The sequence below is a fragment of the Symphalangus syndactylus genome, chromosome 1, assembly GCF_028878055.3.
Source record: "Symphalangus syndactylus isolate Jambi chromosome 1, NHGRI_mSymSyn1-v2.1_pri, whole genome shotgun sequence".
NCBI lineage: Eukaryota > Metazoa > Chordata > Mammalia > Primates > Hylobatidae > Symphalangus > Symphalangus syndactylus.
In genome coordinates this window covers 64662197-64886610 of record NC_072423.2, presented here as the reverse complement: position 1 = coordinate 64886610, position 224414 = coordinate 64662197, and the positions used below count along the sequence as shown (strand labels likewise).

The window sequence follows — 224414 nt, the reverse complement described above, 5'->3', positions numbered from 1 at the left end:
CCGGCCTTGTGCGGTCTTCCCGCGCCCCTGCTCTCCATCTAACCGTGGAACCGCCCTGCTCGGGCCTCCGCTCTCGCCTGGAGGGCCGAGGGCTTCTTAGGCCAGAACATCGGAGGCTGGATAAACGGGAATCGTCTCCTTCCAGTCGCAGCAAAGAGAATTTACTTGCGTAGGACCCTAGGCATTTCCTACGGGAAAAGAAGCGAAGACACACGCCCGAGCCAGGCTGCCTCGCCCGCTCTACAGAAGGGGTGGTGCTCTCCGTGACCCTTTAGAACCCTCCCCACCCCGGAATGGCCTGCACGAGGTAAGCCAGGCTGCCTGGACAAGAAGTGGTTTCCATCTGTGTATACTGTCAGAGACTATGTCAAGCCTGGTCTCTGCTGAGGAAATTGTTCTTTTAAAAGAAACTTCTGTTTTTTTCTTCTTTCAAAAGATGTGCTTTATAGTAGTGTGAAGTAACTGTCGAATGAGTATCATGATACTGAGTAAATATGGCAGCATCATGTTTAACAATAACAACAGACACTTATTTAGCGTCCACTGTGGGCTGCGCACGGGCACTTTATATACACCAGCTGATTCAATCATTAGCATTATGAGTTTCATTTCACCTGTGAGGATAGGGAGGCCCAGGGAGTTAAACAGTTTGCTTACAGTCTTTCATTTGCCAGTAGCTGTGCTAAGATCCAAAAATTTTTTTTCTTATCTTTCCTCCCTCCCTACCTGCTTCCCTCCTCCCTGCTTTCCTTCCTTCATTTTGTTTTTGAACACCCAAAGCCCATATTCCTGACATCAAACTCCTCCTGCCTTTGATGAGAACTCTGAAGAGTGTTAGGAAAGAAGTTGATCTGAGAGGTAACTGTAAATAAGAGTTTCGAGTTGAATGGGAAGAACTCGGGCAGTTAGTAACCTACCTCACCTTTCTGTTGTTCCTTGAATTTTTCGGATGAAGGACTATAGGAAAACATGTTCCCCAAACTGGGATCTTTATTGGCTGCACCAACCTCTTCTCCCACAAGGGGTCAGTAAAATCCCCTTAGTGAGTAGAATGAAGCCCTGCTCCTCCCTGGCTTAATGTTGGGGCAATGAGGATTATTGCATTGGTGACCTTTACACGTTCTCCTTTCACTCCATCCTCATGCTACCATGTGGTGGGAAACAAAGGGACAGAGAGCTCCAATTCATTCTTTTTTTTTTTTTTTTTTCCCTTAGGGTCGGGGTCTTGCTTTTTTGCCCAGGCTGGCATGTGGTGGCATGATTATGGCTCACTGCAGCCTCAGACTCCTGGGCTCAAGCGATTCTCCTGCCACAACCTCCCAAAGTGCTGGGATTACAGGTGCGAACCACCGTGCCCAGCCCTAATTCATTCTTTAGAGTGGTGTTTCAGTTAAAAATTGCTGTACATAAAATATAATCACAAATGATTTCTCAAAATTCTGTATCTTGCAATTATTGTAACTGAATAAGGGTTTAGAACAAGAGAGGACATGTCTAAGTCTAATAATAATATAGTGAATATTTACGAAGTGCTATGAAGTGGCACTTTCTAAGTGTCTTATAAATGATAGAAACTGTGGGTCATGCTTTACGTGGCATTTGAACTCTGGCTTTCTGGTCCCAGAGTTCCTGGCCCCTAAGCATCATAACATACTGCCTGTCTACCAGAGAAACAACAATCAGTGTTTTCCATGGTCCTGGCAAGGATGATTATCAGATCTATAAGCTAATATGGACATTCAGGAGGTGGATCACGGTTTTGTGAGGCTCAGAGCGTATATAATTTGGGTATCCTCTTTAGGAAGATAATAGAAAATGACAAATACAAATGTATATGTGAAAATAAATTTTTATTTAGAATGAGAAAATAAATCACAACAGATCACAATCAGAAAAAAGACTACAAATGTCTCCAAATCCAGAAAAAATGCACATTTTTATTACTGAGCCCCCTAACGTATGTAATGCTTCTTTCCCCCATATCTTTAGCTTTATACTCTTTGATTGTCTTTCAATGTGTCTGCAATTTTCTACAATCATTTTTAATAGAGAAAATAGAAATATAATTCAGCTGTTTCTATTAGCGTGGTTGCTTGGTAATTATTATTGATAGTTGGGATGCATAACATATAGGATTTCACACGTGACTATAACTTGCTGTTTGTAGTGCTTCTGCAGTTTTATCCCATACTTATAGAGAAATTCTGAAAATTGTATTTTGTGTGATCCCCTTCAAAAAGAAAAAAAAGCAAAATTTTTTCATAATTGTATGTGCCGTATTATCAGGTATATTCTTTTTTTTTTTTGAGATGGAGTCTTGCTCTGTTACCCAGGCTGGAGTGCAGTGGCACGATCTCAGCTCACTGCAAGCTCCACTTCCTGGGTTCACGCCATTCTCCTGCCTCAACCTCCTGAGTAGCTGGGACTACAGACGCCTGCCACCACGCCCGGCTAATTTTTTGTATTTTTAGTAGAGACAGGGTTTCACCATGTTAGCCAGGATGGTCTCGATCTCCTGACCTCATGATCCGCCCACCTCGGCCTCCCAAAGTGCTGAGATTACAGGCGTGAGCCACCGCACAAGGCCAAAATATTCTTCACAGGAGAGAAATTCCATTTTGATAAGTTTTTTCTTTTAATTTATTTTTTTAAATAGAGGTGAGGTCTCACTAAACTGCCCAGTGTGGTCTTAAACTCCTGGGCTCAAGCGATCCACCTGCCTCGGCCTCCCAAAGTGCTGGGATTACAGGTATGAGTCACCATACTCCACCATTGACTAGTAGTTGTTAATGGAACCTTTGGCTTACCATTTTCCATGTCTGACGGAAGAATTTTTCACAGACCACCTTCTGGCTTGATTCATTTCAAACCTTCTTTTTCCTCCACAGTCTATGTACTTCTCATGCCAGATGCCATAGGACACAGTGTATAGGGATAGCCCTGGTTCTTCCCGTCATAACACTAGGCAGGGAGTGAGATGAGGGTGCTCCTAAGATGGCTTAGTAATAAGTGAAGAATTCACAGAAGTAATTGCAAGCCACATAAATGTATCCAACAAAACCCCAAATAAATGTACCCTCAATGCATTCTCATCTGCCTCAATGTACCTTCAGATATGGCCACGGCTGGTCCATCCCACCTGGCACAGGGAAAGAGTGGAGAAAGGAAAGTGAGAGTAGAAACAGAAAATAGTCATAACTGATGGCAGTTAAATATATTATTTTTGGCTGGGTGTGGTGGCTCACACCTGTATTCCCAGCACTTTCAGAATACAGCCAAGTCAGGAGGATCCCTTGAGCCAGTTAAATATATTATTTTTGGCCGGGTGTGGTGGCTCACACCTGTATTCCCAGCACTTTGGGAATACAGCCGAGTCAGGAGGATCCCTTGAGCCTAGGAGTTTGAGACCAGCCTGGGCAATACAGTGAGACCCCATCTATCTATATATATATAAAAAAAAAATTAACCAGGCATTGTGGTGTGTGCCTATAGTTCCAGCTACTTGGGAGGATGAGGCAGGAGGACTGCTCAAGCCCAGGAGGTTGAGGCTGCAGTGAGCTGAGATAATACCACTGCACTCCAGTGTGGTTGACAGAGTAAGACCCTGTCTCAAAAAAGAAAAAGAAAAGACAATGTAATCATGCAAATGTGAAAACACTGCTGGACCCTTCCCAAGCCTTGGAGGGCCTGTGCAAATGAGGGCCCTGCAGCCTAAGCTGCATTAGCTTTAGGGCCAGTCCCTGTATGGAACATCCTTAGAGACCTAACTCACCCACCAGCCTGAGGCAGCTCCAAGGGAGTGCCAGCAGACAGCAGAGCAATGATCCCACACCCATGGCAAACAAGGACGCGTTGTCCACCCACTAACAGGACCTCACCACCTGTAGGCGGGCAGATCCCAAGGTTTCCTGATATTCCCTACTGCTGCAGTCTCTGCTTGGGACAAAGTGCATTGCTTTCGCCATGAGTCACTGTGCCAGTAAAAAAGGTTAGGGCACATTCATGTCACAAAAGCAAGCGCTCAACTGGGACCTGAGAAGAGACAGCCTTCTTGGGTCACAACTCTCCACTTTCTCCAGGTGATATGGTTTGGCTGTATCCTCACCCAAATCTCATGTTGAATTGTAATTCCAGTGTTGGGGGAGGGACCTGGTGGAAGGTGATTGGATCATGGGGGTGGGTTTCTCCCTTGCTGTTCTCGGGGTATGAGTGAGTTCTCACGAGATCTGGTTGCTTAAAAGTGTGTGGCACTTCCTTCTTCGTGCACTCTCTCCCATGCTCTGCCATAATAAGATGTGCTTGCTTCCCATTCACCTTCTGCCATGATTGTAAGTTTCCTGAGGCCTTCCAGCCATGCTTCCTGTGCAGCCTGTGGAACTGTGAGTCAATTAAACCTCTTTTCTTCATAAATTACCCAGTCTCTGGTAGTTCTTTTTTTTTTTTTTTTTTTTTGAGACCGAGTCTCGCTCTATCGCCCAGGCTGGAGTGCAGTGGCGTAATCTCGGCTCACTGCGAGCTCCGCCTCCCAGGTTCACGCCATTTTTCTGCCTCAGCCTCTCCGAGTAGCTGGGACTACAGGCGCCCGCCACTACGCCCGGCTAATTTTTTTGTATTTTTAGTACAGACGGGGTTTCACCATGGTCTCCATCTCTTGACCTCGTGATCCACCCGCCTCGGCCTCCCAAAGTGCTGGGATTACAAGCGTGAGCCACCGCGCCCGGCCGGGTAGTTCTTTATAGCAGTGTGAGAAAGGACTAACACACCAGGGCTCGGGGATGACGAAAGCTTTGCTCATGCTCTTCCCTTTCTAAATCGTCCCCATCCAGTGCACATCCCCATTCTGACCCCCAGCCGTGAAATCTTCCCAGCAGCTCCGAGGCCCATGGATCTCTCCTGCATCTGAACGCTTACAAGTTTAAAAAAAAAAAAAGAAAAAGAAATTCTGAAACACATATTTGTTAAGCACCCATTCTGGGCTAGCCTGCAGTTAAATCTTACTGAATTGCTTACAAAGCTTTTTGCGTAAGCAGACCTCTGTTTAGTCAGATTATAAACAAATTGGTGACAGGGACCAGAATTTCTTGCTGGCCGATCCCAGTTCTGGGCTTGTGAGCACTGAATAAATACTGACTTGATTGATGTAGCTTTGTCTCCTCTCTGAGGACCAAAGCTCTTGGCAGCTTCTTCCTAAGTAGGCTGGGGACTCCCTAACTGGGTGGAGAAGGTAGGGTTATCTCCTGCAGAAATTCTAATGGAGTTCCCCCAAATCTTGCTAATGGGTTCTTGGACGCTCTGCAGCCTGTAGTGGAAGCAGCTTTTCTTCTTCTTCAGTAAACTGATTAGAAATTTGGATTTTTAACCAAAGTAGAAGTCTAAATCTAATTTACTGACCCCCTTCAACCCCACCCCAAATTCCTGACTTTGTGGGGTAGCAAGGTTTGAGAATGTTTGGATCAAACTGAGTATCCCATAATGCAAGCAGGCATGGAGCCTCCTGGCTGGCTTTATCTTCACTTGTCTTGCTCCCATTCTGGGGGGCCAGTGCAGAGAAGGGGAAAGATCAGGCTTGGGTCTCCCTTGACCTGGATTCAGTCAATACTGGCTCTGCACCCACAAGCTGTGTGAGACCTTGGCCTAAGTCATGTCACCCTCTCAGCCTTGCTTTCCTCTGCTGGAAACGGGGGGTGTCACAGAACCTGCCACATTGAGTGGCTGCGGGATTTATTTTGTAAGGATTTAGGAGGACAGTGAGGGTGCGGCTGATGAGTTTGTTCCCCGTTTGTGCAGATTCTCTTCTCTGGCTCCCAAAGCCAGTAGGTTTATTTCATCTCAACAAATGCTTGAAGCAAACACAAGCATTTGTTTCTACCCTAAGCTTCAGAGCTCTTCAACTTTCTTTTTTGAGGCAGGGTCTCTCTCTGTCACCCAGGCTGTGGTGCAGGGACATGATCACAGATCCCTGCAGCCTCCAAACCCTGGGCTCAAGTGATCTTCCCACCTCAGCCTCCCAAACAGCTGGGACTACAGGCATGTGCCAGCACACCTGGCTAATTTTAAAATACATACATATGTTTTGTAGAGATGGGGTCTCACTATGTTGCCTATGCTGGTCTTGAACTCCTGGGCTCAAGCAGTCCTCCCGCCTCACCCTCCCAAAGTGTTGGGATTACACACATGAGCCACCAGGCCCAGCCATATTTTCTTGTTTATTATTTGTCTCCCCCAACTGGAACACACATCCTGTGAGACTAGGGGTTCTGTCTCTTTTGTACACTCTTGTATTTTCAGTGCTCAGAAGGGTGTCTGGCACATGGTGGTAGGCATTCATTAAATATGTGTTAAACATTGGACTAGGTGAAATAACATGACATTTATGAAATTCCTGTCATAAATCAAAGGGACTGTGTGAAAGTGGGTTGCCACCCATGCAACAATAGCTAACAATTATTATTTACTACAGCTAATTATTGTTGTGTTAAGGGTTTACCATACATTATTATCTCATTGAATCCTCATAACACCAATGAAAGACCTATTAGTATTTCTCATTTTATCTATTGATATTTGTTTATTTGTCTATTTCTATTCTTATTTTTGAGACAGGGTATTGCTCTGTCACACAGGCTAGAATGCAGTGGTATTATCATGGCTCACTGCAGCCTCGACCTGCTGGGCTCAAGTGATCCTCCTGCCTCAGCCTCCCATGTAGTTGGGACCACAGGTGTGCACCACCATGCCCGGCTAATCTTTTTATTTTCTGTAGAGGTGGAGTCTCACTGTGTTGCCCAGGTTGGTCTCAGACTCCTGGGCTCAAGCAATCCTCCCACCTTGGCTTCCCAAAATGCTGGGATTATAGGCGAGAGCCACTGTGCCAGCTGATACTTATTATTTTTAGTAAAAGAAATTTTTTTATAGTAACTAAGGTGCCAGTGAGAAAGACTGAAAATAGAATTAGCTGGTTAGAATGTTACAAACCTTGGCTAGGTGCAGTGTCTCACATTTGCAATCCCAGAGCTTTGGGAGGTGGAGGTGGGAGGATCACTTGAGCCTGGGAGATGGAAGCTGCAGTGAGCTGTGATCATGCCACTGCACTCCAGCCTGGGCAACAGAGCAAGATCTTGTCAAGAAAGAAAGAGAGAGAGAGAGAGAGAGAAAGAGTGACTTGTCATTTTTTTAAAAATGGCACTGCGGTGTCAGCATTGCGTCTGTTTCCCCAAGCCTACTTCTATGAACGAGGCTGGGCTGGGCATGAGGACAAGATGTTGTGTAACGTGAATGGTCCCCTTGCAAATATGCTGGCCTCTTGTTCACTCATCTCCCTCTCCTCCTAATCTTCTAATAACTTTATTACTGGGAAAAAGGCCAACTAGGGAAAACCCCACTGGCGGCCTGAGGATTCTTGATCTGAAGGGGGCCTTTGAGATCACGGGGCCTGCCTCCTGCCTTTGGTATGGGAAGAAATTCAGCCCTCAGGAAGGCAGTCTTCAGATGGGACAGCATTTCTTTAATTAACCAAACTCCTTCTCCACAATCAGATGAACCATGCTCTTCATCTGTGTAACCTGAACTTCGTAAGCTGCTTGATGACTGTAAGGGCCGAGGGGCTATGCTACCTCTATTTTAGCTGACCTTTTTCTGCAAGCCTCACCCAGGTGTTTTACTTGGATCCTTTTAAAAAATATCTGGAATCCTATTGTTTTCTTGAGTGATACATGGGTGTCTGATCTGATGACAGCAAAATCATGGCATTCTTGGTTAAATGAAGTGATGGAGTTTCACCGTGCGGTATAACGGCACCTCTTCCAAAATCCTGCTGCCAGAATCTATTCTCATGAGTCAGAAATCCCAGCCTGGTGTGGAAACCAGTTTTAAAAAGATTTGTAAGCAGCAAGTAAGACGGCTTTGTTCAGGAGAGGGGCGCATCTTCTTTCTCATTTGTGAATTATATGCAAGAAGGGCAATGAGGAAGAATGGAGAGAAAGGTCTCAAATTACTTTTTTCCTTCTTCATTTTTATTAGCTCAAGAAATATTGTTTCATTTCAAAACGTGTGCCTGCTATTGTTTTTGCTGAATAAATGAAAGCAATGATAAAATGTCTCTTATGTCTTTCCCGGATTCTCTCTGATTGTCAGGAGCAGGAAAAGATCCGAATTTCCCATGAAATGCCAGCGTCAGCATAACATGGTGGTACCACACAGTGCCACTCTGTCAGGCATATCCTGGGCCTCTCACAAAAATATTATTTTTAAAAGATACTCAGAATGCTTCTGGTGCCAAGTAGGTGCAGCCTGGATACTCTGTGATGATGATGAACAGCCTTCTAAGTGCGTGTACTGAGTTTAAGAAACATAACACCACAGCACGTAAAATCCTGTGCCAGATCTCACACAGCCGCCAAATCACATCTGCCTGTATCTCTCTGGATGATCCTTCTCCAAAATCAAGGCCTGGCACTTTGCCCTGAATATCAGCCAACTGGACATTAGCAGACTAGGACGGAGAGGGAAATCGTTATGTTCCCCTATAAATCTCAACCAAAGCCAAACCTTGATTGTCAGTGTTTGTGGGCAGTGGAGGAAGGGTGCCCTGGGGATTGAGTAGGTGGAATTTGCAGATAGACTCAAATCTTATATTTTGCATTCTCGAACAAAAAATACATTGTTTCTACCGTCTCTGCTTTTGAACACATTGATGAAAAGGGCTAATACATAACAACACTTTTCTATCTTACTGAAAGTTGACTTTCTGGGTGAGGGGCTCATGAATGAGAAGTGAAATGGTCAAAAGAGGGGTATCCAAGTACAGCTGAAAAAGCAGGGGGGCCAAGGAGTTCTCTGATGAGGAAAATGAATCCCTGGATAATTGAGAGTTAACTATAGAACTGGTTTCTTTTATAATTACTCCAAAGTCAGCTTCTACCGGGCAAAGGGTGTAAGCCAGCTGCAGAGATGAAATTCGTATCCAGAGGTTCAAGTTAATATTTAAGTACCTCAGGCCGGGTGCGGTGGCTCACCAGTAATCCCAGCAATTTGGGAGGCTAAGGTAGGTGGATCATCTGAGGTCAGGAGTTCAAGACCAGCCTGGCCAACATGGTGAAACCCCGTATCTACTAAAAAATACAAAATTTAGCTGGACGTGGGGAGGGGTACCTGTAGTCCCAGCTACTCAGGAGGCTGAGGCAGGGAGAATTTCTTGAACCCAGGAGGCGGAGGTTACAGTGAGCTGAGATAGCACCACTGCTCTCCAGCCTGGGCTACAAAGCGAGACTCCATCTCAAAAAAAATTAACTGCCTCAGCTTAGATACCTTAATCCTTAAGTAAGGAATTGCGTGTTTAAAAGGCAAATACTATATACATATGTGTAAGTAAATGCCCAGAACATGGTCTGGCAGGACAAACACCAAATAGCTGACAGGGGTTACATCTGGGAAGAAAGGTGAGGCTGGTTAGGGGTAGGTGTGGGAGGGGGCAAAAGAGGGTGCTTTCAAAAATAAAAAAAAAATTATAATTATTATTTTTTTAAGAGACAGGATCTCACTCTGTCACCCAGGCTGGAGTGTAGTGGCACAATCATAGTTCACTCCTGGCTTGAGCTCCTAGGCTCAAGTGATCCTGTTGCCTCAGCCTCTTAAGTAGCTGGGACTACAGGTGTGCACCGCCACACCTGGCTAATGTTTTTTTTTTTTTTTTTTTTTTAGTTTTTAGTTTTTGTAGAGATAGGGTCTCAGTATGTTGCCCAGGCTGGTCTTGAACTCCTCATCTCAAGTGATTCTCCCACCTTGGCCTCCCAAAGTTGGGGTTATAGGTTTGAGCCACCGTGCCTGGCCTGTTTAAATTTTCAAATAAGAAAGTATTCATGTAAGAAAGATTTTGACAATTTGTTATGAAAGTGAGGTATCTTGAATGGAAACTTCTAGAGGGCTGGATGTTTCCTGTATACCCAAGTCCTGGGCACGTCAATATACATGCGCTGACCCAATCTGAAAGCACACTTTAGAAGTTTCTTTTTGCAATTATCTTTCTCTAGCTGGGATAATTTTATTTGCTGAGAAATCATTTGCAGTATCATTTGTGATTTGACATTTACAGAATTCTTATTTTCTGATAGTGCTTTTAGTTTACTTTCTGTTTCATTAGTCTTGAAAGGAACATATATAGGTTTTTCTTTTTTTTAATGGGTAAATAATTATGACAAAAAGATGAAAAAGATCTTTTCGAGGTCTTATGTAACTGCAATTAGTTAGCAAAGAGTAGAAATTATTGCTTATGCCTTTACCTTTTTCCTAATGCTTTCCTTCCTGATCTGACTCCTTCCCGATCTGACTCAATGCAAAATAGTGTCTGACTGGATCTCCCTAAGTTGTTTGTTTCCTAAATGTTTGGGAATTTTAAAGTGACACCTCTTCACTAGTCAGGACTTGGGACGGATGACTAGGGAGGTGGGTCTTTCCTTTCTTCCAGTTTCTTTTGAGAAAATTTCCCTGTGAGCTCCTCAGGGTTCCTCCACCAGAGACTGACTCAGGGCCTAGCTACATGTGCAACTATTAGGATGATGCTTGGGATGGGGCAACATGGGTGACATGGGTGACAGAGGGTAACAATATTCAGGAAAATGACTTCTGCCGAGGAGGATCTTAGAACCTGTTGAATTTTGGAGGGGCAAATTGATATGTCTCATTTCTTGACAATGTGGACGTTGCTTCTCTCTCTGACCCAGCTCAGACTTCATAAATTCTGAGAAAGGACAATGACTCTTAGAAAGTGAGAGGAAACTGAGTTGATATGTTTTCCCCTCAACTAAGCGGCCTGTGTTTTCTTTTCGATATGAATTAGGATCTGGAATAATATGACAGTAATTATAATATGCAGAAGAGATTATGCCAGTCAAATGAAGATTCATTTTCCCCTTCTTTCTTTATTCTTTTTATTGTTGTTATTTCTGCCCCATTGGAGAAGAGGAGAAAAATCTCAACAGAGAGGCTTTGACAGGTACAGTATAACTTATCAGGCTTTAAAGGAACTAGCTGAGGTTAGCCTTAGTTCAGATATGTCAGAGCTGTCAGAGGCCAGCCCCGAAATCTGTAAGACATTACAGACTGAAAACTCAGCGAGGACGGCTGAAGGGCTCAGCGGGAATTCCAACACACACATGAGCCTGGAGTGTCTCCATGCCTCAACCTGACCCTGGGTAATACTTAGAGTTTGCTTCTTGTTGTTGTTGTTGTTGTTGCAGGATTACTAAGTTCTTTGGGTTTTGGCTCTTTGGCTCCTAAAATTGGTCCATCACACTTGGGGGACAATTCATCATTGCATAGGGGGAGTGAGGATGGCCTCTGTGGACAGTCCACCCGGGGCAGCTTGAGTGTTAGGGCTTAGCAAGCAGAGCCAACGCAATCCTCTGGGTTAGCAAGGGAGAGGATGAATGTGGGCACGCAGAGATAGCATCTGCAGATACTTTAAATGGTTAAGATGGTGTCAGAGATGTCAATGCAAGCAAACTCATGGGAACAAAGCAGAGCTTTTTGAAATATGGTTTCTTTCTCTATCTCGCCCACCCCGGGGTGAGTGAGAGCATGGAATACCCACTAAAGAGGCAGAAAAAAATACTTTAGTGGAAAGAAATGGGATTTAGAATAGGAACTATGTGCTGAATTTACCAGAAACCACTTAACCTCTTTGACCCCTGGTCTTCCTATATGTATGTATATTTTTGTCTTGGCTGGGCGTGGTGGCTCACGCCTATAATTTCAGCACTTTGAGAGGCTGAGATGGGAGGATTGCTTGAGCCTAGGAGTTTGAGACCAGCCCTGGCAACATAGGGAGACCCTGTCTCTACAAAAAATTTTTAAAAAATCTCTACAAAAAATTTAAAAATTAGCCAGGTATGGTGGCATGCACCTGTATTCTCAGCTATTAGGGAGGTGGAGGCAGGAGGATCGCTTGAGGCAGGAGGATCGCTTGAGCCTGGGAGGTGGAGGCTGCAGTGTGCCCTGGTCATGCCATTGCACTCCAGCCCAGGCAACAGAGCAAGGCCTTGTCACAAAAAAGAAAAAAAAAATTGTCTTTAAAAAAAAAAATAAAGAAAATCCTATGGTGCAATGTGATGGATTTATTTCCTGTCTGTATAATCTTGGCTTTCTCACAGTTGGTCTATTTCTAAATAACACCCCAGTTCATGTAACTTCTCTTAGAGAGAGAGCTCACATTGCATGAGACCATGCTTTTATTATTATTTTTTTAATTTAAAATCTAATAATCTTTGTTTCTGTCTCTCTCTCTTTCTCTGTGTCTCTTTCTGATTGTTGTTCTTTTATTCTTGTTTATCCAAAAGTCAAATTTAAGATTCCAAAGTGCTGCTTCCAGGCTGGCCCTGAGAACTCACTGCTGGTTTTGTAAGGAATACAGCAGAGGTCAGGAGATAGGAAGGGTGAAGTGAAAGGAATTTGCTCAGACCTACTCTTGTTTTATTTTCCATGGAGTTTCACTGCAGTTTGTGTTTTGAATACAGTCAGTTACACAAAGCCCCACGAAGTGAGGATATAGGTTGGCTTGCTTGTTTATGTCTAGGAAGCCATACATTTTGTACTTTAAGATAAAAATTTCCCCTTTTTTGGATGAATGTGCTCTTTCAGTAATACATCCAGGCTACAGAGGACGTGTGAACTACCATAAAATAAAACCAATTTGCTTTACTTTTAAAAGTCAATTAGTTCATTCTTCCATTTGTCCCCCATCCGAAAATGCACGGACATTTCCTTCTTTGCATCATAGAAGGCCCAGCTTCTTTCTATCTACCCTAGTCCCACTATCCTTCACAGTCCTAGCCCCATGAAGCCATCTTGCTCCCAACCAACTCATGGAGCTCTTGTTATAATACCTGGCACATAGTAAACATGGCAGAAAGCTCAGCTGTTACTCTATGACTAAGTATTGCAAAGGACTGACAACTTAACTCCTGTACCATTCACTGGCACAGGAAACACTTTTATTAACGTTGTGTTATTTACTTTCCCCCTAGAAAGTCTCATTGAGTTGGTAAGTAGTAAGGTCACTGCTTTAAAAAATCTCCATACAATTCTCATGTGTAGTCAGGGTTACTAAGCACTGATTTTTTTTTTTTTTTTTTTTTTTTTTTTTTTTTTTTTGAGACAGAGTGTCACTCTGTTGCCCAGGCTGGAGTGCAGTGGCACGATCTTGTCTCACTGCAACCTCCACCTCTTGGGTTCAAGTGATTCTCCTGCCTCAGCCTCCCAAGTAGCTGGGATTACAGGCATGTACCACCACAACTGGCTAATTTTTGTATTTTTAGTAGAGACAGGGTTTCACCCTGTTGGCCAGGCTGGTCTCGAAATCCTGATCTCAAGTGATCTGCCCACCTCGGCCTCCCAAAGTGCTGGGATTACAGGCGTGAGCCATGGTGCCCGGCCAGCACTGATTTTTAAAAGTACTCATGTGGTTCTTCTCACTTCCAATTGTGATGTGAATGTCTTCCCTCCTCCATTCACTGTAAAATACCCAAAGGCAGAGGGGTATATTGTTTACGCTTCCCTGTGTCTTTCCCAAAGTCCTGCGTCTGGAGGCCACTGTCAAGCTGAAAGGACAAGGTGAGTGTTCTGTGGAGTCACCTACATTTATAGGGAGAAAAATCACTCTCCATGAAATGGTTAAGACAGAAATGGGGGACAGGGTGCGGTGACTCGCCTGTAATCCCAGCACTTTGGGAGGCTGAGGGGGTGGATCACCTGAGGTCAGGAGTTTGAGACCAGGCTGACCAACATGGGGAAACCCCATCTGTACTAAAAATACAAAAGTTAGCCGGGCGTGGTGGCGCATACCTGTAATCCCAGCTACTCGGGAGGCTGAGACAGGAGAATCATTTGAACCTGGGAGGCGGAGGTTGCAGTGAGCCAAGATTGTGCCACTGCACTCCAGCCTGGGCGACAAGAATGAAACTCCGTTTCAAAGAAAATAAAAAAGAAACAGGTGGCTGTTATTGTTTGCAGTAACACACAGCACCGACTCATTTAATCCCACAACAATCCTGTGCTGTTGTTACTTTATGTCCCCATTTGATGGATTAGGAAAGTTGAAGCTCAGGGAAGCTAAGTGCTGCACCCAAGGTGAAGCCAGATGTCCAATCTCTCTCGAGGATCACTAAACTTACTACAGGCTCTCTGAGGGGACCTGAAGATATCACACAGTAGGCACTCCATTAATATTTGTTGAAGGAAAGAAGAAATAAAAATCATAATAGTCTAGACCTGGACATATTGAATTTTCATAGAGAAGCAGCAAATCTGGAAAAATGATCTCGGTTGAATTGCATGGAACATGGCTTCTAAGAGATAGGATGAATGTTATGGGGTTCCTTAGGGTGTGGATTAGGTGACCAGGTGTCCTGTTTGCCTGGGCCAGTCCCAGTTGGTTCCTGTTGGAATTAGAAAAGAGTTCTCCTTTCATAGTCTGTGTTGGATGATAAGTTATATGGTCGCTCTGAGTCTAGAAATGGTGTGGAAAGAGGCAGGGTCTCTAAGTGCAAAGGGGAACACAGGGAAGTAGTATTAGATTAACTGGCGCTTCCCTGAGGTCAACTTCCTTCCCTTTGTGATGCATGAGTATTAGGATGGTTCAGTGCTGTGTGAAGACATGGTCTCTTGCCTCTGCTCTGCGAAATGGATCCCAGGCGTCTTTTCTGGGAGCTTCCCAGGAACTCTGATAGGTTTGGTGACTGCATGAGATTGCCCCAGGCAGTTGAGATTTCAGCTATGCTGCCTCATCACCCTCAGAAGCACACCAATGGTCATCATCACATCTCCTGCTGGTTTTAGGTCTGAAAATACACACAGTGTACTGATGTGCTTAAGGTTATCACCCAGAAAACCAGAATCATTTCCTCAGTACTTACTAGTTTTGTAACTTTGCTTGCTCTCACTCTCTCTGTGCATAAAACCCCTTCTTTGTAAGAAAATTGCAAATAATATTAACCATAGAGATGTTGTAGGGATGTTGACTTACAGTAAAATGATGGGAAACCACTTTACAAATAATATTCCACGTAAAGTTTCAAGGGCAATTGCTGGCATGGAGCATGTGCCAGGTATAGCTCAAAAGCCAGGTTATTATCCTAAAGCCTAATTTCCCTAGAGATGACCATGACCTTGCTTCCCATTTACTTCCTGGGTCGAAAGAGCTTGAGCTCTTTTGCAAACTCATCTGAAGATATATGTCCCCGAACATCGCAGAGGCCAGGTGTTTTCCACAGATCAGTGGAATTCCCCAGCTGCAAAACTTCCTTCCACTACCGTTCTGCCACAGCACTAGGTTGCTGACCTTCAGGAAGACATCTTAGGGATCTCTCTTTGCCCTCATTGGCACATCCAAGGTGGGAGAAGAGGGGAGATTTTATTGTCATCCAGGTGTTAGAGGCTATTGTGAAAAATCTCTATCTTATTGATGTCGGAAATGACATACTGTGTATTTCAGCCTGATCTATATAAGATAATTTGTTGTAGTAATTAAATTTTATTTTAAAATTGCAGAGAATATGAAAAATTCTTTTTAATAGACTCATTTGACTTAATTTCATTTTTTACTTTCCAAAAAAAATTATTTTTTAGAGACACGGTCTCCCTCTGTCACCGAGGCTGCAGTGCAGTGGCATGATCATAGTTCACTGCAGCCTCCAACACCTGGGCTCAAGCAATCCTCCAACCTCAGTCTCCAGAGTATCTGGGACTACAGACTTGTGACACCATGCACAGCCTAATTTAATTTTCAAAAATTGTATATTTTCAAGGTGTACAGCATGATGCTTTGATATACATGTCCATAGTTAAATGGTTCCAACAGTCAAACCAATTATTAGGTTGGTGCAAAAGTAATTGCGATTTTTGCCATTGACATGTCAGAGCTGTTTCTGGCAGGTGAATTGGGTCTTTAGCCTGCCTCCACGGAAGCCTGTGTGTCTTGCTACTAAGACCAGCCTGCCAGTTTCCTAGAATCACAGCCTCCCACACCAGTGACCCTGGCTGCTGCAGTCTGTGGGGGTCGCTGTGGGCTCTGTATTGGGAAGGCTGGAGGGGATCACAGCCTCCCACACCAGTGACCCTGGCTGCTGCAGTCTGTGGGGGTCGCTGTGGGCTCTGTATTGGGAAGGCTGGAGGGGATGGGATTTGGAAGAAGCAAGTGGTGACTGGAAGTGGATAGTGCCCAGGGTGTGCTAGGGCCAAAAAAGCAAAGGACTAGGAGGATCCAGACTTCAAGCTGATTGGGAAAATCCCATGTCTCCCTTTTCCTTTTGGATGTCTGTACCTTTCACTCATTTATGATGCTGGTAAAAAGAAAACCGGAGTTGGCCATTCCCAAATCCTTTACAACTGCCCCTCCTGGGTTCTTTGTGTTTGCAAATGTAAATGCTAAAGGTCAGTAGGGTTTAAAGCACCTTTTTACCTCCAGCCACTTTCTTGCCCCTTAGAGGCCCAAGCTGGTTCTGAAACAAGTGTCCAGCAGGGAAAAGCCTGCACCAACCTACCCACCATCACCCCAAATAAATGAGGGCCCAGCGCTTTGCATTGCTTGCGGCTTCTGTGCCTGACAGGCCTGCACTCTGGGTTTTGGAGAGGCCTTGTTTCCAGCTGGTTACTAAGGCTGGTGCTGCCTCCAGGTGTGTTATCAGGAGGAGGACAGTTTAAACAGGGCTTATCACTGTGTATTCAATCGAGGTTTATGGGGACTGATAAAGATGTCACCTAGTTGCTTCGTGTGTTCATTAAAACACTATTCCCTGGTGGGGATAGAAATGCAGGGGGGTTTGTTTTAAAATTTTTTAAACAAAAATTTTGGAATAACTACATGTTGTTCTTTTGATAAAGATGGCGCTGTGGTCAAGCCCATCTGTGTGATCAAACCCACAAAGGAGTGAGGACAGTCCTCTCGGGCACAGTGCATTTGACCTCCACCTTCTCTGACAATACAACACTGTCTTTATACCATAGGTTATCATAATTGCTTATTTAAGAATTCAATGAACAGCACCACCCTTGGCCTAGGTGCAGCAATAAGCCATTGTGTGCTTTTAATTTTGTGTCTTTTTATATTACTGGATCATTATAACAAAAAGATATTTGCTTTGGCGTTTTATTTTAATAAAAGGTTTCTAACTAAATGTGTTTGCCATAGTCCCCCTTTCATAGTCCCTCTTCCTCTTCTATCAGATAGAAAAAAAAGCAAAATAGCCCATGTTTCCCTTACTAAACCCGTAAGTTTGTACATCTAACTAGAGCTGCAGGGAGCATAGTGCAAGAAATGGGCGCTGCTCTGAATGGCTTTGTGTTCTGTGAGCCTAATTGCTGCCTTATAATGAGACCCAGCATCTCTCAATGGCTCATTGAATATATTTTCTGTTTAAAGTTACTAAAGAAGAATTGCAGAATGGAGAGTAAAAAATGTTTTAACTTTTCAGGGTTTTTTCCCCCACCTCCAATTCAAAAGGCACCATTGCTTGTTGACATCTTCTATCTCCAAACCTAATAACCCTACGTGACCAGTTAAAGATAGGGATTTACTAGCAGGCTACATGTAGACTTTACCTGCATTCTGAACATTTTTTAAAAACAATGTTCAAGTTTACTAAACAAATATTTAAAAGTATTATGATTTTCTTGTTGAGACAGTCTCACTCTGTCACCCAGGCTGGAGAGCAGTGGCATGATCTCAGCTCACTGCAACCTCCGCCTTCCGGATTCAAGCCATTCTCCTGGCTCAGCCTCCTGAGTAGCTGCAATTACAGGTGTGTACCACCACACTGGCTAATTTTTGTATTTGTAGTAGAGATGGGCTTTCCGCATGTTGGCCAGGCTGGTCTTGAACTCTTGATCTCCGGTGATCCACCTGTCTCAGCCTCCCTAAGTGCTGGGGTTACAGGTGTGAGCCACTGCACCCGGCCCATAAAATGTTTAACTTTCATCAGCTTCAAGGTTTATGTTTCTTCCAAATTTTGCATACAGCTGAACTTTCAAATCTGCTGACACCCGCTGAATTGATTCCACTCTGGATTCTAAGGTGTCAATTTCCTCTTGCATGTTTCTTTGCTTCTTCTAACATTTCTTGTGTTTCTTCTTGAGAATGGCTAATGAAAACATCACCAATTTGATAAGGTATCATTAAACAGTCATCATCTGCAAGCATGAGGTCATCACAAGCATCTTCTAAGTTTTGGAGTTGCTTCTTTTTTACTTCTGATGAATGTTTTTGTTGTTTTTGTAGAGGCAGGATCTCCCTGTGTTGCCCAGGCTGGTGTCAAACTCCTAGGCTTAGGTGATCCACCTGCCTGGCCTCCCAAAGTACCGGGATTACAGGTGTGAGCCATTGCACCTGGCCTTCTCTGATGTATGTTGACCATTAAATATAAGCGTCTTGGGGCATAAAATTACTTGCTGGTTTAATATTATTTAAATTTAATTATTTTTTTTCTTGAAACCTGTGGACATGCCTTATCTCCACCACTGGGGGTCAGGCTCAGTATGGGGAATTTCTGCTCATACCATCCCACAATGCAGTTCTTGGGGGCAGCAGAGGGAAGAAGAGTTAAGTAGACAGAATAATGAGGAATGATGGGAGGTAGAGATGGTGGGATGGGGAGGGGTTGAAAGAAGCTGAGAACTCAAAGGGAAGACTGGGAGAACTGGGAGTGCAGGGAGAAGTTAGGAGGGGGTGACATTCAGGTTCAGACCCCAGGAAAATCCTAATGTTGAGGGGAGGGATGCTCATGACTTTTTTGTGTCAGACGATGGCCAAATGCTGCAAGGTCCTTGATGAAATTGCTAATTCTCTTAGGTTGCATCTCCCCAGAAGAAGACACTGAAACAAGGATTTCAGTGCAAGTTGTTTCAGGGGAGACTTCAAGAAGCATCAGGGTCGATCCCAGCACTTTGGGAGGCCAAGGTGGGAGAACTGCTTGATCCTAGGAGTTCGGGACCAGCCTGGGCAACAGAGTGAGACCTCATTTCTACAAATAAAAAAATTAAATTAAATTAAATTTAAAAATAGAAGCATCAACAAGAGAGTAGAGAAGAGATACAGGGGAGAGATGGAAGCAGTGGAGGATGTGATCTTGAGCAGCTCCTGTTGTGGGTGACTGGGCCTCAAGCCCCCTGGGGAGCTCTCAGAATTGATGAAGAACCAGCCTCAGAGTCCCTTCCTTGAAGAGTGAGGAAGCTGAGGCATTTGATCTCTAACTCCTTCTAACTTGTCTTCATCATTGGCTGACAGCTACTCCCAGGGGTAGCAGCTCCCTGGAATTTTTGACTTGCCCTGTGAGCAGCATCGGCTGCCTGTGGGATGCAGGAGGAGTACAGGGGACTGTGGGCACGGCACTGACGGCATCCGCAGCACTCGTGTCACCTTCTACTGAATGCATTTGAAAACACTTGCCATCACTTATTAATATGATTTATTTATTGTGAATATCATACTGTATTTATTAATTCTAGGATGGCTCTCCGCTTAACACTTCTTAAATTAGAACACCTCTTATAATTCACAGGACATCTTTCAATGGCTCCTGGCCAACTGGCGGCAGAATTTTCCCTTCCTGTGCATGAATGACCTTGGATATTATTCTTGGTGGCATGACTGGACACCTGCAGCCTCTCGATGTTTCCAGTCAAAAAGGTATTTAAGAGCCATTTGTCAGGCGGACCATTTGAGCCCACGAGTTTGAGGCCAGCCTGGGCAACATAGTGGCACGCTGTTTCTAAAAAACAAAACAAAAAACAAAAACAAAAACAAACAAAAAACGAAAGAAAGGAAGAAAGAAAGAAAAAAGAGCAGTAATATCTTGATCATTGGTCATTGGTCATTGTCTTTAAAACAACTTTCCATTGATATCTTCTGGGGAGAACAAGAGAGCACTAGTGTCAAAACTTCAACCAGCTTGGAAGAAAATTCTGGAGATAAGAGAGCAATAATTTTTTAGGTTGAATCACATAAGTTTGCCATCCTTTGGTCAAAAACAGTCTAATGAGCAATTTCACTTGGTTCCACTTACAAGAAAAGTTCCATCTCCAACACTCTTGATGGGGACTGTGTGCAGAAATAAGGGCATTGACAAGTCGGAATTAAAACATAATCTAGAAGGGTTGCATTCTGAATATAAAAAGTTTTAGGAATATTTAAAACAGTTTGTTTTACTTATATTTTCCTTCTTTATACATATGACAAGAATAATATTTTTAAAAAAATTATTTAAAGCCCTATTCATAGCTTGAAAAAAAGTTCTTGCAGTAAAAGCATTTGCAAAAGTATGAAATAAAATTTGACATGACAAGGAAGTATTATATCATTAATTGGCAGCTTTTCTTCCTTAGTGACGTAAAATAATGACATCATAACAATCAAAGAGTGTCTCAGATTTGGTGAAATATGATTTATCCCCCCATGGACCTCAGAGGCAGAGAGTGAGGTTAATCATAATTCTTGGTTTCAGGTCATATTTTCACCAATGGTTTGTGCTAGATCTATCTCTGATTTTGTCATTGAATATTGGGTGATAATTATCTCAGCTATATAGATAATAGAAATGAGAAATGGGGATAAGAGGGAAAATTAGGGTGAGATATTCTAAAACCTTCTTGGTTTTAGACATTGCAAATGTCTTCTCCCATTTCATCTTTTAACTTCATCTGTAGTATATTTTGTTAAACAAAAACTCCTAATTTTTATGTAATTGAGTTTTTTAACATTGTTGCCTGAGAGCTCATGTTTTTGAAGTTTTGTTTAAGGAGTCCTTTTCCTGTAGGTCACAAAGATTTTCTTCAACATTTTCTTGTTTTGACTTTATAGTTTTATTTTTCATTCCTAAATTTTTTAGTCCATCTTGAGTCCACCTTTGTTTGCGATGTTACGTGGTGATTGAGTTTTATTTTTCTTATAGTAAAAAAGTTTCCCCCAGGCTTCTGCTAAACAGACTTTACACCATTCACTTATGGTGCCACCTTTATCATATGCTAAATTCCCAAATATGCATGAGGGTATATCTGAAGTCTCCTTCAGTTCCATTGGTCATTGTCTGTTTATGAGTACGTTACCACACTGCTTTTATTATTATAGCTTTTAAATATATCTTAATATATGCTAGAGTATGTCCCCCTCTTCAATCTTTTATAAAGTCAATTAAGACTTTGGGAGGCTGAGTCAGGCAGATCACTTGAGGCCAGGAGTATGAGACCAGCTTGGACAATATGGTGAAACCCTGTCTCTAACAAAAATACAAAAAAATTAGCCAGGCATGGTGGCACATGCCTGTGGTCCCAGCTACTTGGGAGGCTGAGGTAGGAGGATCCTTTGAACCTGGGAGCCAGAGGTTGCAGTGAGCTGTGATTGCACCACTGTACTCCAACATGGGTGACAGAGTGAGACCCCGTCTCAAAATAAATAAATAAACAAACAAATAAAGTTAATTAGGTATTTTTGGTGAATACTTCTTCCATATAAATTTTAGAATGTGTTTATTGAATTTCTTTAAAAGTCCAATTGGAATTGCACTAAATTTGTAGATTAATTTGGGGGAGAACTCAGGGAATCCATCCAAGAGCATGGCATAGCTCCCCACTAACTCAGCTCATTTTGTACCTCCTTTGTTACAGTTTAAAATGTTTTCCATCAGAGGATTTATAAATTCTTGACTTAGTAACTTCTGAGTTACTATATATTTTTTGTTGCTGTTATGAATAATACTATATTTTAAAAAGTGATCTTTCCTAGGCAATTATCATTAGTTTAGAGCAGAGATAGGCACGCTTTTTCTGTAAAGGGCCAGATAGTAAATATTTTAAGCCTGGCAGCCATGTAAGGTCTCCGTTACATATTCTTCTTTTTCTTTTTCTTTATTTTTTTACAACCCTTTAATAAATGTAAAAACCATTCTTAGCTGGTGGGGGCCTTACAAAAACAGGCCTTAGAGGGCGTTTGGCCCACAGCATCTTAGTTTTCCAGTTGCTAGTGTAGAAAAATGGTACTGACCTATGTACGTTTCTCTTAGTCTGTGGTGTTGCTGAGCTCTCTTATTAGTTCTAATGATTTGCCTGATTGTTCTGTTAGTTTTTCTACATAGGTGAATAATACAATTTTTATGTCTTCCCTTTTAATTCTTACCTCTCTTACTTCTTTTTCTCTTGTAGGGTTGGCCAGGACTTTTCCTTGTAATGTTCAACAGACGTAATGACAGTGGGCAGTCTTACGTTATTCTTATCTTAAAGAGAATACATCTAAAGTTTTTTATTAACTATAATGTTTACTAAAGGCTTTGGTGTATTACGTTTACCAAGTTAAGAAAGTTTCCTTCTATTCCTAGTTTTCTAGGGATTTTTAAAAAAATCATAATTAAGTGGTGACTTTTATCTGAAACTTTTTCCATCATTTGAGAGAATGCAATTTACCTCTTGTAGCCTACTAATGAGGTAAATTGATTTGATAGATTTTCACAGATTGAACCATCCTTGCATTTCTGAGATAAACTTCATTTGATCAGGATTCAGTTAGCTATTGTTTTATTTAAGAATTTTATATCTACATTTCTAAGGGCAAGAGACCTGTAATTTTCTTTTCTTATCAGGTTCTTATCTGACATTGAAATCAAGAGTACATAGGTCTCATAAAATGAAATGTAAACCTGTTTTATTTTCTGGCACAACTTGTATAATGTAAGAGTTAACTGTACTTTCAAAGTTTGCTAGACTTCCTCTGTAAATTATTTAAGGTAAAGTTTTCTTTTTGTGAGGGGAGGTTTTGTTGACTACCTTTTCAATTTCTTTCATGCTTATTGGCTTATTAAATTTTCTATTTTTTCTTGCACCAATTTTATCATTTTTCCCCCTAGGAATTTATCCACTTCATTTTGGCCATAAAATGTATTAGTGTATAATTGTTAATAATATTTCTATAATTATTTTCTAATCTATTATATCTATTCTTTTCATTCTTTATTTTATTCATTTAAATATTTTCTTTTTCTTCATCAGTCTTGCAAGATGTTTGCTACATTATTAGTCATAAAAGAAAATAGCCCTTTAGTTTTATTAAGTTTCTCTTATTTTTGCCCCTTACTTCATTAATTTCTACCCTTCTCTGTGTAATAATTTCCTTCCTTTTTGCTTTTAAAAATTTGTCCTGTTATAGTTTACTCAATTTTTTGAGTTGAATCTCACTGGTGTATAACCTTTCTTGCTTCTTGGTAGAATTGTGTGGCCAGGTGCAGTGGTCACACCTGTAATTCCAGCACTTTGGGAGGCCAAGGTGGGTGGATAACTTGAGGTTAGGAGTTTGAGACCAGACACCAACATGGTGAAATCCTGTCTCTACTAAAAATGCAAAAATTAGCTTGGTGTGCTGGCGCATGCCTGTAATTCCAGCTACTTGGGAGATTGAGGCATGAGAATTGCTTGAACCCAGGAGGTGGAGGTTGCAGTGAGCCAAGATCATGCCATTGCACTCCAGCCTGGGCAACAGAGCGAGATTCTGTCTCAAAAAATTAAAAAAAAGACTTGTTTAAAAATATAACTTTTCCTTTAGCATTGCTTTAGCTGTGTCCTCCAAATTTTGACATGTATCCTTGTTAACATTTAATTCCCAATATTTGTTAATTTAAAAAAATCAAGTTCTAAAATGTTATTTAGTTGGAAAACAGTGTTATTTTGTAATATGCTTTTTAGTTTTGATGCATATAGTATTTTTAAGCAACTATTTTGTTTTTAAGTTTTAGTTTGTTATGAATTTATTGAGGCTACCTTTATGGTCTAATAAATCATCTTGTTTTGTAAATGTTCTACATGCACATGAAAAGAATGTGTTTCCATATTTGTTGAATGTAGAGTTTTTATCTATTTTTTTTTCTTCTTTTTTCCTTTTTTTTTTTTTTTGAGATGGAGTCTTGGTCTGTTGCCCAGGCTGGAGTGCAGTGGCATGATCTTGGCTCACTGCAACATCTGCCTCACAGGTTCAAGTGATTCTCCTGCCTCAGCCTCCCAAGTAAACTGGGATTACGGGCACCTACCACCATGTCTGGTTAATTTTTGTATTTTCAGTAGAGACGGGGTTTCACCATGTTGGCCAGGCTGGTCTCGAACTCCTGACCTCAGGTGACCTGCCCACCTCGGCCTCCCAAAGTGCTGGTATTAAAGGCCTGAGCCACTGTGCCTGGCAGAGTTTATATATTTCTAAAAGTTTGAGGTTGTTAACTGCATTGAATATCTCTTATTTTCTTTTTTATTAATCTATTAGTTCCTGAAAGTAGTCTGTTAAAATTTCCAGCTATAATCTGTTTTTCCTTAGAGTTAGGTCAATTATTTATTGCTTTACATATCTTGAGATTGTATTGTTAAGTGTATATGTGTTTTGATGGTTATGTCTTCTTTTCTTTTTTTAAATTTTATTTTGGTTGGGTGAGGTGGGCTCACACCTGTATTCCCAATAATTTGAGAAGCTAAGGTGGGAAGATTGCTTGACCAGCCTGGGAAACATAGTGATCCCAGTCTTGGACTCAAGTGATCCTCCTGCCTCAGTCTCCTGAGTGGCTGTAATTACAGGTGCGCAACACCATGCTGACTTTTATATCTGCTTTTCATTTTCCTCCTTTTCAGTTTCTATGTTTTTTCCTGTTCTCTTTTGATACTTTTTTCAGAAATTGATTTTCTCTATATTAAGATAGCTATATCTGCTTTCTATTGGTCCATAGCTACCTAGCATGTGTTTATCCGTTCTTTATTTTTCAATGTTTCTGTGTCTTCAAGTATGTCTTTTGTGGCCAACATATTATTTATAATTTTTTTAATTAAGTTTTTTTTAGAGACAGAGTCTCACTCTATTGTCCAGACTGGAGTGCAATGGCACTATCAGAGCTCACTGTAACCTTGAACTCCTAGGATCAAGTAACCTTCCAGACTCAGCTTCCTGAGTAACTAGTACCACAGGCAAGTGCCAACATGCCTGGCTATTTTTTTTTTTTTTTTTATTGTAGAGGCAGGGCCTCGCTATGTTGCCCAGGCTGGTCTTGAACTCCTGGGCTGAAGCGATCCTTTTGGCTTGACCTACCAAAGTGCTGGGATTATAAGTGTGAGCCATTGCACCTGGCCCAACATATTTTGTTTGTGTTATTTTTCAAATCTAATCTTAGAGTCTGTCTTTTAATTGGTGAGCTAATTTGAAAAAAATTCTAAAATATTTTTCTTCATAATTTATTCACATATTCCCTGCTTTTGTTTTAAAAAGTCTCCTTCTGGGACTCAGATATTGATATGTTTTCTGCCCTTCAAATCTTTTAACTTTTAAAGCACTTTTAATGTGTCCTTATCCTTTCCTGCTGCCTGCTAGAGAGTTCATCTAATTTTGCTTTTTGTCTTCTATTATTTTTTCTTTTTTTTTTTTTTTTGAGACGGAGTTTCACTCTTGTTGCCCAGGCTGGAGTGCAGTGGCGCAATCTCAGCTCACTGTAACCTCCGCCTCCTGGGTTCAAGTGATTCTCCTGCCTCAGCCTCCCAAGTGGCTGGGATTACAGGTGTGTGCCACAGTGCTCAGCTAATTTTTGTATTTTTTGTAGAGATGGGGTTTTACCATGTTGGCCAGGCTGGTCTGGAACTTCTGACCTCATGTGATCCATCCACCTTGGCCTCCCAAAGTGCTGGGATTACAGGCATGAGCCATGGCACCTGGCTTTCTATAATTTTCTATTATTTTTTCTATCTATTGTGTTATTTGCGTCAACTTTTATGTATTCATAGTCAACTTTTCTACCTTTTTCTTACAGTTTTTAATTCTTAATTTTTGGTCCTAAAATATATAACCCCTTGTTTATATATATAAACTATATATATATATATATATAGTGTTTATTTACAGTTCTTGGTCCATCTGTTTCCATTTTGCTTTAGCTGGTATCTGCGTTTAGCTCACTGTTTGTCTGTTAGAGACGTTCTCAGGTATCTAGTTATTTGTGCCTGTGAGCTCATGTTCACCTGGGAATAACAGCTGCTCTTTCTGGTAATGTGTTTGGGGAAAGGGATGAAGGCCAGACCCCGGGCCAAGTCTCTCTGAGTATTAGGGAGAGGGGAGTAGGAAGTCCCAGTGCAGAGAGATTCCCTCAACTACTGTTAATTATTTCTTTTTCAGGAGTAATATCCACAAGACAACTCTGCTTCAGGAATGCTTCTTTAAACTCTTTGAAATAAGCAGCTCTAGTAGAAGCCAGTTTCCTTAGTTTGTAGTACCCCAGCCATGGGCAACTGGTGTGTGGGGGACCATCAGTCCAGGCCTGTTTTTATTAATATCTCACTCCAGCAGGACTTTTGTGCTGCCCTGATATTACCATTCTGACATGGGACAGGCTTGGGGCTGTTGCTGTCAATTTCTCTGGAGATGGGTGAAATATGTATTTTTATTTTAATTTGGATTCCTTGATAATAAATGAGGTTGAACTATACATACATATATATGTTTGTACATATATATATACACACAGTATATATAAATTTTACAAGGATTTCTTTTATGAATTGTTAATTCACTTTGCCCATTTTATTATTTATTTATTTATTTGTATTGATTGATAAAATGTCTTTGTATGTGATAGTTTTTCTTATGTAGCTTTCATATTCTCTTTCAATGAGTTGCCTTTTGTAACTTTATTTATGATATTTCTTTGCTAAACAGCCTTGTTAATTTTTATATAGCTAAATATGTCTTTTATTTTTCATTTATGACCTCTGGGTTTTATGCCTCTACTTAATTTTAGTGATGCAAATAAAACCCCTGACACATAGACAAATGAGGATTTTAAACAAATCTGTTACTTATTAAATATTTATTTTTTACTTTTACTATTTATTTATTTTAGGGATGGGGGGTCTCCCTATGTTGCCCAGGCTGGTCTTGAACTCCTGGCCCCAAGCAATCCTCCTGCCTCTGCCTCCCAAAGTGCTGGGATAACAGGCATGCACCACCATGCCTGGCTTAGTTTTACTTTTTAAAACTTGCTGTTCTTTTCTAAAAAATGAGATCTTGCTATATTGCCCAGGCTGGAGTGCAATGGCTAGGTGCCCAGGCTGGAGTGCAATGCAGGTGACCACAGTGCACTGCAATCTTGAACTCCTGACCTCAAAGCAATCCTCTCACCTCAGCCAAGTAGGTGTGTGTGCCACCATGCCTAGCTGTTATTAGATTTTTAAATTTAAAAAGTACACATTTGACATAAATAAATTAAGCAATTTGAAAGGCTGTAAAGTTAATATTCTTCCCCTCCCCCATGATCAATCTCTGAGATAATTAATGTAAACACTTTTCTCACAAATGTATACACTTATAGAAGCTTCTATCTCTCAAATCATTACTTTGCAAGTTTTTTTTTTCTTTTTTCCCCCGAGACGGAGTCTTGCTCTGTCACCCAGGCTGGAATGTAGGGCCTGATCTCAGCTCACTGCAACCTCTGCTTCCCGGGTTCAAGCGATTCTCCTGCCTCAGCCTCCCGAGTAGCTGGGATTACAGGTATGTGCCACCATGCCCAGCTAATTTTTGTATTTTTAGTAGAGATAGGGTTTCACCATGTTGGCCAGGCTGGTCTCGAACTCCTGATCTCCAGCAATCTGCCCACCTTGGCCTCCCAAAGCGTTGGAATTACAGGCGTGGGCCACTGCAACCGGCCTTGCAAGTTGTTTTTAAAAAGAAAGCATGGTATTTATAGCTATAGCATCAGACCAATATTTATAATTTAATTCATTATTTTCTTAGAAAAATAATATTTTGGCTGGGTGCAGTGGTGTGGGCCTGTAGTCCCAGCTACTCAGGAGGCTAAGGCTGGGGAATCCCTTCAGCCTAGGACTTCGAAGCTGTAGTGTTCTATGATTGCACCTGTGAATAGCCACTGCACTCCAACCTGTGCAACACAGTGAGACCCTGTCTCAAAAAATAATAATTAAAAACAACATTCTGTGATATGGATGTTCTACAATCTATTTATCTATTCTCTTACTGATAGATATGCTCATTTTTTCCAGCTTTTGTGACTATAAATAACAATAAACAAGCAACAAATATCCTTGGATCAGTGGAAATGGATAGTCCAGAAATAGTTCAAAGAATATATAGCAACTTGATTCATCACAGAAATGACATTTCAATTCAGTGAAAAAAGGCCAGGTGCTGGTGGCTCTTGCTTGTAAACCTAGCACTTTGGGAGGCCAAGGAGAGAGGATCGCTTGAGCTCAAGCGTTCGAGACCAACCTGGGCAATGTGGTGAAAACCCATCTCTAAAAATATAAAAAATTAGCTGGGCGTGGTGGCACATGCCTGTAGTCCCAGCTACTTGCGGGGCTGAGGCAGGAGGATTGCTTTAACCCGGGAGGTTGAGGCTGCAGTGAGCCAAGATTGTGCCACTGCACTCCAGCCTAGGTGGCAAAGTGAGACCCTAAAACGAAACAAAGATGATTTATTTAATAAGTAATGCTAGCATAATTAACAATTTCCACCTGGGACAAAAATAACACTTCTTTTTTATACCATGTATAGAAATAAGCTCCAGATACAGTAAGACTAAAATATAAAAAATTTGAAATATTAGGAGACAATTTAGCAGACTATTTTTATATAATTTCAGAGTTGGGAAATTTTTTCTTTTAGAAATTTTGGAAGCCTTGAAATCATAAAAGAAAAAACATGAACAGATTTAAATGTATAAAAAATTAATGTTTTATGTCTCCACATGACACAGGTAACACTAAAGGTTTTTACATGTAATTTTAAGGACAAATACATGTTCAGGTCTTGGATTCTGTCTGATGAGAAATGGAATTTTATTACTACAAAGTCTGCATAAATATATCTGTACATAACTATCTGTGCATAACTACACCTAACTATATATCAATACGTATATAACTATATCTGATATGTTGTAATGGGATTTTGTTCTAATGATTATATTTCTCAAAATTGCATCTCTAAAATCTGAAAATTTAACAGTACTTCTTTATTGGGAATTCTTGTGAGGAAAAGAGTTACATAGTTTATACCACTCCTCATTCTACAATATTTACGTATGTGGATGTGAGCTGAATTTTCTTTGAGAGGGGATTTTGGAAATTTCGTTAAGTAAGTGATGAAACTGGTATGATGGCTGAAGGTAACTGAAGGGTAATTAGAGTTCTTTTGTTTGGCTTTTAGGTGGCAAAAAGTTTAGCTGTGGCTGACATATAAATATACAATTGGATATTTCTTTAAAAAAGTTGACTTTGCTAACAGACACCAGATTTTTTTTCTTTGTTCTGGATGATGAGTTGTAAGTGGATCAAAAAGAAATATTGATTTATTCCACTGGCACACTAAAGGAGCATTCAGTGTTTTAAATATTTAACAAGACATTTATTGCCCTAATCACTAAAATCAGTGGTTATAAATTAGGATGTTTCCTGCAAAGTTAGGTTTATAACCAGCTTCTTGTTTAACTGGGAACTTTAAAGATGATCCAGTTTTAGTCCCATCTCATCTGTGAAATGAAGACACTGGGGCCAGAGGGATTAAGTCACTTCTCAGAGTTAATGAAGAGCAAAGCCCGGACTAGAACCCTCCCACTGTTTTTAACTCTTCTTCATAGGGAACCAGGGATGCCAACAACAGGGGGCAGAAAAAGACCAGTGGCAAAGGCATTTGAACTGGGAAGATAATAATGTTTCCCCAAAGATTTCCTGCTGCTGTAGCATACTGTATTTTATGGGCACTGTCCGCTCCTGGACAATTTCTGTTGCTTCTTTGGAGAGGCCACTGAAAGCAGATGTCTGCAAGGCAGCATCCCGACTGTGCATGCCATGAGTCCTGACTCTTCAAATGCCCATGCTTCTGTGCCTCCGGACAATTGTGGAGTGAGCAGACAAGGCAGGGAGAAGTGACTTATAGGACGTGATTCAGCAACATAAAAAGAGGGGCTTACTTATTTCATACGTTCATGATGAACCCATCCTAACTGGATCATTAAATTATTGACTTAACTTCAATAATATAATTATCTCAGTAGAATCTACTTGGGCTTCTGAATCAAGGTAAATTGTGATTTTATCACACTTAAGTGGAAAAGATATGAAATGGAGGTGAGCAAATGGACACCTTTAGGAAAGAGACTTGGTTGTGATGTCTTGTGGGGGGATGACCAGGGAGAGATGTGGGTTTGCATGGGGGCTGGAAGGAAGCAATTTATAATGTACACAGGGCCCCCTACAAATGGCTCTATTTTTTCTTGTAGGGATATGCATTGGTCAGATGTTCTCAAATTCACATAATGTTTGGGCCAGATGATAACCTGTTGACCCATTAATATCTGTCCCTTGCTTTCTGTTCCCACTGCTGCATTTGGGTTTTAGCCATTCATTATCTCTTGCTTGGAAATTGTCAATGGTCTTCTCTTTAGTCTCACTACTAGTGCCAATCCCCTTCCTAGCCATTTTCTATGTGACTTCCAATGTGACCCTTTTGAAAGCACAGGGAGATATTGCTTCACACCTATTAAAATGGCCAAAATTAGAAACCAAAATAAAACAAAAAAATCATGTGGCTGAGGGGGGAGGATTCCTTGAGGTCAGGAATTTGAGACCAGCCTGGGTTAACATAGTGAGACCCCTGTCTCTACAGACAAAAAGTAATAATTTAAGGGCCAGGTGCGGTGTCTCATGCCTGTAATCCCAGCACTTTGGGAGGCCAAGGCGGGTGGATCAGCTGAGGTCAGGAGTTCGAGACTAGCCTGACCAACATGGTGAAACCCCTTATCTACTAAAAACCAAAAAAATTAGCCAGGCATGGTGGTGGGGACCTGTAATCCCAGCTACTCTGGAGGCTGAGGCAGGAGAATCCCTTGAACCTGGGAGGTAGAGGTTGCAGTGAGTTGAGATCACGCCACTGCACTCTAGCCTGGGCAACAGAGCAAGACTCCATCTCAAAAAAAAAAAAAAGTAATAATTCAAAAAATCAGCTAGGTATGGCGGCATGCACCTGTAATCCCAGCTTTTTGGGAGGCTAAAGTGGGAGGATTCCTTGAGCCCAGGAGTTTGAGGCTGCAGTGAGCTATGATCATATTACTAAACTCCAGCCTAGGTGACAGAGCGAGACTTTGTCTCAAAAAAAAAAAAAAAAAAAGTTTTTGTGTGAACGTAAGTTTTTACTTCATGTGGGTAAATATCTAAACATGTGATTGCATGGTTGAATGGTAAATATAAATTTCACTTCTTTTTTTTTTTTTTTTTTTGAGACAGAGTTTCACTCTTGTTGCCAAGGCTGGAGTGCAATGGCATGATCTCAGCTCACGGCAAACTCTGCCTCCCGGGTTCAGCAATTCTCCTGCCTCAGCCTCCCAAGTAGCTGGGATTACAGGCATACACCACCATACCCAGCTAATTTTTGTATTTTTAGTAGAGACTAGGTTTCACCATGTTGGCCAGGCTGTTCTTAAAATCCTGACCTCAAGTGATCTGCCTGCCCTGGCCTCCCAAAGTGCTGGGATTACAGGCGTGAGCCACTGTACCCGGCCACAAAAACCTTTATGCAAATGTTTAAACAGCTTGATTTGTGATTGCCCCAAACTGCAAACAACCCCAATGTTCTTTAAGTGGTAAATGGTTCTACAAACTATGGTACATCCATGACGTGAAATTTACTCAGCAATAAGAAGAAGTGAACTCCCCATACCTGAGGTAACATGAATGGATCTCAAATGCATTACGCTAAGTGAAAAAAGCCAGGCTCTAAAAGTCGTGTACCATATGATTTCATATTTATGGCTTTCTGGAAGAGGTAAAACTACAGGAACAGAAAACAGATGTGGTTGCCAGAGGCTGGGTGGGGATAGAAGAGTGATTGATTACAAAGCCTGGGGAAATATTTTGGGTTGATGGAACTGTTCATTTTTTTTTTTTTTTTTGAGACAGGGTCTCACTCTGTCACCCAGGCTGGAATGCAGTGGTGCCATCTTGCTCACTGCAACCTCCGCCTCCCAGGTTCAAGTGATTCTCCTGCCTCAGCCTCCTGAGTAGCTGGGATTACAGGCATGCACCATCATGCCTGGCTAATTTTTGTATTTGTAGTACAGTCAGGGTTCCACCCTGTTGGCCAGGCTGGTCTTGAACTCCTGACCTCAAGTGATTCTCCCACCTCGGCCTCCCAAAGTTCTGGGATTACAGGCATGAGCCACCATGCCCGGTCTGATGGAACTGTCCTATATTTGGGTTGTGCAAGTAGTTACGTGACTATATCCATTTGTCAGAAGTCACAGAATTGCATGCTAAACTGCATAAATTTTAATGTGTGTAAATTATATCTCAATTTAAAAAAAGATCCTTGTTTAGGTATAAGAACCGATGAGATGTACCTGTTGAATTTCAGCTTCTTATCATGCCTCTGCCATTCTGCATTGAGCTGTATTGTAGAGTTGGGAGCATCTTGGGCTGTGGGGTTATGGTGGCTTCCACTCCTCTCCTCCCTAGGGGAGAGGAACATTTAGCCAGCTAAGAACGAAACCACATATTCCTACCCAACTTTCTCCCTTCCAAGTATAAGCCAGACCCAACCCTGCTTAGCTTCTGAGATCAGACAGGATTGGGTGCTTTCAGAGTAGTATGGCAGTAGGCCCTCCCCAACTTTCTATCCATAGAACCCTGCCCCCTTTAGGTTCAGGAGCCTCTTGATTAATCTAGTGGGTCATTCATCAAATATGAATTGTAGGTTCACTGGTTATTTTTTCTTTAATTCCACAAAGTGAGTAGTTCAGATGATTTTAGGGATTACACTTTGTTTTGCGTACAAATGGATGCTTGAAGGGAAATTAGCTTCTCTGGGCCCTGAGCTTACAGCATCCTTCATTGCTCTTGCTGGGCTGCCTGTTTCTTCTTTGGTGTCCTGGTCTGTACTGAAGAGTCCAGGGAAAAGACCTCACTGATCAGAGAATCATTCATTGCCTTACTCTTCTGTCCTACTGTCAGGGGACGGTTCTGATTTTTGCTTCAGGACGTGTGATCATCCTAATTGTAGCCTCCAGAGGTGTCAGGCTCACTAATGGTTCTGAGGCCATCTTGATTCCAGAGCAAGCAGCTGATTTGTTTTTTCCTTGACTTCCTGTTCCTGGTGACAGGTTTGATCATACTAGGTATTAGAAACCCAGTAAGAAATGAATGAAAATACAATTTAGTGACACACATTGGCAAAACATTAACATTTCCCAAGTCTCTTGATTATGATGAAAAGGGGGCTTGTTCTTGGACTCTAAATTATTATTATTACTTCTTGTTTTAATTTTCTTACTTTAATCAAGTGGAATGTTAATCCATTTTCTCGGAGCTGAATTTAGAATTTCCCAGGACGCATCTGGATCCAGTTCTACTGACACAAAATATTTCCAGTCTTAATTCTTTCTACATCGAAGATAAGAATGGCCAGGTGCAGTGGCTCACACCTATAATCCCAGCACTTTGGGAGGCCAAGGTGGGTGGATCACTTGAGATCAGGAATTGAAGACTAGCCTGGCCAACATGGTGAAATCTCATCTCTGCAAAAATACAAAAATTAGCCAGGCATGATGGCATATGCCTGTAATCCCAGCTACTTGGGAGGCTGAGGCAGGAGAATTGCTTGAGCCTGGGAGGTGGAGGTTGCAGTGAGCCGAGATTGCACCATTGCACTCCAGCCTGGGTGACAGATCAAGATTCTGTCTCAAAAAAAAAAAAAAAAAAAAAGACCAAGATTTCTCTGTGAGAGTAAACGAGTGCTCACCATCTATGCAGCACAGAAGAGAAAGCAGGGGCCTCCTTGCCGCCCCCCGGTTTAATGACATGGAAGAGGAGGAGTGGGGCAGAGGCCAAGATGCAGCGTTTCCTGGAGGCCCAAGCCCTCATTGGAGCACTTTCTCTTCCTGCAACGAAGGCCAACATTCTTCCGCAACTCCACAGATGACCCTGCTACACAGATTTATTTTTCCTGAATCTAACGTGTCAAAAAATTCCAGGGCCAGGACCCTTGCTATTTCCAAGCCAGCCTTTCACCCTGGAGTTTCCCAGTGATGTTCTTAAGGAAGTGAGACATTTGGTTTGCTTCATACCAGCTGACTCAACTGACCCGGGAAAGGTTGCAGTTAATTCTTTTTGTTGTTGTTGTTTGTTTTTTTTTTGAGACAGTGTCCCTCTCTGTCACCCAGGCTGTAGTGAAGTGGCGTGATCTCAACTCACTGCAGCTTCTGCCTCCTGGGTTCAAGTGATCCTCCTGCCTCAGCCTCCCGAGTAGCTGAGACTACAGGTGCGCACCACTACACCCAGCGAATTTTTGTATTTTTAGTAGAGACGGGGTTTTGCCATGTTGGCCAGGATGGTCTTGAACTCCTGAACCCAGGTGATCTGCCCACCTCAGCCTCCCAAAGTGCTGGGATTACAGGCGTGAACCACTGTGCCTGGCCTGGTTGCAGTTAATTCTGCAACTGCTGCCTTGCTGGGCTACTGTGGGAAACAGTGTTTTTTCAACTAAACCAGTAAGATGGCAGCACCAAAGGAACCCCTCAAGCACCCACCTGAGCACTGTCTCTGGTCCCCTGTCATCCCAATGTCTTGAGGCTAGCTTCATGCCATCTTTGCCAAGGATTTTCTCTAAGCCCGGCTTTTCATGTGGTTGGCGTGTTTCTCCCATAAGGGCTAGTTGTATTTCTTTGGAAACCTCCCATGGTGCCTAATGCAATCCCTAGCACATATATTGAGTTACATACTTGGGGCTGTTCTGCAGTCTGCCTGGGGCTTGGAGCTGGTTTCATCTTTTTTTAGAGCATAGATCAGATTGTGGGCAGGTAGGTGCCTTTCAGCCTCAGGGGCTCTAAGCTCTCTGTGAGGATTGGCTGGGTGTTTCTAGATGTTCGCTGTCACTACTGGTGGGTTTTCTTTGCCTGCCTGTAACTGTCTCTGCCTCCCCTAGTTTTGCCACCATTTAGTGATATTGACAATGAAAATGACAATGGCAGCAAGAGGACTGAGAGGCAGTATAGAATAGTGTGGATTCTGCAGGCCGACTACCTGGGTTCACATTCTATTTCTGCTGCTTACTAGTTGTGTGACCTTGGGCAAGTTGCCTAACCTCTCTGTGCCTCAGTTTCTCATCTGTAATAGTCTCTATTTCATGTGGTTGTCATGAATCAGAAGTGAGTAAATATGTGTAAATTCTTAGAACTTCACATGTCATCTATTATTTTTATTGTTAGTACAGCTACCATTTATTGGATGCTCACTAAATGTCAGGCACTATTAAAAGTATCTCATAGTTATTTTATTTAAATCCTTACAACAACTTTGTGAGAGGAGTATCGTTATACCCATTTTAAAGGTAAGGACACTAAGGCTCAGTAACTCATTCAGATCGTTCCACTAATGAGTGGTAGAACCAGGATACAAACCCAGGGCTGCCTGCATCTGATGCCTTGCTCTTTTTTTTTTTTTTAAAAAGTATATATATATATATATATATTTTTTTTTTAAGACAGGGTCTCACTATGTTGCCCAGGCTGGTCTTGAACTCCTGAGCTCAAGTGATCCTCCCGCCTCAGCTTTTCAAAGTGCTGGGATTACAGGTGTGAACCATCGCACCAGCCTGAAGACTTGCTCTTAATCAGTTTGCTAATATATCTTCTTATATTGACGTGGCCAATCACAAATATCGTACATTAGCTGTTGTAGCTCCTTTCCTTTTCATCTGCATCTGGAGAGACATGTCGTGACTCTATTTTTTTCTCTTCCATGATCTCTTTTCTTCCACTATGGTTGGCAAAAATACCTTGCCAACGTTTTGGAGTGACTGAAAGCTGAGGTAACCATCTCAGCCACAGCTTCTGAGGTCTTCAGGATGGCTTGGTTCCTCAAGGAGTCAGGCATTTGTGAAGTCTATGCTGCCCAGGGCTGGAAGAAATTTTAGATGACAGAGAAGGTTTGTGGTTATACTTTTGTCTTTATTTCCAAATTGCTTCTATGACGGGTTGATCAAGTGGTCTAGATTCTGAGGCTGCAGACCTACCCGATGCCCTTGTTTGTGGTCTCATTAGCTTGCGGTACCTGATATAGGTTAGATAGATCTAGGATCTTTCCGCACTGTTGGGCAAGCCTACAAAGTCATTTAACCTCCCTGCAGTTCTCTGAAAAGAAAAAGACTAACACTTGATTTATCAGGTTGGGAGGGAGTTAAAAATATATATGTAGAAGCTCTTAGCAGGCACTGAAGAAGTGTTTACTTCTCTAGTTCCAGTCTGTAGCTACAAATGTTGGCAAGAATTTTACAATGAATAACAGAAGGATATTTTATGTATCAGACTTAGCCATTGTCACTAAGTAGAAAACATTCAGTGTGTGCCCTCCAGGCCCACACTATGATGATTGAGCACTAGCCAGGGGCCACTATGCTAGATGAATTAAATGCTTATTGATCCTCCTAGCTCCCACATAAGAGACGGATTTTCTCCATTTTGCACATGAGAAAACGGGTTCAGAGAAATAAAAGTTTCCCAACATCATACAGCTAGTTAGGCTCTAAAGAAGTACCATCTTTATATCAAAGGAATAGAACAAATGTTATTCATTTGTCATGTTTGTTGATCATTTGATATGTAGTTGGCACAGATTTAGGTGTTATGTGTATAAAGCGAAGAGATATACATGGCGACTTACGCTTTAGTTGAAGAGATAATCACACAGACATTGCAACCTTAAAAGCCTGAACTCTGCCGGCCTCTCATTACGATACACTTGAAAATTCTGGGCAGAGCTTGGTGGCTCATGCCTGTAATCCCAGCACCTTGGGAGGCCAATGCGGGTGGATGACCTGGGGTCAGGAGTTCAAGACCAGCCTGGCCAACATGGCGAAATCCCGTCTCTACCAAAAATACAAAAATTAGCCAGGTGTGGTAGCATGCAACTGTAATTTTTTTTAAAACAAAGGGGTAAGCTAAAGCCTAAGGTGAAAATGTCCTAGGAGAGAAGGTATTGGGATAATACAATTCTCCCTGTACAGAATCATGTACAATTTGGTGCTCAGTACATAATTTTCTTTGGAGAGGGAGAGAGGGATGTGATGCCCATCGGTCAGCCCCTTCAGAGACTTCTGTGTGGCATTTTGTCAGCTTCATGAGGTCATCTTCACCCCTCTCAGATTTACCATAACCACAGTGACATCTAAAGGAAACTCTCACACTTGGTGAGAACTGTCCAACTACCCAAAGACAGATTGGCATCAAAACTAGGAGTGTAAGGGCTGCGTGCTGTGGCTTACTCCTGTAATCCCAGCTACCTGGGAGGCTAAGATGGGAGGATCTCTTGAGTCCAGGAGTTTGAGACCAGCTTGCGCAACATAGTGAGACCCTGTATCAAAAAACAAAACAAAACAAATCTAAGACTCTATTTATCCCACAAATATCTGTGAGTGCAGAGTTCTGTGCTAGAAGCAGCATGTTTACAGGTGAGAATGAGCCCCTTTGTCTGGAGGAGCCATCATTTCTCCCTGCTGGTAGGGCTGTCATTTCCACTCTGCAGCCAGGGAGAGCCAAAGAGGTTGAACCTGAACAGAAGAAAAGCCCGGGAGGATTTGCGTGTGCTTCGGTCTGCGTGCTCTAATCCAGCTTCCTTAGGTCCTTGGCAGAGGAGGTAAAATGAGCAGTAGAGATGTGAGAGAATTGGGGCCCCCGAGTTGGGTCCAAACTACTAAGAGATGCAAATCGATAAATCAACACTAAAACAATGAGGCTCTGCTAATCCTCTGACAAAGGACAAATTGCTAATCTAACCTCACTGCCAGGAAACCTGCCTCAGTTGAACAAAGGCCGCATTTTCAGCCGCTGTTGTATATGTAAACTGGCCGTGCTGGTCAGTTAAGTGAATTTACTCTCACCTGCCTCCCGGGGGAGGGGTGGCAGGTAATCCTTCCTTTCTCTAAACGTCTCAGCGAAACGGTCATCTGATCTGACCAGGAAAGGCCTGGGAGGATGTACCAAATTTTAGCCACTTTAGAATAACTGCCAAATTGCTCATGGACAAAAGGGCCAGTGTACAAAGGGGCAGGGGCTGGCAGTGGCAGCCCTTCCAGCTCAGGATTCGTAAAAGGCCTTGGGTGTCCCAGCCTTTCTCCAGCTGCCCACCCCAGGGTTTGAGGCCTTCTCTGGGGAGAGGTGGTTGTCAGCGCTCCTGGGTGCTAGTGATGTTCTGACAAGGTGTCTGTCACCCGGGGCCTTGCTGTGGGATGCAGCCTGCCTCCCTGTGGACTCTCTGCCCTCCCCCACTTCCCGGTGAAGGCTGTCTCCCACTCAAGGTGTCAGCTCATTCATTCTTCCAAGACCTGCAGAGGAGAGTCTGGCGCTGAGATGACACCTTCACAGACAGAGTGGGCCCAAAGCTAATCACCTGGGAATGTCGCAGATAAGCCCCAGTCTCAGTGGCCTCTGGCCTCCTTTACCTTCTCCTGGCTCTGCCTCCTGTCAGCCCACGTCCTCCTCCTCAAAGGCACCCTTCTGGCTGGGCTAAAGCGTGGCTCCCTAAGGGAGGAAATGGCAGTTTTTCTGGAGCAACTGGTGCTCTTTAGACACATCCTGCTGTGATTTCACACACAGAAGTCTTGCTCAGGAGGACACAGCCTGGGTCTCTTTATGGCGTCAGAATTCCAAAGCATCTTCACACTCCCAGGTTTGAGGCCCAGGGAAGACCTTTGAAGTCATTTCTGGAGATGCTACCAAGGAACGGGTGATTTCAAACACAGATTCAGAATTGCTGAAGAATAAGCACAACTTAGACCTGACAGGGCCTTTGAGAGGGTGCCTGGGTCATGTTTGGAAGCCTCCCCACATTCAGGGATGGAATTCTTTCTGCTATGCCCCCTTCCATGTGGGACTGCAGACACAGACTCTTGGTTCTGTGACCAGAGACTCTTATGTTAAAAAGACTCATGACAAATTTTCTGTCTGTTTGGCCGGGCGTGGTGGCTCACGCCTGTAATCCTAACAGTTGGGGAGGCCAGTGTGGGTGGATGGCTTGAGCCCAGGAATTTGAGACCAGCCTGGGCGAAATGGAGAAATCCTGTCTCTACTAAAAAACAGAAAAGTTATCTGGATGTGGTGGCACATGCCTGTGATCCCAGCTACTCAGGAGGCTGAGGTGGGAGAATCCTTTGAGCAGGGAGGCATAGATTGCAGTGAACTGAGATCACACCACTGCACTCCAGTCTGGGCAACAGAGGGAGACCCTGTCTCAAAAAAAAAAAAAAAAAAAATTCTGACTGTTCAGGCTCAGATGCCTACTTTATGGTCCCAGTTCAAAGGCTGCCACTTGGGACAATCTCCAGGGGACTGTCACAGAGGTGGAGGGTGAGGGTGGGTGAACGGGTGAATGGGGCTGAGCTGCTGAAAACCTTTCTTGGTTTTGGTCTGAGGCTCAGCTCACAAAGCCCGCCTCCCTCCATGAGGGACACTCCTTTGCTCCTGCTGGCTTTTTTGGAGCGTGCACTCTTGAAGGCTCCCCTGTCATGCCTTTTGGAGGATGATAGTTATACTGGTTCTGAATCCCATGCCCCTGACATTGCTCTTGTCCAGGTCCTCCTCCAAGTCTTTGTGGCAAATCCACCTTCCAGGCTCCATCTTAGCGGCAGCACTGGCAGGCTGGTCTCTTGCCCTTTGGCCCTGTCTCTCTCCTGGCTTTCTGGGCCGCACACTCTGTGGGTTCTCCTCCCTCCTCCAGGCTGTCCGCCAGCTCCTGCTCCTCCCTCGTCCTCACTCAGCTCCTATACATCCTTCAGGGCCCAAGTGGAGCTCCCTCAGAGAGGAGTTGCCCAAAATCTCTGCATCTGCTCTAGTCCAAGGTATGTTCACTCTCTTATTCTCTTATTGCATCCTGTTCCTTCCCTCCAACGAGCTTCCATTGGTCATTTGCTCATATTTATATAGATATACTGTCTGCTTCCCTCTTTCAGACTAAACTCCATGACGGGGACCATGTCTATGTTGTTCAGATGCTATAGCGATGCCTTGCACGGGGCTTGGTGCATAGCAGGTGCTCAATAAATACTTGTTGAGGGAGTGAATGGATGGCTGAATGCACGCTTACAGCGTACTGTGTGATGCTGAGCGATTCTATATATTACTTATTTATACCTCATGTAGATCTTATCGAGCAAGTGTTATGATCATTTTACAGGTGAAGAAACTGAGGCTTTGAGAAGTTTAGTGAATTCCTTAAGGTCACAGTTGGTGTCGGTGCTGAGATTAGAACTCAAATCTCTCTGACCCCAAGCCTTAGACTCCATTTCTTATAACCGCTCACTGAGGAAGGTGGGGTTGCATTCCTCCATCATTGTTTCCATCTTATCAGTTTCTTACTTTCTTACTCAGGAACATCGTGGTTCCCTATTATTCATTGTATCCCTACCCAACTCTTTGCCTAACCTTCAGGGCTGGACACTGATGACTGTGATGGCTCTTTACTCTTTAACACAGAACTTAAACTTTAGATAAGCAAATTAAGGACCGTTTAATTATGGTAAGTTTCTATTTTCTTCATGTTTGCTTAGGCAGCTAAGCATGCAGATTCTAAATCAATCAGTCTAGGGTTCAATTCCGGCTTCATCGTCCCTGTGATCCTCCCTCTTTTGTCTTTGAATTTGAGAGGCTCTTTAAAAACTACCGTTTCTTAATCTTATCAAAAAATGTGTCTTACTTAAGAATGTAATGCACATTTTAGTTGAAAGGCGGGGAGGTAACTGGTATTTCTTAAACCCTTCTCTCTCTTAATTCTTTAGTACGGAGGCTGATTTTACTCTTTTTTTTTTTTTTTTTTTTTTTTGAGACAGGATCTTACTCTGTCACCCAGGCTGGAGTGCAGTGAGATCATGGCTCATTGCGGCCTTGACCTCCTGGGCTCAAGAGATCCTCCCAGCCTCCTAAGTAGCTGGGACCACAAGTGAGCACCATCATGCCTGGCTAATTTTTAATTTTATGTAGAGATGGGGTCTCCCTATGTCGCCCAATTTTTCTCTTTCTAATTGTGATGCTATTATAGTTAGGAATTGATATAGGATCATGAGAGAAATGCAAGTCAAAACCAAAATAGATACTTCTTCCCTTCCATTAGGATGACTATTATAGGAAAACACACACACATACACATAACAGAAAATAACAGGTTTTGGTGAGGATGTGGAGAAACTGGAACCCTTGTGCACTGCTGGTGGGAACGTAAAATGGTGTATCCCCTGTGAAAAACAGTATTTTGGGGATCTTCAAAAAATTAGGCCAGGCGCAGTGGCTCACACCTGTAATCCTAGCACTTTGGGAGGCCGAGGTGGGCGGATCACGAGGTCAAGAGATTGAGACCATCCTGGCCAACATGATGAAACCCCATCTCTACTAAAAATACAAAAATTAGCTGGGAGTGGTGGCACGTGCCTGTAGTCCCAGCTACTTGGGAGGCTGAGGCAGGAGAATTGCTTGAACCCAGGAGGCAGAGGTCGCAGTGAGCCAAGATCATGCCACTGCACTCCAGCCTGGAGGCAGAGTGAGATTTTGTCTCAAAAAAATAAATAAATAAAAATTAGACATAGGCTGGGTACGGTGGCTCGTGCCTGTTATCTGTAATCCCAGCACTTTGGGAGGCTGAGGTGGATGGATCACTTGAGGTCAGGAGTTTGAGACCAGCCTGACCAACATGGTGAAACCTCATCTCTACTAAAAATACAAAAATTAGCTGAGTGTGGTGGTGCATGCCTGTAATCTCAGCTACTTGGAAGGCTGAGGCAGGAGAATCACTTGAACCTGGGAGGCGGACATTGCAGTGAGCTGAGATAGCACCACTGCACTGCACTCTAGCTGGGGCAACAGAGTGAGACTCTTTCTCAAAAAAAAAAAAGTTAGACATAGAATTACCATATGTCTCAGCAATCTGAATACGTACCCTAAGTAATCAAAAGCAGGGACTGGAAGAAATATTTATATACCCATGTCCATAAGCAGCATTATTCACAAGAGCCCGAAGATGGAGACAACTCAAGTGTCCATCAATAGATGAATAAGCAAAAGTGATACATACATGCCATGAAATATTATTCAGCCTTCAAAAGGGATGCAGTTCTAATAGATGCCATGACATGGATGAACTTCAAGAACATTATGCCAAGTGAAACAGCGGGTCACAAAAGGACAAATTGTATGATTCTACTTATGGGAGACACCTAAAATAGGCAAATTCATAGAGACAGAAAGTAGAGCAGAGGTGACCAGGGGTTGGGGGGAGGGGCAATGGACAGTCATCGTTTAATACACACAGAGTTCCAGTTACGGATAATGAAAAACTTCTGGAGATGGATGGTGGTGTTGGTCACACAACCGTGTAGATGTACACACATAATACCACTGAGTTGTGCACTTAAAAATGGTTAAAATGGCAAATTTCATATTATGTGTATTTTAACACAATTAAAAAAGGAATCAATATAGGAAATTACTACATGCCAGGCACTATTCTAAGTACTCTATATGCACTAACTCTTTTAATTTTACAACATTCTAGGCAAATAATAATGAGCTGTAATAATTAGCATATTATTCCTGTGGTAATAATAATTGAACTATCTGGGCCATCTTAGGATAAATGCTATTTGGGCATAATACTCTATAATGTAATATACTCCTTTAATTCAATTTTCTAAGACTTCATTTAGAATTTTCTTATCTCCAGCAGAGTGATATGTAAATGTGAGCAGGCTGGGCGTGGTGGTTTGCCCCTGTAATCCCAGCACTTTGGGAGGCCAAGTGGGGAGGATTGCTTCAGGCTAGGAGTTCAAACCAGCCTGGGCAACATAGTGAGACCCCATCTCTACAGAATTTTTTTTTTTAATTAGCTGGGCATGGTGGCATGGGCCTGTAGTCCCAGCTACTCAAGAGGCTGAGGTGGCAAGATTGCTTGAGCAATGAGCTATGATGGCACCACTGTACTCCAGCCTAGATGACGGATAAAGACCCTGTCTCAAAAAAACAAAACAAAACGTGTGTGTGTGTGTGTGTGTGTGAGCAAATCACTTCAGGGCTGACATTTGTGTTGGTTCCTGAATTTCATCTGTACTGCATAAGCTGGAGTCTATTCTTTGAATCTCCTGGAATCTACTCTTTGAACTGCAATTAACTCTTCCTTTGACAACTATGTGCTTAAATCATACTAATTTTTTCTGGGTTCTCTGAGTACGTTATCTTCCTCCATACTAATGTGTTTTTGAAAAGGCTATTTTCTTTGCCTGAAAACCACCTTTGTCCTCAAGTCTTGCAAAAGTCTTGCTCATCCTTCAAGTTTCACCCAGAGGTCACCACCTTGTGTAGCCTTCCTTCTCCTCCCCAGCACAGCTCCTCGCTCCCTCTCTGTGCTCTTTTAACCTCCCAGGGACAGTACTTATCACATCGTGTGCAACGTATTTGCTCCAGGTCTTTCTTATCCATTAACCCAGTGGCTTCCAAACTGGAGCTCGAGCTTACCAGGGTGTAAATGCAAGAGGATTCATAGTGGGGGGGATTTTATAAATTCTATTTATATTGTTTATCTCCTCCATTTCAATGCATTTTATTTTTATATTTGTATATTTTTATATTTGTATATTTTTATATTTGTATATTATGTAATACAAAAATATGTTAGTATACTTATATTTTATTATATATGTGTATATATACACACATATATACACGTATATATTAGATCACTATTATATATTATAGGCTTTATATATATGATTAATACATAAATAAATTTACATATAGAAGGATATCTGCTCAATTTTTTTTCACTGATGGGACAAATAATAAAAGTCGTTGGAGACCATTGCACTAGACAAGGAGATTCTTGACAGTGAGGTCTTATTTTAGCCTCAATTTATATCCACCAATATTACTGTAGGTGAGGCAACATATATGCCCAATATATATTTGAAAGGTTAAATGAGAAAGTATGGAAAAGGTAGAACTCTTTTTTTTTTTTTTTTTTTTTTTTGAGACGGAGTCTTGCTCTGTCCCCCAGGGTGGAGTGCAGTGGCGCGATCTCAGCTCACTGCAAGCTCCGCCTCCCAGGTTCAAGCCATTCTCCTGCCTCAGCCTCCCAAGTAGCTGGGACTACAGGCGCCCACCAACACGCCCGGCTAATTTTTTGTATTTTTAGTAGAGACGGGGTTTCACCGTGTTAGCCTGGATGGTCTTGATCTCCTGACCTCGTGATCCGCCCGCCTCGGCCTCCCAAAGTGCTGGGATTACAGGCTTGAGCCACCGCGCCTGGCTAAAGGTAGAACTCTTTAATACAAGAGTAATAAATAGTGAATTATATAGTGATCCAACTCAAGTTGCGGTTACTAAGGTTGATTTTTATTTTGTTTTTTTAATATATAGGGTCTCACTCTGTCTCTCTGGCTGGAGTGCAGCAGCATGATCATGGCTTACTGCACTCTCAACCTCCTAGGCTCAGGTGACCCTTCCACCTCAGCCTCCCACCATGTAGTCCCACCAGTCTGTAGCTGGAACTACAGACGTATGCCACCATGTCTAGCTAATTTTTTGTATTTTTTGTAAAGATGGAGTTTCACTATGTTGCCCAGGCTGGTCTCGAACCCCTGGGCTCAAGTGATTCACCTATCTCGGCCTCCTCAAGTGTTGGGATTACAGGCGTGAGCCACCGCACCCAGCCAAGGCTGATTTTTTACAAGAATAAAAGTCTCCAAAGGGAGAGGAAATGAACCATTATGACCAGGTTCTTCTCCATATGGCTGAGTGTCCATTTAAGCATCCAGAGCCAGTTCCACAGCAGGCGACAGGTGATCCCAGGTAAGTGTCTCTGCACCAGGTCTGTGGGTTGGTGCCACATCCCTGGTTTCTCTATATTCTCCCTGCCCTGACCCCACCATTCATTCTCCACTATCCTATCCCCAATTCAACCTTGATGGCCCCACTGGCTAAATAGTAGGGTTGCCAGGTAAAATACAAGATATCCAGTGAAATTTGAATTTCAGGTGATCAGCGAATAATATTTTAGTATAAGTATGTCCCAAATATTGCATGGTTTTTATCTGAAATTCAGATTTCATTGGATTTCCTGCATTTTTATTTGGTAAATCTGGCAACCCTACTTAATAGACTCAGGGGCGTTCTCCAAAATAGTCAAGAGTAGCTACTATTTGAGGCTTCCTCCCTGTGCCAGGTACAGTTGCTATGCACTTTGTGTACAGCATCTCTTTTAAGCCTTATATTAATGATCTGAGACAGGTATAATCATCTCTATTTTTACAGCCAAGGAGACTGACAACAGCCCAAGGTCACCCCGTAGGAAGTGGAGGAATAATAACTTGAACTTGGGAACTTGGGTCTGTCCAACTCCAAAGCCTATTTCTTGTAGGGATACAGATTTGAGTTAAACATGTAGGGCACTTTGGACCAGGTAAAAATGCCTGAAATAGGGTTTGGGCATCATGAATTGTGGTGAGTCTCCTAGCAGGGGCTGGAAGCAGGGATGTTGCTGGACTCTTTAGCCCCAGACATAAGATTTGGATCAATGTCTTCGGAAGCCTTTTATTTTCTGTTCAAGCTGAAAAACTCCTTGCACATTATTTAAGGAATTATACATACGTGTGTATTTTGCAATGGAAGTGGGAAAACAATTTTTTTTTTTGTTTTGAGACTGAATCTTGCTCTGTCTCCCAGGCTGGAGTGCAGTGGTGCAATCTCGGCTTACTGTAACATCTATCCCCCGGGGTTCAAGCGATTCTCCTGCCTCAGCCTCCCGAGTAGCTGAGATTACTGACATGTGCCATCATGCCTGGCTAATTTTTGTATTTTTGTAAAGATGGGGTTTCACCATGTTGGCCAGGACGGTCTCAAACTCCTAATCTTAGGTGATCCACCCGCCTCAGCCTCCCAAAGTGCTGGGATTACAGGCGTGAGCCACCGCACCGGACCTGGTTTGTTCTTTTTAGACACAGAGTCTCACTATATCACCCAGGTGGAGTGCAGTGGCACAATCATAGATCACTGCAGCCTCAAGCTCTTGGGCTCAAGCGATTCTCCTGCCTCAGCCTCCTGGGGAGCTAGGACTACAGGCACGTGCCACCATGCCCACCTAATTAAAAAAAAATTTCTCACTATATTGCCCAGACTAAGTGACTTATATATAACAGATTTATCATTAAGATTACATAAGCTTATATTAGACAGATAGTGACCTTTGGGATCTCAGTGTTAAGTTCTGCTACCTAAAATGGCAACAAGAATTATTTAAGATCTTTATGCAGTGCTTTCTGCAATGAGGGATTTATTACTATGTTTTGATAGTGGTTCATCAACAATTGCAGGAAATACCCAGCTGCTGAAACAGCATGTGCATATGAAATACAGCAGCTTAGACTGGCACGTGGTGGCTCATGCCTGTAATCCCAGCACTTTGGGAGGCCAAAGTGGGCGGATCACGAGGTCAAGAGATCGAGACCATCCTGGCCAACATGGTGAAACCCTGTCTCTGCTAAAAATACAAAAATTAGCCAGGCGTGGTGGCAGGTGCCTGTAGTCCCAGCTACTTGGGAGGCCGAGGCAGGAGAATTGCTTGAACTCAGGAGGTGGAGGTTGCAGTGAGCTGAGATCACGCCACTGCACTCCAGCCTAGCAACATGAGCGAGACTCCATGTCAAAAAAATAAAGAAAAGAAAGAAAAGAAATACAGCAGCTTGTATAACAACAAGAACAATCTCTCCTGGGGATTATCTGTAGAATTACTGCAGAGGTGGAATCTCCCCAGAATTGTGTCCACATATTTTACAGCAGAAGCCCATGGGGCATGATGGTAGGGTGCAGAGGCCATGGGACTGGACAGACCTGAGACGTATCCCGGCTCCATCACTTACTAGCAGTTTGAACTTGAATAGAACACTTGACCTCTCTCAGCCTCAGTCTTCTTCATTTGTAAAAAGGGGATGATAAAACCTCCACCACTGGGCTGTAGTGAAGATTAACTGACACAGAATGTGTGAAAACCGGCTGGGCGCGGTGGCTCTCGTCTGTTATCCCAGCAGTTTTAGAGGCCGAGGTGGGTGGATTGCTTGAGGCCAGGAGTTTGAGACCAGCCTGTCCAACATGGCAAAATCCCGTCTCTACTAAAATACAAAAATTAGCTGGGCATGGTGGTGTGCCTGTAATCCCAGCTACTCGAGAGGCTGAGGCAGGAGAATCACTTGAACCTGGGAGGCAGAGGTTTGCAGTGAGCCGAGATCACGCCACTGCAATCCAGCCTGGGCTACAGAGTCAGACTCTGTTTCAAAAAAAAAAAAAAAAAAAAGGTGTGAAAAGCCCCTAATACATTGCCTAACACACAGTGGATAACATCAATCAGCAAGCAGCAAAAAGCCCAACACAACCAGCTTAAATAACAAGGGAATTGATTGCTTCGTGTTGTTGGAAATCCAGAAGGCAGGCTTCAGGGCCGTTTTAACTTAGTTGCCCAATTACTGTACCAAGGCCCTTCGAGATGTTGACCACAGCTTCCCCTCCTTCTTGCGAGATGAATGCTTTTCCTGTGCAGGAAGATATGCATCTTCTTCAATGTCAGGAAGAGAGGCTGTCTCTCCCTCCACCATGGATTGAAAATCCTGGGCTTCCTTCTGATTAGGCTCTACTTGGTCAGGTACTGTCCTTCCTTGAACCAGTGGCTGTGAAATGTTAAGTGCTAATTGGCTAAGGTCTGCATTGGGTTCCTATCCTTGGACCAATCATTGTTGCCAAGCGTATGAAATAACTGATTTGCTTGGACCAATCAGGGTCCACACCTTGATCTAGGGGGCAGGTTAATCCTTTCCAAACTTCATGCCTAGAAGAGGGCATGTTACTGAGACAGCCACAGGCATACTGCAGCAGGTGCCCGATAATTATTGTTATTGTTCTTATCAATAACAAAATTCCACATTGTGGATAATACATTTCCTTAGGGCTCATACTGAGTATTACCTCCCACTATGGTCTGAATGTTCGTGCCCTTTCACCCTCCAAATTCATATGTTGGAATCTAATATCCAATGTGATAATCTTAAGAGATGGGGCCTTTGGGAAGTGAGTAAGTCATGGAGGCTCCACCCTCATGATTGGGGTTAGTGTCCTTCTAAAAGAGGTGGAAGGACCCTCCCTGCTCCCTTCCATCATGTGAGGACACAGCAAAAAGTTGCCATGTGCAAAGCATGGAGCAAGCCCTTACCAGAAACTGAATCTGATGGTACCCTGATTTCCCAGCCTCCGAACTCTGAGCAATAAACTTCTGTTGTTTCTAAGATATTTTAGCATAGCAGCCCAGATGAACTGACACTCCCTTTATTTTATTTATTTATTTATTTATTTTTAATCTTTTTGAGACTCTGTTGCCAAGGCTGGAGTGCAGTGACTCGATCTTGGCTCACTACAACCTCCACCTCCTGGGTTCAAGGGATTCTCGTGCCTCAGTCTCCTGAGTAGCTGGAATTACAGCAGCCATCACTCCTGCTTAATTTTTGTATTTTTAGTAGAGACAGGGTTTCACCATGTTGGCCAGGCTGGTCTCGAACTCCTGACATCCAGTGATCCACTGAATACCTGGAATTATAGGTGCACGCCACCACGCCCACTTAATTTTTGTATTTTTAGTAGAGACGGAGCTTCACCATGTTGGCCAGGCTGGTCTCGAACTCTTGACCTCGAGTGATCCACCTGCCTCGGCCCCCCAAAGTGCTAGGATTACAGGTGTGAACCACCGCACCCAATCTCTGCACCCCCTCTTGTCTTTTGGGTTCTAAAAAATATTATATTGTTTTATTCAGCCCTATCCCCCCGTCATAGATCTACATTCTTCAAGTGCTTCTTCAATGAATTTTAAGTGAATTTTTAGGTTCATAGTTGACCTAGAGCCAAAGTGTTTTTTTTCTTTGAAGGTGATGATAGTGACGGTGGTATCCTCATTCGTCTGAAGCTAGAACAAGCTGGAAAAAATGTATAGGTCATTGGCTATTTGAACCTGCTACCTAGCCTGCAATTGGATCATTTATCACGTGGAGTTACACACTGGGGCTAACTCCACGAAGTGAACACATTACACACAGTAAATGAGAAGCATGTTTGGGGCTTTGAAAGAGGATGCACATGAAGCAAAACTACATGCAGACATTTCAGCATGAGTGACCTGTAGGTGGACAGGTGCTGTGGTTACAGCGGAACTCTGGGAATCAGGTAGGGAGGAGGAATGCCATGGAGGGCAACTTGTAAACTTCTTCTTCTTCTTCTTCTTTTTTTTTTTTTTTTTTTTTTGAGACAGAGTCTCACTCTGTCTCCCAGGCTTGAGTGCAGTGGTGTGATCTCGGCTCACTGCAACCTCCACCTCCCAAGTTCAAGTGATGCTCCTGTCTTAGCCTCCTGAGTAGCTGGAACCACAGGCGCATGCTACCACGCCTGGCTAATTGTTGTATTTTTAGTAGAGACAGGGCTTCACCATGTTAGTCAGTCTGGTCTTGAACTCCTGACCTCAGGTGATCTACCTGCGTTGGCTTCCCAAAGTGTTGGGATTACAGGCGTGAGCCACTGCGCCTGGCCAACTGGCAAACTTTTCAGTCTTGCAGCTCCCACCTGAAGGTAACACCAGCAGTGGGGATTAAAAAAAAAAAAAAAAAAGCCTGTTGGCTTTGACTTCTGTAGACCTTGCTCAGCATCTGTAAAGGGTAATGACGTCTTACATGTTCACAAGACTTTGGAGTCCTGTCTGTCATGTACATGTATCTAACAAGAGTGACAGCTCAGCATTTCTCTGGAGGGGTGTGTGTGACATGCTGGGTTGCTTTGCCATCGATGTTTTTACACCTCATGGGACAACACAACTTTGCCCCGTGTGGTTCATTTCTCCTCCCCTCAGGGATTTAGGAGACATGCAGGACTCAGCTGTGCTTCCTGAGAGTGAGCATTGGTGAGGCAGTTATCAGGGGATGCCATTTTCTGGAAGGAGCAGGACGTTCATGATGGGATTACTTTCTTATTGCTGCTGTAACAGATTTGAAACCACAAATTTGATGGTGTTAAAACCACACAAATTTATTATCTTACAATTCTGGAAGTTAGGAGTCCTAAAACCAAGGTGTGTGCAGGGATGCCTTCCTTCTGGAGGCTCCAGGGGAGAATCTGTTTCCTTGGCTTTTCTACTTCTAGAGGCACCTGCATTCCTGACTCCAGGACCACTACCTCTGTCTTCCAGGGCCACAGTGTAGCATCTTCAGCCTCTGTCTCTCTCTCTCTTTCTGACTCCTGCTTCCCATCAGTATGCCTCTTTTTCTGACTCTGATCTCTAGCCTCACTCTCATAAGGACCCTTGTGATGATATCAGGTGGACACGCATACTCCAGGGTAGTCCCCTCACTTCAGGCTCCTTAGCCTTAATCACACCTGCAAAGTCCTTTTGCCAAGTAAGGTAACCTATTTACCAGCTTCAGGAGTCAGAATGTTGACATCATTGGGGGGCATTATTCTGCCTACCATAGTGATCTAGTTTCTCCTCTTGTACCTGATCTTTATATTTTTCCTTTTAAAATGGACTTATTTTAAAATTTCAAATAGAGAATATATTCATAGGGTTCTCAAAGAAAAACAAACCTAAGAAGATATACAGCCAACAAGTCCATGAAAAAAAATCTCAATATTATTAATCATTAGGAAAATGCAAGTAAAGAAACCACAATTAGTGCTATGGTTTGAATATGCCCTCAAAAAGCATGTATTGCAAACTTAATCACCATCATAACAGTATTGGGAGGTGGGACCATTAAGAGGTGACTAGGCCATGAGGGCTCTGCCCTAATGAATTGATTAATGCCATTATTGTGGGAGTGGCTTCTTTCCTTTTCTTTTTTTTTTTTTTTTTGAGACAAGGTCTCTCTGTGTCACCCACACTGGAGTGCAGTGGCGTGATCACAGCTCACTGCAGCCTTGACCTACTGGGTTCAAGCAATCCTCCCACCTCAGCCTCCTGAGTAGCAGATGGGGTTTCACCATGTTGCCCAGGCTGGTCTTGAACTCCTGAGCTCAAGCAATCCTCCCACCTCAGCGTCCCAAAATGCTGGGATTACAGGCATGAGCCACCATGCCCAGACTGGTGGGTTCCTTATAAGAGGATGAGTTTGGCCTCCTTTTCTCTTTCTCACCCTCTCTTTGCCCTTCCACCAGGAACCAGCATGAAGGCCCTTGCCAGATGAAGCATCCTTAGTCTTGGACTTCCCAGTCTCCAGAATTGTGAGAAATGAATTTCTGTTCAGTATAAATTACACAGTCTTAGGAATTCTGTTATAGAAGTGCAAAATGAACTAAGATGATGAGATAGCACCTCATACTTACTAGGATGACTATAATAAAAAATACAGAAAATAGCAAGTATTGGTGAGGATGTGGAGAAATTGGAACCCTAGTACATTGCTAGCTGGAATGTAAAGTGGTGCAGCCACTGTGGAAAACAGAGAGGTGGTTCCTTGAAAAGTTAAATGTGGGATTACTATATGACCCAGTAATTCCACTCCCAGGTACATACCCCGAAGAATTGAAAGCAGGGACTCAAACAGATACTTGTACACAGATACTTAATGTTCATAGCAGCATTACTCATGATAGTCAAATGTGTATTAACTGATAAATAGGTGTGTAAAATGTGGTATATCCGTACGATGGAACTTCAGCCATAAAAAGGAATGAAGTACTCCTACGTGCTGCAATGTGAGTGAACCTTGAAAACATTATGCAAAGTGAAAGATGCCAGCCACAAAGGGACAAATAGTGTTGCATTTCATTTATACGAAATATCCAGAATAGGTAAATTCATAGAGAAAGCAGATTGGTGTTGCCAGGGGCTGAAGGGAAAGAAAAATGAGGAATCACTGCTTAATGTGTACAGAGTCTTCTCTTGTGGTATGAAATGTTTTGGAACTTGATAAAGTTGGTGATTGCACATGTTTTGAATGTATTAAATGCTACAGGCTTGTATACTTTAAAGTGGTTAATTTTATATTATGCAAATTTCACTTCAATTTTGTAAAAAAGGAAAACAATAAGCAAGGTATACATTGAAAAATCATGCTCCTACTTCTGTCCCTATCTGCCCCAGGTAGTTACTTAATATTTAAATATTTTTAGAAACAGGGTCTCTGGAGTCTTACTATGTTGCCCAGGCTGGAATCAAACTCCTGGGCTCAATGAATCCTCCTGCCTCAGCCTCCCAAGTAGCTGGGATTAACAGGCTCATGCCACTATATCTGGCCTAATAATTACTTTTATTAGTTCATTGTGTATCCTTTCAGTGTTTCTTATATAGAAGCAAGCAGATGTGAATTATTCTGATTTTCTCACATCAAAGATAGCAAGCTATATAGGATTTTTACTGTTTTTCACCTAACAATACATTCAAGAGTTCTTTCTACATCTTCAATATTTTCATATCTGGATGATATTCCACAGTGTGGGTGTAACATAAGTTATTTAATACAAGCATTGATGCTATAAATTTAAGCAATGTTTTAGTTGCATTTCACAAATTTTGATATGCTGTATTTTTATTATTTTTATTATCATGTAGTTCAGTATATTTTAAAATTTCCCCTGAGACTTTCTCTTTGATCAAATTGTTATATAGAATCATGTTGCTTAGGGGGCCAGGCGTGGTGGCTCATGCCTGTAATCCCAGGACTTTGAGAGGCCAAGGCAGGTGAATCATTTGAGGTCAGGAGTTGGAGACCAGCCTGGCCAACATGGTGAAACTGTGTCTCTACTGAAAATACAAAAAATTAGCCAGGCATGGTGGTGCACGCCTGGGATCCTAGCTACTGGGGAGGCTGAGGCAGGAGAATCGCTTGACTCTGGGAGATGGAGGTTGCAGTGAGCCGAGATCACAGCACTGCAATACAGCTTGGGCTGTCACAAACAAACAAACAAACAAACAAACAAACAAACAAACAGGTATGTTGCTTAATTAAGTACTTGGATGTTCCTTCTGTTTTTTTTCCTTTGGTTATTGATTTCTTGTCTAATTCCATTATGATCATAGAACATACTTTGTATGAGTTTAATTCTTCCCATACTTTTCCTTTTATCCTTTTTTTCATTATTTAAAAAAACGCTTTTTATCTAGAGGTAATTGTATGTTTACAGGTAGTTGCGAGAGGTAGAGAAAAACCATGTATACCTCTTACGGGTTCAATTGTTTCCCCTCCAAAATTCATGTCAAAGTTCTAACTCTGGTGCTTCACAATGTGAGGACTTGGAGATACGATCTTTATAGAGGTAATCAAGTTAAAGTGAGGTCATTAGGGTGGGCCCTAATCCAAAATGACTGGAGTTCTTAAAAGAGGAAGTGTAGACACAGAAGCACACATGGGGGGGGGGGGCGTGATGTGAATAGACAGGGTGAAGACGGCCATCTGCAAGCCAAGGAGAGAGGCATGGGACTGATTTCCCCTCATAGCCCTCCAAAGGAACTAAATCTGCTGCCACCTTGATTTTGGACTTCTGGCCTCCAGACCTAAGCCACACAGCGTATGTTACTTTCTTACAGCAGCCCTAGCAACCAACACAATAGCTTTAACCCAGCCCCGCCCCCACCACCTCCCACCAATTGCAGCATCTTGCGTAATTACAGTACGATCACAACCAGAAAATTGACATTCATACAATCCACTGAGTTCCTTCAGATTTCACCGATATGACCTTACTTAGATGTATGTGTATTCATTTGTATGTGTATATATATGCATTTAGTTATGAGAAAATACATACATATGTATGTAGATGTATGTAGATATGTATGTACAAATGTAGATTTATGTGACCACCACTATAGTCAAGATACAGGCTGGGTGCGGTGGCTCACGCCTGTAATCCCAGCACTTTGGGAGGCTGAGGCAGGTGAATCACCTGAGGTCCGGAGTTTGAGACCAGCCTGACCAACATGGTGAAACCCCATCTCTACTAAAAATACAAAATTAGCTGGGCGTGGTGGTGGATGCCTATAATCCCAGCTACTTGGGAGGCTGAGGCTGGAGAATCGCTTGAACCTGGGAGTCAGAGGTTGTAGTGAGCTGAGATCGCACCATTGCACTCCAGCTGTGGCAACAAGAACAAAACTCCATCTCAAAAAAAAAACAAAAAACAAAATTGCTCCATCACAAAAATCCCTTGTGCTATCTTCTTATAGCCACAGCCACCCCTTTCCTTCCCCACTCCTTATTAACCCCTGAGTACTGCGAATCTGCCTCTGTCTCTATAATTTTGTTATTTCAAGAGTGCTATATAAATGGAATCCTGTAATACGTAACCTTTTGAGATTGGCTGTATTCACTCAGCATAATTCCCTTGAGATCCATTCAAGACGTTGGGTGTATGAATAGCTGGTTCCTTTTATTTGCTGAGTATTCCAAGGTATAGGTGTACCGTGGCGTGTTTAACCATTCATTGGTTGAAAGACATTTGGATTGTTTTTAGTTTGGAGCGATCACAAATAATGCTGCTATAAACATTCATGTACAGGTTTTTGTGTGGATATAAGTTTTTATTTCTCTGCAATGTGCTACATCCTTTTACTTTCAACCTTCATATAAAATTTTAAGCTAGTTTTTTGTAAAACAACATATAGTTTGGTCATTTAAAAAGTCCATTCTGCCAATCTCTTTCAATTAATTTGTTCAGTCTATTTACATTTAATGTGATTATTTATATTTGGATTTAAGCCTACCAGTTTATTATTTGTTTTCTGTTTGTTTCCTCTGTTTTTTGTTCCTCAGTTTCCCATATAGTGCCTTCTTTATGGTCATTTGAATATTTTGTAGTATTCTATTTTATTTATTTTGTGTGTATGTGTGTGTTTTACTATATCTCTTTGTATAATATTTTTAGTGATTGCTTTAGAGATTACAAAATACATCCTTACCTTTTCATGACATTTTTAAACTTTCATTGCCCCCAAGTAAAAGCTACCTTTTCATGACATTTTACCACTTTGAGTAGAATGCAGAAACTTTACCATCATATAGGGCCCTTCATTTTCCCCCCGGTTCATTTTGTCATTATCGTATGTGTTACACCTATATACATTGTACCAAACGATGTTACACTTTTGGTTTTCAACCATCAAGCCTTTATTATATCTATATCTAATCTTTATCTATATGTATCTATTTATATCTATATCTATATCTATATCTATATCTATATCTATATCTATATCTATATCTATATCTATTTTGAGACAGGGTCTTGCTGTGTCGCCCAGGCTGGAATGCAGTGGCACAATCTCAGCTCACTGCAACCTCTGCCTCTTGGGCTCAAGTAATCTTCCCACCTCAGCCTCCTGAGTAGCTGGGACTACAGGTGTGCACTATCACGCCCAGCTAATTTTTGTATTTTTAGTAGAGATGGGGTTTCACTATGTTGAGCAGGCTGGTCTCAACTCTTGGCCTCAAGTGATTTGCCTGCCTCAGCCTCCCAAAGTGCTGGGATTACAGGCATGAGCCACCACACAAGGCCCATCAAGCATATTTTTAAGAACCTGAGAGAAGAAAAATAGTCTATTACATTCATCTATATTTACCACTTCTATTGCTCTTCCTTTATTCCTGGTATTCCAAGTTCCTTCTGGTATAATTTCCCTTCTTTTTGAAGAATGTACTTTTAGAGCAGCTCTGCTGGCAACAAAATTCTATTTTCTTTGTTCTGAGATGGTCTTTACTTAACCTTGTATTCCTGAAGTATATCTTCACTGAATATGAAATTCTGAGTTGATAGTTTTCTTTCAGCATTTAAAAAATGCTGTTCTGCTTTCTTCTGACCGCCATGATTTCTGTGGGATATCTCCAAGTTATTTGAGTTATCGTTCCCCTATAAATAAAATGTCATTTTTGTCTGGTTTCTTTTCTTTCTTTTTTTTTTTTTCTACAGAGTTTCACTCTGTCACCCAGCTGGAGTGCAGTGGCATGATCTCAGCTCACTGCAACCTCTGCCTCCTGGGTTCAAGCGATTCTTCTGCCTCAGCCTCCTGAATAGCTGGGACTACAGGCGCCCGCCACCATGCCCGGCTAATTTTTGTATTTTTAGTAGAGACGGGGTGTCACCATGTTGGCCAGGCTGGTCTTAAACTTCTGACCTCAAGCAATCCGCCAGACTTGGCCTCCCAAAGCGCTGGGAATTACAGGCGTTAGCTACCATGCCCGGCCCTCTGGTTTCTTTTGATATTTCAATTTTGTCCTTAGTTTTAAGTAGTTTGATTATAGTATTGGGGGACATGGATTTTGGGGGGGTTTAGCCTCTTTGGGGCTTGCTGAGCTTCTCAAATCTGTAGGTTTCATGTGTTTCACCAAAGTTGAGAAGTTTCCAGTCATTATTTCTTCAATTTTTTTTCTGCACTGCAGTCTTTCCTCACTCCTCTTAGAACTGTGAGGACACAAATGGTCAGCCTTTTGTTGTTGTCGCCCAGGTCCCTGAGGCTTGTCTATTCTCTTCCTCACTTGTCCATCTTTCTTTCTTTCTTTCTTTCTTTCTTTCTTTCTTTCTTTCTTTCTTTCTTTCTCTCTCTCTCTCTCTCTTTCTTTCTTTCTTTTTCGGTTGTTTGTTTATTTTCTTGTCTTTTTTTCCATATAGTGAAGTTTGTGGTAAACCATCTTTATTCTTTCTGTTATTTAGATTGGGGAATTTTTATTGATCTGTCTTCAAGCTCGCTGACTCTTTCCTCTGTCATCTCCATTCTGCCATTCAGCCCCTCAGTGAGTTTTTACATTTCAGTTATTGTATTTTTCAGTTCGAACATTTCCATTTGGCTTTTCTTTATATTTTCTATTTCTTTGTTGGGACTATCTATTTTTCCATTTATTTAAAGGAAGTTAGCCCTTACTTGTTGGAGCATTTTTGTAATAGTTGCTTTTAAGTCTTTGTCAGCCACAGTAAAAAATGCTAAGGGGAATATCACCACTGATCCCACAGAAATACAAACAACCATCACAGAATACTATAAATATATCTATGCAAATAAACTAGAAAATCTAGAAGAAATGAATAAATTCCCGAACATATACAACTTCCCAAGACTAAACCAGGGAGAAGTTGAATCCCTGAATAGACCAATAACAAGTTCTGAAATTGAGGCAGTAATAAATAGCCTACCAACCAAAAAAAGCCAGGACCAGATAGATTTACAGCTGAATTCTACCAGAGGTGCAAAGAGGAGCTGGTACCATTTCTTCTGAAATGATTCCAAACAATTGAAAAGGAGAGAGTTCTTCCTAATTCATTTTATGAGGCCAGCATCATCCTGATACCAAAACCTGGCAGGGATACAACAAAAAAAAGAAAACTTCAGGCCAATATCCCTGATGAACATTGATGCGAAAAGCCTCAATAAAATACTGGCAAACCAAATCCAGCAGCACATCAAAAAGTTTATCCACCACCTCAAGTTGACTTCTTTCCTGGGATGCAAGGCTGGATCAACATATGCAAATGAAAAAATATAATTCATCACATAAACAGAAATAAAGACAAAATTATATCTGTATTGAGGCATGATTATCTCAATAGACTCAGAAAAGGCCTTCGATAAAATTCAATATCCTTTCTTGTTGAAAACTCAATAAATTAGGTATAGGTGGAACATATCTCAAAATAATAAGAGCCATTTATGACAAGCCCACAGCCAATATCATACTGAATGGCAAAAGCTAGAAGCATTCCCCTTGAAAACTGGCACAAGACAAGGATGCCCTCTCTTACCACTCCTATTCAAGATAGTATTGGAAGTTCTGGCCAGGGTGATCAGGCAAGAGAAAGAAATAAAGGGTACTCAAATAGGAAGAGAGGAAGTCAAACTGTCTCTGTTTGCAGACTACATGATCCTGTATTTAGAAGACCCCATCGTCTCAGCCCAAAAGCTCCTTAAGCTGATAAGCAACTTTAGCAAAGTCTCAGGATACAAAATCAATGTGCAAAAATCACAAGCATTCCTATACACTAACAATAGACAATCAGAGAGCCACATCATGAATGAACTTCCATTCACAACTGCTACAAAAAAAAAAACAAAAACCTAGGAATACAGCTAACAAGGGAAGTGAAGGACCTCTTCAAGAACAATAAATCTTTGTTTAAGGAAATCAGAGAGGACACAAACAAATGGAAAATCATTTCATGCTCGTGGATAGGAAGAATCAATATTGTGATTCTTACTGCCCAAAGTAATTTATAGATTCAATGCTATTCATATTAAACTACCATTGACATTCTTCACAGAATGAGTAAAAAAAAAAACTACTTTAAAATTTATGTGAAACCAAAAAAGAGCCCACATAGCCAAGACAATCCTAAGCAAAAAGAACAAAGTTGGAGGCATTACACTACCTGACTTCAAACTACACTGCAAGGCTACAGTAACCAAAGCAGCATGGTACTGTTACAATAACAGACACACAGACCAATGAAACAGAATAGAGATCTCAGAAATAAGTCCACACATCTACAACCATCTGATCTTTGACAAACCTGACAAAAACAAGCAATGGGAAAAGGACTCCCTATTTAATAAACGGTTCTGGGAAAACTGGCTAGCCTTATTCAGAAAATTGAAACTGGACCCCTTCCTTATATCTTATACAAAAATTTAAACTCAAGATGGATTAGAGACTTAAATGTAAACCCAAAACTACAAAAGCCCTAGAAGAAAATCTGGCCACTACCATTCAGGACATAGGCATGGGCAAAGATTTTATGACAAAACACCAAAAGCAATTGCAACAAAAGCAAAAATTGACAAATGGGACTTAATTAAACTAAAGAACTTTTGCATAGCAAAAGAAACTATCATCAGTGCGAATAGACAACCTACAGAATGGGAGAAAAGTTTTGCAATCTATCCATTTGACAAAGGTCTAATATCCAGAATCTACAAGGAACTTAAACAAATTTACAAGAAAAAAAATTAAAACGTGCAAAGGATATGAACAGACACTTCTCAAAAGAAGACATTTATGTAGCCAACGTATGAAAAAAAGCTCAGCATCACTGATCATTAGAGAAATGCAAATCAAAACCACAGTGAGATACCATCTCACACCAGTCAGAATGGTGATTATTAAAAAGTCAAGCAACAACAGATGCTGGTGAGGCTGTGGAGAAGTAGGAATGCTTTTACACTGTTGGTGGAAATGTAAATTAGTTCAACCATTGTGGAAGACAGTGTGGCGATTCCTCAAAGATCTAGAACCAGAAATACCATTTGATCCAGCAATCCTATTCCTGGGCATATACCCAAAGGAATATAAATCTATTATAAAGATACATGCACACATATGTTCATTGCAGCACTATTCACAATAGCAAAGACATGGAATCAACCTAAATGCCCATCAGTGATAGACTGGATAAAGAAAATGTGGTACATATACATGATGGAATACTATGCAGCCATAAAAAAGAACTAGGTCATGTCCTTTGCAGGGACATGGATGGAGCTGGAAGCCATTATCCTCAGCAAATTAACACAGGAACAGAAAAGCAAATACCGCATATTGTCACTTATAAGTAGGAGCTGAACAATGAGAACACATGGACACAGGGAGGGGAACAACACACACTGGAGCCTGTTGGGGATAGGGGTGGGAAGAGGGAGAGCATCAGGATAAATAACTAATACATGCGGGGCTTAATACCTAGGTAATGATTTCATAGGTGCAGCAAACCACCGTGGCACATATTTACCTGTGTAACAAACCTGCATGTCTTGCACAGGTATCCCAGAACTTAAAATAAAATAAAAACAAAAACAAACAAACAAAAATAAAGTCTTTGTCAGCTAATTCCAACGTCTCTGTTACCTCAGCATGTTAGTTGAGATTTTCCTAGTTCTTCATAGGGTGAGAAATTTTGTATTGTATTCTGGACATTTTGTATGTTATGAGTCTCTGGGTCTTGTTTAAAATTCTGTGGAAAACATTTTATTCCGTTTTTTAACGTTAGTGGGTTATAGGTATGGTTGGGTTCAAGTTGTAAGTTCTGATCAGCCTTCAGTGGTGTGTGGTTTCGATGTTCCACTAATATGCACTGCTATTCAGAGCAGTCCTGCATGTGCGCCACCTGGTGGCCAGTCTAGGAGGTGGGACATGGTTCACCTCATAGTTTACAGTTGTATCTCAAAGCTTTTGATATAATGTTTAGGGTCAGATTCATGAATGTGCCACTTGTGGATAAACCCAGGGATTCTTAAACAACTTTATCAAGTCCCTTTCCCTAATACCTCCCTCTCTATAATGTTGCTAGTACTTTCTGAGTCCTGGGCTCCCCTTTTCAGTCCTCCAACCTGAAGAAAAACAAGAAAGAAGATGGGGGATTTCTCCCTCTCCTTTGAGCATTAGGAGACCACGCCCTTGAGCCAGAACCAGAGGGTTTCTCTTGGACTTCTCTCCATTCATGCAGACGCCCACGTCCAGGTTCTACACTACCTTACACCTAGTCTGGGCAACACTGAGGCTAAAAATACAGTAGACTCACCACCCATTCAGAGGTACTTTAAAGTCTGGTCTTCCTTTCCAGTCTATCTGCTACTAGATGCTGACAGTGCCCAAGTCATTGTGCTGTGCATTCTGTCCAGGTTTATCGCTTCATCCGGTGGGGGGATAGGGTCATCATAACTACATGACTCAAAACTCAGCCCCATCTTACCTGAAACCTGGGGCTGAGTTTTGAATCATGTAGTTAATCTAATTAATACTGATTAATGGATACTTGGGCGATTCTTCCTGCCTTTTAAATTGTCGTGTTTCTGGAATCTGTTTTAATATTTTTATCTTATCCCTTCATAACACTGGTTCTCAACTCGGGTTTTCATTAGAATCACCTACACAGATTAAAAAAAAAAAAGTTAATGTCCAGGCTACATCCCAGCCAAATTAAACCAGAATCTCTGGGAATAGGATCTAGGAATTAATACTTATATTTAAAAAGATATATTTCACACCCCTTACCCCATCCTCTAATCCTCCAAACCTGTTCTTCCTATAGTCTGCCTCATTTCACTTAATATTGTCACCATCCTCCAAACTCCCAAGTCAGACACCTTGGAGTTGGCCTGAACTCAGCTCCAGAATTTTTGCATTCAGGCTACCCTCTGCCCTGTCATTGCCAATTCAGAAATGTCTTCAAATGTGGCCCTCATCTCTATTCCTTTTTTTTTTTTTTTTTCGTCACAAGATCTCACTCTGTCACCCAGGCTGGAGTGCAGTGGTACAATCACTGCTCACTGCAGCCTTGACTTCCTGGGCTCAAGTGATCTTCCTGCTTCAGCGTCCTGAGTAGCTGGGACCACAGGTGCATGCCGTCATGTCTGACTAATTTTTTTATTTTCGGTAGAGACGGTGTCTCACATTGTTGCCCAGGCTAGTTTCACACTCCTGGGCTCAAGTGATCCTCCTGCCTCGGCCTCCCAAAGTGCTGCAATGACAGGTGTGAGCCACCATGCCCAGCCATCTCTATTCTTTTAATCAAGCTCATGTGGCATAGCTGTGTCATTGGTTTCCCTGTCACTGGGCTGTCTTGGCAAACACTCTCACTGCTGCCAAAGGGATCTTCCTAAAAGAAGACTCTGTCAAGCCCCTTGTAAAACCTCCCTAGCACCTCCTGGCCCCCAGTCTAGAGTCTAAACTCCTGGGCAAGGCACACGAGGCTTGCCATACCCGGCCTAGACTTCTTCTCCTAACTCCTCCCTCATCACCCATACATCTCTTTTTCCCACCTCCCAAAGACACACAGACATTCCCGAAATACCCCCAGCCCTGGAACACCTTATTGTTATCCTACTGAAATACTCACTTCCTACTTTGATGTCTGGCCATCTCCTTTTCAACTATAAGAACCAACAGAAATGTGAACCACTTGCCAGTGCTTCCCAGCTGATGTCATTACTGATCCTCCAGCTTTGGCCATAGTGTATTGTCACAGTCACAGGCCGGGTGTGGTGGCTCATGACTGTAATCCCAGCACTTTGGGAGGCTGAAGTGGGTGGATCACCTGTGGTCAGGAGTTTGAAACCAGCCTGACCAACATAGTGAAACTCTGTCTCTACTAAAAATACAAAATTAGCTGGGCATGGTGATGCATGCCTATAATCCCAGTTACTTGGGAGGCTGAGGCAGGAGAATCGCTTGAACCCAGGAGGCTGAGGTTGCAGTGAGCTGAGATCGCACCATTGCACTCCAGCCTGGGCAACAAGAGTGAAACTCTGTCTCAAAAGATAAATAAGTCATGGTCACAAAACTCCACTGAAACTGTTTGCATGACCGTCTCTCCTACTAGACTGGGGGCACCTTGAGGATGGGTAGTTATTAACATTTGTCTTTCTGGGAAAGCACACAGTGCCTGACTCACAGCAGACCCGCAGTGGGCGTTCAAACAAATAAATGAATATAGAGCAGACAGGGGCCCAGGAAACAGCTCAGTGAGATTAGAGAAGTAAAAAGAAAGAGGATGAAATGTAGGTATTTAAACACAGCATGAATGTTTGCAAAACGGAACAAGATTGCCAAAGTTTCTAAGCTCAGACAAAGTAGTCATTTCTGGTTTAGGCCCAGGTATTGATACTATTTCAAAACCAGCCTGGGTGTTTCCTTAGCTGAAGGAAAAGGAGATGCCAGGGAAATACAATGAACTTGCGAAACAGGTATAAAGCCAGGCTCCAAGGAACTGAGGAAACGTCTCTGATGTGGAAAGCAGCATCACTTGTCAAACTTGAATTCAATTCCCAGCTCACTGCCTGCTGCTGGGGAAACGGGCAAGTTAATTAACTTCATTGAGCCTCAATTTTCTCATCTGTAAAATGGGTACAATATTTCCTACCTCATAGGATTGTGTTGAGGATTGAATGAGTTAATTCACATTTCTAGTATGTAGTTAAGAGCCTGATAAATAGTGTTATTTTTATTTTCTGGTGATTTAGGGAATGAGTTGGCAGAAGTAGATGAAAAGAGGCATATGTCTGTTTCAGTTTGGGTCTTTATTGTCTTCAGCTCCTTAGAGGAGAAAGCCTTTGAATTCCCATGTCCTCACGTCTAGGAATGGGCTGACAGCCCAGGTTCCTCCTCTGGCTTTTGGCCACCACTCTTGGTCCAGTGGCTCACTTCCCCGCTCAGCACCACGGAGCAACAAGGAGCCAGCACTGTCCCTTCATCCAGGGAAATGCCTCACTCCTCATGCAAGTGTCCTTGACTCCTGAAATAACAGGGCAATATTTGAACATCCTATACCTGTACAGGCCCTATTTGCCAAGGACATTCTAAAAATATACTGTTGGGATTAAAAAAAAAACTTGCTGATTCTAAAGATCTCTGGAAATGGTACCTTCTAAATTCATGTGCACAGAAGTAGCCAGGCCTTGAGATGTCCATTCAAGGTATATGAGGGTGCAGTGGCACGTGTCCGGAATCCCAGTTACTTGGGAAGCTGAGACAGGAGGATCACTTGAGCTCAGGAGTTTGAGACCGGACTGGACAACATAGTGAGACTTTGTTTCTATAAAAAATATGTACATGACACATTCAGCCACAAACATCACTAGATTATCTTTGGGTGAGTAGCTCACTAAAACATTAAAAGCCAGGCAATCAGTGTTCCTGAAGATTGTATCTGTCCATCTGTCATCTCTCCTCTTACTGGGCACATGAATTCATGCCAGCATTGTGTGTGGAAAATACCTCAGTTTCAATAGGAGAGGAAAGAAGGACAGAAGGAAAGAAGGAAAACTGACATTGACCGAGAGTCTACCACGTGCAAGGCATTTTCTATATCTTCTCATTTAATCCTTGCAAAAATTATACAGGAAAACTTGTTCCCATTCTTACAGGTCAGGAAATGGAGACTCATATAGAAATGACTTGCCCAGGTTCACTCATGCAGCAAGCTGCAAAGCTGAGATTTGCATCGAAACCAGGCCACTCTAAAACCAACTTTCAGCCCAGCGCCCAGGCAGTAAGAGTTGTCAGCTGAAGCACATAGCAATTGAATTTTCACATACTTCTCATTTCCCCTTTCCAACCCTTTTCCACCTCCACCTTCCCCACTCCTTTCCCCCTTCTGCAAGCTTCTCTGTGACGTTCCGCTGTAGAGTGATCCTCAAACTACAATGAGCAATGTAGCCATAGGAATTACTGAAGGGCAGGCAGGGTTGGTAATACATGCAATCCATTTGTTGACTGCACTTGAGTGTACCTGGAAGTATGCGAGTGCAGGGAGGGCCCCGGAGGGAGGCACACATCTATATTTCAGATTAGCAAGTCAGTCACAAGTTACAGCTCCATGCCAGGGGCATTTTTAGATAGCCAGATACACAGATAATGAAGGCACAGATTAACTGCGTCTGACTGTGCGTAACTTAAAGCTCTCAGCCTCTATGGCCAGTCCATGTGGTGAAACAAACATTCCTCCAGCATATGGTAAGTTTTAGTAGAAAGCTTGCAGTAAGAAGTGCGGGTCCCTATCAGACGGGTGAAAAACATGTGGTTAATATTAGCATGCATTCACCTCTCAGACCCACTGGATTCGGCCCATTCTCTCTCCTTTTCCCAGGGTCACTTCTATTTTTTGGAAAATAGGGACAAGATGTCACTGTGTTGCCCAGGCTGGTTTTGAACTCCTGGCCTCTTGAAGTGTTAGGATTACAGGCATGAGCAACCATGCCTGGCCCGGGACAGGTACTTGACTGGCTTCTCTGCACTGAAAAAAAATAAAATCTCCACCCATGCAGTTCTGAGAATGTAACTATTTCTTAGAATTTTCAATAAATTAAACTATTGAGTTAAATAGTAGCAAAGTGCTTAAGATTGGGAACAAGGAGGCCAGATTCTCATCCCCCACCCACCTTAAATGGCCTTGGACAAGTCACAATGTTTTCATCAAGAGTACGAAATATTTTCTTTTTTTGTTATTTTTAAAAAAGTCTTTTTCTTACTTAAAAGCAGTGGCTCACGCCTGTAATCCCAGCACTTTAGGAGGCTGAGGTGGGCGGATTGCTTGAGCTCAGGAGTTCAAGACCAGTCTGGGCAACATGGTGAGACCCCTGTCTCTACCAAAATACAAAAAAATAGCCAGGCGTGGTGGCGCGTGCCTGTGGTCCCAGCTACTTGGGAGGCTGAACCTGGGTTGGGGGAACAGAGGTTGAGCCTGGGTCGGGGGAACAGAGGTTGAGCCTGGGTCGGGGGAGCAGAGGTTGCAGGGAGCTGAGATGGTGTCACTGCACTCCAGCCTGACAGAACAAGACCCTGTCTCAAATAAATAAATACATACATAACATATTGTTCGGTTGAAATTTTTTAACTTTTATTTTTTTTTTTCAGATGGAGTCTTGCTCTGTCACCCAGGCTGGAGTGCAATGGCTCAATCTTAGCTCACTGCAACCTCCACCGCCTGAATTCAAGCGATTCTCCTGCCTCAGCCTCCTGAGTAGCTGGGATTACAGGCACCTGTTACCATGCCTGGCTAATTTTTATACTTTTAGTAGAGATGGGGTTTCACGATGTTGGCCAGGCTGGTCTCAAACTCTTGACCTCAAGTCATCTGCCCTCCTTGGCCTCCCAAAGTGCTGGGATTACAGGTGTGAGCCACCATGCCCAGCTAACTTTAATTTTTTTGAAATGAGTATTTTCTGAAAGATCACCTCCAGCTCTGGAATGCATTGATTCTAATCACTAGCATCAGAAAGAGCAAAGCTGCCAGGGCTGGACATGTGAATTCCAGGCTCTTCCTAAGGAGACAGAGGCCATGGAGCAAACCCTTTTGACTTCATCACCTCTCCACCTGCCTTTCCTGTATCCCTTCTCCCATCCTTCTTTGAAATCTCTAACAGGTGTTCTCTATCCTCTCAAAAGCTGGTTCATATGCTAGAACGGGGCTCCTCAAACCACCCAGGCATCTTGTTAAAAATGAAGATCCTGGTTCAGGTGATCTGGAGTGGGACCTGAGATTTTGCATTTGCAACAAGCTCCCAGGTGAGGCTGATGCTGCTAGCCCTGGGACCATACTTTGAGTAGTGTTTATTAGTCAGTGAGGGGCACCACAGCAAAATGCCATAGACTGGGTGGCTCAAACAACGAAAACTCGTTTTCTCACAGCTATGGAGTCTGGAAGTCCAAGATCAAGGTGTTGGCAGGGTTAATTTTTGGTGACATCTTTCTCTTTACCTTGTGGACAGCAGCCTTCTTGCTGTGTCCTGATGTGGCCTCTCCTCTGCATGGGCACCCCTAGTGTCTTTTCCTCTTCTTGTAAGGACATGAGTCCTCTCTAGTTAGGGTTCTATGACCTCAATGACCTCTTTAAAGGCCCTGTCTCCAAATACAGTCACATTGGGGGTTAGGACTTCAATACATGAATTTTAGTGGGACACAAGTCAGTCCACAGCAGGTAGCAAGGGTCTAAAGCAGGTCTGGCCAAGTCACACATATAATTTAAAATTTTCTGAGAGCCACATTTTAAAAAAATAAAAAAGAAACAGACAATTGGTGACATAAAATTGTCACTAAAAAAAAGAAACAGGCAATATTAATTTTTATGATCTATTTTATTTTACCCAGTTGACCTAAAATGTTATCATTTTAGCATATAGTTGATATAAAAATTGAGATACTTTATATTCTTTTTTACACAGAACCTGTGAAATCTGGTGTGAATTTCACTCTCAGACATTTCTCAATCTGGACTGGTCACATGTCCATGCTCGGATGGCCACATGTGGATGGTGGCTACTGTACTGGACAGCACAGGTCTTAATCTTTTCCTACCTCTTAATGCCGTGATGTCCTTGGTATGGGGCCTAGGAGGAGATAAACCTGCCAGAGGTAGATCCTAAGAAAGGATATTTGCTGATTACAGAAGACCTACCTACACCAACATCATGGAGCGTTCACAGATCTGCCCCTATTTGTCCCTGACCTCCTTCCTGTCCTACACCTTTTCCCTCTTACCCACTGCACACTGGACTGTTCCAACACACACCAGACCAGGGCCTCGTTGCCTTTCCAATTCACTTCAGGACTTTATTCAGATAGTAAAGAGGCTTTCTCTGGGCACTCTGGCTTAAATTTCAACTCCCACCCTCTGCTTTCTATTTCATTCCCGTTTTTAATTTTATTCTCAGCACTCATCGCTAGCTAACATACCATGTATTTTACTAATTTATCTTATTTGTCATTTGTAAATCCCACCAGAATACACATCTTGTGAGGGCAGGGATCTACCTCTGTTTCGTTCACAGCTGTATCTCCCTTCAGTGCCTAGAATGATGTGTGGCACAGGAAATGTTTCTGACTGAGTGGATGAACATCAGAACCACGTCATGGGTCAAAGGACAGCTGGCATTCAGGTCCTCTGCTCCTGCACTTGCCACCGTTTCTGGGGAAGTGCCTTAAGCCGTGTGTCATCAGGTGAAAAGGAGGGATTGTGCGTGGTCTCAGTCCTTATGGGAACCTGTGTAGAAGACAATATCTGAAGAATTAAGAACAGAAATGGCACCTACAAACAAGACACTGGGAAAGATTCCAAGGTTTTAAAAAAGGAAGTAATGAGGCTGGGTGCAGTGGCTCATGCCTGTAATCCCAGCACTTTGGGAGGCCAAGGCAGGTGGATCACTTGAGGTCAGGATTTTGAGACCAGCCTGGCCAACATGGTAAAACCCCATCTCTGCTAAAAAATACAAAAATTAGCTGGATATGTTGGTGCATGCCTGTAGTCCCAGCTACTCGGGAGGCTGAGGCAGGAGAGTCATTTGAACCCAGGAAATGGAGGTTGCAGTGAGCCGAGATCACACCACTCCACTCCATCCTGGGTGACAGAGCGAGGCCCTGTCCCTGCCTCCACAAAAAAGGAAGTGATGTATTGAAAAAGGCTAACATATAAACCTCTAGAAAATATATTAAGTAAAATGCTTATTGATCTCAACAGTTGACTTCAAAGATGCTGCTGATATTTTATGTGTCTACTTGGCTAGGGTATGGTACCCAGTTGTTTGGTTAACAACCAGTCTAGATGTTGCCATGATACATATTTTTAAATGTGATTAACAATGAAATCAGTAGACTTTGAGTAAAGCAGATTAATCTCCATAATGTGGATGGGCTTCATTCAATCAGTAGAAGCCCTTAGAAAATTGAAGTCAACAGAATAAAGAATTCTGGGCCAGTCACCACGGCTCATGCCTATAATCCCAGCACTTTGGGAAGCTGACGTGGGAGGATCGCCTGAGCCCAGGAGTTTGAGACCAGCCTGGGCAACATGGCAAGATCCTGTCTTAAAAAAATAATAATTAAAAAAAGAGAAATAATTCTGTCTCTAGCTGGGTGTGGTGGCTCATGCTTGTAATCCCAGCACTTTGGGAGGCAGAGGCGGGAGAGTAGCTTGAGGCCAGAAGTTCGGGACCAGCCTGGGCAACATAGTGAGACCCTGTCTCTACAAAAAATTAGCCATGTACAGTGGCATATGTCTGTAGTCCCATCTACTTGGAAGGCTGAATTTGGAGGATCACTTGAATGCAGGAGTTGGAGGTTAGAGTAAGCCATGATCACTCTAATGCACTCCAGCCTGGGTGACGGAGAGAAACCTTGTCTCAATACCCACCCCCACCCCTCCCCCCTAAAAAAATTCTGTCTCCAGACTGCCCTCAAACTCAAGACTGCAACGTCAACTCTTGCTGGAGTTTCCCGCCTGTTTCCAGCCTGCTCGTTTTAGATTTGCCAGCTTCCATCATCACATGAGCCAATTCCTTAAAATCAATCCCTCTCCCTATACACATCCTATTAGTTCTGTTTCTCTGGAGGATCCTGACTCATACAAGCAGTGCTTCTCAAACTTTAGTGTAACTACGAATCACCTGGAGATTTTGTTAAGTCACAGATTCTGATGTAGTTCTGGGGTGGGACCTGAGATTCTGCATTTCTGGGTTATCAGAGGATGCTGATGATATGGGTCTATGGGTGACACTTTGAGTAGCAAGAGCATCTTCCCTGGGTTCTCAGAGCATCTGGGCTTCTTGAAAGGAGTAGGGACGAGTCCTCTCAGAATCTTCAGAAATTTAAGGAGTCCGTAGTTAGTTCTTTCCTCTAAAGCAGGGGTTATAGCCAGGCTTGGTGGCACGCACCTGTGGTCCCAGCTACTTGGGAGGCTGAGGTGGGAGAATCACTCAATCCCAGGAGGCTGAGGCTGTAGTGAGCTGTGATTGCACCACAGCACTCCAGCCTGGGTGACAGAGTGAGACCCTGTCTCAAAATAATTAATTAATTAATTAATAAAAAAATGAAAGCAGGTGCCAGCAAACATTTTCTGTAAAGTGCTAAATAGTAAATATTTTAGGCTTATGGGTCATATGATTTTTTTCAAAGCTACTAAATTCTGCCATTATAGCATGAAATTAATTACAGACAATGAATAAACTAGGCTGGGCACAATGGCTTACACCTATAGTCTTAGTGCTTTGGGAGGTGGAGGCAGCAGAGTCACTTGAGGACAGGAGTTCAAGACCAGCTTGGGCAACACAGCAAGGCCCCATCTCTACAAAAAATTAAAAATCAGCCTGGTGTGGTGGGACACACCTGCAATCCCAGCTACTCAGGAAGCCGAGGCAGTAGGATCACTTGAACCCAGGAGTTTAAGGTTGATTACGCCACTGCACTTTAACTTGGGTGACAGAGTGAAACCCTGTCTCTTAAGAGAAAAACCAAAACAAAATGTGAACTAATGTGTATGGCCGTGTTCCAGTGAAACTTTATTTATTTATTGAGACATAGTCTTGCGCTGTTGCCCAGTCTGGAGTGCAGTGGTGCAATCTGGGCTCACTGCAACCTCCATCCCCTGGGGTTCAAGCGATTCTCGTGTCTCAACCTCCCAAATAGCTGGGATTACAGGCGGCCGCCACCATGCCCAGCTAATTTTTGTATTTTTATTAGAGACAGGGTTTTGCCATGTTGGCCAGGCTGGTCTCAAACTCCTGACCTCAAGTCATCTGCCCTCCTCAGCCTCCCTAAGTGCTGGGATTACAGGCATGAGCTGCCGCGCCCAGCAAAACTTTATGAAAACAAGCTGTGACTGGATTTAGCCTATGGGCCATAGTTTGCCAACCACTGGTTTATAGAATCACTTGACAGTGAGGTTCTCCAGGACAGGGTTCTTATTCATTTTGGCAGTTTCAGGACCTCATGCATCAGAGGCATTTAATAGAGGCTTAATGGAAAAAAAATGAATATATTGAATGAGGCCATTAAGATTTGGCTGCCTATAATCTGCAAAGCACAGATTCTCAGTTACCAAGTAACTATCCTTTTTTTTTTTTTTTTTCTGAGATTGAGTCTTGTTCTGTTGGCTAGGCTGGAGTGCAGTGCTGCGATCTCGACTCACTGCAACATTTGCCTCCCGGGTTCAAGCGATTCTCCTGCCTCAGCCTCCCAAGTAGCTAGGACTACAGGTGCAGGCTGCCACGCCTGGCTAATTTTTTTATTTTAGTAGAGACGGGGTTTCATCGTGTTGCCCAGGCTGGTCTTGAACTCCTGAGCTCAGGCAATCCACCCGCCTCGGCCTCCCAAGTAACTATCTTTTATTGTCTTTTCAGTTTCTGTTTCAGATAATGAAATAAGGATGTGTCATAATTTTTGTATAAGTGAACTTTCTGGCTCCTGCTTGCTTCCTTCTGCCGTCCTATTCCTTAGGCCAGAGATATATAGATAGAATACATAAGAAGGTAGATAGGAGAATTCAGTATATGATATGGAAATGTGTAATGAGAATATCATGGTCAAAAAAAGGAAAAATAACAGTGCAAGTATAGCTAATGCATACAAACAAATTCTTAAATTTGTTGTGAAATATTTTACACATATAAAATGAATAACATTATATATGTGGCATAAAAATTGGCATGCATCTGTAGTCCCAGCTACTCGAGGGACTGAGGTAGGAGGATCACTTGAGCCCAGGATTTCAAGGCCAGCTGGGCAACATAGTGAGACCCTGTATCTCACACACACACACACACACGCAAATACAAATTTAATATAATGACTACCAATGCAAGTGATTTTTATGTGTTAAAAACAATATCAAGGCCTAGTGCGGTGGCTCACACCCATAATCCCAGCACTTTGGGAGGCTGAAGTGGGAGGATTGTTTGAGCCCAGGAGTTTGAGACCAGCCTGAGAAACATGGTGAGACCTTGTCTCTACAAAAATTAAAAGAATTAGCGGGGGGGCCGGGTGCAGTGGCTCAGACCTGTAATCCTAGCACTTTTGGAGGTTGATAATGGGCAAATCACATGAGGCCAGGAGTTTGAGACCCTCCTGGCCAACATGGTGAAACCTCCATCTCTACTAAAAATACAAAAATTAGCTGGGTGTGGTGGCACATGCCTGTAATCCCAGCTACTCGGGAGGCTGAGGCAGGAGAATTGCTTGAATCCAGGAGGTGGAGGGTGCAGTGAGCTGAGATTGTGCCACTGCACTCCAGCATGGGCAACAGAGTGAGACTCCGTCTCAAAAAGAAAAAAAAAAAAAAATTAGCCGGGCATGGTGGTTCCAGCTGCTTGGGAGGCTGAGATGGGAGAATGGCTTATGCCCAGGAGGTCAAGGCTGCAGTGAGCCATGTTTGTACTACTGCACTCTAGCCTGGGTGACACAGTGAGACCATGTCTCCAAAAAAAAAAAAAAAATTCAAGAAAATGCATTTTATATTATATATATCACATGCTCATTTTAGAAAACAAAATTTAAAAAAATCTGTATAATTTCACACGCCAAGGATCAGTGAAAAGACTGTGAAAATTGAAACTTAGAGTGGAATTTGGAAGCCCCTATATTGACATTATTGGATGAGAGAATGTATTGGTAATTGAGGCAGGCTGCTCAGTGCTCAGTGGTTTTATATATATATGTGTGTATATATATGTGTATGTCACCTGGGCCCACCTTTTTGAGATCAGCTATTAGAGGTCATGCTCTTTACCCCACTGTCCTTATTGCTACAAGCTCTAAGCTCAAAGGAGAGTCGAGGAGGATGTGGGGTGGAGCCCGTGCAGGCCCATGGTCTTAATGCCAACCTTTTGGATGGCAGGTTCTTAACACCATGTTCAGGTGCAGTGGGCTACGTGCCAGCCTCAGCACTATGGCTTCTCATGTAGAACAGCAAATTTAATTTTTGCGCTTAGCTAAATGGAACCACTATTTCCCAGGAGCAAAGTAGGTTTGGCCTCTATGGTTGCATTCATATTTGCATAAAAAATTGGCTCCCTCCCTGTCCAAATACTTCATTTCCACATACCAGGTGATGGTTATTGATGATGGAAAAGACCTATTAGTAAATGATTATAAAGTACTTGGCTAATCAAAATGAGAGTGAAATAGCCCTCTGATAAGGCAGGGCCATGGCAAGCATTGATAACCCGGACCTCACTGGCCCTGGAGTTCTTTGTGAGGTCTAGCCTTGGCAGGCCCCACATGATCCGTATTGCCTCTGAGTCCCAGCACCCCACGTGGATTGGGTGTGTCCTGGGAGCTGAGCACTGTGCAGACTGTGCAGAACCTGGACCGTGCGTGGTTCCTGTGTCCTAGCTTAAAACTGATCCCACTGTGATGGCATGACCTAGCCTGGGGGGGTCAGTTTTTACTAGCTTGTCACATAGGCTCAAGGCAGTTTGTACACTGCAGGAACACATAATTTTAAATGTTTGAAAACACTGCTAGACAGATACTTGCACACCCATGTTCACAGCAGCGTTATTCACAGTGGCCAAAAGATGGAAACCACACAAATGTCTATCGGTAGATGAATGGGGAAACAAGATGTGGTATGTACATACAATGGAGTCTTAGCCTTAAAAAGGAATGAAATTCTTTAAAAAAAATTTTTTTTTTATATTGGAGACAGGGTCTCACCATGTTGCCCAGGCTGGTCTCAAACTCTTGGGCTCAAGTGCTCCTCCCGCCTCAGCCTCCCAAAGTATTGGGATTTCAGGCATAAACCACCGTGCCTGGCCTTCTCCTCTTGAATATCAATATATTTTCTTAAAAGAACGGGCCCTGAGGCCGGGCGCAGTGGCTCATGCCTGTAATCCCAGCGCTTTGGGAGGCCGAGGCAGGTGGATCACCTGAGGTCAGGAGTTTGAGACCTGCCTGGCCAATATGGTGAAACCCCAACTTTACTAAAAATACAAAAATTAGCTGAGCGTGGTGGTGGGTGCCTGTAATCTCAGCCTCTCAGGAGGCTGAGACAGAAAAATTGCTTAAACCCGGGAGGCAGAGGTTGTAGTGAACCCAGATTGCGCCACTGCACTCCAGCCTGGGCAACAGAGCGAGACTCTAAAAAAAAAAAAGAATGGGGCCTGCAGTTTCCTATGTATGTATGTATGCATTGGAAAATTTGTGCCTGCATTTGTTGTTCTTCCCTCACTATTCAGAAACCTCTGGAAATTCAATGTTTCCTAATAACTGGAGCTACAGTTACCACTTCAGTTGCAAAATGAGTTGGGTAGGAATCTGAACTTGCTGTTCTGCTCTCATCGGAAGCAACACGAAACATTTAGGTGCTGAGGGCTCCTGGCAGGGTGCTGTAGGAAGTGCAGGGAAGCCCCTGACACAGGACCCCAGGGATGTGCTGCTGCCATAGGGAGCGGGCAGGAAAGGGGAGGAATTGGACACAGCTGGTCTAACCTTCCAGCCTCCCCCCTGGCCCCACCTGCCTCCTCGAGTCTCTGCTTAGGATTTCATGCTCGACCTTTGCTGAACTCCCTCTCTCCAAACCAGCCTGTTAGAATTTTGTCTGTTCCTTTGATAGGTAGAAATGAATTGCATTTTAAAATGTCTCCCTCCTCATTTATATAATGGCAAGTAAAAGAAAAAAAAAGTTTCCCCCTCAGCCAAGTGCAGTGGTGCACCTGCAGTCCCAGTGACTCGGGAGGCAGGAGAATCACTTAAACTCAGGAGTTCTGGGCTGTAGCGTGCTATGACTGTGCCTGTGAATAGCCACTACACTCTAGCCTGGACAACACAGCAAGACTCTGTCTCTAAAAAAATCCAAAAACCAAAAGCAAATGGTTTCCCCTGGAACTTTCATTTCTGGTATCAGCAAGACTTGTTTAGCCAAAAACAACTTAAGAAAAAGACATGAGTAGGCATGTTGTAGAAAAGAAAATATATGTGATTATGATACATGTAAAGAGACACCCAGTTATCAGTAATCCACAAAATAAAAATCAAGGCAATTGTTGGCATACCATTTTGCATCCTTTGATTGGCAAAAAGCAAAATGTCTGACAATACTAAATGTTGGAGATGATCATCTTACACATGCTAGTGGGGGTATAATTTGGTATAACCACGTTGAAAAGTTGATTGGCCTTAGTTCCTAAAGTGGAATATTTACATACCTTATGACTGAACAGTTCCACTCCATGGTACACACCAAAGAGTGATTTCCGCACCATCACAACAACAACAACAACAACAATAACAATAAAAGGGGTATCTACAAGAATGATCAAACAGTACTGTTCACAATAGTGAAACACTGGAAACATCAGGAGAATGTATAAATAAGTATTATATAGCAATTGAAATGTATGGACTAAGCAATATATAACAATGAGAATGAGTTTTTGCATATGTTAAAAGTCCCAGAAGATTAGTGACAGCATGGTACCACTTTTTATAATTAAAAACAATGTTGATAATGGTATTCTTTAAAATATACATATAGACTCAATACAACTATTTACAAAGGAAAGCCAGGGCAGGATGAACAGGAGATTCAAGCAGCTATGAAGGAGGCTAGGATGGAGCCACATGGTTTGATGAGGGCTATTGCCCAGTTCCTTGCTTTTATTTTGGGTGGTGAGTTTGAGGGTGCTTATTGCATTATTAAAAAGAAGTAACTAAATAATGGCAGGTGCAGAAGTCAATGAAGATGGCCAGGTGTGATGGCTCACACCTGTAGTCCCAGCACTTTTTGGGAGAGGCTGAGGTGGGCAGACTGCTTGAGCTCAGAGGTTTGAGACCAGCCTGAGCAATGTGGTGAGACTCTGTCTCTACTAAACAACAACAACAACTACAACAACAACACAAAACCCAGGTGTGGTGGTGCCCACCTGTGGTCCCAGCTACTCGGGAGGCTGAGGTGGAAGGATTGCTTGAGCCCAGTGGGTGGAAGTTGCAGTGAACCGTGATCATGTCACTGCACTCCAGCTGGGTGACAGAGGGAGACCCTGTCTCAAAAAAAGTCAATGAATAGAGTCCCATGAGCCAGGATGATGATTCAATCACAGTCTGACACTATGTTCCTGAGAGTCCCTTGTCCCTCTTCCCTGTCTCCCAAAAACAAACCAAAGAAGCTTAGTTAGCAGTCAGCAGAACAGCAGCTCCTTCTGCCTTGTGGTTTCTGCATCATAGGGGAGCCTCTTATCCCCATTAAAGCCTCCCTTGTCCACCTGAGGATATCTGCAAATGCCACTCTTCCAGATTCATTTCTTTTTGCTTCAGTTCCCCTGCCTTCTCTAAAAAAGCATACAGTGTTACTGCAGGGTGGCAGAGTATGATTCATTAGTCATGAATGTGTATTTTTAGAACAATCTCAATGATCTTTTCATGCCTCTACACAGAGATTTATTTTAATATAGAGACGGGGGTCTCGCCATGTTGCCCAGACTGGTCTTGAATTCCTGGGCTCAAGTGATCCTCTTGCCCTCAGCCTCCCAAAGTGCTAGGATTGTAGGCGTGAGCCACTGCGCCTTTTAACAACGGCATGGATTGATCTGCCCCATCATTTATGTAACGACTCTTTTATTTGTGAGCATTTAGATTGTTTCTAGTTTTTAATTTCACACAGATGCTACAGTAAATAAAATTGCTGCAGGGAATATTCTTCTGCACTTGGGTGATCATGCTGGTAGAGTGAATTTCTAGAAGCAGAATTGCTGAGTCAAAAGAAATACGTATATTTACATTTTGGTGGCCACTGCCAAATTGCCTCCAAAATGGTTCTACCTATTTCCAGACCCACCACCAACACGCCGTAGCAGCTATGTTAGGAAGCCGTGTCTTTATGGTTTCTTTTGTTTTCCCTGAGCTGGCCTGGGAGTTGGGGTGGTTTTAGGACTAGGGACCAGGGAGACGCAGCGCTTACCTCCCCACCCTTAGCATCTCCCCTCTGTGTCCTGGTTGCTGATGGGCAGCAACCAAGTTATTCTTCCCCTTGGCACTGGCAGGGCCACCGTGTCCTCTTTGCCTGTCGCTTTTCCCTTGCAGTCAGTGAACAGGTCGGCCTGGCCTGGCAGTGCCTGGGTTGCTAGAAAGTGGTGAGAGCACTTCTCCTCACCTGCCTGAGGGGGATGTGCTTAGGACTGGTGAAAAGTTCATTTGGGATGAAGGCGGCAAACATCTATATAAATCCAAACTTTAAAATAACGGGACTGGGGAAGTGTCAAAATATGTTACAAGATCAACAAAAGCCTGTTGTCACTCATTCAGAAACCTGACATCTCTTCTTTTGGATTCAGAATCCCAAGGTTTGGTTTCAAGGTGACTACAACTTTCCAACTAAGCCTCACATTTATTTGTTCTGCCATGTCTGCAGTATGTGGCAGAAAAGAAAAGTAAATCTTTACCTTTTGCTCTTCTTTTTATCATTTTCATCAAGGTCCATCTAGCATGCTTAGCATGCAGTTAAGTCTATTTTTAGGAGAATTTTTTTTTTTTTGAGATGGAGTCTTGCTCTGTCGCCCAGGCTGGAGTGCAATGGCATGATCTCGGCTCACTGCAACCTCTGCCTCCCAGGTTGAAGCGATTCTCTTGCCTCAGCCTCCTGAGTACCTGGGATTACAGGTGCGTTGCCACAATACCTGGCTAATTTTTGTATTTTTACTAGAGACGGGATTTTACCATGTTGCCCAGGCTGGTCTCGAACTCCGGACCTCAGGTGATCTGCCTGCCTTGGCTTCCCAAAGTGCTGGGATTACAGGCGAGAGTCACTGCGCCTAGCCGAGAATTTTTAAAAATTTATTTTTATTAATTTTTTTAAATAATTTTTTTTGAGACAAGGTCTTGCTCTGTCTCCCAGGCTGGAGTGCAGTGGCATGATCTTGGCTCACTGCAACCTCCACCCCCTGACTCAAGTGATCCTCCCACCTCAGCCTCCCAAGTAGCTGGGACCATAGGCACATGACACCACACCAGGGTATTTTTTTTTTTTTAGTAGAGATGGGGTCTCGCCATGTTGCCCAGGCTAGTCTCAAACTCCTGAACTCAAGCAATTGCCCACTTTGGCCTCCCAAAGTGCTGGGATTACAGGCGTGAGCCACCACACGCACCTGGCCAAAAATTTTTTTATAATACAAATAAATAGATATAGGGGTCTTGCTCTATTGCTCAGGCTGGTCTCAAACTTCTGGTCTCAAGTAATCCTCCTGTCTTGGCCTCCCAAAGTGCTGGAATTACAGGCATGAGCCACTATGCCAACCCAGAATATGTAATTTATTTATTTGACTTTTATTTTAGATTCAGTGGATACATGTGCAGGTTTGTTACCGGGGTATATTGTGTGATGCTGAGCTTTGGGGTATGAATGATCCCATCACCTAGGTACTTAGCACAGTACCCAATAGTTATTCAACCCTTGCTCCCCTTCCTCTCTCCCCCCAGGGGAATATTTTCACAAGACTTTGGGTCAAACTGCTATCCAGTATCCTCACTTCACTGAGTTCATATGACCCCTCATGAGGTTCTGAGTCCTTTGGTCCTGGAGGATGTGAGCCACAAGTGGGCTCTTTTAGAATTCAGTTACAAACCAGAGCCAGGGTATGAGAACCACTTTTCTAAGCCTAGAGGCCTGTGGTGAAGATGGTGTGAGGTTAGGGTCTTGTCAAAGAAAACTCAAATTGTGGCCGGGTGCAGTGGGTCACAGCTGTAATCTCAGCACTTTGGGAGGCTGAGGCTGGTAGATCACCTGAGGTCGGGGGTTTGAGACCAGCCTGGCCAACATGGTGAAACCCTGTCTCTAGTAAAAATACAAAAATTAGCTGGACGTGGTGGCTCACACCTGTAATCCTAGCTACTCGGGAGGCTGAGGCACGAGAATCGCTTGAACCCGGGAGGCGGAGGTTGCAGTGAGCTGAGATCGCGCCATTGCACTCCAGCCTGGGTGACACAGCAAGACTCCACCTCAGAAAAAAAGAAAAAAAAAAAAAGAAAAAGACCCAAATTCTGTCCCTAGCTGACTCAGACCTTTAGTTTCTTTAGCTATAAAATGGTGTCTAGAATTGTTCTGGTCTTCAGTATGATAAGGATTTGAATTAAAGAGATGGCATGCATGAGGACTTTGAGTGACATGGAAGAGCAGTGAGTATTCTTTGGTATTAAATGCCACCTTTCATTTGTGAGTGTAAAAGCCAAATGTGATGAGGGAATAATCCCTTAGAGTAGCACCAATTTAGGATAGTATTAAAAATGTTAGCTTGATGGCCGGGCAAGGTGGCTCAGGCCTGTAATCCCAGCACTTTGGGAGGCTGAGGCTGGTAGATCACCTGAGGTCAGGAGTTCCAGACCAGCCTGGCCAACATGGTGAAACCCTGTCTCTACTAAAAAATACAAAAATTAGCCAGGCATGGTGGCAGGCGCCTGTAATCCCAGCTACCTGGGAGCCTGAAGCAGGGAGAATTGCTTGAACCCGGGAGGCAGAAGTTACAGTGAGCTGAGATTGGGCCACTGCACTCCAGCCTGGGAGATACAGAAAGACTCCATCTCAGGAAAAAAAAAAAAAGAATGTCAGCTTGATGATCTGATTAGTTTTTGCATTAAGTATACAACTGTATATATCATGCTATTTTAGTTTAAAGGTTTTAGTTTATAAGATATAAGTTACAAGCATATACAGTTCAGCCTTGAATAATGAAGGTTTGAACTTTGGGGGTCCACTTATTTGTGGATTTTTTTCTTCCTCTCCACCCATGAGACAGCAAGACCAACTCCTCCTCCTCCTCCTCAGCTTACTCAATGTGAAGACGATGAGGATGAAGACGTTTATGATGATCCACTTCCACTTAATGAATAGTAAATATATTTTCTATTCCTTGTGATTTTTCTCAATAACATTTGCTTTTCTCTAGCTTACATTATTGTAAGAACATAGTATATAATATGTAAACATACAAAATATGTGTTCATTGACTTTTTTTTTTTTTTTTGGCAGAGTTTTTGAGGCAGAGTTTTGCTCTGTCGCCCAGGCTGGAGTGCAGTGGCACAATCTTGGCTCACTGCAGCCTCTGCCTCCCAGGTTCAAGTGATTCTCCTGCCTCAGCCTCCCAAGTAGCTGGGATTACAGGCATGTGCCACCACACCTGGGCTAGTTTTTGAATGTTTACTAGAGACAGGGTTTCACCATATTGGCCAGGCTGGTCTTAAACTCTGGACTTCAAGTGATCCACCCGTCACGGCCTCCCAAAGTGCTTTGGTTACAGGCGTGAGCCACTGCACCAGGCCTCATTGACTGTTTATGTTATTGGTAATACTTTTGATCAAGAGTAGGCTGTTAGTAGTTAATTTGGGGGAGAGTCAAAGTTATACTCAGATTTTTGACTGAGGAGGGAGTTGGCGCTCCTAATCCCATGTTTTTCCACGGATTAACTGTACTATAATACTGAATGATTACTATACCTCTGGTACCAGAAAGGCTTATGGCTATTATTTAACTTAATCCACAAAAAGTCCTATGAGATAGGCAATAAAATTTATCTACTTTGGCTGGGCATGGTGGCTCATGCTTGTAATCCTAGCACTTTGGGAGGCCAATGTGGGAGAATCGCTTGAAGCCAGGAGTTCAAGCCCAGCCTGGGCAACATAGTGAGACCCTGTCCCTTCAACAAATTAAAATATTAGCCAGGTGTGGCAGTGTGTGCCTGTGGTCCCAGCTACTTGAGAGGCTAAGGCAGGAGGATGGCTTGAGCCTGGAAGGTCAAGGCTGCAGTGAGTCGTGATTGCATTACTGCATTCCAGCCTGGGCAACAGAGTGAGACCCTGTCTCAAAAAAAAATTACCCATCTTTATATATTATGCACATAGCAGAGGTCAATAAATATAAGTACAATAACAATAATAAATTACATGTATTATTTTTTATATTTAGGGAGCTAAGCTAAGCACCTTTACATTATTTCATTTATTCCTCCTAATCCTATGAGGTAGAGAAGATTATCCCTGTGATCCATACAAGGAAAATAAGATAGACAGAGGTTAAATAATGAATGTAACTAAAGCCAGTGAACTACTAAAAGGCTGGGGGCTGAGATTTGAAACATACAAATACACAGGATAATACAAAAGCCATTATGCAGTTAAAGCAGCAGGAAGCTTTATTCTTCTTTGAAGTAAAAGAAGGATAATTTTGTTTCCATTTCCATTGGATTCATAAATATATATGGCAAAAATACCATGCAGGTCAACATTTTATGTTGGAGGGAGCTACTCTATGTCATAAAGCGACCTATTGTAAAGTAAATCATATTTTCCCATAGGAGCAATGTTGTAATAAAGGGCCTTGTTCTTGGCTGAGAATTTCACATCCAATAAATCAAACCAATGACCAACAATATGGTGGAAAAGCAGAACCAAACAATAAAATTACACTTCAAAGTCCAAGGATTTCAGAACTCAAAGGGACCTCAGAGACGATAGAGTAAGTAGCTTTAAAACTTTCTAAAGCAGAGAAACCTCTTCTTCAGCAAAATCTTATTAGTCCATATATAAAACAGTTGAAAAAGAGGCCACAGCATTTGTACAAGAAGGGAGATTTTATATATATTTATGTTTGCGATGCCTTGGGAACGTGTCAGGGAATCCAGTAAAATGGTGATGAGGAAGAATTGTGGGGATCGTGGCCAGGTGTGAAGGGATCCTTATATGTCACTCTACTCCCTTAAATGGTTGATTTTTTTTTTTAATTATACTTTAAGTTCTAGGGTACATGTGCACAATGTGCAGGTTTGTTACATATGTATACATGTGCCATGTTGGTGTCCTGCACCCTTTTTTCTTTTTTTTTTTGAGACAGGGTCTCGTCTGTCGCCAAGCTGGAGTGCGAGTGGCGTGATCTCGGTTCACTGCAACCTCTGCCTCCCGGGTTCAAGTGATTCTCCTGCCTCAGCCTTCTGAGTAGCTGGGACTACAGGGACACGCCACCATGCCCAGCTAATCTTTGTATTTTTAGTAGAGATGGGGTTTCACCATGTTGGCCAGGATGGTCTCGATCTCTTGCCTCATGATCTGCCTGCCTTGGCCTCCCAAAGTGCTGGGATTACAGGCATGAGCCACCGCACCCAGCCTTTTTTTTTTTTTTTTCGAGACAGGGTCTTGCTCTATTGCTCAGGCTGGAATGCAGTGGCGTGATCATGGCTCACTGCAGCCTCGACCTCCCTAGCTGAACCCATCCTCCCACCTCAGCTTCCCAAGTAGTTGGGACTACGGATGTGAACCCTCATGCCTGGCTAATTTTTGTATTTTTTGTAAAGACAGGGTTTCACCATGTTGCCCAGGCTTGTCTCCAATTCCTGGGCTCAAGCTATCCTTCTGCCTTGGCCTCCTGGCATCACACCTGTAATCCCAGGTGTGAGCCACCAAGCGTGGCCCCAGATGAAATTAATTTGACTAATATATTTTATTTAATCGAATGCATCCAATATACTATCATTTTAACGTGTAATCAATATAAAATTATTACTGAGATAGTTTACATTTTTTTCATACTAAATCATTGAAACCATTGGTGTGCATTACTCATAATAGCACATCTCAATTCGGGCCAGCCTCATTTCAAGTGCTCATGAATGCTGTGGCTGGTGGCTACAGTGCAGGTGTGCAACACGCTAGGTGTACTGCCTGAATTTCAGTGCACACTTAATGAATGCTAGCTGTCATAAATTTTCTCCCTTTGCTCATGCTGTTACATCTCCTCCTCCTTCTCTGTTGAAGTCTTGCTCCTACCTCGAGATTTGGCCAATTGGCCACATCCCCAAAGCCTTCTCCACACATCGTGTCAGAACAGATCCCCTCCTCTTTTTCTGGTTCCCCAATGCCTATTTCTATTGTAGATATTTTGTCTACCTTCATAGAATTTAAGCTCCTAAAGAGTTATAACCCATTTTTGATTCTTTATACCCTGGGTCCTAACTCAATGCCCGGCCCGTGGGAGGGGTGAAGTATGTGTCACATGAATGCATAGAGAGATAGGAGAATTGCTTGGGTGGCAGGGGAGGCGGTTGTGGGCTGCTTGTTTGTTTCTCTTTTTGTTATTTAATTTTTACATACTGGTGGGCAGAGCCAGCTCCCTCTTTCCCTCTTCCAACTTCCTCTCAAGGTCATTTCCCCAAGCTGGGCCTTGCTACAGAAAAACCATGATAAGAAAAGCAAATGTCTTCCTTAAACAGCGGCCCCAAGGGAAATCACGAAATGTAAGCAGAGGCACCCAAAGGCACAAACAACACCTTTCACGCGCTCTCTTACTTAGATGTTCTAAACCTTTGTGAAGTGGAAAGAGAAACTGCCCAACCTCCATTTCTGACAGGAATTTGAGCCCGGGAGGAAGAAGGCCCAGCAGATGAGGGTGCCGGAGAAAGGGGCACGTTCTCTGTGAGGTTCTCTCAGTGGAGCAGCCTGTCTGCTCCGGGTGGGGTGGGGGGTCACCGGCACAGGAGGGGCCATGTCACAGGGCAGCTGGGGGTTCTGGAGCAGGGCCGCTGTGTCCGTGGCTCACATTCTTTTATCACTGCTCTTTAGCCCAATTCTCAGTATCTGTTTTCCTCCTGGTTTCTGCCCCGAGAGTGAAGTTGGGGGCAGGGAGGGATACTGAGGCATTTTTAAACCCAGGGCTCATCTTTCACCTTTTGTCAAAGCTGTGCGTCAAGTTTGGTGGGCCCCAGCCCTAGTGCATCCCTGTCTCCTGTAACTTTAAGGAACTGCGGAGTTGCTGCGTTTGATGTGTCTTAACTTTTAACACAAAGCACACCAGGGCTGGTTAATGATCATGAACTGTCATGGCAGCCACTCTGCAAAGGTGACATTGATGGATGGAGCCTGCAGCTTTGAGGGAGGCGGGTGGGTGCAGGGGCAGAAGGTTTATTTAAGCCAAGGCTGATAATAGAGGGGCCTTGTGAGTCACTGACCAGCAGGACTTTAATGGGATAAAGAGAAGGGGAGAGTCCCCTTTCTGCACTGCCCTCTGAAGGGGTAGTTCTCATTCTCCTCATCTTGTCTACCAAATAAAAGCATTCCTTGAAGTTTCAGATCTATTTAAAATCTTCTTCTAAGAGGAGGAAAAAAAGCCCACCTCTGTAATCAACCTCGTCATCTTTCTTGGTTTGGCCTCATTTATTTAGAAGTTCATGTTTACCTTACTTAGCCATTTGAAAAAGGCATTCTTAAAGACATTGTGTAGGGAGGGTCTAAGTAAGAATGAATTCAATCTTCCAACTAGCCATAATCCCCTTGGGATTACCGATGAAATGTGAATAGGAGTACAATTGGGGTTCCTTAAGTGATTGTATTTTTCAAAAAAAAAAAAAAATTCAGGCTGCATGTGGTGACTCACACTTATAATCCAAACACTTTGGGAGGCTGAGGTGGGAGGATCACTTGAGGCCAGAAGTTTGAGACCAGAAGTTGGGCAATATAGTGAGACCTTGTCTCTACAAAAAATTATCCGGGATTACTGGCACATGGCTGTAGTCCTACCTTCTCAGGAGGCTGAAGCAGGAGGATTCCTTGAGCCCAGGGGTTCGAGGCTGCAGTAAGCTATGACTGTGCCACAGAATTCCAGCCTGGGCGAAGAGGAAAAAAAAAGTAAAAATTTGATTTCCATTTTGCTCTGAATTTGTTGATCATCACTCCCTCCAGTGCCACAACTTAGGAAGCATCTGTCTCTCTTTAGGTAAATATCAAGATGTCACTCTCATTTGTAAACAGTGCCCATGGTACTGTCAGACAAGCTGCTTTTCATCATGCACTCAGGGTTAGAAGCTAAAGCTTCTTTCTCGCCTTAGATATAGCTGTGCCATGTAAGTTTCATAAAAATAAGCTCTTGGTTAGCCGGGTGTGGTGGCACGTGCCTGTAATCCCAGCTCCTTGGGAGGCTGAGGCAGGAGAATTGCTTGAACCCAGGAGGCAGAGGTTGCAGTAGGCTGAGATCACACCACTGCACTCCAGCCTGGGCGACAGAGTGAGACTCCGTCTCAAAAAACAAACAAACTAACTAACAAAAAAGCTCTCAGGAAAATGGCCTGAACACAAATCTCTCCTTTGGATGGAGATGCCAAATTTGGATCTCCAGGGGACCTCTAATTCCTGAGGGTGGAGGCAGAGAGGCACACTATTGGGGTCCCCTGATAATTTTGTGGGCATGAGGGCTGATGCCCACTGGAGACATCTAGTTGGCTCCTTGCTTACTAAATTCAGCAGCTGATGGCCCATACTCATTGCTGGACAGCATAAACATCAGGTTCTGGTAAATAAACTCAAGCTATCAGGCAACTGCACAACATGCACTTAAGCTGTGACTGACAGTTTGCTGGGGGTGGACTTACAGTCTGGGGCCAAAGCTTTTGGGTGCAGAGCCTCCAAGGTTCCAAGATAAACAAATCTGTCGGTGAGAGTGACCAGAGTGTTAGGTCAGTCCAAGGGTCACTTATAGGTCATCCTGCTGGGAGCTTGGTCTCTGCTTTGTGTTTATGCTGGGGAGAAAAGCAGGAGGGGCCAGAGGGTTGGGTCTCCGCTGGGAAAACATCCCTGGCCTGCTCATCAGAGCCTCTGGAAGTGGATTGGTATCCCCCCTGCTCCCAGGAATCCAGTAAAGGGTATGGGTGCAGGCTTGTATTTTTTACAAGAGTTGATGAACAAGTTATTTTGGAAATATAGATTGCAAGATGTGTGGGGCCAGCTCACCTGGGCTGCAGAATGAAGCAAGGGTGTTCCAGGGCCTAGAGTGAGGTAGTAGATCACTGTGGGGAACTGGCAGCAGTCAGCATTGGAAAAGACAATTGAAGAAATGGAAAACTTTCCCTGTCCCTCTCCCTCTTATGGATCTTACAAATTTTCCTGGAAAATATTTTGCCAGGTTTACATTCCTTACCAGCTAGGGGCTTTTTTAGAGAGTGATCCTAATCTTGCTTTTTTCTTGTGCTTGGCTCTCTAAGATTGATAGAGAGGGGAAAGCAGGGGTATGTTTTATAGCCTCCTTAGTTGACTTTTAGCAAAGTGAAGATTGTCCTCCCCCGTGGACCCCTTGGCTTAGCCATCTCCCAGTTCTCTCTCATTTGAGGACAGTGTGGGGCAGAAAAAAGATGCAACCTCAAAAGAAGAGCTGGGCCGGGCGTGGTGTCTCACGCCTGTAATCCCAGCACTTTGGGAGGCCGAAGTAGGCGAATCACAAGGACCAGAGATTGAGACCATCCTGGCCAACATGGTGAAACCCCGTCTCTATTGAAAATACAAAAATTAGCTGGGCGTAGTGGTGCGCACCTATAGTCCCAGCTACTTGGGAGGTTGAGGCAGGAGAGTTGCTTGAACCTGGGAGGTGGAGGTTGCAGTGAGCCGAGATCATGCCACTGCACTCCAGCCTGGGTGACAGAGTGAGACTCCATTTCAAAAAAAAAAAAAAAAAAAAGAGCTGATGACATTTAAAATTTCATTATTGCTTGCTATAGAAAATAGCCCAATTTAATAAAAGGTCTAAAGGAGCTAATGTCTTCAGATAAGCCAGAAGCTGGAAGTACTCACAAACAAGCCCTTGGGGTTACTGGTAGGCCACATTGAAATAAATCCAATTTACAAAATATATAATACATTAAAGATACATTTAAAGATATGTGTAAAGATGCATCATTAATGGGCCGGGTGCAGTGGCTCCCGCCTGTAATCCCAACATTTTGGGAGGCTGAGGCAGGCGGATCACAAGGTCAGGAGACTGAGACCATCCTGGCTAACACAGTGAAACCCTGTCTCTACCAAAAATCCAAAAAATTAGCCAGGCATGGTGGCACGTGCTGTAGTCCCAGCTACTTGGGAGGCTGAGGCAGGAGAATCGCTTGGACCCGGGAGGCGGAGGTTGCAGTGAGCCAAGATCGAGCCACTGCACTATAGCCTGGGCAACAGTGAGACTCTGTCTCAAAAAAAAAAAAAAAAAAAAAAGATGCATTAATGATATATGTAAAGATACATATAAAGATATGATTAAAAGAATTGAAATTATACTGAGGGCGTGGTGGCATGCACCTGTATTCCCAGCTACTTGGGAAGATCGCTTGAAGCCACAGTAATGTGAGGCTGTAGTACGCTATGATCACACCTGTGAATAGCCTCTACACTCTGGCCTGGGCGATACAGCAAGGTCTGATTTCTAAAAAAAAAAAAAATTAAATTAAAAAAAAGAAAGTCGAAATCATACCGAGTGTTTATGACCACAATGGAATCAAACTAGGAATCAATACCAGAAAGGTTAACAGGAGAATCTCCAAACCCTTGGAAACTAGACATAAAGAGGAAAGTCTTTTTTTGGAAGTATCAAGGGAAATTAAAAAAACATATTGAACTGAATGAAAATGAAAATAAAATATACCAAGATTTGTGGGATACAGCTAAGGCAATGCTGAGAGGAAAATTTATAGCATTAAAGGCTTACACTAGCTGGGCACAGTGGCTCATGCCTGTAATCCCAGCACTTTGGGAGGACGAGGCGGGCGGATCATGAGGTCAGGAGATCGAGACCATCCTGGCCAACACGGTGAAACCCTGTCTCTACTAAAAATACAAAAAAAGTAGCCGGGCGTGGTGGCGGGTGCCTCTTGTCCCAGTTGCTGGGGAGGCTGTGGCAGGAGAATGGCGTGAACCCGGGAGGCGGAGCTTGCAGTGAGCCGAGATCGTGCCACTGCACTCCAGCCTGAGTGACAGAGCAAGACTCCATCTCAAAAAAAAAAAGCTTACACTAGAAAAGAGGGAAAAAAACCTATGCCAATCAGAGGGAAGGAAGCAATAAAGATAAAAGTAGAAATCAGTGAAATTGAAAACAGAAAAAGAATTAAGAAAATCAATGGAACAATGGTTGGTCTTTAAAAAGATCAATAAAATTGACAAACCTCTAGAAGGAGAGACAAACCAAGGAAGAGAAAAGACACAAATTACAACTATCAGAAGTGAAACAGGGGCTTTCACTACGTGTCTTGAAAACATCAAAAGGACAATAAGGGAATACTGCAAACAACTCTGCATCCATAAATTTAGATCTGAGATGACTTAGATAAAATGTACTGATTCCTCAAAAAACACAAACTACAGGCTGTGTGTGGTGGCTCACACCTGTAATCCCAGCACTTTGGGAGGCCAAGGCGGGCAGATGACGAGGTCAAGAGATAGAGACCATCCTGGCCAACATGGTGAAACCCCGTCTCTACTAAAAATATAGAAATTAGCTGGGCTTGGTGGCATGTGCCTGTAGTCCCAGCTACTCGGGAGGCTGAGGCAGGAGAATCACTTGAATCCGGGAGGCAGAGGTTGCAGTGAGCCAAGATCACACCACTGCACTCCAGCCCGGAGACAGAGCGAGACTCTGTCTCAGAACACACACACACACACACACACACACATACACACACACACTACTTCAACTCATCTGAGTTGGAATAGATAATTTCACTAGCTCTATAGTTATTAAGGACATTTAATTCATAATGAACCCCCCCCCGCACACACACACACACACACACACACAAATACACACAAATCTTTAGACCTAAATAGTTTTGCCAGAGCATTCTATCAAATGTTTAAACAAGAATTAGGCTGGGTGTGGTGGCTCACACCTATAATCCCAGCACTTTGGGAGGCCAAGGTGGGAGGATCACTTGAGCCCAGGAGTTCAAGAGCAGCCTGGGCAACATAAGGAGACCCCCATCTCTACAAAAAAGAAAAAAAAAATTAGCCAGATGTGGTGACACACACCTGTGGTCTCAGCTACTCAGGAGGCTGAGGTGGGAGGATTACTTGAGCCTGTGAGGTCGAGGCTGCAATGAGCCATGATTGTGCCACTGCACTCTAGTCTGGGCAACAGAGTGAGACCCTGTCACACACACACAAATTTAAAGAAAAAAGAAGTAACACCAATTCCACACAATATTTTTTCCAGAAAATAGAAGAAGGAACACTTTGTGATACATTTGATGAAGCTAGTATAATCTTGATAACAAAACCAGAAAAAGACTGACAAAAAAGAAAACTACATAACAATATCGTTTGGGAATACAAATTCAAAAATCTCTCTCTTTTTTTTTTTTTTTTGAGAAAGGGTCTTGCTCTGTCAACCAAGCTGGAGTGCAGTGGCACTATCATGGCTCACTGCAGCCTCAATCTCCCAGGCTCAGGTAACCCTCCCACCTCAGCATCCCGAGTTGCTGGGACTGCAGGTGCATGCCATCACACTTGGCTAGTTTTTGTATTGTTTGTAGAGACGGGGTTTCGCCATGTTGCTCGGGCTGGTCTCAAACTCCTGGATGCAAGTGATCCTCCTGCCTTGGCCTCACAAAGTGCTGGGATTACATGCAGGAGCCACTGCACCTGGCCTCAAAAATTGTTGATAAAATAATAGCAAATAGAATTCAGCAATATATGAAAATAATTAAACACCAAGACCAAGTGGTATTTATTGTAGGATGCAAGACTGATTCAAACTTTGTAAAATGAACCAATCAATGTAATCCACCATATTAATAGGCCATAGAAGAAAAATAACTTGATTATATTAACCCACTTATCATTAAATGCATTTGACAAATTTTGTACCTATTCCTGATAAAAAAAACTTTCAGAAAAATAGGAAGAGATGAGAAATTCCTCAATTTGATAAAGAACATCTATAAAATATCCACCACTAACATTATACTTAACAATCAAAGACTAACACTGGGGAGAAGGTAAGGATGTGTGCTGTCACTGCTCACATTCAACATAGTTCTGGAAGTTCTACTCAGTGCAACAGGGCAGGTGAAGGAAATAAAAGACATACAGGTTAAAAAGAAAAAATGGAAACTGTCTTTATTTGCAGGTAACATAATTGTCTACATAGAAAATCCCAAAGAATTAAAAAACAAAAACAAAACAAAAACCTCTAGAACTAAAACAAATTAGTTCAGCAAAGTCATGGGCTACAGGATAGACACATGAAAATCAATTGTATTTTTATATACTAGCAATGGAAATGACAACAACAAAATACTACACCATTTATAATCACTCAAAAAAAAGAAATAGGCTGGACGCGGTGGCTCACACCTGTAATCCCAGCACTTAGGGAGGCCAAGATGGGCAGATCACAAGGTCAGGAGTTCGAGACCAGCCTGGCCAACATAGTGAAACCCCGTCTCGATTAAAAATACAAAAATTAGCCAGGCGTGGTGGCGTGCGCCTGTAGTCCCAGCTACTCAGGGGGCTGAGGCAGGAGAATCACTTGAACCCAGGAGGTGGAGGTTGCAGTGAGCTGAGATCGTGTCACTGCACTTCAGCCTGAGCAACAGAGCGAGACTCTGGCTGAAAAAAAAAAAAAAAAGAGAAAAATATTTAGGAAGTCTGAAAAAACATGTATAAGATTTGTATATTGACAGCTACAAAATGCTAATGAGGGAAATTAGACAAGATCTAAACAAATGGAGAGAAATGCCACACTCATGGACTAGAAGACTCATTTATAGTAAATGTCAATTTTCCTCAAATTGAAGTACAGTTTTTTTTTTTTTTTTGAGATGGAGTCTTGCTTTGTCACCCAGGCTGGAGTGCAGTGGCGTGATCTCGGCTCACTGCAACCTCCACCTCCCGGGTTCAAGTGATTCTCCTGCCTCAGCCTCCCAAGTAGCTGGGACTACAGACCCGTGCTACCGTGCCTGGTTAATTTTTTGTATTTTTAGTAGAGACGGAGTTTCACTGTGTTAGCCAGGATGGTCTCAATCTCCTGACCTCATGATCTGCCTGCCTTGGCCTCCCAAAGTGCTGGGATTACAGATGTGAGCCACCGCACCTGGCCTGAAGTACAGCTTTAATGTAATTCCTGTCAAAATTCCAGCAGGATTTTGATTATTTTAAAACTTATATGGAAAGACAAAGGACCTAGAATAGTTAAAACAATTCTGAAAAAGAATAAATTGGGAAGAATCAACCTACCTGATTTTAATTTTATTTTTTATTTAAAAAAAATAAGCCAGACATGGTGGCTCATGCCAGTAATCCCAACACTTTGGGAGGCTGAGTCTGGCAGATCCCTTGAGGTCAGGAGTTCGAGACCAGCCTGGCCAACATGGTGAAACCCCATCTCTACTAAAAATACAAAAATTAGCCAGGCGTGGCATGCACCTATAATCCCAGCTACTAGGAAGGCTGAGGTAGGAGAATCACTTGAACCCCGGAGATGGAGGTTGCAGTGAGCCAAGATTGTGCCACTGCACTCCAGCCTGGGCAACAGAGCAAGACTCTGTCTCAAAAAACAAAAAGTAAAAATAAAAAGAGAAAAAAATAGAGATGAGGTCTTGCTATATTGCCTAGGCTGGTTTTGAACTCCTGGGCTCAAGTGATCCTCTTGCCTCAGCCTCCCAAAGTGCTAGGATTACAGGTGTGAGCCACTGCGCTGGGATCAACCTACCTGATCTTAGGACTTAATATACATAGTAATCAACATTGTGTAGTATTGGCAGAGACATAAGTACATAGATCAATGGAACAGAGAACCCAGAAATAGACTCACACGAATATACAAAACTAATTTTTAACAAATGTACAAAAGCAATTCAATGAAAGATAGCCTTTTATAAACAGTGCTGGAGCAATTGGACATCCATAGGCAAAAAACAAAACAAAAGAAAACAAAAAGAACCTCAAGTCTCACACCTTATATAAAAATCAAAACTATAGGAAAAAATAAAAAGTTGTAGAAAAAAATTTTAAAATTAAAAATAAAAAATTTTTTTTTAAATTCTAAAAAATATACCCAACTACTTTAAAAAATTAGTTGGGTATATTTTTTTAACTTGATAAACTGTACTTCATTAGAATTAAAAACTTTTACTCTATAAAAGACCACGTGAAGAGGATGAAAACACAAGCTAGAAGCTGGGACAGAATATTTGCAAACCACATATCTGGCAAAGGACTAGTATCTCGAAAATATAAAGAACCCTCAAAACTCTACAGTAAAACCATCAAACAATCCAACTGAAAAATGGACAATCAGAAGAGACATTTCTCTAAAGAAGGCATACAGATGGCAAATAAACACATGAAAGGATGTTCAACACCATTAGCCATTATGAAAATACAAATTAAAACCAAAATGAGATATCACCATACACCTATCAGAATGTTTAAACAAAACGTTGTGATAACACTATTTCTGCAGGTGAAGATGTGCTGAAGACCAGCATGCTTTGCTGATGGGTGTAAAATGCTTCAGCATCTCTGTAAAGCAGTTTGTCAGTTTCTTCAATAACTAAGTATGCAATTATGATGTGACTCAACAATTACACTCCTGGGCATTTATCCCAGGGAAATGAAAATTTATGTTCACACAAAAACTTGTACATGGATATTTGTAACACCTTTATTCCTAATAGCAAAACTGAAACAACCCAGATGTCCTTCAACAGGTTACTGGTTAAACAGACTGCAGTTCATCAATACCATGAAATACCACTCAGCAATAAGAAGAAACAGAGGGTGGAGACACACAACAACTTGGATGGATCTCAAGGTATTGGGGAAAAAAGCAAATCTCAGAATGATTCCATTCATATGATATTCTTGAAATGAAAAAATTACGGAAATGAACGACAGATTAGTATTGCCAAACATTAAGGAAGTAGTAGGGGTGGAAGGGAAGGGCAGTATGAGTTATCCTTGTAGTGATGGAACCATTCTATTCTATGTCTTCTCTGTAATGCTGTCAATATTCTGGTTGAAATACTGTGCTGTAGTTTTGCAGGATGTTATCAGTGGGAGATATAGCATTTTGATTCTTCTAAAATATAGATGGAAAGGAAAAGGAACTAGAATAGCTAAAACAATCTTGAAAGAGAATAAAGTGGGAAGAATCAGTACCCAAAATACTGGCTAGAGAGTACCCAGGATCTCTTAGCATTATTTCTTACAACTGCATGTGAGTTTACACTTATATCAAAGGTTTAATTAAGAATATTTTTCAGCCGGGCATGGTGTCTCACGCCTGTAATCCCAGCACTCTGGGAGGCTGAGGTGGGCGGATCACCTGAGGTCAGGAGTTCGAGACCAGACTGACCAACATGGTGAAACCCTGCCTCTACTAAAAATACAAAATTAGCTGGGTGTGGTGGCGCATGCCTGTAATCCCAGATACTCGGGGCGCTGAGGCAGGAGAATTGCTTGAACCCGGGAGGCAGAGGTTGCGGTGAGCTGAGAACGCACCATTGCACTCCAGCCTGGGCAAAAAGAGCAAAACGCCATCTCAAAAAAAAAAAAAAAATTTCAGATATATCAGGAATTGTAGTCGAATACCTTTAAATTATGAGCTTGTATATATTTTAGGTAGTTGCTCAAATTAATATTTAACACATCTGTTTTATTTACATACGCATCTGTTTGTTTCCACATCTGTTTTATTTATCCAGTATTCTGGAATGAGCTACAGTATAAAGTAACCTACACTTTTTTTTTTTTGAGACGGAGTTTCACTCTTATTGTCCAGGCTGGAGTGCAATGGCGCAATCTCGGCTCACCGCAACCTCCGCCTCCTGGGTTCAAGTGATTCTCCTGCCTCAGCCTCCTGAGTAGCTGGGATTATAGGCATGCGCCACCATGCCCGGCTAATTTTTTGTATTTTTAATAGAGACTGATTTTCCCCATGTTGGTCAGGCTGGTTTCAAACTCCTGACCTCAGGTGATCCACCTGCCTTGGTCTCCCAAAGTGCTGGGATTACAGGCGTGAGCCATCGCGCCTGGCCAACCTACACTTTTACTCTCACCAAAACTCCATGTGTGTCTGTCCCATTTGTTCTGTCATAAAACTTCTCATCCACTCCCTCAATCAGTGATTTATTCATTCAAACATGTTTGGTGTGCAAAGGATGAGTGAGGCTCAGTGCCATCTTGGTGTCGCACCATTAAGCCAGACCTTTCTATCCATATTTGTGGCTCTCAGATATTGTAGAAGTGACATGCTGAAGTCTGATTTAGATTCCTTTGTGAAAACCACTTTTGGAGTGTCAGTTTTTGGGCTTTTGAAAAGCCTTCTTCAGAATTTGCAACCCAAAGAAGGTACAAAAGTCTTCTGGTTTCTCCCAAGATGTCGCTCATTAGATCAATGGACTTTTCAAATAACATGGAAGGTGAAGAAGCCCTTTCTTCTTTAGGGTTTTGTAGACCAAATACATTAGTTAATTTAAAAAATATGAATAAAAGTGTAAAGAATGGGTAGATGGAAATTTTGTTTTTCTCTCAATTCTCCTGTAAGACCCTCGGCAGAAATGGGTCTGCCAACATTTGATCCCAAGAATTCTTAACCAGAAGTCCCTGGATAAGTCTGGGCACTGGCTGAAATGGCATGCCGTATTTTGGGATATGTACATTCTTCTGGAGAGGGAATCCACAGCTTCCAAGGATTCCCTTGAAAGGGTCTGTGAACCAGAAAATGTAAGAATACCTGTTTTAATGGCTGAAGGATCCAGAGATGTAGAAAGAACTAGAAATATGTGGGAAGAGCCTATCCATGGCCTGATGATGGAGCTGGCTTTCATCTTCACCCTTCCCACCGGTTCAAGGGCTGACTCAAACACCTCCTCCCTGTGAAGCTTTCTCTGATCAGCTCACCTCCTCTCAGCCAGAAGCCATCTCTTCTCTGAGCTTCCAGAGTCTTTGCTTGCTCTTCTTTTAAGACACTTACCGGCCAGATGTAGTGGCTCACGCCTGTAATCCCAGCACTTTGGGAGGCCAAGGTGGGAGGATCACTTGAGGCCAGGAGTTCGAGACCAGCCTGGACAACATAGGGAGACCCTGTCTCTACAAAATAAATAGATAAATAAATAAATAAGACACCACTTTCTATCACATGTGAATCTAGATATTGCCTCTATTCACTGCCCCTGTACCATTATGGATTTGTTCTAAGTGGATGATCTAGACATATTTGTTGGGCGAGTAGTGGTCCTTACAGGTTTGGTAGCAGCCCTTCAGAATTGGCCTGGAGATAAGAACGGTTGGTTCTTTTGCTTTTCAACAAAAAATGTAAGGCATTGGGCATTAACGGGCATTTTACATGACGTGAACTGCCCAGTGGGGAAGGTAGTCAGTTCTTCTGCAGGGACTGAATGCCTGCTCAGTGAGAAACTGTAAGCAACCCTTTCATCTTTTTTTTTTTTTTTTGAGATGGAGTCTCGCTCTGTCGCCCAGGCTGGAGTGCAGTGGTATGGTCTCAGCTCACTGCAAACTCCGCCTCCCGGGTTCACACCATTCTCCTGCCTCAGCCTCCCGAGTAGCTGGGACTACAGGTGCCCGCCACCACGCCTTGCATCTTCTAAATCCAGCTCAGCTGTGGCATTATAAATAGCATGCTGCCTTGTCCCAGCTGTCTTATTTGTGAAATACCTAGAAAAACTCCCCCAACCTCCTGACTTCACCTTTTCTTTAGGGTAAATCTATTATTTTAAGGGAGGGTGGGAGTGGAGAGAGGGACTCAAGTATTCCTTGTTCCAGTGGAATTTGTCCCAACCTCCCACAGCATTGCCTCCAGCCCCTGTCTTGCATTCTTGGCTTTTGAAGAGGCGGGGCAACCCCCTTCTTATCTGGGATTGCCTGCTTAAACAAACTCAGTGGTGTGGAGGTATTGTCCTTTGGAAACTTGGCCTGGGACACTTTACCAAGTGTCTGCAAACATTTAGACATGGAAAACTACCCACTGTTAACCCAGAGCCCATTGTCTCTTTTCAGGGCTGCTCTTCTCTGAAAGTGGCTTGTGGTTGGGGGTGGAGGTGGTGAGAGTTGGCCCAAGGGAATCCCTCAGTTGGGGCTCTGGGCTGGGGAATTGTGCTGCTGTTTGTTTAAACAACCTGAGTGTAATTGGATTGTTTGAGATGCCCAAGATGTTTGGGAAAGTGGGGGAAGGGAGGCAGCTTGCTGGGGGAGAGAGTCACCAGCAGGGACTTTGATGGGTGGCAGGCTGGGTGGTTGTCAGCCTCCAGATTGCAAAGCCAGTGGGAAGGATGGCCCTTCCGGCTTGTCCGTGGGCACATCAGGACCTGGGTCAATAGGTCGGACCACGTAGTCTATAAAATATTAAAGCTAGTACTCGAGGGGTGGATCAGGATATGAGGAATATTTAACTTAAAATCAATTATCCCTTTTTAACCATAACAATCTAAGGATAGCACAAATGCACGGTTACATGTTTGCTTGTTATTTAGATCTGATTTTTTAAAATCCCACAAAAATGGTTGTAATGACCAACTCAGGTTTCACTAGTAAGAATGCTGGGTAGGAATTCTTAAGGAGTTGCTACATCATTCCTTGGGACAGAACAGGGGTTATCGGGCAGTATTTGACAGGCCTAAGGAAAAAATAAGTCTGTGCTTTATTGTAGGGATCATACCCTTCCATTTGACCTAGGGAAAAGGGCAAAGAGTGTTAAAAAAAATGAGAAGAATTTGGGAATAATAGAAGGAATCTTTGCAATGCTGGGCCTGGCCAGCACCGCCCTGTGAGATCAGACCTCACGTGAACCATGTTCTTACGTCACCTGAGGCATGCAGGTAGACTCCACAAACCAGGTGTGAATACTTATTAGGGATGCTTACCATGTAAGAAATAATTAGAAAAGGTAAGGGGCTCCTATTACATGGCAGGCTCCCAAATTTGTAATTTTACTTAATCACTGCTGGAACCTGTGACAGAGGTTAGTAGAAAAAATAGACTGTGGCTCAGAGGGGTGAAATGAACTTGCCCAGACCACAAAGAGGGAAATGGTTCAATCTGGATTTGCATTAAGATCCTTCTGTTTTCAAAATGCTTTCTCTTTCCAATACACTATATTCAAACTACTCCCTCCCCTGCAAAAAAAAGAATAAAAATGCAGAAGTAATCACCGTGCAGGTTCAAAAACAACCCTCTTTCGATATGCCAGTAGCATATCACACATATAGGCCTTCAGCGAAATAATCAATTAGGGAAAGGATAGAAATGTTAATATTGGTAAAACGTACTGATCTTCTGATTGGGAATACATTTTAGATTATTTGAGAATGGAGTGCTTGTCATCTTCATTTTAAGATGGCTATCAGTTTTTGAGGTTAGCCCTTAGTTAAAATAAAGTTATTGTCAAGTATCTTGTAACATTTAGTGGAACAATACCTGACAGGGTACATTTACCCTTTCACCTTTTTTTTTTTGAGACAGAGTTTCACTCTGTGGCCCAGGCTGGAGTATAGTGGCATGATCTCAGCTCACTGCAACCTCCGCCTCCTGGGCTCAAGTGATTCTCCCACCTCAGCCTCCCAAGTAGCTGGGAAGCGCAAGCCACCACACCTAGCTAATTTTTGTGGGGTTTTTTTTTTTTTTTTTTTTCTGTGGAGACAGCGTTTCGCCATGTTGCCTAGGCTGGTCTCAAACTCCTGGACTCAAGGGATCCACCTGCCTCAGCCTCCTAAAGTGCTGGGATTACAGGTGTGAGCCACTGTGCCTGGCCTAACCTTTGACTCTTAACATGATTATCTCTGTAACAGAAAAATAGCTTTGTAAAGGCGTTGTCTTTTTTTTTTTTTTTTTTTTTGAGACAGAGTCTTCCTTTGTCACCCAGGCTGGAGTGCAGTGGTGCACTAATAGCTCACTGCAGCCTTAAACTCCTAGGCTCAAGCAATCCTCCTGCCTCAGCCTCCTGAGTAGCTGGGACTATAGGTGTATGCCACCATGCCCAGCTCAAATTTTTTAACATTTATTTTTAATTTATTTGTTTTCACTGTGTTACCTAGGCTCATCTTGAACTCCTGGCCTCAGGTGATCCTCCCATTTCAGCCTCCCAAAGTGGGATCATAGCTGTGAATCACCATGCCCAGCCAGCTTTGTAAAGTTTAAAAGATTCATAACAGTATTTTGACAAATACTTCAGAATATTGTTTTCAGAGAAAAGGGCTTTCTGTACTTCCCGAGCAGCTCAGTTTTGCACAGGCTCCAAGCAGCAGCTACTTCTGTTGCTTGGCTGGTGGGTGTCATTTCATGGGCATAGAGAACCACTGTGCAAACAGTAGTGTAACAGACAGCACAGAACAATTGCTGTTTCTATGCCATTTGGCAACTCCATTCTCCTAGACTCTGAGGGCTTCTTAAGGTAAGAGCCAAGGAGCTTTTCAAAATCACACCATGACCACACTGGTTTCGTGGGAGCTGATAGCTTCTTCTAGCACTCCAGGTCTTTGACACCAGAAGGCTGCCTGGCTCCAAATACGGAAAAATTGAAGGTGTTGGATGGGCGTGGTGGCTCACGCTTGTAATCCCAGCACTTTGGGAGCCGAGGCGGGTGGATCGCAAGGTCAGGAGTTACGGAACAGCCTGGCCAACACAGTGAAACCCTGTCTCTACTAAAAATACAAAAATTAGCCAGGCATAGTGGCAGGTGCCTGTAATCCCAGCTACTGGAGAGGCTGAGGCAGGAGAATCGCTTGAACCTGGGAGGTGGAGGTTGCAGTGAGCCAAGATCGTGCCATAGCACCTCAGCCTAGGCGACAGAGCTAGACTCCGTCTCAGGGGGGAGAAAAAGAAAAAAAGAAAAAAAATGAAGGTGTCAGCTAAGTAAAGGGAATATTTACAATATAAAGGAATGGAAGCGCAGCGAGGCTGGTGGTGCAGCACTGGAGGGTCAGTGTCTTTTTATCCTTTGCAGTTTGCAGAGGATGCAGCAGGTGAGTCCTGTAGACATCAGAGGGGCTTCGACGCTGCACAGCTGCCACTCCGGGGGACACTGCTGGCCTTAATCACATCATGGAGACCACAAGGATGCTGGGAATGCACTTCCCATTGGCCGAGCTGAGGATATGAGCAGGCTATGGTGAGCCAGGGTTTCCATTTCTCTTCCCGCCATGAGAATTTCATGCCAGTCGATTTTAACATAATAATTTATTTTGCATTTTGCTGTCCTCACTAAGGTATGCATGGATTGTTAAAGATTGGGAAGTTTGTTCTTTGATTGGATTCTTTGATCGGATGGATAGGATCCTTCCATCTCTTTAAGAATGCCACCTCCTCCTCCAGCCCCAATCCTGGCTTCCCAAATTCCAAGCTCCCAACACTTGAAAGGCCCAAACCTTGTTAGGTTTGATGATAGCAATTTACAATTAACAAATACGTTGGTAATGAGTGTTCTTTTCTGTAGGTTTGTTTAAAAGTGAAAACAATGTGGCTAGTCATAAAAGTTTCTCTTTGTTTTAGGCTGGATGGCTCACGGGTTCAGAGGAGGGACAGCACTTGTTGCAGAGAATGAGATTTAGTGTGATGTGTATAAAGGTGTTTCACGGCTAAAGACCAAACAGAGACTAGTGTCTCCCACTCAGGAAGAATAATCACCATGCTAATGGATTCAAATTCTGTTACATAGAATAACCACAGGTTTAAATAAGACTCTGCCTGCTTTATAATTATCAGTATGTGAAAATACACTGAATCAAGGCTGGGTGTAGCGGCTCATGCCTGTAATCCCAGCACTTTGGGAGGCTGAGGTGGGAGGATCACTTGAGGGCAGGAGTTCAAGACCAGCTTGGCCAATCTGGTGAAACCCCATCTCTACTAAAATACAAAAATTAACTGGGTGTGGTGGGAGGCACCTGCAATCCCAGCTACTGGGGAGGCTGAGGCAGGAGAATCGCTTGAGCCCAGGAGGTGGAGGTTGCAGTGAGCTGAGATTGTGCCACTGCACTCCAGCCTGGGTGACAGAGTGAGTCTCTGTCTCAAAAAAAAAAAGAAAAAAAATATATATACAAATCAAGATGACTCTTAGATATTTGGCTAGAGCCACTGGGTTGATGGGTAATGTTAGTTCTCAAGGAAAGGACCTGGGACAAGTTTATTTGTCACATTCTCTGTTTTGATTATTTCCAAAATGATCAAGATAGGAAATAAGGAGAACAGGTTGGGTGTGTACATATGTGTATTGAATCCATGCTTAAATTCACATGCTCTGAAATCAGAGTTCATGCGTCCAAATCCCAGTTTCACCACTTACTACTTGGGTGATCTTGGGCAAGTGTGTTTATCTCTCTGTGTTTTCGGATCCTAATATAGAAAATAGGTATAACCTGGGAGGAGCGGCTCACGACTATAATCCCAGTACTTTGGGAGGCCAAGGCGGGCAGATCACTTGAGCTCAGGAATTTGAGACCAGCCTGGCCAACAGGGTGAAACCCCGTCTCTACTAAAATACAAAAATTAGCTGGGTATGGTGGCGTGAGCCTGTACTCCCAGCTACTCGGGAGGCTGAGGCAGGAGAATTGCTTGAACCCGGGAGGCAGAGGTTGCAGTGAGCTGAGATTGGGCCACTGTACTCCAGCCTGGGCAACAGAGTGAGACTGTCTCAAAAAAAAAAAAAAAGGTATAATTATAGGGTTAAATAAGACCATATATTTATAAACTCATGTGCTGAGCACAACGTAGAAACTCAATATGTGAAGATCATTTATATTAGTAGTAGTGGTAGTAGCAGTAATATTTCTTCTGGGAATAGCACAGGAGCAGTCTAAGGAGGCAACAGTGGGTGCGTCATGATGGGCAAACAGTAGGAAGAAATGCCTGTGTTGGTACCATTTCCCAAACTGTGAAAACAGAGCCAAGAAAGCTTTGACTGACAAAACTCCCGGAAGCCTCAAGGCAGGTTCTTGCAGGGAAGAGGTCATTGTGGCATCTTGGATAGAAACAGTGGGCTGGGAAGGAATGAGACCAAGGATTGAATGCTGGAGCTGTGGCTTACCAGCTCTGAAACTTGGATCAAATTCTCTGAGCTTAATGTCTTCATTTGTAAATTGTGGATTAAAAATACCTAAATGACAGGGCTGTTGTGATGATAGATAGTGTTCTTATGTTAAAGTGTCCCACTTGGGTGGATATGCAGGAAATGTTTGTTTTCCAAATAGCATCTGACTTCTTACTGAATAATGAATCCTTGAAGGCACACAGTCCTCTGAGCTGGAGGCCAGGAGTACCTTTTGAAATCACGACGGAAGGGGCGGCCCTGAGCAGCTGCGGGTCCCTCCCAGGCCGACTCAGACCTTTCACCCAGGCCTTTGGGCCTCGTGCTTTGGGAGTCAGGAACCCCAGACTCAAGTCCTTTCTGGCCCAGCCCTTTCTTGGGCTCATTGTTCTGGGAGGCCTTGCACTATTTGTTCATCTAATCTGTTAGCGAAAAGGCAAACTAAATATCCTTCATTTGGACCTTTGGCTCATAGCCCACAAAGGACAGAACTGTCCTACCCGGGGTGGCTAGTGGCACCCCTGTCTTTGTTCCTGTCTGGCCTCCCTAAAAGGCCCTGGGCAGAGAGCTGTGACAGGTGCTTGGGAAAGGGCCTGGTGTCTCTGCCTCTCCAGGCCTGTTTGGACTTGATTCCTATTCTCTGATGCCAGGAGGGGCCCTAGAAAAGCCCTGGGACAATACCTATCAAGCCCAAGTAACAAATAGAGGTACCTAAAGTTCAAACAGGCGTGTCCCTTCCTATTTTGTACCTATTGCGGAGTGAAGCCAGGGTCCAAAGCCACTTTGCCTGGCTGTAGATGGCCTGTCTACTACTTACTCCCTGACCTGCTGTCTCCCTCAAGTCATTCCCCGACTGTGTGATGGACACACTCCCTGGCCAGGTAATCAACTCTCCACTAAGCAGGCTGCCCACCCAGATTTCTCTGCCCTGTCTCATGCGCAGGGATCCCTCCCACCTCCACTCCATCCTGAGAATACCCTGGTTCACTCCCCTATCTCCTGGGCCTCTGTCTGGGTGGCCCATGACTTCCACCTGGAATGCCATTATTTCCAAATCCCATTCTCCCTTCAAGTCCCAGCTGAAGTCCTGCCTCCTCACGATACCTTCCTGTCCATCCAGCTCCCGGGAGCACCTCCTTCAGCCTCCTATGGCGTCCACTCTCCCCTCACAGGAGAGCTGCCCAGTAATCATCTTTTGTGTGTTTGCTGCTTCATTTTGTGTGTTTTCTGTTTAATTTGTATCTTCCTGTTCCTCCTTCCAACCCTACACACATCTTTCAACTGGATTACAGGGCCCTGAAAAGGCAGCCAGTGTTGGACCGGCTCATGGCTGCCGCAGAGGAGCCACCCTCCTTGGAGAAGCAAGGCTGCATCCCCCTTTTTTTGCTGACTTAACAACATCCTGTTTCTACTTTGTGAGATGGCAGTGACTCACCACTAATGGTGGCTATTATTCACACCCTTACTTTCATAATTCAAACTAATTAGGAAACACGTATCTGTCAGGTTCTCTATGGGACTGGATTGCTAGAGGCAAAAAAAGTGCTAGAGTCAATAAGTTTAATCAGTAACAGAAGTAAAGTATAGAGTCCCAAAGGAAACCTTTAGGAAAGGTCTTCATGAGTCTGCTTATAAGTTAAGGAAGAGGCCTCCCAAGCAACAGGTCCCAGACATTCCTACTCCACCTACGGACTGAATGCTTATTAAGTTCTGACAACATGCGGGACTGAAAATTTCTCCAGGCATTTATGAGGGTCATGCTATTAAAATGAGATAAAGAATGAAATATGTTTGATATCATTATACAGACGTATACATAACTGTGTATGTGTGTGTGTGTGTGTACTCTTTTTTGTTTTCTTTTGTTTTCTATTTTGTTGTATGGAGTCAGAAAGATCTAGCTGGGTTCAGATCCCAGCTTTGCTACCCACCGGCTCTGGGACCTTGGATACATCTCTTAACCTCTCTTGCCCATTGATCATTTATAAAATGTGAGCAATATTCCTTCCTTGAAGGGGTGTTGAGAACTATAACTGAGATAAGGGTGTGGTCTGGGACTAGTAGCATCCAGGGAGCTGTCAAAATGCAGAACCTCAGGCCCCACCCCAGAGTAACCTAGGCAGAATCTGCATTTAATGAGATCCCTCAGTAATTTGCATGTATGTTAACATTTAAACTTCCTGTCCTCGAGGAACAAATAATCAGTGTACGGATCTATATGGCGAGGATAATAGCAGCAGCTTACATTTGTAGAGTTCTCCGGCCTTTCTGAAGTGACTTTAGACTCCAAGTGAGGGGTGTTGCTGGTTGGATTTGGGTCTTGATAATGTTGACAGAAATAGCCTTGAGGACTTGGCGGCAGATGGAATGTGCCGCGGGTCTGGGTGTAGGGATGGCAGGGGGAGGAGGGGAGGTGTGGACACTGTTGGCAGAAGGGGGAAGTTAGGAAGGCTGGGAGCATGTAAGAAGGAGATAGTGTGCTGGACATGGAGGAAAAGTTCTTTCAAGGCTTTGGGAGCATGGAGCCAAGAGACACTGAAAGAAATCAGCCTATTTACATAGAATTTGCTAGAGCCAAGTCTTTTATAAAAGTCACAATAGCTTTCTTTATACATTAGACTCCATCCAAATAGAATAAATTCACATATACGGCAGATGGTAATAAAGCAAAACTATTACTAATTTAAAATAATAGATGATGGTGCTGGGTGGGAATCTTGGAGATCATTTTCAGTCTAATCGTTTCAGCCCCTGAGGCTCAGCTAGTTTAGGGATTTCTCTCATCTGCCACTTCCAGTGTGACCTCCTCTCACTAAACCTTTTTTCTTGGCTGTGAAATGGGACAATAAATAACTGAGTTTACAGGTTGCTATGCGGATTCAATGAGATAATTCATGGAAAGCACTTAGCACAATGCCTGACTCTAATTAAGTAATAACATATAATATTATCAAATTGCTACTGACCCATAGGAGGTAGAGAGGGACACATTTTTTATCAAGACTACTACAATTATTAGTAAAGATTATGGAAGTAAATTTGAGATTCAAGGAGCTAAACCAATTTTTTGTTGTTCCCAGTATGAATAACGATGATACCGTATTACAATAATAGTAAAACCAACAATAACCACAACAATGATTATACTAAACACTAACCATAGCTAACATTCCTTGGATGCTTATCATTAGGTTGGTGTGAAAGCCATTGTGGTTTTTGCCATTAAAAGTAATTGCAAGAAGAGCAATCACTTTTGCACCAACCTAATATATGCCAAGCACTAAATAAAGCACTTCACTTGGATTATCTCATTTGATTCTTCAAACGTGTATGATGTGTATAATACTATCACCAGTTTATAGATGAAGCAACTGAGGCCTAGTGAGATTAGGTATTGGGCCCAAGGCCTGGAGCTTGTATGTGGAACTCACATTGGAATCCAGACTGCCTGGCTCTCTAAATTGCTCTCCTAACCACTACACTAGCTCCCACATGAATATACCAGTGAACAAAATGCTCTTTCCATTGGTGGCAAATTAGGTGCTATTTGTTTTCTGGCCTGATGCTGTGATAGATTTTAAAGAAAATACACGGTGCAGGATGAAAAAGAGAGAGTAGCTTGAAAACAAAAGAACAGAGGATTGGAAAATCTGTTAACCCCCTGTGTGCTGTGCCAGGGACCATCGCATGCATGAACTCAATAACCCTTTGTGGATATGACCTACATAGTCATGGAGAGCAAACCTTAGCCTCAGAGAAGTTAAGTCATGTGCCCAGGATACAAGCTAGTAAGTGAAGGGGCTGGGATTTGAGCCTGAGCCCAAAGCCCAAGCTAGCTCAAAAAAGATGCGGAGACATGACTTGTATTTTGATCCAAAGGAAAACTAGATCTCTCCCAATTTCCCAAAGTCCCTAAAACCTGATACCACTGACAAATTCCTCCGCCAAATTCATCATAGTCTTAACACTGTTTGCAGGACTTCCTGTAGAACTGTTTGAAATTCTGTCCTAGAAGGGCATGTAAAGCTCCTTTCTAGAAGCATTTTACTTTGGACTTATGGCTCACCCCTTTCCAGTATGAATTATAAGCAGCTCACAACTACACAACTGTACCACAAGAAAACAGAAAATTTAGGTAGGAAGGAGGAATTTAGGCTAGGAATAAGGTTAATTTCCGAAATATATGCCAACAGCCCTGAATCACGTCAGGTAGGCCATGCGGCATTTTTAATTGGAGTAAAATACTGCATTTACTCCCAGAGGGACTATAGGCAGCAAAATCCAAGTAACTTCCTCATGAGTCCCTGGGTCAGGTGAATTACTATAGAAAATGGGAGATACTTCAAGGCATGGTCTGGCCTTAGAGCTAAAGTTCTGCTTGAGGAACAGGCCCTTCCTTAGTCTGTCTTTTAGGCCCCAGGATGAGACAAGTGTTTGGCTTGTCTCACCATAGGCCCCCTCTCTGCAGCAGTTCTCAAGTTCTTAGTGCCTTTTCTCTGTGGTACTGTTGCATGTGATATTTCACTAAGACCCCTTTCCTTTTCTTTTTTTTTTTTTTTGAGACAGAGTCTCGCTCTGTTGCCCAGGCTGGAGTGCAGTGGCACAATCTCAGCTCACTGCAAGCTCCGCCTCCCGGGTTCACGCCATTCTCCTGCCTCAGCCTCCCGAGTAGCTGGGACTAGAGGCGCCCAACACCACACCCGGCTAATTTTTTTTGTATTTTTAGTAGAGACGTGGTTTCACCATGTTAGCCAGGATGGTCTCAATCTTCTGACCTCGTGATCCGCCCACCTCGGCCTCCCAAAGTGCTGGGATTACAGGCGTGAGCCACCGCGCTCGGCTTTTTTTTTTTTTTTTTTTTTTTTTGGGAGACCCAGTCTCTCTGTTGCCCAGGATGCAGTGCAGTGGCATGATCTCAGCTCACTGCAACCTCTGCCTCCTGGGTTCAAGCGATTCTCTTGACCCAGCCTCCTGAGTAGCTGGGATTACAGGCGTGCACCACCACTCCCGGCTAATTTTTGTATTTTTAGTAGAGACAGGGTTTCACCATGTTTGCCAGGCTGGTATCGAACTCCTGACGTCAGGTGATCCACCCACCTCAGCCTCCCAAAGTGCTGGGATTACAGGCGTGAGCCACCACTCCCTGCCTCTTTTTTTTTTTTTTTTTTTTTTTTTTAAGCAGAGTCTCCCTCTGTTGCACTGCAATCTCTGCCTCTCAGGATCACGCGATTCTCATGTCTCAGCCTCCGGAGTAGCTGGGACTACCGGCACACGCCATCACGCCTGGCTAATTTTTGCATTTTTGGTAGAGATGGGGTTTCACCATGTTGGCCAGGCTGGTCTCAAACTCCTGACCTCAAGTGATCCGCCCGCCTAGGCCTCCCAAAGTGCTGGGATTACAGGCGTGAGCCACCGTGCCCCACCAAAACCCCTTTTCTTTGACGTGCTCTCGTTCCACTGAAGGGGAAAGCTCAGCTCTTCCCAGGATGCAAAGAGCCTCCTTCCCCAGCAAGATGGAACTCCCAAGCTCCGGGCAAAGGGGCCTGTAGAATTTCTCTCATTTATGGCTATCAGAAAAATAGGGCGGGAATCAGCCTCCATTACCCGGACCCAACCTTGTGTCAACAGCCCTCACAAACAGAGGGGCCCAGCAACCACCTTTTACACCGCCTGGTACTGTACACGGGCACCAGCTCACACGCTCAGCGAAAGGAAAACAAGCCGTGGCCCCGTCCCGCCGATAACGCCCGACCCAGCGGCAGGGGCCCTTGTTCTCTCCCTGCGCCTTCCCGCGCCCTGCGGGCAGCCCTGATAAGTCTGCGTGGTGGGCAGGCTTGTGTTTGAGTTGGGGTTGTCAGACCCATTACTCAAAGGGAGGACGTGGACTTGCTTTGAGAAGGACGAACTCTGGTCTTAAGGACTGGGCGAGGACAACCATGATTTATGATTAACCCAGTGACTCCACTGTTAAGCGTGGTCTCAGTGACCGCCGTTTGAGTCATGACTTTTTTGTGCAGTTGCTGTGCCTCCATCCAGGCGTGAGTTGAGGGTGACCACAAAGAAGGTCGAGAGAGCAAGAAATGAGCACGTTGTGGACAGTAGGCAGGCCTGCATGTTGCCACCTGCTGAAGGAAGAGGGACTCTTTGATTTTCCATGAACCAGCTAAGCACAAGTAATACCTGGATGGGTACACCTGGGTTAGATCCTGTGCCTGTCACTGGCAATGTAGGGAAATTTATTGATTTTTCTTAAAAAAAAAAAAAAAAAAAGAGATAGGGTCTCGCTATGTTGTGCAGGCTGGTCTCGAGCTCCTGGCCACAAGTGATCCTCTTGCCTTGGCCTCCCAAAGTGCTGGGATAACGGGTGTGAGCCACCTCGGCTGGCCAAGGGAAACATTTGTGAAAGTGAGTGAGAATAACATTCCTCTTAACTCTCTCCACAATCAAAACTTGGGGCTTCTTTATGCACTTGAGCGAGTTATTGAAGAAGAAACAAGAAGTACAGTGTTTTTCCCAGTTATTTTTCCAGCTGGTTGTTAGGCCAAGAGATGGGGGCAGGCAGTGGTGTGTTGGGTGGGTACAGGACTTGCCAATTACTCTGGGACTGTTACTTATTTCCTTCTGTTTTGGCCCCTTGGAGGATGTTAAAGTCTAAATAGTTAGGTTTTTTTTCTCCCTAAATTGGCAACAGAATAAAATGTGTGAATGTATTTAAAAAACTAAAGTATTACAGAAAAGGAAGGCGGTATTATTAGTTCATTTAGAGCTCACCATGACTCTATAAGGTTGACTTATTAGAGATCACCGTCCTCATTTTTAGTTTGATTGGGTTAAGGAGTAGGTAAATGAGGTTGCCAGGTCCAAAGTCACCCAGTTGGTAAGGACAAGCCAGGAGCGGGAGTAGTGTGCTCTGTTGCGTCTCGGAAGAAAGGGCCAGCCCAGCCGGCTGGTGTGGGAACCATACAAGATTAAAGCCTTAGGAGGAAATGTATTAGGAAAGATATAAATTTGACTTAAAACTTTCTTTACCATTTAAGAAATTAAATAGGCCTTTTTTTCCAAATTAAAAATCTCTGATCTAGAAATATCCTAGAAATATCTTACACATGAGAACCACCAGCCTTGTTCTCCTACTAGCACCCCCCCGAAAAAAAATTGTCCCTGAATGGACATGTTCTGCTGCTTGGGGTGTGTGTATATGTGTTTTGTGTGTGACTTTCTCCCAAGTTCCAAGTTCCATCTCCAAGTGAGATGGAATTCAGAACCCCTTTTGCCTTGAAGACACTATCATAAGTTGATTTCCCACGATAGCCTTTGTAATTTTACTTCAAGCATAAACCACAAGTAAAACATAATTTGGGACAGACGCGGTGGCTCACGCCTGTAATCCCCGCACTTTGGAAGGCTGAGGCGGGCGGATCACAAGGTCAAGAGTTCAAGACCAGCCTGACCAACACGGTGAAACCCCGTCTCTACTAAAAATACAAAAAAATTTAGCCAGGCGTGGTGGCACGTGCCTGTAATCCCAGCCACTCAGGAGGCTGAGGCAGGAGAATCACTTGAACCCTGTAGGTGGAGGTTGCAGTGAGCAGAGATCATACCACTGCACTCCACCCTGGGCAGTAGAGGAGACTCCATCTCAAAAAATATAAAATTAAAAAAAATTTTGACAAAAAGTTATTTCCAATATTATAGATTTTCCTTGCAAATGCACACACGATATTTAGGAGCTTTATTAAATAGACTTTGTGAACTAGCACAGGGACTTAATCTCCACTTGTAACACCATTTCTTTTTCTTTTTCCTTTTTTTTTTTTTTTTTTAGAAGGAGTCTTGCTCTGTCACCCACGTTGGAGTGCAATGGCGCAATCTCGGTTCACTGCAACCTCCATCTCCCAGATTCAAGCGATTCTCCTGCCTCAGCCTCCTGAGTAGCTGGGATTACAGGTGCGTGCCACCATGCCTGGCTAATTTTTGTATTTTTAGTAGAGGTGGGGTTTCACCATGTTGGCCAGGCTGGTCTCGAACTCCTGACCTTAGGTGATCTGCCCACATCGGCCTCTGAAAGTGTGGGATTACAGGCGTGAGCCATCACGCCTGGCTAACACTGTTTCTATCACAAAAGGTGTTATTGGCCGGGTGCAGTGGCTCACACCTGTAATCCCAGCACTTTGAGAGGCCGAGGTGGGTGGGTTACTTGAGGTCAGGAGTTTGAGACCAGTCTGGCCTACATGGTGAAACGCTGTCTCTACTAAAAATACAAAAAGTAGCCAGGCGTGGTGGTGCACGCCTGTAATCCCAGCTACTCAGGAGGCTGAGGCAGGAGAATTGCATGAACCTAAGAGGCGGAGGTTGCAGTGAGCCAAGATCACACCACTGCACTCCAGCCTGGGCAACAGAGTGAGGCTGTGTCTCAAAAGAAAAAAAAAATAAAGATGTTGTTGGTTCCAAAACTCCAACTCACACATTTTAAGAATGCTGACCAATTGTCGATGGGAAGTCTGTCATTGACTGTCCTGATAACTGGTCTCCGACAACTAATGTTCCTTATTACAAATTTCTCTAGTATGTGAAGACATGATCAGGCTAGAGTGTGCCAGAAAATTTATGCCAAAAGATGGGCAACAGGAAGGCACATCAAATGTAAAAACAAATGGAAGATTCCAAACGTTCTGAAGTCGTGTTCCTGATTATTCTAAAGGAGTCTCTTGTTTTCTGTGCTCCTGGCACCCTTTTCTAATCTGCCAGCACTTTAGACAGCAACCCAAAGCCCTGTCTGGACTGTGGTCGTGAATCCTCTGCAAGTGAGGAGAAGAAAGAGTTCCCAGAAGGCATATCCATTTAGGAATCTCAGAGTGACACTCAGAAGCCAGATTGTCAGGGCAGTCTCCTCACTTCTCCATCTCTGTCTGGTTCCCCTGCAACTTCCCACCTCGGGGTGAACTCTCCCAGACCTTAGCACTAGCTGTGCCTCAAGCTGGCATGAGCAAAATATTAACGGGTGGAGATTTGTCTGTATTTTTGAAACCTATCAACGCAGTTGCTTTCTCAGATTTTGCTGTGTAGGCTGAGTTACAAAATCAGGAATCAATTTTATGTAGTTGTTCACATCTGACTTGAACAAATAAACACAGATTTGAGTTATGGCTCAGCTAGCTAACTTGAGACCTGGATTCATCTTCCCATCATAATTTTCCCTTCTGCTTTCTTTGTGAGCCCCCTCCCCCTTTGTCTTCCTTTCATTGTCGCAAACATTTTTTTTACTCTTACTTGTGAGCCAAGAGCCTATTAATTAGGAGCTGGTCTGTAGGCCCCAGCGGGAGCTTGTTTGGACTCAGCTCATGAAGCATTCTCACTGTACTTGATTCATGATGGGGCTGGAGGCCAATGGCTCAGTTTTGTTGTAGCCTTTCTGTGAAGGAGACCAGGCCTGGGAATGGGGAACACGCCTGGCTTTTGGCTCTGCTGAGACTTCCTCATGAGTTTGTAAATCTTTTGAGCCCTGTAAGTAGCCATGCTTGCTAGATAGCTGAAGCACAGACCTGGAAATCGGCCACTCTCCAGTCCTAATTTTAATATTTCTCATCCAGGCTTGCGTGTGCCCATTTATAAAATGGCTATTAAGATTACTTCCTCTCCAAGGTCCCTGATTAGGTATTTTCATATGGAATCACTCTTTGGGACCAATCCTCTTGTGGAATAACTTTACTTGATTCTCACAAATCTGGCATTTCTGGGTCTTCCCAGTCTGAGTCCAACTCATTTCCCCTGTTTTCATGCCTTTATATTTTGTGCTGGCCAAAAGAGACTTTACATGATTCCTTGAGACTGCTCTTTTCTGGCTCAAAATCTTGACTCTCTGGGATCTGGACCTTTTGACTTAGTGTCTAGTAAGTGCCTTCTAGAGCCACAGGCTGTTAGAGATGGCAGGGACCTGGAAGGCCAGAAAAAGCTCTGGGAGTCTGGGTGGAAGGCCAGAGGTCATGCTTTTCAGATCTCTTTGTGCTCTTCGAGGGCTTTTCTTAGGCCAGTACCACAAACTGCTTTGGGGTGTACTATTATGAGTGGCTCTGTTTTTGTCTTTTGGGAATGTGTCTTGTCTCTCTGCCACTATGCTATAAGAATCAAGACATGTTATGCTTATATTTTAAAGCCATGACTTCTAAAACAAAAATATTTTCTCTCCAGAGAGGTCTAAATCTTTAAAAGTATGAATGAAGTAAATGTGATATTTATAAAACCCTTTGGGATGAAGGGCCTTTCAGCAAACACTCAATAATGGAAAAATCAATGAAAATGTTCGTATGAAAAGAAACTGGCCAATCTGTCTTTGTGAGCGTCACATTTCTTTGCTCAAACAGCTTGTCTTCCATCTGATAGTTGCAAGGTCCACTGTTGGCAAATGTAACATTAAGATGGCAGAACAGTTAAGGATTTTTCAGCTTTGTCAATCACTCGTTTTACGTCAATAGATTTCCATGTTACTGTGTTTTTGATGATTACATCTGTATCATTAAGTAAATTTTTGCTGATGAGGAATTTTAGAGCGTGATCCCATAAATATTAAATTGCTTGTTAGTTACTATTCATTGGGAAGATTACTTTACCAGGCTGCTGCAAAACAATCTCAGTCGCAGCCCATGACCAAGTCAAAGACAGAAAAAGGTGCAGGTCCACAGAAGGTGTAAAATGAATTTATAAACGGTGTCCATTAAAGTGAATTGAGTGTCTGAGAGCAACTTTATTGCAACTGCAGCCCACGCACACTGATTGGCACCATCAGTCTCTCACTCTGGCCTCAATTTTGGTTGATATCATGCCAAATTGACAATACGCATCAATTATAAAAACATTTACTCTTGTGCAAGTCCATTTTTGTAGGATTGTATAACATAGCAAACTTTCAAAATAATCTAAATGTTCATCAATAAGGGTCTAATTAAACAGATAATAATATAGCCACACAGTGGGATACTATGCAGCTATTAAAGAAAAAAAAAAGGCTGTCAGGCGTGGTGGCTCACGCCTGTAATCCCAGCACTTTGGGAGGCTGAGCTGGGCGGATCACGAGGTCAGGAGATCCAGACATACTGGCTAACACGGTGAAACCCTGTCTCTACTAAAAATACAAAAAAATTAGCTGGGCACGGTGGTGGGCACCTGTAGTCCCAGCTACTCGGGAGGCTGAGGCAGGAGAATGGTGTGAACCCAGGAGGCAGAGCTTGCAGTGAGCTGAGATCGCACCACTGCACTCCAGCCTGGGTGACAGAGGGAGACTCTGTCTCAAAAAAAAAAAAAAAAAAAGAAAAAAGAGGCACACTTTGGGAGGCCAAAGCGAGAGGATTATTTGAAGCCAGGAGTTCAAGACCATCCTGGGTGACATAGCAAGACTCTGTCTCTATTTTATCAAAATTTATAAAATATAACAACCCCAAAATGCAAATCTTTATATATTCATATGGAAACTTTTCCAGGATATATTGTGTAGTTAAAAAAAAAAAGCAAGATGTTGATCAGTGGGTATACTGCATGATCTGTTTTTTTTTGTTTTGTTTTGTTTTTAGAGACAAGGTCTTGCTCTGTCACCCAGGCTGGTGTGCAGTGGTGCAGTCGTAACTCACTGAAGCCTCGATCTCCTGGGCTCAAGCAATCTTTGTGCCTCAGCCTCCTGAGTAATTGGGACTACAGGCATGTGTCACTATTCCCCACTAAAATTTTTAAAAATTTGTGTATTTATTTTTGAGATGGAATCTCACTCTTTCGCCCGGGGTGGAGCGCAGTGGCATGATCTTGGCTCACTGCAACCTCCTGGGTTCAAGCAATTATCCTGCCTCAGCCTCCCGAGTAGCTGGGATTACAGGCTCCTGCCAGCACGCCTGGCTTATTTTTGTATTATTAGTAGAGATAGCATTCACCATGTTGGCCAGGCTGGTCTCGAACTCCTGACCTCAGGTGATCCTCCTGCCTCGGCCTCCCAAAGTGCTTGGATTACAGGCGTGAGCCACCATGCCTGGCTTAAAATTTATTTTTAATTTATTTTTTCTATGTTGCCCAGGCTGGTCTTGAACTTCAGGGCTCAAGCGATCCCTCCACCTCAGCCTTCCAAGCATTTGGATTACACAGGCCTGAGCCACTGTTCCCAGCCATATGTGATCTTTAGTGTAAAATAAAACACATGTTGGATATTTGTATATATTTGTATTTGCATAGGATGTTTCAGGGTGGAAACATAAGAAACTGATACTGATAACAGATTGTTTGAAGGCAGGGAAATGGAGAAACTAACGTGGGAGGGAGACATTTTTCAGTGTGAACCTTTCTGAATGGATGGCAGCTTTGTAGTGTGTCACCTTGGCTAGGCTGAACTTCCCAGAATTCCCTCCTGTGTGCGCCTCCAGTTAGTGTAGGCCCCCAAAGAGAGGACTGTGTGAACTGGGAGGGTGGAAGTGAAACAAAGATGTTTTGTAGCTCACACAGATTGTCACTTACCTGCCTGCTGCCCTTGTTGGCATGGGCAGCAGCCAGGCTTGCAATGGCTCCGCCTTCCCTTGGATCCTTTTTCAGCTTTACTAACTTCTGGGCCAACTCTGACTCCTGTGTTCAGTTGCATGGTGACGGCACCAGCATCTCCTGCAGGACACTAATGTCAGAGGTGGCAAAAATCAACACATTTCAGTCCATCCTCCTGGATTCTAGTGGATACTTGTGGGTCCTGTCTTGTCCTTGCTCTTCCCTACTTTACATCCATCTTCCTGTGGACTTGAAATTCTAGCATTAGATAGTAAAACAATAGCCTTATGGTGACTGATTAACTAGCTCCTGCAATTGCATAATTGCATTTAACAAATCTCTTATTGTGTGTGTTTGTATGTGTGTGTGTGTGTTATATATGTAATAACCTACTAATGGTTCTTCTTTTCTGAGTGAACCCTAATACAAAATTGTTAGATTTTTAAAAACATATTCAAGGCATGCTGTTATGCCCTTGTGACAGCCAGATCATCCCATTTGTATCAGTTAACCACTGTGGTAGAAACAACCAGCAAAATTTATTGGCTTAAAATAACAACCATTGTATTTGCTGATAATTCTGTGCATCAGTAATTTTGGCTGGGCTCAACAGGACGGTTCTTCTGCTGGTCTCACCTAGACTCACTCAACAGTGTGGCTAGAGCCACATGGTCTAAGATAGCCTCACTCACATATCTGCTGATTAGTGCTGGTTGTTGTTTGGGTCATGTATCTCTAGAAGATTAGCCTGGCCTTATTCATATGATATTGTGTTCCAAAGGCAGCGAAAGAGAGGGAGACCAAGCCTCAATGCACAAGCAAGCACCTTTCAAGCCTCTGCTTGTATTATGTTTACCAGTGTCCCACTGGCCAAAGCAAAGCACATGTTCAAGCATGTAGAGTCAATGTAGGAGGGGATTACCCAAGTGTAGGGATATAGGGATGCATGATTCTTTAGAGCCTATCCTATAACAATTCACTGCATCATCCAGTGGCTGGTAAAAGAGTTTATTGTACTTTGTATCACTGAAGGAAAATGTAAATGAGTGAGATTGATGGTAAGGTTCTTTAACTTGTTTTATACTTTGTGTCCCCCATGTAATGTTTAGCCCAGGTCCTTGCATAAAATGGGTATTCAAAAACTATTTGTTACTTTAATATCTGTAAGTCTCAACCACCACTAGAGTAGCAGAAGGCTTAAGTGAGACCACCTGTGATTACAGTCTGACACCCACTGATTTCCAGATGGCATAAGTAACTGGAGAAGAAACACTCTTGGGTTTGGTTTTTGGGTTTATGTGCTTTTGTTGAGGTCATTATGTTAGCCTGTACCTCGACCTCTCTACCTAGAAATTATGAACAAATAATATCACACTTACAATTAATTTGCCTTTCTGGGTAAAATGTCTTTTTTCCCTTGTTTTTGTACCTCATCACTTTTTTTTTTTTTAAAGACAGGGTCTCACCTCGTTACCCAGGCTGGAGTGCGGTGGTGTGATCATATCTCACTGTACCTCTCCAACTCCTGGGCTCAAGAAATTCTCCTGCCTTAGCCTCCTGAGTAGGTAGGACTACAGGCATGTGCCACCACACCCAGGTTTCTTTCTTTTCTTTTTCCTTCCTTCCATCCTTCCTTCCTTCCTTCCTCTCTTCCTTCCTCCCTTCCTTCCTTCCTTCCTTCCTTCCTTCCTTCCTTCCTTCCTTTCTTTCTTTCTTTCTCTCTCTCTCTCTCTCTCTCTCTTTCTTTTTTGAGACAGGGTCTTGCTCTATCACCAGGCTGAAGTGCAGTGGCATGACCTTGGCTCATTGCAGCCTCGACTTCCCAGGCTTAAGCACTCCTCTCATCTCAGCCTCCTGAGTAGCTAGAACCACAGTCAAGCATCACTATGCTCAGTTAATTTTGTTTATTTCTTGTAGAGTTGAGGTCTCACTATGTTGCCCAGGCTGGTCTTGAACTCTTAGACTCAAGTGATCCTCCTACCTTGGCCTCCCAAAGTGTTGGAGTTATAGGCATGAGTCACCGTGCCTGGCTTTATCCAGCTAAAAAAAAAAAAAAAATGTAGGCTGGGTGCGGTGGTTTACGCCTGTAGTCCCAGCACTTTGGGAGGTTAAGGTGGGAGGATCACTTGAGGTCAGGAGTTCCAGACCAGCCTGGCCAACACGGTGAAACCTGTCTCTACTAAAAATACAAAAATTAGCTGGGCCTGGTGGTGGGTGCCTGTAATTCCAGCTACTCGGGAGGCAGGAGAATCACTTGAACCCAGGAGGCAGAGGCTGCAGTGAGCTGAGATTATGCCACTGCACTCCAGCCTGGGAGAAAGAGCAAAACTCCATCTCAAAACAAACAAACAAACACACAAACAAACAAACAAACAAACTTGTAGAGACAGGATCTTGCTCTGTTGCCCAGGCTGTTCTTGAACTCCTGGCCTCAAGCAGACTTCCTGCCTTGGCCTCCCCAAATGGTGGGATTACAGGCATAAGCCACCCCACCCAGACTCCTCACAGTTTTTAAATGCCTCGAAAAATGATAAAGGATAAGAGCCAGCTTATAAAGCACTCCCAGAACAATTCATTCAGTTTCTAAAAATGTATTTTTTAGCACATTACAAGCAAATGGTTTAAGATTACAAATAGTGTTAAAAAGGTTTACATGAAGAACCAATAGTTCCTCTTTTCCTCTGTCTTTTCTCAGAGGCAACCACTTTCTACTCTTTATGCTCATTCTTCTGGTAATTGCATGATATTTCTGTATTTTATATTTATCTAATAAACATTATACAATTGCTCTTTTTTTAATCCAGTTTGTTAATCTCTGCCTTTTAATCTATTTACATTTAATGTAATTATTGATTTGGTTGGCTTTAAAGCTAATGTTTTGCTATTTGTTTTCCATTATCCCATTTTAAAGAATTGTTTTCCTTCTGTCCTGACTTCTTCTGGAATAAATTATATTTTTAAGTCCCTTTTTTTTTGTCTCCTCTATTGAATTTTTAGCTACATGTCTTTGTTTTTTTTTTGGGGGGGGGTGGGGGCATCCTTAACTTGTCATACCTTGAATTAATACAGTATTAATACAGTACCACTTTATGTATAATGTCAGAATGTTTCAATAGTAGTAAACTTTCATGTGCCCATCTTTGCTATTTACTATACATTCACTACATGTATTACACCTCCCATCTTTGCTAGTTACTATACATTTACTACATGCAAAGACATGTTTTACTTCTATGTATGCTACAAACTCATAATTGATATTATTTTTGCATTAAATAGCCAATTGTATTTTAAGGAAATTTATTTTTTATTTTTATTTTTTTGAGACAGAGTCTTGCTCTGTCACCCAGATTAAAGTGCAGTGGCATGATCTCAGCTCACTGCAACCTCTGCATCCTGAGTTAAAGCAATTCTCCTGGCTCAGCTTCCTGAGTAGCTGGGACCACAGGCACGCGTCACCATGCCCAGCTAAGTTTTTGTAGTTTTAGTAGAGACGGGGTTTCACCGTGTTAGCCAGGATGGTCTTGATCTCCTGACCTCGTGATCCACCCACCTCAGCCTCCCAAAGTGCTGTGATTACAGGTGTGAGCCATCGTGCCCGGCCCCAAGAAATTTTAAAATAAGGAAAAATGTATTTTATATTTATTCACATAAGAGTCATATATTGACTATTGCCAGTGCCCTTTATTCCTCTGTCTAGATCTGTTTCCATCTGGATAACTTCCTTCCAATGTGAAGAACTTTGACATTTTGAGCTGGGTGATTAGAAAAAGAAAGAAAAACTAAATGTGAGGGACTTTCTGTATTTCTTGTAGTGTAAGTCTTCTGGTCATAAATTCTCCTCTCAAATTTTGTTTGTCTGAAAATATTTTACCTATTTTTTAAAGGATATTTTCACTGGATATAAAATTCTAGGTTGTCAGGTTTTGTCTTTAAGTGCTTTATTCCATTCCATTGTCTTCTGAGTTATCTTATTTGTTATGATAAATTGTTTACCCTTTGTTATCATATATCATCTTCCTCTCCCACCCTAGTTGCTTTTAAGATTTTTTTCTGTATCTTGAGTTCTTAGCAAATTGATCATGATGGACCTAGGTGTAATCTTCTTTGTTTTTATTCAGATTGGGGTTTATGGAGATTTTTAGATATCTAGGCTGACATTTTTCACTAAATTTAGAAAGTTTTGGCCATTCTATATTCAAAATTTTTTTCAGGCTGGGCATTGTGGCTCATGCCTATAATTCCAGCCCTTTGTGGGGGTGAGGTGGGAGGATTGCTTGAAGCCAGGAGTTCAAGACCAGCCTGGGCAACATGGCAAGAACCTGTTTCTACAAAAAAAATTAAAAAATTAGCTGGGCATGGTTGAGCACACCTATAGTCCTAGGTACTTGGGAGGCTGAGGCAAGAGGATTGGTTGAACCCAAGAGTTCGAGGCTGCAGTAATCTGTGATTGCACCATTGTACTCCAGTCTGGGTGATACAGTGAGACCCCCATCTCTTAAAAAAATTATTTCTTGATCTTTCTTCTATAGCCAAGGCTCCAATTAGCTGTATGTTAGATCACTTGGTATTGCCCACAGGTCATTAAAACTGTGTTCATGTCTTTCAGTCTATTTTCCTCTGTTTTGTATTGATAGTTTCTATTGACCTATCATCCAGTCACTAATACCTTGCTTTGTAGTTTCCAATATGCTGTTAAGGCCATCCAGTTGAGTTTTCACTTCAGAATTGATATTAATTTCTTTTCAGTTCTAGAATTTCCACTTGGTTAACTTTTATAGTTTTCCTTTTTTATACTGTAATTTCACCCATCTGTTCATTGATTGTGTCAATCTTTTTGTTTATAATCTTTAAACATATCTATAATAGCTATTTTAAAAAGATTTGCCTGCCATTTCCAACATCTGTGTCATCTCTGCATTTGTTTCTGTAGATTTTCCTCCCAGATTATATGTCACACTTTCCTGTCTCTTAACATATCTCATAACTTGATGATTTACGGGTATTGTGTACTGTATTTATTGATAATCTGGATTTGTTATTTTCTTTTAAAGTGCATTGAATTTTGTTCTGGAAAGAAGTTATTTTCTGGTGGATCAGTCTGATCATATTAAGGCTTACTTTAAGTTTTTGTTAGGATAATCTTAAGGCTAGAGTAGCCATTTTTCCTATGGCTTTCTGGAGCCTCAACTGAATACTTGGGATTTAAGTGAAATACCTCCAGTCTGGCTGGTTAGAACTCTAATTCTTCCCGCACTGTCCAGTTTCCAGAACTTCTCTGACTAGTTCACATATTCCCAGAACTGTTCTCTGCCATACTTGGCAAAATCTTTCCCTGTGCATGTATGACTTAATATTCAGCTGAAGATGAAAGGAGATTCCTACGCAGATTTATGGAGCTTCTCCTCTGCACAGTGGCTTCCTCTCTGTTAACCTTCCAAGCAAGTCCTTGTTGCTGCCTCAGCAGCCCTGTTCTCCAATCTGTTTCCTTCACCCAGAAAGATGGTTGCTTTCTATTTGGCTCCACTTCCCTTGGCCTTGGGTTGGGAAGTATTCCCAGGCAGAAAACTGGGATGAATGTGGAGCTTCCCTTGTGTATTTCCCTTCTCTCAAGGACCACATCCTTGTGATATTGTTTGTCTAATACCTAGAAAGAGTTACATCATATATTTTGTTTATTTTTATAGTTTTATAAGACTATAGAATAAGTCTAAAATTTTTTATTCTGTGTGACAGAACTGGAAGTCTGTTTTTTACATTCATATTTCTAAGTAATATGAATATCCTTAATTCATCAATTTTAAACATTAACTATTGGCTTCTTATGGAATAATAGCTCATTTAAACTCCTCTTTCCCTCTCTTTATTCTCATAATTACATTCCTATTCTGATAATATTCATTTTCAGATTTTTGTTTTTATGAATTTGTAAACCCTGTTCCCTGCTAAGCCAAATTGTGTACTCTGATCATGTTGCCTTTCCTGTCCAAATTTTGTTTTTCCTGGAGTTAATATCTGGTTGGTGTGTTCTATCTGCCTAATTCTTAAAAAATGCCTAAGTTGGCTGGGCGCAGTGGCTCACACCTCTAATCCCAGCACTTTGGGAGGCTGAGGTGGGCAGATCACCTGAAGTCGGAAGTTCAAGACCAATCTGAGCAAAATGGAGAAACCCTGCCTCTAGTAAAAATACAAAATTAGCCCGGCATGGTGGCGCATGCCTGTAATCCCAGCTATGCAGGAGGCTGAGGCAGGAGAATCACTTGAACCCAGGAGGCAGAGGTTTTGGTGAGCCAAGATTGTGCCATTACACTCCAGCCTGGGAAACAAGAGTGAAACTCAGTCTCAAAAAACAACAAAAAAAAGAAGCCTAAGTTTTCTCTCATTCATTCACTTTTTTTCTCTCTCTTCATTTCATACATAGGAACCTTATTCCCTCTCTTCTAAGTGTGTCTCTTGATAATGTTTTCTATTAGAGCCTTTGACTTTCTGCTTCCATCTGCAATGATTACTCAGTTGGCCTGTGATTTTATAGCTGATGTCCTGGAGCTCCTCATGACTCTCATCCTGAGACTTTCCTTCCTCCTCTTCTCTGCTGGATTCCCTGCTTGTTGGTTCCATGTTTCACTTTATTTTGATGTACTTCTTCAGTTTTGTGGAACATAACACTCCAGTACCTTCCCAAGAAAGGGTGCGTAGGAAGTAGGTTTGCTTTTTAGTCTCCTTAAACATCTAAAATATGTCTTTATTTTACTCTTACACTTGATTAGTGGTTGGCTACATATAAAATTCTAGGTAGAAAATATACTCAGAATTGTGAGGATATTACTTCACTATACTCCAGCATCCAATGATGCTATTGAAAATGTTGATTCCAGTCTCAAATGATTCCTTAAATATTACCTATATTTTCTCTTTCGAAGTTTTTAGAATCTTTTTTTCATTTATTAGTGAAATTTGATGATAATGTGTGCTGCTGTGCATCCTTCTTCATTCTTTTTTCTTCTTCTTTTGTTTATTTATTTATTTTTAAACAGTAGAGATGGGGGCCAGGTGCGGTGGCCCATGCCTGTAATCCCAGCACTTTGGGAGGCTGAGGTGGGCAGATCACAAAGTCAGGAGTTTGAGACCAGCCTGGCCAACATGGTGAAACCCTGTCTCTACTAAAAACACAAAAATTAGCTGGGTGTGGTGGTGGGCAACTGTAGTCCCAGCTACTCGGGAAGCTAAGGCAGGAGAATTGCTTGAACCCAGGAGGCAGAGGTTGCAGTGAGCCAAGATTGTGCCACTGCACTCCAGCCTGGGCGACAGAGCAAGACTCTGTCTAAAAAAAAAAAAAAAAAAAAAAAAAAGTAGAGATGGGGGTCTCTCTCTGGTGCTTAGGCCAGTCTTGAACTCCTGACCTCAAGTGATCCTCCTGCCCCAGCCTCCCAAAGTGCTGGGATTACTGGTGTGAGCCACCACACAAGGCCTTTCTGCCTTTCTTCATTCCTTGTTCTTTTTTTTTTTTGGAGTCTCACTCTGTCGCCAGGCTGGAGTGTGGTGGCATGATCTCAGCTCACTGCAACCTCCGCCTCCTGGGTTCAAGCGATTCTCCTGTCTCAGCCTTCTGGGTAGCTGGGACTACAGGCGAGCATAACCATGCCCAGCTAATTTTTTTGTGTGTATTTTTAGCAGAGATGGGCTTTCACCACACTGGCTAGGAAGGTCTCGATCTCTTGACCGCATGATCTGCCTACCTTGGCCTCCCAAAGTGCTGGGATTTACAGGTGTGAGCCACCACACCCTGCTGGCACTGGAGTTTTTAATCCAGAGACTCATGTCCTTCAAATTTTCTTGTATTATTTCTTTGATAATTTCCTCCTTTCCATTTTCTTTTTCAACTATCTCTGGACTTCCTTGTATTTGGAAGTAGAACTTCCTGGATAGAGCTTCTTTTGTTTGGTTTCTCCAGAAAAGAAATCTCTAGTTTCATCACGAAGAGTGATCAAGTAGAGGTATGGTGATGGTTTGCCTGACTGCAGCGTAGAGGTTGGGACTCGGCTATTTCTTACATAGCCTTCCAAATGTAGCACTATTCTCTTATACCTATCTCTTTTTTTTTGAGACGGAGTTTCCCTCGTTGCCCAGGCTGGAGTGCAACGTCGTGATCTTGGCTCACTGCAACCTCCCAGGTTCAAGCAATTCTTCTGCTTCAGCCTCCCAAGTAGCTGAGATTACAGGTGCCTGCCACCACGCCCAGCTAATTTTTGTATTTTTAATAGAGACAGGGTTTCACCATGTTGGCCAGGCTGGTCTCAAACTCCTGACCTCAGGCAATCCACCTGCCTTGGCCTCCCAAAGTGCTGGGATTACAGGCCAGGCGTGAGCCACCACACCCGGCTCTTACACCTATCTTCTGTATTAATTGCTGCCTATATTTGAGCATTTCAGGAATTTTGCAAAATAAATGGACTGTGTCTGATCCTATTTTCATACCCTACTAATAGTTAGGTTGACCTTCCTCCTTTGTTTTGAATCAGTTATCATTTCTCCATCAGTTTTAGTTCTTCCTACATTTGGGGAAGGGGTTTCAGATATTTTAGTTTCATTGAATTTCTAATTTTGTGTTAATTTCTTGTTTTCATTGTTTTGGAATTTTACTTATTTATATTTTGAGAAGAGCAGCAAATGGAAATGTCTTTACTCTGCCACCTTGGAATCCAATTCTTTTCTTTTCTTTTTTTTTTTTTTAGACAGAATCGCGCTCTGTCGCCCAGGCTGTCATGCAGTGGCATGATCTCGGCCCACTGCAACATCTGCCTCCTGGGTTCTAGCGATTCTCCTGCCTCAGCCTCCCGAGTAGCTGAGACTATAGGCGCGTGCCACCATGCCCAGCTAATTTTTGTATTTTTTAGTAGAGATGGGGTTTCACCATATTGTCCAAGCTGGTCTTGAACTCCTGACCTTGTGATCTACCCGCCTTGGCCTCCCAAAGTGCTGGGATTACAGGCGTGAGTCACCACGCCCGGCTGGAATCCAATTCTTTAAAACTGGATTGTATGTATTTCAGCCAGATGTGGTGGCTCAAGCCTGTACTCTCAACACTTTGAAAGGCCGAGGTCACCTGAGGTCAGGAGTTCGAGACCAGTCTGGCCAACATGATGAAACCCCATCTCTACTAAAAACACAAAAATAATTAGCTGGGTGTGGGGGCATGCATCTGTAATCCCAGCTACTGGGGAGGCTGAGGCAGAAGAATCATTTGAACCCAGGAGGTGGAGGTTGCAGTGGATCCGAAATTGTGCCACTGCACTCCAGCCTGGGTGACAGAGCAAGACTCCATCTAGAAAAAAAAAAAAATCTATGAATTTCTCCCCCTGCCTCCATCCTGCTTCTTCCTTCCTCCCAGATCTCAAATCCTAGTGATCAAATTACTCATACCCCTCAGTTCTTCATTGTTTGTGTAAGGCCTCTGTCTTCACATTGGTGAAGCGTGATGGTGGAGACAGAAGAAACCAAACAAATTAACAAACAAATCAATATCTCATTACAGAAACCAACACTATGAAACCAATGAACTTGATGCTGTGAAAAAGAGCAAAGGGGGCGGGTTGGGGAAGTATTTAGATAGGACAGCCAGGGAGGGCCTCTCTGAAGAAATACCATCGACCCTCAGACTTGAAAAGGAGTTGGCCCTTTGAAAGAGGAAGAAAGCATGTTTGAAGAACAGAGAGGAAGCCAGTGAGGCTGGAGTGTAGTCGACAGGGAAGAGTGTGGCTCCGACGAGCCTGTGGAGAGGTGGGCAGGGGCTCAGCTACACAGGGGCTTTTAAGGCCGCTGAGAACTTGAGCTTTTATCTGAAGTGCAATGGAAAGCCACTGGCAGTGGTGGTGGGGTGGCGGGTGGGGTGGTTAAGTGGGGGAGTGACATTGCTTCTATAGTCATAGTTTTAAAAGTATCCCTGCACATGAGGCATGCAAAGCACATTGCGGGGTGCAGATAAGAGTTGAAGTCAGGGAAACAGACAGGCGGATCTTGCAGCAGTTCAGGTGGGAGATGATGGTAGCTCTGACTGAGCAGGGGTGAAGCAGTGAAGATGGGGAGAAATGGATGCAGTCGGGATTTATTTTGTACTTTATTTTTTTAATTTTTAATTTTATTAATTTATTTTTCATTTGTAAAGATGGGGTCTCACTATGTTGCCCAGGCTGCTCTTGAACTCCTGATCTCAAGTGATCCTCCCAAAGTGCTGGCCTCAGCCTCTCAAAGTACTGGGATTATAGGTGTGAGCCACCACAGCTGGCAAGGATTTATTTTGGAGGTAGACCAAGCAGGATTTGGGATGGACTGGATGTGAGGAGTGAGGGAGAGGAACGGAGGAATTTATAGACAGTGTGCACGTGAGCCTGTAATCATCTCCCCAGACCCCTGCAACTAACATCTGAGATATTGGTTTCTTTGCACTATACTCTGAGATGGCTGTCCTAGCATAGCATCCACATGTATCTGTGCTGAGGGGGTGGCAGCTCTCTGAAGTTCTTAGACAGGAAGTGGGATTTTTGAAGAGGCCTACAGTTGTTTCAGGCCATTTCTCCCAGGTTGTGGGAAAAAAAAGTGACAATAGTTAAAATGAAGATGATAATTAATAATAACAATTACAGCTAACACTTGCTGAGCTCTTATTATGAGCCGGGCACCCACAGCCACCCTATGAGAGGCCAAGTATCTTGCCCTAAGTCACACAGGTAGCAAGGGGACAAGGCAGGACAGGCCCCCAGGTGGCCTGGCCCTAGAATCTGCTGTTTTTACCACTGTGCTATTTAGCTGGCTCTGAATGTAGGCCGATGCCCTTTGCTGGGCATTGCCATCCAGCATACTTTTTGGATGCAGAACCAGTAAGGTGTAGTTCAGGTACAATCAGTGTTTGAGAAAGAGTTTAGGATTTTAGAACCTTCGTTTTTTTTTTGACGGAGTTTCGCTCTGTCACCCAGGCTGGAGTACAGTAGCACGATCTTGGCTCACTGCAGCCTCCACCTCCTGGGTTCAAGCAATTCTCCTGCCTCAGCCTCCTGAGTAGCTGGGACTAGAGTTGCGCACTACCACTTATTAGAGACAGGGCTTCATCATGTTGGCCAGGCTGGTCTCAAACTCCTGACCCCAAGCCATCCACCTGCCTTGGTCTCCCAAATTGTTGGGATTACAGGTGTGAGCCACTGCTCCTGGCCCTAGAACCAAAACAACCATCAGGCCAACACCAAGCAAACAATAAAAACTTGAAAATATGAAAAAGGGCCTATGCTGGCCAGCCTAAGAAGTGAGGATGCCTGTGACAGGCCTGAGGTCACCACTGGCTCTTCTTGAGCGGGGTAGGTCACTTAGCTCATCACTGTAACTTCGGCTCGGGCACTTCTCTTGCCTGGGACTGAGAGGAGTCAGCTCCTAAACCTTCACGCTGGAAGCTAATGATTAACTGGCTCTATTTCTGCCCCTCCTGGGCCTTACTCTCTACCCATACTCAGACACAGGACAGTCTGGGACACCACCAACCTTGGACACCACCAACCTATGGCAAGGCTATACGTTTTTAATTACAAGGAGATACCTTTATCTCTGGCCAGTCGTTTTCTCCATTAATTTACACCTTCTCTTATCTTTTGCATCTATTGTCTCCCTGCAACGAACGTCTATCCAGCATGTGCCTGTGCTGCCACTGCCTCTGCAGTCCCCTGTCCCTCGGCTGACCCCTCGGGGGCCTCATTTATCTCCCTGCTGGCCCTCCTTATGCCTGACCCTGTCCAGGCTCGCTTTGATCTGTCCCTTGCTCCTCTCTGCCTTCACCTAGGGTTCTCCTTTCTCCTTTTCAGGCAACGCCCCTGCCCATTCCAGGAATTCTCCTGACTCCAGGGCATGGTGTTTCTGGGAGCTGGGCCTCTTTGTCCCTCCAAGAGAACAGGAAAGCAAGCAGGGGAAGTGGCCGTTTGCATAGCCAGAGGAATGGGACTAGAGAAAACAGACAGGGCGGGTCTTCTGGGTTCCCAATCAAAGGAAAAGAGGGTCAGAGCAGGGAGGCAGGAGGCCAGGGGCTCTGTGGGGCTGGCTGTATTTAACTTACTCCTTCTGCAAGCAGTCACTTATGAGGTGCCTATGGTGTGCAAGGTGCGGCATGACGGGGCTGAGATACAAATTTGGAGCCCTGGTCTGATGGCTGGCCAACCCTTCCCTGACCCTGGACACTGCAGTGAGCTGAGGCAGGGGAAGAGACTTGGCCTTGGCAGGTGGAAAGCTGCCTGGGCCCCCTTGGTGGTGGCCCTTGGTGGGGGCAACTGGAACAGGAGGGATCTGACATGTAAAGGAGCCAGCACCAGATGCCCAGCTCTGTCTGGTTAAGGCAGATGTTTTCTTTCCTGTTTTTCTTTTTCTTTGATATGGAGTCTCGCTTTGTCACCCAGGCTGGAGTGCAGTGGCGCAATCTCGGCTTACTGCAAACTCTACCTCCTGGATTCAAGTGATTCTCCTGCCTCAGCCTCCCGAGTAGCTGAGATAACAGGTGTGTGCCAACACAACCGGCTAATTTTTGTATTTTTAGTAGAGACGGGGTTTCACTACGTTGGCCAGGCTGGTCTCGAACTCCTGACCTCAAGTGATTCACCTGCCTCGGCCTCCCAAAATGCTGGGATTACAGGTGTGAGCCACTGCACCCGGCCTGGGCCGACATTTTCTAACCTGGCTCTGTCTTGGCCTGAGCTAGCCTTCCAACACTTCTGTTAACCTGCCTGTTTTCAGCCTGCTGATAAGCATAACTGTTGAAACCCACAGAGATTTCTGTGTCTCCTTTTTTCTCTAGGTGTCTCTTCAGGCTGGAATTTCTCCCCAAAATGCTAGCACTGGGCTGGTCCTGGGCATTCTGCCATCTACAGCAAATAGAAAAAGAAAATGTGTCCTTACTGTCGCCACCAATGTTTGCTGTGGCCCTTGGGGGAGGGGCGGGCCCCAGCGGCTGCCGGACACACCTGCTGGATAGAGGGAGGAGTCCAGCGCTCAGGTGGGGGCCATCCAGGTGGCCTTCCCAGGCCAAGCGCCAGATCCTCTTGCTGGTGCGTGAGGAAAGGCAGGCACTGCCAAGGCTTCCGAGGACTGCCAGGCAGCTTTGCAAGGCATCCCAGGACTCATTTGCAGGGAAAAAGCTTGAGAATAAAAAAACAAAAACAAAAACTGAACTCTGGAAAGATACATACACAATTGTCACCAGTGGATGCCTTAGAGGAGGTTGACGGAGTGGGTGGGAGGCGGTGCAGGCCTTTGAGAGGACTTTGGCTCTTGTTTTGTGTGAACAGGGGGACGTGGGGAGGTTTTGAGCAGAGGAGTACACTGTCTGTCTTGAATTAACTTCTTTCTTTTTTTCTTTTCTTTTCTTTTTTTTTTTTTTTCGAGGGAGACAGGGTCTCTCTCTATTGTCCAGGAGTGCAGTGGTGTGATCACGGCTCACTGCAGCCTCGAACTTCCGGGCACAGGTGATCCTCCCGTCTCAGCCTCCCAAGTGGCTGGGACTACAGGCATGCACCACCATGCTTGAGACTAATTTTTGTATTTTTTGTAGAGATGAGGTTTTGCCTTGTTGCCCAGGCTGGTCTCGAAGTCCTGGGCTCAAGTGATCCGCCTGCCTTGGCCTCCCAAAGTGCTGGGATTACAGGCGTGAGCCACCGCGCCTGGACTGATTTGACTTTTAAAAGAACTGCTCTGGCTGTTGTTGGAGAACAGAGTGAGGGGGAGAGGGGTGGAAGTGGGAAGACCATGGCCCTAATGTAGGAGGGGGATGGTGGCACAGACCAGGCAATTCCTGTGGCAGTGGTGGTGAGAAGGGGTCAGATTCTGGGTGTGTGTATATGTGTATATGACAGAGTCTTGCTCAGTCAGCCAGGCTGAAGTGCAGTGGTGTGATCATGGCTCACTGCAACCTCGATCTGGGATATATTTTAGGGAGTAGAGTTGACAGGCTTTCCTGATGAAAGGGATGTGCCATGTGAAAGAAAAAGGGAAAGAAGTCGGGGATGACTCCAAGGACTTTGGCCTGAGTAACTGCAAGAATGGAGCTGCCATTTGCTGAGAAGGTAAAGATGTGAAATCCTCTCCTTTGCCTGGCCTGTATCCCCTCCTGAATCTACGGGAATAGAAGCCATGGAAGGGAAGGAGTTGCCTTTGGTGCCTGGCGTCAGTCCTCCCACATTGTCAACAAACCATGTGGAAGGAATGGAAAAAAGGGAAAAAGAAAAGGAGAGCAAATATTTGCCTAAAGGTATCTGAGCAGCTCTTGGGCTTCTGAGGGCCAAGTGGTCTCTACAGTTTGGGAAAGTGGGTCAAAGAAGTGTTGGGGTCATCACAAGTGCCACGATTCCTGTGGATTCTCATCTTGGCGTCTGGGGTCTCTAGCCTCATTTTTAAAGTTGTAAAGCTCTTATAATAATGTAAAGCTTTTATAAAACGACTAACAAGAGTGTATCACAGAGATGTAAGGATAAAGAAGGTGCTTTAGGTGTGTGTTTCTGAACAAATTCTAGGATGGGTGCTATACAAGAGTAAGGTACTGTTCCAGGGGCCAAAGCCACCTCAGTGAGCCAGCTTCATTTTTTCGGCCGTCTTAGCTGTCTGAACTCTTCTTGAGGACAAGGAAGTCAGCAAAGAAAGGACACCCAGTAAGGCCCAGAAGCCTTCCTAATTGGAGAGCGTCACAGACCCTGACCTGGAGCCTAGGAATTCTTAGTTTAGACATATTTGTAACTGGCTGGGCGCAGTGGCTCAAGCCTGTAATCCCAGCACTTTGGGAGGCTGAGGCAGGCAGATCACCTGAGGTCAGGAGTTGTTCGAGACTAGCCTGGCCAACATGGTGAAACCCCATCTCTACTAAAAATACAAAAATTAGCCAAGTGTAGTGGTGGGCACCTGTAATCCCAGTTACTCGGGAGGCTGAGGCGGGAGAATAGCTTGAACCCAGGAGGCGGAGGTTGCAGTGAGCTGAGATCGCGCCACTGCACTCCAGCCTGGGCAACAGGGCGAGACCCTGCCAGGCTACAACAGGAGCCAGTACAGCAGTATGGTTCAGCGTGAGTTCTGAATTTGGATAGCATAACGTTCCCTCATGCCGCCAGCTGTGTGAACAAGGGCAAGTTAATTGATCTGTCTAAATCTCTGTGTCCCTCTCTGTAAATTTAGATAAAGTACTACTTTATAGGGACTTTAAGAAGAGTAAATGAAGAAATATTTACGAAGTGCTTGGCACCATGCCAAATACATGGAAACTGCCTAATAAGTAGCAATTTATTTATTTATTATTTATCTATTTATTTATTTTTGAGACAGAGTCTCGCTCTGTCCCCCAGGCTGGAGTGCAGTGGTGTGATCTCGGCTTACTGCAAGCTCTGCCTCCCGGGTTCACGCCATTCTCCTGCCTCAGCCTCCCGAGTACCTGGGACTACAGGCGCCCACCATCACGCCCGGCTAATTTTTTTGTGTTTTTAGTAGAGACGGGGTTTCACCGTGTTAGCCAGGATGGTCTCGATCTCCTGACCTCGAGATCCACCCACCTTGGCCTCCCAAAGTGCTGGGATTACAGGCATGAGCCACCACGCCCGGCCAATTTATTTAAATTAAAAAAAAAAAAACAACTTTGTAGAGGCAGGGTCTCACTGTGTTGCCCAGGCTGGTCTCTATCTCCTGGCCTCAAGCAATCCTTCTGTCTCAGCCTTCCCTCCCATAGCTCTGGGATGACTGTTGGTGAGCACTGCACCCAGCCCCGGACATGTGTTAATATTTAAAAGGATAACAAATAAGGGAGTTTTTTGTATTTTTTTTAGAGACAGGGTCTTGCTCTGTTTCAGAGAACTGTTGTTCTCGAAAAAAAAAACAAAAACCAAAAAACAAAAAGAACTCCCTTATTTGAAAATTTCCAGGGATTTACCCTAATGATGACTTGAAAAATCATTTATGGTGGGATATGATTATTTTTGAAAGAATATACTTTTTTTTTTTTTTAAATGAGACTGGGTCTTGCTCTGTTGCCCAGCTGGAGTGTAGGAGTATGGTCATAGATCACTACAGCCTTGAATTCCCCGGCTCAAGCGATCCTCCCACCTCAGCCTGCCAAGTAGCTGAGACTACAGGCACATGCCACCATGCCCGGCTTTTTTATATATATATATATATATTTATATATATTTTCCTATATATATTTTAATATGTATTTTTATATATTTTCTTATATATATATATATTTTTTTTTTTTTGTAGAGATGGGTGGGCGGGTCTTATGATGTTGCCCATGCTGGTCTCCAGCTCCTGGCCTCAAGTGATCTGCCCGCTTCAGCCTTCCAAAGTGTTGGGATTACAGGCATGAGCTCCTGGCTGAAACACAACACAACAAAACAAAACAAAACACTTAATGTACTTCATAATCCCCTTACATATAAGCCAGTGAGTTGTTTCATTTTTTAAATATGTCAGGTGTAGAACCCTCACAACTTTACACATCCACAGTAGGTTTCCAACTAGATGGATGAAATTAGTGGAAAGTGTGGTGGATAAACCTCTCAGGGGGTAAGTCAGAGACAGGACTGGTTAGAGGTGGGAGGTTTTCAAGCGTATTAACAATACACACACACACACTCACAGTCACATGACATCCAATTCAGGAAGATATATTTTCAAACCAAAAATCAGGATAGATAGTACAAGAAATACAAATGGCCGTGGGGAACAATGTAATAGAATCTTTACCATGTGGAACTGCCTTGGACTCTCCATGGCCTCTTGACATTCTCCCCTGGCTGTGACTCCCATGTTTCTGAGTAGATCTTGGGCTTCTGAGGGCCAAATGGTCCCTGTGGTTTGGGATCTTGGGCCTATTTCTGTGGGTTTTTTTTTTTTTTTTTTCCGAGACAAGGTATCTCTCTGTCACTGAGCCTGGAATGCAGCAGCATGGTCTCAGTTCACTCCAACCTCCACCTCCTGGGCTCCAAAGATTCTCCCACCTAAGCCTTCCCACTAGCTGGGACTATAGGCACAAGCCACCACATCTGGCTAATTTTTGTATTTTTTTTTTTTTTTTTTTGTAGAGATGGGGTTTTGCCATGTTGTCCAGGCTGGTCTCGAATTCTTAGGCTCAAACCATCTGCCCACACTGGCCTCCTAAGGTGCTGGTAGGTGTTAGCCATGGCGCCCAACCCCATTTCTTAGTCTTAGTCTATTCCAGTAGCTTCTTCCTGGTCCTTGGGTAGGCTACCCATTGGGCTCTGTCTACTAAAACAATCACAAGTTAGTTCCTTAGTGGATCACGTCTAACTCCTCTTCAAATCCCCCAGCTCCTAGTACAGGGTTTGATCCAGAACAAGCAGTCAATCAGTGTTTGTTGAATGAGATTGAATTAGCGTGGGTGAGAATTAGCAATGTTCTCCTACTTCCTGAGCCACCTGGATCAATACCTCCTGGAGTGCCTCAGCCCAGACAACCAGGCTGGCCCTGCAGATGGCCTTAGCCTCCTGTCCCTGTGGGTGCGTGGCTGGCTGCCTTCTTCCCCACGTGGATGCAGGCCTGGCTTTGGGAAGTGTCCAGCCGGGCCCTGCTTGAAGGCCGCGGCTCCACTGGGCACATGTGGATTGCCCTGAAGCAGCATTTTCCCAAGGTTTGGCTGTGCTAATTATTCCTTCCCCTCCTACTGTTAAAACCTTGGACTAGAAAATGAAATCAGGGAGGGGGCATGGAAGGGCAGCTGGGAAGGAAAGGAGTTAATAAGCAGAACAAGGTCACCCATCTGCTGCCGCTTTCCACACTCCCTTATCTGTGACGCCATCCGCTTCAAGGTCCCTTCTTTTCATTAAAACTGTTGAATTACCCAAAATGATAAAATTAACTAAATTTTTACTGGCCTTCTGTCTTAGACATAACAGAGCTTTCTTTGATACTGCAGCTGTCCTGATGGGCTGCGCTTCTCTCCTCCCTGCAGCTCCTAAGAGGAAAAGCAGCGGCTGGTGGAGAGGCTGTGGGACCAATCTGGCCCCCGTCCCCCACCTGGGCAGGCAGACTGTGAGTGTCTGTAAGTGTCTGTTTCTTGGGCAGGTGAGAGACAGGCCTGCCAGCTCCTGCTCTCTGACAGGGCTGTGACAATACCTTGTCATTCCACACCTCTGCAGGGGAGAAGGGATGAGATGGCCAGGCTTCCCAAAGCCAGGAAGCCAGAGCGTCTGGAAGATCATGTGGCCTCTGTGAAGCCCCTGCATCGTCTGTGTACCAGGAGGAGAAGCAGAGGAATGCACAGGCAAACCCTGCCCTTGACAGAGGTGCTGGCCTGGAAGGGAAAGAGCATATTGCCACTGGGTCAGGTAAAATCTAGTTGTTGTGTGATCCTGAGCACTGAAATTCAGTGAGTCTCAATTTCTTCAGCTGTGAAATAAGAACAGTAACCACTATGTCGAAGGACTAAAGGAAATAACATATTAGATTCTAGCTCCTCCTTGGCAGATAGTGGGTGCTCAGGTAATGTTTGTTTGACCAATTATTCCTAAGCAGACCCACCATATTAATGTACCCACCAAGGCCACAGCAAGAAACCAAAACAAAAAGTAGAAGTAGGGGAAAGGCTGATATTTAAACTCCTTCAGGATACTTTAAAAAACACAAATGAAAGTATTATAAATGCTGTTATGAGTTTTCTACTTTTCAATCTAGTGATACGTCTTGGAGATCGTTTTAAATTAGTACCTGGAGATTTGCCTCATTCTTTTAAAAAATTGACTGCATAAGCTGGATGCTGTGGCTCATGCCTGTAATTCCAGCACTTTGAGAAGCTGAGGTGGGTAAATCACTTGAGACCAGGAGTTCAAGACCAGCCTGGCCAAAATGGTGTATTTTTGTCTCTACTGAAAATGCAAAAATTAGCCAGACGTGGTGGCACACACCTGTAATCCCAGCTACTTGGGAAGCTGAGGCACGAGAATCATATGTACCCGGGAGGCAGAGGTTGCAGTGAGCCGAGATCACACCACTGCATTCCAGTCTGGGCAACAGAGTGAGACTCTGTCTCAAAAATAAAAATAAAAATAAAAGACTGCATGACAGTCTATAACCTGGGCTTACCAGGCCTCTATTGACCAACAGATGCATATGGTATTTTGCTATGTTCAATGTTGACCCCATGAATATCCTTGTACCTACTTCTTGGAGCACCTGTGTCAGTGTACCTATAGCCCTACACCTTTCAATACCTTAATAAACAACTTGGGTAAAAATATGGAAGGCACATTTTTCCGTTTTGCTGAAAGGGAGCACTAGTACAATTGGTGGACAGAATTCTATATGTATCTCCATGAGACTATCATTCATATAGTCTCATTTATATACAAATTATATTTATCACTTACATATTGAGTACCTACTGTGTACCAGATACTGTTGCAGGCACTTGGTATCCATCAATGAGCAAAACCAAGAAAGATACCTGCTTTGTGGAGGTGACAAACCAGCAGGAGAAGACAGCTAATAAACAATAAATAAAGAAATTACATAGCATGTTAGAAAGAGATCAGTGATGTGGAAAATGGGGAAAAGGCAGACAGCGTATAGGGAGTCTAGAATCCTAGGGCAGGGGATGAGCTTGAAGCTCTCTAGGTGTCGTGATACATGTCTGTGATCTAGATTGTGGCATGGATGGCCAGTGATACATTTCAGCTGGATTGAACAGAATTCGAATGAATTAGAAGTTCTCGCTGGGCTCACGCCTGAACTATTAGAAGTTCACGCTGGTGCCTGAACTATTACTGGGCTCACGCCTGTAATCCTAGCACTTTGGGAGGCTGAGGTGGGCGGATCATCTGAGGTCAGGAGATTGAGACCAGCCTGGCCAACATGGTGAAACCCTGCCTCTACTAAAAATACAAAAATTAGCCAGGTGTGGTGGCAGGAGCCTGTAATCCCAGCTACTCAGGAGGCTGAGGCAGGAGAATCGCTTGAACCCAGGAGGTGGAGGTTGCAGTGAGCAGAGATCGAGCCACTGCACCCCAGCCTGGGCTACAGAGCGAGACTCCGTCTCAAAAAAAAAAAAAAAAAGTCTTCTACTTGGCTAGGTTTGCAGACCCTCACTGTCTTGACTACCCTCCTCTGAGAAAACTCTAGGATGCTGGCTGGGCGCAATGGCTCATGCCTATAATCCCAGCACTTTGGGAGGCTGAGGCGAGTGGATCATGAAGTCAGGAGATCAAGACCATCCTGGCTAACATGGTGAAACCCCGTCTCTACTAAAAAATACAAAAAAATTAGCTGGGCGTGGTGGTGGGCACCTGTAGTCCCAGCTACTAGGGAGGCTGAGGCAGGAGAATGGCGTGAACCCGAGAGGCGGAGCTTGCAGTGAGCCTAGCTCGCGCCACTGCACTCCAGCCTGGGTGACAGAATGAGACTCCGTCTCAAAAAGAAAAAAGAAAACTCCAGGATGCCAACATCTCGTCTACACAGTAGGACAGAGGAGGCAGTTGCTATTTGTGTGGATGGTGATGTCACCCTGTTGTCACATAGTGAGTTTACAGTTGTCAGAAACCCCTAGGGTAAGTGGGTTGCTTGTTTTTTCAGGAATAGCTATTAAACCAACTAATCCTTATTCTGTTCTACATAAGCTTGTACTTTTCAACCTCAGTGTAGGGCGTTTGTGAGTTTTTCCCAAAATAGCTATTAGGAATAGCTATTAAACCAACTGATCCTTATTCTGTTCTACATAAGCTTGTACTTTTCAACCTCAGTGCAGGGTGTTTGTGAGTTTCCCCTCAATAGTTTCCTTTCTTTAGTTTCACTCAGTGTTTTACTCTGTTGAGATGCTGATTCCTAATTCTAAATAATCGGAGTTTGGGGGTCCTCAAGACATTATTTTCCCAAACTAGAGAGTCAGGACTTTATTCTGAAGGCAATGGGGAGCCACTGAAGGGCTTTAAGCAGGATAATAATAACAGATTTTCCTGCTAGAGATATCACCTAAGGAGCAGAGGTGAGGATTAACTTGGCAGCTGCAAGATACCAGGTACAGAGATCATGTTGGACCTCGGAGAGGAGACTTGGGGAAGGCCTCCTCCAAGTCAGCAGCAGTGAGAGCTGAGAGAAGGGGGTGGACAGAGGATACGTGGGGAGTGGAAGGACGGGAGTGTGGAGCTGCTGCGGATGCCCCCAGGGGTGACTAGATGAAGCCTTTTACCAAAATAAAGAAGCTGGGGAGGAAGAGGTGGGTGAGCCTGACTTCGGGTGTGATGGTGGCGAGGAGTGGTGGGATCCCAATGAAGCTGTCTCCTGGGGCCTGGGAGACAGGTCTAGCCTGGGACCTCGTGTGGAAGTTATCCGCTTATTGAGGGAGCTAGGAAGAGTGCACACATGAAAGAAGGATATGACAGCAGCTTCCAGGTGCTGCCATGCAGAAGAGGACACAGACACACCTGTGTAGCTCTGAGGCCAAAACTAGGATGAAGTGTGAGAGTTGTAGGGATGTGGCTTTCAGGGCAATAACAGAGGAACTTTTCAACAGGACCATTGCAGTCCTATTGCAGTCCTATTGCAGGCAGTGGCTGACAACCTCTGGGCACTATGTGGGAGGGATTGTCTACTGAATGGCCAGAGATGACAAGATGGGTTCCTGCCCACAAGGAGTTCATGATCGTTAGGGGATTTCAGAAGGGAAATGACCATTGACTGAACTGTTCATCACTAGGAGCTCAGAAAAGGGAAAGATTGGCATGAACTAGGAAGGAAAAAGGGATGACCTCCATCTGGATGGGTAAAAAAGAGGAATTCTCTAGATCTCTGGAGCTGAGAAGAAGAGACCAGCTGAAGGCCAGTTTATAGCCTGGTCATGGCAGGCTACCCTCTGCTTCGACCCCTCTAAACGCTTCTCGTCTCACTCAAAGTCAACTCCAAGACCTTTCAGTGGCCTGTAGGCTCCACAGGGCCCGTTTCAGATCTTGTCTCCACCACCTTCCCCAAGCCTGCACGGTGCCAGCTGCACTTCTTCCTACATCCCCCTCAGCAGGCCAGGCACCCTCCTGCCTCGGGGCCTTTGAAACTATTGCTGGTGCCTGAATGTTCTTCCCAAAGATTTGCACAGGTCTGACTCCCACCTGCTTTTTGGATTTCTGCTCAAGTGTCACCTTCTCATGGGGAGCCCTGATTTCCCTACCTAAACCAGCAACTCCACCACCTTCTCTCTGCTTGATCTTCACAGCGTTCATCACCTTCTTACATATTGCAGTATTTATGTGATTATTGTCTGTCTCCCGCAACTAGAATAGAAGCTCCATGAGGGCAAGGACTTTATCTGTTTTGATCACTGCTGTATCTCTAGTGCCTGGAACTGTGCCTGGCACAGTGGGGAGAACCCTGTAAATATTTGTTGAGTGAATGAATAAACAAATGAATGAACAACCTCATGGTCCATATCGAGGGGTTCTAGAAGATGAGGCTGCATGAGTACAGTTGTCCAACTGTGGAAGTTCTAGTTCTCTGGCATGGAAGCTTGGACTAATATGGTTCAAAATATGGAGACCTTTTGTTTTTTTCCCTAGAGAGACAAAATGAAAATTGTGGTTTAGTAGCAGAAATCCATCAAGAAAAAAATGTAATTTCTCCAAGGGGAGCTGAATTAGACTCTCTTTGGTCTTGGAATAGCAAATGCATTATTTATTTATTTATTTATTTATTTTTGAGACAGAGTCTCTCTCTGTTGCCCAGGCTGGAGTGCAATGGCACGATCTCGGCTCACTGCAACCTCTGCCTCCTGAGTTCAAGCGATTCCCCCACCTCAGCCTCCCCAGTAGCTGGGATTACAGGCACCCATCATCATGCCTGGCTAATTTTTGTATTTTTGTAGAGACGAGGTTTCACCGTGTTGGCCAGGCTGTTCTCGAACTCCTGACCTCAGATGATCCTCCCACCTCAGCCTCCCAAAGTGCTGGGATTATAGGCATGAGCCACCATGCCTGTCCCAGTTACAACATTTTCTAAGGGCCTGCTGTTGCTCAGACTCTGCTGAGTTTTGTGGGAGGTCCTAGCATGTAGAGGAGTGGTATAAACCTTAAGGAAATAGTTGGCACAGCATGTGACCCCCACACCCCACACCCGCTCCCGAAGCTCTGGACAACTGTGGACTTTTAATATTGCTTGTTAAAGGAATGAATCAATGAACAGACTTGTGATTTTGTTGGGGAGACAAAGCAAACATGCGTTAAAAGGACTTTATTAACTGACAAGCAACAAATGGAGTGAAAATTAGTACTGTGCTTCAGAGGAATAAGGATGAACTTTGAAATTGTATCTTCAAAGGCAGCAGTGGCTAAGAGCATAAACTCTGAAGCCAGACAGCCTGGGTTTAAATCACAGCTCTCCTGGTATTAGCTGTGTGACCTTGTCCATTTAATCTCTCCTCCTTAGTTTATTTGTCTATAAAATGGGGATAATAACAGTATCTCTCTCATAGGATTCTTATAAAGATTAAAGGAATACAGATGAAGCACTTAACCAGCGCAGCATCTAATAATTGCTGTGCAGTTGCTGACATTTACAACTAGATTTGGGTGGGTTTCAGAGTCTGAACTTTAGACAATTTTTCTACCCTAGCTTTGACACAGCTTCTGGCAAATTCTAGGAGTTCATTAAATAGACACTTTTTCTGCCCTTTGTGAGTTTCAGTTTTCTCATCTGTCAAACAGTCATAACAAGACTGGGGTAGAATTTAAATAAAATTTCTTGCTTCAGTGCATAGCACATGATATGTGCTAAATAAATGTGTTTTGAATGAATGACATGTGTGAATCACTACCTGTGGTGAATTTGGAGTGAGTGAGCCTTCAAGGAATGTAAGTAGGGGAGTGATCGGAGGCGGGTAGGCATGATTTAGGTGTTTGCTGAGTGACCATTATGAGTCAGATTTTGAAGGAAGAACAGATTACAGGTTGGCTGAAAAAAGAGAAAAAGCATTCTTGGTAGATGAAATAGCATGGAAAATCTCCAAGAAAAGCTGAAAGGAGAATGAAAATAGAGTTAATGAGATGGGAAGACCAGTTTTTGCCACACTTTGAAGGTCAGGAGTTTTCCTTTGTACTCATAGCCCCCAGTGAATATTCCTGGGCTGTGATGTGCCTCCTGTCTTAGCCAATTGGATCATAACATGAATCTGTCACCAACATTTGCCATTTAGGATTGGGAGAATGGACCTCTCCATGGTTAGGGTAATTCCAGTATCACTTCCTAAAGTCTACTTAGAGTTTTCAACAGTACTTTTTGGGGTAAGAAAAACCACCTTAAAATTGCAGACAAACTTCTGTGATTCTGGGAATATATTTTTCTTATTGGTCAAAATTCCGTGAGAAATACCAAATCCAGGATAGGCAAATGAGCCTGTTCCCAGCTGCAGTCATGTTGCCAGGGGAGTCTGAAATACTTTTTAAAAAGCCCCCAAAGTCTTTCAACATGAACACAGGCACTTTGCCGGGAGCTTGAGACCTAACGCTCTGGGGAAGTAGAAAGGGATAATGTGAGGAAACTGAAAAAGAAGTGGAAGAACCCGTTTCAGATGGAATCGAACAATGCCCCACTGTCCTCCAGCCCTTACGCTCCTGCCGCAGGATTCTTCACTTCACTTGCAAGATGCTGCTGGGGAAATGGAAGTGATTAGAATATGTCTCCCAACCTATTTCTGTAGTCTCTTGCCTGTGGGTGCCACCACCCTTTGAGAACTGAAAAACACATGTGCCCCCACCTCCAGGCAGAGCTCCAGGCCTGCACATGCACACTTTGCCTATAATATTTGCTGGTCACAGAACAGGGGCCCATACCGTGGCCTCAGTTAAAAACCCACACTGCTGAGACAGCTATTTCCTTTATCTTATATTGTTGTTTACATGTTTGTCTGCACAATAGATTGCAAATTTGTTGACAGTGGCACCAGGTCTTAAGTTATTTTGGTATTCTCCCTAGCTTTTTTTTTTTTTTTTTTTTGACAGAGTCTCACTCTGTTGCCCAGGCTGGAATGCAGTGGCATAAACATGGCTCACTGCAGCCTCGTCCTCCTGGGCTCAAGAGATCCTCCCAAGTAGCTGGGACTTCAGGCATGCACCACCATGCCTGGCTAATATTTTCTTCTGTAGAGACAGGATCTTGCTATGTTGCCCAGGCTGGTCTCAAACTCCTGGGCTCAAGTGGTGGTCCCACCTCAGCCTCCCAAAGTGCTTGGATTACAGGCGTGAGCCACTGGGCCTGGCCTTTCCCTAGCATTGATACAGTTTCTGGCAAATTCTAGAAGCTCATTAAATATTTGTTGATGTGAATCCCTACCTTAGTGACCGGTGCAACTGCTTTCTTTTTAGTGTAATGAAACAACTTTTTCTCCAAATGGAATTAGTAAATCTCAAAGAGAGAAGAATCCGGGTCTGCAGCCCAAACCTGCATGCCTTTGGGGGAACACGCACAACAAGAATGCCTTATGCCTTGGCTTTTCCAGACACAGGCTCAACACAAGGAAACAGCAAGCACAGTGGAATTATAACAGGGTAATCTTGAGATTTTTTTTTCTTTTGCCCCAACCCTGATCTGTGGCACTTGAACAATCCTGGTTTCCGGAGAACAGACTACTGTAATGATAATCCAGGAAGTAAATTGCCTTTTGAAAAGCAAGGAAGAAACCAATGGACTAAGTATTTATTTATATTTAATGCTCCAGGGCTTCTGTTTCCAGCTTTGAAGAGTTCCTGGCAAACGCTTTGTGAAGTCATTAATCTTAGGGGCAAATCTAAATGTCTTGCACAGCTAGGTGCGGTGGCTCATGCCTGTAATCCCAGCCCTTTGGGAGGCAGAGGCAGGCGGATCACTTCAGTCCAGGAGTTTGCAACCAGCCTGGGCAACATAGTGAGACCCTGTCTCTATAAAAATGAACAATAAAAAAAGAAATCTGAAATAATCCTCTTTCTCGCAGATAGTCATGCTTTCCGCATTTCACATGCACACACACACATAAACGAAAAGGTGTTATTCTATGCATATTGGTAGCCTGTTTTCCTCACTCTAATGATATTTCATTCATTATGGATCAGTACATACATACCAGGAGCATTGTTTTGAATGGCTGTATATAGTATTCCATTGTGATTGTACCAAAATCTATTTAACCAATTGCCCTATTTGGTAATTTAATTGCTGTATTGGTTTGCTAGGGCTGCCATAACAAAATACCACAGATGGGGTGACTGAAATTAACAGAAATTTATTTCCTCACAGTCCAGATGCTGGAAGTCCAAGATCAAGGTGTCAGCAGATTTCATTTCTCCCGAGGCCTCTCTCCTGGGCGTACAGATGGCCGTCTTCTCCTGTGTCCTCACATGGTCTTCCCTCTGTGCCTGTCTGCGTCCTAATTTCTTCTTATAAGGACATCAGTCATATTGGATTGAGCCCACCTTAATGCACTCATTTTGACTGAATTACCTCTTTTTTTTTTTTGAGATGGAGTCTTACTTTGTTTCCCAGGCTGGAGTGGCTCAATCTTGGCTCACTACAACTTCCGCCTCCCAGGTTCAAGGGATTCTCCTACCTCAGCCTCCCAAGTAGCTGGGATTACAGGTGCCCAACACCACGCCTGACTAATTTTTGTAGTAGAGACAGGGTTTCATCATGTTGGCCAGGCTGGTCTTGAACTCCTGACCTCAGGTGATCCACCCGCCTCGGCCTCCCAAAATGCTGGGATAACAGGCATGAGCCACTGCGACCAGTCTGAATTACCTCTTTAATCACCCTGTCTTCAAATACAGTCACATTCTGAGGTACTGGGGACAGGGCTTCAATATATGAGTTTTTTGGGCAGGGGACACAATTCAACCCATAACAATAGCCAGTATTTCTTAAAGCCGTACTATGGGCCAGGAACTGTGCTGATTGCTTTACATAAAGCATCTCATTTAACTCCTTAACAAACCTAAGATGTAGGTACTATTATTGTCTCCATTTCACAGATAACAAAACTGGCACAGAGAGGTGTGGTAACTTACCTCAAGGGCACACAGCAAGTAAGTGGTAGAGCTGGATCCAAACCAGGCAGTCTAGCTTGAGTCTGTGCGTTTAGGCACTTTGATGCCATTATAAATCACAGTTTTTTTTACTATATTTACTATTATTTCCTATGCACTTGCTAGTTCCCTAAAATAAAGTTAAATTTCTGGGTGAAGCCAAGCATGGTGGCTCACACCTGTAATCCCAGCACTTTGGGAGGCCGAGGCGGATGAATCACTTGAGGTCAGGAGTTTGAGACCAGCCTGGGCAACATTGTGAAACGCTGTCCTTACTAAAAATACAGAAAATTAGCCAAGCATGCTGTTGTGTGCCTGTAATCCCAGCTACTCAGGAGGCTGAGGCAGGAGAATTGCTTGAACCTGGGAAGTGGAGGCTGCAGTGAGCCAACATTGCACCACTGCACTCCAGCTTGGGCAACAGAGCAAGACTCTATTAAAAAAAAATTCTGGGTAAGTATATTTGAGCATTTGTAGTGTTTTTCATACAAATTACCCATCCACCAGAGCCTATACCCATTTACATCTCCAACAGCAGTGCACGAGGGGCTGGTGGATGCAAAGCCTCTGTGGGGTGTGTGTTGAGTGTGTATGTGTGTGTGAGATAAAATGATTGACTGAGGTGAGGCACACACCTAAGAAAAATGAACTCTAATTAGGGTTGTGTGGAGTTCATCTCTCAGACTTCCATTCTTACTTTGTCCATCCTGTCATGCAAAGAAGAGCATAAAGCTGACTGATCCAAATGATGGAGCCAGCTTGGTGAACAATGTATATAAACACATTATCTTAGAAGTGAAAGGAGAAATCCCATAAAAATGATTTTCTTTTGGTGTGTTATTTTTCTTAAGACAAGTTTATTGAGATATAACTTACTTTACATAAAGTTAATCGGTTTTTGTTGAAGAACCATCTTCTCCAGTGTCTTCACACTGGTCCTCTCAAACAACAACAACAACAACAACAACAACAACAACAACAACAACAACAACAACAGGAGAAGGCTGGGCGTGGTGGCTCATACCTGTAATCCCAGCACTTTGGGAGGCTGAGGTGGGCTGATCACTTGAGGTCAAGAGTTAAAGATCAACCTGGCCAGCATGATGAAACCTTGTTTCTACTAAAAATATAAAAATTAGCTGGGTACGTTGGCACCCGCCTGTAATTCCAGCTGCTTGGGAGGCTGAGGCAGGAGAATCACTTGAATCTGGGAGGCGGAGGTTGCAGTGAGCCGAGATATATAAGCCAATATCATGCCACTGCACTCCCGCCTGGGCGACACAGCCAAACTCTGTCTCAAAAATAATAATAATACATAAAAATAAAAAACGAGAGAATGTTGAATCTATTCCAAAACACACATGAGGAAATGAGGGGAACCACAGGAAGATCCTCCACCTATAACAAACAGAGCGAGGTTACTGGCTTTCTGCTTGCTCCTAGAATCTAGAGATGTGATATTTGGAAGAAATTCTGTATCCTTCAGCTACTCCCCGATATTCAGACATAAGTTACACACATCTGGGGAAGAGTTCTGCCCTGTTGAAGCTAGAAGGGTGCTCAATGGGAAAGAGAAAGGAGCATCAATCTGCAAAAAAATGATCAACAACAACAACAACAAAAAAACAAAAGAAAAAAGAAAATAACAAATGATTTTTCAAAGTGGCTGGGCCATTTTGCATTCCCACCATTGATGTGTGAGAATTCCAGTGCTTTGCATTCTCACCAGCACTCGATATTGACAGGGTTGATTTTCTTTTCTTTCTTTGGTTTAGTCACCCATATAAGTGTGCAGTGACTACTGACTACTGATGCTGAACGTCTTTTAATGTGCTCATTTGACATCCATATCTTTTCCTTGGTGAAATGTCTATTCAAATACCCATTTTTAATCGAGTTGTTTGTTTTCTTATTATTGAGAATTCTTTTTTTTTTTTTTTGAGATGGAGTCTTGCTGTGGCCCCCAGGCTGGAGTGCAGTGGCTCGATCTCGGCTCACTGCAACCTCCACTTCCCGGGTTCAAGCCATTCTCCTGCCTCAGCCTCCCAAGTAGCTGGGATTACAGGCACCTGCCACCACGCCTGGCTAATTTTTATATTTTTAGTAGAGACCGGGTTTCACCACGTTGGCCAGGCTGGTCTTGAACTCCTGACCTCAAGTGATCCACCCGCCTCAGCCTCCCAAAGTGCTGGGATTACAGGTGTGAGCCACCTCACTGGCCAGATTTATTTTCTTTTTGTTCATTTTTTACTTTCTAATTTCTAAGTGTGAGAATTCTTTATAGATTTTGGATATTATCCTTTATCAGGTGAACTTTTACAAATACTTTATCCCAGTCTATGACTTGACTTTTTATTTTCTTAAGTGCATCTTCAGGAGAGCAAATGTTTTCAATTTTGGTAAAGTTCAATTTATGGACTTTAAAAAATATGGCTGGGCATGGTGGCTTATGTCTGTAATCCCAGCACTTTGGAAAGCTGAGGCAGGAGGATTGCTTGAGCCCAAGAGTTTGAGACAAACCTAGGTAACATAATGAGGCCCCATATTTCCAAAAAAAAAAAAAAAAAAAAAAGAATTAGCCAGATATGGTGGCTCACATCTGTAGTCCCAGCTACTTGGGAGGCTGAGGTAAGAGAATAGTGTGAGCCTGGGAGATTGAGGCTGCAGTGAGTTCTGATTACGCCACTGCACTCTAGAGCCTGGATGACAGAATGAGAACCTGTCTAAAAAAAAAAAAGTTTGTGCTTTTTGTGTTCTATCTTAGAATTTTTTGCCTATCCCAAGATCACAGAGATTTTCCCCAGTGTTTTATTTTTGAAATTTTGTAGTTTTAAGACTTACATTTAGGTTTGTGATTCTTTCCAAGTTAATTGTTTTATATGATGGAAGGTATAAGTCAAAGTTAATTTTATTTTATTTCTTGGCATAGGAATATTCAGTTGTTCTAATACTGTTACTTGAAACATAAAGGCATCTTAAAACTTCCAATACTTTTTTTTTTTTTTTTGAGACAGAGTCTCACTCTGTCGCCCAAGCTGGAGTGCAGTGGCACGATCTCCACTCACTGCAAGCTCTGCTCCCGGGTTCACACCATTCTCCTGCCTCAGCCTCCCGAGTAGGTGGGACTACAGGAGCCCACCACCACGCCTGGCTAATTTTTTGTATTTTTAGTAGAGACAGGGTTTCACCGTGTTAGCCAGGAGGGGATGAGGCATGGAGGGGGGGCTGCTGAGAGGCTCTGGCTCCATAGAAGGTGTCTTGAGAGCCCACCCCTATTCCTCGTCTAAATGGTGCCCACTGCGGGCTGCTGAGAGGAACGACCCCCACCAAGCCTGGGTCTCATGGTTTGGCTCTTTAAAGATGGTGCCTGAGCAGGAGCTGACTTTGAGATTCAGCGATACCATCAGGGCTGAGTGAGCACTGCTTTGGTGAGTTATCTTCAGTCCCGCTTTGGGGGCTTGGAACGAGCATTTGCAGCTCTTTCTGGTGAAAGATATGGCTGAAGCTTTTGGTGGGCCTGGGACCCTGTCTTATGTGATGGAAACCTCAGGACTAGGCATTCCCCGGTACCCCCCAGTTTCTGTGCATCCTAGAGTCATACACAAATCTGCTGTTCCGTTTTTTAGGTAAAGACTCTGAGGCTGAGACACTTGCTGAAGGTCATGCAGTAATTTAGTCCTCCTGGCCCCAATTTTGTTTCTTGCAGGCTTGAATATCTAGCTGCCTCCCAGGCCTTCCACTGATGGGACTCTCAGCTTCTCAAATTCATCATATCCAAATCAGAATTCATTCTTCTCCTTCTTGCACTTCATCTCCCCACCTCAAACTGCTTTTTGTCTTGATCTCTTCTCTTAGTAATATTTCACCAACCACCCTGTTACCCAAGCCAGGAGCCAGAGAAGTATCTCAACATGCTGCTTTCCTGCATCTCCAGTATCAGATCAGTCCCTAAGCTCCGTTGATTCTAGCTTGCAAATAGCTCCTAGATTTGTGCTTTGCTTTCTGTCCCCTCCTGGCACCCCTTTGGTTCAGAATGTCAACATCTGTGATAAAGCTAGATCTAGATAAAGCTTGTCCAACCTGCAGCCTGAGGGCCACATGCAGCTCAGGACAGTTTTGAATGCGGCCCAACACAAATTCGCAAACTTTCTTAAAACATTATAAGTTAGCCAAGCATAGTGGCATGCGCCTGTATTCTCAGCTACTTGGGAGTTTGAGGCATGAGAATCACTTGAACTAGGAGGTGGAGGTTGCAGTGAGCCAAGATCGCACCACTGTGTTCCAGCCTAGGTGACAGAGACTCCATCTCAAAAGAGAGAGAGAGATTATTTTGCGATTTTTTTAAAAGCTTATCAACTATCTCTAGTGTTAGTGTATTTTATGTGTGACCCAAGACAATTCTTCTTCCATTGTGACCCAGGGAAGCCAAAAGATTGGACACCCCAGATCTAGATGTTTGAAATGTCCTTTTGGCTGGTCTACTATTTCCCAAATCTTCTTTAACTAAGCTATCATCAGCACAGCTGCCAGATAGATCTTTCCAGAATGCAGTCTTGATAATGTCACTCCTTAGCTTCAGAACTAGTGGCTCAACATTACCTTCTAGATAAAGATCAGACTCTCCGACTTGGCACCAGGTCCCTGTGTTGGCTTGGGCCACATGCCCCTTTGCCCTTTGTACTTTAGCAATAAAGAGCTCTTATTTTATGTCCAGCTTTTTCTCCTATATGATGGCAATCTCATTATAACAATTTGTTTACACACCTGCCTTCCTCGCTAGACTATGAAGCACTTGAGGGCAGGAACTCTGTTTAGCTTGTTGCGGCCTTTCACACAGGGCCTGGCGTGAAGTCCGTACAGTCATTCATTTCATAAACATAAAGATAGATGGGAATATCTCCCATCACATGCCAACATTCTTGCATATATTAAAATGTCATGTTCCTTTGTCAGAATCTCTTAATAATTTTAAACTGGCGATCAGGAGTACCACATTTTAGGACAATACTGAATGCTGACCACCTGGGAGTTGCTTTCCAAAGTGAAGAATGACTGTAAATTAAAATGCTGGCATCTGGCCGGGCGCGGTGGCTCATGTCTGTAATCCCGCACTTTAGGAGGATGAGGTGGGTGGATCACCTGAGGTCATGAGTTTGAGACCAGACTGGCCAAGATGGTGAAACGCTGTCTCTACTAAAAATACAAAAATTAGCCAGGTGTGGTGGCACACACCTGTGATCCCAGCTACTTGGGAGGCTAAGGCACGAGAATCTCTTGAACCTGGGAGGTGGAGATTGCAGTGAACCTAGATGGCACCACTGCACTCCAGCCTGGGCAACAGTGCAAGACTCCATTTCAAGAAAGCAAATCAAAACAAAACCAAAAAAATACCGACATCTGAAATGAATGTAAACCTGTTTCATGCTCGGTTGTCCATTTTGCTCTTGGAACATGAGATAGATCAAGTGACAAGGCTTTGGGGGGTCGTTTAGGCTGCTGTGAGAGGAGGATAAGGAGACCGGCAGTGAGAGAAAAGCTTGTCCAAAACAGAGTTCATGGTTTTGCCACCATCTTCTTGACCCACCCACGGGCCCCTTGTCAGTTAATGGCATCACGGGAAGGCCAGTCTCCTCCCGGCTTTCTCCCCTCACACCCTGTGTGCCAGCCCCTCAGAACTTTCCTGAGTTCATAAGAGCACCCTGGACACCCTCATATGTCCCTGCTTTGGTATGGATCAGCAATGTTCTTCCATTGACCCTTGATTTGGTGGGTTCTGCATTCCTCTTTACTGTGTGTGTACACACCTGTGCATGTGTGTGTGTGTGTGTGTGTATATGTACATATCTGTGTTTTTACCCTCCTTGATCCTGATCAACTGCCTCCTCATCCATGGAGTTTTCTCACCTCCTCCAGGAAGAATCAGTCCCTTGTTACTGTACCTTGTTGAGAGAGTTCACATGCTGATTATTTGTCTTTGTATGAACTGTGGGTCCCCACTGCATAGGGGCTGTGTTTACTTTTTCTTGAAAGGTGCCCCCCACCCTAGCACAGTGCTTGGCACAGAGTATGCCTTAATCACTACATAAATGTTGGTGTTGAAACCACTCACTCACTCACTCACTTACTCTGCTCCTTCATTGGATCAGCCACTACCAGGTGGCTGGTATCCATTTTTCCTAACCTCTCTCCCCATCCAGTGAAAGGACTTTGCAGACAGAAACTCTTTCTTTTCTTTCTAATTTTTTAATTTTTTTTTTTGAGATGGAGTCTTGCTCTGTTGCCCAAGCTGGATTGCAGTGGCTGCGATCTTGGCTCACTGCAAGCTCCGCCTCTTGGGTTCACGCCATTCTCCTGCCTCAGCCTCCCAAGTAGCTGGGACTACAGGTGCCCACCACCAGGCCCAGCTAATTGTTTTGTATTTTTAGTAGAGATGGGATTTCACCGTATTAGCCAGGATGGTCTCGATCTCTTGACCTCATGATCCGCCCAAAGTGCTGAGATTACAGGCCTGAGCCACCGTGCCTGTCTCTTTTTAATTTTTTTTAAGGTGGAGTCTCACTCTGTCACCCAGGCTGCAGGGCAGTGGCACAATCTCAGCTCACTGCAACCTCTGCCTCCTGGGTTCAAGTGTTTCTCCTGCCTCAGCCTCCTGAGTAATTGGGATTACAGGCACACGCCACCACGCTCGGCTAATTTTTTGTATTTTTAGTAGAGAGGGGGTTTCACCATGTTGGCCAGGCTAGTCTTGAACTCCTAACCTCAAGTGATCCTCCCGCCTTGGCCTCCCAAAGTGCTGGGATTACAGGCTTCACCACCGTGCCTGGTCAACAAACAGAAACCCTTTCTGAGGTCTGTGCCAGGTCTAAAGTATTATCTCTCCTTGCTTGCCATCAACCCCTACGTTCCTTCCTGAACAAAGTTATTTCTTTTTCCCTCTTTCCTTCTTTAGAACAATGCCCCTGTCTATCTTTCTATTTGGATTACCCCTGTATAAAAACCTGGTGTGCTCTGAGGGTGTTCTTTTGGAGAAGGATAATCAAAACTCTCCAAGATGAGCTTACTGATGGTGTCCAAGACTATGGTCTCCATATTAAGAAAAAAGTCTCGCCGGGCGCGGTGGCTCACGCTTGTAATCCCAGCACTTTGGGAGGCCGAGGCGGGCGGATCACGAGGTCAGGAGATCGAGACCACGGTGAAACCCCGTCTCTACTAAAAATACAAAAAATTAGCCGGGCGTGGTGGTGGGCGCCTGTAGTCCCAGCTACTCGGAGAGGCTGAGGCAGGAGAATGGCGTCAACCCGGGAGGCGGAGCTTGCAGTGAGCCGAGATTGCGCCGCTGCACTCCAGCCTGGGTGACAGAGCAAGACTCCGTCTCAAAAAAAAAAAAAAAAGAAAAAAGTCTCACTGGTTCTATCTTTTATCCTGTAGTAGCATCTCTTCCTCAAAGATGAGTCAGCCGTCATTTGAAGAGGAGGAAAGACTGGATTGGGGAAGAATCTGGGGCAAAATGAAGCCAAATTGAGAACGCGGAGAAAAGGAGATGCTAAGGCCGCAGATAAGGAGGTCTTGAGTGTTACCGCTCTTCTCGAATTTGTCTAGCAGGCTTTCTGCTTTTTATTGGAAAGTGCCCCCCGCCCGCAAAATAAATAAATAAATAAATACATAAAAAAGAAAGATTTAAAAAACAAAAGAGAAAGAAGGGCCTGGGAATTCTGGCTGCTCAGAGGACACCCAGCTCTGAGTTCAGTAGCCTCCGATGAAGTGCCGCTTCTGCTTATGGTTGTCCCTTCCCATCTATCCTGGTTTTGTTTATCCTGCCTCATATCTCTCAGGATAGTCAGGGCAGCTTCCCCTGTTCTCTTGCCACTGGCTCCAACATCCTGCCTGTCACACATTCTATCTTTTGCTTCTTCCAAATATCTCTAAGATTGACTCTTCCTTTCCGCTGTCCATCAAGTTCCATCTCCCGGGCTGATCCGGCTCCTCTGCGATGGGTTCTGCAGATGGTCCTGTGTGGTCCAGTCTTCCAAATGCACCTCTTCAGGGATGCCCATCCTCAGTTAGAGAAACGTGAGTGACCTTGAGGCCCTGCAGGGGGTTCTTCCTTTTGACTCGGCATACTTATTTCTCACTGCACCCAAAAGTAAACCCCTCAATGCAGTTTTTGGAGCTGTCTCCAGTCCCCAGTCTCTTCCCGACCCTGCATTCCTGCACTGGCTGAGGTAAACCTTTCTCCTCCTCACTTAATCTGCCACTTAATCTGCATCCTGCCATCCATGAAAGGACTCCAACCCAGGCTGAAGTCTCCTTCTTTGCTTGCATATTCAATGAGCCTGCCATTGCTGGGCATGTCTCTATCCTCTTGCTGGTTAAAATGGTGTTGCTTTCAGCCAAAAGCCTTTGAAAACTTCACAGAGCCATGTCATCTGCCACATACATTGCAAGGAGCAAAATGGGTCAAAGTTAAAGCAAATTTAGTCGTTTAGCATAGGGTTGTTTTTGAATGATCCTAGGGATGTTAGTTTTGTCCCCCCACCTCCCAATTTGCTACTGCTGCTGGGGTGTCTGTGAGCCTCTAACAGTGTGTTATTTAGGGCTGGGCTCAGGGGCGGGGGGAGACGCTCACTACACACACGCTAATTGACTTATTGAGTTAGTCATTTGGTCTTTGACAAACATTTATTCACTGCCTACAGAGAAGGCTCAGGTGGATTTTTACATATCTTCCCAAATGGCACCAAAATTCAACAAGAGCCACCCAACACCTAGAAAAGGACTTTGACCAACGAAAGCAACTTGAGAACAGGTTTTGCTGCCTTCAGCTCACCTTGAGCAGGGGCCAAGCTCAGTGCTTTGGGAACAGGCACGGAGAGCTCACTTGCTGCATGCTGTTTGTTCAGAAATAGCCTTCCTGGAGCATGAGTCTATTGGTGAGAACTCAGCCTTACAAAGTCAACACAAGGCTTCTGGCTGATTCTCCAGGACACTGGGCTGCTGAAGCCTTCCATGCAGATCCAGAACATCTCATCCTCTGGGTTCCCAATTTCACAGCACAGGGAGTCAGTCCTGGCTTGGCCTCTCCCTCTCACAGACCTGTGGTCAGGGTTTGTGGCCAACTGTAGGGCTTCCTTAAGAGAAGGGGCTTGTAAACCCATTTCTCTAAGTGACCTCCTCGAGCTGCGACCTTGGGGCTCGTTCTCACTTCTCTGCATGGCTGTAGCTCCCTGGGGCTGAACATGGAAATGACATCCCAGTAGCCAAGTGGACAAGTGGACTCTGAGAGGTGGCTATTGAGGCAGAGTAAGGGACTAGTGGGAATCTCTATAGGCAACAGAAATGCAAACGTAACTTCAGTTCAGGTTTAAAGGCCTAGTCAATGATTACATGTTTTTATTATTTACCTAGTAAAAATTCCCTTGAGAAGGAGAAAGAGAGAGAGAGACAGGTGCTTGATTCTCCACCTCCAAATTTTAGGGTCTGTTCAGAGCTTTTGTGGCCATGTGGATACATCTGTAATCTCTGGCTTCTGGGCTGGGCTCACTCAGAGCAAGGCAATCCAATGGTAGGCCTAAGCCTTGTAGACCTTAGCCTGGGAGAGGTTCTGCTTGAAGCAGAAAGTGTGGAGCCACAGGGAGGTTGCAGCTCAACAAGGTAATTCTCCCAGCCTCCAGATGACAAAGGTTGCATTTACACCTGGCCAGGAGGTTTAATCATCTACCTTTTCCAAACACAGCAGGCTAACAACCGGCTGGGCCGAAAATCATAAATTAAAAAAAAAAAAAATCACCAACAAGAGACAGTACAACGGGAAGGAGGAGAAAAATGGCTCAGTGTCCTTGCTCTAGAGGAGGAACCCCTAGGTTTAACCCTAGGTGGGACCCCTGGGTGGGGAGCCATGAGTGAGGGTCCCGGGTGGGAGCCTTTGATGAGAGACTGAGCCAGTGTTCCCCACGCCAGCATGAACAGCACAGTTGCCACAAATCCCATGAAAAAATGGCCCCCTGGGGGCCAGGGTTGTCTGTCTCACCATGGCTGTGGAGAAAGAAGTCTCTGCCATTAAAATCTTCCCCTGGGGGCGTGCAGGGAGGACTGTGCCATGTTACCAGTTCTTTTATGTCTCTGCTTTCTTGTTAGAAGAGACCAGGCTGTCTTTTTGTCACCAAATCAGGCAGACTGGCATAGCAGTTACATGCTTCCACCTCCTGTCAGACTACCTGGGTTCAAATCTCAGCTCCATCACTCACCTGTGGCTTTGGGCAAACAGCCTCAGCTCTCCATGCCTTGGTTTCCCCATTTATATAATGGGGATGGTAATAGTACTTGCCTTATAGAATATTGTCGGGGTTAAATGAGATAAAGTATCATTATTATTATTTCATGGAACAATGCATTTCAGGGGACTCAGAGATAGTTTTAGCTGTGGGTTGTGTCTGGGTTTGATGCATTTTAACCAGAATGATGACAAATTTATGTGTAGCAGAGACTTGGGGACGCTGGTGTCCACAGGACGGTGGTTAAACATTAATTTTTCACATATGAATCTGATCACACCAAGAAAGCCACAGAACCCCATCAATGAATAGGATCTTCATAATAAAGTTTTTATGGCAGCGGCAAGATCAATCCTTTAGGTAATTAGCAATAAATAGTATTGGATATCTATACACAAGACACTCTGGTCAGTGCAGGGGACCTAGCAGAATTGGATCCAGGCCCTCCTCCCTCAATAAATTTACCATCTTGATAGGGGGACAAGACATACATGTAAATAGATAGCTAACAACTCAAGATAACATATGTCAAATGCCAAATGAGTTGTATTGTAGAGCAAACGTATTTGTGTCTTATCTCTTCCACTCACTCCCTGAAGACAGAAACCACATCTGTCTTGCTCATGATAAGTCCTCTGCACACATCTGCATTATTGCTGAGGCTTCCTGAAGACTCACTTTGGCCCAGGCACCATTCTCAGTGCTTCATAGGCATTAGCTCTTTTTTTTTTTTTTATTAATTTTTTTTGCATACAAAAACAATAAACATTTTCTAAAAATACATACAAACAAAAAGATGCGTATCAAACATATTAGGAAGGTTGCACATGGGAAGTCGGGGAATAGAAATGGGGCTGGGAGTTAAAATAAATGAGAGAGGGACTTTATATGGATCAGTGATAATAACTCAATCCTCTATTTGACAAAGAAGAGGGAGAAGGAAGAGGAAGAAAAAGAAAGTGGGATAAAGGATCAGAAAGGGAGGAAAATAGAAAAAATTAGAGTATGACTCCAGGGTAGACCTGTTTTGTTGTCATTGAGTTGGTTGGTTGGTTTGTCTGTTGTATTCTTCATGTTTCGCCAAGTTGGCCAGACTGGTCTCGAACTCCTAGCCCGAAGTGATCAACCCGCCTCGCCCCCCAGAGTGCCGGGACCACAGGCGTGAGCCACCACGTCCAGCCCCCACATTGCTTCTGGCCTCCGTGGTAGACCTCCCAGACGGAGCGGCCAGGCAGAGGAGCTCCTCACTTCTACCCAGTCACGGGGCGGCCGGGCAGAGGGGCTCCTCACTTCCCAGACGGGGCGGCCAGGCAGAGACGATCCTCACTTCTTCCCAGACGATAGGTGGCCGGGCAGAGGCGCTCCTCACTTCCCAGACGATGGGTGGTCGGGCAGAGGCGCTCCCCACTTCCCAGACGATGGGTGGCCGGGCAGAGGCGCTCCTCACTTCCCAGACGATGGGCGGCCGGGCAGAGGCGCTCCTCACCTCCCAGACGATGGGTGTCCGGGCAGAGGCACTCCTCACTTCCCAGATGGGGCAGCCGGGCAGAGGCCCTCCTCACTTTCCAGACGATGGGTGGCTGGGCAGAGGCGCTCCTCACCTCCCAGACGATGGGTGGCCGGGCAGAGGCGCTCCTCACCTCCCATACGATGGGTGGCCGGGCAGAGGCGCTCCTCACCTCCCAGACGGGGCGGCCGGGCAGAGGCGCTCCTCACTTCTTCCCGACAGGGCGGCCGGGCAGAGGCGCTCCTCACTTCTTCCCGGACGGGGCGGCCGGGCAGAGGCGCTCCTCACTTCTCCCCGGATGGGGCGGCCGGGCAGAGGCGCTCCTCACTTCCCAGACGGTGGGTGGCCGGGCAGAGGCGCTCCTCACTTCCCAGACGATGGGTGGCTGTGCAGAGGCGCTCCTCACTTCTTCCCGGATGGGGCGCCCGGGCAGAGGCGCTCCTCATTTCTTCCCGGACGGGGCGGCCGGGCAGAGGCGCTCCTCACTTCCCAGACGGGGCGGCCGGGCAGAGGCGCTCCTCACTTCTTCCCGTACGGGGCGGCCGGGCAGAGGCGCTCCTCACTTCTTCCCGGACGGGGCGGCCGGGCAGAGGCGCTCCTCACTTCCTCCCGGACGGGGCGGCCGGGCAGAGGCGCTCCTCACTTCCCAGACGGTGGGTGGCCGGGCAGAGGCGCTCCTCACTTCCCAGACGATGGGTGGCTGTGCAGAGGCGCTCCTCACTTCTTCCCGGATGGGGCGCCCGGGCAGAGGCGCTCCTCATTTCTTCCCGGACGGGGCGGCCGGGCAGAGGCGCTCCTCACTTCCCAGACAGGGCGGCCGGGCAGAGGCGCTCCTCACTTCTTCCCGGACGGGGCGGCCGGGCAGAGGCGCTCCTCACTTCCTCCCGGACGGGGCAGCCGGGCAGAGGCGCTCCTCACCTCCCAGACGATGGGAGGCCGGGCAGAGGCGCTCCTCACTTCTTCCCGGACGGGGCGGCCGGGCAGAGGCGCTCCTCACTTCCCAGACGGTGGGTGGCCGGGCAGAGGCGCTCCTCACTTCCCAGACGATGGGTGGCTGTGCAGAGGCGCTCCTCACTTCTTCCCGGATGGGGCGCCCGGGCAGAGGCGCTCCTCATTTCTTCCCGGACGGGGCGGCCGGGCAGAGGCGCTCCTCACTTCCCAGATGGGGCGGCCGGGCAGAGGCGCTCCTCACTTCCCAGACAGGGTGGCGGGGCAGAGGCGCTCCTCACTTCCCAGACGATGGGTGGCCGGGCAGAGGCGCTCCTCACTTCCCAGACGGTGGGTGGCCGGGCAGAGGCGCTCCTCACTTCCCAGACCGGGCGGCCGGGCAGAGGCGCTCCTCACTTCCCAGACGGTGGGTGGCCGGGCAGAGGCGCTCCTCACTTCCCAGACGGTGGGTGGCCGGGCAGAGGCGCTCCTCACTTCCCAGACGGTGGGTGGCCGGGCAGAGGCGCTCCTCACTTCCCAGACGGTGGGTGGCCGGGCAGAGGCACTCCTCACTTCCCAGACGGGGCGGCCGGGCAGAGGCGCTCCTCACTTCCCAGACGGGGCGGCCGGGCAGAGGCGCTCCTCACTTCCCATACGGTGGGTGGCCGGGCAGAGGTGCTCCTCACTTCCCAGACGGGGCGGTCGGGCAGAGGTGCTCCTCACTTCCCAGACGGGGCGGCCAGGCAGAGGTGCTCCTCACCTCCCTGACGGGGCGGCCGGGCAGAGGCGCTCCCCACCTTCCAGATGGGGCGGCGGCCGGGCAGGGGCTGCAATCCCAGCACCCTGGCAGGCCAAGGCAGGCGGCCGGGGGGTAGAGGCTGCCGCGAGGCCAGACCACACCACCGCCCTCCAGCCCGGGCAACACCGAGCACTGGGTGAGCGAGACTCCGTCTGTAGTCCCAGCACCTCGGGAGGCTGAGGCGGGCAGAGCACTCGGCGTCAGGAGCTGGCGACCAGCGTGGCCAAGATGGCGAACGCGTGCCTGCATCCAAAGGAGAAAAGGCAGGCAGCGGTGGCGCGCGCCGGCAGTCCCAGGCAGTCTGCGGCGGGGGCAGCAGCAAGCCGAGTAGATTGTAGCCTGGGCCAGAGAGGGGAAAGAAAGAAAAAGAAAGAAAGAAAGAAAGAAAGGAAGGAAGGAAGGAAGGAAGGAAGGAAGGAAGGAAGGAAGGCAGGCAGGCAGGCAGGCAGGCAGGCAGGCAGGCAGGCATTAGCTCTTTTAAGCTTATCACATAGGCTGTGATGTAGATACTGTCATCAGCCCATTTTCAGGATGGGAAAAGTGGGTGAGAGAGAAATGCAAAAACTTGCTCAAAGGCACATGGGAACACCTGTTACCACTCTACAGTGTCCATTGCACATACTAGTAACTCTTTCCCCAGCTGCCCCCTCAAGTGCCTAGTGTTGTACCTGGCACAGGGGATGGGGAAATGCATTTCTGGGGAGCCCGCCAATGTTCCAGACACTGCTAGGCACTTAACGTGAGCCTTCTCACTTCATCTTTACAAACTCCATTGAGGTAGGGACCACGATGTTCATATGAAGGAGGAAGGGGGTTCTGAGAGGCCAAGGATGTATGCAGGGTACAGGCTGGCAAAAAAAGGCTTCCTGGGGCAGGCACAGTGGCTCATACCTGTAATCCTAGCACTTTGTGGGGTGGAAGGATCACTTGAGGCCAGGAGTTCGAAACCAGCCTGGCCAACATGGCAAAACCCTGTGTCTACTAAAAATACAAAAAATTAGCTGGGCGTAGTGGCACATAACTGTAATCCCAGCTACTTGAGAGGCTGAGGCAGAGAATCACTTAAACCCAGGAGGTGGAGGTTGCAGTGAGCTGAGACTGCGCCACTGCACTCCATCCTGGGTGATGGAGTGAGACTCTGTCTCACACACAAAAAAAGCTTCCTGAATGATTTACAAACCAGTAGACTGACTTGAACTGGAACAAGTTTGGAGCTCAGAGGACTGGGGTGGTGAAGGAAGTCTTTTCCAAGAAGCAGTGTGTCCACTGGATTATGAAGGGTTTGGATTTGGGTAAGCAGGAAATGTGGGAGAGAGATGGAACTGGAGTGGGAAGGCTGCACAGGAGCCTTGGCAATGAGCTTATGCCAGCAGGCTGGCTGGAGTAAACGATATGTGCAAACAGGCTGGAACAATGAGAATGGTAGATCAGGGACAGATTATAAGAGGACTTGGGTGCCAAGCAAAGGAGGAGAGACCCTGAAGGAACAGACTCCACAGAAATAAGCTGGCCGTGTCTTGAATGCTTAATGTTTCTGGATCTTTAACTGGGTCCAAACATTTGATAAGCCTGGCATGGCCTTTCATTTCTTCATGCTACAATTATATTGAATTACATAACATCTTTCATCAAGGCCACTGGAAAATTACACAAAACATTTGTTCCATACAGCATGGGAAAGTTTAAAAGTCTTGCAGGAAAATGCCAGTGTCCTTCTTTTCCTGTACTTTTGAGTTAAAGGGACACTTTGAGGTCGTACTGCCTCATTGTTGAGGAAATGGAGTAGGCAGTGAGGACCAAGGCATAGACCCTGCTATAACCTATCAGGAGAGTTTAGTGCTGCTCCCAACTGTTCATTTCAGTGCCAGGTGCCCTGGGGTGACAGATCCACAGCTATCTGTATCACTGCCACCAGTTTGGGTTTCTGGCTGTGTGTGTGACTTTTGACACAGCTCCTTACCACTCTGATTTCTGTTTTCCACCTGTGGAAAAGAGGATCATAATGGTTCCACTTCCTTTGCTTACCTGGCTATGGTGATGAATGTGCTGGTGTTTGCTGAAGGCCAATGGGAACCTAGACATCACATAAGCACCTGTGCTCTGACTCTGGGTAGCACCCAGATGGTGGTGGCGGTTCTCTATTTGCTCTCATTACAAAGACAGAATCTCATTCAAAGCCCAGTTCCTTTGCTTTGTCCCATTGTAGTGAAGCCAGGATTATCGATGGGGGTGGGGGGATGATGGTGGTGTGGTAGAGAAAATAAAGACACCAAGATGGTTGTTTGTTTTTCATTGGTGTTTCATATTTTGTCAGCTGTGATTTCTGGACATTGGAAAGTTGTAAAGAGTTATCTTCAGTATCTTGCAAGTTATACTTCAATTATAAGTATATAGTGCACTGGCTTACACCTGTAATCCCAGCACTTTGGGAGGCTGAGGAGGGAGGATTGCGTCAGCCCAAGAGTTTGAGCTCAGCCTGGGCAACATAGTGAGACCCCATTTCATGAGGGGAGAAATAGGTATATATATACACACACATATACATACAAATACACATAAATTTTGCCAAAGTTGAAGGTTGGAAGATGAAAGAACTGGTATTTAGTGCTCTAATTTAGAATATAGTTCTTTTAGTATGTAACTCTTCTTTTTTCATTCATTTTGGGAAAAGACGCTGGCTTTTTTTTTTTTTTTTTCAAGGAGAAAGACAAAAATAGCTTCTTAAACTACCAGAAAGTATTTGTTAAAAGGTCCTTTGAAGCTATTGTGGAATCTTCTCTCATTGGTTCTAAGCCTCAAAGAAGTAAAACCCCAAGTAAACAGTGTGTTAATTATTGGTCATGTGGAACTTAGAATGGAGCACCAGACTCCTCTGAAAACAGTTGGGATTTTCCTCAAAATTCCATGTATTTTTCAAATGGATATTGAAAACCTTTGATTAAGCAAGGCAGCCTTCTTGTTTTCCTGTCCTCTATCAAGATTCAGACTCAGTTGGCCACCCACTGATATGAATCTGTAAATAGATTAAATCCTTCCTTTGAACACACTGGTCCCTAACTTGCTATCTTATGAAAATGTTTGGGAGATGACAGCATCAGACCAGCACTCAGCACAGACCAGCATGTCTGCCCTTTGCTAAGGTGACCTGGGAGGCTACAGGTCTTTTGGAGAGAAAAGGGAGAGCCAGAGAATGATAGAACAGAAAGTAGGCCTGCACAGAGTCTAGCATCCCTGACCTTCTGACCATCATTCCATGTGTGAATGCACGTGTGTGTGAATGTTGGGGTGGGGACGCTGATTCCACAGGGATCCCACCGTATTTCCATTTAGCCTTGTGCCTTGTGGTAGGCGAGAGGAATGTGGAGAACAGGGTTTTAAAAAATATGTATTTTCATAACATATGAGACCCTCTAATCAATACCTGTGCCTGGTGGTGCGTGTCTGCCTATTGTCTCCAGCTACCTGGGAGGCTGAGGCAGGAGGATTGCTTGAGCTCAGGAGTTTGAGCTGCAGTGAGATATGATTGAGCCTGTGAATGGTCACTGCACTCCAGCCTAGGGAACATAGTGAGATCCCCATCTCTAAAAGAAAACAAAACAAATACGTATTTTCATTGTCTCATTTCTTTTTTTTTTTTTTTCTTTTTTTTTTTTTATTATACTTTAGGGTTTTAGGGTACATGTGCACAATGTGCAGGTTTGTTACATATGTATCCATGTGCCATGTTGATTTCCTGCACCCATTAACTCGTCATTTAGCATTAGGTGTATCTCCTAATGCTGTCCCTCCCCCCTCCCCCCACCCCACAACAGTCCCCGGAGCATGATGTTCCCCTTCCTGTGTTCATGAGTTCTCATTGTTCAATTCCCACCTATGAGTGAGAACATGCAGTGTTTGGTTTTTTGTCCTTGCGATAGTTTACTGAGAATGATGTTTTCCAGTTTCATCCATGTCCCTACAAAGGACACGAACTCATCATTTTTTATGGCTGCATAGTATTCCATGGTGTATATGTGCCACATTTTCTTAATCCAGTCTATCGTTGTTGGACATTTGGGTTGGTTCCAACTCTTTGCTATTGTGAATAGTGCCGCAATAAACATACGTGTGCATGTGTCTTTATAGCAGCATGATTTATAGTCCTTTGGGTATATACCCAGTAATGGGATGGCTGGGTCAAATGGTATTTCTAGTTCTAGATCCCTGAGGAATCGCCACACTGACTTCCACAATGGTTGAACTAGTTTACAGTCCCACCAACAGTGTAAAAGTGTTCCTATTTCTCCACATCCTCTCCAGCACCGCAGAAAAGGCCTTTGACAAAATTCAACAACCCTTCATGCTAAAAACTCTCAATAAATTAGGTATTGATGGGACGTATCTCAAAATAATAAGAGCTATCTACAAAAAACCCACAGCCAATATCATACTGAATGGGCAAAAACTGGAAGTATTCCCTCTGAAAACTGGCACAAGACAGGGATGCCCTCTCTCACCGCTCCTATTCAACATAGTGCTGGAAGTTATGGCCAGAGCAATCAGGCAGGAGAAGGAAATAAAGGGTATTCAATTAGGAAAAGAGGAAGTCAAATTGTCCCTGTTTGCAGATGACATGATTGTATATCTAGAAAACCCCATTGTCTCAGCCCAAAATCTCCTTAAGCTGATTAGCAACTTCAGCAAAGTCTCAGGATACAAAATTAATGTACAAAAATCACAAGCATTCTTGTACACCAATAACAGACAAACAGAGAGCCAAATCATGAGTGAACTCCCATTCACAATTGCTTCAAAGAGAATAAAATACCTAGGAATCCAACTTACAAGGGATGTGAAGGACCTCTTCAAGGAGAACTACAAACCACTGCTCAATGAAATAAAAGAGGATACAAACAAATGGAAGAACATTCCATGCTCATGGGTTGGAAGAATCAATATCGTGAAAATGGCCATACTGCCCAAGGTAATTTATAGATTCAATGCCATCCCCATCAAGCTACCAATGACTTTCTTCACAGAATTGGAAAAAACTACTTTAAAGTTCATATGGAACCAAAAAAGAGCCCGCATCACCAAGTCAATCCTAAGCCAAAAGAACAAAGCTGGAGGCATCACGCTACCTGACTTTAAACTATACTACAAGGCTACAGTAACCAAAACAGCATGGTACTGGTACCACAACAGAGACATAGATCAATGGAACAGAACAGAGCCCTCAGAAATGATGCCACATAGCTACAACTATCTGATCTTTGACAAACCTGACAAAAACAAGAAATGGGGAAAGGATTCCCTATTTAATAAATGGTGCTGGGAAAACTGGCTAGCCATATGTAGAAAGCTGCAACTGGATCCCTTCCTTACACCTTATACAAAAATTAATTCAAGATGGATTAAAGACTTATATGTTAGACCTAAAACCATTAAAATCCTACAAGAAAACCTAGGTAATACCATTCAGGACATAGGCGTGGGCAAGGACTTCATGTCTAAAACACCAAAAGCAATGGCAACAAAAGCCAATATCGACAAATGGGATCTCATTAAACTAAAGAGCTTCTGCACAGCAAAAGAAACTATCATCAGAGTGAACAGGCAACCTACAGAATGGGAGAAAATTTTTGCAACCTACTCATCTGACAAAGGGCTAATATCCAGAATTTACAATGAACTCAAACAAATTTACAAGAAAAAAACAAACAACCCCATCAAAAAGTGGGCAGAGGACATGAACAGACACTTCTCAAAAGAAGACATTTATGCAGCCAAAAAACACATGAAGAAATGCTCCTCATCACTGGCCATCAGAGAAATGCAAATCAAAACCACAGTGAGATACCATCTCACACCAGTTAGAATGGCCATCATTGTCTCATTTCTAAAACCTAATCTGGCCAGGCGTAGTGGCTCGCGCCTGTAATCCCAGACTTTGGGAGGCCAAGGTGGGTGGATCACCTGAGGTGAGGAGTTTGAGGCCAGCTTGGCCAACATAGCAAAACGCTGTCTCTACTAAAAATACAAAAATTAGCCGGGCGTGGTGGCAGGTACCTGTAATCCCTAGTAGGGAGGCCGAGGCAGGAGAATCACTTGAACCCAGGAGGTGGAGGTTGCAGTGAGCCGAGATTGCGCCACTGTACTTCATCCTAGGCAACACAGCAAGATTCTGTCTCAAAATAATAATAACGATAACATAAATAAAATAAAACCTAATCTTTCTGCCTCCTTCCCTCACCTTCTAACATTCCATATTTTCTCTCATTTATTTTACTTTTTTCTTTAAATGAATCCCTTCTGCTCTCATCTTCCTTATTTTTCTAACATAATCTTCTTTTTGTCTATTTCCTAATTTTTACTTTTTTCCTATTTATTTTAATTCTATTATGAAACTTCCTCCTCTTATTTATTTTTCTCTTGCTACTCTCCCCAGGGGCTATAAATCAGAGAACTTGAACTTGATCCAGAGCATGGCCAGACACACCAGCTATACCCTACATCACGTTTCTTTAAAATAAAGCCTGCCAGCACAAGAGGCTTGTAGAGTTTGCCACAGTACATGTACCCAGGGCTCTGCTTTTGTTCGCAATTCTGTATTCACATTGTGATTTTAATAGCTGCTAATGAAAGAAAGAGGCTTTCTAGTCATTGGTAAGCTGGCAAAGAGCAAAACAACCAAATACCTGACAAGCAGCTGGTGAGGAGGTTATGCTGGAGAAATAAACAAGCATTTGTCTTCCCTTCCACAATTCAGGCCGACTTGTATTCTCTTTACCTGGTAGTTATAACAGGGATTCCCGGAGTTTCTAAACTGGAAGTGAGCCTTTAGAAGCAATTTGCAAAGATGCCATAGCTGCAGAAAACTAATGAAATAACCAGGTTGGGGGTACGAGAGTCTGGAGAAAAGAGGAGAGCTAAGCTAAGAACTGTCTGAACGTTTTTTCCGTATTCAACCTTCATCACCTCTGAAGCCCACCCCAGTTCCCTATTTGCCCCCATACGTGTATTGCTGTTCCCAGTAAAACAGGGGCTCTAGCACCGTGGTTAAGGCCTCTGGAATGAGACTAGGTTTGAATTCCAGCAAAATAACCTCCTGAAGGCTCAGTTACCTTGACTGAAAATAGGTACAATAGGACCCGTTGTTAAACTAGATGATCCAAGTCGAACAGTTGGCATGGGGTCTGATGCTAATAAGCACTCAAGTTGTTGTTCTTACCCTTGCCCACTATTGAGGAAGTCCCAAGCCTCAAAAAAACTAAAAACTTAATGGAGAGCTACACGTGCACATAGTCCTCCCTCCCTCCCCCAGGGAGAGGCAGGAAACTCAAACCCCACACCAGCGCACAGCAAGTGCCCTGCCACCAGGCCCAGCTCCTCCTAACTTCACCTACTTCATAGTGAGCCAGAAACTATTTTAAAGGAAGGTGAGAAAAAAATCTTTTACTGTTGTGATAAACATTTCCCTCTAATATCAGTTATCTACTAATCTACTACTGTGTAACAAATCAACCATAAAATGTAATGGCTTCAAACAACAACTTTTTTTTTGAGACAGCATCTTCTTTTTTTTTTTTTTTTTTTTTGAGACGGAGTCTTACTCTGTCACCCAGGCTGGAGTGCAGTGGCGTAATCTCAGCTCATTGCAACCTCGGCTCCCCGGGTTCAAGCGACTCTCCTGACTCAGCCTCCTGAGTAACTGGGATTCCAGGTGCCTGCCACTGCACCTGGCTAATTTTTGTATTTTTAGTAGAGACGGGGTTTCACCATCTTGGCCAGGCTGGTCTTGAACTCCTGACTTTGTGATCCACCCGCCTCAGCCTCCCAAAATGCTGGGATTACAGGCGTGAGCCACCGTGCTGGGCTGAGACAGCAGCTTACTCTGTCTCCCAGGCTGGAGTGCTGTGGTGCAATCAGAGCTCTCACCGCAGCCTTGACCTCCTGAGCTCAATCCATTCTCCTTCCTTGGCCGCCCAAAGAGCTGGGAATATAGGTGTGAGCCACTGCGCCCGGCCACAACAACCATTTTTATTTACTCATACCTCTGTGGGTCAGCAATTTGGGTTGGGCTCAGCTGAACAGTTCTGCCTGTCTTGCCTGGGTCAGTTGGTGGGCCGGCTGGGACAATGGCTTTCAGTGGCCTCACTCACATGTCTGGCATTTGGTGCTGTCTGTCAAGGCTGTCTCTCTCTGTATCTGGTCTCTTATCCTCAAGGAGGCCAGCCAGTCTGGGCTTTTCACAAGGTGGTGGCATTCCAAGAAGACACACACAGAAGGTCTGGCCTCTTGAAGCCTAGACTCGGGTATTGCACAGTGTCACCTTAGCCACAATCCGCTGCAGGACCCCTCAGCCTCAAAGCATAGGCAAACAGACTCTACCTCTTGATGTAGAGGTTTTCACCAACGTAGTGAAACCCCGTCTCTACACAGCAAAGTCATACTGCAAATGGACATGCATGTAGGAATGGGAGAAATTATTCTACCTATCTTTGCAAATAATCTACAAAAGTCCACCTCTGGCCATAATAAATCACGTCCTTCTTTCATGGGCAATACTTATTCCCCAAAAGCTTATCCCATTAGGGCATCAGGCCTTGAAGTCCAGGATGTGGTCTTTAGTATTAGATCCAGATCTGGATGAGGCTCCTCTAGTAAATCGTAAAAAGTACCATAGTAGGTTTAGAGTCAGAATGGTGACGAGAACTTGTATTTTTAGTTCACAGGAATCTGCACCAGGGTGCGGTGGCTCATGCCTGTAATTCCAGTACTTTGGGAGGCCGAGGCAGGCAGATTGCTTGAGGTCAGGAGCTCGAGACCAGCCTGACCAACATGGTGAAACCCCATCTCTACTTAAAATACAAAAAATTGGCTGGATGTGGTGGGCAGGCACCTGTAATCCCTGCTACTCAGGAGGCTGAGGAAGGAGAATCATTTGAACCTGGAAGGTGGAGGTTGCAGTGAGCCCATATCATGCCACTGCACTCCAGCCTGGGTGATGGAGCAACACTCTGTCTCAAAAATAAAAAAATAAAAAAATAAAAGAAAGAAAAGAAAAGAATCTGCACCATTCTGCCCCTAAACATACTATGGCACTAGAAGGACCAGACAACCACTGTGGACATTCCCATTCGGAGACTCACAGCAGTCACTGGTCCATGACAATTCTGAAATCCAGCTGGGTGCATTTTTTTTTTTTTTTTAAATTTAGATGGAGTTTCACCCTTGTTGCCCAGGCTGGAGTGCAATGGTGTAATCTTGGCTCACTGCAACCCTCCCAGGTTCAAGCGAGTCTTCTGCCTCAGCCTCTCGAGTAGCTGGGGATTACAGGCATGCGCCACGACGCCCAGCTAATTTTTCTGTATTATTAGTAGAGATGGGGTTTCACCATGTTGGCCAGGCTGGTCTCGGACTCCTGAACTCAGGTGATCTGCCCGCCTTGGCCTCTCAAAGTGCTGGGATTACAGGACGCGCCCGGCTGGTGAATGTTTTTAGATCTCTTTACTCTAAGAGCAGGGAATTGTCCTGATTAGGGCCCAGTTTTGCTAACTGGAAGTGGTTTCCTAGTCCGTTGCTCTCCTTGACTCTTGGTTTTGCCCTCTGGGCTCTTTGCTCCACTCTCTAAGAGGTCCTATCCTTTTCGCTAGGAACAGCCCGTTTTCAGATAAATAGCTTTTTCAACCTGCTTCCTGCCCATGGAAAATTGGGGACCCAGAAACCTTTTTCATTTTGAACAAACTCTGTCCCCTTTAGTCTCATATATCTCCCTTAAAACTGTATGGATTTCTAGTAAATCAAATTATAGTCACCTCTAGTAGATAGACCTCTTTTTAGTTTGAGCAATGAGTCAAGCAGCTACCGGAAAATGCCTTTGAGATTTGTGGAGCTCTTATCCAATGAGAGGACCTACTAGGCTTTCTGAGGTATTGATCAGAGAGTTTTAAAGCCACACCTTTGATTTTATCTTTTTCTGAAGCCCTTTCTTTCTCTGATAATATTTTGCTAACTCAAGAGACTTGGAGATGAAAAATGGTTTTATTTTTCAATCGAGCACATACTAGACCTTCTAGAGTCCCTCCAAATTCTGCTTGCAAACTGAGTAGTCCCTTCTTTAGCTTATCTTTCTCTCTCCAAACAGAAATCTTCTTACTCAGTTCCATAGTTCATTAGGTACATTTTCTATCTTCCAAGCTACTGCAGATGACATTTTGCCCGTTGTTCTGTCACTACATAAAACAGATTGCAGCCGGGCTCGGGGGCTCATGCCCGTAATCCCAGCACTTTGGAAGGCTGAGGCAGGCTGATCACCTGAGGTCAAGAGTTCAAGACCAGCCTGGCCAACATGGTGAAACCCCGTCTCTACTAAAAATACAAAAATTAGCTGTGCATGGTGGCAGGCGCCTGTAATCCCAGCTACTCGGGAGGCTGAGGCAGGAGAATCGCTTGAACCCGGGAGGCAGAGGTCGCAGTGAGCCGAGATTGCACCATTGCACTCCAGCCTGGGCAACAAGAGGGAAACCGTGTCTCAAAAAACAAAAACAAAATAAAACAAAACAAAATCCAAAAAACCAGATTGCCTTTCCCCCCAGTCTCCTATTGCAGTTTCCTCACAGCATTTCCAGCGTCCACTAACAATTTCCTTATCATTGGCCAGGCTCATGCTTATAATCCTGGCACTTTGGGAGGCCAAAGTGGGCAGATCACCTGACGTCAGGAGTTCAAGACCAGCCTGGCCAATGTGGTGAAACCCCATCTCTACTAAAAATACAATAATAGGCCGGGCGCGGTGGCTCACGCTTGTAATCCCAGCACTTTGGGAGGCCGAGGCGGGCGGATCACGAGGTCAGGAGATCGAGACCAGGTGAAACCCCGTCTCTACTAAAAATACAAAAAATTAGCCAGGCGTGGTGGCGGGCGCCTGTAGTCCCAGCTACTCAGAGAGGCTGAGGCAGGAGAATGGCGTGAACCCGGGAGGCGGAGCTTGCAGTGAGCCGAGATTGCGCCACTGCACTCCAGCCTGGGCGACAGAGCGAGACTCCGTCTCAAAAAAAAAAAAAAAAAAAAAAAAAAAAAAAAAAAAAAATAAAAATACAATAATTAGCTGGGTGTGGTGGCGGGCGCCTGTCATCCCAGCTACTAGGGAGGCTGAGGCAGGAGAATCTCTTGAACCTGGGAGGTGGAGGCTGCAGTGAGCTAAGATTGCACCACTGCACTCCAGCCTGGAGTGCAGAGTGAGACTCCAACTCAAAAAAAAAAAAACTTCCTTATCATTTTTCCAGCTTATGCCCTCCACCTGGTCCTAAAGCCAATGCCACTTGTTTTAGGTTATTTATGTTGGCACCCCACTTCCAGTATCAATTTCTATATGAGTTGTTTATTGCTGTGTAACAAACCTTCCCTAAATGCAGTGGCCTTAAATGATAATGATTTAGCTGGGGGTGGTGGCCTGCACCTATAGTCCCAGCTACTTGGGAGGTTGAGATGGGAAGATCACTTGAGCCCAGGAGTTAGGTACCAGCCTGGGCAGCATAATGAAACTCCAACTTAAAAATAAATAAGTAGATAAATAAATACCATTGATTTGCTCATAGTTCAGTGGGTCAGCAATTGGGGATGGCCTCAGCTGGGCAGTTCTCCTTTTGCCCTCACCTAGGGTCACTCATGTGACTGTAGTCAGGTGTCAGGTAGGCTGGGACCGGCTAAGCCTATGGCCTCACTCACATGCCTGGGACTGGTGTTGGCTATCAGCTAGGCCTCTCTCTCCATATAGTTTCTCATTCTCAAAGAGGCTAGCCTGGACTTCTTCAGAACAGCAGCATTGCAAGAGGGCAGGAGGGGAACCTGTACAGCCTCTTGAGGCCTAGGCTCAGAAGTCATACAATACAATTTTTGCTACATTCGACTGGTCAAAGTTAGACACAAGGTTGGTCCACAGGTAGAGATAAGGAAATAGATTTTACCTCTCAATGGGAGGAGGGGTAAGGCCATTTTAAAAAGGGGCATATAAACAGGAATGGGAGGAGTTAGTCCATTTTTCAAACAATCTACTGCAAACATAGTCTTGAACATGATGTTCAAAGCCTGTCTATCTCCCCACAATTCTATATGTCACATGAAATATTACTCCTCCTCACATTTTTTCCATTTTAAAAATTGTGGTAATATAAACGTAACAAAATGTACCATACCTCTTCATAGTTATTAAACTATTTTTTTTTTTTTTGAGACAGAGTCTCGCTCTGTCACCCAGGCTAGATAGAGTGCAGTGGCGCTATCTCGGCTCACTGCAAGCTCCGCCTCCCAGGTTCACACCATTCTCCTGCCTCAGCCTCCCAAGTAGCTGGGACTACAGGTGCCCACCACCACGCCCGGCTAATTTTTTTTGTATTTTTAGTAGAGACGGGGTTTCACCGTGTTAGCCGAGATGGTGTCGATCTCCTGACCTCGTGATCCACCCGCCTTGGCCTCCCAAAATGCTGGGACTACAGGCGTGAGCCACTGCGCCTGGAGTTATTAAACTATTAATGCATTATTAGTGTAATTAGTGCACGCCATTGGTGTAATGGTGAGTATACCACTATCTGAGCTTCTTCCATCCCACCCCCTTATTCAATTACCCATTGGTTGCCACGCTAAAAGCATTCAAGCATCAACTTAAAGCGAAAACCCCTCTGTGTCTCTCCTTATTCCACGCCTCTCTCATGAAAAGCCAGGAAAAAGGTGAGGCTTTGCTGTAGTAAATTCTCTCGTAGACACTCCTGCCTATTTTTCCTAAGACTCTAAACACACAAGTCACTGTTTAACTTCCCAGGTATTATATTTTACTGTCTGATGTCTTAGTTATTGCCAGCATCCTGGGAATAAAGTTGAGAGCAGGTAAGAATTATTATCCCTGACATACTGCCGAGCCTGTGGCTTAGTTATAAAGAAAACCAGCTATTCCCTCACTGCTCATTGTCGCTTCAATTTGAGTTAGAATGTGAGTATATTGTTGTATTCAAGAACTGCTTCAGGCCGGGTGCGGTGGCTCACGCCTATAATCCCAGCACTTTGGGAGGCTGAGGTGGATGGATCACAAGGTTAGGAGTTCGAGACCATCCTGGCCAACATGGTGAAACCCTGTCTCTACTAAAAATACAAAAAATAGCTGGGTGTGGCGGTGCATGCCTGTGATCCCAGCTACTCGGGAGGCTGAGGCAGGAGAATCATTTGAACCTGTGAGGCGAGGTAGCAGTGAGCCAAGATCGTGCCACTGCACCCCAGCCTGGCGACAGAGCTAGACTCCGCGTCAAAAAAAAAAAAAGAGAGAAAGAAAGAAAGAAAAGAACTGCTTCAGCATTTCAGGGGTATTCCGATAATTATAAAGTTGCTCAGCCAAGCAACTTTTTATATAGCTGGTTTACACTGTGAAGCCATTTTCTTAAGGTATAAAAACAAACTAATTATTATCATTAAAAACATGTATTTAAAAGTCCTCTTTCATACAGATTAAATAACGTCAAACCTTAGAAGTGACTAGAAATTAACTAGGAAATTTGGAACATTGTGAGGGAACAATGAAGAAGTTGTCCAATTTGACTATAAATTAAACTATTTTGCAATTTCCCCCAAAACAAAAACAAAAACAACCCCCCCCAAAATACTTTCCACCCCAAGCAACTTCAGTAATGCTATTTTTCTTTGCACCCTGACTGTCCTTGGTCCACATTCCCAGCTGCTTTTTATGTTCCAAATGTCTGTTTACTTCCAGAAGAAACAAACAAAAGGAAACACTGAAGGACACCTTTCAACATTGACCTTCAGTGAACATTTTGGCTCATTTAATTCCTCCTCTCCTTAGAACCAACTAGATACTCAAACTCTGTAAAGGGCTGTGGAGGAGGCAACAGGAGCGAGAATCATCTGGGAACAGCCCTGTGCCACTTTTAACAAGTAGTCTTACAACTGTACAAAGCAAAGCAACTTTGTTCTTGGTAGTTGTTGAGTTCACCTCTAACATTCCCAGGCTGCAGCACTCCTGTTCGTACAACGTGTAAGACGCAACACAGTGAATGAGTCAAGTCTGGACTCAGGAGCCTGAATGCCTGGGTTTGAATCTGGCATCACCACTTACCAGCTGTATAATTTTGGGCAAATTACCTAACTTCTCCTGGGTCTCAGCTTCTTCATTCGTAAAATGGGAATAATAATAGACCCTCCCTCTTTGGGATATTGTGAGGACTAAATGATTAGAAGCATGCTTGCTACTCAGAAATGTTATATGTGTTTAAGAAATTAAGAATAAGGCTGGGAGCAATGGCTTATGCAGCACTTTGGGAGGCAGAGGCAGGAGAATCACTTGAGCCAGCAGTTCGAGACTAGCCTGGGCAACACAGTGTGATCTCATCTCTACAAAAAAAAAAAAAAAGAAAGAAAGAAAGAAAAAAGAAGAAGAAGAAGAAATTTAAAACAGGCCAGGCATGGTGTCTCAAACCTGTAATCCCAGCACTTTGGGAGGCCAAGGCGGGCAGATCACGAGCTCAGGAGTTCAAGACCAGCCTGGCCAACATAGTGAAATCCTGTCTCTACTAAAAATGCAGAAATTTGCTGGGTATGGTGGCATGAGCCTGTAATCACAGCTACTAGGGAGGCTGAGGTCGGAGAATCACTTGAACCCGGAAGGCAGAGGTTGCTGTGAGCCGAAATTGTGTCACTGCAGTCCAGCCTGTCTCAAAAAAAAAAAAAAAAAAAAAAAAGAATAAATAACAAACTTGGCCGGGGCAGTGGCTCACGCTTGTAATCCTAGCACTTTGGGAGGCGGAGGTGGGCGGATCACGAGGTCAGGAGATCGAGACCACGGTGAAACCCCGTCTCTACTAAAAAAAAATACAAAAAATTAGCCGGGCGTGGTGGCGGGCGCCTGTAATCCCAGCTACTCGGAGAGGCTGAGGCAGGAGAATGGCGTGAACCCGGGAGGCGGAGCTTGCAGTGAGCAGAGATTGCGCCACTGCACTCCAGCCTGGGTGACAGAGTGAGACTCTGTCTCAAAAAAAAACAAAACAAACAAACAAACAAAACAAAAAACTTATTTGATGGCTCTGTGCATACAAAGGGAACATTAATGCATTAAAATATTCCATGAACTTGAAGGGGTGTTGTAAGGAGAGGCTTTGTCTTTTCAGTGTCCTTAATGAGAAAAAACCCTTGTTTTCTGAGGCTTAAGATAGGACTTTTTTTTTTTTTTTTTTTTTTTGAGACGGAGTCTTGCTCTGTCACCCAGGCTGGAGTGCAGTGGCGCAATCTCGGCTCACTGCAAGCTCCGCCTCCCGGGTTCACGCCATTCTCCTGCCTCAGCCTCTCCGAGTAGCTGGGACTACAGGCGCCCGCCACCACGCCCGGCTAATTTTTTTTTTTTTTTTGTATTTTTAGTAGAGACGGGGTTTCACCGTGGTCTCGATCTCCTGACCTCGTGATCCACCCGCCTCAGCCTCCCAAAGTGCTGGGATTACAGGCGTGAGCCACCGCGCCCGGCTAAGATAGGACTTTATAACCATTATAGTAATTACAAAATATTATTTGTAATATATAATATTTTAGGACCCTCTTTGAGGAAAGTCTTTATTACTCTTTTTCCTCAGGTATTCCTACCCTCCTACCCCTACTCCTGCATGAGAGACAGTTTCATTTAGTGTTTAAGCGTGTGAACTCTGGAGGGAGGTAAAGCTCTGTGACCTTTGATTGGAGGGAGGTAAAGCTCTGTGAGCTTTGAGTGGGTTTCAGTTTCTTCATCTTTAAAATGGGTGTGGGATTTAGTGTGAAAATCAGAACAGCTAAACAAGTAAAGCACTTAGCACTTGGATGAATAAAGATTATTATTGGTGGGGGCTGGTGGGTTGTGCTTGTAATTTCAGCTCTTTGGAAGGCCGAGGAGGGTGAATCACTTGAGCCCAGGAGTTCAAGACCAGTCTGGGAAACATACAAGACCTTGTCTTTACAAAAAAACACAAAAATTGGCCGGATGTGGTGGCTAGTGCCTGTGCTCCCAGCTAACTCAGGAGGCTGAGGCAGGAGGATTGCTTGAGCCTGGGAGGTCAAGGCTGCAGTGAGCCATGATCGTGCCACTGTACTCCAGCCTGGGTGACAGAGTGAGACAGGTCTCAAACAAAATTATTTCTATTATTATTATTAAAAATATTTCCCATAATCCCAGATCATATTATCCAGACTAAGTCCCTAGGAAAGTGAAGATTTTATCTGGCTCCTACAAATGTCTCTATGACAATCAGCAAGTGATAGTCACTGATAATATAACAGCAATTAACACCAAAATTTCTGGAAGCTTTTTGGAGGACCAAAGAAATAACAAGAAAAATCTTGGCCTGGAATATTCCAGAAGATACATTCTGAGGCCGAAAAAAAGAATTGGAGGAAGCCTGAACTTTCCATATCCAAAAACTCCTTTGGTCAAGAGTCCCATTTTTAGGGCCGGGTGTGGTGGCTCACGCCTGTAATCCCAGCAGTTTGGGAGGCCGAGGCGGGTGGATCACGAGGTCAGGAGATCGAGACCATCCTGGCTAACACGGTGAAACCCCATCTCTACTAAAAATACAAAAAATTAGTCGGGCGTAGTGGCGAGTGCCTGTAGTCCCAGCTACTTGGGAGGCTGAGGCAGGAGAATGGCGTGAACCTGGGAGGCGGAGCTTGCAGTGAGCCGAGATTGCGCCACTGCACTCCAGAGCGAGACTCGGTCTCAAAAAAAAAAAAAAAAAAAAAAAGACTCCCATTTTTGGTTTTGCCCTGGAGTCACTGGGAAAATTATCTGCCTTCTTTCGTGTCCTGGTTTCCTCGTTTAAAAATGGATCTTACGATATAATGTTTACAGGCAAGAAAAAAATTGAAAAAAGAAAGTAAAAATGGAGAGGTTACCTTGAAGATCCTCTTTACCTCTGAGATGTTTGGGGAAGACCTCAGATGGAACTGGTTTCAGCCAGGTCATCCATCCATTCACTACCACAAAGGAAACCAAACAGAGCCGAGATAAGAAATTCGCTTTCAACAAATATCTTGTTATTATGCTGATTTTCAGTCACATAATCAGTCTAAAAGCAAATCCCATCTCAATGGAATTTATAAAAGGATTAGGAAATGGAAAAAAGAGGGATATGTTAGCAAACTCATTTGATTAAATTTAAGCCCATTTCCCTTCATCCTTTACTTTTTTTTTTTTTTTTCAACCGAAGAGGGTGGAGAGCACAAACAATTCACTGGCTCTCATGCTTGTATTTTAGGCTTCTCTATTCATGGCTGGCTGTGTAACTGACCTGCTTTGCAGGGGCTCATTTCTTCGGTCATAATACTGAAGGAACATAAATAAAGAATCTCTTTAGGTGTGGCCTCTCTTGATGTTTCAACAACAAGAAAAACCTAAGTTAGGGCAAGACACAAAGACTCTTTCAGTCTCAGTCCAGAGAAAGAACACGTGTCACTTGGACTTGGAGTAGAAGCTATGGGCTTGATAGCTAAAGCTGTTTTCTGCTTTGCTCTCTTGTTTTATTTTTGTAGATTACTGCTAGTTCCAAATAATTGAACTGTGTCAAATGAAATTCCACTCAATCTTTTTTTTTTTTTTTTAATGGAGTTTTACTCTGTCATCTAGGCTAGAGTGCAGTGGCATGATCTTGGCTCACTGTAATTTCTGTCTCCTGGGTTCAAGCGATTCTCCTGCCTCAGCCTCCAGAATAGCTGGGGTTATAGGCACGTGCCACCATGCCTGGCTGATTTTTTTTTTTTTTTTTTTTTTTTTGTATTTTTAGTAGAGATGGGGTTTCATCATGTTGGCCAGGCTGGTCTCAACTCCTGACCTCAGGTGATCCGCCTGCCTAGGCCTCCCAAAGTGCTGGGATTACAGGCTTGAGCCACAATTTGATTAGCATTTAGAGGAGTTCTTTTGACTTCTGTTCTCCTAGATTAAGCAGATTAAATATATCAAATGGTGCTGTTGTCTATTATCAAATGGCCACATCCAAATCTCTGCCTTCAGATTTGGCCCAACTCTGGGCCAAGTTCTCCTGTATGGTAGTAAGGGATTTTGAAAGGGACAATGTCTAGGTTTTCATCTTCCACTTTTTGTTTTAACCTTGGAGAATTTGGGGAGGTAGGGTGTTAATTAATTTTACAGTGGTACAGACATCTGTGTAGCCCCTCATAATGTTGAAGCACCCTCACAGCCACAAAATAAATGTATTCTCCCGACAGTTCTTTGATGCCTGTCCTGTGAGCATCCTTCTCGTTTTATGTTTTTTGAGCCGGGGTCTCACTCTGTCACCCAGGCTCGGAATGCAGGGGCACCACCATGGCTCACTACAGCCTTGAACTCCTGGGCTCAAGTGATCCTTCCCCCTCAGCCTCCGGAGTAGCTGGGATTACAGGTGTGTGGCACCACACCCGCCTCATACTTCTTTTTCTGACAACTTATTTGTGTGTGCTTTATAATTTTCAAACTGCAATTTTAATTCTCCCAGCAAATTTGTAATTTTAGTGTTATCATCATGATTTAAAAAAGAATAGGCTGGGTGTGGTGGCTCACGCCTGTGATCCCAGCACTTTGGGAAGTCAAGGCTGGAAGATTGGCTTGAGGCCTAGAGTTGGAGACCAGCCTGGGCAACATTGCGAGACCCTGTCTCTACCAAAAGAAAAAAAAAATTGAACATGGCTCGCACTTGAGCCCAGGTGTCGAAGCTGCAGTGAGCCATGATTTTGCCACTGCACTCTGCACTCCAGGCTGAGCAACAGAGCAACACCCTGTCTCAAAAAATAAATAAATAAAAAAAAATAAATGGAAATTTCCTGTTTCAGTGTCTTCTCCGAGGCTTCCTGCCAGCTAAGGTCTGCCCACTGTGGACCCACTTCTCAACCCCAGCTCATAGGATGACCCTAAGTAGTTCTGGCTCCACATGACGCCAACTCTACCTGTGATCTGCTTCTGAGCCTCTGGACCTCAACTGCACTCTCTACTGTACATTTCCTCACACCTTGCCAAAGAGCTCACCTTAGAATATTCCAGCAGCTTGCTTGTCTGCCAGTCTCTCCTCTAAGTTTGTGAACTCAAGGGCAGGGACTGCCTCCCTCTTTGCTTCTCTAATGTCCAGAATAGTGCCTGACACATATGGGCACTTGGTAAGTGTTTGTCAGTGAATGAATCAATAAGTTCACCTCACTAGGCAGATTCCAAAGCTTATAAAATATTTCACAGGTACTGCAATTTTTGTATTTAAATATTTTGGTATAAATTAGCATTTTGACTATTCCTGATAAGGAGAATTAAAACCATTCATGTTTCCTTAGACAATGTTGTTCATTCACTCCCATCTAAGTCTTGGAATCTTATCAGTGAACAAATATTTGAGTATCTACCATGTTCAAGGCACTGTGCTAGGCTCTGTGGATGAATCAAAGAAACACAAGAGGCGAACCCTTAAATAATTTACAGCTTTATGGCAGGACTGACTATTCTTTGTCCACTCAAAGGTCTTTCTGTGGAGTTTAGAGTACAAATAATAGTCATGGGGTGAGAAGAACCATGAGAGAGTGCACATGAAGAAGTTTTGCAGAACGCCATCAAATTGTCCATTTAGAGTCTTCAATTTCAAGACCCTCAACTATGGCTGGTTAGGGAGATGAGCATAACCTTTAGAAGTTAATTCTCCAGATAAATAAAAGGGACACTGCAGAAGTTTACATGTTACAAAATGCAGGAGACAGGGAAGTGTGTGGCATAGTAACCCTTTCATCTTCAAGGCGAGAAAAATATGGCATGGTCCAAGACAAACAAGCTATAAATTTCAGGCTTGAGCCCCACCAGATCTGCCTCCTAAATATGGCCCAAATCAAGGCTGTCAGGACTGAGTCACTCGCAAGTCACACAACATGAAAGAGGAGATCTCTACAGCCAGTATCAGCCCTCAAGCTCCCAAGGGCTGGTCCTGTCTCTCCCAAATCCAACTTAAACTCTCAGGGCTCCAGCATCGGAAAGTGACAAAGTAGAAAATCTGCAGGGGCAGCCAAGAACACCTTACAAGCCAGGGGGAATGGGGTCTTCTTGGAGCCAGAACTGTTAGTTGTAAAACTCTCAGAGCCAGACAGAGGGAAGGGAACAGATTTCTTTGGGGTTCTGTTGTTTATACTTAAGTGTTTGGACTTAGAAGACCACAATCGGCCTGTAAAGGCCTTGTCATTAGAGATTACAAAGACAATTACTTTGGTGTAGCCAGACACATCTTCTGTTTTTCTTTCTTTTCTTTTGAATGTCTTAACTTTTCTATTTGAACAGTGTCAGAAATTGCTTGTATGGTTCTGCAGGCTCTGCCCTTATATGTAGTTTAAACAGTGACAGCCAGCATTTACTAAATGCTTATTACTGCCAAGCACTGTTCTAAATGCAACAACCCTGGAGGTGGGTACTGTTATTATGACTATTGCAATTCCCATTTTACAGATGGGAAAACTGAGACAAAGAGAAACTGAATACAGCTGGTAAGCAGTGAAGTTGAGATTTGAACCCAAGCTCATGTCTCTAGAATCTGCCAACATAACCTCTAAGTTCTGATGGCTCTCAACAGCACAGCTGGGGCAGGTTCATATCCATAACAAAGAGAAAACTAAACCATGCTGTAGACAATTCTTTCTGAAGCTATACTTGGAGACTCAGATTCTGAGGGCATAAAGCCAAAATACATTCGTGGGCCAGTTCTGATCCTGCCTGTCACCATCCAAGGTGTCAGAGGGAAGAAGGTAGCCTGTTCTCCCAACCTCATATCTCCAGTTGCAACTTGCCTGGCACAGTCATGGAAGAATGGAGCCCACTTCCAGAGGGACTGAAAGGGCACTGGGGTGTTGTGTGGTGGTGGGGAGTAGAGGCAACTGAGGTGTCAAATGCTCTCGGAAGAGATAAGCCAACATTGGTGGGTGTAAGCTATGGAATTCTGTCCAGTGTTTAGAAGCAAGGAATTTGATATAGATACACCAGCATGTATTCAAAAAGCATATGGCTGGGTGCAATGACTCATGCCTGTAATCCTAGCACTTTGAGAGGCCAAGGTGGAAGGATCGCTTCAGGCCAGGAGTTTGAGACCAGCCTGGCCAACATGGTGAAACCCCATCTCTAATAAAAATACAAGAAATTAGCCAGGAGTGATGGCACATGCCTGTAGTCTCAGCTACTCAAGAGGCTGAGGCAGGAGAATCGCTTGAACCCGGCAGGCGGAGGTTGCAGATTGTGCCACTGCCCTCCAGCCTGGGTGACAGAACAAGACTCTGTGTCAAAAAACAAAAAGAAGTTCTGAGCTTACTTTGTTACTCTGGAGCCTTTACAGCTGTTAAGCTACTAAGTAACTGAAAGTCAAGTTAGGGAGCCCAACTATGAACGCTTAAGTAGCAGTGGCGTCCTTAACAGTGGGGGTGAGGATATCAGGAAGCAAATGCATGCTGAGAGCCAGCCAGGTCAGAGGTCTCTGAACAGAGAGCTGATGGAGGTGAAGAAGAGGGGTGGAGGGGTGGAGTGAAGCCCAACACAGGAATACAAAGGATCTGTCCTGGGTCCACCAGAGAAAGAGGTCTATGGGGTGCCCAGCCTTGCCCCATTTCTTCTTTTCCTCCCTTCCTCCCTCCCTTTTCTTCCTCCTCTTCCTCTCTTCCCCCCTTCTTGACGGGTCCTTCTCGACAGGGGTTTTGCCCAGTCTGGTCTCAGACTCCTGGCCTCAAGTGATCTTCTTGCCTCAAGCTCCCAAGCAGCTGGGATTCCAGGCGCTCTGCTATGCCCTTGCCCCACTTTCCGATAAACATGGCCATCTCATCCCCCACCTCCACACTCACTGCTAGAGATACTGCTCTACTCCCCCAAACTGAGGTGGTCCCTGGTTATTTTCAGTGGATCTCCATTAGCCAAGATGTTATCAAAATTTTCTTCCTGTAATTTATATTGGACCAAAATAGGAGTTTGCTTTCATTTTCCACATATGAAATGATCATACTATATTTTTCAAACTACACCCACCCCTCCCCGGAAATTCTGAACCTCCTCCACCCCACCCCACCTACCCCCAGCTGTGGGCCCTGATTTCCCCTGGACCATTGGTTGCAAAATAAGTAGTATGGGTGGGTGGGTGGAGGAGATAAGATCCTCTGGGAGGTAGGTTAGAGCTAGATAACAGAGGGCCTTAAATGTTGCCTCAGTGGCTGGGCGTGGTGGCGCGGGCCTATATTCACAACAGTTTGGGAGGGCCGGGTGGGAGGATCCCTTGAGCCCAGGAGGTTGAGGCCCGCAGTGAGCCATGATCATGCCACTGCACTCCAGCCTGGGTGACAGAGCAAAACCGTGTCTTAAATAAATAAATAAATAAATAAATAGAATGTTGCCATGGCAACCGCTGTCACCTGAGGCACACATTCTTCTTACATGAGGTGGGCAAAGGAGGGTCATTTAGGATGGCACAAGAGTGAAGTGAGCACACCTCCAGGGGACCCTCTTCAGCCCGGTTCTTGTTGAGTGGGGAAGAGGTGGTCTGATATAGGAAAAACCTTGCTTTGGTCAACCCCAAAGCTGAAGAGATGGGTTTTCCATGAGATCTGTCTCTGAGTCCAGTGGCTTTTCTTACCCCAGAAAAACCAGGAGAAAAGGATCTTTCCCATACTGCAGGCTCCCTCAATATCACTCCTGTAGGAGGAGCTGATATATGGTTTTTAGTTCTAACTTGGTATCTGCAGGTAGTGCTGGGGGGACAGAGGTGGGAGCACCTTTCTAAGCCATTTTTATATTACAAATGGCAAAACAAAATTAATGCGTTGACCTGAAATAAGAATGCATGAGTTACAGAAACTCAGGGCTGGGTGCAGTGGCTCACGCCTGTAATCCCAGCACTTTGGGAGGCCAAGGCAGGCAGATCACCTAAGGTCAGGAGTTCAAGACCAGCCTCGCCAACATGGCAAAACCCCATCTCTACTAAAAATACAAAAATTAGCCGGGCATGGTGGCACATGCCTGTAGTCCCAGCTACTCAGGTGGTGGTGGTGCACACCTGTAATCCCAGCTACACAGGAGGCTGAGGTGGGAGAATCGCTTGAATCCGGGAGGTGGAGGTTGCAGTGAGCTGAGATCATGCCACTACACTCCAGTCCCTGGGTGATGAGTGAGACTCTGTCTAGAAAGAAGGAAGGAAAAGAAGAAAGAGAAGAAAGAAAGAAAGAAAGAAAGAAAGAAAGAAAGAGAGAGAGAGAGAAAGAGAGAAAGAAAGGAAGAAAGAAAGAAAGAAAGGGAGAAAGGAAGGAAGGAGAAGGGAAAGGAAGGGAAAGGAAGAGGAAGGGAAAGGAAAGAAGGAAGAGAAGGGAGGGAGGAAGGAAGGAAGAAAGAAAAAAGAAAGAAAGAAAGAAAGAAAGAGAAAGAGAGAAAGAAAAGAAACGAAACTCAGGTTCTTTGCTTTGGGCTTGAATTCTATCTACCCAATACAGTGACACTGGTCATCTATGCTGATTTCCAAGATGCATTACTTAAATTCAGTTTATACTGGGCACAGTGGCTCCCGCCTATGGTTCCAGCTACTTGGGAAGCTGAGGTAGGGGAATTGCCTTGAGGCCAGGAGTTCAAACCAGCCTGGGCAACATAGTAAGACCTCATCTCTAAAAATTTTTTAAATTTAAAAAACAATAAAAAATACAGTTTGTTTGGTGGGCAGGATCTTCCAGTATGTTAAGTCCATGGATTAACAATGATATTGACAATAATAAAGATAAGTAGTCCCCTTTTCTAAAAGGCTTGTTGAATAACCAAGAGGAGAACCAAGTTCTGCCAGGCAAGAAGGAATAAGGACATGGGAGAGTGACATTAGCCTGGCAAGGCTGCCTTCTACCTAGGAAAGCACCACAGTCAAGGTCACGGAGTCTGGGAGAAAAGAAGGTGAGGCAGTGGTGCTCTGTCACTTGTCTCCACTTGTTGCTGAGTGGCAGCCATCAGTTACAATTAACCTTTGGAACACATCCTGAGTCTCTATCAGGTTTTCTTTTTTTTTTTTTTTTTTTTTTTTTTTTTTTTTTGAGACAGAGTCTTGCTCTGTTGCCCAGGCTGGAGTGCAGTGGCACAATCTCGGCTCACTGCAAGCTCTGCTTCCCGGGTTCACGCCATTCTCCTGCCTCAGCCTCCCGAGTAGCTGGGACTACAGGCACCCGCCACGACGCCCGGCTAATTTTTTGTATTTTTAGTAGAGACAGGGTTTCACCATGTTAGCCAGGATGGTCTCGATCTCCTGACCTTGTGATCCACCCGCCTCGGCCTCCCAAAGTGCTGGGATTACAGGTGTGAGCCACCGTGCCCGGCCTCTATCAGGTTTTCTATCCAAATTTGGCATTAGTTGGTACCTACCTGTTGATACACAAGTAGTACTGTGTTTGCAAGGAGCATGAAACCCACTTCCCTATCCCTGCCCCCTACTCCCCTCCCAACTCAGAGAAACCACATTCAGCTTAGCCCTGTGGAGGAGTTAGCCTTTAATCTGATTAAATGTCAATGACAGGAAAGACTTTCTTCATCCACCCAGTTTCCCATCCATTCATTCAACACATCTCCATTGTGCAAGGTATTGTGGAGGATGTGTGGACTTCCGTCTCTGAGCCCAAGGTCTATGAAGTTGAAGTTAGCAATACCAGGCCAGCGAGAGTAGTGGGGATGATGATTGACACCATGACAATTTCAATGATGAACTGTAATTAGCCATTGTTTAGAGGAGGCTGGTGGTTAGAAGCCTCCTAAGCCTGCTGGCTAGGAGAGGAGCCAGGCAGGTATGGTGCCCAAAGGAGACAAAGTCTGAACAGGGCTGTAGCCAGGACAGATTAAAGAAGCAGTATACCTGGGTGTGATGGCTCATGCCTACAATCCTAGCACTTTAGGATGCCAAGGCAGGAGAAGCACTTGAGCCCAGGAGTCCAAGGCCCTTCAACATTTAGCCTTCATCCTCTAAAACCCCCAAGGGCAACATGCTGAAACCCCATCTCTACCAAAAATACAAAAATTAGCTGGGCATGGTGGTACACGCCTGTGTTCCCAGCTACTGGGGAGGCTGAGGTGGGAAGATTGCTTGAGTCCAGGAGGCAGAGGTTGCAGTTTGCTGAGATTGTGCCACTGTACTCCAGCTGGGGTGACAGAGCCAGACCTTGTCTCAAAAAGAAAAGAAGAAGAAGAAGAAAAGAAGAAGGAGAAGGAGAAGAAAAGAAGAAGGAGAAGGAGAAGAAGAAGAAGAAGAAGAAGAAGAAGAAGAAGAAGAAGAAGAAGGAAGAAGAAGAAGAAGAAGAGGAAGAAGAAGAAGAAGAAGAAGAAGAAGAAGAAGAAGAAGAAGAAGAAGAAGAAGAAGAAGAAGAAGAAAGAAGAAGAAGAAGAAACAACATGATTAGCCACACCAAGGGGTGGACCTCCCTACAGCTTCTGCTTACACACCTGAATATGGGTGTCCTCCCATCTCCTTTTAAGAAATGGGTCAAGCATGGATCAGGAGTGCATGGTATCCTTATGCACTTTGCTTTTCTGTGCTGTGTCTCAGCTGGTCATATTTAGGGGGCCAGAGATCCAAGGGCCCTTCAACATTTAGCCTTCATCCCCTAAAACCCCCAAGGTGTGGGAAACTGAGCTCCTGACAGGTGCTGCCTGCCAACGGAGCAGTTGCCTGGGCTGTTGGGAGGGTCGGAGGTGGGCTTCCTGGTGTCAGCTAACCTCAGTGCTTTCTAAGAGGCAGTGAGTGAAAGTCAGTGCACTTGGCTGAGCACAAGTCGCTGGGTTCTCTGAGCCTTAGCCAATGGGCCAGCCAACCGGAGGCCTATAGACAAGTGCTGCTCTTGGGTGAGCAGGAAGGAAAACGGGCCCCATTGAACACCTCCCAAGCTTGCTCCCACTTTGGCACCTAAAATAGTCAATTTTAGCTGATCAGGTTCATTTCGCAACTCGGTTATGTGATTCCCAAGCATTACCTCTTATCTCGAAACAGAGGTGCGAAAACAACCAACTTGGCACAGACGGGCCGCCTGAAGGAGGGTCTTTGTGTGAGGCTCAAGACTTGTATGGTGCAAAAGAACACACAATGCCGGCCCATATCCCCCCTACTTCCATTCATTTGTCTGAGACCAGACCCTGCCCTACCCACATTACAGAGTATCTCTGGCCCCTGTAGAGAGAAAAGATAGCACTTGTACCACTATGTGGGGGACTTTGGCCCCTGCCTGGGGTGAATCTGCAGCCCCACACGAACAACTCAAATAGCTCGTGGATGTTTCCCAAATGTGTAGTGAGGCTTATTGCACAAATATGCAGGTGGCACCGTGGCCCTGCCCTCTTGGGAGAGAGAAGCAACATGGCGCCATGCCAGCAGCCTCACAAAGTGGCGTTGTTACCTCTCCTTTAGATGTTCCTGTGTGGCTTCATTGGCGCAGAGGAGGATCTGTTTACGCCGACTGGCTCATATTGATCCTTTTGCGGGAGGGGAACCACAATGCTGGCCTCTGTTAGTCTCTGGAATATGCTGGAAGTGCTCGGCCCACCCCAGAGGGTGTCCTGTGATCCCTCTTGGTTGGCGCGATACTGAATTACACCCCTGGAGGGTGAGCTCATTCCTGGGCTCAGAAAACAAGTTTCTGACCAGGATTGGGGTAAAACTCCAGGTATTGGGTTCTTTGAGAAGCCCATTGTCTCCTTGAAGTGAGTTGAGGGCACGTTTTCAGAGTTGGGTCTCTGGAAAACAGGGAAGTCCACAGGCTCATTTAAAATATACATGAAATGTCTCCAGGGATATGTTGGAAAAAATTTTTGAAATATACGTAACAGTGAAATCTGTGGGGTTTAAATGTAATGCATCTTTTCCCCAAATCCTATAAATCATAGTCATGGACTCTTATTTTGAAAAACTTCAGCTGTCATTCTGCTTTAGTTTTTGTTTTTCCTGTTCAGAAAGACTGTGGGCATTTCGGGCCCTGTGTCCTGCTAAAGAGGTTACGAACTGAGTAAAGGAAAGCAGAGAGGGGCCGTCTGCTAGGTCAGGAGATAGGGCCCAGGACAGAGAGGGCCTTGGGAGCAAATGCCCTGCAGGGCCTCAATTGCCAAGTCAGACTTGTGCCTCCTAGGGCTCGTCCTCACCCCAGGGCGGAGCCCTAGCGTGAGCTCCCTGTCACATTCTTACAATACTTTCTTTTCAGCAGACTGAGGGATCTACTATAACTCTTCCCTGACCTGGCTTCACCAGTACATGACATTAGCAAAATCAGTCTATTCTCCAGTAACCTTCAAGAAACTTTTTTTCTTTTTTTAATACAGACAGGGTCTTGCTATGTTGCCCATGCTGGTCTTGAACTCTTGGGCTCAAGCAATCCTCCCACCTCAGCCTCCCCAAATGCTGGGATTACAGGCATGAGACACCATGCCTCTTTATCCCCACATCTCTACCTGCTCCGGCCTCACCTCCTGGTAGAATAAGGCACAGAATCCACACCATCCTTCTGCCTTGAACATTCTCCAATTTGGCTTCAGAAACCCATGCTGAGTCCCTATATGCAGAACCCTGGGACAACTTAGCCTACATCCTTTTCCTTAGTCAGCTTCCTTTCAATCCATTCTCCACCCTGTAGCCAGAGCGAGTTTTCTAAAATGAATAACTGCCTGTCATTCTCCAGCTTAAAGGGTTTTAATAGCTTTGTAGAGTTTCTGAGAAAAAGTATGAAGCCTTTTGTGTGTCATTCAGAGTCCTTCAAGATCTGGCATCTTCTTCCCTCTCTCTCTCTTTCCTTATCATGTGCACACCAAGTTTCTTCCAGCCAGATCTGCTCCATGTTTCTGGCTGGCTTTGCACTCTCCCTAGGCCCTGCACAAGTGTCCTACTGTGCCCAGTCTCTGCCTCTTCTTCCAGGCTGTGAACAAGCAGGGACATCTTATTTGTCTTCCTATCCCCAGAACTTCACCAAATACAGGTGGCAAAATACAGGGGCTCAGAAATTGTTTGCTGAGTCATTTTGAATTAGAATCTTTCCTAATATGTATTATGTACCTTTTTAAACAAAGTGAGCTCAACAAAATGTAATTTTTTTTTGTCTGGCTTAGTTGCTTTCCTGCGTAGACTGTGCTAGATTACAGTTGTATCTGGATACCGTGTAGTCCTCATGTTCCAGACTTGGGAAGTAAAAGAAAGCATATTTAGAGGGTGATTTTATATTAACTAACAGCTTTTACAAATGAGTTGGATCACATGGTTCCATTTCTAGGGCCCTATATTATGGAAATGAAATACTGGAACTAATGGTTAAAAGGCCCAGCCACATTGATACTGCAGAAAACTATATAGCTGTTGGGCAGGGCACAGTGGCTCATGCCTGTAATCCCAGCACTTTGGGAGGCCGAGGTGGGCGGATCACCTGAGGTCAGGAGTTCGAGCCCAGCCTTACCAACATGGTGAAACCCCATCTCTACTAAAAACGCAAAATTAGCCGGGCGTGTTGGCGCATGCCTGTAATCCCAGCTACTCGGGAGGCTGAGGCAGGAGAATCACTTGAACCCGGGAGGCAGAGGTTGCAGTGAGCCGAGATCGTGCCATTGCACTCCAGCCTGGGTGACAAGAGTGAAACTCTGTCTCAAAAAATAAAAAAAGAAAACTATATAGCTGTTATTAAGGGAAGAGTAGATTTGTATTTCTTTTCTTTTCTTTTTTCAAGAGACAGGGTCTTTCTTTGTTGGCCAGGTTGGAGTGCAGTGGTGCAATTCTAGCTCACTGTAGACTGGAAATCCTGGGCTTAGGAGATCCTCCTGCCTGAGCCTCCCAAGTAGCTGGGACTACAGCCGCGAGCCACCACGCCCAGCTAATTATTTTATTTTTTGTAGAGACAGTGTCTCGCTTCGTTGCCTAGGCTTGTCTCAAATTTCTGGGCTCAAGCCATCCTCCTGCCTTGGCCTGCCAAAGTGCTGGGATTGCAGGTATGAGCTGCCATGGCATGCTTGGCCAATTAGGGTTTCTGACATGGAGGATGTCTATGGTATCAAGTGGTGAAGAAAGTGAATTGGAGAAAAATTGAACAGTATCATCCTCGAACATTCATGTGCAATTTTTTTTGTATGTATAGAGAAAGATTTGGAAGGTTATGCATGACATGGAAGGCCTTGTCCATTCCTGGGACTGGGATATAGAAAAGAGTGGGAGGAATTGTTGATTTTTACATATTTTTCTGGAGTGGCCTCAGTGCTGAATTACAATGAGGTTCAATGAGGGGAGCATAGGGTTAGGGTCAGTGACCTCAAAGCTCTAACATTATGTTTTTTTCACTGTATTTATTTATTTATTTACTTATTTTTTGAGACCAAGTCTTGCTCTGTCACCCAGATTGGAATACAGTGGTACAATCTCAGCTCACTGCAACCTCCACCTCCCAGGTTCAAGTGATTCTCCTGCCACAGCCTCCCAACTAGCTGGGATTACAGGCATGTGCCACCATGCCTGGCTAATTTTTTTTTGTATTTAGTAGAGATGAGGTTTCACCATGTTGATCAAGCTGGTCTCGATTCACCTGCCTCAGCCTCCCAAAGGGCTAGGATTACAGGCATGAGCCACCACGCTGGGCCAAAGCTCTAACATTATTAGCACTGACATGGTTGGTTCTTCTTTCCACCTTCTGCCTGTTTTCTGTTTGCCAGAGGTCAATGTCCTGCCTTCTACAGACCCTTCTTAGGGCTACTTGAGTTTAAATAGGGGATCCTGGAAGATGGGCAAGGTTTCTCAAGAACCCAGATCATGGCTTTTGCCAGTGGTGAAGGAGACTCTTTTGGTCAAGGGACTTCCCTGAAATTACCCACGGGGTTGGGCCAGCATGGATCCGAGTTTCAACAGCTCTCAGCTGAGGTACGTTGAATCCTGCGGCAGCAGCACTTTGCCCCGTCGATTATGCTGTTGGAGAGTAAGCGTGGGTTAGGGTTCAAGTGCAGATGCGCAATGGGGAGGAGGTGGAGGAACAATATAAATGCTAATAGCCACCATTTACTCAGTGTTTATTGTGTCAGCACTGGGCAAAGTACTTTATAAACATTCCCCCATGTGACTGATGATTAAATTATCTCTGTATAAACTCTAGATTTATTTTATTCTCTTTATTTTTTTCCCCCGACTCGAAAATTAAAGCTTGCAGGTGATAAGTGATGAGGGCAGGATTTGAACCCAGGGAGTGGAGAGTGAGGAAACAGTCTAGTTACTGTAGCCACATCACATGGGAGACTCATATTTGAAGATGCCTCCAACAGCATAACCAGAGCAAAGCGCTGCTGCAGGCTCCACCACATTTCAACCAAGAGGTGTTCAAACTCAGACCCACACTGGCCACCCTTCACCATTGGCAAGCCATGACTCGGGTTGCTGGAAAACCTTGCGCATCTTCCAGGAACCTCTATTTAAAGAACACAAAGGGACAGTGTCACATATTGAAAAGAAGACAGACCTCAAAGACTGATGTCTGGTTTAATCCCCATTCTGTGGCTTGGTAATGACCCAGGGCAAATTGCCTCCCTGAGCTTTAATTTTGTCATCTATAAAGTGGAGTGATAATCCCTATCTCACAGAGCGGTGGTGAAGAATAAAGGAGTTGGTGTATGGCGGGCAGGAAGCCCTCTTTGGCACTTAGGATGCTAGCTGCTGGTGGTGAGGATGTAGATAGGACTTCATGCTCTAATAATCATGAGCAAGTGTCCTAGAGCACCAGTCACCAGGTCCTTGTTTATGCATTATCTCATTTGACCCTTACCATAAGCCATCAAGCTATCTCTCTACTCTCTTTAATTGCGCTGCTTGGGGCAAGAGTTGTTTACATTCAACCCTGTTTCCTTGCTTTCATTTACACCTCAAACCGCTGGAATCTGGCTTGATCCCACCACTCTGTTGGCCAAGGTCTGGACAAGGTCACCTATAGTCTGCTCCAGGCAAATTTGAGCTGAGCAGACACTTTTCAGTCCCTAGCTTCTTGGATTTCACGTTTGGGCATTCTTCCCTTCACTTCTAGGGTTTTCTTCCTGCTTCCCCAGGTGCTTCTCTGTCTCTTTTATGGGCTTCTATCCCTCTATGGCACCTTCCTTGTTCTTAATATTTTTGAAACTTGCCACATTCTCTTCACTCAGATGTTGGAGTAATCTTCAGATCTGATGAAGTCATTTCCCTGCTCTGTGAAACCACCCTTGGCTCTTAGCATCAAGACCACAGTCAACATGGCCCTGAGGCCCCTGCCCTCATGTGCCTTGCATCTCCAGTCTCATTTCAAAAATGAACTCATCCTTGGAATTCTCACTTCCATCACAAGTAACTGAAATAGGTCACTCCCTTCATCCTCGGTCAGGTTTCCTATGCTTTGGCTCTTGCTGCCTCCTCTGCCTGGAATGAATAACCCCCTACCCTCCAGCCCACCCACCACCATTTGTCTGGCTACCTGGTCACCCTAGCCCAGCTGGGATGTGTCTCCTGTGTGTCCCAGCGAAAACCGTGTGCTACCACAATCCCAGTCCTTATCCCATGAGAAGCTGTCTCCTCTACTGGATGGCCTTGGGAGCAGGGCCAAGACTTACTCAGCCCTGTGTTCTCAAGCCCCTAGAACACAGTGCCAGGGCACCCAGGACAGATGAGCAATACATTTTACTAAATGGAGACCTACCTGCTTTGCACAGTCTATGGCTTACAAGTTAAGCCCGATATAATTTGAATGGTTGGCCTTTAATGTCAGAGAAATTAACTGGTTCCTCTAGAATATCGATTAACAGCCACTCCAAAGAGAGGATATATGCTCTGTCATGTATTATTTGTTGGTGGAGGGTTGCTAGGGTGGTGGATCAGAGGAAAAAAATGTTTTTTAAGATACCCATCTCCCCAGCTTTCCTCTAATTCATGCTATTTCTCCTCTTGCTAAGATAAAATGAAACCTTTGCCTTCTCTCTACTCTCCTTATTATCTATGAGTGCTGGTTGGAAGGATTTATTAGAGAAAGCGGTGAAATGCCCTACGCAATCCCAACATAGGACTCTCTCTAGGTTTAAGATGTGTAAAACCACTGCTCTTTTGTTGCCTGTCCTAAACAGCAGGGAGATTCATTTAAGGAGAACAAGGCCTCCAGTACTTGTGGACTGAATCACAGGCACCAAGGCCTGCTAACTGCTAGGTGTCCCCCAATTCTGCAGGTTCTGCCTCTCCCTGCCCACCTCCTATGCCCCAAATTTCCAAATGGTACAGCTCATTCCTCCCCAAAAGTCCCCAGTCAGCTCCCGCTCTATAGAAGTAGTTACCAACCCAGGCTGTGCTGTAGAATCATCTGGGAGTTTTGCGGGGTTTTGTTGTTGTTGTTGTTGTTGTTCGGTTTTTGTTGTTGTTGTTGTTGTTTGTTTTGTGAAAGAATCTTGCTCTGTTGCCCAGGCTGGAGGCAGTGGTGCCATTATAGCTCACTGCAACCTCTACCTCCTGGGCTCAAGTGATCCTCCCACCTCAGCCTCCCAAGTAGCTGGGACTACAGGCATGTGCCAACATGCCCAGCTAATTTTTAAATTTTTTTGTAGGGATGAGGTCTTGCCATGTTGCCCAGGCTCACACCTGGGATTACAGACATGAACCACTGAGACTGGCCTCTCATGGTAGCTCTTTATGGTTATTGGTGACGTAAGTCCCCTAGTAGACTGTCTGCCTCTGAAGGTCTATGCTACATAGACCAAAATGGCCACAGCATTGTTCTTAGTAACTATTAGTTAGATTGAATTCAATGGAAACCTCAGCTGCTTCTGGATTCTCCTGGGTTGTCCAGGAGTTGAATCCATCCTTTCCTCCTCCATGCTGGGCACCTTTCCTCTTTTGCCCTGATAACTCACCCTTCATGAGGTGGGCCACACCAGCTGCAGTAGGTCCAGTTTGGCTCAAACATTAATTACAAGATTGTTTTGTGGGCCTATGAATGCACTTGGAGTGGTTCAGGCCAACATAGATGAGAATACAAAAGCCATGAACTGAACACTGCTTTGCAAATAGATTGATCAATTGATGGACCTCATAGGTTTTGTTTTAAAATTTTTTATTGATACATAATAGATGTACCTATTGTGGGGAGTACATATGATAACTGAATACATTCATAGAATTCGCAAAGATCAAATCAGTGTAATTGGGATATTCATCACCTTGAATACTTTTCTTTATGCTAAAACATTTGCTTTATTTCCTTCTAGCTATTTCAAAATATACAATAGATTATTGTAAACCATAGTCACCTTACTGATCTATTAAACACCAGGTCTTATTTCTTCTATCAAACTGTATATTTGTACCCGTTAATCAACCTCTCTTCATCCCCCCCACCTCCCCTTTCAGCCTCCAGTAACCACCAGTCTATTCTCTAACTTCATGAGATTTACGTTTTTAGCTTCCAAATATGAGTGAGAAAACATGTGATATTTGCTTATCCATGCTTGGCTTATTTCATAACACAGTGACTTCCAGTTCCATGCCTGTTGCTGCAAATGACAGGATCTCATTCTTTTTTATTGCTGAATAATATTCCATTGTGTATACATCACCTTTTCTTTATTCACTCATCCACTAATGGATACTTAGATTGATTCCATATTTTAGCTATTGTGAATAGTGCTGCAATAAAGATGGGAGTGCAGATATCTTTTCCATATATTGAAACTTACAGACGTTATCCTAAAAAGTTAAAAGTATCCCCTCAGTCTGAACTGCTTTGACATCTGGAACTTCCTTTTTCAAACCCAAAGCTACCTGTCATAATCCCAACTGATTCCTAGTGCTTGTCTTTAAATTTTCCATCCCAATAGGCCACCAGCCCTTCTGCTATAAACTTGCACGTTCTTTTTTTTTTTTTTTTTTTTGAGATGGAGTTTTGCTCTGTTGCCCAGGCTAGAGTGCAATGGCCCAATCTTGGCTCGCTGCAACCTCTGCCTCCCAGGTTCAGGTGATTCTCCTGCCTCAGCCTCCCAAGTAGCTTGGATTACAGGCATGCACCACCACGCCCAGGTAATTTTGTATTTTTAGGAGAGATGGGGTTTCACCATGTTGGTCAGGCTGGTCTTGAACTCCTGAACTCAGACGATCCGCCTGCCTCAACCTCCCAAAGTGCTGGGATTACAGGCATGAGCCACCACGCCCGGCATACTTGCAGATTCTTAAGTCCCTACTCTTTCCTGGCATTCCTCCCTTACCTAGGATGGGTTTCTCATCACCAAAAGCATCCTACCCACTGTTCAAGGTCAAATTCAAGTATCAACTCCTGGGTGTCCCCAGCCAGAAATGATTCCCTTCTCATTTGTGCTTCTAAGATAACTATATGTGCCTGGTTCACTTATCCATCCTCTCACTCCGTATGCTATTTTTTTTTCTTTTTTTCTCAAGACAGAGTTTCATTTTTGTTGCCCAGCCTTGAGTGCAATGGTGCAATCTCGGCTCACTGCAACTTCTGCCTCCTGGATTCAAGTGATTCTCTCATCTCAGCCTCCCAAGTAGCTGGGACTACAGGCACGTGCCACCACACCTGGCTAATTTTTGTATTTTTAGTAGAGACAGGGTTTCACCATGTTGGCCAGGCTGGCCTCAAGCTCCTGACCTCAGGTGATCCACCTACCTCGGCCTCCCAAAGTGCTGGGATTATAGCGTGAGCCACCGCGCCTGGCCACTCCGTATGCTACTGTAATTATTTGGTTCTTATATGAGGGCAGGAGATGAATCAGTCTTTCTTTCTCTCTCTTTCTTTCTTTCTTTCTTTCTTTCTTTCTTTCTTTCTTTCTCTCTTTCTTTCTTTCTCTCTTTCTTTCTTCCCTCCTTCCCTCCCTCCTCCCTCCCTCCCTCCCTCCCTCCCTCCCTTCTTTTTCTTTCTTTCTTTCTTTCTTTCTTTCTTTCTTTCTTTCTTTCTTTCTTTCTTTCTTTCTTTCTTTCTTTCTTTCTCTCTCTCTCTCTTTCTCTCTCTTTCTTTCTCTCTTTCTTGGAGTATTGCTCTGTTGCCCAGGCTGGAGTACAGTGGCAGGATCTTGGCTCACTGCAAGCTCTGCCTCCCGGGTTCATGCCATTCTCCTGCCTCAGCCTCCCGAGTAGCTGGGACTACAGGCACCCACCACCACGCCCGGCTAATTTTTTTGTATTTTTAGTAGAGACGGGGTTTCACTGTGTTAGCCAGGATGGTCTCAATCTCCTGACCTCATGATCTGCCTGCCTCGGCCTCCCAAAGAGCTGGGATTACAGGTGTGAGCCACTGTGCCCGGCCAAATCTTGTTTCTTTTTCTATCCCCGCCCCCAGCCCTTCTTTCTAAGAGCAGAGCTTTTCATATGGTTGTGTGCAACAATGTGGTTGACTGAATTGCGTGTTGTTGAACATGGTCTTGGCAGTGTGAACTGCACACACGTTTTTTTCTGGATATGGGTAATGGTATTTATTTTGACCTATCAAGGCTCTGTAAGGCACGACACCTACAGAAGTTTGGGAAGTGACTTCAGAATGAAGGAAACCTCCAGTAAGAACACAGAATGCCACCCTCCAAATCCTTCCAGCAATGCCTACAGTGGCTGAGAAACGCCTTCTCCAGAGTCCACCTCAGACATGAAGATCTGAGTTGTTTGGTCACCAATCACGATGATTTTGCTACTGTCCTGCCTCCACTTTCCACTCACCTCATGCGAATTGTGTGTGGCTCTTCCTGCCAAGGTCAATGCTCTACCCGAACACACATTGGCTGATGTTCTTTTTTTTTTTTTTTTTGACAGAGACTTGCTCTGTTGCCCAGGCTGGACGGCAGTGGCGCAATCTCGGCTCACTGTCATCTCTGCCTCCTGGGTTCAAGCAATTCTCCTGCCTCAGTCTCTGGAGTAGCTGGGACTACAGGCCTGTACCACCACGCCCAGCTAATTTTTGTATTTTTAGTAGAGATGGGGTTTTGATTGTTGGCCAGGCTGGTCTCGAACTCCTGACCTCAGGTGATCCACACCCCCCCCCGCCCTTGGTGTTCCAAAGTGCTGGGATTACAGGCATGAGTCACCGTGCCTGGCCATATTGTCTGATGTTCTGATTTGAGTCGCTGGAGTGTTCCCCACTGGACTCGTGTGCACGTGTGGAGCACGGGTGCAGCCCTCCACAAGTCTGTTCCTGGGATGGCTGAAATCCCCCCAGACTTTCTTGCCAGACATCTCCCGTGGATTACCTCTGCTTGTCTTTCTCTTGACCTTTTGCTGGTCATCAAAGGGTTTTCTGGCAAGGTGTTTGCTTTCTCAGTGACCAACTGAGAGCTGCTATTTGGTTTCCTGAGAACTAGATTAGGATTTTTCTAACTTTTAGAAAGGACTCCCAAGCCCATTTTTTCTGAAAGGCTAAACAGAAATCCCTCACTAACACTGATTTCAAATTCAGAACACAACAAATTGCCAAGCTCCACACCTTTCGCGAGGTCTGTCTCACGTTTACAAGAGCAAGCTCTGTCTGTCTTTTTCTTTGGCCACTTGGATAGCACTTTCAGCCGTATCAGGGACTTGTCAAGGTGAAGAGAATGAAAGATTGAGTGAGAGACATAGTGTGAAACTATAACAAAAGCTGGGAGAAACGGAATGTTGCTGAAGGGAAGGCGGCTTTGTGCAAAATGTAATTGCTGTGGGACACAGTTTTTACAAAGTCAAGATGAATTGGTGTGTTAGTACAGAGATTTTTTTTTCTTTTACAAATGATCAAGGAAAATGGATTTTTAAAATGTAAACATTCCCTTGTAGTATTTACAGCTTCTCTAATATAGGAGGACAAAGGTCTCAGAGCTTAAAGTAAAAAGTGCAGGAACGAGGAGATAACAGCTCTTTTACAGTTTGATTGTAATCTAAATATAACAAGAAAATCACTCTATACCTAAGACATCGTGATGAATAAATATCTGGGTAAGGAGATTATTGAGTCTTTTTCTTTTTCCTTACTTTTTCTTTCCTAAGGAGTTTTCTTTCTTTGAGAAAGGCCTTTGGTGATGAAGATAAATAGTGGTTGAATGAAAAGCCAATGTTGGGCTTTGCTGATAGAGGGTTTTGGGGAAATGATTTGTCAGGGCAGAGAAGCTAATAGATGAAATGTGAAACCTCAGAGATCACCTGGTTCAATCCTTCATTTTACACATAAGAGCACTGAATCCAGGCAGGTATGATTTGAGAAGGTACAAAGCCTCATCTCATGACATTTCAGGACCCACCTCTGTCCTATATGACACATAAGAAATACACTTATTTTTCTACCAAACTGGTGTCCTAATTAAAACCTCCTATGGGCCAGGTGTGGTGGTTTATGCCTGTAATCCCAGCACTTTGGGAGGCTGAGGCTGGCATATTACCTGAGGTCAGGAGTTTGAGACCAGCCTGGCCAACATGGCAAAACCCTGTCTCTACTAAAAATATAAAAATTAGCCAGGCATGGTAGCGGGTGCCTGTAGTCCCAGCTACTCGGGAGGCTGAGGCAGGAGAATTGCTTGAACCCGGGAAGCAGAGGTTGCAGTGAGCCAAGATGGCACCACTGCACTCCAGTCTGGGTGACAGAGAGAGACTGTGTCTCAAAAAAAACACCCTCCTAGGGAAGAAATCCTTGAATTACTTCCATAATGACTTCTACTGTCTTTGAGACCAGCCTGACCAACATGGAGAAACCCTATCTCTACTAAAAATACAAAATTAGCTGGGCGTGGTGGCACATGCCTGTAATCCCAGCTACTCTGGAGGCTGAGGCAGGAGAATCGCTTGAATCTGGGAGGTGGAGGTTGCAGTGAGCCGAGATCGCGCCACTGCACTCCAGCCTTGGCAACAAGAGCGAAACTCCATCTCAAAATAAATAAATAAATAAATAAATAACAGATTTTTCAGTTTGCCAATAGAAAATCTGTTATTCAGGGAAGGTCATTATTGCCCTGGGCATCTAGTTTCATGTTTAGTGAATTTTGGCTATGCTGGTTCTCACTCTTGTTGATCCTTGAGAGGTTTCTGTGCCTTTAGGTTTTGCTCCCAGCCCCTAGTCCTTTGTCTTAGTCAGTTTCAGCTGATTTAACAGAGTTATCCCATACACTGGGTGGCTTATAAGCTACAGAAATTTATTTCTCACAGTTCTGGCCACTGGAAAATCTGAGATCAAGGTGCCAGCAGATTCGGGGTCTGGGGAGGGCCTGCTTCCTGGCCCACATCTGGCCTTCTTCTCACTGGATTCTCACACGGTAGGAAGTACTCTCTGGGCCCCTTTTCTTTTCTTTTTTTGTTGAGAGGGAGTCTTGCTCTGTCACCCAGGCTGGAGTGCAGTGGCATGGCCTGGGCTCACTGCAACCTCTGCCTCCTGGTTTCAAACGATTCTCCTGCTGTAGCTGGGATTACAGGCACCCGCTGTCACGCCTGGCTGATTTTTTGTATTTTAGTAGAGACCGAGTTTCACCGTGTTGCCCAGGTTGGTCTCGAACTCCTGAGCTCAGGCAATCCGCCCCCCTCGGCCTCCCAAAGTGCTACTATTACAGGCATGAGCCACCTCTCCCAGCCACTAGGCCCCTTTTCTAAGGGCACTGATGCCATTCATGACCAAATCACCTCCCAAAGGCCCCACTTCCTAATACCATCACATTGGGGATTAGGATTTCAACATACAAACTTTGGGGAGGCACAAGCACTCAGTTCATTGCATTGCCCCTCCACAGGAAAGCAATTGGCAAGCGGTTGTGTGGGGCAGTGCTGCGGAGCAGCGGGTTTTCTCTGTGCGCAAGGCACAGGTCTACGGGCTCAGGCTCCGTTCCACAGTCAGACTTCTCCCTGCTCCACTTGGCTCTGTGGCTGCTGACAAGCTCTGTCCACTGGCGCCAGCTCCGGCCTCAGCAGTTGTTAACACTGTTGGGGTGTCCTTTATGAGAAGAGTGAGCTGCCGCAGGCCCAGGAGGCCCAGTGGTGAATCAGCAGCATTCTCCTTCCAGGGAGGGGATGCCCAGCCACGCTCCCTACTCCTTGCACGGACTGAATGCACCAATTCTTTCCTAGCTGCTCACCTGTCAGCCCCCCAACCCACAGAACTCTTGAAGGTAGTGATTGGGTCTTATTTATTTATTTGTTTGTTTTTATTTTGTTGTTATTGTTGGTTTTTCGGCTTTTTTTTTTTTTTTTTTTGAGACAGAGTTTTACTCTGTCGCCCAGGCTGGAGTGCAGTGGCTCAATCTCGGCTCACTGTAACTTCCACCTCCCGGGTTCAAGCAATTCTCTTGCCTTGGCCTCCCAAGTAGCTGGGATTACAGGCGCATGCTACCATGCCCGGCTAATTTTTGTATTTTTAGTAGAGATGGGGTTTTGCCATGTTGGCCAGGCTGGTCTCGAACTCTTGACCTCAGGTGATATGCCAACCTCGGCCTCCCAAAGTGCTGGGATTACGGGCATAAACCACCACACCCAGCCCATAGGAGGTTTTAATTAGGACACCAGTTTGGTAGAAAATTTTGTATTTTTAGTAGAGATAGGTTTTCACCATGTTGGCTAGCCTGGTGTTGAATTCCTGACCTCAAGTTATCTGCCCCTCTAGGCCTCCCAAAGTGCTGGGATTACAGGCGTGAGCCAGTGCACCTGGCCTATGTCTGATTTATTTCTGCATCCCTGTATTTAACCAAAGGTGAGTGTTTAAGAGATGTTTGTTGCATGAAGTGATGCTCAGTGGCCATTTGCATCTGTAAAAAAACAAAACAAAACACTGGCCTTTCTTTCTTTCTTTCTTTCTTTCTTTCTTTCTTTCTTTCTTTCTTTTTCTTTCTTTCTTTCTTCTTTCCTTCCTTCCTTCCTCCCTCTCTTCCTTCTTTCCTTCCTTCTTTCTTTCTTTCTCTTTCTCTTTTTCTTTCGCTCGCTTTCTTGCTTTCTTTCTTTCTTTCTTTCTTTCTTTCTTTCTCCTTTTTTTTTTTCAAGATGGAGTTTTACTCTTATTGCCCAGGCCAGAGTACAGTGCCCTGATCTCGGCTTATTTCAACCTCTGCCTCCCAGATTCAAGTGATTCTCCTGCCTCAGCCTCAGCTGGGATTACAGGTGCCCACCACCATGCCTGGCTAAATTTTTGTATTTTTAGTAGAAACGAGGTTTCACCATGTTAGCCAGGCTGGTCTTGAACTCCTGATCTCAGGTGATCCACCCACCTCGGCCTCCCAAAATGCTGGGATTACAGGCGTGAGCCACCGCGCCCAGTCAGCACTTGCCTTTCACATCAATCATTTTTAATGAAGCAGTCATTCAGCCCATCCTATGGGTGGGTGCCAGAGTAGTACTAGACGTGCAGTCCCCACTCTCAAGGAACTTCCAGTTAACTAATATGACAAATAGAATTGGATAACTTAATAAAAGTGTGACGACCAGTGGTGGCCTCACGATGGGGACTGGACCTTCATCTTCATCAGAGGCACACTGGGAGAAAACCAATGCATGAAAATCATGTTGGATGTTGTGGCCATTGATAAAGTACAGTTAGCATTAGGTACAGTGCAGGTGAAAAATAATGGTTGGTCTAGCCATTCAGTGCCTAATTATGTTATATCCTTTGTGTATCTCAAAGCATTTTTCATACAGGGGAGAAAAAGACTCAGAGCTTTCAAATCAAAGAACTTGGCATCTCAGACACTTTCCCAATGTCTCCCCTTGGTTATGAAGACAACTTCTTGTCTCCTGAGTCCTTCTCTGTTAACAATCTTCAATAAATTGTCTAAATGAGTTGCCCGGGATGTGGGTGTGATGGCTGGGGAGGTACGTGAGTTTATGTCCTCCCGAATAGACTGCTCTTGACAAGAGATGCATTGTGTGACACCAGCAGCTAAACTTGTAAAACGTGTTCGAAGCTCAAAATGTATCATGTTTTACCTGAGAAAATAAGCAATGGTATGAAATGTGTTGGAGAATGCACCCTGCTGCCTCTGCAAAACAGTAGAGTGGAGAGCGAATTCTGTCCATGCCTTGCCAGCTTTCAGGAGGGAGATGCAGGCAGGGGGTTCTTTGTTTGCTCAGTACCTCACGCCAGGCCATGCCCGTGACAGCCCGAAACGCGACTGTGAATAGCAAGTCTATCACAAGGGTTCTCAAGTACGAAAGTCGAGTTGGAACAAAGAGCAGGCACCAGCCAGTCTTCCTCTGTTAAAGATTATCCAACGCGTCACCTGGGTGCCAACATTCCCATAAATCCCAGCAGCTATAGGCAGCTCTGTCTCACCTAGTGTAACTGAACGGCTTTGAAACCCTGCCGGGGACCTCGTGGCATTCCATGAAACGACCTCATCACAGGGGAATGAACTTTATCTTGAAGCCTGTAAGTGTGTTTGCTTGAAAGATGATTTACCACGCTGAACAATGACCAAATTTCCTAAATTAAACCTGATCCTTGTGTTATAACTCTGAATTTCACAATCTTATCGAGAGGAATAGATCAGCTAGGGAAGTGTAAATCTCTCTGGGATGGCCTTTCAGTGAATCGGAAGGCTGATTCCCAGTTGGGCAGAAGCAAAGACAGGAGGGTTTCACACTGGGGACAAGCAGAAAGCGGTGCCTGTCAGAGTGACAGGTTGAGGGAAGCTCCCTCCCAAACTCTGTTCCATCTTCCTCCCTCTAGGTCCTAATTTTTTGTCTATTTTTCTTTTAGGAAGTGAGGCTTTCAAGGGTTCATGATTTGTGATAGAGAACATTAGCACCCCTTTCTCCCTTTTTTTTTTTTTCCTCACTCTGTTGCCCAGGCTGGAGTGTAGTGGCAGGATCTCGGCTCACTGCAACCTCTGCCTCCCAGGTTCAAGCAATTCTCCTGCCTCAGCCTCCCAAGTAGCTGGGACTACAGGCATGCACCACCACGCCCAGATAATTTTTGTATTTTTTTTTTTTTTTTTTTTGAGACGGAGTCTCGCTGTGTCGCCCAGGCTGGAGTGCAGTGGCGCAATCTCGGCTCACTGCAAGGTCCGCCTCCGGGGTTCACGCCATTCTCCTGCCTCAGCCTCTCCAAGTAGCTGGGACTACAGGCGCCCGCCACCACGCCCGGCTAATTTTTTTGTATTTTTAGTAGAGACGGGGTTTCACCGTGGTCTCGATCTCCTGACCTTGTGATCCGCCCGCCTCGGCCTCCCAAAGTGCTGGGATTACAAGCGTGAGCCACCACGCCCGGCCCTAATTTTTGTATTTTTAGTAGAGATGGGGTTTCATCATGTTGGCCAGGCTGGTCTTGAACTCCTGACCTCATGATCCACCTGCCTCGGCCTCCCAAAGTGCTGGCATTACAGATGTGAGCCACCACGCCCAGCCCCCCTTCTCCCTTTTCTAGGCCAGTAGGAGAAGCCACTCACTGTGGGCAGCAACTGCACGGACCTCTTAGAGCGGCCAGAGCCCTCCCCAGCTCCGTCTTCCTTACTCTCTTTGCTCAGTCCCCAGTGGCTTCCAAACATACAGCCTGGTTCTGAGAGGAGAATGGCCCACATGCCTTGCTGAAATTTCTTCCCATTGCTCTAATTTCTCCAGGGCACTTACAATCCTGTTAAAGGATAGAAGCTAATCCATGGAAACCATTCCGGAACACATAGAAGACAACAGAGTTCAAAAGAGGTCAGGAGGCAGGGTGCTGACATATTCTGAAAGACTGTGCAGAAGGTAGTCTTTGAGACTCTAGCAGTGAGTATGGCTTGGACAGGCAAAGAGGAGGCGTTTTAGATGAGGACCATGTCATGCCGTAGATAGATGGCAGGTACATGCTAGTTTTCTAGACCTCGATCTTTTGTGCTGTTTTTTGAAACTTGTGCCAGAGCTGGGTGGTTTAAAAGTAAGGGTTGGGCATGGTGGCTCACTCCTATAATTCCAGCACTTTGGGAGGCCGAGGCCAGCAGATCACTTGAGTCCAGGAGTTTGAAACCAGCCTAGCCAACATAGTGGAACCCTGTCTTTACTAAAAATACAAAAAATTAGCCGGATCTGGTGGTGCATGCCTGTAATCCCAGCTACTCGAGAGGCTGAGGGAGGAGAATCACTTGACCCTGGGAAGTGGAGGTTGCAGTGAGCCAAGATTACACCACTGCACTCCAGCCTGGGTAACAGAGGGAGATTCTGTCTCAAAAAAATTTATATTTATATAATAAAATAAAAGGCCAGGTGCAGTGGCTCACGACTGTAATCCCAGCACTATGGAGGTGGGTGGATCACTTGAGGTTGGGAGTTTGAGACCAGCCTGACCAACGTGGAGAAACCCCATCTCTACTAAAAATATAAAATTAGCTGGGCGTGGTGGCGCATGCCTATAATACCAGCTAGTCTGGAGGCTGAGGCAGGAGAATCACTTGAATCTGGGAGGTGGAGGTTGCAGTGAGCTGAGATCGTGCCACTGCACTCCAGCCTGGGCAGCAAGAGCAAAACTTCATCTCTAAATAAATAAATAAATAAATAAAAATAAAAGTAGAATTAGGCCAGGTGTGATGGCTCATGCCTGTAATCCCAACACTTTGGGAGGCCAAGGTGGGAGGATTGCTTGAGGCCGGGAGTTTGAGACCAGCCTGAGCAGCATAGGGAGACCTCATCTCTACAAAATCAGCTGGGCATGGTGGTGCGCACCTGTTGTCCCAGCTACTCAGGTGGCTCAGGCAGGAAGATCACCTGAGCCCAGGAGTTTGAGGCTGCAGTGAGCTATGATTATGTCACTGCACTCCAGCCTGGGCAACAGAGCTGGACCCTGCCTCAAAAAATAAAAGCAAAGAAGAAGAAGAAGAAAAGTAGAATCAAAGCCCTGTGCTTCTGGAACTGGGCAGCCGGTCTCAGGGAGAAGCTGGATCTGAGGACCACAGAGGTGTCTTCCAGCTCTAGAACCTTCAACATGCTAGCCGTGAGTGTGAGTGGACCCTGGGTGCCCTGTGGACATTCTACTGACCTGAGGTCACTTACCTTTCTCAGCTGATGAGGCTGTTTGTTACAGAGGACAGCAAGGATTTCAGAGTCAGACACAGCTGGGAGGAAATTCTGACTCTACTCTTACAAGCTTGTGCTATCTTGGATACGTGACCAACTTGAATGCTTTGCAAAATCGGAATAATGATGCCCTTTTTCCAGAGTTAATTTGCGGGAAAATATGAGGTAATATATAAAATTCCAGGGGCTCCATAAATGCTGGTTTCCTTTTTTCTTCCCGTTTCACTCTTCTGGAGGGATTTTTTTCCTCCTCTAAACCTTTACTTCGCCTAGCTGGAACTTCCTTTCTCACTTCCCCCCCACCCACCCCAAATTGTCCCTGGTCTCCGTCTGAAGGACCCAAGTGTGTGTACGGAAAGATTAAGCTGCCCTTTTTATAAAGGAGAAATGTATTCAAAATGGGGCACATCAAAAGTAAATGTAGGTGACAAATGTTTATATTTGGAAAGTGTTTCTGCTTTGATCCTGGTTTCTATTTTTTTGAGAGTTTGACAAATGTGCCCTCTGGGCCTTGGCGTCAAACATCTTCAGTCAGCAGAGCACTTTACTTGACGGGAAACTCATTTGATCCTGCACTTGCTGCTCCCCGCAATCTGGGAGATTTGAAGTCACAGAATAGAACTCCCCTTGTCTTCCTGTCGTGCGGCCCAGAGCCAGTGTGGCTGGGCCAGGGATAGGCCATGCCTGCTTCTCTGAAGTCTTGCTCTTGGGACTGCAAAGCCAGAGACTGATGGAGGCCATCCCTGGCTCCTTTCTCCGAAGTATACTTGGCCATCACGAGTGGTTCCCTGACATCCTCTGCCTCCCTGCCTCCTCCATGAGCTCACATTGAGCTTTTTCTGAACAACCTCTGACCCAGCCACTTTGGAAGATGCCAAAGGTGATTTCCCAAGGGGAACTTCAGGGGTGGTTGCATGGCATTGAATGCTGAGGAAAGTCTCCATACAGTCAGCTACTGAACTGATTTTTCCAGGGTTTCTTGCCAAGTCTTGCCCAATCCTTGCAGGCAGGTTATAAAGAGGCTCCATGTGTGCGGTGGCTCAGCGTGGCAAGGGTGTGCCACAGCCTCGTGTTGTTTTCAACACTCCAGTCAGGAGGACGTGTGGCCAGCTGCACTGCTGATTTTCACTGGGAGGTCTCCTTGTTCACAGCATGGTTTCTTTCAGTCCAGACTGATTTCCTCCTACTTTCGGACCTGTGGACTGAAAACAGGAAAGAAGGCTACTGGGATAGTATCCACTATTTCTGCCGGGGTCACTGTCCAACCAAGTAAAACAGGACCCACTCTGAGTATTTCCAACAGAGGGACTGCCATGCCAGGAACTGGTTATGTGGGTGAAGAAACGGCTGAGAAGCCAAATAGGACAGTGAGACAACAGAGAGGTTGGCTGCCATAGGAAGCCACTGCCATGCCATAGGAAGCCACTGCCACGCAGGCTGGAGGGACAGAGGACAAGGTTGTACTACTTGGGTGTAGGCACTGGGGTCACCTAGCAGAGGCTGGGACCACCATGGGTCCATCTCTCAGGAGCTTGAGCCCTGGACAAGATGCATCCTCTACAGTGGATGAAGGTTCCTCCTTCTCCTCCCTATCTCCCACCATTGGGCATTGCTAAATCTGGACAGAAGCTATTGATATAAGTCCTGGGAAACAGCCTGCAGGGGCGGCCACTCACTCCCCAAACAGCAAGGAATGGTGAGGAGGTTTTTTGGTCCCCCTGGTGCTTAGAAGCCTGCTCTGGGACTTCTTCCTTCTCTGAAAACCAGAAAGTAGTAGTAGGAGAGGAGAAGGCTGGGATTCTGCAAAGAAAATGGCATAAATGGCCTGTGCGCAGCACAGTCAGAGCTACCCTCTTATGTGGGGGTGCCTGGCAGGCCCCACTGTTCTCACAGCACTGCTCATCCCTAAATGACTCTGGGGCTCTCTCACCAATAGCTGTGGCCTACTGCTCCTTTCTCCGAAATGCTAGCATAAGCAGGTGGCATTTCCAAGAATGCTCTGGGCTGGGATTAACAGGCTATGAATTCCCTCAGGGGTCATGGAGAAATGTGCCTCTTACATGCCTCAATAACTAAGAGCCTCCCTTGTTTGGCTCCGTAAGGTACATGCTAGGTTGTAGTGATGCTGTGGGTATGAGAACATGGCTGATTCTGGAAATCTCCAGCTTAGTCCACAACTCTTACATGATTGCTCTTATGCGGCTTTACAGACACTGCCTTCTTATCTCTATGCGTCTTGTGAGATTATATTTTTTTGAAAATTGGAGGTTGCTAAGCAACTCTCTGGAAATGTGGGCCTGCAGATTTTATGCTTCTGGGTCACCTTGGGAAAGATGTGCCGCTGCTGTGGGCCTTGGTTCTCTCTGACAGACGGAAGAGTTATAGAAGCTTTCATTTCTTCACGTGAAAAATGGGTTGTGGTAATGTAAAATGAGACCAGAGATTTCAAAATATTTTGTAACTTGCTCATGCTTTTTTAAAAAATTTGAGATGAGGTCTCACTATGTTGCCCAGGCTGGTCTTCAATTCCTGGGTTCAAGCAATCCTCCCACCTCAGCGTCTCAAAGTGCTGGTTAAATGCCAATGAATAAATTAATGAATGAATGCATAAAATATCTGCCCTCAGGAAATAGTCTAGTGGGGGCGGCAGATATGTAGATAGATAAAAGCAGAATAAGGCTCCAGGTCTCATCCCATCTCCTAATCCTCATGCCGGGCTAGGCCCTTGACACACGTGCTAGGTCCATATGGCATCTGATTGAACGGGTGCATTAATGATTCCCATTCTTTCTTGCAAGCAGCTTTGCAACCACTCTTCTATTAATCTTGTGATGGCCTTGAATTGTGGGTAAGCAGACAGAAGGTAGGTTTTTGCATGAAGAAACAGAGACCTTACTAAGCTAAATGGATTGCCCAATTCACAGCAAATTGAGAGGGAGCCAGGCTGCCGGCTCAGTCTCCTCACCTTGACCAGAGCCATTTTCTTTGGTTAAATAACCAAAGTAACAAATGTTGGCTATAAACTCTCCTAATATATTTGGTTAATTATGTAAGTTGCCAACTAAGAGTAGCATCAAAAGTGTTTGACACTTTACTGTTAACCTCTTTTGAGAACTCATTTTTGGAAATAAGATGTTAAAACCCTCAGTGGCTAGAGAGAAGAAAAACCAGCTGATATGCAATCTGTGCTTAGGTATTAAAGCTTCTCTTCGTACCTGCCCCCTCTCCACTTTTCTTTTTTTGATGAACAACACATAAATACCAGTAGCAATATGTCTAAGATTATTAAGTCAATTTTCTATGATAAAAGAAGCATTAAAAAAAAAAACCTGGAAGATAGTTCGAGCAAATAGAAGTGTTAACTTCATGAGGAAAGAGGTCAGTGGTAGTTCTAGGTCTCTACTAGGGGAACTAGTACATCCTTGTTATAAGGAAAAGCAGAAGGAGAATCAAGTTGTGACTGTGCAGCCGAAAGGCCAGAGCTTATAAAAAATAGCAGAGGAAGCAGAATAAACCACTTGTCCTAGGTCTTAGAAAAGTGTGCTGGTGGCAAGAGAGAGAGAAAAGAAAAGAATAAAAATCTACTGTCTCTGTAATTTTTTTTTTTTTTGAGACGGAGTCTCACTCTGTTGCCCAGGCTGGAGTGCAGTGGCGCGATCTTGACTCACTGCAACCTCCGTCTCCTGGGTTCAAGCGATTCTCCTGTCTCAGCCTCCTGAGTAGCTGGAATTATATGCACGCGCCACCACACCCAACTAATTTTTGTATTTTTAGTAGAGACAGGGTTTCATCATGTTGGTCAGGCTGGTCTTAAATTTTTTTTTTAAAAGGCTGGGCACAGTGGCTCATGCCTGTAATCCCAGCACTTTGAGAGGCTGAGGCAGGAGGATCACTTGAGGCCAGGAGTCCGAGAACAGCCTGGGTAACATAGTGAGATCCCATCTATATAAGTAATACTACTAATATATAAATTGTCTATAATATCATATATAACATGTAACATGTAATATAAGATGTGATATATATCTTATATAATATATGTTATATATGAACTTGCCAAGCAGGTTGTGTGTGTTTGTGCACTGGCATGTGGATGGGGGGCTAGACAGTGCTGTGGGGAAATGGGAAGCCTCTTTAGGCTGAGTCATTCTTGGTTCAGGGGACTTCATATAATGAGGTCATCATCACTGTACTTTCTGAGATTCTCATACAGGCTGGAGAAAGTTTCAAGGGATGAGGCTTCCTTTTCAATCAGGAGTATGACAGCTTTGATGGGCATGACTCTATACAACCATATTATTATATGTTATATTTTAATATTATATAAGATATGTATTATGATATATTATATGTCTTATAATATATAAAACATATTGTTAATATTGTATATTATTGTCTTATATATGAAAAGTTTTTTGTTTGTTTCATAGTAGAAAAGTAAGTGGCAATAGAAAGACCCATACATATGAATGACTCAGAATTTTGGACAATAATCAGGAAGCATCCCTGTGTCTGGTAGACAATGGATAACCAGTTGCCTAGAACAGCTGAGTTGTTCATTTGCTCACCAGCAGTAGCAGGCTGTTCTACCCCATCCTGGAAATGATTCCAAGGGGAGTCAGCAGCCTTGTGGCCGTGGGGACCTCATCACTGTTTGCCTTTTTATTATCAGGTAACATTATGGCCCCCATTTTACAATTGGTTCTGGTTCTCAGATCTAATAGCTGTGCTTTTTGTGAGAAAAAAAAAAAAAAGTTTAACATCTTTGTTTGTGGGAGGGGCTGCAAAATGAACTTTCAAAATGGGGATTGTGGCCGGGCGCGGTGGCTCACGCTTGTAATCCCAGCACTTTGGGAGGCCGAGGCGGGCGGATCACGAGGTCAGGAGATCGAGACCACGGTGAAACCCCGTGTCTACTAAAAATACAAAAAATTAGCCGGGCGTGGTGGCGGGCGCCTGTAGTCCCAGCTACTCGGAGAGGCTGAGGCAGGAGAATGGCGTGAACCCGGAAGGCGGAGCTTGCAGTGAGCCAAGATTGCGCCACTGCACTCCAGCCTGGGCGACAGAGCAAGACTCCGTCTCAATTAAAAAAAAAAAAAAAAAAAAAAAAAAAATGGGGATTGTAATACAGAAAGGCTGAGAAGCTTTGCTCTGTGGTTTTGAAGGTAAACCTTTCACTTCTGCCCTTAAGTCTGCTCTTTTTCTTTTCTCTCAGAAGTTCTGCTGCCTGAGAACTAGTCAGATGGGTCAATATCCAACACTTGAGCATAAGAGACACAGGTTTGCAAACCTGTGGTCAAAGGAGAGGAGGCTTGATCTTTTCTCTGCTTTATCAACTTGAGCTGTGTCTGGAATGGATGTGAACACTTTTCTCAGTGGGGTTGGGCTGGGGGAAAACTAACTCTTCCCCATGCTCCCGCCCCAGGAACGCTAGCAGGGAAAGACTAAGGACAACATGGTTCCCATGAAACGAAGCTCAGCTCTAAGCTTGTATTTTACAACTAAAACCTATTTCCATTCTAACTTTGTATCTCTTCTCAAAAGTCCTAAGGGCTGTTGATGCCTCTTTGTGTGTTTGTGCGTTGAAACATGGATGGGGGGCCAGCTGGCCCTGGGGTGGGGAACAGGAAGCCTCTTTAGACTGGTCATTCTTGGTTCAGGGGACTTCATATAATGAGGTCACCATCACTCTACTTTCTGAGATACTCATACAGGCTGGAAAAGGCTTCAAGGGATGAGGCTTCCTTTTCAATCAAGAGTATGACAGCTTTGATGGGCATGACTCTATACAACCTTTCTTTGACTCACTTGAGCTTTTGTAATAATCCCTTTAGATCAAACTGACTCTATACAACCTTTCTTTGACTCACGTGAGCTTTTGTAATAATCCCTTTAGATCAAACCACCAGCAATGTGGTAGACTGACTTATACACAGGTTGACACCACTGATTTTTATCCTGGACAGCTTATGATGGAATCTTATGTTCCAGAATTAAAACTTAAAAATGAAATTTCATCACATTCTTCCAACCTACTGAGAAAAACTGGCTTCTTTTCTGGAGTTATTTTAAAATTTTCTTTGATCTTATTTTGTGTCTGGAGATATGAAGTATTGTGTGTGAAATTCAGTTCTTCACCCCTTCGCACTCCCCCACCACCCATAAGACGGAGTCTCGCTCTGTCACCCAGGCTGCAGTGCAGTAGCATGATCTTGGCTCACTGCAACCTCTGCCTCCTGGATTCAAGCAATTCTCCTGTCTCAGCCTCCCGAGTAGCTGGGATTACAGGTGTGCATCACCATGCCTGGCTAATTTTTGTATTTTTGGTAGAGATGAGGTTTCACCATGTTGGCCAGGCTGGTCTTGAACTCCTGGGCTCAAGTGATCCACCCACCTTGGCCTCCCAAAGTGCTGGGATTACAGGCATGAGCCACCAGATTTGGTCTGAAATTCAGTTCCAATGAAAGATGCTATCCAGTTAAAAAAGGGGAAGATAATGGTAGAAATCCTCTCACTTGTATAGTTATTTTTGGTGAAGTCTTTTTGAACTTTCTAGCCTATCAAAAAACCAACATCACAAGAAGAAAACACCTAGGAACCTCTTGCTTCTTGACATTTAAGCCCGCTGTCTCTTTGGTGGTAATTCATGTTGAAAATTAATAGTGTGATTTGGATCCCTGGCTTTTCTGTGAGTTTCATGCATACAAGGAATGGGGCTATGGAAACCCATGTGCTGAAACACAATTGTAGGCAAGTTGGGTTGGAGAAGCTCTGGAGCAGAAAGTCCTGGTTAAAAAAAGCAAACAACAAAAAATCCTAGAGATTTAAATTCTCTTTTCCTTCATGGAATGGTGTGGGTGTATGGGTGGGAAAAAGGTGTAATAGTGGGGAATGGGTGGATATCTAATAAGTAAGTTTAATTTGACCTTTGGGAATTTATTAACTTGTTATTGGGTTGAAGTTCTAAGCTGAGATCTATGAGTCTTCTTCAATAATATGCATGATTTGGGGGCGGGTGAGGTGGGAGCTCCATTAGTCATCCGATTCAGTTATCAAGAAAGCTCAGAATTGGGCAGGGAACAGCATGGGGCTCTGTATGTAAGTGTCTTCTGCTATCTGTCCGCCTGACATTTGGACTTTCTATTGTTCTCCTTGTGAGATTACACCTTCTTGCCCACCCCAGATCACTTTTAAGTTTCTCTGTTCTCAAATTCCTCTGGAAATGAGGTTCCCAGAGGGACAGGCAGGCAGCTATGATGTCTGGATAGCTTGCCTCCACGTTCTCCACACCAGAAGGTGGTGGAGATAAGAGCGGTGGCCACCCACCCAGCCCTGCCTTGTGGAGCCGGCCAGACTTTGTTGGCTGAGGGGACAGCTGGCCGGTGTCTGACAAGAACAATAAGGAAGAGGTAGATCAATCGGGTCGTGCAAGCTCTGACCTGCAGAACTCTTTACCGATTGCTCAACTCTTCCCTTTCTTCCACTCCAAGGGACAAAAAGTTTAGGCTTTTCATCACAATATTCCCCTCCAGTGGGTCTCTACCCCCAGGTCCCCTTTATACAGCTGTGGAGTCTCCATGAAGACCCAGAGAGATGTTCCCTCTGGTTTCCATGTTTATGACTTTTCTAGGGACTGCCTCCCTTGTAGAGACTGCCTCCCTTGTAGAGACTGCCTCCCTTGTTGACAAGTCTAATACCCATGCTGGGTGGAGGTGAGGGGCAAAGATAACAGGGCCAGAGAGAATCCCCCAGAGCCCTTGGAAACAGCAGCTTGCAGCTCAGTGAAGGAGGGAGTTGTTAGCAAAAGCAAGGCCTTGTGAAGGCTCTGGGGGTATTTGCCAGATGAAAGGTGCAATGTTCAAAAGGGATTTCATCCTTAAGCAAAAAGCATTTAGCAGCCGTCTGACTGATCATTTGGAGGAGGGGGAGATATTATGCCAATTAAGTCAAGACAATAGCATCTTGTTCCCCTTGCAGTGAGCCCTGATAAAATTGCCTGTCCAGGGGAAGGAAAGTATTTCATTATTTCACCTTTGAAAAAGGATAATCCTTTCTGTATTTCCTCTCTGGGGGAGGGCGTCCTTTGTTCTTTTGCCTCTGACCCATAGCTACTTCTCACATTCAGTTTCAGGGGAAAGAACTTAGAATTTTTTTCAAGTGCGTGATTAAATGACTGAGCTATTAGACAAGGGAGGACCAATCTCAGGGATTCTGTAATTAATAAAACCAGGAGTGATACCATGGGGACCTCACAGGATCCTCATTCCAGGCTGGGGTTGTGAACACACTGGAAGTTCCCTCCTGTCCCTGAGGGATTCCTGGGTGGGCCCCTCAGCACTGACTCTTTTTTTTTTTTTTTTTTGAGGCAGAACCTCATTCTCTCACCCAGGCTGGAGTGCAATGGCACGATCTTGGCTCACTGCAACTTCTGCCCCTACCCCGGGTTCAAGTGATTCTCCTGCCTCAGCCTCCCAATTAGGTGGGATTACAAGTGTGCACCACCACCACGCCCAGCTTATTTTTGTATTTTTAGTAGAGATGGGGTTTTACCATGTTGGCCAGGCTGGTCTCGAACTCCTGACCTCAGGTGATCTGCCTGCCTCAGCCTCCCAAAGTGCTGGAATTACAGGTGTGAGACACCGCACCCAGCCTCAGCACTGACTCTTGCTCAGCATTGACTCATGGGCAGACATGAAACTCTGGAGAAGACCTTTTAGATTCAGGAGGCCACTAGCTACCACTCTGATGCCCTTACTGCAGGATAGAAAGTAGTCAGGGAAGTCATTGCTTTCCAGAATCACTAAACTTGGAAACTGGGAAGGATCTCAAAGCTCATCAAGCCCAGTGTCTCCATTTTACAGCTGAGGAAGCTGAGGCTGGAGCCGCCTGAGTGACTTTCCCAAGGTGGAACCACGAGTCAGCTGAATGAGTCTAATACACCTCGCAGCACACCAGGGTACATTCCCCATATGTGGCAGGCTCCACTGGCCAGGCCCAGTGGCTCACGCCTGTAATCCCGATACTTTGGGAGGCTGAGGTGGGAAGATCTCTTCAGCCCAGGAGTTTGAGACCCACTTGGACAACATAGTGAGACCCCTTCTCAGAAGAAATAAAAGTGTTACAGGGCCCAGGAATGTTAGAAAACAAAAGGGAAAGAGGCCGGGCACAGTGGCTCATGCCTGCAATCCCAGCACTTTGGGAGGCCAAGGTGGGTGGGTTGCTTGAGATCAGGAGTTCAAGACCAGCTTGGGCAATATGGTGAAACCCTGTCTCTACTAAAAATCCTAAAATTAGCTGGGTGTGGTGGTACATGCCTATAATCCCAGCTACTTGGTAGGCTGAGGCAGGAGAATTGCTTGAACCTGGGAGGTGGAGGTTGCAGTGAACCAAGATTGTGCCACTGCACTCCAGGCTGAGTGACAGAGAGGGATTCTGTCTCAAAAAAGTAAATAAATAAAAGGGAGAGTTAGAAACCCTGCCTCACATAGTTCCCCAAGTCATTATGTTCTTAGCCTGGTCAGAAAGTTCCAAGCATCCTTTTACCAGTCTTCAAAGTTGTTTTAATCATGAACCATCTTTCACTGAGGAATGAAAGCCTTCCTTGTACTAGTGAAGAATGCCTATTTTACTATCCTCCTCCTCTGGGGTGATCTTTTCTTTCAGGTAAAATGCAAGGAACTCACCTTTTCTTAGAAGGGTCAATGATGAAGAGTGTCTTTTCCCGACTTTGGTTATCACCTTGCTATGGTCTTACTTCCGAAGGAGTGGTAGAATCAGGCTTCAGGATTCTCTGCTGGCCACCGGTTCTCCTCTCATCATTCTGGGCACTGGGGGGCAGGTGACCCAAAAGGAAAAATGGAAGCTGGTTCTCATCGCACTGTAGAGGGAATCTTTTCTGGGAACAGACTGGGTATATTTTGCCCACTATTGATACTTTAATGGGAGCAACAGCTTTCCTGAGGACCTGACCATAGGCATCAGTGTCAACTATCACTGTGGTGTGAGTGTCCAGAAAGGTTAGTTTTTGTTTGTTTGTTTTGAGATGGAGTCTCACTCTGTTGCCCAGGCTGGAGTACAGTGGTGCAATCATAGCTCACTGTAGCTTTGAACTCCCAGACCCGAGTGATCCTCCCACCTCAACTTCCCAAGTAGCTGGGACTACAGGCATGTGCCATCATACTCAGCTAATTTTTGTATTTTTTGCAGAGACAAGGTCACTCAACGTAGCCCAGGCTGGTCTCAAGCTCCTAGGCTCAAGTGATCCTCCCACTTCAGACTCCTAAAGTGCTACAACTATAGATGTGAGCCACTGTGCCCAGCCAAGGTTGATTTTTGAATATGCAATTGATTGGGAGGCATAATAATACTAGTGAGGGTGCAGTGTGTGCGTGCGTGTGTGTGTGTGTGTGTATGTGTGTGTGTGTGTATGTGTGTGTGTGTGTATGTGTGTGTGTGTGTGTGTGTGTGTGTTTAGTGGAGAGTAGGGAGGAGGATACTGGCCTGGCCCTAGACTAAATCTGTTGGGAAGGACATTTATTGGAAATGTTAGTGGGATGCGTGTGGAGCTTACAGAATTCCCTGTCTAATAGTGGAAGTTCTTTGAGTTGGCAAGCCTCAGAAATCAAGTCCCTAGCGCTGCCCCACTCAGCCCTCAGTACTTTAGTCACAGCATGCTTGCTGCCCACGATTTGGAGAATATTTTGAGCCCTCCTAGAGTATTGATCTACTTCTCATGATTCTGTCTGGCAGTGCACACTTATGCATTTCCTTGTCCCGGGGTCCTTCTCCTCTGTTTCTGAGATGAAAGGGGGACAGGGGTTGTTAGGTCATGAAGACTTCCCCATCTTTTATTCTTTACAGTTCTCTCTCATCAAAAAATGATAAAATATCAGAGATCCAAATTTTACTTTTATTTGGTGTTAAAATAATTTTGATACTTTTGATATTAAGAGGATAGTAAAGAATAAAAGATGGAGAAGCCTTCTTCCTCCGAATTCCCAGATCCCCTTTTACCTCAGAAGCAGAGCAGAGGGACCCCAAGACAGGGAAATGGGTGAGTATGCACTGGCACTGCCAGGCAGAATCACAGAGCTGGAGGGAACACGTGCGTGACTGTCCATTCATCATCGTAGGCTTGACCTCTTTATTCCTCAGACTTCTCCAGAAAGGAAAACAGTGGTAGTGGGAAGGGCTGAGAGGAGGTCAAGGGGCAGTTAGGGAAGGGGTTATGAGGGCTATTTCTTGGACACTCCTAGCACAGGCAGTGGCAAGAGCACCAAATCGCTCTGAAGTATGGATCGAGCTGTTACCATTCATTAGAGGCCTGTGTGAGGATCCAAACAGCCTAACTGGAGTTGATTGACTCTCCTGACAGATATAACCACTCCAGTTTTCTTTCTTTTCATTCTTTCTTGAGAGTCGGGGTCTCCTTCTGTCACCTGGGCTGGAATGCAGTGGCGTGATCATAGCTCACTGCAGCCTCAAATTCCTGGGCTCAAGCAATCCTCCCACCTCAGCCTCCTGAGTAGCTGGGACTACAGGTACATGCCACCATGCCTGGCTAATTCATTTTGTTTTATACAGAGATGAGAATCTGTCTGTGTTGCCCAGGCTGGTCTCCAACTCCTGACTTCAAGCAATCCTCCTGCCTCAGCCTCCCAAAGTGCTGGGATTACAGGCATGAGCCACAGTGCCCAGCACCACTCCCATTTTCTGAATCTTTCAGAATTTCAGATTGCCTTAAACTGCCCAAAAAAGCTGCTGTAAAACTTCGACATATCACTGCTGCGAAAAACCACCCAAACCATCTTCAGCCCTCTGCCCTCTGGCATGTACTGGCCTGCATTTCAGGAGGTGAAAGATCAGACCTTTGTTATTTGTTAAAGCACTCAGCAACCCAGAACTAAACATGCACCCCGATGTTGATTTGAGAACTAAAGGATATCTTTCAAGTCCAATAAATGTGATAAAAATAAACAACATCCTTTCATAAATTTAATGGAGCATGGCTCTGTGTTTATCTTGTGTCATGTACTTGAGATCACCCCATTGGGGGAAGAAAACACTTGATTAATGCAGGGAGTCTATTTTGTAATCTGCAGTGGTTGGAAAATATTTTCCTACTTCCTACCATGCCCTTTTTTGGCTTCTCTAAGGAAGTTATTAATGGTGCACTTCACAGTATTAGAATGCAGCAGCTTCTAATGAGAAATCCAAAAGATTCCTAGGTTGCAGCCACCCTCCTACATGGTAGCTGCTTATAAAAGGATTCCATGTTCTTTTTTCTTCTACCCAGTGGCTGAAGAGTTTTACTTGGGGTATTATGATATCTGAGAATAACAACAACAGTAGTAATAACAAAAACAATAATACTAACCAATACATCTAACACATATCGAAGTGCTAGACAAAGCACTTTTTAAAACTTTATTTTTTTAAGACAGAGTCTCACTCTGGAGTGCAGCAGCATCATCTCGGCTCACTGCAACCTCTGCCTCCTGGATTCAAGCAATTCTCCTGCCTCAGCCGCCTGAGTAGCTGGGATTACAGGCATGTGCCACCACGCCTGGCTAATTTTTGCATTTTTAGTAGAGATGGGGTTTCACCATGTTGGCCAGGCTGGTCTCAAACTCCTGGCCTCAAGTGATCCGCCTGCCTCGGCCTCTCAAAGGGCTGGGATTACAGGCATGAGCCACTGCGCCTGGCCTTTATAAACTTATTTAGCCACACAATCTTATGAGGTAGGAACCGTTGTCATTCTCATTTTACTCATCAGAACCTGAGACTCTGAGGTTGTGTCTTGTTACAGGTCATACAGCTGATAAACAGTGGAAGATGGGGTTTAAGCAGTTCTTACTCCCTCGATTGAATGAATACATCAGTTGTGACTCAGTTGTGAAGCACATTCATCTTATCCATTCATCTGTTGAGCTTGAATATAAAATGTAATAGAGCATCTACTGGAATTGGGTATTGTTCTAAGCACTGGAGATACTGGGACAAAGCAGACAAAACCCCTGCCCTGGTGGAGCTTACAGTCTAGTGAGGTCTAATGAGATGAAATCTAAACTCAACAAAACAAAGATCAACTAAATACCAACCAAATGGTGGAGATGATATGGTGAAAAATAAAGAAATGAACATAGAGGATATGACAGCAGGGGCTGCGATTTTAAATGTGGCAGTCCGAGGAGGCTTCATTAAGAAGGTGAGATTCCAAGAAAGAGCTGAAGGAGGTGAGGGAGTGAGCCATATGGCTATCTGGGGGCAGAACCATCCAGGGCAGATAGAACATACAAAGGCCCTGGGGTAGGGCTATGCTTGGCATGTTGGGGGAACCACGAGGAGACCAGTGTGGCTGCAGAAGGACCGAGCAAGGAGGAGCACAACAGATGAGGGGAGAGAGGCTGGAGGGTACAGAGCCTTTCCTTGTAGGCCCTGTAGAGGCTGCACCTTTTCTCAGGATGGGGTCGGGGGATTGGAGGGTTTTGAGCAGAGAAGTGACATGATCTGACCTAAGTTTTATTTATTTATTTATTCATTTATTTATTTTTCTGAGATGGAGTTTCACTCTTGTTGCTCAGGCTGGAATGCAATGGCACGATCTCGGCTCACTGCAACCTCCACCTCCCAGGTTCCCGGGTTCAAGCCATTCTCCTGCCTCAGCCTCCCTAGTAACTGGGATTACAGGTGTGCACCACCATGCCTGGCTAATTTTTGTATTTTTACTAGAGACGGGGTTTTGCCATGTTGTCCAGGCTGGTCTTGAACTCCTGACCTCAGGTGATCCGCCTTGGCCTCCCAAAATGCTGGGATTACAGGCATGAGCCACCGCGCCCGGCCTAACCTAAGTTTTAAAAGGATCACTCTGGCTGCTGTGTGGAGATGGACACCAGAGGGACAGAGTAGAAGCCAGGAGCCCGGTTAGGAGACTTGCAGAAAACCAGGTAGGAGCTAGTGTGGCTTGGACCAGATCAGGAATGCTGCAAGGAGTGAGGAGTAGTTGGGTTCAGAAAATAAATAGAAGCAAACTCGAATTTGCTGATGGGTTTGTGAGGTGTGAGATGGAGAGAGGCGTTGCAATGTCTCTGAGGTTTTCATTTTAGGTGAATCCAGGACAGGGGTTATGAGGAATGACTTAAAATCAAACTAGGAATGTATTTTACTGAGGAAAAGATCATAAAGGCTTGAGAAGGGAAAAGTGGAGAGAGAGCACCCACCCTTCTATTTCTAATCAGTCTGAAAAATGAGCTTTTAGGAAATTCTTAACACGATGAAAAGATAAATGTTTGAGGTGATGGATATACCAGTTGCCTTAATATGTTCATTACTCATTGTATGCAGGTATCAAAATATCACACGTGCCCCCCATGTGCTTTTTTTTTTCTTTTTTTGAGACAGAGACTCGCTCTTTCGCCAGGCTGGCGTGCAGTGGTGTCATCACAGCTCACTGCAGCCTTGACTTCCCAGACTCAGGTGATCCTCCCACCTCAGCCTCCCAAGTAGCTGGGACCACAAATGTGTGCCACTACACTCAGCTAATTTTTTGTAGAGAGGAGGTTTCACCATGTTACCCAGGATAGTCTCAAACTCCTGGGTTCAAGTAATCGGCCCGCCTTGGCCTCCCAAAGTGCTGGGATTACAGGAGTGAACCACTGTGCCCAGCCAGTGCAACTCTTATATGTCAATTTTTTAAAAAAGAAATGAAAATTGAGGCTTCCATGAGCAACTTTTAACTTTTACCCATGCAATCAGCTCCCTGACAAGCAGGAGCTCCTGAAGGGGCATGCCCAACAATGTACATGGTGGACGCAAAGGAACAAAAGTTTATCCTGCATGATAGAACATTCTACAAAAATAAGGTATTTTTCTAGTCTATTTTCTTCTGGAGAAAATCTTTTCCAACCTAACCTGAGGGAAGAACATTTGTCATAAACCATCATTTTGCAGGAACCTACAATTGTGACTGAATGGGGACAGGCCAGTTAGTGGATTATGGAGGTGAATATTCCAAGGGTGAGGGTGGATCCTGAGATATGCAAAGTCTGGCTTCTAATGCAGATATGCTTATCAGACCGGAATCCTGCAGGTTCCGAGAGGAAGTAGAAATAAGGGATAAGGAAGAGTTAGTGGTCTCTGAAGGGGGACGGGAGGTGGGGGGTATTGTTGTCTACTCTGGGAGGCCTAATCTAGGGGCCACTGATGACACTACAGATGAAGACTGCAAAAAACCAAGGCCTGGGGTGAGGGCGGGAGGGCCAGCATCCCCATGGACCAAGGTCGTTTGGGGATTAGAAAATGAAATCAATATAGGATTTCCAGGAAATGTTCTTCTCCTGTCCACACTCCCACCCTCACCTACCAAGGTGCGCTAGACTGTCATATTGTTGTTAAACTAAATTAACCTCTTTGAGGGTATTGGAAGAATTCATTCCTTGACACTTTGTTGGGATAATTGCAAAACTCCTCCGGGGTTTGGAAATCTCTGGGAAGACCGGTGGTCTTGAGTATAATGATAAAAAGAACACATCTTTACAGAATGCTTGTTATAGACCAGACTCGGGGGCAGGCAGTGGAAGTGCACTTTACAGTGTAATCCTCACACAATCTCAGGAGACAAGTACTATTATTATCCATATTTTGCAAATAAAGAAATAGAGAACCAGGCACAGTGGCATGCCCCTGTACTCCCAGCTACTTGGGAGGCTGAGGTGGGAGGATCGATTAAGCCCAGAAGTTTGAGGCTGCAGTCAGCTATGATCATGTTACTGCACGTCAGCCTGGATGACAGAGTGAGACTCTATCTCTAAAACAAACAAACAAATAAATAAATATGTACATAAAATAGTTTTTTTAAAAAAGAAGAAGACGCCTTGAAGAAACGGGTAATTTGCCCAATCTCACCGAGCCAGTGAGAGGCAGGTCTGAGTGCCTGACCTCCATGCAGTTGACTCTATAACCTGTCCTCTCAGCCAGTGTGGACTCCAGGCAGGGGACACATAAAAGAGGGACCAAAGGGCTTTTTGGGAAGGAGGCATTTCTTTGTCCTACATTCTCAGAATTGAGCCACAAAAGGCTGGCAGCCAGTTAATGTTGATTTCAAATTAAGGAGTCATTCGTTTTCTCAACCTCTCACTTACAAAGAAACACCTACATTCTTCCTTCTTGAAGTAATTTGATTTTCACATTATACTTTAAGGGATATCCTCTATTTACCCAATGCTTTCCTGTTCAGTCTTTTCAGACTATGAATCTTGTATATTTTATATACACAAAGGTGACTTTTCCTTCCTTTAATGACCAACGCTTATCAGCTCAAGCAACTGATACTGAGCTCATAAATATGTCACTCTGAGTTCAGTCCCAGCCCTTCTCCTTTTTAAGAGGAATTTTTGCATGGCAATTTTTCTCCCCTACTCTTTTCCTAACCCTGTGCAGATTGCACTTCTGCCCCAGAAACACCCTTGGACTATGTTTTGGTTTTGCTCCCCCTTGGCAAATATAAATAAGTGACGGACTGGTGCTTACACACCACAATCATTTCAGCAGAAGCCTGTAGACAATATAAAACCAGGCCCGTGGAGCCAGCGCCTTCCGATTCCAATTAAATATTTCCTGTAAGTCAGTGCCAATTGTGCATCTTGTAACAACATTTGAAAGCAGAAGTTTGAACTCACAGGGACCCCGTTGCCTTAAAAACCTGTTTCCTGTTTGACAAGACTTTACTAGTAGGAGCTAAGAAGCATATTCAGCAACTAAAGTCATTGTTAGTGGCTCAGATGTGCAAAGGTGGTGGTTTCCTTTCTTGAGTGCCCATCATTACAGCCTCTTTCAGTTGTAGATTTCTCTCTTCCAGATAGTCTCTCTGAACATTAGAACTCTTTTGCTAAGGGCCCTAATGACATTTCCAGGGTTACAGGAAATATTTGCTTATCTCCCTATCAGTAGATCCCCCGCTCCCTGCCACCCCACCCCCGCCGTGCGGTCTTGTGAAGTTGCAAAATCTCTCTGAGACAACCCTTGTAGGTATTATCTCCATCTTGCAGATGAGGAAACTGAGGCTCAGGGTCCACATCTTCTTCAGATTTGTCTAGAGCACAGTAGCTTGTTAGGGACCAGGTGTTTAAGGGTCTGCTCTGCTTCTTGTGTCATGACTTGGCAAAAGTTATTGGAACAAGTGCTTGTCTCAGTGTCCCGATCCATAAAATGGGGCAAATGTCAGCAGGAAATGGACATCATAGATACGAAATACCCTCAAGTTGGTCATAAGAAGGGCACTATATTGTAATAACATTGGTGCACCTTGAGGACAGTATGTGAGGTGACTTAGGCCAGACACAGAAAGACAAATACTGTTATGATCTCACTTGTAGGTAGAATCCAAAAACGTGCAACTCATAGAAGTAGAGTAGAATGGTGGTTGCCATGGGCTGTGGGGATGGAAAAATGGGGAAATGTTGGTGAAAGGGTACAAAGTTTCAGCTAAGCAAGATGGATAAATAATGGAGATCTAAGATACAATACAGTGACTATAGTTAAAAGACTGGATTATATGCCCAAAATTATCTGAGAGAGCAGTAGATCTTAAATGTTCTCACCACAAAAAATAAAAATAAAAAGTATGTGAGGTGAAGGATATGTTAGCTTGATTGCGGTGATCATTTCACAATGTGTATGTGTATTGAAATGTCACATTATACACCTTAAATATACAGTTATCCCTTGTTTTCTATGGGGGATTTTTTCCAGGACCCTCCAACCCCCACCAAAGATATCAAAATCCACAGATGCTCAAGTCCCTGATATAAAATGGTATAGTCTTTGCATATACAACGCACATCCTCCTGTGTACTTTATTTTATTTTATTTTATTTATTTATTTATTTTGAGACTAAGTCTCACTCTGTCACCCAGGCTGGAGTACAGTGGCGCGATCTTGGCTCACTGCAACTTCCGTCTCCCGGGTTCAAGTGATTCTCCTTCCTCAGCCTCCAGAGTAGCTGGGATTACAGGAGCCTGCCACCAGGCCCAGCTAATTTTTGTATATTTTGGTAGAGATGGAGTTTCACCATGTTGGCCAGGCTGGTCCTCCCGTATACTTTACATCATCTCTAGATTACTTATAATGCCCAATACAATGTAAGAGCTATGTAAATAGTAGTTATACTGTATTGTTTAGGGAATCATGACAAGAAAAGCAGTCTGTACATGTTCAATATAAACGTAAATGTTTTTCCAAAAGTTTTTGACCTATGGTTAGTTGAATCTATGGCTGTGGAACCCACGGATACAGAGGGCCTACTATATACAATATTTATTTTTATTATTTAATCTACTCTATACTTCGATGGATGCAAGACTGTATAAATTTTTTGTTTTTTTTTGAGACAGGGTCTCACTCTGTCACGCAGGCTGGAGTGCAGTGGCGTGATCTTGGTGCACTGCAACCTCCACCTTCCAGGTTCAAATGATCCTCCTACCTCAGCCTCCCAAGTAGCTGGGACTATAGGTGCACTCTACCATGTCCAGCTAATTTTTGTATTTTTTGTAGAGATGGGGTTTCACCATATTGGCTAGGCTGGTCTTGAATTTCTGGGCTCAAGTGATCCACCAGCTTCAGTCTCCCGAAGTGTTGGGATTACAGGTGTGAGCCACTGTGCCCAGCCAATTGTATACAATTTTTTTTTTAAGTTTTTGAGATAAGGTCTTCTACTGTCACCCAGGCTGGAGTGCAGTGGTGCAATAATAGCTCACTGCAACCTCAAACTCCTAGGTTCAAGCAATCCTCCCACCTCCGCCTCCCAAACAGCTAGGACTACAGGTGCATGCCACCATGGCTGGCTAATTTTTAATTTTTTTGTAGAGATGGGGGTCTTGTTATGTTGCCCAGGCTGGTCTTGAACTTCTGACCTCACGCAATCCTCCCACTTTGGCTTTCCAAAGCACTGAGATTATAGGCGTGAACCACTGCACCTGGTCCTGTATACAATTTTCATTTGCCAATTACACTTCAGTAACACCGAAAAAAATAAAGGCACTATATAATATTATTATTACAGTTTCATTATCATCATTTAAAAAATAACAATGGACAACAATCTTAGGACTAAAACTCAAAGTACTCTGTGATCTGGCCCTAGTCTGTCAGGCTTTTTTCCAGCCATGACTCCCTCCTTCCACTCTCCCCTTTTACATACACACACACACACAGACACACACACACACACACACACACACACACATATCTTTGAACCTTTTTCTCTGGATTTTTGTCTACATGATCCCTTCTATCTGGGGCACTCAATTCTCCCTACTTGGTCGCTCTGCTTCCATGTGGCCATTTCAGCTCCCTTGGGGATTAGGCTGGTGCAATAAAGATTGTTGGCGTCAAAACCAGAAAGGCCTTCAATCGAAGCCTAGTGTACTATCAGTGTGATTTAGCTAAGTTATCTCACCTCTCTGGGCCTTAGCATGCTCATCTCTAAAGTAGGTTAACACTTTTTTTGAGATGGGGTCTTGCTATGTTGCCCAGGCTGGTCTTGAATTCCTTGGGCTTAAGCAATACTCCTGCCTCAGCCTTCCAAAGTGCTAGGTTACAGGTATGAGCCCCCAGGCCCGGCAACATTCTCTATCTCACCATATTATGAAGACCAAATGAGCCACCCCCAGCCCAGCATGGGTACAGAATAAACCTGCGTTCCTGCTTCCCATTCCCTCAAATAAAATTCATCTTGCGCTCTTTTGCACCATCAGTGTATTTGCTGGTATCTCTACTATAACATCTGCCAAATTCCAGCTTGTCTTGTTGTCCCTTGTATATGTCTCTGCTGCCCGCATGAAGCTGTGAGCTCTTTGAGAGCCAGGAAAACACCTGACTTCTGTTTGTATCTACCATTGTCATTGCCTCATAGTAAGCCTTCAGTGTTTTGATAGAACTCCAGGAATGTTATCAGCTGGCTCTCCTGGATCTGATTACCTTGTGGGCTGGGCTGGTGATTAATACTCACTGGCTAATTTGTGGAGCCTTGGAAGCTGAGCCATAGACTGGCTAAGTTAGTCAGCAATGAGGTGCTGTCATTCCTGAACTCACCGTGTAGCTCTCCCTCCAAACTGCCTTCTCTTACCTTGCCAGCTTTGCCCAAATCTAATTAAGTATACTTCTGCACGACCATGTGATTATACTTTTATAAAGCAACATTTAAGCATTCACTTAACAAACATAATATGAATATTCTTGGTATTATGGATGCTGATGCTAACGGATAGGTACTGCATTCTAGGCAGTATGCTACGCCCTTATGCGTATAATATTAATCTCATGAAAATGCTGACGGGTAGTATTTTTTCCCATTTTACAGCAAAGTGGTGCTTAAACTGTCCTTTCAATATTCAATGCTAGATTCTACAGGTATCCATTAGCAAACACCAAGCTCTTGGTTGTTAAGATCACAACGTAGTGGCAGGGACAGATGGGCAAACAAATCATTAAATGCATCATGAGACACATATGTTGATTAAAAAGTGGAGTCAAAGAGGGGAGAATAGGGCAGACGCAGTGGCTTATGCCTGTAATCCTGGCACTTTGGGAGGCCAGGGCAGGCGGATCACCTGAGTTAAGGAGTTCAAGACCAGCCTGGCCAACATGGTGAACTCTCCATTAAAAATACAAAAATTAGCCGGGCATAGTGGCACATGCCTGTAGTCCCAGCGACTTGGGAGGCTGAGGTACAAAAATCACTTGAACCTGGGAGGTGGAGGTTGCAGTGAGCTGAGATCACGCCACTGCACTCTAGCCTGGGCGACAAAGAGAGATCCTGTCTCAAAAAAAAAAAAAAAAGAGAGGAGAATAATGAACATGATTAGGAATGATAAATTATTGTTAGGAAAAGAGGTATTAATAATATTTGAACAGAATCCTAAGGGATGAGAGGTCAGAGGACAGATAAAGGAGAAGGCAATTCTAGGAATGAGACAATGGTTCTCAAGGTTATGGAGGAAAGAACAGGGCCTGCTTCAGTTGTGGTAGAAAAAGGAGTCAAAACTTAGGCTGGGGCAGGACCATATGCTATACCAAAGAGCTTGGCCTTTTTCTGTGGGCAATGGGGAGCCATTGAGAGTTCTACACAGGGAAATTACTCTGGACAATGCCCTGAGCCTGTTAGTTATAAAGCTATTTCAACATTAAGAGTTACTCTAATGAAAATATGAATGGATTATCATCAACATTCCGGGACATTAGCAAAACTAAGCTTCTTCTATTTCAATGCTTATTTTCTTCTTTGGATAAAGTTAGGAGGAAATATGCTGTGTATCCAAATACTTCCTTTCCGGGGCAAAGGATTTCAGAGAAAGTTCACTGTGTGGAATGTTTTGACTCATAGTATGGTAATTGTTAATCTTTTCAATGACTGTTTCTTTCTTTTTTAAAATTTTTAAACTCTTTAAAAAAATTTTTAAATTTTTTTAGAGACGGGGTCTTGCTCTGTTGTCCAGGCTGGAGTACAGTGGCACAATCACAGCTCACTACAGCCTCCATCTCCCAGGCTTAAACGATTTTGCCTTAGCCTCCTGAATAGCTGAGACTACAGGTATGCACCACCACCACACCTGGCTAATTTTTTGTAGGGGGTGGGGAGGTCTCACTATATCGCCCAGGCTGGTCTCGAACTCTTAAGCTGAAGTGATCTTCCCACCTTGGCCTCCCAAAGTGCTGGGATTACAGGTGTGAGCCACCATGCCCAGCCTATATAGTTTTAAAATGGGAGCAGGGAGGAGTATGTAGGGTGCTGGGGAAAGATAATCCGGAAACTTTAATTGAGCCCATTTCCAGAGATTTTCCTTGTGCTGGCTGGCCTAACTCCTACCCAAGCAAGGTCCTGGGCTGCAGAAGACCCTGGTGTCCATGGCTCCAGCACCTTTCTTTGAGGCCATGTAGAGAGAAAGCTGGGTGGTAGGGGGTTCCTGCCTCTACCATTCCCCTGTGGCTGTCTCACATGATGAACCCTGCACAAGTGTCCTTGAACAGCTTTTCTTTTAAAATAAACATCTAATTTCCTGGAAATGTCCTTAATAAAGTGAGCCACCAACAGATGGTGCTGCTGGGACTGACCCTCGCAAAAACATCCTCCTCGCCACCTGGAAGGTCTGGCTCCTCCCGACGTTCCCTGCCAGGCATAGAACCTGCCTTCAGTTTTTAAGCTATGGAGCTCCTGCCCGTCTGTGTCTTCTTGCGGCAGGCCTAGGAGGGAAGTCACCATCTGTAGAGTATCAGGGCAGGAGCCCCCTGGGAAGGGGAATTTTCCAGAGTCACATTGGCAGGCTTGCTCCTCCTTGTGGCCCCTCTGCAAGCCCCAGTTTCCCCATGTGTGGCCTGAACAAAGCTTCACAAAGTTCTAGAGGTTTCTTCTGAGGATACCAGACATTGGCTCTGGGTCTGTGGAGCTTCCAGAACCTTGGGGTTCTGCCCCTTGGCCTGGTGTCAAGAACTCGCCTATCTTATGGGTAAGTGGGATCTGATGCAGGCCTGATGTCTCTACGTGGTGAGGGTGAGGAAGGACTTTTTTTTTTTGAGACGGAGTCTCACTCTGTTGCCCAGGCTGGAGTGCAGTGGCGCAATCTCGGCTCACTGCAACCTCCGCCTCTTGGGTTCAAGCTATTCTCCTGCCTCAGCCTCTCCAGTGCTGGGATTACAGGCACATACCACCAAAACCAGCTAATGTTTGTATTTTTAGTAGAGACAGGGTTTTACCTTTTGGCCAGGCTGGTCTTGAACTCCTGACCTGGAGTGATCTGCTAGCCTCAGGGTCCCAAAGTGCTGGGATTAGCCCTGCCATGAGGAAGGCCTTTGAGGCGACTGACCACTGTGCTGGACATTGCCCCAGGGCATGTGGTCCCATCCTGGGGAGATGGGAGTAGGGCTCACTTGGAGGCGGTGAGGAACAGTCCTGCTGCTGGCCTGCTCCTTCACACGTCTGCCTGTCTTTGGAGGCATCTCACTTCCTCCTGAAATGGAAAGAATGAAAGCTCCCCAGGGGCTGAGGCAAGAGCACCTCTGGCTTCACCCAGATACTTCATCTTCCTCAATTCACTTTGCCTTTTGTCAGCCACCATTACAATCAGGAATTACCTATAGAGAGGAAGGAAGAGGAAAGGTGCAAGTGTGCCATCACCTTAGGCTCTAGCTGCTGAAATAAGAACAGAGATGAGTCGTAGAAGCCTGGGTCCGGTTCCACGCTTTGGATGGAGGGAGCTGGAGTGGGTGAGAAAAGGGTGTCAACGTCCACAGGCAGAGTGGGAATCCTGACTTTTCTACTAATGAGCCCTGCAGCCTTGGTAAGTTCCTTGAGCTCTCTGAGCCTCAGTTTCCTTATCTATACAGTGAGAATGACAGCATTTTCCTCATTGATGTGTAGTAAAGATTAAAGGCAATGGTGGGCGGATCATTTGAGGTCAGGAGTTCGAGACCAACCTGGCCAATGTGGCAATACCCCATTTCTACTAAAAATACAAAAATTAGCCAGGCACGATGGTGCATGCCTGTAATCCCAACTACTCGGGAGGCTGAGGCACGGAAATTGCTTGAGCCTGGGAGGCGGAGGTTGCAGTGAGCTGAGATCGCCCCACTGCACTCCAGCCTGGCAACAGAGTGAGACTCCATCTCAAAAATAAATAAATAAATAAATTAACAAACAAAATAAAGGCAATGGTGGGTGTAAAGCCTCTGGTATATTCCTTCTGTCTCTGGTTCTGGCTCCAGGAAAACCTGGCTCAAAGTCAGCCAGAGCCTCTGAGGGCGTGGCTCACGTGGGGGTTGGGGGGTGGGGAGAGTTCCAACCTCCTCTGGTCTGCCCCAGAGCATGACAAGGCAGAAAGGACTTCCAGGTCACCTAGTAAACCTCCTGCATTCTGTAAACTGCCCAAGTAACTTGCAAAGGAGCGGTCACAATCCTATTAGAAGGAGGTACCAAAGAGGCAGTTAGCAGCGGAGTGGACTGAACAAGCCCCGCGCTGGGAAAGCCATCTGTGTGATAATGAGGTTCTTGCTGAGGCCCAGACGGAGCATTCCCACCTCGCTGCAGGCCCTGAGTTCCCTCCACAGGGGAAATGGAGACTCTTTACCGTGCTCTCTCGGATTAACAATTCAGAAGAATTACTCTCACCCCCATCAGATCTTTCCCATTCCTCGGGGTCCTCTTCATCAGTGGCAGTGCCTTCTTTTGGCGGGTGTATCTTAAGCTTTTAAAGATCTAAAAGGCTTTTAAGCATATGAGTATATCTAAATGACAGATGTGAATGTGTGTGTAAATTCAAGACAAAATTTTTTTGAGATGTGGTCTTCCTATGTTGCCCAGGATGGCCTCAAATTTCTAGGCTAAAGTGATCCTCCCACCCCAGCCCCTCAAGTAGCTAGGACTATAGGCATACACCTGGCTTCAAATCTTTCTTAGCTAGAAAAATTGAGTGCAATTGACAGGATAAGAAAAAGACTCACTATTGCATTAGATAATTCATCTTATTTCTTAGAAACCCTAGTCGCTCAAGAGCAAAGCCTCAGTGATTGCTTGTATAATCTTGATTTTTAATAAAAAGGCATTCAAGTTATAAGCCAATGATCTATAAATGTGTTTTTTATTAAAAAACAAAAACATCATTGCAATGCTTTGATGATATATAAATATCTTATGTGGAAACTGACTTGAACACATTCAAAATATGCCACAAGAAGGTTGTGAGAATAAGATGGGAAACCAGAGGAGCAAAATGAAAATGTTTTTGCCCAGGCAATTTAGATCTGGGGGATATACATAAACACATTCTTCCCCACACAGCGACCATCCTTATCCACAGAGGAGGGTACAGCCAAATGTTCAAACCCAGAAGAGTTAATAACTGCTCTACAGGACCTATGTGATCTTGCTGTTCCTCTTGTCCTGAACATGTGGATTCTGTACCCAAGGAGAGAAGCATGATAGACAACAATAATATGACAATAAAATATGACATGATACATATATACATATATATATACTTATATATACATGTGACAGAGCAAGACTGCCTCAAAAAAAAAAGTAAACTAAAGAAAGAAGAAACTTTTATTTCTTAAGCACTTATTATTAGCACTTACTAGTTGTCAAGCACTTTAAATGATCTTATTTAAGCCTCATAACAGTCCTGAAATGTGGGCTTTCTCACTTCCATTTTACTTATTTAATTTATTTTTTGAGATGGAGTTTCACTCTTGTTGCCCAGGCTGGAGTGCAGTGGTGTGATCTTGGCTCACTGCCACCTTCACCTCCTGGGTTCAAGCGATTCTCCTGTGTCAGCCTCCTGAGTAGCCGGGATTACAGCCGCTTGCCACCACCTTTGGCTAATTTTTGTATTTTTAGTAGAGACGGGGTTTTGCCATGTTGACCCGGGTGGTCTTGAACTCCTGACTTAAGGTGATCTGCCGGCCTTGGCCTCCCAAAGTGCTGGGATTACAGGCATGAGCCACTGCACCTGGCCTCATCTCCATTTTACACGTGTAAAATGTCCAGTCCAGGACTCAGAGGGCTTAAGTAATTTGCATGAAGATGGTGAACTATAGAGCAGGATTTGAATACAGGCCTGCCCGGCTCTGAGGTCTGTGCTCCTTCATACCACCCTGCTGACAAGGCAGAATGCTGACAAAAGCGTCAGCATTTTGTGGGGTGAACCTGGGGACACAGGCATTTTTCCTACCCTCAATGTCCTCAGATGGGTTGAATCGAATACATCTCAAATTGTTTTCAAGACATAAAACTATTGCCTATGTAGGTCCTCAGTAAATGTTGAGTGAATCACATTGTATATATCCAAAACTCTATCACCAACGTTAGGTGAGATGGGCAAGGCCCAGGAGGCAGGGAAAGGAAATAACGAAATGTTGTCCATTCATGTGGATCTTAGCCATAAAAGTACTTGTCAGTTTTAACATATATTTGGTTGTTTTAAAAACACATTTTTACAAAAGTAGAGCTTTGGCATATTTTTCTATAAACAAATATGGTTGCCTCCTTTGTTATACTTTTTTTTTTTTCTGATACAGAGTCTTGCTCTGTTGCCCAGGCTGGAGTGCAGTGGCGAGATCTCGGCTCACCACAACCTCCGCATCCCAGGTTCAAGTGATTCTCCTGCCTCAGCCTCCTGCGTAGTTGGGATTACAGGCGCACGCCACCATGCCAGGCTGATTTTTGTATTTTCAGTAGAGACAGGGTTTCACTATGTTGGCCAGGCTGGTCTCAAACTCCTGAACTCATTATCTGCCCGCCTCAGCCTCCCAGAGTGTTGGGATTACAGGTGTGAGCCATCGCGCCCAGCCTGTTATACTTTTAAATACATGTCTGGGGTTAACATTATGTATCAAACTAATCAGCAGTTTCTATTTCCACCAAGGATTAAAAGGTTTCTAGGCTCGTGTTGACCTGATCTTTAGTATTGTATGTGTGTACACCTGCTTTATAAATATGTTGGGAATTTCCCCATCTGTCTGAGATCCACGACTGTTCTGCTGGAGGCATTTTCTTCACTCTGCTATGGCTTACTGTGTATGAACTGCTGCCACACTTATGTTATCTAGAGTTATCTGGAACATTTGGGCCTCCTTGATTTATGTGAGTGAATGAAAAAACAACAACAACAAAAAACTATGAGTATAGCTAAACAATAAAAAGATAGTGGGTGAGATAGCTGAGCCCAGTAGTGAAGAGACCGGATTTCTGCAGTGTTTCCTGCCTGTCATGAACACCCTGGAGATGGCCCTGCGCCAGGGTGACCTGCCTCACCCCTGGGTCATCCGTCCAGGGCGCTCTGGGAGTGCAGCCTGAGGCTGGGGAAGCTGATTCCAGCAGAGAAGCACTGAGAGGGCACGTGGCTTTGTGGGACGTGGTGGCTCATTCTCTCTGCAGGGTTAAGTAGTACCTGGCTTCCCTGGGGTCTACGGAAGATCGCAATAATTATCTGGACTTTTGTCATTAAGCTTAGGAGGAAAAAATACACCAAAAAAGGAGAATGAAATCCTGAGGTTTCTTTGCCTGGTGGGTCATCTGAGACCCCACCCAAGAAGTAACCTAGAAAGGGAAAATCTGTGGCTCCAAATGATGGGTTCTCTGTAAAAGACCTACAACCTGTACACATGGTGTCATCCCATAATAATCAACCCAGTCAAGGGGGTCAGGGATGGGAGGCAAATGCCCTTCTCTTCTTCAAACTTCCCTGGTGTGGTGGTGTTTTTCTGAGACATCTTTCCTCATTTGGCCAGTGTCCACTTTTAACACATTCAAGGGATGGAGGGAGGTGGGTGCTCAGTGCC

General features: G+C 44.5%; 1 long non-coding RNA gene and 1 other non-coding gene across 2 annotated transcripts; both read left to right on the top strand.

Moving 5' to 3' along the window:
- Positions 1-289: 289 nt before the first annotated feature.
- Positions 290-143469, top strand: LOC129459594 (uncharacterized). The gene is made up of 4 exons (XR_008650009.2): positions 290-307; positions 19545-19672; positions 98022-98186; positions 143358-143469. It is a non-coding gene; the product is annotated as an uncharacterized lncRNA (long non-coding RNA).
- A 3750-nt stretch (positions 143470-147219) lies between these two features.
- On the top strand, positions 147220-147283 carry LOC129461476 (U7 small nuclear RNA). Its single transcript, XR_008650565.1, has one exon. It is a non-coding gene; the product is annotated as a U7 small nuclear RNA (small nuclear RNA).
- Positions 147284-224414: the final 77131 nt, after the last annotated feature.